Source organism: Acinonyx jubatus, chromosome A1, assembly GCF_027475565.1.
Source record: "Acinonyx jubatus isolate Ajub_Pintada_27869175 chromosome A1, VMU_Ajub_asm_v1.0, whole genome shotgun sequence".
In the NCBI taxonomy this organism is placed as follows: Eukaryota; Metazoa; Chordata; class Mammalia; order Carnivora; family Felidae; genus Acinonyx; species Acinonyx jubatus.
In genome coordinates this window covers 93,640,331-93,928,688 of record NC_069380.1, presented here as the reverse complement: position 1 = coordinate 93,928,688, position 288,358 = coordinate 93,640,331, and the positions used below count along the sequence as shown (strand labels likewise).

General features: G+C 39.5%; 1 protein-coding gene and 1 non-coding gene across 6 annotated transcripts; one reads left to right on the top strand and one right to left on the bottom strand.

Moving 5' to 3' along the window:
• Nucleotides 1–56,303: 56,303 nt before the first annotated feature.
• Nucleotides 56,304–271,952, bottom strand: COMMD10 (COMM domain containing 10). Of its 5 annotated transcripts, none has more exons than XM_015076684.3 (7): nucleotides 271,849–271,952; nucleotides 270,428–270,518; nucleotides 261,296–261,406; nucleotides 259,022–259,177; nucleotides 224,507–224,617; nucleotides 57,999–58,058; nucleotides 56,304–56,846 (listed from the first exon to the last, which is right to left on the bottom strand). In XM_015076684.3, exons 1-7 carry the CDS (start codon nucleotides 271,887–271,889, stop codon nucleotides 56,808–56,810), a joined length of 609 nt encoding a protein of 202 aa, XP_014932170.2. In that variant the 5' UTR covers nucleotides 271,890–271,952; the 3' UTR covers nucleotides 56,304–56,807. The 5 variants fall into 5 exon arrangements, with proteins under 5 accessions (XP_014932170.2, XP_053075919.1, XP_026932660.2 ...); XM_053219944.1 differs by having other exon boundaries at nucleotides 271,746–271,872; XM_027076859.2 differs by lacking the exon at nucleotides 271,849–271,952 and adding an exon at nucleotides 271,718–271,750.
• Nucleotides 73,000–73,072, top strand: TRNAQ-CUG (transfer RNA glutamine (anticodon CUG)). The gene has a single exon. It is a non-coding gene; the product is annotated as a tRNA-Gln (tRNA).
• Nucleotides 271,953–288,358: the final 16,406 nt, after the last annotated feature.

The following is a 288,358-nucleotide window of genomic DNA, read 5'->3' as shown; positions in this document are numbered from 1 at the left end:
GAAAACACAATTAGGCAAAGCAAACAGAGCCAAAGAGGCAGCGGCGAAGCCAAGCGTCCGGGAGCCCACCTGCAACACATTTCCAGGAGCCCCTCAAAAACCATGCTTTTCTAATGGAGGCCATACAGAAGCCCCCGCCAGGCAAAGGGAGGCTCTGTGCCTAGCAGATCAAGACAGCCTCCACGCCAGGGGCTGGGGAAGTGGGGAGAGGGGGGTTTGCTTTTGTTCCACCCTCGCGTCTCCAGGAAGGATGTAGGTAGGGCCTGTGGCTGCTGCAAAAACACGAGAGCTCGATGCCAAGAAGCCACCAGAAAATTGGCCCCGCTCCTTCCTTATCTTGCAATCTAGACTTCCAGCCAGGGCCAGGAGCAGCAGTCACTGGAAGAGGGAGGGGTTAAGGCCAGGTTTGCAATAACTCTTTTCTCTGGGAGGCCCTGCTCAGATCACTGGGCTGAGAATAATAGCTGCTGCCCCGGGGAGCAGGGCAAGGGCTCCTTGATGGCCTGCTCAGAGCATCAGGCAGCCCTGGAGGAGCTTCTGCCAACAGCAAACACCCAGAGCCCCAGGTAGCGTGATCCTGCCAGTTCCCGGGAGCAGCAGCCGAATGCGAGGTTCAGGTGTCTGCTACCAACATCACAGATCCGGAAGTGCAATGTGCAGAATGGCCTCTTACAGAGTGGTACACTCTTAGCCCTCCCCCCACCCACGTGCCATCCCCAGAGCGGTACAGGGCAGGGAGGCAGTGCCGGGAGCACAGCCTCTGGCATCAGACAGAAGCTCAAATCCCAGTTTCCACTGCTTATGAGAAGCTGTGCAATGCCCAGCAAGTTACTGAACCTCTCTGGGCATGTTTTCTCATTGGTAAACTGAAAACGGACACCTAAGTTTGCCAGGAAGATTAAGTGAGATTTGGGCACATACGGTGGTGAATACATACCTGGCACCTGGTGGGAACTTAATACATGGCAGCAGCTTTGTGCCGAGCTTATTAGGAGGAAGCTTGGGAAATCAGGAGGTGGGAGAGAGAGGAGGGAACCGGCAGAATAAATGTGGAGCGGAGAGGTGTGAGGCCACGAAAAACCAACAGTTGAGAAACATGTAGCTGAGCGTTGGTGGAACCAGCTCGTGAGCTCTGCTAGCTTATTAGCAGAGGAAGGTTCTATTTTGACAAACCAAACCAGCCCAAAGGAGGCATCAGCCATAGGGCGTCTACGTGGTGGAAATGAGCACACAGCTCTGTTTCTTTTCCATCTCCAGAGCCTTGCATGGTACCTGAGCCAGCCCTGAGCCCTCCACCCCTCGCAGGACTGTGTTGACTCTACCCACTCCCCATGCCCTTTATTGCATAAATAATGCCAGAAAGGGGGCGCCTGGGTCGCTCAGTCAGTTAAGCATCTGACTTCAGCTCAGGTCATGATCTCACGGTTCACGAGTTCGAACCCTGAGGCGGGCTCTGTGCTGAGAGCTCAGAGCCTGGAGCCTTTTTCAGATTCCGTGTCTCCCTCTCTCTCTGCTCCTCCTCTGCTCACGCTCAGTCTCTGTCTCTCAAAAATAAATAAACATTAAAATAGAAAGAATGCCAGAAGGAAGTGGGAAATTCCACCTGGAAAGGCAGGCGTCCCGGAATTCTTGAAGGAGGCTGTGTCATGGCTAAGTCCCAGGAACTGGCCTGGACAGCCCAGGGGTGTGGCTGACCTCATGGGTGGCCCAGAGGTCACCACCTCTGTCCACAGGTCTGATGCCCCACACCCCTCGGTGGGACTGGCGTCCTCCGTGAACCTCTCCTCAGAGCTGGCCAGAGCTGTGGGCCTCACGCACTCACAGGGAGAGCTGCAGGGGGGAGCCACGCGGCTGGAATCTGGAATCTTCTATCTTGTGATTTAATTTAACAGTGTAACAATGAACTTCAACCTAGAAATACAGCTTTTTCACCAGTCTCTATGCATCTATATGGTCCTGCGGCGGTCCCAGGGTGGAATGAATGGGCTGGCTGCAGTCAACTGCCCCCCAGAACACAGGGAGAGGAGTCAATACAAATTGGCAGCCAGAGACCAGCTCCTGAATGACAGAAAGGCGGCAGGGAGTCGAGCCTTTGTCCCCCGTGTCCTAGGACACCACCACTGGTATTGTTCTGAATGGCACGTGAGCAGGGGCCCTTCCCCGCCGGGCACGGGTGGCGGAGAGCACAAGCTCTGCCATCAGCAGGCCTGTCAGAATTTGAGGCTAGCATCTTCTGTGTGGTCTCACGAACTCGAGACTTAATCTATTCCGCTTCAGCTGCCTGTAGCGCTCCACGACCAGGGTTTCTGTGAGGATTAGGCGGCATAAAGTATACGCAGGGCCCGGCTCAAGAGGGGCCGATCCCCTTTCTCTGTGGCTTGAGTTCACAGACCAAGTTTGCGGGGTCTGGCCAGACCTACTGTGCTGCTCCTTCAGGGCCCGAGCCCCCTGTGCCGAAACACAGTCCCTGCCGGCTCCCCATCCCCCGGACCCCACACACTCGGCCCTTCCTTCCACCTGCAATTGTCTCTCTCCAGCTCCTCGGCACCCACAGCCGTGAGTGAGCTGCTCCAGCCACGCTCCAGTAGACAGCCCTACAGCGTCTCCCCGCTCCGACCCACCCTGAACCACCCAAAAGCCACCACTCAGGACATAGAAACAAAATATGTCCCGCACAACGGCAGAAAGGTCAGAGCATAATCTTTTTCTGCGACAAACTGGACAGGACAGTACGCAGGAGAGACACGTCCGTTTTCCAGGAAGCCTATGGCATCAAGAGGTCTGAGACCCAATCTGGGCTTCAGATCTACCAGACGACGGAAAAGAAAAACCAGCAGGATAAATCTGCGGGGAAATGTGAGTTGGTTTTTTGGATGAGCAGTAACTCTGGGGCCCTGTCTTGACTTTTTTTTTTTTTTAATTTTTTAAATGTTTATTTATTTTTGAGAGAGGGAGAGAGAGAGAGACAGAGTGTGAGTAGCGGAGGGGCAGAGAGGGAGACACAGAATCGGAAGCAGGCTCCAGGTTCTGAGCTGTCAGCACAGAGCCCGATGTGGGGCTCGAACTCATGAACCGTGAGATCATGACTTGAGCTGACATCGGACGCTTAACTGACTGAGCCACCCAGGTGCCCCTTGACTTATTTTCTATCTGTGCATGTCCATCCTGGAGGCCAATGGGGTGGGGAAAAGGGCAGACCCTGGATGAGAGACAGTCTCGGCCTCTCCACCTGTGTCACTCATCCCAAACCGGGTAAAGCAGTCATATTTGTATTTGGGGCTTGCTTAAGTTATTCTGGGGCTCAAAGCAGAATTTTACCAAAACTCTTTCAAGCCTACTACCTGTTTCAGAACAAAAGCTGCTGGAGGAGCCAGCCTGTCTTGTCCGGGATCATGTCTTCTGTGTCTGCCCCAAGGCCTGGCACCTAGCAGGTCCTCGGTAAACGTTGTGGAGACTGAACTCCTCCGGTCTGCCGTGGATCTGTGAGAAGAGAGATAAGGCAGGTAGACATTTTGAACTCCAATCCTTGGGGCTTCAAACCCAGAGTGATGGAGCCATGTACAGGAAGGTCCATAGAGCTATAGGGATTTGATAAAATGCAGGGTGGAGAGGAGATCTCTCGGCTACTAGATTTATTTGGATCACTTATTCACTCGCTTAGATAAGGACAACCACTTGAAGGATTAAAAACAAAAACAAAAACAAAAAGACATAGTCATGCCTCAGACAACAGGTTTTTGGTTCTTCACAAGCACGAGAGAGAGAGAGAGAGAGAGAGACCTCAAATTTTGGAACCTCCAGTAGGATTATGTTCCAACCCAGCCTAAGCCAGCCCTTCCAATCCAGTTGCTAACCACAAAGAACCCAGCTGCCCGCCGCTACGATACTACCCAGGACGCTACCCACCGGGCACCCAGGATGGCGGTATTTCAGACATTCCCAGTCCACTGGTGAGTGGAGCCTGTTCTGGTCCCTCCTCCTGGGTGAGGAAAAGGTGAGCCCTGAGGCATGAAATATAGCCTCTCTTCCTGATGGCCTCCATACAGCCAGTCTCCCATCTGGCCCTTCAGGATGGTTTCTGACCTGGCCTTTAATCCTGTCTACATCTTGTTGAGTGTTACCTGTAGTAGAACATGTATCTGGCAACACGTAGGACAGCAGCATGTGTTACAAGGAAATACTCCTCAACAGAAACCGTCTGGAAGGCGGGACGTCTTTGTTCTTGAAAACTACAATATAATACCACCCTAAACTGGCAGGGGGAGGCAGAGGGTTATGTGTATGAGGGGAGAAACAATTGAGTGACAAAGCCAAGACATGAATACCATGTCTCAGCAGTTAAGTCTGTGAGCAAAGTCCCTATCAGATCCCCGACATGGGCAATACGCCTGCAGACTGAGCGGCTGCCACCAAGAGAACGTGGGGCCAACGTGACATTTAGCTCTCCTTTACTCCCAACTAGTGCAACATTCTCTAGACAGGCCAACTCTTCCTAACAATGGTAGCAGAAACGCATGCTAGTTTTTTAAGTTATGTATTTATTTTGAGAGAGAGACAGAGAGAGTGTGTGTATGCATCCACAAGTGGGGAAGGGGCAGAGAGAGAGAGGGAGAAAGAGAATCCTAAGCAGGCTCCATGCTGTCACTGCAGAGCCCAATGCAGGGCTTGATCCCACAAATCATGAGATCGGGACCTGTGCCGAAACCATGAGTTGGACGCTTAACCAACTGAGCCACCCAGGAGCACCAGTGCATCCTAATTTTAACCTCTAAGAAGTGAGTAAACGTGGGTATCTAACAAGACTTTAGTAACTAATAATTCACAGCTTCTGAACTTATTTACGCTTTTCAAGGAATCATCTCAGAAAACCTTATGTTTTAAAATCCAGATCGCTTGCTTCTCCCTAACTATCCACAGATCACTTGTGGCTTCAGCATTGAGAGTTCTGTGTAATGTCCACAGGCCCCTGTTTCTCCTGCCCCCACCCATGAAATGTAGGTGGCACCGTCCCCCCCCACCCAAACATAACAAGACAAAACCCAATGACCCAGCAATGGGCCTCCAACCAACTCCAGTCAGTTGCTGAACAACTTTGTCCCCTTTGTGGTTAAGAACATCGCCTGCCTCCCCTCCGTGGCTTCTGCTCTGTTAGGCAGCTTACTTAAAAAAAGAAATTTTTTTTAATGTTTATTCTTGAGAGAGAGAGAGAGAGAGAGAGAGAGAGAGAGAGAGAGACAGAGCACAAGCAGAGGAGGGGCAGAGAGAGGGGGAGACACAGAATCTGAAGCAGGCTCCAGGCTCTGAGGGGTCAGCATGGAGCCCATTGTGGGGCTCGACCTCACAAACCATGAGATCACGACCTGAACCGAAGCTGGCTGCTTAACTGACTGAGCCACCCAGGTGCCCCTATGCAGCTTACTTTTAATAGCCCAACCACGCCCTCAGACACAGTCTTCTTGCCTGCCCTGCTGCTCCCCTCTGTACTTGCTTGAACAATTTGTAATGGAACTGGGTACAGCAAAAAGGTAAATATTTTGAAGAGAAGGGAAAGGAAAGGAAGGAGTCGAGCCTCAGGACTAATGCAACAAAGGACCTGACTACTTCCAGATTCTTCTGTTTCCAATCTCCTCTCCAACCTCCTCTGGTGTCCAGTCCATTTTCCTAAGGTTAGCTTCCTTCACCTGGTTGGAAACTGGCCATGAGCCACTCGCACAACATACAGCCTGTCATGAGAGAGGGATTAATCTCTTTCTACAGTGTATGTGCACACACACACAATCCTAGACAAGGATTCTGAGTGACCTGGCCTCGTGCTAGGGTCTGCATGTTTGAGTCCCCTTCTCCCCAGTTCACATGTTGAAATTCTAACCCCCCAAAGTGATGGTATTAGTAGATGGCGACTTTGGGAGGTGGTTAGTTCATGAAGGAGGATTGTTGCCTTATCAAAGAGGATCCAGAGAGATCCCTAGCTCCTCCCACCACGTGAGGACACAACGAGAAGTCTGCAGCCTGGAAGAGTGCTCTTACTTGCCCCCCCCCCAGCACCCTGATCTCAGACTTCCAGCCTCTAGAATTGTGAGACATGAATTTCTATTGTTTATAAGCCATCCAGTCTGTGGTATTTTTAGCAGCCCGAACAGAGTAGATACTTGGTAATCAAGACAATCAGGTTTTGTGCCCATTTCCATGACTATTGGGTATTATGATTGAAAGTACCGATAAAATGATGTGGAAGGAATGGAAGGTAAATTCCTCCAAAGAAAAGGGGGGGTGTTGTTTCAAGATGAAAAGAAGGGTGATTACAGGCCAAAAAAAATGATGCCCACTATACCTTCCTTAACCAGAATCTTTCTCAAAATACACTGCTTAAGATTGCTATGGCCCAAAGTGTCCCTCAGACAACTTTCCTGTGACTATTCTTCTCACACTCACAGGTGACATTCATATCACATTGTTCCAGAGCCCAAGACAAGAATGTTTTAAAATCTCCAGTTGTTCATTATATGTGCAGACACAAACACACACACACACACACACACACACACACACACACACACACAGTTGTATTTTAAAGTTGTATTATAAAACCCCCCACAGGGATACCTGGGTGGCTCAGTCAGTTAAGCATCTGACTCTTAATTTCGGCTCAGGTCATGACCTCGTGGTCATGGGATCAAGCCCCAAGTTGGGCTCCACACTTGAGTGAGGAGCTGCTTGGGATTCTCTCTCTCCCTTTCTCTCTGTCCCTCCCCTTTATCATGCATATGCTTGCTCTCTCTCTCTCTCTCTCTCTCTCTCTCTCAAAATCAATCAATCAATCAATCAATCAATCCACCCGTCCCACAAATTATTATCACTGTTTATACAATCAAAGTTCATTTAGGCTTACCTGCATATTTTCCATTTTATTCTCACTTTATTCCTTCTATTTTACACGTTCCATCTGGAATCACTATCTTCCTGCCTAAAGTACATGCTTTAGAATTTTCTTTGGAGTGAGTCTATCAATGGAAAAATCCCTCCATCTTTTTGTTATGATTCTAGATTTTATGTTTGTATATTTTATTTCTTCTTACTCTTAAAAAAGTTTTTTTTTAATGTTTACTTATTTTTGAGAGAGAGACAGAGAGAGAGAGCACGAGCAGGGGAGGGGCACAGAGAGGGAGACACGGAATCCGAAGGAGGCTCCAAGCTCCCAGCTGTAAGCACAGAGCCCTATGTGGAGCCCAAACCCACGAGCCATGAGATCATGACCTGAGCCAAAGTTGGACACTCACCTGACTGGGCCACCCAGGTGCCCCTATTTCTTCTTACTCTTGAAGACTATTTGCGTGGGTATAGAATTGTATGCTGGTAGAATTTTATTCTTTCAACATATGGACCTCATCACTTTACTGGTCACTAGCTTCCATGTAATTGTTGAGAAGCCAGCTGTCACTCTAGTAGCTATTCCTTTGTTGATAACCTTTTTTTCTGTACCTGTTTTGTGATTTTCTCTTTGGTTTGGTTTTCTGTGCGTCACTGTGAAGGGGTGCATTTCTCTCTGTTTACACTGTTTGGCATATGGCGGGTCCCTTAAATCTGTGGTTTTAGTTCTAGAAATTTATCAGCAATCATCTCTTTTAATTTGCCTCTATTCTGTTCTTTCCCTCTTCTTTTGGAACTGTTTTTACACTTATTTTAAGTCTTCTTACACTATCACTTGCGTTTCTCATCCTCTCCTGTATTTTTCCTTTCTTTAATTAATTTGTTTTTTGTTCTTTCTGTACTGTGGTTGAGAGAATTTCTTTTGATCTATTTTCCAATTTACTAATTCTCTCTTCAGTCTGATCTAATGTGCTAATAATCTGATTTACTGAATTCTTAATTTAAATTATATCATTTTTAATTCTAGACATTCCATTTGGCTCTTTTTTAAACATCTGCTATATCACTGTTCATACTTTCCAATTTTTTGCTGATAAAATTGACCTTAATAAGAGTTTTATAGTCTGTATATGATAATTCTGATCTTTTAAAATCTATTTATGTTATATCTTTGAGCTGGTTCTTGCTCAAAGTGTCTTATTTCCTTGTATGTTTAGTTTTCCTTGAATGCATGCTGGCCACTGTACTTAAAAGTAAGATGTTTTTAGAAATAATTCAAAGCTAACAAAGATAAAGTTACCTTCCTTCGGAAAGGACTTTTGTTTTCTTTGCTCATCACCAGTCTGGGATCACCTTAATCCAAGTTCAGGGCTGGAAGTTGTTTTGGACCAAGGTGATGTTAACTCAGGCTGCAAGGCTGAGGGGTGGGGGAGGGAGGGAGGGAGGGAGAGGAACAAGAAGGAGGAAGAGAAGGAGGAGGAGGGGAGAAAAAGAAAAGGAAGAAAAGGAGGAGAAGGAGGAGGGGAAAGGGAAGGATGAGGAGGAATGAAGAGAAACTGAATAAAGAAGGAATCACTTTTGATTCATCATTTTGAGGATGAAACCAACCAGGTACCAGCTTAATAGGTATATGGAAGAATGGGTATCAGACTTACATCTTGAGCTGCAAATCCTTGTCTTTAATTTCTGTTTCCCCTGTCACAAAAGAGGTCATCACAACTACAGCTCAGACAGCAGTTGTTTCTTCCATAGTAGCTAATGCCCTCAGAGTAAAAGTTGCTTTGAGTGAGTAACTCACATTTCCAAGATTTCGCCTTGGTAATTCTTCCCTAACAACTAGGCTCCATAGCACTTTAAAATTGTAATTTTGGGGTGCCTGGGGGGCTCAGTCGGTTCAGTATCTGACTCTTGATTTCAGCTCAGGTCATGATCTCATGGTTTGGTGGGTCTGAATCCCGCTCTGGCTCTGTGCTGACAGTGCAGAGCCTGCCTGGGATTCTCTTTCTTTGGCCCTCTCTCTGCCCCTCCCCCATTTGTTCTGTCTCTCCAAATAAATAAATAAACTTAAAAAAATTTTTTAATTGTAATTTTTATATTTCATCTGGAGTTTTGATTTTTCCAAGAAGAAAAGCTAATCAAAATTTCCTACCTAAGCATTTCAGGAGGTATTATTATATCACATGTTAATAACAAATGTCAAAGCACAAATTATAAAAGTAATCTGAGATACCATTATCAGAGGTATATTATTAAAATTAAAGTTATAGTAAACTTCTTTTCAGAATTCTTTGTATGCATACATCAACATTATTCTATATAAACCTATGTTACTAGCTAGTAACTTTTGCCCAATAGGATCATTTTCCATGTTACTATAGATCTCACCATTTATAATGCTTGGATAAGAACCATATCTAACACTTACTGAGGACTTACTACGTGCATGGACTTTCAATGTAATTAATTCATTTAATCTTTGGAACAACTTTCTGAAATAAATTTTAATAGGTTATGAAGCTATTGTAGAGATTTTAAAACATTTTCTCAATTAGGAAAAATAGGCAAAAAAGATATTAAATAATGTGATCAGAATCACACAGGTGATAAGTGGTAGGGCCAGATTTGAATTCTGACAGACTGACTCCCAAGACTCTGCTTAATTTTTTTTTAAGTTTATTTATTTATTTTGAGGGTTTGGGAGGGGCAGAGAGGGAAGGAAGGAGGGGCAGGGAGAGAGAGGAAGAGAGAATCCCAAGCAGGCTCTGCACTGTTAGTGTGGAGTCTGAGGTGGGGCTTGAACCCGTGAACTGTGAGATCATGACCTAAGCTGAAATCAAGAGCTTAACTGACTAAGCCACCCGGGCATCCCTGAAGCCTATGCTTGTAAGAGCTGTGGAGTACATAGCATTTCACTGTATTCCACTTAATGTATTAAATCAAGCCACATACTCATGGATTATTAAATTATTCAAAGTCTGTTTTGCTATTATATAAAAATAAGTTAAAACAATTCCTTGCCATACATCTTTATGTACTTATTTACCTATGTCCTCAGAATAAATACCTGCAAAGAGAACTGCCATGTCAAGACTATACATGTTTAGGGTCACCTGGATGGTTAGTTAGTTGAGAATCTGAGTCTTGATTTAAGCTCAGGTCATGGTCCCAGGGTACTACCCCCATGTCTAGCTCTATGTTGAGCTCTGCGTCAAGCCCCATGTCGGGCTCGGCTTCAAGAGTGGAGCCTGCTTAAGTCTCTCTCTCTCTCTCTCTCTCTCTCTCTCTCTCTCTCACACACACACACACACACACACACAAAGAGTGTATACATTGAAAATTTTAGATTTTGATACATATTGCCAAATTGCCCTCCAGAAAGTTTTGCCAATTCACAGTCCCTCCATCACATCAATTTTATAAAAGTGCCGATTCATTGGCAGCATGCTTTTTAGCCCTGAGTTTTGTTAATATTTCCCTTCTTTGATGCTCTGAGCATTATTCTCTGCGTTTCTTTCCAAACTGTGCTTCTGAACTGTGACTGTCTGGCGGGCTATCTGGATCCCTATGTATTGCATTTCCTCTGTTCAGCCTTGACTTTGCTCTGCTTTCCCGCCCTTCATTAGTTTGTCCCGTGGAAAGTTCATCATGCTGGTTACATTTCCTTTCAGGACAGAAAGCGGTCTTTAGGATGCAGGATTATTCAGAGTCTCTCAAACCACATTTTCTGGTTAGGATGCAGTTACCTGAGTGACAAAGATATTAATTTCAAGGCTGAAAGTATTTTCTCTCTTTATGCTCCAGAATCTGCTCACTTCCTCTCACCTTTCTAATCAAAGAAACTGAATGACTGGCAGTATCTCAGCAGTTTTTTCCAAGCCTGTAAAGTCTTCTACTTAACAGTGGGTGGGCTTTAGAGAATGCAGATTGAAACCTGTTGCATTACGGAAGGTGAATCCACAACCCATCTAAGAGCTGTGTTATTATGGTCAAACAACTTCAGTCTAGAGACTGGAACAGAATTTTCAAGGTAACTCTCCTTCCTCCCTTCCTTCCTTCCTTGTTTCCTTCCTTGTTTCCTTCCTCACACATTTCTTTCTATATCATTTTAAAAAAAGTTTTTATTTGCTTATTTATGGGGGGGGAATAAGCGGGGGGGGGGGGCAGAGAGAGAGGGAGACACAGAATCCGAAGCAGGCTCCAGGCTCTGAGCTGTCAGCACAGAGCCCGACGTGGGGCTTGAACTCACAGACCGCAAGATCATGACCTGAGCCAAAGTTGGACACTTAACCGACCCAGCCACCCAGGCGACCCCCAAAAGAACAATTCTTAAAATTCCACTTCTCTCTTCATTCTACTTCTCTCATATATTCCATATCCTTCCCCCTTGTATTTCTCTCTCAAATTTCCTCCCTACAGTTTGCCTGTTACCCCTTATCTTTCCCCTTTTCTTCCAAATCTGTAACTGAAGCTCAGAGACTACCTCTAAAAATGGCAGATTTCCTTGGAGGGCAAAGGAGAGAGAAAAAACTGAGCAGAGGAAACTGAAAAACAAGATCCTTCTTCCATGGAAGGCAATGGAAATGCTAGAAAATGGAAAAAGCTATATGCTAATAATCATTTTTCATCCCAGCAGAAACACAATGCACGGTGTTTTAACAGGAGTCCAAGTATTTTCTGGTCCTTTCCTTCTGATAAACTGATGAACAGTGATAATATGCAGGTAAACCCTGTGGCTGGGTGGGGGTGTCAGGACAATGAAGTGACCAGGTGTGATTTCCTGACTTGGGGGAGACAGGAGAGTTACACTTGGCTGTCACCGATATCAGAGCAAGCCGATGCCACAGTGCCAAAAAATGTTAGAGATTAGAGAAAGGAGTCTCAGAGGTCCTGAGCTTATCATGCTCTAAACTCTGTTCTTTGGAACACTAGGTCACATTTAGATAGTTGGGGGGGGGGGGGAGGGAGGAAGAAAAAGAAACTATAAACTAAACAGTCAAACAATATTCCTTACTACAGGATCGCTCTGACATGTTATATGGTAATATGAATTACATATCTCCATGAGGAAGATATGAAATGTTGCTTTAATATATTTTTCATTTTTTTAAACATTTATTTCTTTTTGACAGACAGAGAGAGACAGAGTGCAAGCAGGGGAGAGGCAGAGAGAGAGGGAGACACAGAATCTGAAGCAGGCTCCAGGCTCTGAGCTGTCCAACGTGGGGCTCGAACCCATGAACCAGGAGATCATGACCTGAACCGAAGTTGGATGCTTAGCTGACTGAGCCACCCAGGAGCCCCAATATTTCTTAATTTGACCACAGGACTCTTCTCCTTCTGGAAGCCCTAATTTTTACAACAAAATTTGGGTAAGAGTGGGTATATTTGTATTTCTGTCTTCATTTTTATGGATGAGATGCTTTATAGCTCCACATGCTTTATTTGGTAACAATGCACACAGTGACTGTGGGGGGAACTGTACAACAGGATGCAAGGGGTTTCTTTATGTTTAAAATTTTGTAAGGCATTAAAGATTTGAATTTTTCTAAATGCCCTTTAAGCTGACTTAAAAAAAAATACATGCCAATCATAGAAAATTTATAAAATATATGTGATCCAGAAGATATGGAAAATCTTATCAAGAAGAGAGCACACAATTCCAGGATACTGAGTTATCCAGAAATAATCCTCTTAACGTGTTGTGTATTTGTTCTTGTGTTTGTACGTAATACGATGTGAGCATGTGAATGTGTACACATAGGTTTTTAGCAAAATTAGGGTTATAATAGTTATGACACTTTGCATCGTTTCAACACATTATTTTTAAGGGCTATTCCTTCATTTGTATGGCTGAACTAAATTTATTGAACTCTTTCCATGTCAGCAAATACCTATCTCTAATCTTTCACTGTTCTAAGTAACACCATGATGACCATCTTGTATATAAATCTTTGTTTTTACTTCTGCTTAATTTTCTCAAGATAAATACCCCAAACTGTAATTGCTACATTAAAAACTTTAAAAAAAAAATCTGCTACACGTCACCACACTGCTTTAGAGAAAGATACATGATACTTATTGCATAGACCTCATTTCATGTTAGCACATGAAGGATGCTCTCATCTATTTTAACAGCTGCCTGGCATTCGCTGTATAAAATGAACTACAATTTTTTAAGTTTATTTATTTATCTTGACAGGTGGGGAGAGGCAGAGAAAGGCGGGAGAGAGAGAGAATCCCAAGCATGCTCCATGCTGTCAGTGCAAGAGCCGACGTGGGGCTCAATCCCACAAACTGTGAGATCATGGCCTGTGCCAAAAATCAAAAGTCTGACGCTTAACGGACTGAGCCCTCCAGGCATCCCTGTATTACAAATTTTTAAACCAATTGTCTATTGATGGACATTTGTGTGATTACCAAAGAGAAGAAAAAAGAAAAGAAAAGAAAAGAAAAGAAAAGAAAAGAGAAGAAAAGAAAAGAATACCATTTCACATGTGTACAGAAATATGCAGACCATGTTCTTAGAAGCAGAACACTCTGTGAGTGTTCTGCGAGATGAACAAACATTTCTAACACATTTTAACTTGACAAACGAACGATGTCTTGCAATACAAGTAGTACATGATGCCGAATGTCACGTGATCACAACTGAGCCAATGGTCCTTCTCTCTCTCACTGCGGGATTGTGGGTGATGGTCTCCCACGCTCAGATGCTTGGTCTCAGGCTGTGGTGTTTGGCAGAAATCAGTGATTTTTCAGAAGGTTGGAAGGTGCCCACAACTGGAACTAGTGTATTTTTTGTCACTTCAAAGCACTATGGACAGTCCTTTGCTTTTCCACCCAAGAGCAAGCTTAGGAATGCTTTGCTTCATTCTAGGTCATTGGACAGGTTCCTTGTTAAAGTTGTGTGAAAAAAAGAAAAAGATTCCATTGAGCCAATAGATAGCAGTGATTCCATTAGTGATCATGAAAAGTCAATCTCCACAAAAACCCCCCTCTTTCTTGTCTCCCTCACACCAGCCATGAAGGTTTTCAAAGGTAAGCGTAGGTTGATTTATTTTTCTTTATATTTTATATTTTCTTTATTATTTTGTATTATGTTACAGTATTGTAATCATTTTTATAAGAATATTCTTGGGTTGTGGAACGAATCATCTCAGTTTCCATTATTTCTTATGGGGAAATTCACTTTGGTATAGTAGTGCTTTGGATTACAAGCATGTTTCCAGAATGAATTATGCTGACAAACCAAGGTTTTACTGTATTAACAAAATTCCACATGGAGATTGTGCTGCTTTATATTCAAAACAATAATAGTATGAAAGGGCTTGTTTCCCCTGTTTAAGTGCAGCCCTTGGTAAGAACAGAATGCTCTGGCATTCTGTGTTGGTAAATTATTAACAACTGGACTTCCAGCAAGAAAAAAACTTAGGTTTAGCTCTCTCCCTCTTCTCCTCTGTTTATTCGTTCATTCATTCATTCATTCATTCATCTTAAAGTAGGCTCCATGCCCATTTGGGGCTCCAATACAACACTGAGATCAAGAGTCGCCAGCACTTTTCACAGAGCTAGAATAAACAATCCTAAAATTTGTATGGAACCACAAAAGACCCTGAATAGCCAAAGCAATCCTGAAAAAGAAAAGCAAAGCTAGAGGTATCAAGATTCTGGATTTCAAGCTATACTACAAAGCTGTAGTCATCAAGAAAGTATGGTAGTGGCACAAAAACAGACACATAGATCAATGCAACAGAAGAGGAAACCCAGAAATGGACCCACAACTATATGGTCAACTCATCTTCAACAAAGCAGGAGAGAATATCCAATGGAAGAAAGACAGTCTCTTCAGCAAGTGGAGCTGGGACAGCGACACGAAGAATGAACCTGGACCACTTTCTTACCCCAGGCACAAAACTAAACTCAAAATGGAGGAAAGACCTCAATGCGAGACTGGAAACCATCACACCCCTAGAGGAAAACACAGGCATCAACCTCTTTGACCTTGGCTGCAGCAACTTCTTACTAGACATGTTGCTGGAGGCCAGGGAAACAAAAGCAAACATGACCTACTGGGGCTTCATCAAGATAAAAAGCTTCTGTACGGCAAAGGAAACAATCAACAAAACTAAAAGTCTACGGAATGAGAGAAGGTATTTGCAAAACACGTATCTGATAAAGGGTTAGCATCCAAAACCTATAAAAAACGAATCAAACTCAACACCCCAAAAACAAATAGTCCAGTTAAGAAATGGGCAGAAGACATAATAGACATTTCTCCAAAGAAGACCTACAGATGGCTAACAGGCACAGGAAAAGATACTCAACATCACTCATCATCAGGGAAATACAAATCAAAACCACAATGCAGGGCACCTGGGTGGCTCAGTCGGTTAAGCGTCAGACTCTTGATTTTGGCTCACGTCATGATCTCACCATCATGGGATGGTGTCCTGGGTCCAGCTCCATGTGGACAGCCCAGAGCCTACTTGGGATTCTCTCTCTCCCTTTCTCTCTGGCTTTCCCCAGTTCATGCTCCCTCTCTCTCTCAAAATAAAAACAATAAACAAAAACAAAAACAAAAACCCACAATGGGACTGTCAACCTGTCAGAATGGCTAAAATTAACACAGGAAACAAGAAGTTGGTGAGGATGTGGAAAAAAGGGAACCATTTTACACTCTTGGTAGGAATGCAAACTGGTGTAGCCACTCTGGAAAACAGTATGGAGGTTCCTCAAAAAGTTAAAAACAGAACTACCCCAAGGGGCACCTCAGTGGCTCAGTCGGTTAAGTGTCTGACCTCGGCTCAGGTCATGATCTCACAGTTTGTGGGTTCGAGCCCCGCGTCGGGCTCTGGGATGACAGCTTGGAGCCTGGAGCCTGCTTCAGATTCTGTGTCTCCCTGTCTCTCTGCCCTTCCCCATGTTCATGCTCTGTCTGCCTCAAAAATAAACATTTAAAAAAAATAGAACTACCCTAAGACCCAAAAATTGCACTACTAAGTATTTGCCCAAAGGATACAAAAATACAAGTTCGAATAGCCACATGTACCCCAATGTTTATAGCAGAATTACCAATAATGGCCAAACTGTGGAGAGAGCCCAAACATCCATCAACTGATGAATGGGTAAATTAGATGTGGTGTGTGTGTGTGTGTGTGTGTGTGTGTGTGTGTATAATTAGGAATAATATATTAATGATATTATTACATGTAATAAATATAAATATATTTATAAGTAATATGACATATAAAATAATATAAATAATATAATAATTATAAAATATATACAATTGAATATTACGCAGCTATCAAAAAGAATGAAATCTTGCCATTCACAATGATGTAGATGGGGCTACAGTGTATTATGCTAAGCAAAATCAGTCAGAGAAAGGCAAATATCATATTATTTCACTCATATGTGGAATTTAAGAAACAAAACAGACTGATGAACATAGGCAAAGGGAAAAAAATTGGGAGGCAAACTATAAGAGATGGTTAAATGTTGAGAACAAACTGAGGGTTGATGGAGGGAGGAGGTGGGGTATGGGCTACATGGCTGATGGGTATTAAGAAAGGCACTTGGGACGAGCACTGGGTGCTATATGTAAGTGATGAATCACTCAATTCTACTCCTGAAATCAATATTACACTGTATGTTAACTAACTAGAGCTGAAATAAAAATTTGAAAAAAAATTGTCACATGCTCTATCAACTGAGCCAGCCAGGTGCCCCTCTTCTTGCACTTTAAAGGTGTCATTTTCACATGTTCTTCAGAAGCCTGCTGTCACATTTAGCTTTATTTCTCTAGATGTAATGTATTATTTTTACGCTTAAAAAGTTCTTTTTAATGTTTATTTATTTTTGAGAGACAGAGACAGAGCACGAGTGGAGGAGGGGCAGAGAGAGAGACAACAGAATCTGAAGCAGGCTCCAGGCTCCGAGCTGTCAGCACAAAGCTCAATGCAGGGCTCAAACTTACGTACCGTGAGATCATGGCCTGAGCCAAAGTCGGACACTTAACCGAGCCACCCAGGTGCCCCTATTTTTATGCTTCCTAACCTTCATTTATTCCTTTTTAATGTTCTTTCTTCCTTTGTGTAGATTCAAGTTTCTGACCAAACCATTTTCCTTCTCTCTGAAGAACTTATTTTAACATTTCTTGCAAGGGAGATGCACTGCCAACAAATTCCCTTAATTTTTGGTTGTCTGAGAAAGTCTTTCCTTTTCTCTTTTGAAGATACTTTCACAGCACACAGAATTCTAAATTGGTGTGGTGATTTTATTTTTGTCTTTCTCTCTCAACACTTCAGATATTTCTCTCCACTCTCTTGCTTGTGTGGCTTCTAAGGGTAAGGTGGGTGCAACTGTTATCTTTGTTCCTTTTTAGGTAAGCTTTCCCCCCCTTCAAGAATTTTTCTTACTTTTTGAAAATTCTGTAGGTTTAATATGATACGTGTCGCTATAGTTTTTCCTTTTTATGGTTTTTTTTTTTTAATTTTTGCATTTATCTTGCTCTGTGTTTCTGAGTTTTGGATCTGTGGCTTGGTGTCTGACATTGATCTGGAGGAAATTCTCAATCATTATTGCTGTAATGCAGTAATGCAGCAACATCCAACAATGCTGTTGGATATTGTTGGATATTCCGTTCCATTTTAAAAAAAGTTTTTTTTAATGTTTATTTATTTTTGAGAGAGAGAGACAGAATGTGAGTGGGGGAGGGGCAGAGTGGAGGAGACACAGAATCCCAAGCAGGCTCCAGGCTCTGAGCTGTCAGCACAGAGCCCAATGTAGGGCTCAAACCCATGAACTGCATGATCATGACCCGAGCCGAAGTTGGACTAACCAACTGAGCCACCCAGGTGTCCTTCTGTTCCATTTTTTAAAGGCTTTTTTTTTTTTACCCTGGTTTTTCATTCTTAACGTTTTTATTCTCTCATCTTCAAGCTCAGAGATTATCTGTTCAGCTGTATCCAGTCTATTAATGCCTACTACTAGGCATTCTTCATTTTCATTACTGTGAATTTAAAAATTTTTTTTAAATTACATTTATTTATTTTTGATAGAGAGAGACAGAGCACAAGTGGGGGAGGGGCAGAGAGAGAGGGAGACACAGAATCCGAAGCAGGCTCCAGGCTGCGAGCCATCAGCGCAGAGCCTGATGCGGGGCTCAAATTCACGGACCGTGAGATCATGACCTGAGCTACAGTCAGAGGCTCAACTGAGTGAGCCACTCAGGTGCCTCTCCATTACTGTGATTTTTAATTCCAGCATTTCTTTTTGCTTCTTAGAATTTCTACCTCGCTGCTTATATTACCCATCTGTTCTTGCATGTTGTCTATTTTTTCTGTTAGAGCCCTTAATGTATTCATCATAGTTATTTTTTGGAGGGGGTGAGGGGAAGAGGCAGAGGATGAGGGAGAGAGAGAACCTCAAGCAGAGTTCCACACCCAGTGCAGAGCCTGATGTGGGGCTCGATCCCATGATCGTGAGAGCGTGACCTAAGCTGAGATCAAGAGTTGTACACTTAACCAACTGAGCCACCCTGGTTCCCCAATCATAGTTGCTTTAAATTTCCAACCCGATAATTCCAACATCTCTGCCATGTCTCAGTCTGATTCCACCTCTTGCTTTGTCTCTTCAAACTATGTTTTGCCTTTATAAGCCTTGTAACTTTTCGGTGAAAGTCTCATATGCTATATTGGGTAGAAGAAACTGTGGTAAATAGGTCTTTAGTTATGTGGTGGTAGGGAATGAGGAAAGGGGAAGCATTCTATTCTACAATCAGGTCTCAGTCTTTTAGTGAGCCCGTGCCTCTGACAGTGAACTTCACAAGAGTTCCTCAATGTTGTTCCCTCTTGGGTGGGACAGGATGGCTAGAGGGGACTGGAGTTGGGTACTTCCCTTCCCCCAACTTGTTTAGGCTCTAGGAAAACCCCATTAGATGAAGCTCTGATAAAATCGTTTTTTCTCAAGTGTAGGCCTGGTTAAGAACAGAATGTCCTGGCACATTTCAAAAATGTGTCCCTCCCCTCCTCATTCCACATAAGCTTGAGGGATTTTTTCCTCCAATATTCATCATGAGACCCTGGTAGGGCTCCTGGTGGTGAAACAGCTGAAGTGTGAAGGCTCCTCTCTGACTAGTCCCTCTGGAGTTTCGAACTCTCCAGCTCATCCACACTGAGCCTTCGGCACTTCATCATTTACAGTTCAGGTATTCTACCTGGTAATGGTTCCCACAGAGCTTTGTGCGCATGGGTTTCTGCTCCAGTACACTGTGATTCTCTGAACCTGTCTTTCTCTCTGATGTGGGGGGCAGGTGTTTGCCCTATGACCTCACTTCTCTGACAGATCTAAGAAGAGTTGTTGATTTTTCAGTTAGTTCAGCTTTTTACTTATTAGGACTCAGTGACGGGTTCCAAAAGCCTTACATACCAAACCAGAAGGCTGGGTGTCTTTTAAGACACACCCTTTATTACTGGCTTTCAGCAATTTGGTTATGATGTGCTTTGGTATGTTTTTGTTATGTTTTTTCTGTTTCAGGCTCATTGAGTTTCTTGGATCTAAGGGTTTCATGTTTTGCCGAATTTGAAAAAACATTGGTCACTTCTTCAAATTTTTTTTTTCTGCTTCCTGCCACTTCCTCTCCTTCTGGGACGGCAATTACACATACGTTTGACTGTTTAATATTGCCACGCAGCTTGTGGACACTCTGTTCACCGTTTTTTTCAAAATTTTTTCTCTGTTTCACTTTGGATACATTTTTCTGTCTTTGGATTTATATTCTAAAACTCCAAGTATGCTGATCTTCCCTTTTGCAGTGTCTAATCTGCTCTAAAACCTACTCAGCATGGTTTTCATTTCAGATATTGTATTTTTCATTGTCTGAAGTTGCACTGAATTCTTTATTTCTTCCACTTCCCTTCTCATCATGTCCATGTTTTTCTTTAATTACTTGAATAAACAGAACATATTTATCATAGCCATTTAACATCCCACTAATTCAATTATCTCTATTATTTTGAGTTCATCTTTATTGATGATTTTTCTCCCAATGTGGATTGCCTTGTTTCTTTATATGTAATTTTTTTTGAGTTTATTTATTTGAGAGACAGCGTGTGCATACATGAGTGGAGGAGGGGCAGAGAGAGAGCAAGAGAATCCCAAACAGGCTTGGTGCTGTCAGTGTAGAGCCCAACATGGGGCTCAGTCTCATAAACCATGGGATCATGAACCAAGCTGAAATCAAGAGTCAGACGCTGAACCAACTGAGTCACCCAGGCGCCCCTACGTGTATAGTAGTTTTTAGTGGTTGCCCAGACATTGTCAGTTTAACACCGGTGAATGCTGAGTTTTGTTGCATTCCTTTAAATAGAGTTCAACATTTTCCGGCAGGCAGTTACTTTCACATTAAATTCGACCCCTTTGAAGTATTTTTTAAAAACTCTTTATAAAAGGGCCTAGAGGAGCCCTTATTCCCCACTTCTAAGACTTGCCCTTCTGATGTCTCTACTCAATGTTCTTCAACTCAACAGTGCCTCTTTGCTCTGGCTGGACATTAGGCAAACAATTCCCAGTCCTGTGTGAACCCTGGTAATTGTTTATTTTATAGTTTTCCTGTAATTATACCACATTGGAAGTTGCTCTTGTCCAACTTTGTGGGATGTTTTCCACTTTGGTACTCATTATGTTCATGTTTCCCTTTAATTCCTTGAACAAACAGAGTATGCTCAGACTGGTAACCAACCAAAGACTCAAAAGATGCCTATGCATGCTTCTATAGCAATTAATCCTTCATGGACAGTAGTAGAAACCGCTGTGTCTATGTTTCTTGGGGATGGAGGGAGATGCAGGAATCTTGTACCGTGTTCTTGCTCTCAACTTCACATGTTTTCAAAGACTAAAGGGACCAAAAGTTGTTTCTGATAAATGTTGTCCAAAATATTTATGTCTTAACGATTTAGACTTTATTATTAAAAAACAAGCTGTTTTCGACCATATCTAAATTGCCTGATAGCCAACAGCAGCTCTCTGGCCCTTGCTCTACGTAAAGCAGGGAATACCTGGTGAAGGGTATTAGTACTTGACTACCATAAACGATCCCGCTTTTAAAGTTATGTAAAATCTATTGCGCGCTCTATGCTTTGATGACTACAGCTTTGACTTTAACCTCTATAATGTAGTTGTGTCCATTCCCACCACCCCTTGACACTGAATGAAACAACGATGCCCATTCCTTCTCCTTGCCTCCTATCACTCCAAACAGAAACGCTCACAGGGGATATATTATTACAAAGACGTTTGACAGTATCTCCAAATGTTTCCTGGGTTATCCAACCCTTCTTATGTCAACAACCCAACACCCTGCTCTTTTCTGACCTGTGAACTGCTCTGGCTGGAACATATCAGGATTTTGGAAAGACAATCCACTGCCAGAGAGATCTCAGCAGCAATTCTTAAAGCCATTCTGTCCAATAAATGGCACAGGGCTGAATTCTGATAGCATACCCAGTCCTGACTTCTTTTCTGCTGAAGAGAGAAAAATTGGGGAAATCGTATTTTCTGAGATGAAATAGTGGAAAGGAAAATAGATTATACATAATCACTTTAAATGTTGGTATCAGCAGAGCTGGAGAAAATCCCCTGGCTAAATCCCATGGTGAAAATCCCCTAATTCTGAGGGGATTAAATCAACTGAATAATTTGGATGGGCAGATAATGGAAGTAACCATTCTGAAAGTTAAACTTCTCCAGGGAAGCAAACTTAATTTTTAAGTCTCTGGCAATAATTGCAAGTAGAATTTGGTATTTTTTAAGCTATGCAATGGGGACTGTTTCTTATGATACAATTTACATTTCTATAATCTTTGCATGCCAGGAGTGTTAACATTTTATTCAAATCCAAATTCAGAGTTTAACTATTACTGGCTAGAAATCATTAGATAGTAATCTCCCCATTTGCCTTATCAAAAAAGGACCCAGGCATGATTGGATCTGGTTGATATAATAATCCCTATAAAAGATTTTTTTTTTCCATTTTCAACACAGTGGCAAAGCTTTGAGAATGGCATTAATGTGTTTAGCAGAGGAGAGTGGACCATGGGGTCAGTTTCAAGCTATGAGAAGCACAAGCCTTTCTCATTTCTTTGGCTTACAACTTTCTGCCTGGTTTGGCATTAATTGGAGAGATATAAAGTTGGCAGAAGATACAGGCAGGAAGGAGAAACAAAAGACATCTCATTGAGCACATTACTAAAGCTTGTCCCTTAGCAACTGCTAGCGAGGCTCTCAAACATGCAGAAAAAGCTGTGACGAGACACTGGGAGCTCCTCTGGGGCAGAGATTTGTGCTTCATTTTACCCCTGGGTTTACAGTGTCTAGTGCACTGCTGGACAGAGCAGGGGCTCAGCACATGTGATGTATCATCAGTTGTGGAACCCTGGGGAGCCCCCCTCTCTGAGAAGAAATATGCCTCTCCCCCTTTCCTTGCTGAAATGGTGGTCAAGAGAAGCAAAATGGACCCAGATGGAGCTCCCCTTTTCAAAGACAAATCTTCCCAGATGGACTCATCCTTTACCATTATGGCCAAAATGTGAAGTCTTATTGTTTTTACCTGTCCTCGTGTCTTGGTTGTGAATTAGGGTATTTCCAGCAGAGGAATAGCCTGTGTTAATGTAGGGCATGAGACTGGATGGTATGTTTTTGAAACTGTTCTCTCTTTCTCTGTGTTTTGTTTCTCGTTTTGGCTGTGGAGAGTGAGTACAGAGGTCAGAGTGAATCATATTCCTTTGTTCGTGGCATATTATCATAACTGGTCTGTTTAGGTTTCTCTTGTTTTATTTATACATCTATCACTTTTTCCCGTAGACTGGCTTCTGGCTTATGACATACTAAGGCTCCCACTGATAACAGATAAACCCCGTAACAAAAAGCCACACCATTTTTCTTTCTAGAAGTCATTTGTATAGAGATATCTGAGGGGATAGCAGAGACCAACATTCTGGAGACAAAATGAAGAGAAGTGAACTGATCCTCTATAGCCACTTTATCTCCTCAGGCATTTGTTGATTTTGGCCAAAAAGCAGAATGAGAAAAATCAGAATTTTTTAGCCATCTCACAGGGCTAGAAACCTGCGTGACCTCACTACACTTCCAGTTTTTTCCCTAAAAACACCTGCCAAATTCTGAAGCTACACCGACTGTGAGCTTTAAAAAGCTAAGTAGAAAATCTGTGAAAAGCAGAATGGACTTTGGGGTAGTCTCACAGTGATGAGAAGACAAAGGCTAGAGTTGCAGAGTTGTTACCAAGATGGGTGTACCCAGTGGCCACATCAGGACAGGCTTGGAGGACTATACCCTAGAGCAGGGATGAACCAGAGGTAGACTGAGACTTGACAAAAATTGCAGCTAAGCATTTTCTTAGCTGAGTCTCTGACTAAGTCATCACTCCCCACTCTGTAAGTCTCATAAAGGAAATGGAGGATCAACTCTAGTGAAAGAAAACATAATTTGAAGCCTCTAAAAAGTTTAAAAATCCACAATGTCCAGTGGACAACAAAATAAAACTAAAGTTAAGGAGGAAAGAAACTAATAATCAAGAGATAAAACACTTAGTAAAAGCAGACTGAGAAATGAACCAGAGAGGAAAAGTTTGCAGACAAGGTCTTGAAAATAAATAAGATTCACAGAAAAATAAAACAGAAAAACGGATAGAACTTCTGAATGGAAAAAGTGAATCATTGCAACAGAGAACTTGTATCTATATTTAAAAAGAATCAATACAACAGTGAGCACTGGGTGTTATATGTAAGTGATGAATCACTAAATTCTACTAAAACCAAGAGAACACTATATGTTAACTAACTAGAATTTAAAAACTTGAAACAATAAATAAATAAATAAACAAAAATAAAAAGAGTCAAACTGACATCCTAAACCTGCAAAATATGATTGAGTTTCTGCTTCTGGTTTAGAAGGAGTGTACTCCTAAAAAAAAAAACAAACCTATGCTCCTTCAAATAACAGCTATAACCCCTAGAAAAAAAATACAAAATGGGGAAAAAATTACCTTAAGACTCTGGAGATTGAAAAACACAGGCTGGGGCGCCTGGGTGGCTCAGTCGGTTAAGCGGCCGACTTCGGCTCAGGTCATGATCTCAAGGTCCGTGAGTTTGAGCCCCACATCGGGCTCTGTGCTGACAGCTCAGAGCCCGGAGCCTGTTTTAGATTCTGTGTCTCCCTCTCTCTCTGCCCCTCCCCTGTTCATGCTCTGTCTCTCCCTTTCTCAAAAATAAATAAAACGTTAAAAAAAATAAAAAAAAATAAAAAATAAAAACACAGGCTAATTATGGAAGGGAGCTGAAATTTAGAAAAGTGATCGGCACAGAATGAATGTCTTGTTTTTGTCACTTTACCCTGAAGGGAGCCACAGATGTGGTGGCAACAATGCCAGGTCACTAATGCTTTGGTAGGAAAATCCACCAGCTTATTGTCTGTCAGAAGCAGAGAAAGAAGCCTGGGACAAGCATAGCCATCAAAGAAGAAAAAGAGGGCATGTTAGAAAGGAGAAAGCCAGAGAGAATCCCATTGTAATTCTGTGTGTTAATTTAGCCCAAGTCTTTGACTGATTAATGCCTCATACACGCTGGGGAGAGCTGGAAGGAGCCCGTAGCTAAAACTTAGACAACTAGATTCAGAAGGAAGCCACCACCCACCACAGGCCTAACAGTACGCAGCTTGATTATTAATTAGTATGATCCTCTATGTTTCACCTCTTGAAGTCAGAATGGGCTCAGAATCATGCCTCAAGTGGGGCTTTTGGGATTATCACAGGATCTGATCATTAGCAGGAGCCCGTTGGGACTGTTTTATGGCTTTAGCTGCCACTATTTGTGGAAAGAGGGCTTAGGAATAGTTTTAGTCATTAATTCATCCCTCATTTCTCAACCCCCTACTGTGTTTCACCACCATCTGGCTTTCTGTATTTATGAACAAGCCGATCTCTTACCCCAGCGGTACATAAATGTGAAGCAGATATCTGGGCTCCTCGAAAGAAATATTTGCATTTCAGTTCCCAGACTGTGGGAGGGAGCTATCCCACTGAATCCTGGGACACGCATCATGATTTGGGTCCTGCCAGATCTCCAGTAGTAAGCACAGTGTCTGAACCAGGTAAGTGCTTGCTTTAATAAATGCTTGTGGAGTGGACCTAAAATTTATTTGCGATTTTTGGAGAAAAATTCAGTGATGTCACCCCAATTCTCCAAGGACATATTTTTTCCCGCTACCTGTCACCTGTAAAGGGTAAAACCTCTAAATCCTGTCTAGGAGTCCCTCAGGCTGTCTATCTATCTAGATAGACAGTGGCTATGTGGCTACCAGGACCTTCATATACTTCACACATATAAAGTAGGAACACCAATTGTTTCTGATCCTTGTGTAGATTCTTGCTGGAATCAGCACTGACTGCGTTCCTGGGCTCAGGCCACATTTACTTTCCAACAAATGGACAATAATATGTACTGATCAAGAAGTTCTGCCTACTGGGAAGATATTCCTGCCTTTCCATCTTTCAAGGCACCTTGAGCGGGACCAGGATACTGCCGCTGACCTTTCCAGTGTTTCCAGCTGCCTACATTTCAAGCACAACCATCTGTAATTACACCTGAATTTAAAATTCTCCCCCTCAGGTAGCTGGTCTCATAAACATCACTTCTACCCCATAATGGAATGCTTCTTAGCTGGCTCATCATTACAGACAGGGAGAGAAGATAGCATTCATGCTGGGGTGGTTTGGATCATATGGTCGCTTAGCGCCCCATGTCCAACATTCACCAGAGCCAAGTAAAGAGCCGAGAGCAACGTCTAAAAGGAGAGCTATTGCCTGTCAAAGGCTTTTTGCTCCAGAGTCTTACTGGCCTCGCTGACTTTATATGACATTCAAGTTGCTACAGATATCAAAAGCTCTTGGAATCTGCTGGGTCACTAGCCCTGGTTTCTAGACTCACTGGAGTGCCCTTTCTTTCCTTAGGACCTACTCGAAACTTGCAGCTTTTTAAACATCACATGGTTGGTGTGCCTGGGTGGCTCAGTAGGTTGAGCATCTGGCTTTGGCTCAGGTCATGATCTCATAATGCATGAGTTCCAGCTCTGCTTCAGATCTTCTGTCTCCCTCTCTCTCTCTGCTCCGCCTGCACTTGTTCTCTCCTGCTCACTCTCTCGCTCGCTCTCTCAAAAATAAACAAAACACTAAGAAAACACTAAGTGAATAAAAATCCCCTGGCAAGTGAAGGCTAGATTATTCATTAAGCAGAAAAAAACATGTGCTCAGGGGAGAAAGAGGGACAGACAGACAAAGAGAGGGATACTGATGGATTCACCTTTAATGAGCTTATTGCGATTTTTGAAATATGAAAATCTAGAAACTTTTAATTTTAGCAAACTAATTCTGTCTTTCATAAAGTGGAATTTTATTTTGGATTACTTAGTAGGCTAGCAAAATATTTTCACTTACTAGATCATCGAAAGATCTTAATCAGGTTATTGCTAAATGGGCAAAGCTGCCACTCCAACAAGAAAAATTCTGCCTGTAGAATCCAAATGAGCCCACCAAGCATGATGTGCTCTCTTCAATGTAACAGGACCTAAGGTTCATCAACTTGTTTGGTAGGTACCTGACCACTAACCAGATCCCTATGTATTTCACTGAGGTGTAAACTCCCTATATTTTCACGGATATAGCTCTTTCCCACTGACACAAACATCTTTCCAATTTTTCAGGCTGCAAGCAGTCTAGTTAAGGGTTCAAAACTCCTCTATGATCTACTCCAATGTGCTGAGCAAGTATTTTCTGTGCATAAGAGCACGTGAGAAAAAGTTTAGGAGGCACTGAGGTAAGTAACGTATGTTAACAGTCATGTGTGGTCAAAAGAGTTCTTAACATTTCCCTGGCGGCTATACTGAATTTTGCTCTAGCATGCTTTTCCCAGGGAACACTACCTTTTTCTTTAAAAAAAATTTTTTAAGTTTATTTATTTATTTGAGAGAGTGAGAGAGAGACACAGAGAGAGGGAGCAGGGGAAGGGAAGAGAGAGGAGAGAGAGAATCCCAGGGAGGCTCCATGCCGCCAGTACAGAGCTCAATCTCACAAACCATGAGATCATGACCTGAGCTGAAACCAAGAGTCAGATGCTTCACCAACTAAACCACCCAGGCACCCCCAAAAACTACCTATTTCTGAAAACATATCCTGATTCTTGTTAGAAGTTTCTAGAAAATGCTTTATAATAGCTTACCTAATTGCTAGGAAAAGTCTAAGCTTTGTGCCTATTTGTCCACCACTGGCGTCACCACTCCCCTGGGCATAGTCATCAGTTCTGAAGCACAGAAACGATTCATCAGGCTTTAGAAAGCTTGCCCCAGTAACTTAAAGCTTTGAATGATGAAGAATGACACTTAAGTAGAAGGAAATCTTAATATGCTTCCTAAAACGTCTAATCATGCAGCCTGTGTTTTGGACCCAAAGTGTCTTGCCATTTGACCCTGAGAGGCGAGAGGGCGGGGAGAGTGATTTTATCTAGAACAGTACCTAGAGCCACAACATTTATGGAATGCTTGATCCAGTTATGAGCAGACTTTTGGCCTCTTTGTCCTGGGATGCACTCCCTGGGTCTCTAAGGAGGTGGCTCAGTTTCCAGTTACCTCACCAGCACTGACACAGAAAAAAATTTTATTATTATTTCTATTTTCTATTTTCTCATGCAAAGAATTACAGTGTATGTGTGGGTGTGTGGGGGGGCGGGGATGGGGTGGGGGTAAGAGCACAGTGAGAGTCACAGCTAAAGCAAAACAGGCACGTAAGTGGCTGCATATGTTCCTGTTCAAAATGTGACCTCCTGAGGTTGGGAGAACATAGTCACAAGGGCCTTCCCACCCCTCTGTGTGATTCCTACAATACAGGGCCTGGTGACCTCATGAAGGTCATAGAAAGTAGACACTGAAGTCCCATTTCTTCCTCCTGGCTTCCCTCACTGGAGGGGGCTGGGAAGGTGTTAGGATAAACACTTTCTCTTAAAGTGGTACCTTTTTAAGCCCCAGACACTGTCACTTGGTTACAAGGTGGTGGTTCTTTTATGTATTGGTCCTCCTCAACAGCAGGACCTGGTCAGCCCTGGTTACTTTTTCTTGCAGAAAACAAGCCCCAGAATCCTTTTGGCATTCAGATGAGAGCTAATAATCTTTAGAACTATTAGGCTGCACCTACCTCAGTTTTCCCTGCTAGGTTATGGGAGCCCCTGACTTCTATAGAGTGGAATAAACCTCTGTGAGGCCATGAGTACAGCTACCTAAACCCCTTCTGTCAAAAGTCAGTGAGACACATCTCCCCGGGCTAAGCGCTCAGGTGAAGCATATGCTTTACTGCTTTTTGCCTAAAATAGAAAATTCCAGAAGGCCTTTCATCCTAAAATCCCTCTGCGTAGACATTAGGGTTACTCATTTCAATGTAATTTATTAAAATTTCAATGTTTTTAGCGTCAGATATAGAAAGCAGAAGTCCTGCACTAGGGTAGCCAAGTGAGGCACTGACCTCAGGCACAAAATTTAAGGGGAAGCTGCAATCAAGATATATAATATTTAATGCAATATTCAAAAATTCAAAAGTAATACAGTGTTTTCACAATGAAGAAAATATCAAAATTTTAAATAAAGATAAGATCAGCAATAGTGTCATTCTGAGCTCTGCTGAAACCTGAGGCAAATAAAATATTCAGCAATGTTTCGTTCATCACAGACACGTGATGAACCTTCACACTGTACAAGAGGTAAAGTAATGATCAGTGACAGACTCAACTATGACACGGATGTTGGCACTATCACACAGGATACTGAAAACAGTTATGATTAACAATATTAAATGCTATAATGAAAAAGGTAAACAATATACAAAGTCAGATAGGTTTCTCAACAGAGAAATGTAAACCATAAGAAAGAATAAATGGAAACGTAGGAAATAAAAAACACAGTAAACAGATAAAGAATGCCTCTAATAGGCTCATCGGTACAAATAACACAGACGATGGAGAAAAAAAAAATATCAGTGAACTTGAAGAAGAGTCAGTAGAATTTATGCAAATTGAAAGCAAAAAGGAACGAGATTAGAAAAAAAAAGAATTAGAAAACACATCAAAGAGATGTGGAACACTATCAAATGGCCTGACATGTGCAAAATTAGAATCCCTAGGAAAGTAGAGAATGGACTCAAATGAATACTTGAAGAAACAATGGCTGGAAAATTTCCAAAATTAATGACAGACACCAAACCCAGATCCAAGAAACTCAGAGAACACCAAAAGGATTAAAACAAAAACAACCCAAAAAACCTAGGTAAACATATCATAGCAAACTGCTGAGAACCAAAGAAAAAAGAAAATCTTGAAGGCAGTCAGAAAACAAAAAAAAAAAAGACACATTATCAATAAGAGAACAAGTATAAAAATTAGAGTCAATGTCTTATCAGTAGCTATCCAAGCAAGAAGACAAGGAAGAGAGATCTTAAATGGGCTGAAAGAAAAACACTGTCAACCTAGAATGCTATATGAAGTGGAAATATCCTTTTACATGGAGGAGAAATAAAGATTCTCTCAGACAAAACAAAAACTGGGGAACTGAGGGAATTCACTGCCTTCTACAAAAAAATGTTCCATCAAGTTCTTCAGGCAGAATAAAGATGACAGAGGTCAGAAATTTACTTTAATACAAAAAAATGAAGAGAAAATGAAATATTTGACCTTGCTTAATTTTACACTGTTCTACAAGACAACTGACAATTTAGAGCAAAATAGGAACAACGTATTATGTACTTATATCTTATCTAGAAGTAAAACATATAACAACAATAGCACAAATGATGAATGGGAGGCATTGTTGGTATGTTAGAAGGTCCTTAAACCACACATAAATTACTATAAGATGATTTGACTGTAGATTCAGATTACTTTAAAAATGTATATTGTAGAGGTGCCTGGGTGGTTCAGTTGGGTAAGCATCTGACTTGATTTTGGCTCAGGTTATGATCTCACGGTTTGTGAGTTCAAGCCCTTTGTCCGGGTCTGCACTGCCAGTGCAGAGTGTGCTTGGGATTCTCTCCCTGTTTCTCTCTTGGCTCCTCCTCTACTCATGAACATGCTCGTTCTCTCTCTCTTTCTCTCTCTCTCTCAAAAATAAACAAACATGAAAAAAGTATATATTGTAGGACGCCTGGGTGGCTCAGTAGGTTAAGTGTCAGACTTTGGCTCAGGTCATGATCTCATGGCTGGTGGGTTCAAGCCCTGTATCAGACTCTGTGCTGACAGCTCAGAGCCTGGAACCAGCTTCAGATTGTGTCTCTGTCTCTCTCAGCCCTTCCACCATTCATTCTCTGTCTCTCTATCTCTTTCAAAAATAAATAAACATGAAAAAAAAATTTTTAATGTGTAATGTAAACCCAAGGAAAACCATTAAAATTCTACATAAATAAGTCAATAGAGCAGATAAAATGGAATAAACAAAAAACGCACAGTTAAATACAGAGAAGAAGAAGTTAAATACAGAAGAAAAAGAAATAAAGAACAAATTATTTTAATCCAACAATATCAGTGATCACAATAAATGTGAGTCCTCTAAAAACATTAGCTAAAGGACAGAGAATGTCAGATGCGGGGGTGGGTGGAAAAGCATACCCAAACTTATGACCTCAATAAGAAACCCACTTTAAATATACAGATACAGATACATTAAAAGTAAACAATGGAGAAAGACATATGATAAACATTAAACAACAAAAAACCTGGATTATATTAGCTATTTCAATTTCAGATGAAGTAGACTTTGCAACAAGGAATGAAATCGGAGATAAAGAGGAGGTCTACATAATGATAAAGGGGTCAATTCTTCAAGATGACACAATAATTCTAAATGTGTACGTGCTTAACCTCAGAGTTTTCAAAACAAATAAGGTAAAAACTGATAGACCTGAGGGAAGAAATATGCAAATCCACAATTGTAGTTGGAGACTTCAACACTCCTCCCTTGGTAACTGAGAGAACAAGTATGCAGAAATCATAAGAGTATCTGATCTAAACAACTATCAACCAACTTGTCCTATATGACATTTATAGGACATTCCATCCAGTAATGAAAAATGCACATTCTTCTCAAATGCAGAATATTCTCCAAGATCGCCAATCTTGGAGACTGGCCACAAGTTTTGTGGCCTGTCAGATTTTTATATACTTATACAAGAATAGAAAACATCCAAAGTATATTTGTGGCCCATGCCAGAATTCAGCTAAAAAATAATAACAAAAAAAATTGGGGGGGAAGCCCCAAATGTATGAAAAATTAAACATTACACTCCTGAATAATCCAGAGGTGAAAAAGGAATTCCTAAGGAAAATGTGAAAATTTAAATTGAATGAAAATCAAAACAAAATGTGTCAAATTTGTGAGACACAGTTAATGCAGTGCTTACAGAGAAATATATAGTATTATATGCTTATGTATTATGAAACAGCATCTACAAGGACTAACCTAACCTTTCATCTTAAGGAGCAAGAGAAAGACAAATAGATTATATCTGAAGAGGTAGAGAAAAGAAAAATACTAATAAATATTAGTGTAGAAATCAATGAGATTGAAAACAGAAAAATAATAGAGAAAATATATTAATTAAAAGCGGGGTTTTTAAAAAGATATATAAAGTTGATAAGCTTTCATCTTCAGATGAAATGATATGATATATGAATATGATATCATTTTCAGATGATATCATATTCATATCAAGAAAAAGACGAGATGACATAAATTACCAGTGTTAGAAATAAAAGCTGAATATCCACTGCAGACCCTACAGATATTGAACACCTGCCAAGGAATTCTTACGAATAACATTATGGCCATCAATTCAACAGTTTGGAGGAAATGGACAAGTCCTTTGAAGAAAGAAATGAGCAAAGTTGACTTAAAGACAATTCAAAAACATAAAGTAACTAAGTGTGTCATTAAATCGTTTGCCACAAATGAAACTCACATGGCTTTATGGTCAAGTCTAACGACACTAAAAAAAATTGATAATCCAGCACAATATATAGTGATAAATTTGGATTGAGTCCCAGGAATGTAAGTGTGGTTGAATATTCAAAAATCAGTCTGTGTCATCCATCATATTAATAGAATAAGGGAACAACAAAAACATTTTCCTCTTGTCAAAATTCAACACTCCATCATGATAAAAAGTCCCCGCAATCTAAGAACTTTCTCAGTCTCATGGATGACATACACCAAAAACTTAAAAAAGACTTGTGATGGGGATTAAGGAGGGCACTTGTGATGAGCCCTGGATGATGTATGCAAGTGCTGAATCACTATACTGTACACCTGAAACTAATATAATACTGTATGTTAACTAACTAGAATTACAACAACAACAACAAAAAGCCTTGCTTTCCTTCTAAGATAGGGAACACAGCAATATTATTTGTTCTTATCACTTCGATTTAATACTATCCCGAGGGGCCCTCTTAGTGCAATGAGAAAAAAGTTGCATAGATGTAAGAAAGGAAGAAGTAAAATCATCATTTTCCTCAGACTGCATGATCCCAGGGGAAGAAAATCCAAAGGGACCCTCAAAAAGCTACCAGAATTAAGAAATGAGTTTATCAAGTTCACAGGAAACAAGATTAAAATACAAATGTCAGTTGTATTTTTAGATACTAGCAGTGAACAATTAGAAGGTAAAATATAAAAAATGCCATTTTACATAGCGTTAAAAACGGAAACCCCACGAGATAAATGTACTAAAAAACAAGTATAAGACTTGTGCACTGAAAATGACAAAACATTGTTGAGAGAAATTAAATAATTAAACAACTGGAAATTCACTGTTAAGATATGAATTCTTTCCAAATTGATCTATAGGTTAAATGCACTCTCAGTCAAAATTACATAGGCTTTTTTTTTTCCTTTCCAGCTGAGAAGTTAATTCTAAAATTTAGAAAGAAATACAAAGGATCTAGAATATCCTAATCAATCTTGAAAAATTATAATGAAGTTTACTTCATGATCACTATATAGCTAAAGTTATTAAATAGTGTAGGTTCAGTGTAAGGATATGGGACCATGTAAGGAGTCCAAAATAGACCCTCATAACCAATGGTCAAATGATACTGACAAAGGTACCAAGATGACTCAGGAAAAGATGCTCTTTCAATGACAATGCCAGCTAACTGGTTATCTATTTAGAAAAAAAAAAAAATGGACCTTGGCCTTTACCTCACACCCTTTATCAAAATTACTTTACTTCTTTAAAACATTTTTAAATTTATTTCCGAGAGACAGAGTGTGAGCAGGGAGGGGCAGAGAAAGAGGGAGGGAGACACAGACTTGGAAGCAGGCTCCAGGCTCTGAGCTGTCAGCAGAGAGCCCGACACGGGTCTCGAACCCATGAACCAGGAGATCATGACCTGAGCTGAAGTCGGACACCTAACCAAGTGAGCCACCTAGGCGCTCCATAAATTACTTTAAAATGAATTATAGTTTGGGGCACCTGGGTGGCTCAGTCGGTTGAGCGACTGACTTTGGCTCAGGTCACATGATCTCACAGTTTGTGGGTTAGAGCCCCATATCAGGCTGTGTGCTGGCAGCTTGGAGCCCAGAGCCTGCTTGGGATTCTGTGTCTCCCTCTCTCTCTGCCCCTCCCCCACTCATGCTCTGTCTCTCTCTGTCTCAGAAATAAATAAATATTAAAAAAAATGTTTTTTGAAAAAAAAATAAAAATAAAAAAATAAAATGAATTATAGTTTTAGCTTTTATGTTTAAAAGCAAATACAGGAAAAAAAATGTGTGTGAATGTGAGGAAGGAAAAGATTTCTTAGGACACGGAAAGCATGAACCACAACAGAAAAGAATTGCTAAAAGTAGACTTTTTCAAAATTAAACACTCGGCTTTTACAAGGCAAGCCACTGACAAGGAAAAATATATACAGTAAATATAACTGATAGTGGAGTTATTTCCAGAAAATATAAAGAACTGTTATAAATCAACATTAAGAAGACAATCAGCATGATAAAAAAAAAAAGCAATATATGTGAAAGGACAGTTCTCAAGATATATGGATGGCCAAGAAGCACAGAGAAATTGCTCAATAGCATTAGGCATCATGGAAATGCAAATTAAAACTACTACCCTCATCTAGAAAAGCTAAAATTGGAAAGACTGACAATACCAAGTGTCGGACGATGTGAATCAGTAAGAGCCTTCATAGATGAATGGTGGGAACATAACGTGCTACAACTACTTTGGAAAACAGTTTGGCAACTTCTTAGGAGTTAAATATTTTCCATACAACTCATTACTTCCCAGGCATTTCCATAAGAAAAATCAAAACGAAAGACAGACACAAATGTTCAGATCGGCTTAACTCATAATAGACCCCAAACTGGAAATAATCCAAGGACCCATCAACTGACAAACAGATAAACGTTTTGCAGCCTAAGCATTCGATGGCATATTCTTCAGCTATAAAAAGGAACAAATGCTGCATATAAATACGTCTTAAAAATATGGTGAACAAATGAAGCCATAGTATACACACTGTATAGTTCCCATTTACATAAGATTCTAGGATAGGCAAAACCAATCTACAAAGACAGGAAATAAATCAGTGGTTGCCTGGGGCCACAGCTGGAAGATACTGAGTGCAAAGGAATACATGGGATCTCTTAGGAGGTGAAAATGTTCTGTATCTTAACTGTGATGGTGATTATGTGATTCCATCTATATGTGTGTCAAAACTTAGTGAAATGTATAAATAAAAATGAGTATACTTCTTTGTATGTAAACTGAATCTCAACATATGTAAGCAAAAATAACAAATAAATTCTAGGTTTTGGTGCCTGTCTTTGTTATTTTTTAAAGTTTATTTATTTTGACAGAATGACAGAGAGAGTGGTGGTGGCAGTGGTGGGGGGGGTGGGCAGAGAGAGGGAGAGAGAAAATCCCCAGCAGGCTCTGCACTGTCAGCACAGAGCCCGACTCGGGGCTCAAACTCACGAACGGTGAGATGATGACCTGAGCTGAGATCGAGGTGGATGCTTTACCGATGGAGCCACCCAGGCGCCCCAGTTTTTTTTAATTTTGTTTTGTTTTTTAGTTTGCAGACAGACAGCCGGGGCTTGTGCATCTGGGTGATGCATGGTAATGGAACAAGGTCTGCCAACGCCTTGGGACTGCTTTCATTCAAACACAGTGACATCCCAGCTCTAGGAGTCCACTATTCTGAATGTCTCTGTTTACAGCACCCTATGCCAGGTGCTAGGAGAGGGTGACGAGGTGGTAGCTAACCAGCTAGAGCTGCTGTACTCCCAGAGTCTAGCACAGTGCCTCTTGGATGGACGAGTAAGACATGGGTAAAAGAAGCATATTTCCAGAGGAAACCTCAGATCTCTAGAATGGTACCAATGCAAAGACTGAGAGGGGGGGCTGGGGGAGGGAGCCACGCAGTGGCTTCAAAGAAAACCATCAGGCCAGGAAGTGCCTCAGTACTGGCTCTTAGAGCAAGCCCCGGCCAGGGAGTGCACAGCCTAAGCATTTCCAAATCCTAGCAGCGTCCTTCTTCATTGACTTCACTGGGCCAGGTCAACAGAACCATCCTCACTGGAGTAGATTTCCCAGTGAGAGATTTTATATCCATGCATCTGCAACCCTCAAATAAGGTGCATCTCCAGTCAGGGCCAGCCTGCAAAGTACAGCTCTCATTTTACCGGAACCCCTTGTGGAGCATCTGGCCTCTCCCAGGCCACTCCCAGGCAGGCTTATTTTCTCTGCACCCAGTGCCTCTTGCTTCCCACCATAGAAGCATATGCACATCCCAAATCAATTAATCAGCATGGGCTTCTTCCCAATGACAGCCAACAAAGACATTCTAAACATGGCTTGACTTCGTGCACACAGCTCTTGCTACATCCACACTCCCCCTTGGCTCATATTGTGACCCATCTGTTGATGAGAAATTAACGACACACAGTGTGTCACATATGCCCATACGTTTATTGTAGGATTCAAGCTAGAAGTCATGCTTTTGGGAAAGCTGCAGAGAAGTGTGCGGAACAGGCTGTGTTGGCTCTCTTCCATTAAGTAAGATGGGCCTCGGCTCCCTGGGAAACATCTGATCGGAAATAGCAAAATGTCCTGCTAAGTAAACCAACATGATAAAGGAAAATCATGAGCATGATGAAGCCACAGACATTAGAGATGAGTGATAGAGGGGAGTTATGTGAGGGTGTGGGGTCACCAGTGATGCTTTGAGGAGGGTAGGGCAGGGAGGACTGTGCTTTGCCCCACAAGCCTGGGATGCTGGGAGTTAATAAGTGCTCAATTACCTTAATGATCATCAAACCCAAAGTTCAACATATATTTAAAATAAATTTTTGTTCAAGGTATATTCATTTTTCAGAAACAGAGACAGAGCATGAAGGGGGGAGGGGCAGAGAAAGAGGGAGACACAGAATCCGAAGCAGGCTCCAGGCTCTGAGCTGTCAGCACAGAGCCCGACGCGGGGCTGGAACTCACAGACTGTGAGATCATGACCTGGTCTGAAGTCGGACACTTAACTGACTGAGCCACCCAGGTGCCCCCAAATTCAACATATTTGACAGACTTCTAACTGCTTTCCCAAAGGTAACAGCATTGGCAGAGGAATTTCTTGGATTCCCCAAAAGACTCTTTTGAACTACTAGGTAAGGGATAACTATGTTTTGGGGTATTTTCCCCCACTTTCGGAGATGGCAGTTTTGATCACCACCTCTTTCTGCCCAACTTGAAGAAGCAATACAATGTAATTAACGGTAACGATTTGGACTGAGGATCATGAGACTAGCTTTCCTCTTTTTATTTTTATTAAAAAAAAATTTAACATTTATTTATTGTTGAGAGGCAAAGAGAGACAGAGCACAAGCAGGGGAGGGGCAGGGAGAGAGGGAGACACAGAATCCAAAGCAGGCTCCAGGCTCTGAGCTGTTAGCACAGAGCCCGACGTGGGGCTTGAACCCACAAACCGCGAGATCATGACCTGAGCCAAAGTTGGATGCTTAACTGACTGAGCCACCCAGGCACCACATGAGACTAGCTTTCTATTCCTGGTGCTGCCCATTAGAGGCCAAATGACCTTAGATAAGTCACTTATTTTTTCTGAACCTCACAAGCGGTTAGACCACACTTGGAATTTCCCTAGCTCCTTCTGAATCTTTCCATGTTGTATCCAGAATGTTCCTTTAGCTTGTCTTCTAGTAACAACAATTTACTTGGCCTCCCAGTGGAAGGCCAATGCTGTTGCTCCCACCTGGCATTTGATCAACTTTACTAGTGCAAGAAGACCTAACAATTGTAAATATTTAGGCACCCAACATGAAAGAACCCAAATATATAAAACAATAACAAACATAAAGGAACTCATCGAAATAATACAATAATAGTAGGGGACTTTAACTCTCCACTCACAGCAATGGACAGATCATCTAAACAAAAAATAAACAACGATCAACTTTACTGAACAAATGAATGAAAAATCACATATATAAATGAATTCCTGACTCCTTCCTGCACACTGGCTTTCTCTGTGGGCTGCTATTGCTTCCAATCAAACAGGAGTGTAAAAATTAATTTAAATTATGCTCCGTTACTCAGTCCTTATTCAGGACCTTCTATGTATCAGGCATCAAAGTAGGAAATGCTTGCACTGGTCAAAGACATACGAAAAGATCCCTGCCCGTAAGAAACTCCACGTCCTTTGCTTTGTCTGCGACTCCACACCAACAGTTAGGACATCAGTCAGGGTCCAATCAGGAGACAGATACTATATAACTATTTAAATAAGGGAAGCTTAACATAAAGAATTATTACCTAATGACAAAACAGTAACTATAAAAGAGAGCTTTATAGGGTACCATAGGGCTGAGAGAGAGTACCCAAAGTCCCGTACCTGGTTGAAGAAGGTAGAGTTGAAGTCTGTCGGATGGAAGAGAAGTGTGTGGGATGGGCCAGGCCAGAGCTGGTCCACAGTTCCTGGGAGAGCAGGAAGCAACCTTCTGAGAGGTAGGTAAGCCACAGCCAGTGACCAGATGTTTCGAGGAGGCATGGCGCACCTGGTGTCCATGTCGCGAGGGCAGACCTGAGGGGGAAGGGGCGTATGAGCAGAGGGAGCCATGGCTCGCGTGAGCAGGCATATGGAGAGGCTAAAGGTCACGGTCTGGGCAGAGGACCTACCGCATGCAGTGTCTGTGTTGAAAGAACCGTGGGGGAAGTGTGAGGGCAGCACTGAAGGGTCACTAGGGGACTGAGTACCCTGGGCCTCTGGCTGGGGCAGAGAGCCACCAGATGTCTTCACGTTCACAGGCGTGACTGATGGGGCTGCTGGCAGAACCCACAGGAGAAGCCTCTTCCTCCTGCTCTGTTCCTCCAGCGGCCTCCACCAAGAAAGCTTAACCTGTGATCACTGTAAAGAAGACCTTAAAGGGATTCCAACCATTATTTTCAGAGCAGCTGTTGAAGAGGACATTCAGAGCTGAGAAGCAGAAGCTGCTATCAAAAGGGCCCTACGCTGGGGGGTGGGGGTCAGACCTTCTGAGTGCACCTGAAACTTGGGTGTCTTGGCTTTATTCATCTGTGCCACGGAGAAATACCTGTTTAATTTACTAACCAAGAATACTGTGAGGCTCCAATAAGCAGCGTGAAAGGGCTCTGCAGAGCGTAAAGTAGTACACATCTCCAGCGGGTCCCTGCCATGTTAGCTGTGCTCAGTGTTACATTTGCTGCCCCAACAAGCTGGGTGATGTGCCACCTGGTGTTAAGGCCTCGGTGATGAGACCCTGAGACCCTGTCTTATGTATTTTGAATTGCTGGCAGCTAGTGCTCTAGGCACAAAGCAGGTGGTTAATTGGTCTTTGTTACCAGAACTATATGTTTCACTTATTTATTGAGAATCTCTTTTAAGGATTTTTTTTAATGTTTATTCATTTATTCTTGAGAGAGAAAGGTAGAGAGTAAGCAGGGGAGGGGGAGAGAGAGAGAGAGAGAGAGAGAGAGAGAGAGAATCCCAAGCAGGCTCCACACTGTCAGCAGGGAGCCTGATGCAGGGCTCAAACCCATGAACTGTGAGGAAACCAAGAGTCAGACGCTTAAGTGACTGAGTCACCCAGGCGCCCCAGAGTCTCATTAACTGAGGTGCGGAAGCTGCAGGCCATGTTGTATCTGACCCATGAAGGGGTGGGCTCCTTGCAAGTGAATCTCTCTCATGCTTCCCCACCTTTCTTCCTACCACCAGAAAGCTGCCGGAGGCATCGCTGAGGAGAGCCTCTTAGCCTCCTGACCAGCCTCTTCCTGGGGACCTGGGGTGATGCCTTCATTGTAGATCCTGATACTCAAGCAAAACAGGAGTTTCAGTAGGACCTCACTTGCTGACCCATTACGAAGTGGGTGAATAACGTATAAATGAATGAATGAATGAGCAAACAGAGTTGCCCAGCTAAGGTCTTGTACAGTATCCTATTTGAGTGTGATAATCACGAGGCTATCAAAATCAATTGTTCCTTAAATATATGTCTTTAAAAAACAAAAATCTTTGTCCATTCCTTTCTCTTATTACTCCCTCCCTTCCTTTTTTTTTTTTTTTTAAGTTTATTTATTTTGAGAGAGAGCGAGCAAGCAAGCACACAAGCAGGGGAGGGGCAGAGAAGGAGAGACATAATTCCAAGTAGGCTCTGTGCCATCAGCTCAGAACCCGATGGGGGGCTTGAATTCATGAACCGTGAGATCACGACCTGAGGTGAGATCAAGAGTCAGACACTTAACTGACTGAGCCACTCAGGTGCCCCTCCCCCACCTTTTATTAAATCAATGAAGAAATATGGGTATATATGCAAAACAACTTATTGGATTTTTGCAGCAGAAAGCTCACAGCACAATACACCGTGGTTCTGTCTGGGCATCACGGATACAGCTCTTGGAGGTCAGAAGAGTCTCACTCTGTATGAAGGGTAAGTTCCTGGGCATCCGCAGCCTCCACCCTGCTCATCCTGGCACTGCTGTTGATTCAGGTAGGGAGAGAGCTGGAAGCAAGCTGTGGCTGGAGGGGGCAAAACCTGTGGACATGCTGATTGGTCTAGGAGAGAAACCTCCTGCCATCTGGCTCTCCTCCCCCATAAAGGTAGTCCTGAAGGAGAAGTAGAAAAAGGCAAGCATGTTTAATTAGTCTCAAACATATCCTGGGACATTTCAGAGATCCCTGCAGGAAACTGAAGCATTGCATGCTTTTTAAAACTAAACGTCACTGATGCAATTAGAATTTGGGTGTTTTTTGTTTGTTTGGTTTTTTTTTTTGTTTGTTTGTTTTTTCTGCCCAGGTTAGGACACATTTTGTGGATGAAGTTCAACCAGTAAGCCCTTAGATAGATTTCGGCATGGTGCTGGTTAATTGTCTGAGGCAGAAACAACTTGGCATTGCAGAATCAGTTTGTTCTGCTTTTGATACACAGGAGGGTGGGTTCAATGCTGCAGGGTGAAACTAACATATGGAAGAAGTCTTTCATTCATTCATTCATTCCCCTGCCTGAAGCAAATCCTGTGAGTTTCATATAATGTGAATGAGATCTACTTGCAGATAAGGGAACACATTTAGAGAAGGAGGCACAGAGGTGGCCCTGAAGTGGGTTGGTCTTCTGTACCACACAAAGGTAACCTGATCAGTCGGTTGATATCTCATCCACTCTTTTTCTCAGTTTCCTCTTTGGCTGTGCTACACTATCAACACTTAGTCTGGAAAGAGAGGGAGCACTGTTTTCAGTTGTTCTTTTCCCTCCACAAATTCAGCAAATGGTAAAAAGAGAGAATCACGTCAGGCTACCAGAGGTACAATCCTCCTTGGCTTCCTAGGGAAGTGAAGGGAGAGGTTGAAGTTCAAGTTCTCAGAAGTGTAGAGGAAGGTGAGGGTGAGGTCCATTTCCTCCCTGTAGGAAACTGGTCTCACTGCTCTGTTGTGGCAGGTGGGTAGCCAGTTGAAAGGGACTCAGCAATGTTTCCCCCGTTTTCAGAGAAGGGGGTATTTTGTTTATTTAGAATGGAGGGTTAAGAGTGTCAAGCTGGTCTTCTGCCTTGAGAATCAGTCATTGATTTTAAGGACTTCTCTTACTCAGTGTCTACTTGAGAATTGAAAGGTATAAACGATGCCTTTGATATTTTTGTCCATAGCCCTCTAACATGTTTACCACTGAAAAGATCTGTTAAGAAAAGCTACAAGGGACACAGAGAAAATTGTGATTGCATTCAATGGCACTTGAATAGAGAACTCCAAGTGCCCAAATCTTGTCCTGTCAATCACTCCTCAACTTTTGACGTTCCCAAGGGAGCTGCATACAGAAAAACTGATAGCAAATGGGAAGCAGAGTGAGACTTTATTATTACTCTTCAGAGCTTCATATAGCTGGATCAGAGCACATGGCTCACTCTTAAGACTTAAGAACGGCCCCCCCTCCCCTATACACTCTGCTTCACCTCAAATTCTCCAGTATCACTAGCTCCTGCCAACTATATGGCATGTAACTAAAACAACAGCATTTTACTAAGGTAGAGAAAGATGGCTAGGCCCCAAGGGATTCCTGGTTCCACTGATAATTCCAACCCATGAACTGAAAGCAAGGAGTGCAAGAGTACCAGGAGAGGATTACCATGCACAGACATGGTCTTTTGACATTACTCTGTTCGCTGGTAAACATGGCCAACAGTGTTTCCTTTTTTTAATTTTTAGAAAAAACTTGATTTCAGTACTGTTGACACACAATTTTATGTTAGTTTCAGGTGTACCACATGGTGTTCAACTTCTTTATACGTTACGTTATGCTCACCACAAGTGTAGTCACCATCTGTCACCACACAATGCCTTTACAATACCGCTGTGTTCCCTATGCTGTGCCTTTTATTACCGTGACTTATCCATTCCATAATAGGAAGCCTGTATCTTCTACTCCCCTTCGCTCATTTTGCCCATCCCCCAGCCCTTCTCCCCTCTGGCAACCATTTGTTTGTTCACTGTATTTCTAGGTCTGATTCTGCTTTTTTTTTTTTTCCTGGATTCTGCATATGCATGGAGTCATCTGGTATTTGTCTTTCTCAGCCTGACATATTTACTTAGACTGATACCTTCTAGGTCCATCCATGCTGGCACAAATGGCACAATTTCATCCTTTATAATGCTGAGCAATATTCCATTGTTCTACACCTTCTTTACCCATTCATCTATTGATGGACACTTGGGTTGTTTCTCTATCTTGGCTGTTGTAAATAATGCTGCAATAGACATAGGGGTGCAAATACGTTTTTGAATTAGCGTTTCTGTTTTCTTTGGATAAATATCCAGTAATGGAATTATTGAATAATACAGTATTTTTATTTTTAATTTTTCGAGGAACCTCCCTACTGTTTTCCACAGTGGATACATAAATTTGCATTCCCACCAACAGTGCACAACTCCTTTTCTCCAAAGTGCACAAGTCCTTTTTCTCCAAATCCTCACCAACACTTGTTAACTTCTTGTCTTTTTTTATTTTGGCCATTCTGACAGGTGTAAGGTGATATTTTATGGTTGTTTTGACTTGCATTTCCCTGATAATAAGTGATGTTGAGCATCTTTTCATGTGTCTGTTGGCCATCTGGATGTCTTCTTTGGGAAAATGTCTATTCAGGTCTTCTGCTCATTTTTTAACCAGACTGTGATTTTGGTATTTAGTTATATAAGCTCTTTATATATATTTTGGATATTAACCCATTATCAGATATATCATTTGCAACTATCTTCTTCCATTTAGTAGCTTGCCTCTTTTCTTGATGGTTTTCTTCACCACACAAAAGCTTTTTAGTTTTATGTGTCTCAACAGTTTATTTTTGCTTTTGTTTCCCTTGTTTCAGGAGACATATATAGAAAAATACTGCTATGGCTGATGTCAGAGAAATTATTGCCTAATTTCTCTTCCAGGAGTTTTGTGGTTTCAGGTCTCACATTTAGGTCTTAAGCCATTTTGGTTTATTTTTGTGTATGGTGTAAGAATGTTTCATTCTTTTGCAGGGAGCTGTCCAGTTTTCCCAACACCATTTGTTGAAGAAACTGTTTTTCCCATTGTATATTCTTGCCTCCCTTGACACAGAGTAATTGACCATATAAGCATGGGTTTATTTCTGGGATCTATTCTGTTCCATTGATCTATGTGTCTATGTTTGTGCCAGTACCATACTGCTTTGATTACTACAGCTTTGCAGTATATCTTCAAATCTCGAATTGTGATACCACCAATTTTGTTTTTCTTTCTCAAGACTGCTTTGGCTATTCTGGGTCTTTTGTGGTTCTGTATAAATTTTAGGATTATTTTTTTCTAGTTCTGTGAAATATGCTATTGGTATTTTGATAGGGATTACATCAAATCTATAGATCGATTTGGGTAGCAGTCTGGACACTGTACAATTATGAACCCTTCCAATCCACAAACATGGAATATCTTTCCGTTTGTGTCTTCTTCAAATTCTGTCATCAATGTTTTATAGTTTTCAGAGTAGGGTTCTTTCGCCTCCTTGGTTAAATTTAGTCCTAGGTATCTTATTATTTTTGGTACAATTATAAATGGAATTGTTTTCTTAACTTCTCTTTCTGCTACTTTTGTAATTAGTGTATAGAAACACTACCAATGTCTGGCTATTAACTTTATATTCTGCAACTTTACTGAATCAATTTATTTCTTCTAGGAGTTTTTTAGTGGAGCCTTTAGAGTTTTCTATGTATAGTATGATGACAACCAATATCTTATAATTGATCCAATGGAATGGCAAATCATTTTCCCTTAAGAGACACTGGAAAGCGAGAGAGAGAGAGAGAGAGAGAGAGACACAAAGAGAGACAGTTAATAGGGACAATAGGAAAGTAAGTAGAGAACTAGAAATAGTTTTCCCCTATAAAACATTCACCCTCTCTGCACAATAAATGTTCTATTTAAAACTTGTACAGAGAAGCTTGTGAAATAATAAAATATATGATTCTTTAGTAAAATGTAGAATACATATTTAGTCTTAGCTGATGAAATAGGGAGTAATTATTTAATTATAGGGCAATTACTCTCTTCTCAAAGATAGGATTCCACAGAAAGAAAATTAGACTTTTTGAGGCCCCACCTTTTCAAGTAGACACTTTTGTAACCTGGATGTCCCAGCACAGAATACACTAAATATAGCAATTAACTAAATAACAGCTAAATATAGCAATTAACTGACATACAGAAAACCTGAAAGACTCTACCAAAAAATTACTACGACTGACAAGTGAATTCAGTAAAAGTGCAGGATACAAAATCACTGTGAAGAAATCTATTCCATTTCTTTTTTTTTTAATTTTTTTTAACGTTTACTTATTTTTGAGAAGAGAGAGACAGAGCATGAGGTGGGGGGAGGAGAGAGAAAGAGGGAGACACAGAATCCGAGGTGGGCTCCAGGCTCTGAGCTGTCAGCACAGAGCCCGACATGGGGCTCGAACTCAGGGACCACGAGATCATGACCGGAGCCAAGGTCGGATGCTTAACAGATTGAGCCACCCAGGCACCCCGAAATCTATTCCATTTCTATATACTAATAGTGAAGCAGCAGAAAGAGAAATTAAGAAAACAATACCATTTATAATTGCACTAAAAATAATAAAATACCTAGGAATAAACCTAACCGAGGTGAAAGACCTGTACTCTGAAAACTATAAAACATTTATGACAGAACTGAAGAAGACATGAAGAAATGGAAAGACATTCCATGCTCACATATCAGAAGAACAAATATTGTTAAAATGCATATAGTACACAAAGCAATCTATACATTTAATGAAATCCCTTAAAATACCAATAGCATTTTTCAGAGCTAGAACAATCTTAAAGTTTATATGGAACCACAAAAGACCCCAAATAGCCAAAGCAATCTTGAAAAAGAAAAGCAAAGCTGGAGGCATCACAATTTCAGACTTCAAGTTATATTACAAAGCTATAGTAATCAAAATACTATGGTACTGACACATAAATAGACAAAAGATCAATGCAAGAGAACAGAGAAACCAGAAATAAATCCACACTTACATGGTCAGTTAATCTTTGACAAAGCAGGAAAGAATATCCAATGGGGTGAAAAAAAAACATCTCCTCAACAAATGGTGTAGGGAAAACTGGACAGCAGATTGCAAAAGAATGAAACTGGACCACTTTCTTACACCATACACAACAATAAACTCAAAATGGACTAAAGATCTAAATATGAGATCTGAAACCATAAAAATCCTACAAGAGAGCATAGGCAGTAAGGTCTCTGGCATCAGTCATAGCAACATTTTTCTAGATAGGTCTCCCGAGACAAGGGAAAAAAAATAAATATAACCACTGGGACTACATTAAAATAAACTCGTGCAAATGAATGGAACAACGAATAAAACTAAAAGGCAACTTATGGAATGGGAGAAGATATTTGCAAATGACATATCCGATAAAGGGTTAGTATCCAAAATATATAAAGAATACAACTCAACAAATAATCCAACTAAAAATGGGCAGAAAACATGAAAAGACATTTCTTCAAAGAAGACATACAGATGGCCAACAGATGCATGAAAAGATGCTCAACATCACTCATCATCAGGGAAATGCAAGTCAGAACTACAAAGAGATATAATCTCACACCTGTCAGAATGGCTAAAGTCAAAAACATAAGAAATAACAAGTATCGGCAAGGATGTGGAGGAAAAAGGAACGCTCTTGCACTGTTGGTCGGAATGCAAACTTGTGCAGCCAGTCTGGAAAACAGTATGGAGGTTCCTCAAAAAGTTAAAAATAGAACTACCCTACAACCCAGTAATTGTACAACTAGATAAATACTAGGTACTTATCCCGAAATTAAATACAAAAACACTAAGTCAAAGGGACACATGCACTCCTACGTTTATTGCAGCATTATTTACAATAGCCAAATTATGGAACAGCCCAAGGGTCCATCGATAGATAAATGGATAAAGGTGTAGTATATACACACACACACACACACGAACATTATTCAGCCATGAAAAGAATGAGATCTTGCCATTTGCCATGACATGGATGGAGCTAGGAGGTATGATGCAGTCAGAGAAAGATAAATACCATATGATTTCATGCATAAGTGGAATTTAAGAAACAAAACAGATGAGCAAAGGAAAAAAAAAGACAGAGAAAGACAAACCAAGAAACAGACTCTTAACTATAGAGCACAAACTGATGATTACCAGAGGGAAGGGGGTGGGGGAAATAGGTGATGGGGATTAAGGAGCTTACTTGCTGCGATGAGCACCGAGTGATGTATGGAAGTGTTGAATAACTATAGGGTATACTTCAAACAGATATAGCATTGTATGCTAACCATACTGGAATTAAAAAAATAAAGACAGACATATAAAATTGTGTAGAATGAGAAGGCAGAAATAGGGCTAAAGTAGAATGACGCTTATTAGCATTTAAGAATATTTGAACTTTTTAATAGAAATACTATTGGGATGCCTGGGTGGCTCAGTTCCTTAAGTGTCCGACTTCGGCTCAGGTCATGATCTCATGGCTGGTGGGTTCAAGCCCTGCATAGCGCTCTCTGCTGGCAGCACAGAGCCTACTTGTGATTCCCTCTCTGATTCCCTCTCTTTCTCTTTCTTTACCCCTCCCCAGCTTGTGTTCTCTCTCTCTCAAAAATAAACATTAAAAAAAAATTAAAACCAGAGAAACTCTAGTGAGGATTTTTGTTAAAAAAAAAAAGGAAGTAATTTTAAAATGTCTTTGAGATTATCCAGATTGTAAATTTAACTGAAAGTGTAACCTAAAGAAAAGGGATCCAAAAGTATAAATGCATTTAAGGGAATACGATGAACCCCAGGAAAATGACCCAGGAAAATCAGGAATGGGAGAGTGGTTCCTGGAAGCCAGTAGAGGAGAATCATAGCACTCTTAAGATCAGCACACTTGGGCAGATTCTCAGAGAGTGCCTGAAGGAATAACCCTACAGATGGTGGTTACACTCTCCTGGTCCAACAGCTCAGGGCACCTATCAACACATCTAAGCCTGCCAGGCAGAACTTAGTAAGGTCACTGACCCAAACACACAAAGGGAGGTTAAGAGCATCCCTAGTGAAGGCAACTATTCCCAAAGTTCTCCGAGCCTGCTGAATGAGGCACACATGCTCTGGGTAATCTGCAAGTCCAGAAGGTTGATGCATCCAGACTTGCTTTTTATTACTACTCTAATCACTTGAGACCACATGCAGTGCAGAACATATGATGCAGTAAGAAACACCAAAACTTGGACAGTGAGAGGACTTTTGGCCATGAGGTAGAAAAGCTGGATGTTATAAATCATCACTCAAGAAGAAAATCATCCCTCACCCTGGACTCTACATCTAAAAACACAGTTGGCTGCATAGGGAGATTTTTAATTAAAATGTTACTGAACAGGGGCACCTGGGTGGCTCAGTCGGTTATGCATCTGACTTTGGCTCAGGTCATGATCTCATGGTTTGTGAGTTTGAGCCTCACATCAGGCTCTGTGCTGACAGCTCGGAGCCTGGAGCCTGCTTTGGATTCTGTGTCTCCCTCTCTCTCTGCTCCTCCCCTGCTCACACACACACACTCTCTCTCTCAAAAGTAAATAAATATTAAAAAAAAATTTTAAATGTTACTAAACAGCTTTCTTCATGGTTCTCTGCACCTTGCTTGCGTCCTGCCTTATCTAGGTGAACATTTTCGAATTTTTGCCCCGCCTGTGTATTTGGGATGACCTGAAACAATCTGTGCCATGTAAGTGGAGACCTCTTTCTAAAACCTTGTCACTGAATCACCCCACACCAGTGAGGAAAGCCTCTTTGTAGGCAGTATGTGTATATGTGTGTCATTAATCAAGGTAGACTCTTTGACAGGAAATTAAAATCTGGATGATGAGCTCACAAAGTCTATATATACTTTACATACACCTCTATGTAAGAGGGTTGCTGATGTCTTTCCGGAGCACCTCATTTGACCCTGCTACATAAATCATCTCTGAATTTGGTAGGAATGTAATTACTTTCCAGTCTTCAGGACATCGGCACCAAAAACCTGTCTGGGTCAACTTCATGACTATCACATATCTCAGAGCAGTGGGAGATCTTGCTTTATTTTAACACTCTGGCTGGGAGAAAGCTGGGTGTCTAGCAGGTTAGCCGGCTGTTACCCTGTGCAGGTACATTTTCTGCTTGATGAATGAAGGCTCAGTGACTTTCCAGAGATCCTCCCCAGAAGAGATGTGGCCATTCCCTGGTGGGACGACTAACGTATTGCCAAATCAGTTTTGAAAGGTACTCTTGTAAATCTGAGAGTTATGATGGTTTTGTTTAAAATCTTTTTTTATTTATTTTTGAGAGAGAGAGAGAGAGAGAGAGACAGAGTGTGAGCAGGAGAGGGGCAGAGAGAGAGGGAGACACAGAATCTGAAGCAGGCTCCAGGCTCTGAGCTGTCAGCACAGAGCCCGATGCGGGGGTTGAACCCACGAACTAAGATCACGACCCAAGCGGAAGTCGGACACTTAACTGACTGAGCTATGCAGGTGCCCTGGTTTTGTTTGTTTTAAAGAGTTCAGATGGTACTGTAAAAATAAGAGAGGCGTGGGGAGGAAAACTATGTACTCTGTTAACCCCTCAGCCAATACTTCTTAAGGACCCTGATGTCCACAGGATTACTTACATCAGCGTGTTAACAGGGTGAGAGGCTGGACTTGCAAAGTAGAGCACATGGCCTGGGATGGATGAGTCACCACTCTCTCCGATCGCTTGGAAAATTACTGTGTTCTGCTGCCAGAGCATAACCCCATTTGTGGGTGGGGAGGGATGCTGAGGCATCCAAGGTGGCAGTGATACAGCCACCTGGTTCTGGGGACAGCTTTGTCCGTGACTGGCGTGGAAGAAGAGTGTGAAGTGAACCTGTAGGAAGAATGTGAAACACGGACTAGAGACAGCAGAGAAGGAAATCTGGCATCATCGGGAACAAGGCGGCATGGGGAAAGACCTTTAGAAACCACGCAGCTCTGTGCCTCCGGGTGAATCTACATTTATTACAGACGAGAAAAACCTTGTTATTGACTTTTCCTTAAACAGTTCAGGTGGGATGTATTGTGTTCTTCAAAACTCAGTTCCAGAAATAAATGCAACTGGCAAATGTACTATTAATGTCTTTCTTTCCCCTTCTGTCCTTTACCTACGTTCCTCGGAAGAAAAAATACTTTAAAAAACCCAAGTCATTTAGAAAATGAGATTCTCAGATTCTCATTAAAAGATGCTAAAAATGACTGAACTCTGGGTTTTTACTAAGGGAACCTGATTACATATTCATTATTTTTCCTGCCAGTTTCACTAATCCTGTGGCATCTTCTAGATTTTTAGACGGACCTGCTTCAACCGTCCTCTCTTTGCCGGCTATTTCTTTTGAAAGAAAAAACTTTCCATTTCAAATAAACAAAGCAGGCTGTGAAAACTGCCATCGCTTGGATTTAAATCGTAGGCCTTCGATCACCGAGAACAACCTCACACCTCAGAGAAAAGCAGAGGACTATTAAAAGCCTCAAAAGTACATGTTTGGCGGCGGGGAGGCAGGGAGGGAGCAGTGATCAAATCCTTGAAATTCTCTAAAATTATAAATGCCATTAAGCTTTACTATAAAATCCTTCAAATTAATGTGTTCCTAATTTTAGCATTCAACGGGGCTGTTGTATCAAGTAGAACTATTTGCATAATGATGACAAAAACCAAAGTTTCAGGGAAGCAAAATGGACTCATCTGAAACTCACATTCTAATTCCTGAGCAGCTTCTGACTAATGAGCCAGAACAAGTCAGAATTGTCCTGGCCCTCTTCTTCAACAGGGAAAAAAGGATTATGGGAAGCCTTTGGGGGAAATTTACAATACATATCCATAGGCTTCTCAAACTTTTCCCCCAAGGAGCCACACTGGGGAAGGGGGGTGACCTTCTCAGTAGCCTCATGGGTTTAGCCTATAGACTGTCAGCACAAAGATTTTTAAAGCTTCTCATTTTCTCCTTAACATGTATATGTATTCTCAACTATATGCCACAAAATATTCATGTCTCTTTAAAAATATAAATGCTGTCAGGGTGCCTGGGTGGCTCAGTCAGTTGAGCATCTGACTTCGGCTCAGGCCACGGTTTCACGGTTCGTGAGTTCGAGCGCCTGCATTGGGCTCACTGCTGTCAGCGTAGAGCCTGCTTCGGATCCTCTGTCTCCCTCTCTCTCTGCCCCTAACCTGCTTGCGTTCTCTCAAAAATAAATAAATCTTTTTTGAGCAACCTCCGCACTGTTTTCCAGAGCGGCTGCACCAGTTTGCATTCCCACCAACAGTGCAAGAGGGTTCCCATTAGTCCACATCCTCTCCAGCATCTACAGTCTCCTGATTTGTTCATTTTAGCCACTCTGACCGGTGTGAGGTGGTATCTCAGTGTGGTTTTCATTTGTATTTCCCTGATGAGGAGCAACGTTGAGCATCTTTTCATGTGCCTGTTGGCCATCTGGATGTCTTCTTGAGAGAAGTGTCTATTCATGTTTTCTGCCCATTTCTTCACTGGATTATTTGTTTTTTGGGTGTGGAGTTTGGTGAGTTCTTTATAGATTTTGGATACTAGCCCTTTGTCCGATATGTCATTTGCAAATACCTTTTCCCATTTCGTCAATTGCCTTTTAGTTTTGTTGATTGTTTCCTTTGCAGTGCAGAAGCTTTTTATCTTCATGAAGTCCCAAGAGTTCATTTTTGCTTTTAATTTCCTTGCCTTTGGAGATGGGTCAAGTAAGAAATTGCTGCGGCTGAGGTCAGAGAGGTTTTTTCCTGCTTTCTCCTCTAGGGTTTTGATGGTTTCCTGTCTCACATTCAAGTCCTTTATCCATTTTGAGTTTATTTTTGTGAATGTGTAAGAAAGTGGTCTAGTTTCATTCTTCTGCATGTTGCTGTCCAGTTCTCCCAGCACCATTTGTTAAAAAGACTGCATTTTTTCCAATGGATATTCTTTCCTGCTTTGCCAAAGATTAGTTGGCCATACTTTTGTGTGTCCTATGACCCAGCAATAGCACTGCTAGGAATTTACCCAAGGGATATAGGAGTGCTGATGCATAGGGGCCCTTGTACCCCAATGTTTATAACAGCACTTTCGACAATAGCCAAATTATGGAAAGAGCTTAAATGTCCATCAACTGATGAATGGATAAAGAAATTGTGGCTTATATATACAATGGAATACTACTTGGCAATGAGAAAGAATGAACTATATGGCCTTTTGTAGCAACGTGTATGGAACTGAAGAGTGTTATGCTAAGTGAAATAAGTCATACAGAGAAAGATAGATACCATATGTTTTTGCTCTTATGTGGATCCTGAGAAACTTAACAGAAGACCATGGGGGAGGGGGAGGGAAAAAAAAAAGAGAGGGAGGGAGCCAAACCATAAGAGACTCTTAAAAACTGAGAATAAACTGAGGGTTGATGGGGGGTGGGAGGCAGGGGAAAGTGGGTGATGGGTATTGAGGAGGGCACCTGTCGGGATGAGCACTAGGTGTTGTATGGAAACCAATTTGACAATAAATTTCACATTAAAAAAAATAAATCTTTTAAAAAAGTCTCTAAATAACTGGCTAATTAAAATCAGGTTACCCCCATATTAGTTAGGCTCGAGGTTAAGCAGCTGTATTAAAAAGTTCCCCAACACAGTGGCTCAAACAGAGATGTTTAACTTCTCATGTGATGGTATACGGATGGCAGCTTGTCAAGGGCGTATCAGCAGCAGTGCTTGACAGGACATTGAGGGACCCAGCTTCTTTCTACCTTGTTGCTCCCTACTCCTGACGGCATTATTCTCGTCTGCTCAGCCAAAGCTGACCCAGCTGCAAATCTATGTTTTTAGCCCTAGAGAGGGCAAAGAAAACTGGAGACAAATGTCATTTCCACTCACATTTCATTGGTGAGACCTAGTCACATGGCTATAGTAGCTGCAGAGGATGGAAAATGTAATTTCCAATTGATGGCCACATGGCTGGCAAAAATTACAGTGATGCTACGAAACCATATACCAGATCCACCTTAGAGATTTATGTAGCCCATGGCAACTGCTGTATTCCTCTAGGGGTGCACCGGGGAAGCACGGCAGAAGGCACGAGTCTGCAAATTTTTCCTACAAAGAGCTGTGTAGTAAATGTTTTAGGCTTTCTGGGTCAGGTACTCTTTTGTGACTACTCATCTCTGCTTCTATAGTGCAAAAGCAGTCAGAGACGACACGATTCCATGTAAACAAAAGAGCACGGCTGTTGTTTTAGCCATCCAATACACTCTAGCAAATTACTATACAGTTAGATGTTTATTCATTTATTTATAGATTAATTAAAAATTTTTTTTAAATCTTGTTTTTTTTTTTATTTTTGAGACAGAGAGAGACAGAGCATGAGCAGGGGAGGGGCAGAGAGAGAGGGAGGCACAGAATCCGAAGCTGGCTCCAGGCTCTGAGCCATCAGCACAGAACCCAACACGGGGCTCGAACTCATGGACTGTGACATCATGACCTGAGCCGAAGTCAGACACTTAACTAACTGAGCCACCCAGGCACCCCTAATTAAAAAATTTTTAATGTTTATTTAGTTTTGAGAGGGCGGTGGAGGGGCAGAGAGAGAGGGAGACAGAATCCAAAACAGGTTCCCGGCTCCCAGCTGTCAGCACAGAGCCTCATGTGGGGCTCGAACTCATGAACCGTGAGATCCTGACCTGAGCTAAAGTCAGATGCTTAACTGACTGAGCCATCCAGGCGTCCCCTACAGTTAGAAGTTTAAATCAACACACATTTATTACCTCACAATTACCATGGGTCAGGACTCTGGGTCCTTCGTGTAGACTCTCACAAGGCTGCAACCACGGTCAGTTAGGACTGTGTTCTCATCCACAGGCTTGACTGGGGAAGAATCCACTTCCTAGTGCACTCAGGTTGTCTTGCAGCTGTAGGGCTGAGGGCCTTGGGCCTCGACTTCTTATTGGCTACTGGTCAGCTCCTAGAGGTCACCCACAGTTCCCTGACACGTGGCTGTGTCGACAGCCCCTGTCACAACATGGCAGCTTGTTTCTTCAAAGCCGAGAAGGGAGAAAATCTCTACAGTGAGTTTGGTAGCATGACAGAATTTTATATAACATAACCATCCTGGGGGTGACATACCATTTCTGTGCCATATTTGAGTGGTTAGGAGCCTGTAACAGGTGGTGTTCACACTCAAGGACAGAGGATTATAGTGAAATGTGAATACCAAAAGGCAGGGGTCACTGGGAGCCTGTCCACTAGAGCTTTGTTCCAATAAAACTTGATAAAAACAAGTGGTGGGTGGAACATAGTTTGTTGAGCCCTGGAATAGTGAATAAGGTGTAGAAGACGTTCTTTAAGGTAAGAGGGAGAAATTCATAGAATAGAGTCAGAGCAAAAGACTGGTCAGAGCCAGAAGGGCTTTGTAGAAAGAGAGTCCCAGAAAAATAAAAAATTCAGATTCCAGACCCATCCCATAATACATTGACTATGGGAAATTACTATTTTTATAATAATATATAATTTTATAATAAAACTGGAAAATATATCTATATACTTTTTACACAATCCCACCCCTAGTAACCTATGCTAATATAATGACAGATGAAGTGTTGGGGTTACAGATATAAAAATATGCACCAATGAGTTCTTTAGTATGTTAAAAAACTGGAAATAGTCTAAATGTCCAACAACAGATTGGCTAACTAGAGAAAGTATAGCTCATGCACATGGTGGGCTATTTAATATACATTAAAATTATGTTTTAGATAAAGGGCAGGAAAAATGCTCTTGTAGAATGTTACATAAGCAAAGCAAAGTACGAAATGGTATTTATGGCATTATTCCAATGTATTAGGAAAGGAAGAAAAAAGAGAAAAAAGGAACGAGAAAGATATAAGGGTAGGAAAAAAACTCACTTCAATAAAATCTACCAAAATGTCATTTTAACAGCCATTCGGGATGATAAGATTCTATAATTTTATGTTACCTCTTTATTAGTTTTGGTTTTTCCTAATTCAAAATAATTACAAATTATGACTGGAGAACTTCAGATATTATTTGCAGTAGGTGTAAAAATATCACGTTGGTTCCTTTCTAGCAATTGGTTCCTTTCTATTTGTATTCAATACTCATGCCAAGCACTCACACGAGAATGCTAAGAGGTTTCAGTTCCCATTTGTCCTTACACCCATCTTATTTCTGTGAAAAAGTAGCATGTATTTAATATTGCTTGGGAATGATATTTTCTTTGACCTGTGTATTGTAACGATGGTGGTACCTTAAGGAATGAAAGGATCCGCAATTAACTACATTTCAGGAAGGGGCGCCTGGGTAGTTCAGTCGGTGAAGCATCTGACTTCGGCTCAGGTCATGATCTCGCAGTTCATGGGTTCGAGCCCCATACTGGGTTGTGTGCTGACAGCTTGGAGCCTGGAGCCTGCTTCAGATTCTGTCTGTCTCTCTCTCTCTCTCAAATAAATAAATGTTAAAAATTATTTTGAAAATACATTTCAGGAAGAAACTATCTTCTCAGTTGGAATTACACCTTCTACTTGTCCTTTCTTCAATGCCTTTGGTCAGACTTTCTTGTACAAGACTCATGGAGAGAAAACTACCTACCACATTTTTGTACAGGTTTAGATATACTCTTTAGAGAGCATAAAAGCAGGTCTTTTAGGGAGTGTAAAATGAGCTACTAATCGAGAATTTCATTTTGGAATGTCACATTTAATTTAGGTACCTACACTGGGAGTTAAATTGGCTATTAAACCAATGAAAACTTCTACCTAGCCATATGGTCACTGTCAGGAAGGCCTAACAAATTTAACTTGAGATGATGTATGTTTTGTTGCATATAAGAAGTCTGAAAGAATATTTACCAAAATGTTTAAGCAGTCAGGTAGTTCCCTCTGGAAGTGGCAGAACACAGCATAAAAAAATAAGGCAGCTCCCATAAGCTGGATATGGAAATAAAGGCCATTACATTATAAATATGTCTTCCTGATATCTTATCAATGGAAGTTAAAGTTAAAAAAACTTTTCAAATTAATCAACTATGGACAGCAACTACAAATTACTTTCTGACATAATCCAAACTCCCAATTCTAAGCAACATTATAGCACACATAAATAATGGCATAAATTCCATATACTGAACATTTATTTGAAACACCTTTAACACTTGTATTTTGCAGATGCATTTAATCCTGATGGCTCTGTTTGTTTAGCCACAGGACATTTCTGAAATCAAATTCCTTCATATGAACAAAGTTGTGCTTACGGGCACTTGGGTGGCTCAGTCAGTTAAATGTCCGGCTCTTGACTTCGGCTCAGGTCATGATCTCATGGTTCGTGAGTTTGAGTCCCACAACGAGTTCTAGGCTGACAGCATGGAGCCTGCTTGGGATTCTCTCTCTCCCTTTCTCTCTGCCCCTCCCCTGCTCATGCTCTCTCTCAAAATAAATACATAAACTTAAAAAAATAATTATACAGAAAGTCATGCTTGACTCAAATTAATCTCTAAGTCTCTTATCATTTTCTCCTCTGCTCCTCTCCCTCTGTCTCTCTGGAAACAACACAGAACAGATATTTCATTTCATAAAAAATCCAATTGATAGTATTGCTTTTATAGGCAACCATACTCACATTTATATATAGTCAAAGCATGAAACACTGTGGACTTCAACTAATTCTAAAAGATAAAAATTTTATTGACTAAAATTAATTAACATATTTACAGAAATAAAGTGTCAAAGGCATCTGTTTCAAAATTTTAAGGATACCCATATTTCACACTCACTACAATTATTTTTACTTACGATCTGAATCCGCCTTCCATACTATGAAGTGAATCATTATTAACTTGCAGTACAAAGAAAAGAGCACAAAAACCTAGACTATTATTAAATCATTACACTCAGAGAAAAAATTAAAGTGCACAGAGAAGCTCACACTGGAATCAACTGATGTACCACAACCAGCTCTAGTTTAAATTTCTTTCCTATGTTACTTCCCAACCAAACATACTCATTATATTCAAGGAAAAAGGAAGTATCTGATTGCATTTGGTTCTGTTCTTGCTTTTGTTAATATAAATAGCCACGTTCTGTATTCCGAGGTACACATTATACTTTGCATCCATGGACTACCCACGAACCCTCCTTGATACATAAAGGTGTCATCAAAAATGTAAAAAATAAACAGGTCAGGCAATAAAGCAAAAACAAGACAATAAAAACAGTATGGTATTTACTGCTGTTTCCTTTATTTTTTTTCCCTTAAAATTTAAAAAATGTTTTTATTTATTTTTGAGAGAGACGGACAGAGCATGAGCAGGGGAGTGGCAGAGAGAGAGGGAAACACAGAATCCCAAAGCAGGCTCCAGGCTCTGAGCTGTCAGCAGAGAGGCTGATGCAGGGCTCGAACTCCCAAACTGTGAGATCATGACCTGAGCGGAAATCGGAGGCTTAACCAAATGAGCCACCCAAGCACCCCTATTGCTGTTTCCTTTAAAGCAAAAGTATTCTTAACAACTGTTTGCTGCTGTTTAAAGAACGAGGGGATGTGTCCTAGAAGCTATGGAAACAATGATCTCCCTTGGCGGTTATTTCTCTCAGAAGTGATAAGCCGGGTAATTTACAAGAAGAAAGCTACTGAATCCTTCTGAAAACACAACCTGGCAGTCTATCTTCAGGGCGGAATGATGAGGTGGCAAGAGTGTGATGGGGAAACCAGTCTTCGAGAACATCACGTCAGGGAATCCAGCTGTGCTTGTATGGTCTCCAGCTATTTATAAAGATAAAACAAGAGAACAAGTTGCTGAAAGCAGAGAAATGCTATGAAGGTTTGTTCAGAAACTTGCAAATAGAAGGGAAAGAATGGCAGTGGCAACCGTGCATATTAAATCCATTTACACAGCAACAGATGAAGCACGCAGAAAAGTTTTCTTCTTATGGGAAGATATTACAATTCACGCCTGCAATTTAAGTTTACAAATTTGTAAAGGAGGATTTCTAAACATGGTTTGGGGTGTCTGGATGGCTTAGTCAGTTAAGCATCCGACTTGGCTCAGGTCATGGCCTCACAGTTTGTGAGTTTGAGCCCTGCTTAGAGCCTGGAGTCGGCTTCAGATTCTGTGTCTTCCTCTCTCTCTGCCCCCATTTGTGCGTGCTCTCTCTCTCTCTCAAAAATAACTAGACATTAAAAAAAAAAAAAAAAACCTGGGGCACCTGGGTGGCTCAGTCTGTTGAGCACCCAACTTGGCTCAGGTCATGATCCCACAGTTCATGAGTTTGAGCCCCACATAAGGCTCTGTGCTGATGGCTCGGAGCCTGGAGCCTGCTTCAGATTCTGTGTCTCCCTCTCTCTCTTTGCCCCTCCACTCGTTCTCTCTCTTTCTCTCAAAAATAAAAAAAATACACTTAAACAAAAAAGGGCTAAATACAGTTTTAAATATACTCAGCTGTTTTAATTTAAGTGATCACTACATAAGATTTTTGAAGGTGGGGAAAAGGAGGAGGGGGAGTACATTTCCCTGGATTACAAAGTCAGTATTTGTAAAGAAACATAACATGCACTCAAAGTTAAATCTTTACAGGCTTGGCACCTCCCTTTTTCCTTGGGCCCAGAATTAAAATATTTAATGTTAAATTATAAAGTGCCAGTGTGGCTAGGTACCACATAGTTCATTCCTTAATGCTTTACGTTAAAGTAATAATCCTATTGCCTTAATTAAAACCATTTCCACTTTCTTCCTGATTTAGGCTGTCAGATTCTCTCCATCTCCGCAAAGCTTCCTGCTGTGAAACATAAGGTGTTTACAAGGGATGTTTAAAGAACTTAGCGCCATAATAGGGCATTTAAAAATAAGGATTCATAAAAATGAAGGAAACATTATGCAAAACCCCACACAGCAGAAATTATTTGAAAAATACAGACCTTGTTATAGAAATCAAACAACTCCTGGTGACTGAATTCCACAAGAACTTTCTCCACGCTCTGCAAGGAAGAACAAGAAAGAAGAAAGAATTCAGTTGTACGCAATTTGCATTGCATTTTTTTTTCTTTCTCTCTCTGGCTGGCCCCAGAAGATGCCCTATTATTCTCTGAGTGGTTTAAAAAAAAACAAAACAAAACACTCACCTGCTCTACTCAACCCCACCGTTCCTAGAACTCACAGCTGCACTTAATAATGCTCCACTTTTAGCAAAAGGTTTCAACTCTAGAGGGACATCTGTTCTTTAAAGTTGACTCCACAGAGGTTAATAAAATATAAGCCGGCAAGAGAACAATTTCGTTATCTTTTTTTTTTTTCTAGACCGAGATACATGAGATTGTATTTCATTTTTCTCAGCAGTCCATTTGAAATCGAGTAAATACCATCACACAAAGACATTGGAGGCGGCACGTCTGATTGAACTCATCTAGGCATTAATGCCTCCCATCAGCACAGCTGCTGCCTCTACGCATTAATCTAGCAGTTATGATCTTAACATGCTGAGATGGTTACCTTTCCTAATGTACGGACTCAGCAAAAGTTCGCAATTAACATGACAGCTTCAAAGCGGAGACCGAAACACGCTCCTTCCTTTTGCTCCAGACGTGATGGGGAACCTTCCTGGGTGCTGTGGGCACCAAGGAATACTGTGCACGTACGTGTGATGGTGCAGCAAAGCGCAGCGGTAATCCAGCCCAGCCCAACCTACTTTTGGTTCGTTTTGTAAACTGAGGCATCACTTTGAGTAGTTTCTGAAGATTGGCTAAACATGTCTTTATTTTTATTTGTTTTTAATATAAATTCAAGTTAGTTAACAAACAGTGTAGTCTTGGTTTCAGGAGCAGAACCCAGTGATTCCTCTCTTACATATGACACCCCGTGCTCATCGCAAAAAGTGCCCTTTTAATGCCCATCATGCATTTAGCTCATCCCCCACCTCCTCTCCAACAACCCTTTGTTTGTTCTCTGTACTTAAGAGTCTCTTATGATTTGTCTCTTTACTCAAGGTGGCTTTGGGAAGTGAAAGTTAATAAGGAGAGAAAGCCAAGAACGTGCTACCCGCTCTGACCAGACTGGCACCAGGGAAGGTACCTGGGTGGCTCAGTTAGCTAAGTGACTGACTTCAGCTCAGGTCTTGATCTCACTGTTCAAGGGTTTGAGCCCCGTGTCGGGCTCTATGCTGACAGCTTGGAGCCTGGAGCCTGCTTCAGATTCTATGTCTCCCTCTCTCTCTCTGCCCCTCCCTGCTCGTGCTCTTGCTCTCTCTCTCTCAAAAACAAATAACATTAAAAAAAAAAAACAAACCCAAAAGCAGGCACCAGGAACTAAAGAACTGGACAAATGTTGAAAACGACATTAATTCATGTACTTAATCGCTTGTGATCATTTACAACATTCTCTTAATTCTACTTCTCAGTTTCTATGGCTACTTTTTTTCCCTTTGTTTTATCTGTTGGGTTTTTTTTCCCGATTTCTTTTTTTTAAGTTTATTTACTTATTTATTTATTTTGAAAGAGACAGAGACAGCACAAGCAGGGTAGGGGCAGAGAGAAGGAGAGAAAGAGAATCCCAAGCAGGCTCTGTGCTGCCAGCGCAGAACCTGATGCAGGGCTCAAGCTCGCAAACCATGAGACCATGATCTGAGCCAAAACCAAGAGTCAGAGGCTCAACCAAGTGAGCCACCGAGGCATCCCGGTTTTAAGGATTTCCATTTCTGTTGACAAAACCAGCATTTTCAAAACAAGTTCACTCCAGCACACCCCAGGAGAATCGATGGGGCTATCTTCAGATACAGCATTTCCTTTTTCAAAAAAGCCAAGGCACTGGGGCGCCTGGGTGGCTCAGTCGGTTGAGCGTCCGATTTCAGCTCAGGTCACGATCTCGAGGTCCGTGAGTTCGAGCCCCACGTCAGGCTCTGGGCTGATGGCTCAGAGCCTGGAGCCTGCTTCTGATTCTGTGTCTCCCTCTCTCTCTGCCCCTCCCCCGTTCATGCTCTGTCTCTCTCTGTCTCAAAAATAAATAAATGTTAAAAAAAAAAAAAAAAGCCAAGGCACAGAGGATCAAATTCCACACTTCTTCCTTTTCTCTTGTAACACCTACTAGAATAGTTAAACTTTACAATGAATAAGGACAGAAAGCTGCTTTAAAGCCTCATCCTTTAAATGATTAAAAAAAAAAAAAAAGTAGTAGGCTAACTGCCACACATCATTCAACCCCAAAGGTTGAGATCAGCATTATCTAGCAGTGCTGTATTTCTTTCCAGCAGTTAAAGGGAGAGGGCAGGCCTCAGTTTACCCTATGAAAATCAAGACAAGTTCATTACTCTCTCCACAATCCAAATGTTAGGAGGGACTGAAGACTGAATTAGTATGTGAACAAGTGATTTGCTGTATGGATACTTACAGGTAGTGGTCAAGCTAGGTTCTTGTTTCCTGAACTTTGCTTTGTTTCAAGGTAGTGTTTTTCTAAAATGTTACACTGAGGAAAGGGAAGGAAGGCAACTTTGAAAACATACTTCTTGAAATAACAATAGCTAAAATGATGTGTGTACATACACACACACATGTGAGTATGTGTATGTACGTATACATATATGTATACATTGGGAGAGATATGTATATATTGTCTTGGTTTATTGAAATACTTAGCCCCAAGAAGGGAAAATGCTGATACCTGAGATAAAATATGCAAAGAACTTATACTGATGTCTGGTAGGTATAATCACTGGTAGCCATTATCATTATCATTTCCCATTTAACCTGCAATGATTTAGGGAAGACCAGGAGAATTCTGGAGAATACAGGAATGGTTTTAAGTGTTGCATATCTATGTGTATAGAGATTATCCTTAGAATTTGAGAAGCTATGTTTACCCAAGGGGTGGCCAAGGGCAGTTGTTTTAGGGGGGTCATGATGGAATTTAGTTGTGTAGGACAAAAAGGAAAGGGGGGCTGGCGAAAACTCAACTCCATAATGTCATGCTCTGACATGAACTTCATGGAGTTCAAGAATTCTAAATTCAAATCTTTCCTTCTGGGACATTACTGAAGGTATATTATCACAAAAAGAGCACAGGTCGCATCTATTTAATAGTTTGAGAGCTTTATTTATGACATTAAATTTCGGTATATGGCCCATGGCCTCCATTTTTACTCATGCTTTAGGTCCCGCACATATTAGGAACAGGTGTGGTCAAATCTTTCCTTGGACCGTGACATTTTTCAGAGGAAAACACACTCTGAGCTTTATTTGAGAATGTAATTAGAAAGTCACAAATGTGCTTTATCAAACCACAATCAACTCTCTACCTGCACTGCTCATTCTGCAGAGAATGTATGGAAGATTCTTTTCACTAAGGAAGCATGTTTTCAAACAACTTCTCTTTAGTTTCATGTCTGGTCACAAATCAGTGGCAGTCCAGAACCAACAAAAATGTAAGAAATGCATTAAGTTAAATGTCAGTCCAATTATTGGTATTTCAGGGGTGCTTGTGCTTGGATTGTCTAGCTCTGTAAACACTCCATGACTTAGACTCAACTCATGGTTCATTAATATCTTTGTTAAGGCAAGAAGAGAAAATGAAACTGAAATTCAAAAATGCCATCTCAGCTATCAGTAGCAACTCTAACAATAGGCTTTCAGAAGGACTATGTAGAAAATCCTGGCTACTGTAGTTTTATAGGCTGTATTTGACAATGGGTTTAAATATCCATGTGCTTCCTGTCTATCACTGTCAATAGATAATGAGACTTGACTATTTGGTCCTATTTTTTTTTCCCCTAAAGAGTCAGAAAGATAGTCTGGATAATAAAAAGTAGCCTGTTATGTCATAGTAAATAAGAAGAGAAATATCTTTGTGACATAAAACTACAGTGGCAAAAATCACAATGCACTGTCATCTTGTCAATCATATACGGTAAGTATTTTAAACTTGAACTACATACCTCTAAATCACACATGTGTATTTTTCATATGTGTGCATATATATACACATCTGTAGATAGTACTGTGCCTCACTTTTTACATAGTCAAATGTTTAGGAAAAAGTTTATGAGAACATTATATCCCCATTCTTCCAGTAATTAGATACAAAAGATATTTACATATAAGGCAAACTATATTTTAAGTTAAAAGAATTAAAAAAAATGATAATTCTAACAGAGAGTTTATACTGTCTTCCAGAGGAATATAATAACTAGGTAAGTACTAAAAATTATTTCTGGAAGGGCTTTTCATTGCTTGTGTGTTTAACAGGCCTATCAATGGATACTGCTATTATCCAGGATAGCTCATGGGTAACATTTACTAGATTTGGTGGAAAAAAAAAAAGAAGTAAATTCAGACATAAAGGAAGAAAATGACAGTAATACAATAATAGTAGGGGACTTTAGCAACCCACTTACTTCGATGGATAGATCATCTAGACAGAAAATCAATAAGAAACACTGGCCTTAAACAACACATTACATCAGATGGACTTAACTGACATATAAAACATTCTATCCAAAAACAGAATACATATTCTTCTGAAGTGCACATGGAACATGCTGTAGGAAAGGTTACATGTTAGGTCACAAAACAAGTCTTAATAAATTTAAGAAGACTAAAATCATATCAAGCATCTTTTCATACCATAATGGTATGAAAATAAAATCAATGACAAGAAGAGAACTGGAAAAACCACAAACATGTGGAGGCTAAACAACATGATAATAAACAAACAATGAGACAACAGAGAAAGAATAAATAAATACCATGAGACAAATAAAGATGGGAACACAACAGTTCAAAATCTATGGGACACAGGAAAAGTACTTTAAGAGGGAAATTTATGGCAATACATACCCATCCTAAGAAACAAGAAAAAATTTAAGACAATCTAAGCTTACACCTAAAGGAACTAGAAAGAGAACAAGCAAAACCCAAAGTTAGTAGAAGGAAGAAAATAATAAATATCAAAGTGGAAATACATGAAATAGAGACAAAAAAAAAAAAATCAATGAAACTAAGAGCTAGTTCTTTGAAAAGACAAACAAAATTGTTAAACTTTTAGCCAGACTCCTTAAGAAAAAACAAGAGAGGGCCCAAATAAATAAAATCAGAAAGGAAAGGGGAGAAATTACAACCAATTCTTCAGAAATACACAGGATCATAAGACACTACTACAAACAATTATATGCCAAAAAATGGGATAACCTAGAACAAATGGGTAAATTCCTAGAAACATACAATCTTCCAAGACTCAGTCCAGAAGAAAGAGAAAAGGTTGATTCATGACTAGTATTGAAATTCAATCAGTAAAAAAATAAACAAAACAAAAAAACCTCCCTAGAAACAAAAGTCCAGGACCTGATAGCTTCACAGGTGAATTCTACCAAATATTTAAAGAAGAGTTAATACCTACCCTTCTGAAACTATTCCAAGAAAAGGAAGAAGGAATGCTTCCAGACAATGCTTCTGTGAGGCCAGCATTACCCACATACTAAAATCAGACAAAGCCACCATAAAAAAAGAACACTACAGGCCATTATCCCTGAGGAACACTGATACAAAAATCCTCAACAACATATTAGCAACTGATTTTAACCATACGTTAAAAGGATCACATGCCATGGTCAGGTAGAACTTATTCCCAGAATGCAAAGATGGTTGAACATCACCAATTAATCAGTGTGGTACACCACACTAACAAAAAATGATAAAACTCATATGATCATCTCAATAGGTGCAGGAGATGTATTAGATAAAATTCAACATATATGTATGATAAAAAGTCCCAACAGAGTGGATACAGAGGGAATGTACCTATGAAAGACCCACAGTAAACATCTTACTCAGTGGTGAAAAGCTGATAGCTTTTCCTGTTAAGATCAGTAAGAGCCAAGGATGCCACTCTAGCCACTTTTATTCAACACAGTATTAGAAGTTCTAGCCAAAGTATTTGTACAAGAAAAAGGAATAAAAAGCATCCAAATTGAAAAAGAAGACGTAAAACTGTCACTATTAGCAGATGACATGATACTAAATATATAGAACCTTAATAAAAGACTCTACCAAAAAACTATTAGAGCTAATAAATTCAATAAAGTTGAAGGATACAAAATTAACATATATAAGTCTGTATATACAATATGCATAAATGTAATTGTATAACTTACGTAATATATATAAATTGTAATCTATACAATTACAACAAAATATCAGAGGGGCATCTCGGTGGCTCAGTTGGTTAAGCATCCAACTTTGGCACAGGACATGATCTCACAGTTTGTGAGTTCAAGCCCTGCATTGGGCCCTGTGCGGACAGCTCAGAGCCTGGGGCCTACTTCAGATTCTGTGGCTCTCTCTCTCTCTCTCTCTCTCTGCCCCTCCCCTGCTTGTGCTCTATCACTCTCAACAATAAATAGTAATAAAAAAAAATAATACAACAAAATAACAGAAAGAGAAATTTAAAAAACAATACTATTCACAATTGCTTCAAAAGGAATAAAATACCTAGTAATAAATCTAATCAAGGAGGTAAAAGAGCTGTACTCTAAGAACTACAACACATTGATGAAAGAAATTGGAAATGACACAAATAAATGTAAAGATGTTCTTGCTCACGGATTGGAAGAAATAACATCATTGAAATGTTATTACCCAAAGCGATCTGCAGGTTCAATGCAATTCCTATCAAAATATCAATGGCACCTTTCACAGAAACACAACAAACAATCCTAAAATTTGTATGGAACCAAAAAAGACCCCAAATAACTTAAAGCAATCTTGAATAAGAAGAATGGAACTAGAGGTATCACAATCCCAGATATCAAGATATAGTACAAAGCTGCAGTCATCAACCCAGCATGGCAGTGGCACGTAAGTAGACACGTACATAAACAGAACAGAACAGAGAGGCCAGAAATACTATGCTTGTACAGTCAATTAGTTTTCAAAAAAGGAGTCAAGGGCATACAACAGAGGAAAGACAGTCTCTTCAATAAATGGTGTTGGGGAACCAGGACAACTTCATGTTAAAGAATAAAACTGGACCACCTTCTTACACCATATACAAAAATAAACTCCAAACAGACTAAAGACTTAAATATTAAGACTGAAAATCATAAAACTACCAGGAGAAAACACAGTCAGTAAGCTCTTAGAAATCAGTCTGAGCATTATTATTTTGGCTCTGTCTCCCCATGCAAGGGCAGTAAGAGCAAAAGTAGGCAAATGGGACCACATCAAACTACAAAGATTTTGTATGGTCAAGGAAACCATCAACAACAACAACAAAAAGCAAGCTACTGAGTGAGAGAAGATACTGCAAATGATATAACTGACAAGGGGTTAATAACCAAAACATATAAAAAAACTCACACAACCACCAGCAAAACCCCAAACATTATGATTAAAAAATGGGCAGAGGAACAAGAGTAGACATTTCTCCAGATGGCCTACACCCGCATGAAAAGATGCTCAACATCACTAGTCATCAGGGAAATGCAAATCAAAACCACAACGAAATACCACCTCACGACTTGTCAGAATGGCCATTAACAAAAAGACAAGAAACAACAAGTGTTGGTGAGGATGAGGAGGAAAGGGAACCCTCATGCACTGTTGGTGGAAATATAAATTGGTGCAGCCACAACAGAAAACAGTATGAAGTTTCCTCAAAAAATTAAAAATAGACCCACCATTTGCTATGGTCTAGTAAATCCAATTCTGGATGTTTATGGAAAAAAACAAAACCAACCCAACAAAAAACAAATCACCAATCTGAAGAGATACATTCATACCTATGTTCACTGAACATTATTTATAATAGCCAAGATATGGAAGCAACCTAAATATCCATCAACAGATGAATGGAGAAGATATGGTGTATATATATTCACCAGGGAATATTACTCATAAAAAACAATAAAATCTTGCCTTTTTTGAAAACATGGATGGGCCTAGAGGGTATTATGGTAAGTGAAATAAGACAGAAAGACAGAACAGAAAGACAAATAGTATGTAATTTCACTTATAAGTGGAATATAAAAACTAAAACAAACGAACAAACAGAACAGAAAGAGACTCATAGATACAGAGGACAATCTGGTGATCGCCAGTGGGCAGAGCAGGGAGGGGTAGGTGAAACAGGGAAAGGGGATTAAAAGGTACAAAAAACTTTCATTTATAAAATAAGTAAGGCATAGGAATACTATGTACAGCATAGGGAATATAATTAATAATATGTACTAATTATGTATGGAAACAGATGGTAGCTCGATTTATCATGGTGATCACTTTGTAATGTACAAAAAGGGGATCACTAATGTTGTATAACTGAAACTATAGTCGACCCTTGATCAACATGGGGGTTAGGGGTGCTGGCCCCCCATGTAGTGGAAAATCCATATGTAACATTTGACTCTGCCAAAACTTAACTACTAATAGCCCACTGTTGGCCGGAAGTTCATTAATGTATATTCTGTAAGTTACATGAGCTATATACTGCTTTTACTTTATATACTATATGTATGTACCATAAAATAAGCTACAAAAAAGGAAACGTTAAGGAAATCACAAGGAAGAGAAAACACATTTACAGTGCTATACTATATTTAAGAAGAAAAATCTGTACATAAGTGGACCGGCACAGTTCAAACTCATATTGTTCAAGGGTTAACTATAATATAGTATTGCACATCAACTATATTTTAAGAAAAAGAAAAGAAAAAGAAAATTCACCCTAGGGCTTTAGCTGTAATGGGTAACTCCCAGGAAAACTCTTCATAGAGATGGACCACATACGTCCCACAAAAATTGTTTGGTTGTATGTTTTTATATCATTCCCTTTTCCTGTTAATATGGATAACATTTAATTCCATAAATGTGATTTTATCTATCTATCTATCTATCTATTTATTTATTTTGAGGGAGAGAGAGACAGACAGAAAGAGTACACATGAGCAGGGGAGAGGGGCAGAGGGAGAGAGAAAATTCCAAGCAGGCTCCATACTCAGTGTGGCTTGACACTGGGCTCAATTCCACGACCCTGGGTTCAAGATCCAAGCCAAAACCAAGAGTTGGATTCTTAACTGACTGAGCCACCCAGACGCCCCATAAATGTGATTTTAAATAGAAAGCATTGCAGTTGTTTTTCTCACACAAATAAAGAACAGGCTCATGTGGTTATATACATTCTCAAAGTCCTGACACTGGTAACATTTCAAAACACTTTCACCTACATTAGCTCGCATTAACTTTAAAATAGTCCAAGGAGGTGGGCATGTCATACAATATGACCCTTTAACAGATGAGGGCACAGAGGCACACTGTGGTAAGAAAGCCACCTAAGGAAAACAACCATGTAACAATGGGCAATGAACTAGAAGAGTCAGAGCTGGAAATTAAGGCCTATTCAGGACTGTTTCTTAATGTGACACAAAATACAGAGAACAGTATCAATAGGTAAATGTCACTAGGAAAAAAAGGGAAGTAATTTATGATAGCCAGCTAGGTCAAGATATTATTATACATTCCCTTCCACATAAATGAAGAATTTTTCAAACATAAAAGTGAAGTCGGTAAATAAGATAGTTGTGTGTGTGTGTGTGTGTGTGTGTGTGTGTGTGTGTGTGTGTTAGTTTGCTTTGTTGCTACTGTTTGGTTGGGAGGAGAGAGGGTGGGTGATTTGTATGGAGTCATCCACACTACTGAATGGTCCCTTTTTTGAGACAAAAGTCAGTACTCAAGATGTGTTGGAGGCTATTGTAAAAAAATTTTTCTTAATGTTTACTTATTTTTGAGAGAGACAAAGACAGAATGTGAGTGGGTTAGGGGCAGAGAGAGAGGGAGACACAGAAGTAGAAGTAGGCTCCAGGCTCTGAGCTGTCAACACAGAGCCCGATGAGGGTCTCGAACTCACGAGCTGTGAGATCATGACCTGAGCCAAAGTCGGATGCTCAACCGACTGAGCCACCCAGGCGCCCCTTTGCAGGCTATTATAAATGATACTTGCTCATGTGACAAAAAAGCAGAATAACGTTTTTCTTATTCTACACAATCCTCCTAGATCTTTTTTTTTTAATGTTTATTTATTTTGAGAGGGAGCACGTGCATGCATCAGTGGTGGAAAGGCAGAGAGAGAGGGGGAGAGAGAATCCCAAGCAGGCTCCGCACTGCCAGCCCAGAGCCTGATAAAGGGCTCGATCTCATGACCATGAGATCATGACCTGACCCAAAATCTAGAGTCAGACACTTAACCGACTGAGCCATCCAAGCACCCCTCGGATCCAACTTTCTGGTTTTATTTCCCACAAGGCCCTCTCGCCACCACCCTCCACCCCTGCCCACCAAAAGACCTCTGTGCTCTAAGCAAACTATTGCACTCATTCTCTCCCCAATATCCTACACTTTCCTGCCAGTTTTTATTCATGTGGTCTCCTCCTTCCAGATGGACTGTACTTCTAAATGGTAAGTCAAGACAAAAAAGCTAAAAGAAAATACATGCAAACTTCTCCATAATCTTGGCATATATAGAGACTCCTTTAAAAAGACATGAAGATATGTGTTAGTTCACAAGTAAGCTGTGAGCAGATATACCAACTCTAAAGGAAATGACTAATAAATGAAAACATATTAAAATCTAAAACTTCCATTCATCAGGACACATCAAAAGACTAAAAGGTAAGCCACAGAGACTCAATCAAGAATATAAAAAATTACTACAAATTAATGAAAAAAGAGGCAAAACGCCATTGAAAAGTGGACAAGAACATGTACCCAATCATTGCATTGTACATCCAAAATTAACACAGAGTTGTGTCAATTATACCTCATTAAGGCAAAAAAGAAAGCCACCTGGGTGGCAGTGTTAGGCTGCAGTGAAGAAACTATCAGTTCTAGGCACTACATATACATTTACATAATGAGCCACAGAGACAAACTATCATGATGCCAGATGAGATTCTTAAAAGGGACTCCAGCTAATGTGCTGCCCTGGAAACCTGGCTCTGGGGGGGGAATACAAGTGGGAAAGAAACTAACAATTACAGACAGTCCTCCTCTTGGTAGGTTTCCCGGAAGTTTCCCTGCAGAGAGGGGTACCTCCAGGCTGCTCAAGAGTGCCCTGGCTTGACAGTCTTGCTCTGATTAAAAAAAACAACAACAAAAACAAAAGAAGACAAGAAAAAAGAAAGAAGAAAAAAAAAAAGACAAGAGACTTGATCAGTCACTTCGCAAAAGTTGAAGTCCAAAGAGCCAAAACCACAGTAACACATATTAGTAACCATACTGCTGGAAGGAGTGGAAACCTGTATAATTATTGTGAAAACTTCTTTGGTATAATTTACTAGAGCTGAATATACTCATGCCCCATTACATCCAAATTTACGCCTAAGTATGAGCGTTGTGCTCAATAGAAATGTGCACATTTGGACACCATGAAACAGGTATGAGAACGCTGATAGCACCAATATTCAAAAGAACCAAAAAACGGAAGTAACGAGTTTCTTTCAACAGAAGAATATATAAATCAACTGTAGTACAGCAACAATGCAGACATGAAAATAAACTAGAGCTAAATACGACAGCATGCATGACTCTCAAACATAATGTTAAAAGTCAGAGGAAGGCACAGAAGACACATTGATTGGTTTCATTTATGTGGGGATTTAAAAAACAATAGTAAAAAAGGTTTCAGAGACAAACGATTGGGTGGTACAACCACCCAAGCTATAAAGTAACAAAGCAACAAAGATGTTACCAGAAGTATCTGAATAGTGATCACCTCTGGGTGACTGGAGAAAGGAGGTCATAATTGAGGGGAGGCCATTCTGACGTAATGGCAATAATGTATATATTTCTCGATCTTGGTGGTGGGTAAAAGGTGCTTTTTTTTTTCTTATGACAAATCACTGTACTCTTTTTCTGTATGTGTGCTATATTTTCCCAGTTAGAAAAAAAAAAAAAGAATGGCATTGCTAGGTGTAAAATTCATTCATTCATTCTTACTCAACAAATACGAATTAAAAGCCTACAAGGGTTGTTCTAGGCACTACATACACATTTACATATTGAGCGACAGAGACAAAAATGTCCCACTTTCTAGTTGATGAAGACAGAAAACAAGATTTGTGATAATAATAACGGTAACAATCCATATACATACATGTAGAAATGTCTGTTGGTGTTAAGTGCTAGGAAGAAAAAGCAAGGATAGAGAATGTGTGTTTGGAGGTAGGAGGAGATTCAGTGGTAGATGGTCAGAAAAGGTCTCACTGAAATGGTGACATGTGAGTTCAGATTTAAAAGAAGTGAGGAAGAAAAAAGACAATTCACAGAATGGAAGAAAATACTGCAAATCACTATCTAATAAGAGTCTAATACCAAGAATACATAAAGAACTCTTATAATTCAACAACAAAAAGACAAGCCCAATTAAAAAAATTTTTTTTAATGTTTGTTTATTTTTGAGAGAGGGACAGAGACAGAGTGCAAGTGGGAGAGGGGCAGAGAGAGAAGGAGAGACAGAATCTGAAGCAGATTCCAGGCTCTAAGCTCTCAGCACAGAGCCTGACGTGGGGCTCAAACCCACAAACCCAGAGATCATGACCTGAGCTGAAGTCGGATGCTTAATTGAGTGACCCAGGCGCCCCAAGCCCAATTTTAAAAAGGCAAAGGTGGGGCGCCTGGGTGGCGCAGTCGGTTAAGCGTCCGACTTCAGCCAGGTCACGATCTCGCGGTCCGGGAGTTCGAGCCCCGCGTCGGGCTCTGGGCTGATGGCTCGGAGCTTGGAGCCTGTTTCCGATTCTGTGTCTCCCTCTCTCTCTGCCCCTCCCCCGTTCATGCTCTGTCTCTCTCTGTCCCAAAAATAAATAAAAAACGTTGAAAAAAAATTTTTTTAAATAAAAAACTAAAAAAGGCAAAGGACTGGAACAGACATTTCTTCAAAAAAGATATACAAATGGTTAAGTAAGCACATGAAAAGATATTCGACATCCTAAGTCATTACGGAAATGAAAATCAAAACTGCAATGAGACAGCTCTTCACACTTAGTAAGAAGGATATACGGTAAAACCTTGGATTGGGAGTAACTTGTCCTGTGAGTGTTCCACAAGACAAGCAAACATGTCTGATAAATTTTTTAATTTGATAAATGATTGACGTCTCACAATACAAGTAGTATGTGACGCTGAATGTCACATGATCACAGCTGAGCCAACGGTTTTTGAAATTCGCTTTGATAGGAGCACTATGGATTACAACCATGTTTCCGAAATGCACTGTGCTCGCAAACCAAGGTTTTACTGTTATTTTTTTTAAATGGGGAGGGGGGGTGGAGAACAAGTGTTGGTGAGGACATAGGGAAATTGGAATCCACATACATTGCTAGTGAGAATATAGAATGGTGCGGCAGCTGTGGAAAGCACTGGCCATTCCTGAAAAAGTTAAAGAAACGATTTCCATATGACCCAGCAATTCCACTCCTGGGCATCCACTTGAAAGGAATGAAAAGAGGAATTCAAACAGACACCTGTGCACCAATGTTTCCGGTATCTTTTCAACAGTAATTTAAGGTAATATGTTGACCTAATGACAGTTAAGATTTCGATGAAAAGATAGGAGTGGAGGTAAGACCATAAGGAACATAGAGACATTACTCAGAGTAGTACATTCTGTTCATGTTTACTCCTCCATTGACCATCAGTTTAGGCCCTGTTGTGGGCTGAGTTGTGTCTCACCCCAATTCACATTGAAATCCTAACCCCCAGTAACTCAAAATGCAATTGTACATAGTGTTAGTGTCTTACAGAGGTAATTAAAGTAAAATGAGGTCATGTGGATGGGAGCCCAGTCCAACATGACTGGTATCCTTGTAAGAACAGGAAATTAGGACCCAGACACACACACAGAGGGACAACCATGTGAAGACACTGGGGGAAGATGCCATCTACCAGCCAAAGATACGGGCCTTAGAAGAAACCAATCCTAATGACATGGTGACCTCAAAACTTCTCATCTCCAGGCTGTGAGTACATAAATTTGTTTTTTAAGCTACCCAGTCAGATGTACTCTGTTATGGAGGTCCTACCAAACTAAGATAAGCCCCAACACCTCTTTGGGGATGGACAGAAGAGAAGATCTGTCCTCTAAGAACAATGGAAAGCCACTGGAGAGTTTTAAGTATAAAAATTATATGATTACATCTACATATTAACAAGTGCCCTTGGCTTCTATTCCCCTCACTCCCCTGCCTTGGCTTTCCTTTTCTTTTTTCATTTTTTAAAGTTTGTTTGTTTGTTTGTTTATCTATTGGGGAGGGGGGGAGGCAGCGAGAAGATTTGAAGAAGGAGATAGAGAGAAAGAGAATCCCAAGTAGGCTCTGCACTGTCAGTGCAGAACCCAATGCGGGGCTTGAACTCACAAGCTGTGGGACCATGACCTGAGCCAGAAACAAGAGTTGGACGCTTAACTGACTGAGTCACTCAGGCGCTCCATGGCTTTTATTTCTAAATGGAGTTGGCCAAACTCGATGTGAGAAACCAATGAGGAGGCTACTGCGTTAGTCCCGGCAAAAGACAGTAATTTGATCTAATGTGATGGCAATGGTGATAAAGAAAAGTAGAAAAACTTGAGATGTGGATTAGAGGTAGAAGAGACAGTACTTGGTGACAGATTTGAACGGAGGTGTGTGTGTGAAGGAACAATAGTCAGAATGACTCTCAGGTTTCTGGCAAGAGAAAGTGGACAGAGGCAGTGGAGACAAGGAAACTCTAGAGAAGATCTGAAGAAGGAGAGCATCAAAGGGGCAGTTTAGGACACAATTAGCTTGATATGTCTGTGAGACTTCCCTGCAAATAAATGAAATAAGTCTACGAAGCCAAAAAAGAGACTTAGGTAAGAGACGTACATTTGGTATTTCCATATTATATACTGATATTTAAAACTGCAAGACTGCAGGATGCCCAGCTGGCTTAGTTGGTAAAGCGTGAGACTCTGGATCTCAGGGTTGTGACTTCAAGCCCTATGCTGGGCATGAAGCCTACTTAAAAAACAAAACAAAAAACCCCAGCAAGAGTAGATGTGACCGCCCAAGATAAGAATGCTGTATGAGAAGAGAGGCAAGCCTGGGGCAGAAATCTATGGAATTGCAACATTTAGGGTAGGTGGATGTTCCAGAAACAGTAAGTACCAACAGGTCCACAAATGTGTTCTGCGTGGTATGTGGAAATGTATGGTGGGCATACATTTATTATTACATGGATTATTATGTGGATCAAAATAATTTAGTGAGTTAGTATACAGGCAATAAAACTGGGTAGCTTATTTTTAAATATGCCTTCAATATTGCATTTTCCAGTAAAACCCATTAAAGTCACTAATATTGTTAAGTAAACACACACAGACTAGAAGATTTACTCTCTTTCTTCCGCCTTATACATATAAGATTACAGCCAAGAACCCACTTAGGAAATTCATTACTTATGTCGCCTAAGCTGGTCTCCTGCATTGAAACTGAACTTAGACTTTCTGCGTCCTATCTGAAAAACACCACAAAGTGAAAATCGAAGTGCAAAGATTAAAATTCTGCCAATTTCTTAAAAGAGAAGAAAAATGTATTGGTTTGCCCATTCCTTTTCATTTTTAATTTGTAATGCTGTCTACACGTACCTGGGTAATGTTGCACATACCCATTAGCAAAATTCCCATGGAAATATAATGTAGCGAGGCCTTCAGAGAGGTCTAACTTGATGAAAGCTGACAGTAAAAATATCCTCTGCCTTCCCATTAGTTAGGAATTGGGAACACCTATACATTTTCCAAGAGAGAAGTGCATTAGCCTCTGTACAAATTACCCAAGTAAAAATAGCCTCTAAGTAATACAGATATAAACTGGATAAAAGTTAAACCACATTTACAGTGCTTAGCTTTTAAACTTAAGTTGGATATCCGAGTTAGAAATGAAACAATTAGCTTTTCACCTAGAAAATCAGGAATAAAGAATGCCAGGAAAAGAAAAACTACTAATCTCATGTTCTGACTGATCTAAAAATACTTTTCTAGGTATTTCAAGAGGAAGTGTTCTCCTTTTCAGTTACAGAAATGAAGGGCAAAGATAATATATAAGTATTTCAAGTTCTACTGAATGCTCAATGGGTTTATAGCACATAAATCATTAGGCACCATTTATTTAACAAATATATCTACAGATTATGTTCTACATAACTATATACAATATGTTAATTGTGAATATATTCTAGTATCTCTTTTATTACTTGTTGACTATCTTCACTATTATTGTTCAAAAAACCCTGGGGTGTAATTTAAGCTCTCACCACCAAAAGAAAAAAAAAAAAAAACCCATGAAATTCTACTGATACATACAGGCATTAGCCATTTCCGTCACCTGTAATATTCCATCATTCAATAAACATTAGAGAGTGCCAATACAAAGGTAAACAGGAACGTGTATACCCTTGACCAAAGAAAGGTCGTTCTCTAAGCAGGCTGGTTGCCCTTTACAGCTAAGCTCTCAACTACAGGAAGAAGGTACATAGGAGAGAAGGGAGAAAGGGATCCTCTGCCCATCTGTCAGATCCGTGGAATCAATCCTGGCAACCAAAGGGGGTAACAGATGTTACAATGGGCTCTGATTCAGAGGGTGCCAGCTTCAGAAGGGGCAAGCAAAAGCTTGCTGTAGGTGGAGGGAGAGCAAATTTCTACTCTTCTTTGAAGCAGCTTGACTATGTGACCTCCCAAGGTTCTTTTCAGTTCTATGGCTTGACGATGTTGGAAGGTGTACCTGACATAAGCAAATTAAGCTAGTGAGCTGAGAATCACAAAATGGTAGTAAGAAAGAGCTTTGGCAATAACCTAGCTCAACCCTTTTGTTCACTAAATGAGGCAGCAGGTCCCACAAAGATGAACTAATACGCAGTATATCATGGTGAGACCAATCGCTGTTCTTTCTGCTTTACTATTATGATAACTCAAGATAAAACTGCACTTTCAAGCTAATTTAAAGAAAGCATTTCTCTCCATGAATTTGCACATTTATGTCCCCTGTCTAATTCTACACAGAAATACATAAAAGCTGTTCTGAGAGTACATATTTTGATAAATATGGCTACATAAGGTAATGTTTGTCTTGGTTAAATTAATTAAAAGAAGAAAAAAAAAAAAAAGAGGAGCGCCTGGGTGGCTCGGTCGGTTAAGCATCCCACTTGGGCTCAGGTCATGATCTCACAGTTCTTGAGTTCGAGCCCTCCATCGGGCTCTGCACTGACAGCTCAGAGCCTGGAGCCTGCTTCAGATTCTGTGTCTCCCTCTCTCTCTGCCCCACTCCAGCCTGTGCGCTCGCTCTCTCTCTCCCTCTCTCCTCTCTCTCTCTCAAAAATAAACTTAAAAAAAAACAAAACACTGGGAGTATTTCATAGAAGTTAACACAGCACTCCACCATGCTCAAAATTCTAATTCCAAGCACACAAAAATATGTCAGCCCAATGGATAAAGTACATGAATCAGAGACAGAGGAAGACAAATAATCACTTGCACCTGAATATGGAGCTGATGCCTGTTGCTCCACTGACCCCTGTGATTCCAAAGGCTCTTCATGAAAACTACTGCCCGGTCCAGCAGGCCCCCGACACCTCCTGGGCATGGATGGTCCTGCTGCTGGAGGAGGGTAGTAGGCAAAGTGGAAACCCTGAGCTTTTATCAAGGCTTGATAAAAGTCATAAAAGGACAACTTCAGCAAAGAGATGGAACACAAGTTACAAAAGGCATTTATTTCCTGGGGTTAAGTCAACCAAACTCGAACTTTCCTTTTCGCCGTCTTTGAAAAAATGCAGCTTGACAAAGACACTTGTCCATTTAAGAATACAGTCAGTACATACACAACAAGAGCAAATTTCATGCTTGTTAGTGTGGCAGTCAAGACTTCCAAAATCTGGCCCCCAACGCTGCCTACAGCCTCGCGTTCTAGCACCCTCTGAATGCACTGTGCACACCTGCAGTCCTAGCAGGCTTTCCACAATGCCCTTTGAGTCTCTGTTCATGCTGTTCCCTGCGTTCTCTCAGCAGCACTCCCCACAGCTCTTGTGCGTGCACGGAGCACACACGTGCATTTGTCTAGATCTTTGAGTCCTTTTTTTTTTTAAGTTTATTTATTTTGAGAGACAGAGACAGAGACAGAGAATGAGGGAGGGCTGAGAGAGAGGGAAACAGAGAATCCCAAGCACGCTCTGTGCTCAGATGTGGAGATCGAACTCACAAACCATGCGATCATGACCTAAGCCAAAAATCAAGAGCTGGACACTTAACTGATTGAGCCACTCAGGCACCTCCAGATCCTTTCACTCTCAATTCAGTTGACCTAATAGCTCCTTGTGCATGTCAGTCACTGCCCTTCCCTAATACACTGTATGGAATTGCCTACCTTTGTACTATAGATGGGAGGAACTTCAAGGGCAGGGCTATGGTTTCTTTATTGTAGACCAATAGCCTAGCTTGGGATTGATCACCAGTACCCGGTATCACAGATGTTTATTGAGCTCAATTTTAAGAAAAGGTAGCTGGTAAATTAAAAAAAAAAAAATTATTCTTTATTTTTGAGAGAGAGAGACAGAGATACAGAGCATCAGTGGGATAGGGACAGAGACAGAGAGGGAGACACAGAATTCGAAACAGGCTTCAGGCTCCAAGCTGTCAGTACAGAGCCTGACACAGGGCTTGAACTCACAACCTGCGGGATCATAACTAGAGCCAAAGTTGGATGCTTAACCGACTGAGCCACCCAAGCGCCCCAGGTAGCTGGTAAATTTAAATTTACTTTTTCCCCCATGGGAGAAAATACTATATAGAGAGGATCAAAATAATTGGATTTTGCCTAAATGATGACAATATTTTCCAATTATACTATAATATTTGCCCTAGTGATGACAGTAGTCTTGTTGGTCTCCTAAGTCTTGTTTATTCAGCATGTATGTGTGCTATAAAGTACAGTAATTTTGCTATTGATTTCCTAGTTAGCTTGAAAAATGGCTTTTCACACTTGAAGGGTCCTGCCTGAGCTGGTGAAATCAGAAGATTTGAGGTTTTGCACATATTTAGCTAAAACCACAAATTTTGGCTGTCAAGAGAACAATAAACCATTTTTAACCAGAAACCTTTATTTAAGAGATAAGTGGTGTCAAAGTGTCCATGCCATATTGTCACAAAATGTTTAATCAGAGGTAACTATTTCAGCTGTGAGGACATTTAACCTGTTTTCTGTATGGGTCCTTTGCATTCTGGCTAAAATATTACTTCATTCTTGTGTAGACAAACAGTGTGTATGGCAGTCATCTCATGACCACATTTTCTATCCTCTGAAAAATTACAACATTCTGGGCTCCTGGGTGGCTCAGATGGTTAAGCATCTGACTTTGGCTCAGGTCATGATCTCACAGTTCATGGGTTCAAGCCCCATATTCAGCTCTGGGCTAATAGCTCAGAGCCTAGAGCCTGCTTCGGATTCTGTCTCTGTCTCTCTGCCCCTCTCCCCCCTTGCACTCTGTCTCTCTTAAAAAATAAACATTAAAAAAAATTACAATGTGCTATGCATGAGCAGATCACAAACTTGGAGCCAATCACAATGCACCTCTTAGAGTATTCATTAACTGTAATTTATTATGTGTATGCTGATATGTCATTATGATTTTCAGCTCTGGTACTGAAATATTTAGCTATGGTTGCTGAATATAATCAGCAAGATAAGAGGTTTTGAATATGATTACAAGAAGCTCCTTAAATGTAGTGAGAAATTATGTTAAGAGCACTGACAGCTAAAAAAAAAAAAATGGAGCATTTCTCTGTAATAAATATTATAGGTGATGCTATCTTTTTCTGGAAATTACTCTTTATTCTAATTATAAGCACTTATCTGATTACTGAAGCATTATCATTACAGATTTAGAATGGCTGCATTACTTAACTTCTCAAAACATGTGTTAGTATCCCAGTTGAGGGATTCCGGGTAAACTAGACACTAAATTGAAATCATGTTCCCAGTGCGTGGTTTCTAAAGACTATGAGCTCAATGCCCAAATTGGGGTTTCTCCTTTGTTCATAAAATCACTTTATTGTATTCAGAGACAGAAATTTGGATGATGTGTGTGTACTTTCAAGAGCTACCATGCATTCTGCATCCTAAATTAAATAACCTAATATAATTCACAGTGTTAAGAAAAAGGTAATTAGAAACATATGTTGGTTTCATTTTTTTCTGTCTTGTGCCATCACGTCAGTCTTCAAGGAAAAGAAGACCACTATGTGCATCTAAATGAGTATTAATTTCACAATTTAGTTACAATTTATACTTCTTATTGGCTACCTGGAGGCTCTGTTTCTGGAAAATAAACACAAGGGTAAATTCAGCATTTGCTTCATGTTCTGAAGGGCGCTGAATTTATCATGTAACGGGCACCCAGAAAGGCAACGTTTGCAAATCTGCAGCATAACCAGAGGACACCCCTGATTCTATTCTCAACCATTAGGGATCCTAAGTCCTAGAGACTGGCGGGAACAATAACAACTCATCATGGAGTTAAGGCAGTAACTGTCTATTAGAAACTGTTATCTTGTAATCATGTTCCATTACAAATTTTTAACTTGTAATGGTGACAGATGAAGACTGAGCTCATTTTTCCACCCACATTAGTTCCCTGCTAACCTAACTACCTGATTACGATTTGCAGAATCCTCTTGGAATCATGAAATTAACTAACAATGCACAGTCCAAAAATAAAATGGTCCTAATGAGTTATTACTTTTCTATAATCCTGAGTATATCCGGAGCTTGTGAATAAGGGTGCAGTATCTGTTCGTACAGATTAGTTTTTTTAAAAAGTTCATGCTCGGGACTCCTGGCTGGCTCAGTCCGTTGAGCGTCCGACTTTGGCTCAGGTCATGATCTCATGGTTCATGGGTTCGAGCCCCACATCGGGCTCTGTGCTGACAGCTCAGATCATGGAGCCTGCTTCGGATTCTATGTCTCCCTCTCTCTCTGCCCCTCCTCTGCTCTCACTCTGTCTGTGTCTCTCTCTCTCAAAAATAAACATTACAAAAAATTTAAAAGCTGATGCTCTTTGATCCAGTAAATACTCTTCCAAGAAATCTACTCTAAGAAATAGGAAGGTTGAAAGAAGATTAATTTCAAAGAAATTCATTGCCATTCAATGGAACATTACATAGCCAGTAAAAATTGTATTTACAAAACTTTTTTTTAATGTTTATTTTAGAGAGAGAGACAAAGGGAGACAGAGAGAGCACACGAGCAGGGGAGGCGCAAAGAGAGAGGGAGACACAAAATCCAAAGCAGGCTCCAGGCTCTGAGCTGTCAGCATGGAGTTGGATGCAGGGCTCGAACTCATGAACTGTGAGATCATGACCTGAGCGAAGTCAGACGCTCAACTGACTGAGCCACCCCGGCGACCCCAAAATAGTGTGTTTAAGTGAGGCACTGATATGGGCAAATGTAGACACTATAATTACTACACATTAATGGGGCATACTACTGTGTCTGGCCTTAGCTACTATGGACTCAACACAGAGAATGCTGGCAGACAGTTCACTCTGTGCTACGGTACTTGAGGAAAAGGTGGAACATGGGTTTTATTTTCAATCTAGGGAAAATAATAACATTGGAGAATTTAATATTTTTTTAACTTTATGGAGATATTAATACACCACACAACTTGTCCCTGTAAAGTGTGTAATTTGGTGGTTTTGAGAGTATTCACAGAGTTGTACAACTATAAGCACAATTAATTTTAAAGCATTTTCACCACCTCCAAAGAAACCCCATACCCTTTAGATATTATCCACCCACCCTCCTAACCCTAGTCCTAGGCAACAAGCAATCTGCTCTCTGTGCCTGTATGTTTGCCTATTCTGGAAATGATATAAATTTTAAACAGATCTCTCATGCACACCAATATTTAAGGAATGGTATAAGCAAGTGGAACTTTGTAAACACAAAAGAAATGAGGAATGCCTTGAGAGGCAGAATTAAAAAAAAAAAGAATAAAAAACAACCTAGAAAGTGTTATCATGGACCCTGAGGAAAGAGTTTTAAGAAGGAAAGAATAATTCAAATGTCAAAGGCTCCCAAGAACCAAGTGAGACAAGTATTGGTAAGTTTTTATTTCAGATTAAATGACAAAGAGAAGGTTAGTGACACCAGGGGTTGATAAACTCTAGTCCACAGGCCAAATCTGGCTTGCCATCAGTTTTTGTAAATAAAGGTTTATTGGAACACAGCTCCGCTCACTTGTTTCGGTACTGTCTACGGCTGCTTTTGGGTTACAAGCTTAAAATATTTACTATTTGGCCCTTTGCAGAACAAAGTCTGCCAACCTCTTGTAGACAAATGTCTCAAATCATTAGTGCTATTAACCAAAAATGACCCAATCATCATCCACATTCCATGGTACAGTCACTGCTGCCAGTTTTAAAGGCCTGGTTGTTTATAGGCAAGGGGACAATTCAGCTGTACTGAAAACAGAGTAATCGCTACTCATCTCAAGGTTGACAACTTCCGACTCTCTTTACCACAATCCGATATACTGCTGTTTTACAGCACAGGCTGGTGACAGGTGCAGAGGCTGTTAGATCGTACCTTCCGAATATGTAGGCTACATCCCTTAGTGGCTCCTATTTATGTAATTTCTCAAACATGAGTAAAATCTGATCTCATGCACACTTCCTTAAGAGAACACAAATGTGATTTATAAATTGATACTCTGTAAAAAGTAAATGCTGGCTCAAGTTTTATCTCTTTTCTAAAGTTTACTACTCACAAATGCTTTTTTGAATGATTAGTTCCAAGTGTTTTATTTTAACGAGCCGTGTACTCATATGAAGTCCATAAGAACTCCGTTCAAGTGTTTGAGTGCTAAAGCTCCAGTGTGTCTACAAAGAGAAGTAAGAAACCAAAGGTTTGGGTCAGAAGCATTAAAACGGAATTGTTCAGCTTTTGCTTGTCCTATGTGGTCTCTGCCTGGAATGACTCATAACATAATAAAGCTACACAATTTGGTTTAATGCTTTGTATCTGTTGATGATTAGAGAGCCTTAATGCCTTGCTAGTCTAGTCATTAATATTAATGAGTTTTGTGACCTAGGCCAAGTTAATAAAAATAAAACTTTAAATATCCAATTAAGAAGTTCTCAATAATTTTGAAGTTGAAATTACTTTACGGATTTTTTTTTTATAGTGCTGGAAAATAAACAAGGGTTTCAAAGGCATTTCCTATCCTGATGGGGAAAAAAAAATGACAGAATGGTAAGAGCATCTATCAAATACCACTTTTTGATTACAGGTCACATAGGGCTGCTTCAAAATCACAGATTAATGGAAGAGGGAATTTAGATGTACATTATTCCACAGATGACTGGAATACAGTATTGGAAGAGGTTAGATCTGTTTAACCCCAAAGCGATTACAAGTAATTTTTACTTTCAAATCAGATCTGAGTTAATAAATGGAAAACTGATAAGGTTGGTGGGATTTACCCAAGTAGCTGTGAAACAATTACTCATTTGTGGCACGGAACTGGAAAAAGTCAGTGATTTTGTAAAATTATAGAATGTTTGTGTGAAGCAATGGGTATTTAAGGTGGGGTGAAAGAAAGATTTCTCTTTTAGACATTTATAAAGAGACTGGCTTAAGCAAAAGTTTGCAGAAACCTGTAGAAGCAGCCAAAGACTGTGTTGCAAATCAGAGCTCTGCCAAATAGACAGGCTCCATGCAGACGAGCCAGACTTAATTTGAAATCTGTATTGCTGGTAACAGAGCTAAATGATGTTCTTGGAAGATCATCTTCCACATGGATGACCATATTACTGGTCATGATCTTGGCCTGCGGTCTTGGTTTGGAAATGTTAACCCAGTTCACGGAGAGGGCTTATATTCAAAGCATTAATAGCCAGATCTGAGAGAGGCAGTATACAAAATGCATTAAGCAGAATTGGTAATATACTCGAACATTCATTCCAGAACGCTTACCAAAAATAGAAGGAGCATTCCTTCCCCTTTCCTCTCTATTCTCTATGCCACCACCTGGTCTAAGAACTTATTTAACAAAACCCAGAATGCTGAATTTTCTTAACTTCCATCTCTTCAGGGGGCACCTAGGTGGCTCAGTCAGTCGGTTGAGTGTCCCACTCTTGACTTCAGCTCAGGTCGTGATCCCAGGGGGATTGAGCCCTGTGTCGGGCTCTGTGCCGAGCATGGAGCCTGCTTGGGATCCTCTCTCTCCCTCTGCCCCTCTGCCCCACATGCGAATGCTCTCTCTAGAATTAAAAAAAAAAAAAATCCATCTCTCCAGTTTCATCATTCTCTAGATCATTCTAAATACTGAGGCCAAATCCAGTTTTCTACGTGCCACTTCAACAGACTGCTCTTCAACTAACAATGGTCAGTATTGCCATTAACGTCAGTTAAAGTTCTACCTCTTTTGCCTTAGAGCTCCAAACTTTCCATAAACTGGTCCTAGTTTATCTTCTCCTTTTAAATTACAAAATATTTAAAATATTAAAATTATAGGGACTGATTTGGCAGATATTCATGTATTCCCAAGACTCATATTTATCTCATATTTACTATTTTGCCTGTTGAAAGAGTAAATATACAGTTAAAGTCTGACACCATCCATCAGATTTCTTTCCCTTTAGTAGGATGAAGATTTACTGGAGATTAAGATATAAAGTAGGAAACAGGAGACAATGAACAAAAGACTTAAAAATGTAAAAATATAATTATTAACTACACTAAGATAAGAATTCTTTTTTTTTAATTAAAAAAATTTTTTTCTTTGTTGAGAGAGAGATTGAGAGACAGAACATGAGCGAGGGAGGGGCAGAGAAAGAGTGGGACACAGAATCCGAAGCAGGCTCCGAGCTGTCAGCACAGAGCCCGATGCGGGGCTCAAACTCACGGACCGTGAGATCATGACCTGAGCCAAAGTTGGACGCCCAACTGACTAGGCCACCCAGACACCCCAAGAATTCTTTTTTTTAAATGGTATCCATTTATTAGTCTTAGATTGAAAAGTTGAAAATAAGAAGGAAACAACAAAACGGCAGTTAATATCTCTTTTTACCTTCATTTCAAATTTGCACAAGAGGTGAAGTCGGACTTCGTGTTTCAGGATGGGATTTGAATATTCAGAAATAGGGTTAAGAATGCTCAGGAATTCTCCCTCTTCTATCCCTTATTCTTTAACAAAATGTAGAAAATGAAGACTGGCAAGGCATAGATCAGAAGTGGTTAGAAGTTAATTTTCTTTAAAAACCTGTATGTGTGTGGGGCACCTGGGTGGCTCAGATGTGGTTAAGTGTCCGACTTCGGCTCAGGTCATGATCTCACAGTTTGTGAGTTTGAGCCCTGCATCGATAGCTTGGAGCCTGGAGCCTGCTTGAGATTCTGTGTCTCCCTCTCTCTCCACCCCTCTTCCACTCATGTTCTGTCTCTCACAAAAATAAACATTAAAGGAAAAAAAAACCTATATATGTGCAAACCAAGATGGCTTGCAAGCTGTAGAACCAAAACACAGCAAAACCTTGGATTGAGAGTAACTTGTTCTGCAAGTGTTCCACAAGATGGGCAAACATTTATAATAAATTTTAATTTGATAAATGGATGATGGCTTGTAATACGAGTAGTCTCTTTAATGTTATAAATATCAGCAAGTTACAGGAAGAGATTTAAAGTAAAAAGTATAGTGAGAGTAATTCTTTACTACTACTACTATTTTTTTTTTTTTTGAGAGAGAAAAAGAATGCAAATAGGGGAGGGGCAGAGAGAGAGGGAAAGAGAATCATGTGGGGCTTGATCTCATGAGTCGAGATCATGACCTGAGCCGATATCAAGAGTCAGAGGCTAACTGAGCCATCCAGGCACCCCAAGAGTATTCTTTAGAAGGTAGGTTTATTTTTGTTGCATTAACACCAAACCTATTAGTTCAGCTACAGATAGTGTCTTTTAAAATTAGACATAAAACATTAAAATATATAAAACATTTTATAATATCTTTACAGGAAAGTGATGTTAATGTGTAGCACCATGGCGAGATTCTAGTTTGGATAATTCTCTTCCATTGAACAATTCTCCTACAGTTAAAGAAGAAAAATGTAGCGATTCAATTTTAAGATAATCTACAATTTGGATCTATAATTTTCTAACACCTCCAAAATGATGTAAAGTTTCCAATTTTAAATAAAAACATGTGTGTTATATTCAAGGATCTGTTGAGCACAAAGATTTTCCTATTCTATATATTCAAACTAACTTTGGCCACTCTCGTTTTCATTTAGTTACAGAGTAAAATATATTTTAAGTATGTGATGCAATTTCTATCTATGCTCTCTGCCCAACTTTTAAAAAGTTCCCGGGCCACTCTCCCCTTCCCACTTCATTTCATCTAACTCTGACCACGGACTTCTTTCTCTAGGGTTTAGGTCTTGTGAAGATTCTCCATTATGGGCAGAAGTCCAGATTCCTCAGGTTACCACTTCAGTCCTTCCACAACTCAGGTTGAATTATCTTCTTCCTCTTACTTCCCCAAGGATGTTATTATACAAACTTGCTAATTACTACCCATGAACACTTGTGTTTTCTCCAAACAATGCCTTTGTTCCCAGTGCCTCCTTCAATGAGAATATACTCCTCTAACTACCGTATGGCAAAGTCCTGCCATTCTTCAAGGGTTAGCCCAAACACCTCGTCTATGAGGCCTTCCCCCACCTCCCAAAAGGAATGCATCTCTCCCTCTGAGCTCCAATATCTTCCATACTTGAGGTAGTAATGTAGCACCAGAAAAATTCTACCCAGTACTGATTTTTTTTTCCCCCAAATATATCATTCCCTTTCTAGCAGGATGAAAGCTTCTGTTGGGTAGGGTCTTGTCTTCATTTTAGTATGGCACAGTGGTTAAGAGTGTGGCCTCCTGTGTCAAACTGCTTGTGTTTTAAACCAGTCTTTGTAAGTCATCGGCATATTTTATGCTCCACGTGCCTTTTAGCCCAGAGCCTTGAATGTAACAGACATTTCATATGTGCTTGCTAAGTTGAATAGAATTTTTTTTTTTAGCTTCTTAAATCGAATGGAAAATAAAGCCATGTGTAAAATACTGAGTAGGGAAAGTAAAAAACAAAAACTCCCTCCAATGTAACATCTTAAATAAGCAGTAAATAATTAAACACACAGAGTTATATAAATGTTGTCCAAATATATTGCTTTTTGGAAAGGGTGTAAAATCACTGCTTGGATATAATCTAAATATGGTTACAATTCTGAAAGCTATTTTCATACCTACATGTTGTCTGAGAGACCCTTTACATGTAAAATGAAGGTCACTGGTTTCAACAGCATTATCAGAACTGCACAAAAAATCCTGGCTTTGGGCAAAGAATGAAAAAAAAGCCAGTATGTAGAATACCGATCTAGGCAGAGAACATGGGGAGTGAAGGCTTCCTTTCCCACATGACACTATTTCTTATTAAAATTGCAACTTCCGGGGATGCCTGGGTGGCTCAGTCAGTTAGGCGTCCGACTTCAGCACAGGTCATGATCTTGCAGTCTGTGAGTTCGAGCCCTGCATTGGGCTCTGTGCTCACAGCTCGGACCCTGTTTTGGATTCTGTGTGCCCCTCCCCAGCTCATGTCTGTCTCTCTCAAAAGTAAATAAACATTAAAAAAAATTTTTTTTATTTTAATTGCAACTTCCAGCTATTTTTATATGTAATGTCTCTTGAACACAGACCACCAAACAATGCAGAACTAGGTTACTGTTTTGTGAAGTAGACAAAAATGACTTCAATAGGCTGAGTCTATGGAGTTCATTTCCACCGGTGACCTAATCCAGAGGGGAAGCCATAATATCGGTATCAGAAACATTTTCACTGCTCTTTTTCATGAATAACGTGCAAGCAAAATGAAATGCCAACTATTCCAAATATAGTCAGTATCCGAGACATCTTACTTGAACTTACTTGAATCTGGACATGAACTTACTCGTGGTAAGTACTATATAGCCATACGGTACAGACTTGTACTCCAGGACAGACTTGTACTTGAAACAAACATAGACTTGTTTTAAACAAGTACTGTATTATTCTCGATGGCAAGGCAGATAAATCAAATGATGTCTCAGACTGAAAGAACTGACCATATTTTTCATGGAGATGACACCTACCTTTCAAAGAGTTCAAGGTGTTTTGCAAAACCTGACAGAAACGGGATTTCTCCCCATCACACTCCTAATTAGGAAAAATACATGCTAAGACAGGCAAGCGAGAAATCAGCAATACAATGCAGGGTCACAATGGAGCTCACAATGCTGTGTCTGTTATGTCAACAAGTAGGTCTTGAAACTGGATGCTTCTATTTTCAATTTAGGTTTGTGTTTTACGTGACACTGTGGTTGATGCACTTTCCTCTTCCGATAAGAGAAGAAACTAAGACTTGTCGAAAATCCAGCTGTCACATGCTGAGCACTGTGGTGGGGGTACGGGTGGCGGTAGGTGCTGTGAAGTGTTACAAAATGGCAGTCAGATTTTGGTGAAGGGATATCTTGAGTAGCTGAACCTGCACCACGCAGTACATTTTCTAACTACTGAAGGGGATGAACTAGAATATTAAACAGTGTTATGGCTTCCTCCATACATTCACAATCTGACCTGAATTACTACTGAACAAATCTGCAAGATTTGTTTCATCCCCACAGCACCATGTCCTGCACTGTAATCACCAGGGGAAACGTACACCCGAGAAAGTACAGCCAGATGCAGCCGATCTGGCAAGAGGCAGGCAGAGCCTGGAACAGTCTGGCCTGATTTAGGGGCCACACTAGTAGTGAAAGGCTCTTAAGTGCTGGCATTTGAAAAACCAGGTTCACACTCTGGATCACGTCCAGCTCTCTTGAGTTCTTAATCTTTCCGGCAAGTATGGTTTGCTGCAATTCAAATACATTTGAGCATTTAACACATGTTCAAGGAAAGTCCTTGAAGAGCACGGCATGAACTATGCATTTTCTAAAATGCATGTGTGTCTAAATAAAAGCTTATCTGTTAGTGAAAAACTGTAAAACCATAGAAATTTTCAGTCATGACAACCAGATATCACAATTCAAGTTTTTTTTTTCTTTGCTACATTAACTGTTTCTATTACAGAGACTAAAGAGACAATTTCCAGAGCACCATGTTTGAATTTTATACTTTCTTTTTTTTTTTTTTAAGTAAGCGTCGCACCCAGCATGGAACCCAACATAGGGCTTGAACTCATGACACTGAGATTAAGACCTGAGCTGAGATCAAGAGTTGGACACTTGACTGACTTGAGCCACCCATGTGGGCCTTCTATTCGTTTTTAGAAAGGTAGTAACATGCCTTATAATACACTGGCTACTTTAAGTGCAAGACTGTAAAATATTTGACATAGAAATATTGCCAAATATTGTCCAAATGGGCCTAACTTGCACCTCAGATTGTTTTGGAAATGAGGAACAAAGTTCTGAAAAATTGTTTTTCTTGTGCGGGTACAAAATGCAAAGAACAAAATGCAGAAGCATTTTTATCTTTGACTCACTTCAGAATGAAAGACTTGGGAACGCATACATTTGGGCCTCACAACCAATACTTAGCCAGTAATCTGTTTCTAATGAATAGAGTCACACATTTCCATATAATGAACAATGAAAAAACTGGGCCTGGATTCACTCTTCAACTCTAAGAAAATCATACCTTAATCGCTAACGATAAAATCCAGGCATTATAATGTCTTGTTACAGTATTGGCAATTAAGAAATAAAGATTTATGGATAAAATAAAAACGCGTATGTACACCACCTATAAATCCTCTTAGGTCTAACTCTGAACCCTGTGATGATTGCTCTCCTTTCAATTTCATTCCAAAGGGCAACAAAAAGAAATTTGTCCATAACATGTCCTCAAGCTTCCACTCTGTTGCAAATTACACTACCTGATATTTGGACAGTTTTGAGGGATGTAGAAATTTTTAACATAATAGGTAAGTGTGGGTCAAACGAAAAATGTAAAAACGTAGACTCAAACAGAAAATGATGAGAGGAAACACTGATTCAAAAAGCAGCAGAGCTCTGAGAAGTTAAAAGCACTGACTCTGGGGTCAGACTGCCTGTGTCTGAATCCTGGTTCCTCCAGCTACTGAGTGGTGAAACTTCACAGAAAGTAATTCATCTCTCCGTGCCTCACACTCCTTATCTGTAAGTAACTTAGCTGAGGACTGTAGTGAAGATCTTATGTCATTTAAGGTCTTGGAAGAGCAAATGACGCAAAGTAAGTGCTCAATAAGTATTCATTAATATTATTAAAAACTAAGGGAAACAGTATTTCTGACGCCCAAACTCTACAAATGGCTGGCTAGTATTACCAGGGGTTGACGAGAGATCTAGAAGACACAGAACAGGGGCATGGAATCTGCTGGTAAATCTTAAACCAGAACAACTAGAATTGATAAATGAAGATAAAATGAAGGGAAACTAAAACTCAGTGCAGGTTGACAGGAATGAAAAAGCCACAGATCTGTACATATGCAAAAGGCTGCAAAATAAAAATTAAAAAAGGGATGAAAATAAAGAAGAGGCAACAGTCAGGTGTTTTGGTCAATAAAAACCACAAAGATGTCAAATAAATGCACTGAAATGAAAACTATACATAGTAAGATAATTTTTTTTCATGGTAACATATCTTTGAAAGGACCCAGCTACAGGCTGTACTAATCAACTTGATAAAAGAATTTTACTAACATATAAGAAGAGTACATATTAACATCACTCTAACTTTACTAAAAACTAAGAAACATCACCTCCCTCCAAACTGCTCCCCCCCCCACTCTCCCCAAAACCAAGAAAATCCTCCAAATACTTGTAGAACTACTTAGTATTACCGTGGCAAGATTAGCCAAACTTAAAAAGGAAATAGCAATTGTCACATCAAGATTTTTCAGATTCGGTATCTCCACGGGTACATCTCTGATTTCTGATTGCATCCAGATTTTCTGTTCAATAAACAGTTTTGAACATTATAATCAACTTCTTTTTAATCAAAACTAGTCATATTGGCAAATTAGGTAGTACTGAGAAATGTAATTCATTATGGCAGTTTTCTTTTTAAGTATGTTTTTAATCAGTTTTGGATGCAGGTGCACTTTTAAAAGAAAAGCAGCAAATTTCCATGGGCGACTGAGGTCTCTAAAGCAGAAATTGGTTTTGGTAGAAAAAGTAAAAGAAAAATTAAATCAAATTTTGTAAGTCTCCATGAGGCCGTTCGTATACAAAACCACTCGGACTGATTTGTTAATAATTCCCAACTTTCATGTTGTTTCATGTTCTCCTATTTCTGAAGAGTTTCATGGAAAAGTATATAATACTTATACCATAAATAAATCAGTACTGTACAGTGTAAACTAAACTCTTTACTTTTTCTCCTTTAAACACTTATTAGCAAACTTTGTTTCAGAAAACAATTAGGAAAAATATGACAAATTCAAGCCTGGGGTCTAATGTTAAATTGCATTCATTTTTCCAGAAATGTAATTAATTACAATGAGGTTATAAAGAAATCAATCTGTCCGTTTTAGCAGATAATTAATTTACTTGCACAGATTAGCCGCTGCTTTGCATGACTATTAATATAATCCCTGACTTTCTCTTTCTACTGCATTATGTCTAGAAAAAGACAGTGAAATTCTTTTATAATGCCCACTAAAGTATGTGTTTACTTCTCTTAATGTTGATAGTTAAAATGTACTGATCAAAATGTTGATACACCATGCTACTTTTGAAAATAGCACGCCTACTTAATAAATTGGGTCAACACAGAATACTGAATATATCAAAATAACCCATTTTAGTCCAAGGTAACTAAAAATACCACTTAATTGGGGCACCTGGGTGGCTCAGGTGGTTGGGCAACTCACTCTTAATTTCGGCTCAGGTCATGATCTCATGGTTTGTGGGATCGAGACCCGCATCAGACTCCGGATTGGCAGTGTGGGACCTGCTTGGGACTCCCTCTCTCTCTCTCTGCCCCTCCTTCACACACGTTCTCTCTCAAAATAAATAAAACATTAAAAAAAACCCACTTAAACAACTTTTTCTTAAATAGGATGACTAATAATAATGCCCAAGAAATGACTCAAATCTCACAAGTCAACTTTAAATCTGCTTTCTGGGGGCGGGGTGGGGGTGGTGGGAAATGAACTCTCGAAGAAGGTTAATGCTAAATAAATAGCTTTTATAGATTCATTACGTACTATAAACATTCCTAACATTTTCCTCCCTTTAAAATATGTTGATAAGCCTCCATTAAATGGTTTCATCATTTTCCCAGTTTCTCTTAATTTCAAAGTCTGTACTTTTTTACATTTTATTTTTGAGAGAAAATGAATCACGATGGCAAATGAGGACACATTTACCTCTTTCAGTTTCCCTGAAATTCCACACAGAATGTATTAAAAAATAAACATTAATAGTTTAGGAAAACAAGAAAGCATACAATTGCAGAACAGAAAATGAGAGGAAGTTCTATAAGCTAAAAAGCAGAGGAGATTCGATTAAAGGGAAAAACACCAAATCAGAGAAAACTGGAGTAAAAATAGGCAAAGGAGAAGCCATTACAGAAGCTCACAAAAACAAAGCTCCTGATCAGTAAATAATAAAAGGAGGAGCATATTGTCTCACATGTGCTTCATGACCGTGCAGAGTCCCAGAATGCAAAGTGGGATTAGAGGAACAGAGCAAGGTGTCAGGTCACTTATGGGAAGGAAGTCTCAAGCCCAGATGCCATATTCCTGCAACAAGGCACACCCAGCCCTGTAAGTCACTGGCTGAAGGCTTCGGTGGTAAGAATCTTCTTATCCCCAAAAATGAAGTGGAACAGATTCCCATTTGGACTGAGGAGTAAATACCCTACAACCACCAAAACTGTTCTACCTTGAGTTTCAACTAGACATACAAGTAACCAAGAATCACAATCACTTGAGGAGAAATTAGCAAGAAAGTCATCACATTGAAACTAAACAAATAGGGGCACCTGGATGGCTCAGTTGGTTGAGCGTCCGACTTCTTGATATTGGCTCTGAGTCATGACCCCAGGCTCATCTCTCATCTCTCTCTCTCTCTCTCTCTCTCTCTCCCTCTCCTTCTCTCTCTCTCTCTCTCTCTCTCTCTCTCTCTCTCTCTCTCTCCCTACCCCTACCCCTCTCCCCTGCTCATGACTCTACAAAATTATATATATAAAAAAAAGAGACATTCTTAAGTGAAATGAAAACACATCAATGACAAAAAAGAAGGAACAAGCTCTTGGTATTTTGATAGGATCTCATTAAATCTATGTTAAATCTAATCCAAAGTAATCTACAGACATTTTAACAATATTAATTCTTCCAATCTGTGAGCATGGTAAATCTTTGCATTTGTGTGTGTGTGTGTGTGTGTGTGTGTGTGTGTGTGTGTGTGAGTGATCTTCAAGTTCTTTCATCAATACCTTACAGTTTTCAGAGTACAGGTCTGCCACCTCCTCAAATGAATTTACTCCTAGGTATTTTATTCTTGTTGATGCAACTGCCAGTGGGATTGTTTTCTTAATTTCTCTTACTTCTACTTTATTATTACTGTACAGAAGTACAAGGCAGAAATGTAATGTATTTTAGTTTTGCATCCTGCAACTTTACTGAATTCATTTATTCGTTCTAATAGTTTTTAAGGTGGTCGTTAGGGTTTTCTATACATATAGTTTCATGCCATCTCCAAATAGTGGTACTTTTACTTCTTTCTTACCTATTTGGATGTTTATATTTCTTTTCCTTGTCTGACTGCTGTGGCTAGGACTTCTAGTACTAGAATAAAAGTGGTAAGAGGGGCATGTTTATTTTGTAGGAATAGCTTTCAGTGTTTCCCCATTGAGTATGATGTTAGCAGTGGGTCTGCTATGTAAGTCCTTTATTATGTTGAGGACATTCTTTCTACATCCACTCTGTTGACAGTTTTTAATCGTTGAACAGATGTTGAAGTTTGTCAAATGCTTCTGCATCTACTGAGATGATCATATGAGTTTTGTCCTTCATTTTGTTAATGTGGTGTACCATGTGAACCGAGTTACAGATCCTGGATCATTCTTGTATTCCTGGAATAAATCCCACTTGATGTTGCTGAATAATCCTTTAAATGTATTGTTGAATTAGGTGAAAGGGAGTAAGAGGTACCAACTTCCAGGGGCGACTTGGTGGCTCAGTCGGTTAAGCGTCCAATTCTTGATGTCAGTCAGCTCAGGTCACGATCTCAAGGTTTGTGAGATCGAGCCCCATGTTGGGGTCTGTGCTGACAGCGTGGAGCTTGCTTGAGATTGTCTCTCCCTCTCTCTCTGTTCCTCCCCCATTCCCTCAAAATAAATAAATAAAACATTAAAAAAAGAGAGAGGGATACAAACTTCCAGGTACAGAATAAGTCATAGGGATAAAAAATTGTTCTTTTTATCCTATAACCCATAAGGAATACCGTTAATAATATTGTAATAACTTTGTATGGTGACAGATGACAGCTACACTTACTGTGGTAAGCACTGCACAATGTATGGAATTGTTGAACCACAATGTTGTGCACATGCAACTAACAGAAAGAACACTGAATGTCAACTACGCTTCAATAAAAAAGACTCTTTTGAAAAAGTCCTACTCAGCTAAAAACATGATAAAATGACAAAACAAAGCCTAAAAAAGGGACTGAAAATGTAAAGGACCCATCTAAAGATCAAACTTTTGAGTTTAGACGAGGACAACAGAGTCTCCACAATCCACTGCAAAATGAGAAAAACATAAGAGAAATGGAAGGCAGATTTAGAAGCTCCAGTAGCCACCTAACGGAAGGATAAGAGAGAAAGAAGTGGGTGAAAAAGTAATCACAGAAATAAAAGAAAAAAATTTTTCACGTGGTTAAGAATAGATTTGGGCTTTCAGACAAGACTGGGTGGAGGCACCTAAAGGAGAATGCTAATAATAAAAACTGATACTTAATCACATGTTTGTATAACAGCAGAACTCTGGACACAGATTGCAAAATCTTATGGGGGGGAGGGTAGCGAGGAGGGAAAGAGACAGAAACAGAGGGCAACAGGTTATTTACAAAGGTATGAAAATTGTATGGATATCAGAATTCTTTTTAACAAAATCAGATAATGAAAGTCACTACAGCAATGTCTTCACAATTCTTCAGTGCAGAATTGTTAAGTCTAATAAGCAGTCAAGTGAGAGATTAAATAAATGCACACTTAAAGTCATGCAAAAACTCAGGCTAGCTTACACCTTCAGATATAATCTTAAAGAAATGCTGAGCCACCTGGATGGCTCAGTCAGTTAAGCAACTGACTCTTGATTTTGGCTCAGGTCATGATCTTACGGTTTGTGAGTTCAAGCCCCACATCAGGCTCTCTCTCTCCCTTTCTCTCTCTCAAAAATAAATAAGTAGGAGCACCTGGGTGGCTCAGTTTCTTAAACGTCTGACTTCGGCTCAGGTCATGATCTCATGGTTCATGGGTTAGAGCCCTGCGTCGGGCTCTGTGCTGACAGACAGCTCAGAGTCTGGAGCCTGCTGTGGATTCTGTGTCTCCCTCTCTCTCTGCCCCTCCCCCACTTGCACTCTGTCTCTCTCTTAAAAATAAATAAACATCAAAAAAATTTTTTTAAATAAATAAACTTAAAATAAAAAAGTAAAAATAAAAGAATTACTAAGTGGTCAATTCTAGTAAAACAAAGCAAAACAAAACAAAATCAACGAGGAAGATGTAAAATAAAAATGCAACGTCCAAAAGCAATGAAACTAAATTTAAATAATTATTGATAAAGTTAAAAAGAAACAACAATCTAAAATTAAAGTACAAAAGTACTTTAATGAAACCAGGGAGGAAATAATCTATACGAAAAAGTCTAGATACTATTCTAAAAGAACACCAACATTCAGTAAGAGAAAAGCTTTTGGATAGCCTCAAAATATCCCTTTTAAGCAGTTATACAAAGAAATGCCAAACAACGAAAAAAAAAGATTCAATTTCTGTGCTTTTATAGTTAAAATGAGTTTGCTTAACTCCAGATATACCCATATTTAAGCAGCAATAAATCCTTACTGGTATGTAAACATCACCATTATACTGTTCCTGGAGCTACTGAGCCCTCTTTAAAACTAAGTAGACAAAAATGATAATATATGGCATTGAATGTATGGAGTGGAACCAAACAATGGTCAGATGTATGGAATTGTGATTTGGAATGGTTCAGTATTAATTCTTGGAATATACTTCCCCCAAAGTTCAGATGACCACAGAAACTTTTTTTTTTTTTAGGTTTCATACATTTTATTTTTTTTTAAGTTTTTATTTAAATTCCAGTTAGTTAACATACAGTGCAATATAAGTTTCAGTTATACAATACAGTAATTCAACACATCCAAACAACACCCTGTGCTCATCACAACAAGTGCCCTCCCTAATCCCCATCACCTATTTAACACATCCCTCCAGTTTGGTAACAATCAGTTAAGAGTCTGTTTCTTGGTTTGCTTCTGTCTCTGTCTTTTTTTTTTCCCCTTTGTTTCATTTCTTAAATTCCATATGTGAGTTAAATCCTATGGTATTTATTTTTCTCTGACATTTTGCTTAGCATAAAAATGTCTAGCTCCATCCATTTCACTACAAATGGCAAGATGTCATTCTTTTTTATGGCTGAGTAATATTCCATTGTGTCTCTGTGTGTGCGTGTGTGTGTACACACATCTTGCTTATCCATTCATCAGTCAATGGACACTTGAGATGTTTCCATAATTTGACTGTTGTATATAACGCTGCTATAAACATCAGGGTGCATGTAACCTCTTGAATTAGTATTTTTGCATTCTTGGGCAAATATCTAGTATCGCAATTGCTGGACTGTAGCATAGGTCTATTTTTAACTTATTTATGATTCTCCATACTGTTTTCCAGAGTGGCTGTATCAGTTTGCATTCCCACCGACAGTGCAAGAGAGTTCCCCTTTCTCCATATCCTCACCAAAACCTGTTGATTCTTGTGTTGTTGCTTTTAGCCATTCTGGCAGGTGTGAGGTGATAGCTGATTGTAGTTTTGATTTGTATTTGTTTGATGATGAATGATGTTGAACATCTTTCCATGTGTATACTGGTCATCTGTAGGTCTTTGGAAAAAATGTCTATGCATGTCTTCTGCCCATTTTTAAATTGGATTATTTGTTTTTTGGGTGTTGAGTTTGATAAGTTCTTTATCGATTTTGGATACTAACACTTTATCAGATATGTCACTTGCAAACATCTTTTCTCATTCTGTAGGTTGCCTTTCAGTTTTGCCGATCATTTCCCTTTTTTTTCTTTTGATGACATCCCAATAGTTTATTTTTGCTTTTGTTTTCCTTGCCTCTAAAAATATAACTAGAAAGAAGCCACTGTGGCTGATGTCAGAGAAGTTGTTGCCTGTGTTCTCCTCTAGGGTTTTTATGGTTTTAGGTCTCACATTTAGGTCTTTAATAATTTTGAATTTATTTTTGTGTATGGTGTAAGAAAGCAGTCCTGTTTCATTCTTTCGCCTGTTGCTTTCCAGTTTTACCAACACCATTCACTGAAGAGACTTTTCCCCACTGGATATTCTCTCCTGCTTTTCAAAAATTAACTGACCATATAGTTATAGGTTCATTTCTATGTTTTCTATTCTGTTCCATTGATCTTTGTGCCTATTTTTGTGCCAGTACTATTTGTTTTTATTACTACAGCTTTGTAATGTAACTTGAAGCACAGAATTGTGATGCCTCCAGCTTTGCTTTGCTTTTCCAAGATTGCTTTAGCTATTCAGGGTCTTTTGTGGTTCCATACAAATTTTTGGACTGTTTGTTTTAGCTCTGTGAAAAATGCTGTTGATATTTTGATAGGGATTACATTAAATGTGTAGACCGCTTTGGGTACTATATGCATTTTAACAATATTTGTTTTTCCAATCCATGAGCATGGAATGTCTTTCCATTTCTTTGTGTCTTCTTCAATTGCTTTCATCAGTGTTTTATAGTTTTCAGGATACAGGACTTTCACCTCTTTGGTTAGGTTTATTGCCAGGTATCTGACAGTTTTTGTGAAATTGTAAATAGGATAGATTCCTTGATTTCTCTTTCTGCTGCTTCAAAATTTGCACATAGAAACGCAGCAGATTTCTGTACCTCGATTATCCTTCAGCTTTACTGAATTCTTCTATCAGTTCTGGCAGTTTTGGTGGAGTCTTTTGCGTTTCCTATACAGAGAATCATGACATCTGCAAAGGGTGAGTTTCACTTCTTCCTTGCCAATTTCGGTAACTTTTATTTTTGTTTTCTGATTACCGTGGCGAGGGCTTTGAGTACTATGTTGAACGACAGGGGTAAGAGTGGACATCCTTGTCTTGCTCCTGACTGTAGAGGAAAAGCTCTCAGTTCTTCCCCATTTAGGATGATATTAGCTGTGGGTTGTTTTTTTTTTTAATATGTGAACTTTATTATGCTGATGTATGTCCCCCTGTAAACCTACTTTGTTGAGGGTTTTTATCATGAATGGATGTTGTACCTTGTCAAACTCTTTTCCTGCACCTATTGAAATAATCATATGGTTCTTATCCTTTCTTTTATTAATGTGGCGTATCATGTTGATTGATCTGTGAATACTGAAACACCCTTGCAACCCAGGAATAAATACAACTTGATCGTGGTGAATGATTTTTTTAAAAATTTTTTTAATGTTTATTTAGTTTTGAGAGAGAGAAAGAGAGAGAGAGAGAGCACGCGACAGAGGAGGAGCAGAGAGAGGGAGACACAGGCTCCAGGCTCTGAGCTGTCAGCACAGAGCCCAACACGGGGCTCGAACCCACAGACCGCGAGATCATAACCTGAGCTGAAGTCGAACGTTTAACGGACGGAGCCACCCACGTGCCCCTGGTGAATGGCTTTTTTAATGTATTGTTGGATTCGGTTTGCTAGTATTCTATTGAGAATTTTTATATCTGTTGTTTATCAGGGATGTTGGCCTGTAGTTCTCTTTTTCAGTGGTCTCTTTATCTGGCTTTGGTATCAGGGTAATTAATGCTGGCCCCACAGCATGAATTGGAAGTTTTCCTCCCATTCCTATTTTTTGGAATATTTTGAGAGAATAGATATTAACTCTTCTTGAGATGTTTGATAGAATTCAGCTGTGCAGCCATTTAGTCCTGGACTTCTGTTTTTTGGGAGTTTTTCGATAACTGATTAAATTTCTTTGCTGGTTATTGGTCTGTTCAAGTATTCTATTTCTTCTTGTTTCAGTTTTGGTAGTTGATATGTTTTGAAAAACTTATCCATTTCTTCTAGTTTGTCCAATTTGTTGGCAAATAGGTTTTCAAAATATTCTCTTATAATTGTATTTCTGTGGTGTTAGTTGTTATTTCTCCTCTCCCATTTGTGATTTTATTTATTTGGGTACTTTCTCTTTTCTCTCTCTTTTTACATTTTTTAACGTTTATTTTTATTTTTGAGACAGAAGGAGACAGTGTGTGAGCAGGGAAGGGGCAGAGAAAGATGGAAACACAGAATCTAAAGCAGGCTCCAGGTTTTGAGCTGACAGCACAGAGTCTGACATGGGGCTTGAACTCACAAACCCCGAGATCATGACCGAGCTGGAGTCAGATACCCAACTGACTGAGCCACCCAGGCACCCCTCTTTTCTTTTTGATAAGTCTGGCTAGACTTTCATTAGTTTTATTAATTTTTGCAAGGAACCACCTTCCGGTTTCATTCGTCTACTGTATTGTTTTTTTTTTCAGTTTCTTTATCATTTATTTCTGCTCTAATCATTATTATTTCCTTCCTTATGCAGGCTTTAGGCTTCATTTGATGTTTCTTATTATAGCTCCATTACGTGTATGATTAGTTTGAGATTTTTCTTGCTTCCTGAGGTTGGCCAGTATTGCTATAAACTTCCCTCTTAGGACCACTTTTGCTGCATCCCAAAGGTTTTGGACTGTTTGTTGTGTTTCCATTTTCATTTGTTTGCTTTTTTTTTTTTTTTTTTTAATTTCTTCTCTAGTTTCCTGATTGACCCATTCATTCTTTAGCAGCATCTTGTTTAACCTCCATGTATTTGTGGTCTTACCAGATTTTTTCTTGTGGTTGATTTCCAGTTTCAAGGCACTGTGTTCAGAAAACATGTGTGGTATGACTTTAATCTTGCTGGATTTGTCGAGGCCTATTTTGTGACCTAGTATTGTGATCTTTCTAGGGAATGTTCCCTGTGCACTTGCAAAGAGTGTGCACTCTGTTTTAGAATGGAATGTTCTGAATATATTTGCTAAGTCCATCTTTTCCAGTGTATCATTCAAAGCCACTATTTCCTTGTTCATTTTCTGTTTAGACAATCTGTCCATTGATGTAAGCAGGGTGTTACAGTCCTCTACTATTACTGTATTATTATTAATTAGTTCCTTTATGTTTGTTATTGTTTTATATATTTGGGTGATCCCATAGGTGCATAAATATTTAAAATTTTTTGATCTTCTTATGAGATTGTCCACTTTAGGATTATATAGTGCCCTCCTTGGTCTCTTGTTACATTCTTTGTTTTAAAGTCTAGTTTGTTTGATATAGGTATTGCTACTCTTACTTCTTTTGACATCTATTTGCATGATAAATGTTTTTCCATCCCCTTACTTTCAATCTGCAGGTGTCTTTAGGTCTAAAATGAATCTCTTATAGGCAGCATATAGATGGGGTCTCCTTTTTCCATCCATTCTGACACCGTTATGTCTTTTGATTGGAGCATTTAGTGCATTTACATTCAAAGTAATAAATGACAGATATGCATTTATTGCCATTTTATTACTTGTTTTGTCATTTCTGGAGATTTTCTCTGATGCTTTCCTGTCTTTGTCACTTTGGGTCTCTCCTTTCCACTCAAAGAATCCCCTTTAATATTCCTTGCAGGGCTGGTTTAGTGGTCATGAGCTTAGCTTTTGTTGTCTGGGGAAATATCTCTCTTTCTATTCTGAATGATAGCCTTGCTGGATAAAGCATTCTTGCTGCAGATTCTTCCCATTCAGCACTTTAAATATATCATGCCATTCCCTTTTGGCCTGCAAAGTTTCTGTTGAGAAGTCTGCAGTTAGACCTTATGGGTTTTCCCTTGTAAGTTAAGGACTTCTTTTGTCTTTCTGCTTTTATTTATTTAAGTTTATTTACTTATTTTGAGAGAGAGAGAGAGAGAGAGAGAGAGAGAGAGAGAGAGAGAGAGAGAATATGCACATGAGTGTGGGAGGGGCAGAGAGACAGAGACAAGGGAAAGAGAATCCCAACCAGGCTCCATGCTTGCAGCATAGAGCCCAATGTGGGGTTTGATCCCATGAACTCTGAGCTGAGATCAAGAGTTGGACACTTAACCAACTGAGCTACCTAGGCACCCTAGTCTGCTTTTAATATTTTTTCTTTATCACTATACTTTATAAATTTAGTTACAGTATGTCTTGGTGTTGTCTGCTTTTATTGATTTTGATGGGAGTTGTCTGTGCCTCCTGGATCTGGGTGTCCGTTTCCTTCCCCAGATGAGGGAAGTTTTAGCTATTATTTCTTCAAATAAATTTTCTGCCCCCTTTTCTCTCTCTTCTTCTTCTGGGATTTCTATGATACAAATGTTATTACTTTTGATGGAATCACTGAGTTCCCAAGTCTATTCTTGGGATAATTCTTCTCTTTGGTTCAGCTTCATTATTTTCCATTATTTTGACTTCTGGGTCACTACTTCATTCTTCTGCTTCTTCTAGCCTGCTGTTCATTGCATCAATCCTGTTTCCAATCTTGTCTATTGCACTCTTCATTCCTGACTTTTTTTTTTAACCTTTTTTATCTCTGTGGTAAGAGTTTCACTGACGTCTTCTATTCTTATCTCATGCCCAGTGAGCAGCCTTATGATTGTTGCTTTAAATTCTCCACCAGGCATGTTACTTGCATTTGTTTTTCTTAGATCTAAGGCCATGGTCTTATGTTGATTGGGATCAATTATTCTGTCTTGGCATTTTGTCTAAGTGTCTGCATTCTTCTCTGTGTTAGAAAGGCCAGTTGTATCTCTTACTCTTTCTTCAGTGTGGCCTCTTCTCTGTCTTCAGTTGTGCAGTTTCTTCTGTCAGTCTTCAAGTTGATTCTTGGGGTAGTTAAGATGATTTGATAGTTATCTAGTTGTGTTTGCGGGATGAGGTGAGTGTAGGGTCCACCTACTCCACTGTGGTCTTCCTCTCCTGACCACAAAATCTTGATTTTGGAGTTACATTGTATAAAAGCAGTCCAGACATGAGAATATCCAAATTATGTAATGCTTACATTCTAATTAAAATTGACCCGAACCCACCATAACAGCCTTCTTTTGTTCAGTAAACAAGTTTAACATCTTATTTTTATTTCTGAGAAATGTACATAATTTTGAAAATAACAGGTATTTGCTAAAAAGAATAGCAAGTCCTAAACTAGCACCATGATTTCACAGAGAGGGTCCTCTGCTAAGAATGCTCATGGAAGTTAATTTTGAGGGTCTAAATGAGCCTTCAATGTACAATGTTCTCATTTAGAGCAAACCAGTGTCAAAAGCTGTTTCATCTTCATTGTTGTATTAAAATGCCTTCTGCACAATCTCCTTTCATAAATTTCAGATGAAAGTAAATAAGTGTTTCTATAGCACAGGGCATCTGGATATGGGTAATATAGGTTTAAAATATAAAACAGAAGAAAAGCAAAAGAAGTCTAACTTCTTATTGTTGAGAGAGAGAGAGAGAGAGAGAGAGAGAGAGAGACACAACAGGTTCAAAATGGAGTCACTTGTGCTAAGTCCATGTCAGGAAAACTAGAGGTAACACCTAACTTAATTAGTTTCAACCTCTCTCAGAAGTGGAATCCTAAACCAGTCAATCTGCAACTATTGGTGAGTACTAGTGAGATCATCTGCCTGACGGACCCCCATCATCCCCTATAGGAAGTTAACCAGAAACAACAGACTTCTTGCTAGTAACTTTCTTGTCCTGGCTCCTCCCACCTATAAAAATCTTTGTGCAGCTCTTTGGAGCTCGTTTCTGTTAGATGAGATGCTGCCTGATTCACGAATGACGAGGAAGAAAACTAATAAAGTCTTCAAAATTTACTCAGTTAAAAAAGTTTTTTTAAACACTACTCAGTAAACAATAAGCTATATACTTAAAATATCTAGAAAGGGTCTTTATAAGATTTGTAAGACTTGTTTGTATCTTGTTTTGAATGTCAATATGACAGACAGGGGAGATGATCCCCATCCTCTGGCTTCTTGAAACACAAATCCAAGGACCATTAATCAAGGCTCTTTGGATCTCAACTGTCATATACACGCATGGAACTAGTAATTTCTGTAGCGCTCAGAATAAGAAACATAAAAGTCTATTACAGATTAAAACCCATACTCAAATTATACTTCAGCATCATCTTGTCCATACTTACTGACCTTTAGGAACAGGTATAACAGTGTTCTTCATATACAGTAACTCCAAAATGAAGAGAAGTTGGAAACTACCATGTGAATTTTCCCCCAGCTTCTCAGTTCAGTCTCATTCAGTGATACAAGATCATCTTGGACTTTATAGCACTACGGTTAACTTTCAAAGATTCTTTTCTTCTGATCAAATATCCATCCAGAAGCCAGGCACAGCATGTTAATACAGGAAAATATTATGGACTTGCCACCCTTGGGATATTTTTCAGAGGCTTTTGAACATTTTTATAGAAGGTAATTTCAGTCATGCATATTTGGGCTAATTTATTTAGCTGAGAATGAAGACAAAAATAGCTCCATATGCATATCCATGAAAATTTAAGAAAATGAGAAAAATTAAGATTGGGTCTAACTGCAGTGTTTCTGAACATTGCGACTCAATTCACATTAGTAAATGTTTTAAAGACAAGAAATATGTTCTTCTCTGCCACTTAATGAGATCAACATTTCTCAATGTTTTAATAAAGCATTTTATATCTCTTACAGGCAAAAAAGAATACAACCCAAGAGTCTAAGTAAATGTGAATTTGCAGTTAGCATATACATACACTATTAAATATCAGTGCCAACTAATGCCATAATTAAATTCAAACTAAGATTATGAAATGTAAAGACTAACTGTTCCTAGATCGATCCCCATCAATAGATGAGCAAATAAAAACATCTTCAGAGGGAAAAAGTAGTTTCTGGTAGAAAAGTAGTCTCTGGCCCTCAGGCTGGGCCACCAAAAGTGAAATTACTCTTGAAAAGAGAGTCTGCTGCAATGTGTGAACAATCTGTACGACCGGGAAGGAAAACTTAACGAACGATAGAAATTAAGATAACAGAACACAAAAGCCAGCACTTGTAGTAATATGATGGCTTCAGGAACAACAGACCCGCATAATAATGAAAATAAGTTTCCTCTGTCGTTCTGCCTGATTGGTGGCGGTGCGTAGGAGCTCTGCGCGCACGGGTGCACCCACCCGGACGCAGGCAAGCTCCACATTAGGCAGGAGCTGTGGACGGCAGACAGGAAGCCGCCTGCCAGGCTCCAAGCCCTCAAGGGCCGCAATAATGCAGGCCTATCTGTGCAGTGCCAAGGTGCACAAAGGAAACCTTTCCCCTTCCCACCTGGTCTGCTCCCTTTCTCCTGGGACGAGGCTCTGGCTTCGGCCTGGGGATGTGGATGTGGGTAGGGGCGCCGACTGTCCTGGTTTCCTGTACAGACCTGTCTTGAATCCTCCTGTTTTCAGCTCTACATCGTCCTCCTGCCCTTCCTCATACCCACAGACTGTCAGTGCTGAGGCTCCTCTGGGTTGGGCCGGGGGGTGGGGTTTCTTCTCGTCTCTGTGGCCCCTCATGGCTTGTTTCAGCCATCAGCTCATTCCTCTCTTCTCTCACTACTTGAAAAGCTGCAAGCACTAGTAAGCCTCTCTGCTTTTCTTTGCTGCGTGGATGTACTCCTTTATGTGCCTCTGTGTGTGTCTATTTTCGTGAAGTCTCAGAAGGGGCAAGAAGTCCACCCTTCTGCTCAGGCCTCTATCCCACACTGGCTGGGACTACTTGTCAAAAATTTTTTTTTTGCTATTTATTTTGAGAAGGAGAGAGAGAGAGAGAGAGAGAGAGAGCGAGCGAGCAGGGGAGGGGCAGAGAGAGAGGGAGAGAGAATGCCAAGCAGGCTTCACGCTGTCAGCACAATGTGGGGCTCGATCTCACGGACCGTGAGATCATGACCTGAGAAGAAATCAAGAGTCGGGTGCTTAATCAACTGAGTCATCGAGGTGCCCCTACTTTTCAAAAATTTTAACCAGCCTACTTCCATCTAGTGCCTGGAACTGTGTATAAAAATCTTATCTGCTAACTTGTAGCACGGCTAACCTTTCTCAGTTCTAAACACACTTTAAAACTCTACAGCATTTCAATTGAACATAAACTGATGGGAAATCAGCAGTTATTTTCATACCTGAATGATAACAAATTACTCTTGCTACACCCAATGCTTACTGAAGAAAACCCAATCCCTCCAGTGAATCTCAAGAAGATTCAGCTTCTACTTCAAGTTCAACGGTGTCTTTACAAACTAAAAGATAAAATGTATTTTTTCCAATTATCTCAGCAAATGAATGATTATCAATTAGTTGCAAGATAACGAAAATAAAAATCTTGTTTTTTCCCCAAAAGAAGGCAATGAGTCAAAAGGATCAATGACAATAATAATGAAAGTCTGGGGGAATAGAGTTTACCATTATTCATAAAACCAAATTAGAAAAAACGGCAATAACATAATCCTTAAAAATTCTAGAAACAGACACTAATTTTATGACAAACACACCACTGAATAACAAATATGATTGTTAAGTGACTTATGTGAATCACAATTAATTATGTCATTATGTTGATTTATGACATTGCTGCCATTGTCTCATTGCTGGTTCATAAAAGCAGATGCGGAACTGATCTCTGGCCAAGAATTCCCAGCGAAACAGAAGGATAACAAGAAGCCCAAGCCCTATAAAGGCAGCTTAAAGTCTGCGCCATGTTATGTGCTAGTTTTAAGATTTTAATAAGCTGTAGAAAAACATTCTGAAAAATTACCAAACAGTGTAGTTTTATGTGATATAAACCCACAGAACATCTCTGCCATGCTGGCATTATCTCTTAATCTTTCGGAATTCAAATTTAATGTAGTGGAAGAGGAGGGCCAAGGTGGCGGTGGGACCACCACAATGTCTTCTTGGTGCTAAACTCACTACTTGGTTTCACAGTCTCAGTCCTTTATTTATTAATGCTTTAGTATCATTAGAAAGAAAAATTACTTAAAAAAATTTGTTTTTAATTTTTTTTATTTTAGAGTGAGAGAGAGAATCTTAAACAGGATCCACGCCCGGCGCAGAGCCCAACGCGGGGCTCGATCCCGTGAACCTTGAGATCATGATTTGGGTCGAAATCAAGAGTTTAATGCTCAGCCGAATGAGCCACCCAGGTGCCCCAAGACAAATGTGTTTGGAATAAAGATCCTACATGAAGACAAATAAGCACCAGAAAAAGCACGGCGTGGTCTGCTGTGGCGCATTTACTTTACTCACGTGTCCTACAGATGAAAGATCTCAATGCTGATTTGCAACAATCACTAGAATAATGTTTGGGAACTTACCTAACTATTGTTATAAAACAAAAAGTAAAAGATATTTCAATAAAAAGGAAATATCTACTTGTAATCATTTATATATTTGAAGCAGCCCAAACCCTAACAGTCCTGAACAGACCAAGGTAAAGACAGCATGTGATACAAATTTTGACTTTAAAGGAAGAATACGCTGATAACCATGCTTTGAAGTGAACTGATAACATAGTTCAATAAATGTGTTTTCTTACACTAAAAACAATAAAAACTGCTAAAGACAGGATCACTAACATGTAACACAGCATAAAACTCTAATAATGTACAGAGAGAGAGTGGGGCGGGAGAAAGAATGTCAAGCAGGCCCTGCACTGTCAGCGAAGAGCCCGACACGGGGCTCAAACTCAATAACCATGAGATCACGACCTGAGCTAAAATCAAGAGCCAGAAGATCAACTGACTGAGCCCATCCAGGCGCCCCTACTTTAGTGTTATTTTTAAAGACTGGTGGGAAAGTAAAGAATAAAAGATTATCTGCACAGCCAGGCCACAGTGGTTTTCAGCTCGGGTTCTAACAGAACCAACAGGGAAGACTATTTTCTTTGCTCAGGGCCACTCCCAAAGACTCTGTAAATCTTTAGGCTAAGATAGATACATTAAAACAAACAAAATAAAAAATTACATCAACAGAAACACAATTGTTCTGATGCCTGCTCAGGATCTGGAATGCCTGGCACAGACCAGCTTTACTCTCTCACGTTTTCCTCAACCTTTCCAAGTCTTCGGTGCAAAAATCTTTACTCTTCCTCTGTCATCCAGTTTACCTTTCCTAACTTGCTTTCGATTTTTAAGTTTACTGTAATTCCAGTATAGTTAACACACACACAGTGTGTGTTAGTTTCAGGTATTCAATATGGTGACTCAACACTTCCTTCCATACGTCACCATCATCACAACAAGTGTACTCCTTAATCCCCATCACTTTTTCTAACTTTCACATTGTACTTTCTCTGATTATTCCTTTACAGGGTTGCCCTGTAGTTCATCAGAAGTGAAACTTCAGGGTTGCCCAATAGCTACACTGAAGTCAACCTATGCACTCTAAACTTTTTTTTTAATGTTTATTTTTTTAAAGAGAGACAGAGAGGGGCGCCTGGGTGGCTCAGTCAGTTGGGCGACCGACTTTGGCTCAGGTCATGATCTCACAGTCTATGAGTTCGAGCCCCGCATCGGGCTCTGTGCTGACAGCTCAGAGCCTGGAGCCTGTTTCAGATTCTGTGTCTCTGTCTCTCTCTGGCCCTCCCCCGTTCATGCTCTCTCTCTGTCTCAAAAATAAATAAACATTAAAAAAAAAATTTAAAACAAATAAAAAAAATAAAAAAAAAAATAAAGAGAGACAGAGACAGAGTGTGAGTGGGGGAAGGGCAGAGAGCGAGGGAGACACAGAGTCCAAAGCAGGCTCCAGGCTCTGAGCTGTCAGCACAGAGCCCGACGCGGGACTCCAACTCACAAACTGTGAGATCACGGCCTGAGCCAAAGTTGGACCCTCAAACAATGCGCCACCCAGGCACCCCCTAATCTTTTTTTAATGTTTATTTATTTTTTAGAGAGAGTCTCAACTTTTATTTAAGGGGAATTCAAGGTCACAGAGGGATGACTGTTTAATGAATATTCTGATGTGAGCACACGGCAGCAGAGTCTAAGGAAAAATACTCAGTGTTTGATTCTTTATTCAGTTAAGAAACATAACACATGACAAAGAGCATGAGTTTATGGTGACAAGTAGTGCATAATATCTCAGTTTACACCTGGCAGAGTTCACTGGGTACCCCAAGATAGGTTTGGATCTCAGCAATCTGAAGAAAAAAACTTTGATAATCTTTTGGTCAAAAGCATCTCTGAGTGCTAAGAGAGTTTTCATCGGTCATGATAGGGGAATCTAATGTAGTGGCCTTGCATGGTACCTCTCTTTTGGATTTAAACAGATTATGTGGCCTAGAAATGGTTAGATGTATTGAGGTCTGGTTTGAAATTTGTTTCCTCTAATCTCTGATATTTTGGGAAACGTTTGTAATGTTTTTGCAACAGCTTTTATTCTATCTTAATGATTTCTAATTTCTTATTCTGCAATTGGTAAGCTCATATGAATATCATAATACTAACTCTGATCTTATGATGCTAACATACATAATTTATCAACCTTCAGACTACGTACACATGTCACTGGAATACATACACTTTAGCAGTTGCTCTAAGTACAATGAGTTCTGCCAACAGCAGACTTGCGCCTTTGTTTTTCACTCCTTATATCCATGTCTAAAACGTTTTACTCTAGTCCAAATGCATTAAAACTCCATTTCATCGGAATTCAAATTTTCTGATAATTATGTAATCACCTCTAAAAACTAATGGCTACATAGTGGAGGTTATTGGAAAATCAGATGCTTAAATAATTCCAGGAAACCTATTTCCTTCTTGATGGTTTTAAAACCTAATTAATACTAAAATATTCTTTAAATTGTTTTTCTTTTGACCTTACCCTCACATACAGATTAAAGAAAAAGAGGATTTTATTTTTGATACAAGGGAATACTCTTAACACTAAAACGATAACTTAAGAGCCAGAAATAACCTCTATTTTCTACATTTTTTTGGGTAAAGCTTCCAAAATAAGTTGTCCAAGATATGAATAGATTAGAAGGTCAAATAAACAGACAAATCTGAGTTTGTTTTGAGCTCAGAGAAGATTTCTTTTAAACTATGTCAATTCCTGCACAAAACAGATAATCTAAATGTGCTTTTATCCCAAAGCACCATTTGTAAAAGGTCTAACTTTGGGACTACTGATCCCACATAAGAAGCTTTGTGAAAAGGAGAGAAAGAACCAGATGACATTTATTGTGCTTAGTGACTCAAGTCATCATAAACCACAAATTTCCATATTGGAAAATAGAAACATTCTTTAAAATACAAAAGTCTCAGCTCAGCTATTTAAAAAAGGGAAAAGAAAACTGCCATGTTTTTTTCTTAACATTTCATGGTTAGTTCAAGTCTTTAGTCTATCCGAGCAAATCTCATAAACATAAGAAAACCTTCAGACAAATGTATGATGCAAGGACCTGTATGGTGAATCATTTGAGGATTCAAAGTAGGGAAATAAAATGATTAAAACTACATTTTGGGAAAAAAATCAAGTATTTGCTGAGTGGCTATCCTAGGCCTAAATAACTCAAGACTATGTCCCTTCCCAAATTAGAATTTGTAAAAATCTGGGGAATAACTTGTCTTATAGATGATTTCTTCAAAATGTTATCAAGCAGATTTGCAAATAAAACTTTCTGCCTGGACTTTCAATAAGTGAGGTTTCCTACATGACACTACTTACTTACTTACTTATTTATTTAGAAGATCTAGTTGGCTTTCTTAAGTGATTCATGAATTGGGCAGTATTCCATCTAGCAAGTAGAGGGGGACCCCCTCCTACGTGACAGTTTAAGTAACTAACTTGACAATATTATTTGATTCTAAAAAGGCTGACATAAAGTGTGGTCTGTATAAATCAGGAAATATTTAATGTAATATCGGGGTGTGGGAAAAAAGACATATCTGTATTTAATTATTTTCTTATTTTCTAGCTTTTTTATGTAAAAATGGGTATACTGTATACATAGTATACATATGATACGTATAAATAAATGATATGTATATACACTATGCATATTCCTACATTTTTGTTGACAGGACATACAATCGGGGAAGGCTGGAGTAAAAAAAAAAAAAAAAAAATTTCCTCCAATAACATTGAAGAAAATTTCATGACATTAGAATAGAATCATTTCTTACATAGGACACAGAAAGTAGAAACCATAAAAGAAAATGTTGAGAAATAAATGAGATAAATTGTACCACAGCAAAATTTAAAATTTCCTTTCTTCAAAAGATACCTTAAGACAGTTTAAAAGCAAGGCATGGAGTGGAAAAAGAAAATTTCAATATACACAATCAACAAAGGGCTTGTATCTAAAATATCGACAACTCAATATGAAAAACAAGACAACTTGGTAGATAAATGGACAAGAGATTTGAGAAGGTACTCTCTATAAGTGGATATCTAAATAGTCAATACACATGTCAGAAATGTTCAACTCACTAATAATCAAGGAAATGAAAACTACAAGTCCAGTGTGGCACCTGTCTACAAACTCACCAGAAATTAAAAACACAACAATACCGAGATTTGAAGATAGGTAGCAATCACAGCTCTACACAGCTGGTGGGAAGCGAACTGGTAGAGCCAATCTGGGAAACGTGGTTATCCACCAAAATTGAGCCTCTGATCCAACACTTTATTTTTCATTTTATTTTTTTAATGTTTGTTTATTTTTGACAGAGAGAGAGAGAGAGAGAGAGAGAGGGAGAGAGCGAGCGAGCATGAGCGGTGGAGGGGCAGAGAGAGGGAGATAGAATCTGAAGAAGGCTCCAGGCTCTGCGCTGTCAGCACAGAGCCCAACATGGCGCTCGAACTCACGGACCGTGAGATCATGACCTGAGCCGAAGTCGGACGCTCAACCCACTGAGCCACCCAGGCGCCCCTGATCCTACGCTTTATATCTAAGTATAGACTCAATAGAAAGGCACGCATGTGTGCTTCAAACACAGTACGAACTGAGATTTGCATCAATATAAAAAATGGTTGAGTATGCTGTGGTCATACTACATGAAATACTATGCAGCCAGGGACATAAAGTAGGGCCACACAAAATATGGAGGAAGCTCATACATACAAAGTTACGCAAAAGGACCTAGAGGCAAAACAGTACATTCAAACTGATTCAGTTTATAAGAAGTTTATAAAACAAACAAAACTAATCCAGCATATTAGAATAGTAGGGAGAGGGGTTAACTTCAGGGAGGAAAGGAGGGAGAGTGGTTAGGAATCGGTAAGAGGGCTTCTGGAAGATGCAGCAATGTTTTCTTTCTTCAATGCGTGGTGGTTACACAGGCATATTCATTTTCTAGTAACTCACAGAGCTACAGGTGTTATACTTCATTAAGACATAGGAACACCAAAGGCTAACTTTAGCAACTTTAGTCTGAAGATGAACTTATTATTTTCTTAAACAATGGGCCAATTGTTCTTCTGACTTTTCACAAAATCCTGATGAGAGGGAAAGAGGAAGCTATTTCAGCATAACAGCTAAAATGTTCTCATTAAAAAAAAAAAAAAATCACCAGTAGCAAGTGTATTTTCTTATTTTAATTTTTGTAGAACTTGTCACCGGAAACTTACAAGTCTTCAAAGAAACCAACAGGGAAGTAACAGTTGAACACGAAGACCTGAGCAATTCCTTCAATCTAATCCAGAAACGAACAGATGAAGAGGAATAAAATGAAATGTGTTTAACATAAAAGTCAAGTTGTAAAGAACTATTTAAGATCCGTATGAAAACAACTACTTCTGAAGGGAACAACACTACTTCACACTCCCTCCAAGGCCGAGAAGTTATCTAAATTAGTTGTACTCCACTGTGTCAAGCTCAAGAGCCACTTCATACTGAGGTGAATTTTTTCTAGTTGCTGGAGAGCCACAAACTTCACTTGTACATTCTCAAGGGTTTGCCCCTAAGAGCAAGCCAGGATTGCATACTGTATCTGTGTAGGAAGTCGGAGTTATATTTGCATATTTGTTTTGCTACCCGCAGCATATACGCTGCCTTTTGTGAGGCATCCATTGGCATAATGCTTTGAACCAAACTGGGCTGAACCAAAGTGGCAGCTCTGATTGGAGACGGAAGGCTTTAAAGATGTTACAAGGCCGGGGGCCGGGGGTGGGGGGGCTAGAAGTGGGTTGATGTGATATTGTTGGGACATACAAGTTAATTATCTCTGTCCTAAAGAAATTTTTTTTATTTTTTTTAATTAAAAAAATTTTTTTTAACATTTTTACTTACTATTTTCAAGAGACAGAAAGACAAAGAGCACGAGTGGGGAAGGGGCAGAGATACAAGGAGACAGAATCCCAAGCAGTTTCCAGGCTCTGAGCTGTCAGCACAGAGCCCAACGTGGGACTGAGACACCCAGGTGCCCCTAAATAAAGTTTTTTATGCTGAAGTATCAAAGTCATCCTAAGGAAAAAAAGATGAACAAATGAGTTAGAATAAAATTCAATCCATGGTATCAGGACCAGTACTCTGTTCAAAAGTACCTTAGCGTAAATACTCAGAAATAACAATGCTTAATCACCTACAAAAAAAAAAAAAAAAAGACAAAACCAAATGTGATGAGGTTGAATATTTTCTTAGGCATACAATTATAAAGCACTTATATGTGCCACGCACTATTAAAATTGCTATATATTAACTCATTTAATCCTCAGGCAACCTCTGAGGCCTGAGACACAGATGCAAACTAAGTACATGTATGCAAAGTCACATGAAGCCTATTTAAACTCCAGTAATGTGATTCTAATTCCATGCTCATACTGCAAGAGACTGGTCAATTCTAGCCAAAATGTATGCCCGTGTAAAATATGGAGCATCGTAGCATTTATTATATTCATTAATTCAACAAATATTTATTTATGATGTGTCAGGCACTATTCTAGGTGCTCAGAAAAGTTTATAAAACTAAAGTTCCCTGTTCTGGTGAACTACGCGTTCCAGGGGAGGCTAACAGACAATAAACAAGTAAAATATATAGTTTACTTAAATAAGTAAAATATATAGCTTCTCTGAAGCCGTGAGGTAGGAGGTATGCTAAAAATATGATGGGGGTGTCTGGTGGTTCAATCATTTAAGTTTCCAACTCTTGATTTCGACTCAGGTCATTCATGATCTCACAGTTCGTGAGTTCGAGCCCCACCCAGGGCTCTGCTCAGACAGCGTGCAGCCTGCTTTCAGATTATGTCTCCCTTTCTCTCTGCCCCTCCCCCACTCATGTTGTCTCAAAAACTAAATAAACATCAAAAAACCCCTGAAAATATGATGAATTATTAGTTCCTACAGGAGACAGGGAAGGCTTCACTGGTAAGGTGACATTTGAGTAAAGACTTGACACAGAAGCAGAGGAATGCACCATGAGCTTATCTGGGAATAGAACATTCCAGACAAAGAAATCAGCCAACTACTAAAGTCCCTGAGGAGAAAGTGTACATGATGCCTTTTAAGAAACAACAAGGAGGGGCACCTGGGTGGCTCAGTCAGTTAATCGGTTAATCCTCTGACTTCGGTTCAGGTCACGATCTCACCCTTCCTGAGTTCGAGCCCTGCATCAAGCTCTGTGCCAACAGCTCAGAGCCCGGAGCCTGTTTCAGATTCTGTGTCTCCCTCTCTGCCTCTGCCCCTCCCCCACTCATGCTCTGTCTCTCTCTCTCTTCACAAATAAATAAAAAATTCTTTTTAAGAAACAACAAGGAGACATTATGACTGGGACACAGTAACCAAGAGGGAAATCATTCGAGGATTCGGGAAGAGACATTGTTAGGATTCCACTGTTAGGATTTTGGCTATTTTTAGATGGGAAGCCAATTGAGGGATTTGTACAGAAGTCCAAAATTCAAAATATTTTGGGTTTTAAGGGTTATAAAAGAATCCTCAGCAGGATGCCTGGTGGCTCAGTCCATTAAGCAGCCGGCTCTTGGTTTCTGCTCAAGTCATGACACAGCAGTTTTGTGAGTTCAAGCCCCGCTTCCAGCTCTGCACTGACAGCGCGGAGCCTGCTTGGGATCCTCTCTCTCTCTCTCTCTCTCTCTCTCTCTCTCTCCCCCTCCCCCACGCACGCTGTCTCTGTTTCTCTCAAATAAATAAATTAAAAAGAAAAAAAACTGAAAAGAATCCTGGGCAACTAGAAAATGGAGGTTTCACATTAACACAATGGGTGAAGAGTAATGAACGAAAATAGGACGATGGAGTGAAGTTAACAAGGCTGACCGGTCAGGATCCCTACGGGCAGTAAGGAAGGACGTGAGGCGAGGCCACAGCTTCCCCTGGCACTGGGGTTGGGAAGATGGGTCTGAAACAAAATCTGCTGAGGATGCCAGTGTGACAGTGGAGGCAGGAGTAACCAGGAAAGGCACAGGCAGCAGCACACAGTGAATCCCTCAGAGAAATACTGCCAGGGAAACACAGAGAATGTCATCTGGACAGCTCTGCTTACCAACAGACACTCTCAAGGCATTTGAAAGACTGTTCTAGAAACAAAGGAATGGGTAGCATTGAAAAGGAAACAACTTCAATTCTGCAACAATCATTAAAACAGGGTCATCAAAGCAGGGAAATACTTCACATAGAAATTCTCATGGTGGCAATAATCTAATGCATATGGCCTTGAAGATGGGTAAAACTGTTTCTTTCATACGGCAATAGGGGTGAATAGAGAATGACAGAGACTGCTTAGGCAAACACAGTTGGAATGAGGTAAAAAAAAAAAAAAAAAGCAAGTGTTCAATGGACAAACTATTGAAGTGTCCAGTAATGATGCATTTAAATAGGGCAATTTGGCTGGAACTGTACTCATCTGTAAATAATTTAAACACAGATCGAGTTATGAACTGGCTAAAAAAATAGTATGAGTTCTAAAAACACACCCAATAGGATAATTTCATCTGTAAGGTTAAAAGAGCCGGTTTTAAAAGGGTCTCAGAGTCCCTTTTGTGCAGAGATCCCTTAAAGTATAAATGGCTGATGGAGCACAGGAAGGAGCTGAAGAGGAGCCGGGGGCGGGAGTGGCGGCTGGGGGAAGAGGGGAAAAGGGCAACAGCTCTCCTAATCAGCCACCCAGAAAAGAGTCTGGGTCACAGCCGTCTGTGTGGGGTCTGAGACTTTTCATCTTGCTAGAAAACCCTCACCCTGTCTATCCAACTGTCTATACCCTACCAATGAACTCCAACCTTGAAGGTACCGCTTGTAACAGGACACAGAAATCAATCACTTGTGTGATATGATTTCAGAGCTGTGCTTTTTATACACTGTTTCACCCTTTATTTTTTCCAGTTGTGAATGTGCCAGAACCTACTCATTTACTTTTTCTGTTAAACAAACAAACAAACAAACAAACAAACAAAAACACAGACACAATTAAGAAGAGAGAGTGTGGGCTAACAATAAGCTCATTTAAAAATATACATTAAATGGAGAGAGTAAATACTTTTTAATTCCTTTGAGGAGTCTCTGTGGTCCTTCTGGATTCAGAATTATAAACACTGCAATTCCCTTTGGCTGCTAATTGTGGGACTGTTGTGTGTTTGTCAGAGGTTGAGTCCCAATTTGAGTCGGGTGCCTTCTCCGATAGCTGCGAAGCTGCCACATAAGTATCTCGGGCATCTGACTTTCCTATTACACTCCTGAGGCTAGAATCCCTGTTACTCAGCTCTCATCTCTTCACCTCTTGTCATTTTATTGGAGATGCACTTTCAGAGTTTTTGCTGTCGGAATTATCTTTATTTGTGTTCACATTTCATGGGTAGTGTGACTGCGCATATACGTTTCTAGCTTCAAAACCAGCCTCGTATATTGGGACGCCTGGGTGGCTCGGTCGGTTAAGCAACAGACTTTGGCTCAGGTCATGATCTTGAGGTTCATGAACCTGAGCCCCATGTCGGGCTCTGTGCTGACAGTTCAGAGCCTGGAGCCTGCTTCGGATTCTGTCTCCCTTTCTCTCTGCCCCTTCCCGGCTCACACTCTGTCTCTCAAAAACAAATATTAAAAACAAAACCAGTCTCGTATAGAGCCCTAATGACCTTTTCTCCATTGTGCCTTGGAATTTAGGGTTGTTGATGAGTTTAACAGTTTGATTCCTATTCTTTTGTTGGTAACTTTTTTTTTTCCTTCTTTGGTATCTCTTAGGATTTTCTTCTTTATCTTTGGCATGTTGAAACTCCAAGAGTATGTATTTACATGACAGTATTTTAATTCATTTATTCTGCTTGATACTTGTTTAGCTCTTCCATCTGAAAATTAATAGCTACCTTCAGGTCTTGTGATTTTTTTTTATTATTATTCCCTTAACTTCCTCTCTGTAGTGCATATACATTATTTGTGCCCATCCATGATCTTTGAACAGCCTTCTGTGTTTTATTTCACACATTATGTTCTTAAAAAGTAAAAATATTATACAGTAGGTTAGAAAGTGATAGACCATAACGCAGGAAGTCCCTGGCATGTGTGAGGAGCAGTAAGAGGGTTAGTGTGGCTACAGGGAACTGAGTGACGGAGAGAGAAGACTGGATAATAAGATCAGAGAGGAAACCTTGAGTGGACCATATCATTTAGGATTTTGTAGGCTAACATAGAGACTTCTCAGTTTGAATGAATGGCAAGTCTTTGCAGGGTAAAACGTGTGGTTATATCACACATTTCCTGAGACACACGCGTCGCTTAATTAGTGACTGACTTGATTTCAGCTCAGGTCATGATCTCACAATTCATGCAGTTGGGCCCCCCCGCTTTGGGCTCTGCGCTGACAGCACGGAGCCTGCTTGGGATTCTCTCTTGACCTCCATCTCTGTCCCTCCCATGTGCGTACTCTCTCCCTCCAAAACAAAACAAAACACACTTAAAATAAATGGCACATTTCCTCTTTCATTAGTATTATTATTAAAACAGATTTAGTGTTCCAGTTATAAAAATTATGTGATTTATATTTAACTTAGTTCTATCATAAGCCCGGAAATTTTGAAAAAGAACTGTACCACACCATGCCTTTATTCTAAATTGAGGGATGCCAAAACAAACAAACAAACAAAATTATATGCAAGATCTGTAAGCTGAAGTACTCTTTGAAAAGATTTGCATAAGTAATCATCGTCTCTAATGGGCTTTTTATTAAATGGCCAAATTATTACTTAGCAAAGTTCAGTTGGTTATATTTATTTTTTTAAATGCAATAAATACATCCTGCATTTCCTCCAAAGTCAACACTGTTGTTAAATCTTACGTTTCCTGATCTGTACTATCAATTAGAGTTAGGCTAATGGTGGACTTTTCGGTAGTCAATGACAGCAAAGCTCAGGGGTCAGAAGATAATATCACTGTTGTTTCAAAGCAATTTTCTTAGTTATAATCCAAGTAATTTTAATAAAACTAAAAACAATCTGGTCGTACAATGTTACAATCTCCTGTTTTGAATAAATTCATATTATCTGGAAATCAATAAGGCTCACAGTTGCATACAAACCAGGTCTGAAAATAGTAACGCACCAGAGCTCCAACAGGATGCCATATCCTTGAACTTTTTTAGGCCAATATGAAAGGCTATTTCCTGGAAGAAATGATGCTTCTGAGCAAGACATTTCTTCAAATGCTATTTCCAGAATGGCTTGCAACCACCATAATAAAACATTGTCAGGAAATCGTCAGCCTGGTTGTTCACAGCATTGGTGACACAGAAAAACTGCCCAAATTTTCTGGAGCACATGATAATTAAGAACAGAACATTTTCATGATTAATAGGCTAAAAGGCAGGAGTTTTCAATGAATCTAGACTGGGCAACTTTCACATCTTTGATGATTGTCCTGACCACTTTTAACTGGTTTACTGCAATTTAAAAATGTTTCCCTAAATATTACATCTGTTAATGGTTAGAAACCAGGCTATATTCCCATGAAGTTTTATTTCACAAACCTCAAGGTTCTGTGCCAAGAACCTCATAAGCAAGTACCCTCTATGCTGTAACAGGATTAGTAGTGTATTTCAACATTAATCTAACAGTTGGTAAAAATCTTTTTTTCATGTGTAGGTTCTCCAGGAGTTCATAGTGAAGCAAGTAATATCAATTCTACTTAAGGTATAGAAACCCATTTCTATGGGCAACAATACAAAAACCCAGACCCATACCCCTTATATGTAACAAATTCCCAGGAAAAGGGCCCAACAAAGCACAGGACCAAGACCGTGATGGAGACTTAACTTAGCTCTGACAAAGTACCACTGGGTCATACTTAAAGCAGTAATCACAAAGGTCATTTTCAAATACGGATCTATTTAATGCCTTCCCTTGTTTGGACCCACCATTTGGAGGCTCCCAAAGTGCTTTGAAGCCTTCGCATTTAGCTGTCCAAGTTTTTGTTTGGCTTTGTTTCAAACTTAGAGTAGTTCAAGGCACCCTCTAGTAACATATTGCATCAACAAGTTGATTTTTTAAAAATAAATATCTTCCACTAAAGAGATCAGTGTTCTTAACTACTGTCTCCTTAATTAAAGGAATGGGAACAGTAAAGCTTACTTCTAATGTCAGTCATGAATCTTTACTCAGTTTAAATCATGGCTTTCAACCACAACTGCTATACTAACTTAATTTTTCACTCAAGGATCATCGTGTTATTTACCCACTCCTAGTTAACTAACAACTGTCACAATATTTGTTAATTAAAGTTAACAACAAATATTTTAACTTTGTTTTTTAATGTTTATATTTTTTGGTTTAGTGCAACTTAAAGAGAGACAGAGAGAGAGAGCGAGCACACAGGGGAGGGGCGGAGAGATGGGGAGACACAGAATCTGAAGCAGGCTCAAGGCTCCAAGCTGTCAGCACAGGGCCTGAGGCGGGGCTCAAACTCCCCAATGATGAGATCGTGACCTGAGCCAAAGTGGACGCTAACTGACTGAGCCACCCAGGTGCCCCTATAACAAATATTTTTTTTAAATGAACCTCTATTTCACCCCATCCAAACTCTTCCATCCACCCTTCAACTTTGTCACAGAAAAATGAACATAAGCGAAGCCAGGCAGAGAAGAGAATGACAGAGTGTATCCTTTATTAAACTCAATAAGGGGAAGACACAATGGCACATGAAGGAGGCACATTAACTATGAGAAAGGAAGTGAATACACGTGAATGCAAAATGCAAGCAACACGGGAGAGGAAACGGAAGAGGTTAACATGGGAAAAGGTGGACAAATGGAGAACGGAATACAGGAAGAGAAAGTAAACCTCAGGAGGCCAAAGAGAAAACAGAATGGAGCAGAGAGAAAAGAATGGAGAGGCTTAAAAAAGGAAGTACATTTGAGGTGAACTTGGACAAACAGATCAAATTCCGATTGAGGTGAAGGAACTTGTCTGGTGTTGCGTTAATAAAATCATTTGAATTTTCAAATGCTAATGAAAATGTTTGTTTCTTTAAAATGTTTCCATGAATCTCTTCCCTTATGTTTATAAAATAATGCTCTGGACAGAAATTAAGGCCATTACCTGAAGTGCCAGTGACATCCAAGAAGGACTACTGACGGATAAAAAGAAAAAAATGGTCATATTTTTAAATTATGATAAATACTGACCACACCGTGAATAGAGAAAAGTGCAATTGTGGTTACTACATTCTGTAACATGTTATGTCCTAGATGTGACCTCAGTGCTTTTAACGCCACCACACTACAGTCAGAAGAAGGCCGAGACCACACTGTCTCAATTTGCATTTGAAACAGGTTTTCAGGGAAAGCCTGGTTACCAAAAACAAAACCTTCAAGTTTCACTCTGTTGAACTGGAGAATTTCTTGTATTATTCATGGCCAGGAAATATCACCCACAGAAGCGAAAACTGAGATACCTTGATTAAGGAAATAATGACTTTGAAGAAAACAGATCATACTAAAATATAAGACTTCCTATTTGCCTGACAGTGTTAGTCTCCCAACATCCTGGTGTTTAAGCACTTTAGTATAATAGCCAAAAATAAAATAGCTGACATTAAAAAGCTCTATGAAAAACTGTGACACTAAAAATTCCAGGTGAATAATTAGTGAGTTGTTAACCAGATTAATGACTGTATTTCATGTCAATGACATTTAGCCAAAATGTCAGCACTAATACCAACCACCAGTAGCTTGTGGCATCAGCTCGACTTAATTGTAGAATTTCTGAGAGACTCTAAGAGTTGGCAAAACCATTTCGAGAGTGTGTATTTTAGATTTGAACCACTCCAAGCTACGAGTTTATGGAATGGGAGGAAATACGTGCAAAAACATATATGTGATAAGGGGTTAATAGCCAAAATACAAAAGGTACATTTCCAACTCAATAGCAAAAAAACAAATATTTTTTAAAATAGGCAAAGGAACTGAAAAGTTATCCACAAAAGACATACCAATGGCCAACAGGTATATGAAAAGATGTTCAACATCACCAGTCATCAGGGAAATGCAAACTGGAACTCTTGTACCCCACTGGTGGGAATGTAAAATGATGCCACTTCTATGGAAAACAGTATGGACGCTCCTCAAAAATTAAAAAACAAACGGAAATACCATATTGCACTTGTGGGTATTTACCCAGAAGAACTGAAATCGGATCTTCAAGAGATATATCTGCATTAGTGTTCACTGAAGCATTATTCACAAAAGCCAAGATGTCAGAACAACCTCAAATGTCCATCAACAGAAGAATGGATAATGAAAATGTGGTACATGTGGACTGGAATGGAATATTTTTCAGCCTTATAAAAGGAAAAAAAGAAAGAAAGAGGCAATGCTCTCAAATGCAACAACATAGGTGAACTTTGAGGACATTATGCCAAGTGAAGTAAGCCAGTCACAGAAGAACAGATACTGCATGATTCCACTTAGATGAGTCTCTAAAACAGACACACGGAAGCAGAGAGAAAGCTGCTAAACAATAAGCATAAAGTTTTGTTATGTAACACAATTAAGTTCTAAAGATCTGCTGTACAACACTGTGCCTATTTACAGTTAACAATATTGGACTGTAACTCAAAATTTGTTGAGAGTAGATCTCATGTTAATTGTTCTTCCAATAACAATAATAATAAAACAATCAAAATCTCCTACACCGTTACCATTTAGAAGCAATGGAGAAAACAATAAGAAAAATAGAAGGTAGTAAGGATGCTTGACCGCATGGCCTCCTTACACAAAGCCAAGCAGGTGACTGTCCTCTTTGAGGCTTACTTTCTAATAAACCCTTCAGAATACCTGGACACTGGAAAAATAAACTATGTTTAGAATACACTGAAGACTTACTGAAATGAAAAAACTAAATGAAACTTTAGGATATCACGGGAAAAGAGAGAATCCTGAATAAAACCTAATAAAGTTTATATTCAATAGACTGAGCCATTAAAAGGGAGTAAAAGATTCTTGAATTTATTGACTGTCTCACGTATGAAGTGATCATGTATCTAACTGGTGTTTAGGTTGAGCTAAATGATATTTTAAATAAACATCTTTTAAATGACTTTTTAAGTAATCGAAAGTCTCAAATAACCCGGGCTGTGTGACTCCGTGGCACCACACAGAATTTCACATGATACGAAAATATCTTCTTACTTGCCAGACGGATGGCAAGCGGCACATCCTTTGTGGCACAAAGCTACACTAGAGTATATATATTGTTGTACTTTGTTCTCCAGCTGTTTCATATATGGATGGTCTGTCTCCCAAATTAGATGATCAACTTCTTTAGAGAAAAATCACCGTCTTCTCCTTTCTTTATCTGTTAGCAGCTAACACAGTGTTGGGCCACAGGACTACTCAGTAACTGCCTGTTGAAGCGAACAGCGCCCTTAATCGCTGTCATTTCTGTTCTCTGAAGTACAGCTGAATGGATTTAATGCTGTGGTGCTGTCAGCTTTTATACTTCGTCCTGCTTCTGTGACTGCCGTTAGAGAAGAAGGCAACTTCAATCTTTACATTTATTCAATCAATGCTGCTCCTGCCAGGATTATCCACAACAATGACAATCAATGCCAGTTCAAGTGGTGAGTTTTATTACACGAGAGCACCTTGTCACCTAGAGATTGAACCCAAAATATCTTTACCAGACTTAGTCATTATTAGCCTGCACCTGTCTCAACACAAATGATCAGTCCTAAATATACAACCACTGCCTGTATCTTTCATTCTCTAAGTGGGAATTAAAAAACAGTAAAAAGGGAAATAATTATTTTTAAAGTAGATAAATTGTAAGTGTTCTCTATGTACAGGCGTGTTTATGACCAAATGTGAAGGTAATATGAATTATAATGTCTATAGGCAGATATTTACTTTACACTATTTTATAAAGAGCTAAAATCATCAGGGTTCCTGGGTGGCTCAGCCAGGGAAGCATCTGACTCTTGATTTCGGCTCAGCTCATGATCTCACTGTTCTTGAGTCAGAGCCCTGTGCTGACAGTGCGGAGCCTGCTTGAGATTCTCTCTCCCCTTCCTCTCTTTCTGCCCCACCCTTGCACACTTGTGCACTTTCTCTCTCCCTCAAAATAAGTAAATAAACTTAAAAAAAGAGAGAGATAAAATAATTGACCTTAATCCTATCATAAGCTGGGAGTCAAAATAAAAAATACGATTCTCATAGTAAGTGAATCTTCCAAATAGAAGCCCATGTTTCAATGCTTATTTACTTACGGTGAAGAAATTTTTCTTTGCCAGTACAGAAAGATTAAACTGAACTACCAAGTAGTTAAAACTTGTTTATAATCAGGGTTAAATTAGAACATGAAACTATCAAGGAAATAGTCACAGTGGTCCCAAAAGGTCCTATTTTAATAAGCTCGAAAGGAAAAGGATCAGAATCCAGGCTTAATTGTCATTTACAATCCTACAACTCATGGCAAATTTATGCAGCCATGAAAACATTCATTTAAAGTCAGAGCAGGATTATATCATCTCTTCAGATTTAATTGAAATTTTGAAGGAAAAAAAAAAAAAACCCCATTAGCCTATTTAAGGTTCTTTGACAAATCTATTTTATTATACCTTTTTATCTCTAATTCTCTTACTTGAAATAAGAAATGACTATATATGAACATGATACGTGTGTTATTTCCTTACATTAATTACTTTGCCTAAAGTGATTTAAATTAAAATTAACATCTAGTTTGTGTCATGCAAAATCAACAATAATGAAAAAAATTGTATTTTATTTTTCCAATTTTAAAACTCTGGCCTAGAATATAAATGATGTTAGTATCAAAATGGTGGTTTTGGGGCTCACACTACGCTGTTTTATTTCTCCTAACCCACTTTTTAAAGGTGAATGGAAAGTGTGTTTTTAAATCAAGCCAGTACAATGACTATTACCTATTTAGCTGAAAAACTCCTATCTGTACCAACTTCCACTGGAAAAATTGAGATTTTTTTTTTCTTCTAATTTAAGGAAAGCAGGAACGAGGCCAAAATGAACACCTAGGAGTCACAGTGACAGTGACTGTATTCACATTTATCACCACAATGAAAAAAACAAAACAAAACACCCTTCTAATCCTGATTCCTATAAAAGATGTTAAGCTCTACTGAAACGTAAGCATCTGTGCATTATTCCGATGACATTTTATTCCCTCTCTTGCCTTGTTGACATTTCTAACATGACCCGGTTCAGCTGAAATTACCATAGTGAAAACGTAGCTGCACTGTGATAAGTGATTTTACCTAGACACGCTGTCTGGTTCCCAGCGGTATACACACACTGACATCCCTGGGCGAGAGAGACTAATTCCTTCTACTTGTCTTTTTCATGATAAAAGGCATCAATAGTGACTTTTTTAAATTCCTTGCTTCTAAATGGAGAAACTGAAAAGCTGTGAACGCTTGGTATCATCAATCAAGTCAGAAAACTAAGCCCTGTAATAACACTAGCTAAAAAAAAAAAAAAAAAAATCCTGAAGCCAATACCTTGGGAAATGAAGATAAGAAGAATGAAATCACCTAAGTGGGTGGGCTTAGGATTTCTGGCCGTGTTCCCTGTTCCCCGCAGGTAACAGCGGACTGGCGCTGGGAGGCATCTGAGACAGGCCATAAATGTGGAATTTCAAGGACGGTACTATTCTAGGTTAAATGATTAGGAAGTATACATGTAAAAAGCCTCTGCGGGTAGCACCACGTTACAGATGTAAAATCAAGGAGTCGTTCAAAGATACCGTGAAAGATAGAGAAAGCAAAGTGGAAGAGGTCCTCAAAGGAACTGATGGAAGGAAAAGGCAGAGAAGGGGTAACTGTAACCAATTTACCACAAAGGTATTAGAATTACTGGTGGGAATAATACTGTCTGCTCCAAGAGACCCAAGCCTTGTTGATGGCAAATGCGAGGCTCCGTCGAGGAGGAAGCTAGCTAGGTAAGAGAAAAGAATGTGTCTGCGGCCTGAATCTAGTATTAAAGTAAGGATTATTTAAAAAAAAATTTTTTTAAGTTTATTTATTTTGAGAAAGAGGGAGAGAGAGCACAAGTGGGGGAGGGTCAGAGAGAAGTCGACACAGAATCCCAAGCAGGCTCTGCAACATCAGTGCAGAGCCCGATGTGGGGTTTGAACTGATGAACCATGAGATCATGACCTGAACCAAAACCAAGAGTCAAATGCTTAACTGACTGTGCCACCCAGGTGCCCCGGAATTCATTTTAAACGACCAACTCTGACTTATGTCAAGAAGGGTGAACCTGTCGTACTGATAGAAATGGGTGCTGCTTACCACCCTCATAAAGTAGAAAGGCCAAAGAGAGTGAGACAGAGTCAGGCAGAGTGAGCAGAAGAGGCACATTTCCCAACACCTTGGGCCTTGAACACAGAAAGAATGTGAATTTGTGCAAAATCAAAGAGAAGTTAGATGAAGTCTGACAAGTGTTTAATGTCTTCAACTGTCAAGATTAGCAACTTGCCTATATGACAAACTCCTAATAGTATATGAGGGGTATAGTATAATAAATTATCATTGCAATTTTGATGAATAAGTATGGAATTTCAGTGTGGCTGAAGTCATGCTGGGACCCAGAGGTATCTGGATGTCCGTGGTGGGATGGGATGGGAGAATAGGGACATCCCCAAGTGGACGTATGGCCTCACCCGCACACAGAGCGGAAGCCTAACAACACCTGGTGGCAGACGAGGACAGGTAAGGGAGGAAAAACTAGGGCTAGGCCTATAGACAAAAGCTGTTTTCAGGAAGGATTCTGTGAGACCTGGAGTCCAAGCACAGCAGCATTTATTAAAGTGAACGCAATGCCATTTTGGAAGCTCCAATAGACATTAACAGACAGCATCTTAATGAGGAAGAGCCCCCCAGGGCAGGCATTACAGAGGTGGTGGCAAGGGTCTATGCTCCTGCAAATCCATGACAAGACAAGAGTAGGGGAACATGCGGAGCCTGTGTGCACTAGTGACACCGTCCTGGGGGGCTACCAGAAAAATCTGGGGTAGGTGACAGGTAGGACATGAACAAAGATCACAGGGCTATTCCCATTAATGTGAATGGACACTGACTCCCAGAATGGTATGCCTTGAGCCTCTGAAAATGTTCTATTCTGACAGATGTCATGAGGGAGAGGGAATCATTTTGCAAAGAGTGGAGGTCAGGGTAAGAGTACATACCCCAGAACAGACTTCTAATTCTAGAATGCTTAAAAATATAGTCTTCCCCCCTGACACTCTTTATAGGATCTCTAATGGTGCTGTTGGGGCGGGGGGGGGGGGGTTTCCTTAACCACGATGATGACAACCACAACCAATGATATCTGCCTAGTGCCAGCTGCCGTGAAAAACACTTTAGTATGCATTAACACACTGAATTCTCACAATGATGTTAGGAGGAAGGTGATGCTATGATTTAACCTCATTTGATAATGGAACTGAGCTTAGAATTTGTCCGAGGTTCTGTGGAAGGTAAGGGGTGGTAGGAGCTTAGGGATGTTTTGGTAAGACCTGTGCTCCAGAAGCATATTCTGTTTGGCGGCCTGAGAGTCCACAGAGTGGAACTCTGGGAGTATCATTACCTAAGGCTAGAAGCAGCAACATGGCAATGGCTGTGAACCATGATCCCAGTCTCCCTGTTGAAGGTGACCAGGAGAGGGGTAGAGTTTAAGTATTCTGAGTAGGGCTGTGTAGTACTTAAAGTGTTTCTCCAATATGCCGGAATTGTCCAGGTGTTTCATCCATACCGAGAAATCACTGCTCCTCAGGATAAGGACAGAAGATGAATTTCCTCCAACTCAAGGGGCTTGCAGTGAGGCTAAGAATGAAGGCGACTGAAGTCTTGCCAGGCTGATCTCCAGTTTCCCCTCCAACCTTAGGAACTCAGCCTTCTGCAGCTCACAAATGGGAATGTGGGTCCCACAACTTGGATCTTCCCCACAACCTAACCATGTGAATATGCCCAACTGTCTGTGCTCCACTTCGGACCCAACTACCGCTTGGCTTCTAAAAAGTGAAAGTCAGAAAATGTTTACCACTCGAATTATAAAACTCTTGGTATGCGCTCCATAGGAAACAAACTATATAAATTCCTGAAAATAAGCAATAAATGGTAAGCATACATGACAGGAAATATCACAAATGAGAAGACTGAATACAAAATGGTCATGCTATTTTATGTACAATCATTTAAAAATGATAAATCTTTAAGCAGGACATAATTTCAGTTGATAAGTAGTCTGGAACAGTGGCACTTAAATTTTTAAGACACATTTACAGTCTAATGTTACATACTGAATGCTGTATTTAACAGTCACAAAATAAATTTATGGCCACATTTAAAATGCAAGATTAGATAAAATCAATTACATTTTACAGGTTCTTTTCTTCCCCCTACAGACATTCTAGCTTAAGCTGAGCTACTTGTCCAAAAACACTCTAACTTTCATTCAAGCAGTTGGTAAAAACTGAATGCTTACTATGGACCAGACAGTGTGTTTAGGATCTCCTACCCTCATGAAGTTTAAATTTTAGAAAAACAAAAATACAAGGAAACAGGCAAAAAGAACTGCAAGCCATAATAACAGGTAAAAATGAAGGTAACAATAGACCAGGATGGGTATGGTGTTCATGGTACACCTTTCTAAGGACATCTATTTGAGTTAAGAAAGTAGAGGGAACGAGTTAGCTGTGTGCTAAGCTGGAAAAAGAGTTCTGGGCAGATGAAAAAGCATTGTGATTCAAGTGCAGCAGAAAGATACCAGCATGTAAGGAACTACAAGGATATCAGTATGATTGGTCAATGAATGAGATTAGGTGGGAGAGCAAGAGAGTTGGGCCCACTGGAAAAGGTATCATAAGCAAAAAAGAGTCTAGATGTTATACTAAGTACAATGGAGAGTTACTGGAAAGTGATTTATGCAGGGAGTGAGGTTATCCAAATAACATTTTAAGAAGGTCAACTGTAAACTGTGTAACAATGGATTAGAGAGGAAAGTGGGAATCTGGAAAGTCAAAGAACAATGACACTTTGCAACAGGTGGCAACAGATATATGGGAGGAAAAGTGGATTCAAGATAATAATTTGAAGAGATAAGCAATATGGCTGAAACACGGATAGGGGGAACGCAAGAAAGGAATTGAGAACTGAGTCCTAAGTTTCTGCCTTGAGTAAACTTAAGGTAACAGTACACAAAACATCCAAGTCCCAGTGTACTCAAAGGGCCTTTTTTTTTTTAATTTTTTTTTAATGTTTATTTATTTTTGAGACAGAGAGAAACAGAGCATGAACAGGGGAGGGGCAGAGAGAGAGGGAGACACAGAATCTGAAATGGGCTCCAGGCTCTGAGCTGTCAGCACAGAGCCTGACGCGGGGCTCGAACTCACAGACCATGAGATCATGACCTGAGCCGAAGTCGGACGCTTAACCGACTGAGCCACCCACCCAGGCGCCCCTCAAAGGGCCTTTTAAAAAAAGAGCTATGATTTAGGACAGGACTAGTTAAAGAAAGAAGGAAGGGAGGGAGGGAAGTAGGAAGGGAAAGAGAAAGAGACAGCAGGAATCTGTGCCGTTATTTGAGACATTCCAATATCCCAACCTTATGTTACAACACTAGACAGGGTATTATAAAATGTGCCTAGGCTGATTCTTTTTGTTTATCTGTCCATCTCCAGATCTCTTTTCCATTTAGTAGATAATGTGCATAAAACAAGCACGCTCTATAATTAAAATGAAATTAAAATTAGTTTCACGTTGGAACAAATTTCTTCTACAGTTTTTAGAAAAAAATCACAACCACATACTTACTGATGTTTCATTCCAAGTAAATTTTAAAAATATGTATTTTGCAGCTTATGGAGACTCTGATAACTGAAGAAACAAAAGAAGCTGTATGTGCTAATCAAACATAGATATAGAGAGTAAGAAAACTGTATGATTTTGAGGTGGGATGGTTTCTTGAAAGAGACATGAAAGCTTTTTTTTTTTTTAAGTTTATTTATTTCTGAAAGAGAGACAGCGTGAATGGGGGGAGGGCAAGGGGGGGGGGAGAGAATCCCAAGCAGACTCTGTGATGTCACCGCAGAGCCTGACACGGAGCTTGAACTCATGCAACCATGAGATTGTGACCTGAGCCGAAAGCAAGAGTCGGACGCTTAACTGACTGAGCCACCCAGGTGCCCCAGGACATGAAAGCTTCTTGGAAGTCACACCATTCTAAGTTTTCTGAGGAGGAAGTCAACTTAGGTATACCAGAACAGGTGGGGAAGCAAGGTTCAAGAGCTAGTTTTGACACTGCCCATTAGTATTAAACCACTTGAAGTGTTTTAACTGGTTGCACTTGAGTTTTTTTCATCAATTAAGTAAGTAGATTGCAGTTCTAATTATTTGTTCTCTCCTTCCAGCTGTGAAACTCAGTAAGTTCATGGAACTATATCAAAATAACTAATAATAGAGGTAATATGTTGGAAAAGCTGGAGAAACAAAAGTCTGACTCTTAGAGAAAACACTCCCACATCAAAGGACAATAACATAACATTACTGTTTACTGATTTAACCTTTAACAGTCAATAAATTTAACAGTCAATTTATCAGTCAATTTATCAATAAATTTAACAGTCAATAAATTCTGGCCACGTAAATTCATGGTTACAATGCTAGTCATCGCAGAAAACCTAAAAATGGGTTAGTTCACAAGAGAACAAAGTGTTCAACAACACAGCAGGACCGAAAATTTTCCTTTGAGAATAAAAATATTTGCCTTGCCTTTTAATTCTCAGTTCTCCAATAACCACCATGACCAATGCCAAACTATTTTCCACCCAAATGCCTAGAAATCTGACAGTGGTGAGGAGTCAATAGTGGCTTTAGCTGTACTATTAAATGCACAAACACACAAATTGATAGAAGCTGCGGAGAGCCCATCAGCTAAAATAGAAATATGCTAGCCCTTAAAAAAAAAAGGTATTAACTATCAACATGGAAATGGAAGAGTTGAGGTATAAGTTAATATCGAAAAACTTCACTTAAATTTGACTGAACATTTAGAGGTTTCTTTCTTTCTTTTCTTTTCTCTAATATGCACTATTAAAATCAACCAAGTGCACGTTCTGGTCATGACCGAAGTGGTCACACAAAATGCCAGAGACAGCAGTGAAAAAACACTAGATTAAAATGCAAACAAACTACATAAAGACGCTGCCATCACTTTTACTCAACAATGTACAGGTAGTTTTGGAATGTGAAATACCGTAAGAGAGAAAAACGGAAATCAAACACATTTGAAAACAAGTAAAGTGTTTGTATTCTCAGGTAACATGACCCTTGTATGTAGAAAAACCCGAGAGATTCGCCCCCTCCAAAAACTACTCGAACTGAGAAACCATTAAGTCATGGGTTACAAGGCCCGTGTAAATTGTATCTCTGTGTACCAGCAACAATTCAAAAGTGAAATTGAGAAAATAATTCAACTCATAAGAGCTTCTAAGAAAATACAATCCTTCGCAATAAATTTAGCAACAAAAGCATAACATCTCTTCACTGAAAGCTACCAAACTGATCTTAATATACATATGGAAATGCAAAGAATGTAAAGTAGGCAAAATAATTTTGAGAAAGGAAGAAGGAATTATTTAATGCGATTTCAAAAACCTGCTATAAAGCTACAGCAATCAAGATGATGTGGTATTGGTCTAAAGATGGACATTTAAATCAATGCAGCGTAACAGAGAGTCCAGAAATAAACCCTTCCATTTATGATGAACTGATTTTAGACAAAGGTACCACCAGGGAATTATATGAAATAGAGAACAGACCATACAGCTATCTAATTGTCCCAACACCCCTTGTTGAAAGACTATCCTTTCCTCTATAAAACTATAAAATTTCAGGAAGAAAATATAGAAAAAAAAACTTTAAGTTTTTTATTTTGAGAGAGAGAGAGTACAAACAGGGAAGGAGCAGAGAGAAGGAGAGAGAGGATCCCAAGCAGGTTCCGTGCTGTCAGCACAGAACCTGATTGTAGGGCTTGATCTCATGAACCATCAGATCATGACCTGAGCTGAAATCAAGAGCCTGGGTGGCTCAGTCGGTTAAGACTGACTCTTGATTACGGCTCAGGTCATGATCCCAGGGTCATGGGATCGAGTCCCGAGTTGGGCTCCGGGCTGGGCATGGAGCCTGCTTAGGATTCTTACTCTTTCTCCCTCTGCCCCAGTCCCCTTTCCCCTGCTCACGCACTCTGTCTCTAAAATATAAATAAATAAATAAATAAATAAATAAATAATAAATAAATAAATAAATAAATAGCATTCAGACAAAATATGAATAACCATATTCATCATTTTTCACTTCACATATTATCTTGTAGTGAAAACCTTTTCCCCTGGTATATAAATTTAACTTATTTTACATTTGCCATTAGTGAATAAGTAGAAATACAGTGACATTTCCAAAGTAACTCCTAGATTTCACTTCTTCACCCTTTCTCTTGTATTTTTTTAATAAAGAAAAAAATCATTTAATATAGAATATATCTGACTCCTGTAAAGACGTTCAGTATATAATTTACAGGGGGACACCAAAAATACAGTGAAAGACGTCAACTTGAAAGAAATAACAAGCACAGACAAAGAAAACTAAAATAACACAAAATACTATTAAATATTTTATATAGTCTACTTAATAGCAGTCTGCAAACACCAATCAATTAAAATAACCATAACATTAAAAGAAAGTCTAAATGTTGTTTTCTTTTGAATTCTAGTTTCTTTTGTGAACAAAAAGGCCAAATGAATAACTGAGGTAATTTCTTGTAAGGTTATCTTTCTGTCCAACCTCATGTTTCTGAAAAGAATGTTAAATTTGCTCATAAAACACTGTGTCAATTTACGATTACAAGGAGATTCTGTTCTACTTTTAAAACCACATTCCCATTTAACTAGATGAGTCAATGAGTCAATGTAAAACCCTTTGGAATATAAGAGTTTGATAGTCTAATAGGTACAGAAACCATAATTGTTAACCATATTACAAGTTTCCATGTTTTCTAATAATTCTAATCCATAGTACAAGTTTCCATGTTTTCACCAAGAGAGATTTCAGGATAAGTGGATTTCCAAATTAAACTTTAATTAAAATTTAATTCCAACAGTCAAAACCTACTTTTCTTAAGATCCACGTAAACTGCCTTACTATTTATTCTTTTCAACTTGGGGAACATTTTCATGAAAACAGAGTAGCAGGCTTAAATGGAGCTCAATTATCCCTAGACAGTAAGACATCACAATTTCTTCTTGATTGTATTCTGTGTCCTCCCCAACTCCTTAACACCCCAGGGAGCATTCATAAGTGTTCCACTCTCGATCCCATGTCTAGTTGCAATATATTCACATACTTAGCAATGCTGGCTGGTGTACTAGGCATCCCTACAACCGCGCGCTCACCGAAGGACATACACGTATGAAGGGACTCGGTACATCTTCTCACAAACCTGCTGTGCAGGTTTATTTGTTTTTGTTTCCTGGTTGAACTGTCTGTCCTCCCATCTATCTATTTATCTATCTAGTTATTCTTCCTCTGGGAAGAAAAAAAATCTCAGAAGATAAAGGACTCCAAAAATCAACCTCTACTTCCTTCTTGACTTACAACCCATTTAAACAAAGAACAGTGGCTGAAACTGAAACCTAACGTCCAAAACAACCGGGAGAGCCACCTCGCACATAGCTCACTAAATTGAAAGTACAAAAAAAAAAAAAAGTTTTTATTTAAGAACAATTTTATAAGAACAGAAGCTATCCTGTAACTTTCAAAAAGTGACAGTATACCTTTCGATCTATACGTAACCTGTACTGTGTATACGTATCTCTATGTCTAGAGATGCAGGTATCTATACTTTTTCAAAGTTAAACATCAGTAATTAGTACTGTAAATCTCAGAAGTCTTTTTCATAGCCTTTCTAAGGGATCTGGAGAACACAGGCTCCTACCAGGAGTCTGTGACTGACTGGGAGTGTGAACACGAGGGACTGTATCACCATGAATATCCTCAGCAGTAAGATGAAGGGACTGGTGTTTATTTAGAAGACGGTCGCTTTAAAAACACAAAAACAAGACACTTGACATATTCCCATGGGACAAGAAGTATAAGCTCTTATTACTTGTTGCTTAAAAACATGAACGACTAGATGTTCCACAAATTCAAAAACCTAATTGTTCATTTGGTGATTGAGACGGGTTATGAAATAAATGAGTATACGTGAAAATCTGAAGTAACAAATGTGTGCCGTTTTATTTTTCAGTGCTCAGATACTGCTTGGGTTACATATAGGTCAGTGGATCCTTAGCAATAACCCTCTTCTTCCTTCTCTCAACAGAGTCCAAGGCCATCAGCTCAGAAACTGTGATCTATACCAATCCTTCCTTATCATCCCCTAACTTTCCCGAAGTTTATGATTCTATGATGCCTACCTCATCCAGGCAAGAACAGAATGGAATGAAAGCATCACGAGGCAAAGATAAGTATGGTCAACTCTTCATCACCCACTAGGACATTTTCCAGTGCCTTAGAGTTTGCTTTCTGACTGAATGCCCCATAATGCACGTAAGTCTTTGCTCCTCAAGAACATGGATGGAGTGCAGTATGTCTGAGAAATTCAATACCTGGACTTGTTACCTGATACTATAATACCTGATAATGCTCTATAGGTAATTATAGATGACGCTGGATGCACTCTTATGGCTTAGTATCTAACTCCTGCCCCTTTTATGAGGTCTCTCTACTGCTTAAGAACCAACAAGGGGTGCTGGGTGGCTTGGTCGGTATTGCATTTGACTCTTAATTTCAGATCAGATCATGATCTCATGGTTCATGAGATTGAGCCCCACATTGGGCTGTGCGCTGATAGCCCACAGCCTATTTGGGATTTTCTTTCTCTCTCCCCCCCCCCCACGCTCATTCTCTCTCTCTCTCTCTCTCTCTCTGTCTCTCAAAATAAATAAACTATACACATATAAAAGAATAACCAACAACAGCTCCCAAATGTCTATCATAGGAAGGTTCAGCTTTGATGACCGGTTTTCAAAGTTGGCATAATCTGGGCTCCGGCTACATAGGTAAACAAATCTGACATAACCTTATGACCAAACCCTGACAAACACAGTATAAATAAGGAAAACTAGAGACCAATTTCATTCCTTCATACGGTAAGGAAAAAAAAACGCGAAACCATCATCAAATTATTATCAAATCCACTGGGGTATTAAAAACAAATTAAAATACCAAAATTAAGCAGAGCTTTTACAAGAATAACACGATGGTTCAATGATAGAAAAATCATCAATATAATTCATTATTTCATAAAACAAAAGCCAACAGCGTAGGATACAAAACCCTCAGACGGCATGGATGATGCCCAACAGGACTTGGTAGATTTAGTCGGTAGATGGTGTTTAGTGTGCTACAGCTGCGGTAGCAAACGACCACAAACTTGATGGCTGAAACAACACAAATGTATTCACTCACAAAGTCTGCAAACAGATGCACTGGGCCAAACCCTTAGTTGTCACAGGACTGTACCCTCTGGGAATCTCCTTCAGTATTTCTTGACTTGAGGCCATGTCACTCCAGTCTCTACCCTAGGGATCCCATCAACTTCTCCTATGTACGTCTGTCAAATCTCCCTCTGCCTCTCAAAAGGAATCTGTGATTACGTTTAGAGCCTACCCAGATACTCCAGAATAATCTCTCCATCTCAAGATCCTTAACTTTATCAAATCTGCAGAGATGCTTTTCCTTATTAGATAATACGCACAAGGCCCAGGGATTAATACCTGATATTTTGGGGGAGCCGTTATTCTACCTACCACACTTTTCCTTTAAAAAAACAAACAAACACAAAACGTTTTTTCTCAAATATTAGTTTGCTAGAGCTGCCATACCAAATACCACAGACTGGGTGGCTTAAACAACAGAAATTTACTTTCACAGTTCTGGAAGAAATTGAAGATCAGATACCAGCAGGGTGGGTTTCTCCTGAGGCCTCTTTCCTTGGCTTGCAGATCGCCGCCTTCTTGCTTTGTCTTCACAAGGCCTCTTCTGTGCACATGTATCCCTGATCTCTCTTCCTCTTCTTAAAAGGACACTAGTCATACTGGATCAGGAACCCATGCTTATGACCTCAATTAACCTTAATTACCTCTTTAAAGGACCTATCTCCAAATACAATTGCATTAGGGGCTAGGGCTTCAACATATGAATCTTGGGGAAATAACGGGAGTCCATAACACTCTCTAAAGAAGGTTCATGTGGGGGAGGAGTCAAAGCCCCAGTCAAGGCTAGTTAAAATGTTCTAATGATAGGGGCACCTGGGTGACTCAGCCACTTAAGCGTCCAACTTCGGCTCAGGTCATGATCTCATGGTTCATGAGACTGAGGCCCATGTGGGTCTCTGTGCTGACAGCTCAGAGCCTGGAGCCTGCTTCGGATTCTGTGTCTCCCTCTCTCTCTGCCCCTCCCCTGCTTGTGCTCGGTCTCTTTTTCTCTCTCAAAAATAAACATTAAAAAAAAAACATTCCAATGATAAAAAACTAAGTGCAAGGTTTTTTTGAGCTCTTTATTACTCTACCACCCACGACTGGCCCTAAAGGGTTCTCCCTTTTTTTTCTACCCTGTCTTATAAGAGACTGCTTCCTAGGTATTTGGCTCCACTTTTCCTGCTTCCCCCAAATTTATGCCAAACCTGGATCAGGGAAACTCCTACAGCCAGCCCATGTACTGTTCCTAAAGGTCCAAATAAAGACCTGTTAATTATGTTTACTAAGTTGGGTCAGCTTATTTAGAAAATTGTGTTCTGTTTTCATTAGTATGTATCCTCAGAAACTATGCAAGGCAAACCTGTTTCTATTGTGTAAACTTATAAACAACCCCAATCTACACAGTAGGGAATATTTGTAAGAAGTTTACCGTTAAGAGTGGTTGATTAGGGGTGGTGGAACTGGGGGGAATTTTTTTCCTTCTTTATACTCTCTGTATTTTCTAAATCTTCTATAATGGTCATCTATTATTTTCAGAATTAATAAAAAACGTCTTTTGTAAAAATATATGTCATTGTTTCTTCATGGCTATTTAATCAATGTGTTTACTCAAAAGTATCTTTAAAACGCTCTATTAAAACCTCTTCCTCCCTAAATCTTTGTGAATCCTACAATCCTAATTTAAAAGTTTTCACCTTTGTGTTGGTAGTGCAGGAATTAAAAAAGATAACAGAAACTTGAACAAAATTACAATTCCATGCTGGTATGTTTAATTTATACCCAGTTTTGAAAGTTCCGTGCTAAACATGATAAAATTTACTGCTGATTAACTGTGTTGTTTATAGTAATTGTGGTGAAAATATGGGTCTTCTTCAAAAATATAACTGAATGCTCTAAAAACTGTTTCTATGAGAATATCAGATTTGTCTTATGTTTCCACTAAGCGCACAAAAAAACCTTTCTGGTTCATGTAAAGGTTGTACACATATACACACTGTACGTAATCTGGGTGATCAGCTTTAATCTCATCTTTGTAATGCAGACAATTGAGCAGTGAGTAAAATAATCTGAATTAACAGAAACACAATAGGAAATCTTACAAATAAAACCTCTGGAGAAATTCATATTTTCTCCCGAATGTGAAATCTTCTGATCAGTTTGCTACCTAGTCTTTTTCCAATAACAAAAACTATAGGTCATGGTTAAAAATATATATCAAAGGAAAAAAGATTTCCTTAACGTTAAAGTGCTTCTTTTGTCTGCAAAAACACCGAATCCAAAAATATTGGACAATGTGTTCTTTTAGGATTAAACTTCTAATCTAACTGGAGAAAAGAAGTATCAGTGCTGTAATGGTCTGGGATGTCTTACTTCAGAACAACTGTCCCTTGATATTAAATTCTGTAAATGATAAGGCTTTTCCTTTCCCGCAGGACAGCAACCTCAACAGGAGCTTTTCCATTTTAACCCTGATAGGAAGAAGTAAAAAAAACCGTTTTTCTTCACGGCACTCAGTATATCCCCCGATATTTATACCCAAATTTTCCTCACAAAGGAAATCTTCAAGGAAAAAATAAAAAGCTCTTCATTCATCTACAAATAATTAGGCAATATTAAGATATCAAAGATAAACAGATGAGAATAAGGGCAAAAGCCATTTATATTTAAACTAAATACCAAATACATAAGCAAAACACTGAATAAAACCCTCACCAACATCTTTTTAATTGCCCCATTTTATAAAAGTTAGATATAACAAGGCTTGGCTCAATATTATTTCTATTGTATTCCTCTCAATGAAATGAACTTGACCATAATGCATCAATGCTAGCTAGCTATAGTGCTTAAAATATTCTGAGGTACTCTCTTTAATGTAAGTAAACTTTCTTTATATACTTACATCTTTATAAGACAATGCTGACGACACATAATAAAACTACATAAAACATCGTTCACATTTTATCCATCACGTTCATTGACAGTGCATTTGCATTAGATATGAATTCACATAAAAAAGAAATACCAGTAAATTATGAAAAAGCCACAAAATGTAAAATGAAAATGACACTGATAAATAAACTCACACGGTATCTTCATTTCTCCAGATGTATATGCTGCCTATCAAGGAAATGAGATGGCAAATGTTTATTCAATGTAAAAGACCTCTGAAGAGGTGAGGAACGCATCGGTCCTTACCCTTTCTGGATTTACAGACTTGATAGTCCTTGTAAATGCTACAGGCCTCTTCTCAGAAAAACAAACAAACAAAAAGGGTAAAAGGGTATGCAAATAGACACAAAATGTAGCAGATAATTTTAGGAGCTTCACAGACCTTCTGAACACAGAACCCGTGTCCTTACACAGACTCTTGATACTCAATGACCATTTTCATGGCAACCCAATGGTCCAGGTCCTGCGATAATTTGTCATTTTGCTGGAGCACACATTTGAATTACACTAAAACAAAGTTCAGAGACCGATGTGAAGGAGGAAGCCCCCCAGCTAGTTGGGGGGAGGCTGGCATTCACATCTCAGTTTGACTCTGGCAGCTTTACGACTCATCATTAGTAGAATCATTATCAAGAAGTGTTTTAGTGGCAGTCATTAATATCTTCTGAAGGTCTTTGAATTTCTCATAATAAAAAGAGTACGCTGTGCTTTCATATCCTAAGGCGCCTCGACAGTTACAACACAATGATTCCCTAAATGAAAGCAGGCTTATAAAAGATAACCAATAAAAATAAATAAATAAAGTATATTACCTCCGTAGACAGTCATTCATTAACATATTTATTAAATCCCTATTTTGTGCAAGATCCTTCCTAGTCATTGTGCAGTTTAGAGACGTAAAAAAAAAAAAACCAAAAAAACAAAAACATACTCAATCTTCTATGAGCATTCAATATTATCCACTATGTTTATTTCTAAAAATATTGACCACAAAGAACCACATGGCTGAAGTTTTACTATGGACACCCTAAAACAAGTAGTTACAAGTGACAGATACATTTACTATATTCTCCAATTCCCAAAACCATTAAAGTTCTAACATGGGTTTGCTGATAATCGCCTTCAATGTCTGCACTAACTTATGTCATATGAAGACAAACCATGAGACATCCGGTTAGTTTTCTTAAAATAAACAAGGTTGGGATCATAAAATATGATGGATTCATTATCTGATTTCAATGAAATGCCAAGATAATTTCTTGAAATAGTGTATAGTTGGCATGTTTGTTTGTCTGATCAGAAGTTCTATTTCATCTATCACCCTGGCCTACACTTGACACCCTCCTTTTCCCATCGATTCCCCAGCCAACATGCTTTCACCCCACACGTGCATGGTGTTTCAGCGTCTCTTAATGGAACCTCATTTCTTTCCTTTATTTTTTTTTAATGTTTTACTTATTTTTGAGAGACAGAGAAAGAGAAACAGAACGTGAGCGTGGGAGGGGCAGAGAGAGGGGGAGACACAGAATCCGAAGCAGGCTCTAGGCTCTGAGCCATCAGCACAGCGTCCAAAGTGGGGCTCAAACTCACGAACTGTGAGATCATGACCTGCGCTGAAGTTGGACGCTCAACCGACTGAGCCACCCGGGAGCCCCGGGAACCTCACTTCCAACCTTCAATTCCCTTCTAGTGCCCCCACAAAAAGCTCCAGCCCCAGGCAACCAGAGCCACCACCACTGGCTTAGATATGTGGATTTATTAAAAGGTGTTAAGGGTGCCTGGAGAGAGGATTACTGCTTCTATTCCTAGAACTTTATAGGAGAGAGTGTTTCTGGTTTTTCTAATAGGAACTCTGACTGTATTTTCTCATCACACCACTGCTACAGATGGTTGCTTCACTCTAGGTACTGTTTACATTACTCTGAGTTAAATGATGGATCAAGTCAACTTTTGAGGGCTGGGATGGAAATCCAAATGATATTTCTCAGACTGCTTTTCAGGAGAAAGAAGTTAGAATTAATATACTGATGGTTTACCAAGTATGCCAGGTATGAGGCCCTGACCTTAGCTGTTTACATAGATTCTCGTTTAATCAACACAACGAAGCAGGAGGTATCGCAATTTACCAAGGTGTGAGAAAACCAGAGGAAGTTCAGTTAACTTGCCAGGGCTGGAATTCAAAGGCAGTTCTTCCTGATCCATGTCTGTTCTCTTAGCTGCTCCACATTGTTGTCTCTTATGTATATTTCAAGTTTTAGACATCACTGAATAATATAATCTTTAATATCACTGTATAATTATTTTGTGAGTTGTTGAGTGTGTGTATGGGTAAAATGTAGTTTATTTATTTTTAAAGTTGATTTCACTTATTTTGAGAGAGAGTGAGAGGAAAAGCCCAGGAGGGGCAGAGAGGGAGGGAGAGAATCCTAAGCTGGCTCCACGGTGTCAGCGCAGAACGCGATGTAGGGCTTGAACTCACCAAATGTGAGATCATGATCCGAGCCCAAATCAGGAGTTGGACGCTTAACTGACTGAGCCACGCAGGTGCCCCCCAAATGTAGTTTAAAATAGAGATGTATTAAAGTTTTTTTGATCTTCAAAATCCATGTATTTAAAATTCTGCATATATTTGAAAAAGTAATTGAAAAATAAAAATGTCTATATATGTGATTTGGACCTTACTAGAAATTCCACGAGTCGTGACGCCTGGGTGGCTCAGTTGGTTAAGTGTCTGAGGTCAGCTCAGGTCATGATCTCCCCATTTGTGAGTTCAAGCCCTGCGTTGGGCTATGTGCAGACAGCTGGGAGCCTGGAGCCTGCTTTGGCTTCTGTGTCTCCCTCTCTCTCTGCGCACTCCCTCCGCCCCTGCTCGCACTCTGTCCCTGTCTCTGTCTCTGTCTCTCTCAAAAATAAACATGAAAATAATTTCAACAAATTTATGTGACTTACTAATGAGTAAAGACAGCAAGCTAAATAATTACCAAATTCTTTTATTTAACACGATCTCATGGTAATATATCAGGCAACAAACTGAAATTCTGCTGACTGCAATTTCAAATAACGTTAACTTACATGCTTTACTTTTCTTCCCCTAAATCTCTAGTCAAATCCTTGCAGAAGAAAGGAACCATACTATATTCTCTGTAGGGATACTATTGAGCGATGAGAGCGTTTCAGACTTGCAACTTTCACCATATTTAAAAAAGAATACTGTTGTTCTGTTTTAAAATTTGACAAAATTGTTGCCAAACCGTACACTTCATTTTGCGACGTGCTTAAAAAAAAAATCAGCACTGTTTGTTGAAATTTATCTCTAAAGGTAACACAGAAGTCGAATTCTTCCACTTTGTTCTATCTCACGGTACAGAGACCTCTTTAATTATCAGCTTAGAATAGGCGTTCACATTGTTTCACTTTGTCACTATTAAGATGTAATGATCATCCTATACATGTACAATGCTTTCTGGTATTGACACACAGAGGTGTGAACTTCAGGCTGATAGGGTTTGTGCAACTCCAAAACTCCTAGGTAACTGCTTTTTAAAGTGCCTATACCAGGGTGCCTGGGTGGCTCAGTCAGTTAAGCATCCAACTTTGGCTCACGTCACGATCTCACAGCTCATGGGTTTAAGCCCCGCATGTGGCTCTGTGCTGACAGCTTAGAGCCTGGAGCCTGCTTCGGATTCTGTGTCTCCCTCTCTCTCTGCCCCTCTCCCACTCATGCTCACTCTCGCTCACTTTCTCTCTCAAAAATAAATACACGTTAAAAAAATTAAAAAAAATTAAGTGCCTATACCAATTTCCTTTGCCACCAGAAATGTATAAAGAATTCTCATTTCCCTACATAAATATCTGGCAATACCAGGCCTCCGCATTTTTGCCAATTTGATGGGTATGTCAAATGCTATCTCATCCGTGTTTGGTTTATCACTCCACTGGCTCATCGGTGAAATTCATTGTTGATATAAAATTTTATTTTTCTTAGTGCTGACAATGCATTGTGATGGTGTTTACATATTTCCACAGTCATTTTGGAGTGCTGTCATTTAAAAGATTTAAAAATTGAACTTTTCAGTCTGGAAATCTAATTTCTCCCTCTTATATAAAAGTGTTCTAGTTCTGCCTTTACTTAGGCACAATATCTGTTAAAAAGTGCTTGGTGTATTCATCACAAACTTACCTGGTTTTGAGGATTCTATTAATTAAAAAGAAAAGTACTTTTAAGTTTTATACTATATAAACGTTTGGCACTTACAACAAAGGTCAATATTAAAGACATTAAAAGTCCTTATAATGTCATCTTTTTACACATACCTCAGTAAAATTAATGATTCCAGCTTCTGCTTACTGAAAGCATTTTATACATCACTTATTTTACTCAGCCCAATGTTGCTTTGTTGCTCTTTCATTACGTTAGCTCTTCTAAGGCTAGGATTGTTGTGTGGTAATGTCTTTAAATACAAAACGTATTTTTAAGGTATAAAACATTGGAGAACCCGAAAATTTCTCTTCGTGTCCCCCTCCAGTGCTATGCCTTCTAAGGTAAATACTATCCTGACATCTAACAACACAGATTTGAACTTCAAAGAAGTAAAATTATCGAATACATATTCTTTTGCCTTTGGCTTCTTTCACTCAACGTTGTAGTTGGGTGATTTACCCATGGTGTTAAATATAGCTGTAGTATTTATACTGTAATTGGTGTATAGTATTTCATTGTATCACCATACCACAATCTATCCATTCTACTGTTCATGGGCATTTGGGTAGTTTCTACATTGCGGCCTTCATGAAGAGTACTGCCATGAGCAACACCGTTCATGTCTCTTGGTGATCAACTCTGTACTTCAGTTGGGATACACTTAGAAGTGGGAATTCCAGGATACATGGCATATGTATGTTCCATTTTAGACAATAACAAATAGCTCCCAAAGTGGAATACCAAAGTCTAATTTCTGCATTCATTCATTCATTCTCTGATTTTTAAAAATGAAAATGTGTCAAGGCACTGTGCTGATGCTGGTGAAAACGGCCAGCACCACGTTCCTGGATCTCTGCAGCAATCACTCCTTCCTATATTCACTTTCCTGAATACCTACGGTAGGCCAGGCATTGTTGTACATTTGGAGACCATCAGATTAATAACAAGGACAAATCCCTCACCCTCATGGTACCCACATTCTAATGGGAAGACCAACAATTAAACAAAGCTAATATGTAAGCTAAAAAACAAAAAGGATATCAAAAAGTAGAAACGCTATGGAAAACAATTAAATAGGATAAAGAGGAAGAATGTGGAAGTGGGAAATAGGGTCTTATTTTAGATAAAATGCACAGGGAAGGTGTCTCTAAAAAGGTGAAATAAGGTTCCAAAGGAAGGAAGTAGTGATAAAGGTAGGGAGCAGTGACATTTAACATATACATATTCTGAAAGTGGAGACAACATGATTTGTGATGGACTGGATGTGGGGTGTGAATACACTGATTATGACAGACTATTCGTGAATGTTTGACTGGATGAATAACAATATCTACTAACAAGTTTGTAGAATGATCTATTACCTGTCAACAGATGCACACTAATTTATTAGGCAGTCCTCAGAGTACAGAGTATGTTGTCTATAATAATACTTAGACTGTATTTCAAATCTTCCTCTGTTGTCATCCCAACAATCAGTCGATAGTTACTTTGTAAACAAAGAATTATTATTCTTCCTGGAGAAAAAGATTTATAAGTGAAACAAATAAACACACGAATATGTCTGTATATACGTGTGTTTGTGTGTGTATATACATACATAATCTTATTATCGCCTTTTAGGTCACTATTACCAATTACTATTCTATTTTTAGTGTTGACCTTTTCCTCAGGGTTTTGATTTTGACTTCTGGTAATTCAACAAGGAGGCAGGTAATTTGGTTTAAGTTTAGTGATACCACCACATGCGAGCCAGTACCACTAACCTAACAATATGAATAGACAAATAACAAGTCTAACTCTTCTAGCTTACTTTTGCGCTACAAGATAAGAACAGCAATACTTCCATGTTACTTCTTTAGAACTAAAAATCATACAAAGTACTCTGTAGCTTTGCTTTTATTATGCCAAGAAATACTATCTGGAAAATCCGTCTTAACTGACAGATTTGTTGCACCAAAATGGCAGCCTATGTGGTTGGTGGTCAGTTCAGACAACCTTTTCTCTTGAACAACAATAAAAATTTCAAATGCCAGGTTTACAAAGCCTTGGTATGTACTTATCCAGGAAGCGTTACAGTTGATTGTTTCTGTAAAGAAAGGAAGATTACAAAAGAAAAATGAAACATTCCACATAAAATTAGAAGAAAGAAGAATATTTATTAATCTACTTGTATAGCTGTGAAAGGTGTTAGAGCAAGACGGGAAAAAGTGAATGGCTATGGGAAAGGAATCAAATGTGTGTATGCTAATAATTGTGAAAAGAGAGTAAGAATCTCGCAGAAAAATAAAAAAGCAAAACAAAAGTAAAAATTCAGAAAATTACCACTCACAATAAAACAGACATTCCCAATGTTTAATCTAACAAATGAGCTACAATGGAGAAATTGCACCTGCATCCCACAAATACAGTGAGAACTGTAAACGCTTTAAGAAGGGGGGAAAAAAAGGCAACTCCTTCTACAAAAGGTTCAATAGAAACAGGTATGCCTCTGAATCTAAAGCGTAAGATAATAGGACAGTTCTGACAGCCCTGTTCTTAACCACATAAACGGCCTGGTGAGAAAAAGCTTATGCTCACTTCTATTGAAAATGGAAATTGTTTTTACTTATTTCCATTATTAAATGCCTACCGTGTAGACTGCTATGGTCTCTTCCCTTCTAAGGGCTTACAATAAGAGACAAATAATACACAACTGAAAAGACACCAGACAGTCTCAAATAAATAAATGAATAATCCCCATTAGCAACATGTACAAGGAAGGAGTAACTGCCCATGACTACACAGTGTGTGTAACAGGGAGTCCTGGGTGTTACATGTATGGCTATGTCCAGCCAGGAGACGTTAAATAAGGAGCTTTTGAAATAAACAAGGAAAGGTGAACAGAGTATACTCCCAACATTATAGGAGAGCTGGGAAAAGGCTCCCAAAGTGAAATAAAGTGATTATAAATTGAATAAAGCTGGTCGACTCACTTTTGTGGGTTAAAGATAGGAGCCCAGATGTTCCCTTTCCTAACTTCAGTGTGATCGGTGTTATCTCATTTAAGCTCTGCTTTATCTCATTTAATATAGAGTTGTGATATTCATTGTAGAAGGGAGGAACCTGACACAGATGGTTAGGTGACCCATCCGATCACTAGTGGTGCAACCGAGAGTAAAACCAAGGTAGTGTGACTTTGGAATCTACATTCTTACATACCATATCTACTAAATCGCAACTTCATGAAGAACTATTATGGTCACTTATTGGTAGAGCTTTGAACAATGCCTGGCTCATGGTAGGGTCTAGTTAAATAATGGCCAAAAGAAAGAATGAAAAACAATACCGGAGGTGGTGAGTGTGATATAAAAAAAAAAAAAAAAAAAAAAAAGAGAGAGAGATTTTCACCCTTCTCTGATAAGGCAATGTTCTGAAATTCATTCAGAAAATCTGACGAGTGAGATAGAGCACCTGTCTTATCTTTATGCAATCCTTGAAGGACCAATAAGAAGAATCCAGCCATTCAAGAAATCTCTACTCCTACTACTATACTGGAGATTACTCATTTCACTGGGCCCAGACTTGGTTATATAGATTCATCTCAACTATTAGTAAGAAAACATAATGCAATTCATATCAATTCAAAACACAGCTATTAGACATAATACCTAGAAATTAAATTATTATTTCAACATTATAGGAGTAAAAGGACCAAAAGTATTCCAGATTTTAACATATAATGCAATGCACATAGTAAGGCAACAATTTTATTAACAGAAAATCTACCCAATTCAATTCAATTCAATTCAATAAAATAAAAAGTACTTCAGATGGTCTCTTCAAGTTCACTAACCTTAATTCTTTCTTTATAAAGCTTATTTATTTTTGAGAGAGAGAGGGGAGGGAGAGAGAGAAGGACGGAACAGCCAAAGCAGGCTCTATGCAGATAGCAGTGAGCCCCATGTGGGGCTCAAACTCACGAACTGTGAGATCATGACTTGAGCCAAAGTTGGACACTCAACCAACTGAGCCACCCAGGGGTCCCCACTCACCTTAATTCTTAAAAAATTAAAAAGGTTCACTAAAATAGGGGAAGAAAAAAGCTATATCATAGTGTTGCAGTTATCTGAACACAACATTTCCATTCATAATATTTTGGGAGGAAGAAAGAGGGGGAGCACTGATTGCTTCCTCCTGCCTATCAGCCCAACATCATGGAGTGTCCCTGCTTCTCAAAGGAAAGTCAGACAGAAGAAGAACCTGTCTTGGTCGGAATGTATCTAACTCAAGTATCGGCAAAAGAGGTTTGCTTCTGATAGTTTATTTCCCATAAAGTAAATATGAATTTTAATTTTTATTTCACCAATCATATTTTCAGGAAAACACCCTCAAAATGGTCTCCCTCCTTTAAATATAAGCGAGCAAACTCTTCTAACTTCTACATAGTTTCAGGGCTGGAAATCAATGATAAATGTGTGCACGGGTTCACCTACGCATAAGTGAAGTGGAAACTGCTATTTCAACTCTAAGACTACTCAGTGGAACAAATGGATTAGCAAGTTTAAAAGTTCAGCTGGCCCAAAATTCACGATCAACCTGCGGAAATCTCCTTCAGGAATAGTGCACAATACACAGGCATATACTGCGACTATCAACTAATTTTGAACCACCTAGGAGCTGATATGCTGAATGCTTGACTTGAAGACAATTCAGCAATGAGCTAATAATTTCAGGCAACCATCTTCAGAATTAAGAATGATGAGATTTTATTCAGCTTTGTTTCCGAATTTCCTTTTCACTTTCAGATTCTAGCATGTCAGTAATGCATGTAAACTAACAAAGGAGAGAAGAGAAGCAGTGGAGGTGGAATGCAAAGTGTTTCAGACAAATAAGGAACACTGCGAATAACAGGAAGCAAATATGTAACTGAGAGGATGAAGAAAAGGAAAAACCAAAATGTCTAAACCATATTAACAATCCTCAACTTTTCCTAACATCTGTGTTGTGAAGGTGCTCAAGAAACTAACGTCATGTCTTAGGTTTCTTTAAAAGAAGCCATCACAACCTTATTTTTTGGTTGTTATTTTATGTTTTACCAAGGTATACAATGCTATACTATTTAGACAGGAACACACACACACACACACACACACACACGCACATATATACAATACATACATACGTATATATATATATATACACACACAAACACAACATATATGTTGTGAACATGTCTGTATGTATGCACATGTGTATGCATGCATGTGTATATCTTTGTAATGAATCATGTGCCTGAATATACACTTTTTGTTCAACAAATCATGTAATGAAAGAAAGACGAGAAAAACTACCAAATGAAACAGAATGGTGGAATCTTCCTCCAGGTAAGGAATGATTACCGTGCCGCTTCTAGATGCCGGCGAAAACTCAATAACACCAGATGCTACCATAGGTAGTATGGCTAATTAAGATTTAATGTACTTTTCTGCTCCAGCAATTAAATGGGAGGGACTGCAGGGAACTGTTTTATATTGCCAGGCAAATCATATGATGGTCAGAAAAGTAATGATAAATTTCTACCAAAAATTCTGTTTTCTTGCATTTGTTGGAAGAACGTGTACACTTATGAGGAAGCTCCCTCCTCCCTTGCACTTGGGAGTTTAAAATGGACGTCGTGGATTTTAGCACTTTCCGAGTAAGGTTTTAGACACACCATATGTATGACCATCTAGGAAATCGATGTTTAATGGAATAAAAAGAAGAGCTGCTGGAGCCTGGGAGCCATTTTATTACGGTCTGATTTAGCAGCATCTAACAGAGATGGTAAGTTTTATCATGCACCTTTAGCTACTAAATTCACAAAACAAACAGAAGGCTTACCAGGGGAGGTAGAGAGTGATCAGACTCTATCCTCTAGTTACTCTTCCAGTAAAGCAGCATGTGTTGCCTAAAATTGCTGTGGGAACCTGGGAGCTCATAAGGCAAATCAAGTTCTACTTGAATGTCTTCTTTAATATCCTATATTCCGACCTCCACGGTAAATAACAAGTTCACACGCAGACATCCGTTATAAGTAAGTTCAAATATTCATGGGAAAATGAAGTACAATGATGCTAAACTTTGCAATTTAATTATCGTGCTGAATTCTTATTAAGCATATAAGCTGTGACTGCATGATGCTTTTGTTTGCATATTACAATTGATTTTCATGTATTCTGTAAATTCCAGTGAGCAAAAGGAAAGACAGATTTGTGTTCCAGTTCTCCTTCTGCCTATGATATAAGAAAGGGTTACATTATTAGACATTATTTTTTCCTCAAAGCAGTACAAATACTTGCCATTTATATGTAACTATTCAGCAGAGGAAACAGGTTCAACAGGAAAATCAAAGAAGAAGGTACAGAGAAGAGGAGAAGAACAGAAAACACCTAAATGAGTATAGGATCAGAAACACTAACTTAAGCCTCAGTGTAACATTTCCCTATATGAACCAGTTTATATTCCTTTTATTTTTTTTAAGTGTATTTATTTATTTTTGAGAAAGAAAGAGAGGGAGCGCACGAGCAGGGGAGGGGCAGAAATAGAGAGAGGCAGAGAATCCCAAACAGGCACTGTCATCACAGAGCAAGATGCAGGGCTCGATCTCAACAAACCGTGAAGATCATGACCCGAGCCGAAACCAAGAATTAATTGGATGTTCGACCAACTGAGCCACCCAGGCACCCCTCATATTCCTTTTCAGAAAAGTAGAGTTTAGCACGGGAGAAAGAAAATTGGATTGAGAGTGCAAAAATTTAGGTTCTAGTCCCACTTCTGGCATTCACAGGCTATGTAACTTTGGATAAATCAAAGACCTTCCAGGAATCTGCTTTATAGACTCCAAACCAAACAGCAACTTCTTATTCCCTTCCTTTAATGCTACAGTATTGTCAGGGTGTCAGCTTATGACATTACAATGATTTCCACAGCAACCAAGCCGACGTCAGTATAGTATTAGGAATCCTTTATAGCATCAGGTAAAGGCAAGACACTGGCAATCACAGGTGAACATCTACTGGAAAGCACACATCTCCAATATATAGCAAGGATGAAATCAAATTGTACTTGACAATTAAAGTGCCCCCTCTAGGTTTCCTCTTCTTTCTCCAACTGTAACTAATAATTGAAGTCTTTCCCTTTAAGGGGAGCAATGGACATTGCTGAAGATAACCTGCCTTAAGGCTTGAGTTTTTCTAGAGCTAATCAAAACTGCGTGTGGGGTGTGTACATATGTAGTGGGAAAAAAATGACCAAAATTCACCGAGACTATGTCTGTGAGGGGAGGGGGACACGATGTGGGGCAACTCGCTTTACATCTTTGGTTTCAAGCCTTCCACGTGATAACCACGAGGAAAGAAAGCACCTATCGCTCTGGCTCTGAACTGACTTGAGAACTGGGGCTAGTAGGCTTCAAGTCTACCTCTACCTCTAGCTCCACACTTAACGTAGGCAGATCGAGCAACGTGCTCCCCATGCTTCCATATCTGAAATGAATTCTGCTCAAACGGTAACTGGCCACCTCCATGGGGGCCGATATGGTAACTGAGACTTCCCTGCACTTTCATAAAGGTAGCTAAAGTAGCGGAATTCTTCCACAGATGCTCTATTTCTATAAAAATAAAATTCTGTCCTCGGCTGTACTTATAATTCTTATTGGCAAGAAAGGGAAAAAACAAACTGTTTACAAGAAAAGTCAAGGACATTTGAGAAAGTATAAAAAAAAATGTTACCCAAGGTGTTAATTTCATAGTAAACCTACAAAGCACATTACCATCAAATGGACGGGGGAATGAATGAAATGACCTTTATGGTCTCTTCCAAAACTGAACATGATGAAGATCCTATAATTGTAAACTACATTATGTGAAATGTGAAAGACATCCTCACATTAAAAAATGCCAGAAGTGTTTACTGCAGAAAAGATTAAAAAAAAGATAGATATTTGGCAGAAACAATTACCCTTTCTTGATTATATACTTCTGATACAAATTTACTAACAATCTATAAAGGGAAAACACTCAACATCAAGATGTTACTCATGTACATATTGGAAGACAGGAATACAGGTATAGCAACTCTTCTAAGCTTTATTTAGAAAATCATCTGTCACACAAAACCAATATCCATTATTTGTTAGGTTTTTAGTGCCTTCTTGGTAAATTTGAAAATTAATAATATGCTACCCAGGCACATAATTCAGAATATACCGTATTAGCTATTTCCCCAATCATTACATTAGACTAGAATGAGCCATTCATATACACATACATATTTCTGTGACTAATAACACCATGAGGGATGTTTGAAAACAGCACGCCATACACAATTTATAACCATAAACAGTGTACTTTCTTTCTTTTTTTTAAGTTTATTTAATTTGAGAGAGAAAGAGAAAGCATGGGAGGGGAAGAGAGAGGGAGAGAGAGAGAACCCTAAGTAGGCTCTGCACTGTTAGCACAGAGCCCGACACGGGGCTCGAACTCACGAATTGTGAAATCATGACCTGAGCTGAAACCAAGAGTTGGATGCTCAACCAACTGAGCCACCCAGGCGCCCTTAACTTTCTTTCTTAAATGAAACCAGTACAATATCAACTTTGTAACTCTGACACCTTAAACCTCATGGGATAATCACCTACATTAACCAGCACAGGCATAAGGAGTATTAACAGATTTGGCTATTAAGATTTTTATACTAGAAAGTCACCCTTATGGCTCTGTGTGTGTAAGATTATTCATCCACGATTTTTCTCTCACTGACAACAAAGCAGTTGAAAGTGGAAAATAACTTTTGCAAATATGCATAAGTACAATTACTCCAAATTCTCTGAATACAAATAGCCTTTAAAAATATCCATCTGAATCATGGGAATCTACTCCTGAAGCCAAGAGCACACTGTACACCCTGTATGTTAGCTAACTTTAAAAAAATGTAAAGTTATTTTATTTAAACCCTTAAAAAATATCCATCTGCACTGTATATTATTGATAAAACCAGGAACAACAGATTCACTCGACCACCTGCTATCTGGCTGTGCACATGTATCCTGGCATATCTGTGCAGCTTTCATAGAGATCTGTGTTCACAACGGTAAGAGAGTCTCCAGGAGAATTCCTTGCCTGCTTACCATAACCACACTTCCTCATACTGAGTCCACCAGCCCACCACTATAAAGGGCCGCAAGTTTTGACAGGACTTTTAAAGTGAAATGCTAAACATCTGAATACACAGACAAAATGAAAAAGCTTGAAATTTCACGTGTAGCTCCTCCCAGTTAAGCAGCCCCCAGTTAAGCAGCCCCCAAAGCAAGCCTCCCAGTTAAGCCTCCCAGTTAAGCAGCCCCCAAAGCAAGCCACACGATCATGATACAAGTTCTTATACAGCAGTCAAAAGCCTCCGTGAATATACTTTATGCATTCATTAAACAGATTCTGACCCTTATTCGTTGGACTGCCTGCCCCTCATAAAAGGTACAATGGGATACAATTTAAAGACAGAGCAAATGGAGGCTAACTCCACTCAAGAAGGAGTTCTACTACAAAAATATATTTTCTTCATGTGGAAGAAAAATATCTCCATGGACCCAATGTCATGAACAGCACTTAGGCTTCCAGATTCTGGTAAAATTCAATGTGGACCTTAACGGGGCTGAACTATGGAACCATTGTGAATTCTTGATTCCAGGTAGTTGAGGACTGTCTAGAAACAGGGATGGCAGTGGACAAACGTTGATTATTACTGTTGTCAGTAGGTGGAGTAGTGTCAGCAATCCCTTACTGGTCATCCATTATGTGCTAGGCATTGCGACAAACGCCTTACGTAGTTTGCCACTAATTTTCATATTTTCACTGTATGAGATAGGTATCGTTTTTATCTTACAGGTTTAAAAAAAATCAAGCTTTGAAGAATGACGTGACCTGCCTCAAGTCATACAGCTGGGGAGTGGAAAAGTCATACCCAGGTCCACATGGCTTCCAAGGTCCACTCTGTCTACCCCTTGGCCACATGGCCGTGCTTCAAAATACGTACTTTACTTTCCACGGCCCAAATCCCCAGTCCTTCAACACAGGTGATCCCGGCCATAAATCAGAAGAAAGTATTCTGATCTAATTGACACTGAGCATAACTAAACTAAATCCTACCAGGAGCAGTATTTTCATCTTTTAAAAAGGAGGCAACTTCACTGAAGTCAAGAACGGTACAGCAGATAGTGAAGGAAAAGTAAGAGAACAGCTTGCTGTGAGAAGGAGATCAGCCCTCTTGAAGAGGACACGTGTACTTTCCTCACTGGCATCGTTGCTTTTTTGGAAATATCACTAGTCCAGTTCAGTGTGATACTAATCAATCCTGTGGCCTCCCCCCAATCCTGGTGACAAGGACCAAGGAGGGTCAGTGCCTTTTTTTTTTTCCCCTAGAGATTTTTAATTGCCACTTGGAAAAACAACAGTCATTCACACTTATCTGAAATCTGGGACTGTGAGAATGCTATACATCTGGGCGTTTGCCGTCCATGGACGGTACCTGCTGGAGACAAAGCTGACAAGAAGAAGGCAGTGCTGAAGGATGCAGACCCAAAGCTGTAATGACACTGCCTGAGCCCCTGAATCCTACCATGACTGAGGTTAGAGATTGGCGTCTTCGTGTTTCAGAGCTGCTACCTGACCCGGTGACTAACTTCATGTAAGTTAGCTCACAACAGGATGCTAGCACCCAAAAGAATCCTTACTAACAGGCTTCTGAGGGTTTGCTCTTGAGGTCATCCTCCCTGGGGAATGCCTTCATTGATTAGTTCTTTTCTTCCTCCACTCCAGTGCCCGAGGATGTGGGAACCAAGAAGGTAAATAAAGAAAAGCAGTTTCAATTTCAGCTCAAGATGACTAGTGAAGGGTGAAAATACAGGGATCTAGAATGAGTTTGGGGCAGTTAAGGGCGATATTTATAGATAATTTTAATGTTTATTTATTTTGTTCACATGTGTGAGTGGGGGAGATTCGAAGCAGGTTCTGCGCTGTAAGTGCAGAGCCTGAGGCTAGGCTCAAACTCATGAACTATGAGATTGTGACCCAAGCCAAAGTCAGACGCTTAACTGACAGAGCCACTCAGGCACCCCTACTTAGGATATCTATCTATGTACAAAATCTGAAAGTAGTATGATTCTGTTTCATGAAGTCCTATTTTCCGTGATGATGTCTGATAGAAAATCACAATGGTACAATGTCAAAACCAGAGACAGTTATATAATAAGGCAACAAGACAGTATAAAATGTAGGGAAACGCTTATTACAGATCAGATGCCTGCAAATAATCCAGCAACTGTCTGTAATATGTTTGTTTTAATTTTATTCTTTTACATACACATTTTACATGACCTACCTATTCTTTTTAAGTTTGCATTTCCCAAATTCATGTTTTAGAGATTTAAATCATATAGAAAGTAAAAATGCAGCTACTTCAAAGTGCTTACAGAATTGAAGGTTTGAATTTTCCTAGTCATCTCTTTCTGGATTCGTACGTCACCTTCAAGTCTTAGCTGCTTTTCTTTATTAATATTTCATATATGAAAACAGTATGTAATTAAGATATAAATTAAAAGTTAGTCTTAAAATGTTGTTGCAATGTATCATGAAAAAACTCAAGATGATGCAGCATTCACATTCCAAAGGAACTAGAACTCTTGATTGCCAGTGACAAAAAACCTAACCCAACTGGCATAAGCAAAAAGGTAATAACGTTGTCTCACAGGATTAAAAGCGTAGGAGGGGCGCCTGGGTGGCTCAGTCAGTTAAGCATCCAACTCTTGATCTTAGCTCAGGTTACCATTTCACAGTTTATGAGTTCGAGTCCCACACTGGGCTCTGCACTGATGGCATGGAGCCTGCTTGGGATTCTGTGTCTCTTTCTCTGCCTCTCCCCTGTTTGTGTGTGTGCTTTCTCTCTCTCTCTCTCTCTCTCTCTCTCTCTCTCTCTCTCTCTCTCTCCCTCTTGAATATTATTTTTATTCAAAATAAATAAATAAGAAAAATTTTTTTAAAAGGTGGAGGAATAGGGATAGCTTCAGAAATAACTGGATTTAGGCTTCAAAATATATAATCAGGACTCAGTTTCTCTCTCTCCATTCTCTTAGTTCTACTTCCTGAGATGTTGGTCTCCTCCTCAGGCTCCCTGTGATGTGTGAGGCTATAGTAGACCTTGAAGGCGCTGCATACTGATATGTACTCTACTTACTCAACCTGGACCAATTAATGTGTCCAAGGAGGTGCAAAGTGCTTGCTGCTGATTAACGTAAGTCACATACACCATCTCTGAGATGGGTGGTCAGTGAGACCTGACCCCAAGAGCAGGGAAACGGTGGATTCTTCAAAGGAAAACCGAAAGGATGTTTTTCAGGATATCAAGAATACATGCCTATTACAAATTACATCTTTTCATAATAAAAATTATGTGAACAGGGGCACCTGGATGGCTTGGTCGGTTAAGTGTTAGGACTCTTTGATTTTGGCTCAGGTCATGATGCCACGGTTCATGAGTTCGAGCCCCGTGTTGGGCTCTGTGCTCACAGGAGGCCTGCTTGGGATTCTCTCTCCCTCTCTCTCAAATAAACATTTAAAAAAATTACGTGAACAGACAATAACATCTACAAAAAAATTCTGTAAGTTTTCTAGTGTGCTGAAAACTAGGAATACTTCCTTGAAAATTGTAATTCATTATTAGACTTTCATTACTGTTTCCTTCTGATACCACGACTCAAAGCATTTAAACTTCTATCTTCCATCCTTCATAGTACTATGTTACCTGAAATACAAGGTTTTGACAGCTATGGCTGCCAAAAAAAATAAAAAAGGGGGATAGATTTCCAAATAGAGATTGATTTTTGCCAAAAATCATTGTACCAGTTAGAGTTCTTGGTTGCAGAGAACTTAAACAGAAAGGGACACAAAAGGATGATGGTGAAGAAACAGAACTGGGAAACAAGCTGGAACTAAGGGGCACCAGGAAGCCAGAGCTGTGACCAAAATCATGCGAAGGATGGGTCACACTAGGAAGCACCTGCTCAAAGTGCTAGAGCCATCACTGCTGGCATCAGTGCCTCCACTCAGTGGGAGGCGGGACCACAGCAACTAGAATAAATCCTGACTTATAATGAGCCTTGAATAAATGTAATTTATTATTCTCCTAAAAGCAGAATTTAAGTAATTATGCGGCACCATATGATTGATAGATCGTCATTAAAAAGGAACACAACAAAGGTAATTTCCCAAATCACACAATTATTGGTAGAAAGTAAGCACACGGATTATTCCGAATCAACTATTTAGCTCTAATTCCAGCAGAAAGAATTCTATAAACTCCCATTTCCTGCCCCCTTCCCTAATTTACCCTGCCAGTACAACATGCTTTACTTAAGTCAGGCGGGCTTAACCATGCAATTGATAGACCTGGAATGCAATCAGAGTTTGGCTTCTGAGGTGGGTTATGGAAGGTCACGTACAGGTTATTTCCTTCTCCACCCTGAGTGTAACTGGTCAAGCAGTCAGTACCGTGTGCATCTAGGCCGCTTTCCATTATGGCCAGTGGAAATGAACGGGGTCAATACTCTGCTGTCCACTGACAGAATAATTGCAGATCCCCGTCCACACCACGGATCTACACACTTGGAGGGGAAAAGGTGTCACCTGGCTCCTGTATTACCAAACTGCTTTTGTGGCTCCAGGGTACAGTCCATTGTTACTCTCTTAGAATTCAACCCCGAACACAGAACTATAATTTAGAGAAAATAAAGCATAAGATATAAAGGAAGTATTTAAGAGGAAAATTTGGCTTGCAACATACAGTTGTTTTCATTAAAGTACAAGTACTTGGAAGCCAGCTATATTATTTATAAAAAAAGCTTTTGTTTAAAAAAAAAAAGAGTTTAATTACCACAATATGTTTTCTCAGCTCCGTTAAATATAAACTGCAGTCATTTCTCCATTTATGTTGTGAGTTTGAATTGAAATACGCTAGGAACATATTTACATGTAAATGTGAATACATGAAGTAATTAAGAGATCATGTAATCTACTTTATAGTAGAGCCCAAATAGTGTCACTGTTCTTTGTCATATTCATATGTAGATAGGTTGACAGGGGATTTTTTTTTTTACACCAATAAAGTAGCTGTGCAAATAATATAAAGGTTACTCTTGTTTTCTAATTTTTTAATGTTTATTTATTTTTGAGAAGGGGTGGGGCAGAGAGAGGGAGAGAGAGAATTCCAAGCAAGATCCGCACCGTCAGTGCAGCGCCTGACGTGGAGCTTGAACTCAAGACCCTGAGATCAAGACCAGAGCTGAGACTGACTTAGAGGCTCAACCAACTGAGCCACTCAGGTGCCCCTCTAGTTTTTTTAAAAGAGCAAAAAGCAGAAAACCATAAGGAAAAAGTATGTATACTCTGCAGCTATTATGTACAATTGACTACACTGTAGTCATAAACTCCAGTAGAGAAACTAACAGTTTCACCTCCACTTAAAACTTATTACTCTACCAAGGAAAAAGAAGTTCTCCCAGGGCCAAAGACATACTGATCTACTGAACTAGGGAGAGATAAAGCTGTTCCTTTAGTCCGTCGTTTCTTTCTTTTTTTTAATCTTAGAGAGCAAGAGTGCATGCGAGCAGGGGAGAGAGAGAGAGAGAAAGAGAATCTCGAGCAGGCTCCACGTTCAGTGTGGAGTCTGACGCTGGACTCGATCTCATGACCCTGGGATCATGACCTGAGCCGAAATCAACAGTCGGACACTCAACTGACTGAGCCACCCAGGCACCCCTACTCAGTCATTTCTTAAACATATATTCCTTGGACTCCTTACGAGTACCAGCTCTCATGACCAACAAGATGCCAATTCTCTAGAAGCCACATTGAAAGACATAGGAAGAAAGGCAGTAAAAGGATAGCCACAAATGTGACAAGTGATATGAAGAGGGAGTTACGAAGCAGGAGGACCAAGCCTGGTCAGGTCAGGTCAGGGGAAAACTTCTCTCAGGAGATGACCCAACAGAAAGTCTGATTATTGTTTTCCAGGAAGAAGGAACAGAATCTGTAAAAACATAGTATAAGTAAAAAAGTAAGTATACATGAGGAAATGAAGGCCGTGTGCCTGAGCGGAAAGGAGGAGCAGAAGGGCGTGAACATAAGGCAGCACATATGAGACTCCCTCATGCGGGAACACAAGCTGCTGGACATTAGTAAGCAGGGAAGTGAAATGCATTTACACAAGCAGTTTCGGTTATAGGAGGAGAAACTGCGTGGACCATGAAAATAAATAACGGATTTTAAATAAAAATTCATGATGGGGCGACTGGGTGGCTCAGTCGGTTAAGTGTCCGACTTCAGCCAAGGTCATGATCTCCCAGTTCGTGGGTTCGAGCCCCGCATTGGGCTCTGTGCTGACAGCTCGGAGCCTGGAGCCTGCTTCAGATTCTGTCTCTGTCTCTCTGCCCCTCCCCCACTGTACTGTGTGTGTGTGTGTGTGTGTGTGTGTGTGTGTGTGTGTCTCAAAAACAAATAAACATTAAAAGTTTATGAGACAAGAGAGGGCTGTACCTCAAGCAGTGAATGGGCTCAATTGTTATTTTCATGTGATGCTTGGGCTCCTTTGAGCATGTTTATTTACATGTTGTCAGTGAGAGGCCAACAGAGAAGAAGATACTGAGCACAGAAGGCAGAGGGGCCACTCAGAGAACTGGAAGAGACAGAAGCCAGAGCTCAGAACACTACAAGCAATGAATGCACCCAATGTGTGTGTTATCTTCTCCAACAGCACTGGATGGCAGAGCGCACACAGACAGATTCACCCAGAGTCAGAGTTCTCGTGGGCAGGTGCAGGGAAGGGTAGTAGGGAAAGAGCTGGAGAACACAAGAGTCCAAGATGGATAAAGAAGGAAAATCCAGAAGGGTCAACTAAAGGCAGAGAAGAAGTCATCAGTAGCTGTTACTTCAAAGTTAAATCAAAATTTCTGATAACGGCTCAAAAGGTGGCTCTGTGTGAGTGATCAACTATAGAGGTAAAGAGGCCAAGGAACGTTTCCACCAGGAATGCCCTCCTCTGTGCACAGGACACTTGGCTTTCCATGCTTTGTTGGCTGAGAACTCCACCAATAACACAGCCTGGAAGTGGACATCCTTCCCTGCCCCACCCTTTCCCACAAACTTTAGAAGGCTGAGGGAAAAGCAGAGTGAGACCTGAGGGAAAGGGAAGTCCAGGAATGGGGTACCTGAGCCTGCTTTGGGTTGTGCAAACTTTTCTGAAAAACACAGACCCTTTTGTTCATTCAATACCTTCCATGAAAATACAAAAGGTAAAACGGAGAGGTAGAGCTGCTCTGCCAGAAGGTAGACTGGGGCCTGTTAAATTGCCCTTGCACGACCTCCTCCTTCCTATACGTATCCTTCTATCCAGCAGCCACCTACAACCTCAGAGCACAAATGGACCTTTTGTTCAAGGCAAACAAAAATATAAAAAAATTCCATGCCTTTCTCAAACACACATCCATGCTAAGATCATAGTGGACCCCTTAGGCTGAGACAATCTAGAGGTTTATGGGCACAAAGCTCTAGCGAATCATGCAGAAACTTTTTTTTTTATCTCTCCCCTTCTATATTTAGCAGCAGAATCTATTTTTCTTTGGGGGAAAAATCTACATGTGCCGAACGTTTCATTTGGCATTTTCTGTATGTAACTGCATTCGATTCTCACAAAATTCTTGCCAGGAAATCATATTATTTCCATTTTGCACAATAGGAGGCTGAGGCCCGGAGAGGTCAAAGTAACCTCCACACAGTTATAAAGCTACTAAGTGAAGGGGGTCAGGATTCGAAGCATTTCATCCCAAAGACCCCAAAGCCATCACATTACCTTGCCTCCAAGTTTATAAATGTTACACTGTTCCTCTATCACCACATATATATAAAATTCCCAGCTATAAGCCTATAAAGTGTGTTCTCATACATAACATTGAAAACAGCTCAACCCTTGAGAATTTATCACATAACTATTTTTCAGTAATGGCACATAACATAGTCACTCTAATAGACTTTCGCTCAATCTGTTTTCTTTTGGTAAATAATAATCCTCCCCACGGGTGCCAGAGTAAAAGGTGATGTTGCTTCTTTAATGTTCACTATGACCTAATTCTATATCTCCATGATTGATGAGGTTCCATCCTTGTGGTCAGGGTAAACCACTACTGTGATCCAGAAAGGCTGGTGGAGAAGAGTCTGCAACCACTAAAATGTGTCTACGTAAAAGGAACAGAGGTTGTGGAGACAAATATTTGAGAATATAAACACTGAATTACAGGAGCATGACAAAGGGAGCCCAAGTCAATTCATATTATTCTAGAAGAAAGTTTATTGTAGTCAAGAAAAAAGAAGGGAAGGGAAGGGAAGGGAAGGGAAGGGAAGGGAAGGGAAGGGAAGGGAAGAAGAGAGACAGGGAGGGAGGGAGGGGGACAGAGAGAGAGAAAAAGAAAGAAAGAAAGAAAGGAAGAAAGAAAGAAAGAAAGAAAGAAAGAAAGAAAGAAAGAGAAAGAAGAAACAGAAAGAGAGAGAGGGAAAGAAGAAACAGAGAGAGAAAGAAAGAAGAAAGAAAGAAAGAAAGAAGAAAGAAAGAAAGAAAGAAAGAAAGAAAGAAAGAAAGAGAAAGAAAGAAAGAGAGAGAAAGAAAGAAAGAAAGAGGAACAAGGAAGGCCAGACACATAATTAGCATAAATAAAGTATGGATCCAAAATTAGGGAGTGAATACAAAAGAACTGATCTGCTAGATAAAAAAATACAGAGAACTACGGAGCAGAGATGTGTGTCATTTTTCCACATGTGACTACAGCAATAAGCATATCTACTGGACTTTTAGAAATGAATCCAAGTAAAATGAGGTCCTGGGATAGGTCATCTATCATCCATAAAACTTCTTTCAATAGTCATTGATAGTATTTGTTCTCAAAAGCACCATGAACTCAATCTTTTACTACTTGGAATTTAGGAACAACACAGTCAACCATAAATTATTAACTTTAAAGAAGATACTGATCAAAATAATTACAATCCACAAAAATTCTAAGAGGAATTTATGGTGGCTTAAAATAACCAGTATTCTCTGTGATGCATGGGAACACATCATCTGAAAAATGTCCTACCCCATTTCTGACCATCAGCACTATTTCCATGACAGCCTTGCTACAGTATAATACCTGAATGCGGTAATAGGAGAGACTTCGCCTCAGGCACCGCAACTGAACTGCTTTGTGGGGTATCAGCTTCCCACAAAACCCCAAACTGTAAAATTCATATTCATCCAACAAGTATTTACTAAGAGCTTACTATGCGTCCAGCACTGTGTCCAGTATGGTGAACACACATATTGGGAAACAAAACAGAAATGGCCTGTTTCTTTCTAACGTAGAGTAGGGTTCTCTCAGAACAAAGCTTTCTTTCGGAAGAAAGTCCCAAGTTTAAACTGAATGCTACTCAGCAAGTCTTCACCCTTATTAATTTCAAGAAGGCCTATCATTCACTTTTGTAAGGATATGAATCATTTAAGTCCTTCTAAATAAGGACTTAAAGAACTGGGAAATATCACATTAAAAATAAAAACAAGACTGACTTTCATTTTAATGAGTTCATATTCTAAGTAGTCATTGAAATCCTCAGCCATGAGCTAGTTAAACCCGGAGTTTTAAAAACTACTCAGGCATTGAAAGTTTATTCTCAAGGAGTTTGCTAAAATCTTTAGGTTTTAGATCCTCTAGAAACTTCTTTTTCTTTCAATTCTGGCATCATCTCTTTAGTATATCCCATGAACATTAACATCTCGTATTTCAACCATAGTGTTAGATGTTCTGTGTCTATCGTAATTATTTTCTGTATTATCTGATGAGCCAATGGCCTCTCTCACCAACAATCTCTTGATGATTATGTATTTTAATTTATCACTTTCATGTGCCTTCTGGACAATCTACCTTTTTCCACTTTAACACTTTTTTACTTGACTTTCTAACTTTTTAATCTTTCTGGGGGGTCAAAGTACATCAAATCCCCCCAAACAGATTGCTTTTTGCTAAATCCTTTGATAGCCTTGGTGCTTCCCTAGAATACTGCTTTGGCTCCCTAAATTTTATTAACATTTGAGGGATCTCCTAAGTTTCTCAGCAATAATTAAAGCTTCTTCTCTATACAATTTTACCTTAATATAGTAACAATTTTAATCCCCTCAACTGACCACTTCTTGGACCAAATTCTCAAAACAAAGCTGAGCCCCACTTGATCCTAAACACACAACCTTTCCCCATTCCCATAAACAATACTGCCATTCATCCATTTACATAAGCCAGAAACCTAAGGATTGCCCTTAATTTCTCTCCCTTTCCCTCACCTCCCTCGGGGCTCCCAACCCCAAATTTATAAGCAAGCTAGCCCACTTCCAGTTATAAGAATAAAGAATTTTAATCTTGCCTCAGGGTCTATGGCCATTTTATTATCCCTATTGAAGTAATGTTCCTCTGTCCTTTTTTAAGGTTTTTTTATTATTATTTTTTTAATGTTTATTTATTTTTGAGAGACAGAGACAGACCACCAGCAGGGGAGAGGCAGACAGAGAAGGAGACACAGAATCCAAAGCAGGCTCGAAGCTGTGAGCTGGCAGCACAGAGCCTGACTCGGGGCTCGAACCCATGAACCACAAGATCATGACCTGAGAGGAAGTCCAACAACACCCAACCGACCGAGCCACCCAGGCGCCGGCCCCTGTTCCTCCCTCCTAAAAGACCTAGTTCCTTCTCTTTAGGGTTTCAACTTCATGGCATCTCTTCTGCCACAGCTGACACAGTTTACTCTCCGATCTTCTCAATCTTCCTCCCCTTGTGTGTGTCCTTCATATGACATACTTCACCCGGCAAATACATCATTTGCCTATTTACCTGTTTTTGCCCCTATGTGCCCCCCAGGAGAATGAGACCTCCATGAGGGTAGGAGCTACATCGGTCTTATTCTTTCTCCCCTGCTCAAAATATGCCTGGCACATATTAAATGTTTAGTAAATATTTATTGAAAAACTGAATAAATACATTGGCAAGTTTAGATAAAGAAATGCTGAGATGCTGGTCATTTTATAATACATACAACTGTGGTAGACAAGACCAGGGAAGCTAGAAGTTAAAAATAACTTTCTTACATTAGAAAATCTTCCTTCTTGGGGCGCCTGGGTGGCTCAGTCGGCGACCTGAGCTCAGTTGGCTCAGGTCATGATCTCACGGCTTGTGGGTTCCAGCCCCGCATTGGGCTCTGTGCTGAGAGCTCAGAGCCTGGAGCCTGCTTCCGATTCTGTGCCTCCCTCTCTCTCTGCCCCTCCCCTGCTCATATTCTCTCTCTCTCTCAAAAATAATTAAACATTAAAAAAAAAATAAAAAAGAAAATCTTCCTTTTCATTCTCATCTTGATGCCTTCAGGTAGGTCTACCCTGGACCAGCAGTACCAGGACCACAGTGCTCTTTCAAAATGGCGGTCCTCTAACAATGTTGACTTCAACTGAACAGACTCCCTCTTATCATTTTCCTATTACTTTATGTGGAGTTTCATGATTAACTATGCTTTATGCTTTTTAAATCTGTGACTCAGAAATAATACAGCCTGTACGGAGGTTAAACTACTCTGACTTCTACTAATATCTTACAAATTAGTTACAAATCACTAGCTTGCTTTTAATTTACTTTATATTGCTATTTCACACAATTGCAGAAGATGGCAGATAGAAAGCATAATCATGGTCTATAATAAGGACACTGATAAACAAACATCCCATAGCATAAAAATCAGCTTTAGAAGTCACATACTGAATATCCATACACCATACATCCACATACTACTACATTTCCAAAGATCTCAATATATCCAACAGAGAAATAGAGTAGAAATAAAATAATTTGTGATTAAAATAGATGCATGACAAGAATAATAAAGATTTATCAACAAATATCTCTCCATTTTCTCCTCAAAATGACAACAAAAAAAGTTTTTAATATGACAAGGATAAAAATGTAGTCATGGGGTGACAGGATACTACAATATACAAAATCTCCCTAAATGTCCCTGAGTTAAAAGAACTGATTTTATGAAAACAGCTTTAAAAACTCCTTTTTTTAACCCGGAAAATTGTTCTCTTTTTTAAATTTTAGTTTTACTACATTTTTCAAATGAACTTTAAGATTGAGGCCACAAACATAAAAGCTAATGATTTCTCAAAAATTTATGAAAGAATTGCTAATAGAAAATTCAATGGGTACCTGGGTGGCTCAGTCGGTTAAGCATCTGACTCTTGACTTGGGCCCAGGTCATGATCTCATGGTCATGAGATCAAGCCCCCAGTGGGGCTCCGTGCTGGGTGTGGACACTGCTTAAGATTCTCTCTCTCTCTCTCTCTCTCTCTCTCTCTCTCTCTCTCTGCCCCTCCCTTCCCCCTGCCTCAAAAGAAAGAAAGAGAGAGAGAGAGAGAGAAGGAAAGAAAGAAAGGGAGGGAGGGAGGGAGGGAGGGAGGGAGGGAGGGAAGGAAGGAAGGAAGGAAGGGAGGGAGGAAGGGAGGAAGGAAGGAAGTTAAAAAGGAGAAGGAAGAAAGAAGGAAGGAAGGAAGGAAATATTACAGTAAGCTTTACTTTCATTTAGGAAAGTATTATTAACGATGTGAGGCACCGCTAGCATCTTATATGAAAAAGTAAATCCATTATTCAAAGAATAATATAGGAAAAAAATTGAACTGAAAAAAATGCCCATTTCTTATATTTTCCTCTATCCCAGTGGCCTAGGATCTAAACGAAAGGTAAATGGATAACTTTACTAGAAAAGGGAACTGGTGAATGTGTTAACAATGCATGCTAAACAAAGAAGCAGTGACAACTACAGATTCAGCTATATTATTGCTGTTCGATTTAAACCATATCCATAGTGGTTTTTATAAACTTGAATGTAAGTAGCCTTCCATTCAAAGCTGTTTATATGTATAAATGAAAAATGCAGAGATAACCTAACAGTCTCCAAGTGTACACAACAGGTACAACTGATTATTAACTCTAAATTAAAATGCACACATTTCATTATTGACTATCCAAAGATATGGGAAACTCCAATTAAAACCTAAATCCTATTTTAGGTTAAATGTTAATACATTTAGGGGCAACTGGGTGGCTCAGTCGGTTGAGCGTCCGACTTCGGCTCAGGTCATGATCTCACGGTTCATGGGTTGGATCACCTCATCAGGCTCTGTGCTGACAGCTCAGAGCCTGGAGCCTGCCTCAGATTCTGTGTCTCCCTCTCTCTCTGCCCCTTTACTGCTGATGCTTTGTCTCTCTCTCTCTCAAAAATAAAAAAGAACATTAAAAAAACATGTTAATACATTTACAGTAAGTCTTCATTAGCACTCAGTAGTAATTCTTTTAATATCAAGACCAACAGGAAAAGCTTCCTCAGTTCTCATTCTTAGAATTGGAATGTATACGATTCTACTTCAAAGCTAACTCACCACCGTACAACCGGCACATGAATATGCGCCAAATTATGGCATCATGACTCTATTCCAACAATGCTTTGCCCAAAACCCACCTTTCAGATGTTAGTTTCTCTTTCTGCTTTTCAGAGGCACTGTCATGAAAATGACCTCTTCCATGGCCCTATTTATCTTCTAAGATTTACTGACTGTATCTGTGTGGCAAGCCCTGAGCTAGCTAAGCACTTTTCCTGGCTTTATTCAATGCTTGCAGTAACCCCTACCTAAAATGGGGGTACTATTACTATTGCCTTTCACATAGGAGGAAAATCGAGTGTTAAAAGAAGATGACTGTAACAAAGCAAGGTGGAGACAGACGATGACCTTCACTGTAGGTCTGTGTGGGCCTGAGGCCCATGGTGCTCTTAACTAGTGCTCAGCACTCTGACATTTTTAATTCATTCTTTTCTGTCTCCTCTTTCAGCTCTTCTTCACCCTCTCCCCTACAGTTGTAGGTAACATTGCCAAGACCATCTCCTCTCTTGCGCCCCTGTTTCTTTAGTGCACTCGTATCTCCTGACAATTCCAACACAGTCATATCGACAAGATTCTAAAATCTCTATTTTGGCCCTTTCACTTCACTGTTATGTTTCCAAATCCCCAATGGATACATTTAGTTGGATGATATAGTATTTATCCCCCAACTCAGCACAGAGGATTTCCAAAATCCTTCATTTACAACTTGATTTTAAGTTTTCACAAAAAACTCAATACACGTTGGTCTTCATCCAAGTTATTTTATTTCTGTCCATGGAAATACCATTCTTCTACACTCTTCTACCCTTCATTCTCTTTATAAAACTACAATCTGTGGCTATTGTTTTCCTCTCCTAGAAATGCCTTGTGGGTTTTAATTTTCTACTTTATTCCTACTACTACAACAACCTGATAATCCAACCCACCCTGTCCTTGAGTGATCTTACTTCCATCTTTCAAGGTCACCATCACAGACTGATCTTCCCAAAAACATAATTTTTATGAAGTGAGTCCATTTGAGAGATCTATAAAAGCACCCCAGTACCAAGAACATAAAAATCTACCTGGCTTGCAAGGGCTCCTTATCCAACCCCAGGTTAGTAACAGTCCCTACTATGTGCCTTCTACCCTCATTAGGCTATTCCCTCTGTTCTTCCCAAGCCTTCCGACCTCTCTCCATCAGGAAACAACAGCTCTTCTCCCCAGAATCTAACCCTACCCTTCAAGAACTCACTTCTTCCTTGGGTCTTGAATCAAGCCTACCCATACATGTTCATAGGGGCTTATAAACAGAAAGTACTACAAAAAGGCTACAGTCAAGAAGCCTGGGCTCTACCTCTGGTTCTGACATTATCCAGTGGGACTCTGGGCAGATTTCTGAGGTAACATCTACTCCAGACTTCTGCTTCCTCATCAGTATAACGAGAAACGGAATGAGATTATCTCTAAAATCTCCTTTGGTTTGAAAATTCTTTAACTCCTACCATATTTAGTGCCTTACTATTTCATTCAACACTTAATCGTACATAAAATGTTTTATCTATGTTTAATCTTCTTTACTAGGTTATAAACTTCCTGAGGATAAAAGGTATGTATTATATGTTTCTGCAAACTCAACAAGACATAGCACACTGTTTGATAAGAGGATCCTTAATGAATATCTGTGACTGATTAACTGTGACAACTCCTCTGTTTATATCAAGCAAGATAAATAAAGAAATACCCTTTTAAATAATAAAACCTTAAAATAATGTCATGATTTTCAAAATCATGAAATTAGGATATAGGGGAGCAACTTGTTTTGCTTTCTAAATCTTCCCTTCCTTTTGTTTTTTTCAATTAACATAAGTAGCAAAGGATAAAGTGAGAATTTCTTTTTTAGGAAAGCCATAGTATGTATTTGCTAATAGTTATAATCAGTATTTCAGAAAATTATTCTGTGGCAAGAGTGGCAAACTCTAGCTGAGCTCGTTTGGCAACCTCTACAGTAAAATACTGTTCTTTTCATACTAGTTCCCTTTCAGCTATTTTATTTTGGTTATGGGATCGTAAAATTACTTGGATAAATATGGGCCCAGAATTACGTTTACGAATTATGTTTAAAACATGTTTACTTTGGAGGCACCTGGCTGGCCCTGTGCGTGGTCAGTAGAGTGTGCAACTCTTGATCTCAGGGTCATGAGTTCAAGCCCCACTTTGGGTGCGGAGCCTACCTAACAACAAAAACAAAAACAAAGCCATGCTTACTTTGTATCCCTTTAACAAAAAGTGTCTGGAATCCATATGTCCCTGGTCCAGGTGCATTATAGAATAACCAAACCTAATGCAACTGGATGATTAAGGCATACCTTATTATATTTTTCTAACTCTTAGGAATGGAAGACAGTTTCTATGAATATATTCTAGCGGCTGTTTTCACAGCTAACCACTCTTGAAGATATGTCAGGGCATCAAATCTTTTGTTAAAATCTTATCAAATCAATTTTCCTTAAGGCTACTAGGAAAAGCAGAACCAACCGCAAAAGGCCTTACATAGGCTAGAAAACAAAGTTTGCCAAAGAGGATGTATTTCCTGGCACTAAAATTTTACGTGCTCTTTAGGAACTAGAATGGTAGTTTTTTCAGATACCGGAACTCAAAAAAGGGACATCACCACCAATATTATAGTCATGTGCCAATTTTTTAAATTATAAATTGATGTGCCGATTTTAGAAATTATAAATAGGCTCACATACGTTTTTGTGAGTAAAAGTGTGCATGTGCAGACATATAAAAAGATGCATTTTTTGGTATCGTCAAGGAGTACAGCATAGTGTTCACTGTATATTATATAGACTTATTGTATTTTATGTAATGTGACAATTTTACAACAACTTTATATTTAAATATTTAACATAACCACCCACTTTAGGAAAACATTTAAATAACTTTTGTGTAAAGCCTAAATCTTACAAAGTAATCACAGAATCTGAGATGTGAAAGAGTACCCAGAGTCACAGATGTAATACTATGGTACATACAAGGGGCTCTTAAGTATCTGTCTCCTTGATTTGGGCTCACTTTTACCTTGCTTTTCTTAGCTCTAACTTGCTCTACCAATCCCACGGCAATATATATTGAAGGATTAGGAAAACAGCAGTATAGAAATTAGAGTATTATTTCTTACACAGGTATAAACACACAGAATCCCAATAATTCTCAATCATAGCGTTTATCCTTCTGAAGTCTATTTTTTCAAGTTACGGCAGATGACCATGTTACATGAGTGAAAAACTATTTGAAGCAAAGTATGCGTGGATGTGGTTCATTCATTCACGTAACAAACATCTGAGCCCTACTACGGGCCGTGTGGTACATTAAATACCAAGGTGAAAAGACGAATAGGGTGCCATGGCCTGAAAGTGTGTGTCCCCCCCCGCCCCCCCCCGAATTCACATGCTGAAATCCTCAGCCCTGAATGTGACTGTATTAGTAGATGGGGTCTTTGGAAGGTACTTAAGTCACAAGGATGGAAGCCTCATCAGTGAGATTAATGCCTTGACCAAAGAAGATCCAGAGAGATCCCTAGCCCTTTCCACCATGTGAGGGTGCAATGAGAAGTCTGTGAGAGTCAGAAGACAGCCCTCACCCCGTCGTGCTGGCACCCTAATCTTGCTTCAGCCTCCAGACTACGAGCAATACAGTTCTGCTGTTTATAAGCCATCAGTCTGTAGTTTTGTTATAGCAGCCGGAACAGACTAAGACATAATGTAAAACAACAACAACAACAACTCAGTTCCATGTGGGATGAGACATACATCAACAAACAGAAACATGCTGAAAGTAACGTGGTCACCTGGCACTGAGGAAGACTTGGACAAACAGGGATGGAATAGGTGACATTAAAGACTTAAAGGATGAGAAGGTATTTTCCAGGTGTCAAGGTAAGTAAGGGACACCAGAGGGGACAAAATATGCAGGGAAGAAAATCATGTCTGCAGATCTTAGAGAAATTCAATACAGAAAGTGTCTCAGGTGGCTGGTGGAAGGCAGACGTCCAACCTACAGGGCCTTGTATGCCACCAGAGGAGCTTGGAGTTACTCAGCAGTGGGGGGTGGAGGTGAGGGTCATGATAGAATTTTAAGTAGCAAAATGTCATGTCAGATCTTTATTTTTTCTATTTTTTGAGAGGGAGGGATGGAGGGAGCGAAAGAGGGAGAGGGACAGAGAGACAGAGACAGAGACAGAGACAGAGAAAGAGAGAGAACCCCAAGCAGGCTCTACACCCAGCATGGAGCCTGACATGGGGCTCAATCTATAACCATGAGATCACAACCTGAGCCAATATCAAGAGTTGGATGCTTAGCCGGCTGAGCCCCCCAAGTGCCCCTTTATTTTTAATACTAGATGAAAGAGAAAGATTCCGAGGTCAGAAAGACAAACTGGGAGATTAATGTAGCCCCCTGGGATGGGGATGATGAAAGCCTAAGCTAAAGCAATGAGGTTGAGAGGAATATATTAATAGAAGCAGCATTTACGCGACTGGTATGCATTTTAAACACATGAGGATTAGAGGAGGGAAAAAAACAAAAAAGCTTTCTCTTGAATCTCCTCCTGTCCTTTCTCACACACCATTCCAAACATGCCAGCTTCTTTCTGCTACACCCAATGCCATCAGCCCCTTCCAGATTCTCTGTCTCCCTCAGTGCTCTATGCATACGATCCCTGACCCCCTTGCTGTAGCCTGCACTCCGGGCCCCATGCTCCGAATCAGTGGCGCCCAGCATGACCACCCAGCAGCCTCAGCTCGACTATGCCCCACAGGGTTGTTTCCTGCTTGCCTAGTGCCCAGGGACCAACACTGGCCCCAGCAACGCAGCAAACTTCTCCACCGCCCGAGAGGCTACAATCACATCTTCTCCAGAAAGGTCTGAACTCCAGCTCTGGATAGGGGTCCCCTGTTTGGAGGTGTTCCTTCCCTGAACACTCTCCTCCAGCCCTAGGGTGTCTATTACCATTCTCTTTTACATCTTACAGTTATTCGCCTATTGTAGCCTAATAGCTCTATATTAAGCTTCTCCTGTTTAAATCACTGTGTAGTTTCTGGGGCACCTGGGTGGCTCTGTTGGTTAAGTGTCCGACTCCATCTCAGGTGATGATCTCATAGCCCATGGGTTTGAGACCCGCACTGGGCTCTGTGCTGACAGCTCAGAGCCTGGAGCCTGCTTTGGATTCTGTGTCTCCTTCTCTCTCTGCCCTTCCCCCACTTGTGCACTCTCTCTCTTTCTTTCTCTCTCTCTCAATAATAAATAAACATTTAAAAAATTAAAATAAAATCACTGTGTGGTTTCTGTTTCCTGATTAGACATAGAAAGCTCTGACAGCAACAGTAAAAAGTAAGTAACTTACTACTTGGGAAGGAAGAACATGAGAACTAATAACTAGGAAATTTTTTTTTTCATAAATAATAAAATGAGAAAATGAAAGTAAACCATCTATTAAGGGTACAACCTGATAGGACTTAAACATCAGGAAACAGGATTTAAGGCTTTAGAATAAGAATTTGAGACATAAAAACATGTTTAAAATTACAGAAAAGAACCACAATAAAACTGAGTTTAAGTACCTAGAAATGAGGAAGTACAAAATTAAAGTCCTCACAAGAGTACTGGTAAGATCCCAACACAGTGAATGTTAGTAAATACTTCAGGTTCTGTTTGTTAAAGCCTAAAGCGGAACCATGAAAAAGCCCAGAAAACTGAGAAGGTCAAGGTGAAATTCAAACTCAGAATACCCTGCTTTCAGGTCCATTTTTCTATTTTTTCTTTTTAAAAAAAACAAATTTTTTTTAACATTTATTTATTTTTGAGACAGGGAGAGACAGCATGAACGGGGGAGGGTCAGAGAGACAGGGAGACACAGAATCAGAAACAGGCTCCAGGCTCTGAGCTGTCAGCACAGAGCCTGATGCGGGGCTCGAACTCACGGACCGCAAGATCATGACCTGAGCCAAAGTTGGATGCTTAACCGACTGAGCCACCGAAGCGCCCCTATTTTTTCTTTTTTAAATTGTAGTACAATAGACATAGCATAAAAGGTACCATCTTAAACATACTGAAGTGTCCATTAAGTGGCATTAAGTACATTCGCATAATTACGTAACCATCACCACCATCCATCTCCAGAACTTCTTCATCTTCTCCAACGGAAACTCTGTACCCACGAACACTAATTTCCCATTCTCCCCTCCCCCCAATCCCTAGCAACCACCCTTCTGCTTTCTGTCCCTATGAATTTCACTACTCTAGGTACCTCATATAGGTGGAATCATAGAGTAATTTGTCCTTTTGTAAGTGGCTTATTTTAGTTAGCAAAACGTCTTCATGTTGTAGCACATATCAGAATTTCATTCCTTTTTAAGGCAGAATAAAATCCCATTTTATACATATTTACCATATTTTAAAAAAATGTTAACGTGTATTTATTTTTGAGAGACAGAGTGTAAGCAGGAGAGGGATAGAGAGAGAGGGAGACACAGAATCTGAAGCAGGCTCCAGGCTCTGAGCTGTCAGCACAGAGCCCGACACGGGGCTCGAACCCACAAACCATGAGATCATGACCTGATTCAAAGTCGGACACTTAACCTACTGAGCCACCTAGGCATTCCTGTACTTTTATCCATTCATCTGTCAGTGAGAATGTGGGCTGCTTCCACCTTTTAGCTACCATGAATAATGCTGATATGAACATGGGTGAACAAACATGTTTGTGCTCCTCCTTTCACTTCTTCTGAACACATACATAGAAGGGGAATTGCTGGACCGTAGGGTAATTCTTTGTTTAATTTTTTGAGGCGTCGCGATATCATTTTCCACAGCAGCTGTGCCATTTTATATTCTCCCTGGCAATGCACAAGGGTATCTGTTTTTCTTCGCATGCGGCCACTTAATAAACACCAATTCTGTGCCATCCCGGGCTATACTTTCACATAAGGACATATGCTTAAAACTATTCATTCATTCATTCGATTCATGTGCAGTTACTTACTGAGTAACTACTACATGTTAAGTACCGTGTTAGACTCTAGCACTACAACAGAAGAAAAAGCAATGCCACTACCCTTATGGAGTTTATATTTCAGTGGGGTGACACAGAGACAAAAATAAGCAACAATGACAGATGATGATAAATCCAGGAGAGACAAACAAGGTAAGGCGATAGAAAGAAAGGGAGGAGTGCTTTATTTTTTTTTAAGTTTATTTATTTTGACAGAGAGTGAGAGAGAAAGAACGCACATGTGAGCAGAGAAGAGGCAGACAGAAAGGGGGGGGGGGGAGAGAGAGAGAGAGAGAGAGAGAGAGAGAGAGAGAGAGAGAGAATCCCAAGCAGGCTCCATGCTGTCAGCACAGAGCCCGACGTGGGGCTTGATCCCACGAACTGTGAGATCATGACTTGAGCCGGAACCCAAGAGTCTTGAGCTGAAATCAAGAGCCGGATGCTTAACTGACTGAGCCACGTGGGCACCCCAGGGGCAGCGCTTTAAGTGGAGTGGTGAGAGAAGTCCTCTCTGAATGGTGCCACGTGAGGAGAATGCTGAGGGAGGAGACATTGCTCTTAGAGGCTGAAAGAGCAAAAGAGACTTGCTCCCTAGCAAACTAGTTCCCCTCGGCTTCTAATCAGCAGGCTCTATTTTATCCTATCTGCCATAAAATACAATTATTTCAAAGAAAGAAGTTAACCTTCTATTTTAAATGGCTTAAAAGAATTCCAAAGATCTGGTGAACATTCAGAATTTGGCCATTTTCTTACAGAAAAGTTAAGATGGGCCACATCAACAGACTTACAGGAAGGTTGCCCGTTTTGATAAACATTAAGACACAGGGGCTACAATGTGGGGGATCACCAGAATGAGGAAGAAAAGGTTTCTGTAAACATAGTAAACGTAGCAAGAGGCAAGTGAGAGAGACGTAAATTTTCCAGGTAAATTCTGGAGTCGTTCTTAATCACTCACTTTCTCTCACACATTATCTCTAACCAACAAATCCCACCACCTTTACCTTCTAAGTATTCCAGAATCCCCCTTCCACCTCCTGTAGCACTTTCATTCTGGTCTAAACCACGATCACCTTTTTTTGTTTTTTGTTTTTTAAAGAGAGAGAGAGAGAGAGAGAGAGAGAGAGAGAGAGAGAGCGTGCACATGCACATGCATGTCCATGAGCTGGGGAGAGGGAGAGAAAATCTCAAGCAGGCTCCACACCCAGCACAGAGCTGGGCTCAGGGGCTTAATCTCAGGAACTGTGAGATCACAACCTGAGCCAAAATCAAGAGCTGGATGCTCAGTCAACTGAGCCACCCAGGGGCCCCATAAACCACTATCATCTCTTGACTGAATTATTGCACTAACCTACCAATCAGTCATTCTGCTCTACCACAGCGATCCTTGTGGACTTTCATTCAGATCCTGCCTCTCTTTGGCTCCATATCCTCCACTCAGAGAAAAAGTTTTTACCAGGGCCTATATAAGTCATTACGGGATTCCATGTCCTCTGACCCCTATTTTTACCCTCACCAAACAACTGAAACTCTTTTTTCCCCACACATTCTACCCCTGCCACAGTCATTTTACTATCCTGGGAATACTTACTGCAAGCACACTTCCATCACAGGGCCTTTGCACTTGTACTTGTTCCTACTTACTAGATTGTTCTTCCTGGAGATACACATACCTCTTATGGGTCTCCAGTTAGATATTACCTTATCAGAGAGCATGGCCTTCCCTGACCACCGTACCCAAAACAGCACCCCATTATTACTCCGTATCTCCCTATTCTACATAGATTTTCCATCATAGCATTTATAACTACCTCACAGAGTGTACACTTATCCAATCCCTGTATGTTCTTTCTCTACCCAATGGAATGAAATATCTAAGAGGACAGGGACTTTGCTTTGATTGCTAATATATCCTCAATACCTAGAAGTGCTTGGCACATGGTAGGCTTTCAACACATGTTTGTTGAATGAATAAATGAATGAATGAATCCCTCTTACTAGCCATCTGACTGTCCTTATTGGGAAGAGGAACAGTTGAAAAATACTTCAACAAGGAAATAAATACCCACTGCACTGGCTTCTTCAGATAGCACATACAATTCTATTGGTATTTGTACAAATATACGTACAGAAGGTAGATAATTATTCAACTGTAACTCCTCTACAAAAAATCTGACTGCAACTTTTGGAATGACTTCTGGTCATAGCCAGAGAGGTAAAAACTGAAAGCTATCAAAAGTGAAGGGCAAACACCAAGTACTTCATTATCTACAATGCAAATTAGTCTTTTTTTTAAAAGCTATTCACAGTGCGATGGCTGAAAATAACCACTACCTCTTTGAATATAAATACATCTATACTGTGGGAGACAGCCAAAGCCTAAGAGACTCTTAAAAACTGAGAACAAACTGAGGGTTGATGGGGGATGGGAGGGAGGGGGGGTGGGTGATGAGTATTGAGGAGGGCACCTTTTGGGATGAGCACTGGGTGTTGTATGGAAACCAATTTGACAATAAATTTCATATATTGAAAAAAAATACATCTACACTTACTATATAAATTAAATTGCATGATCCAGCCCACCAAAGGAAAAAGTTACAATTTAAAAAGTCAGGAAATTCTAAAGTTTATTCTCCTACTCTGATATTAACTTCCTTAACTAGCCTCATGTAGCATTTGAAAGGTATATACAACAGGAAAATTGAAAATTACTACACTCACAGAAATAATGTTGAAATATGGTTGCTGAAGGAAGTATCACTTAAAAATTTCCTCATTTCTAAGAAAGAAAATTTAATGCCAAAGCTTTTCCCATTTGTAAACTGCTTTAAAAATGACAAAAAAAAAAACAGGGAACAAGAGACAGCTGTTAGATGAATTAAGATTATATGGCTTTGTCTTGACCTTAACTCATTGATTTCCTAAATATTTTCATTTTATATTAAAAGAAAACAGGAATACAAAACAGAAGGTTGTATGTAATAATCTCCATTATTATAAACACTAATGAAGACTGCCATACAGACATAATTTTAGGCAATTTAAATCTTACAAGTTTTACAAGAGCCGAATACAAAGGTTTGATAATATTAATAAAATTATTAAAGATGTCTTCTCATACTAATTCATCTATGTATTACGCAAAGTTTTACAAGCCTAACAACACTGAAACATTAAATATGCTTTCAAAAAGTTAAAAGCACAGAGAGTTCAAGCCCCAAAACCTCATGTATTCAAATGGGTGGCATAAGTTAGTATTTTTAACTTCAATCTACATACATGCATAGTCCGGACTCCAGGGCACTGGTCCCGGTAGCCCTGTGCTCCATGGTTTGTAGCCAGGCCCAGGGCTGTGGCTACAGAAGGAGACACCCTAGTGGCAGGATGGCTCGTAACAGAACACTTTAAGTAAATTCCTTTCTCCAGTTGGGAACTCAGCTCTGTTTCTTATGGTAGGAGATTAAAATTCTGTAGGAGTAAAGAAAAAGCCCTTAAATATCTCCTACCTAGGATAGATACCATACAGCAATAGCTAGTCTGAACAAATGCTCCAAGTCTGAGGAAAATCTTTTGTGGAATCAAAAACTAAAGGTGCCTCTTAATCTGGGGTAGCAAATATAGAGGGGGGAAAAGAATACAATTAGCATCACCATAGAGTTTTTTCTTTCTCTTTCTCCCTCTCCTTACCCCTTGGTAGCTCCAAGGAGGGAGAATTTATACCCTTCCCAGTCCTGTAATGATCCAAAGCTTTTCTCTCCTTTTCTCCCCACCTCCCTTGAGCCTTAGATATTAACTTAAATCAGATTTTTCTCTCTATAAAAATACCAGTTGGTAAGGCAATACAGGATGTTTCCTTAACATTTTCAAACTTATCAATATGTAATATGCAAAGTGGCTGGGCTAAGAGAAGTATTTTTCCAGTCTTGGGTTATTCTTCTATAAGCTCTAGACATATCACAAAGCAAAATCTTTTATTTGGGGCACCAGCCACCAGCAGCTGAGTTTCGACGTGCTAATTCACAAAGCAAACCACATTATTTGGGTGGACTGCACAAGGTGGTGCCAGTAAACTTTGTGGGACTTTCCCCAGAGTACCTGCCCGTACGGAATTACAATAATCCTGGGAAAATGAGCATGTCTGGCCACGCACAGAATCCTAAACTTGGAATTAGACGATTTGGGTTCAACTCGTTAAGCTTTGCGAATAAAGGAACACTGAACGCCTTGATGAAAATAACTCCTCTTTGCTTCTGACTTTCCAGTTCTTAAAATATTTTCCCTTCAAGAATCATGACCAGTTACCACTCTGTGGAACAATGCTTACCACTATTTTAGAGAGAGAAACAGACTCAAGTCCACAGAGCTATCTGTAGATGAAGGGATGAAAAATAGCTCCCAAAGAGCAAAGAACAAGCTTAGAGAATATGCTACCGCAGTCAGTATACTCATGGTGATGCAAGTCCCCCTGACCTCATTTGATCAAAAAAGTGGGCCGGGGTGGGGGGCATCTGGTAGGGGCACATACACAATGTGTGCTCCCCCAAATTCACACGGGGCTGTTATTTGAATAGGGCCTCTAAGGAAGTAATTAAGGTCAAATGAGGCCACAACGCACAACACAACACAATGAGGCTACTATGATACAATCAGCGTCCTTCTAAGAAGAGATAACAGACAACTCACTTGCTCTCTCTGAGTGCAAACACTGAGGAAAGGTCAAACAAGGACACAGGGGGAAAGCAGTCATCTACAAACCAGGAAAAGAGCCCTCACGTCACCAACAATGTGCTGACACCTTGATCCTGAACTGCCCAGCTTCTGAACTGTGAGGATACATGTTTGTTGTTTAAGGCACCCAGTTCATAGTATTTTGTTATGGCAGCCAGAGCAGACTAATAATACACTATGGACACAGGAGCTAGAAGAATGGCTAAGTTATGACTTTATGATAAGAAAGTACAATTACTAAAAATAGAACACGGTCACCTGCATTCCTGAATAGAACTGTACTTGGAGCCGAGAGGCAAAACCAGGGAAGTTTAAAGGGTATGATGTTTTCACGGCTTGAAATATCCTTCTCACAAAGGTATGCCCTCAACAAGAGAACCTGATCATTCAGACTTTTCTGAGTTAAATTTCCTTTCTATACGCCCTGCCAATCATGGTCCTTGTCTCAGAGGCTCTCTTTGGACTTCAACAGCACAAGACCACCTTAGCAACTTCAGAGGGCCGCACACTTCCTGTGCATATGTTAATAAATTGGAAAAGCTATAAGCTATTGACTGAGATAAATACTGACTGTATCAGCGACTTTTCCTATCTTGGCCATGATTCATTGCGTGTATGGACAAGACAACTCTCACAGGGTGAAGTGTTTTCTTCATTTCCAAGTCTTTAGGTGTGCTTTACTACACTCCAAGGACTTTAAACAGATTCCAAGGTTCAGACCTATAACCACCATTTGTTCTATTTTGCCAAGAGCACATTACAGCTTATTAAGGGGCTGTGTGTAAAATACCCTATTTGATCAGTACAACAAAATCTCTCCTGAGAAAGATCTAAACATTTTCCCCCCAAAATTATAGAAGTGAGTCTTAGCAAGCAGTACAGCCCAGAATCACAATCTTCTTTTTACTACTTTATATATTATGAGTATATAAATGAAGTAACCCATAGGGAGTCTGGGTGGCTCAGTTAAGTGTCCGACTTCAGCTCAGGTAATGATTTCACAGTTCATGGGTTCAAGCCCGGCATCAGGCTCTCTGCTGTCAGCAAAGAGCCCACTTCAGATCCTCTGTCTCCCTCTCTCACATAAGCCTTTCCCCTGCTTATGTGCACTCTCTCTCTCTCAAAAATAGACATTAAAATAAATGAATGAATGAATGAATGAATGAATGAATGAATGAATGAAGTAACTCATAAATTTCTTTGTAATAAAGATATATGTGGAGGGGGTGGTCCAAGATGGCAGCACAGGATAATCTTAAACTCACCTCCTCTCACAAACACACCAAATCTACAAGTACATATGGAACAATTCTCTCTGAAAAATCTCAACTAGCCGAACTGGTTTTTCATGAAAAAACAATAAAAGGGCCACACTGAGACAGGTAGGAGAGACAGAGACAGAGTCTTGCCAAAAATCCCACCCCTGAAATGCTGACCAAAAATCAGCAGGGATCCCACAATTCTGGAGCTTTTCCCTGAGGAGTGAGGGGTTCATTCCTCACATTAGGCAACTCAAACCCTTGGGACCTACAATGGAGAAATGAGCCCCCAAAACATCTGGCTTTGAAAACCAATGGGGTTACATCTAGAAGACCCAAAGGGAACCTATAGGGAACCGGGGCTCACACACAGACTCACTCACCTTAGGGACCAGCACAAAAGCAGCAGTTTGAAAAGTACCTTGACTATATAGGGAGGTTCATTTGCTAACCTTAAAGCATCCGCTTGAGGGGCAGGGGCCTGTTCGGACTCTCTCCAGGTATGGAGGTGCTAGCAGATGCCATTTTTGTGCTCTCTCTCTACCGTGATAGCACTGGGGGCACACTCCAGCCTCGTACTCCCGCACAGCCCACTCTAAAGCTTATAGCTGTACCGTGGCCCTATGTACTGCTGCCCCACAAACGATGGAGGGCACACCCTGGCCCTGCACTCTCTCACTGACTCAGTAAAGCCAGTGGGAGCATGCAGTGCACACAAGGGATGCTCTTTGATCACCTGGCTCTGGTGGCAGGACAGATCATATTCCTGGGCACCAAAGGACTGTACCAATCAGAGACCATTCTAGGCAGGCTATCACATCCCCACTCTTCCCATGAAAAATGCCTATTTATTTATCCGGCCTGAGGGGCAGATTTCAGGTTTGCCACACATCTAGAGGCTACAAAGGTGATCTTAGGGAATGTAGGACAGGGAATGCCATCTTTGTGCTCTTTCTTGAACTTGCTACAGCTTCCATACTTCCTCAAAAGGAGCACATATGTTCATCTAAAGCCCCAGTTTTTTGCAACTATCACCTACAGGACATTTCCAGATTGCCTGGTCTGGAGACCAGCAGAGATTACACCTGCAGCCCCACAAGATTATATATATTTGCATACTTTAAAAGCAATTGCCTCAGGGTCTGGCTTCTAATCAGCCTAAAACTAGGTGCTGACTTAAATCCCTTACTTTGGAACAATGACAGATCTTGGCACACGCTCAACAACTGGACCTATCAAGAATGAATCAGGCCACTAAGCCTAAGGTGAGAGAGCTAGGGCAAGGTTGAAAGATAAGGCTCACTTCCTATGTAAGGCCCCTTCTTCAAGACTTGGAGAGGTAGCAGTTTCACCCCATACATAGGAAAAAAAAAAAAGAGTCAAGCAAAATGAGAAAAAAGAATATGCTCCAAACCAAAGAACAACATAAAACTTCAGACAAAAATTTTAAAGAAACAGAGATAAGCAATTTACCTGCTAGAGTGTTCAAATAGTCATAAAGACACTCACCAAAATTGGGGCAAGAATGGATGACCACAGTGAGAACTCCAACAAAGAGAAATAAAATATAAGAAAATATCAAACAGAAGTCAGAGCTGAAGAATACAATAAATGAGATGAGAAATATAAAGAGATGCAACAGCAGAGTAGATGAAGCAGAAGAAAGGATCAGTAATCTGGTAGACAGGGTAGTAGAACTCAACCAAACTGTAGCACAAAGAAAAATGAATTTGAAAAACTGAAGATAGCTTAAAGGACCCACTGCAAATCAAGCAGAGTAACATTCATATATTAGGGGTCCCAGAAGAAGAAGGGGAAGAAAAAGAGGCAGAAAACTTATTTGAAGTAATAATGGCTGAAAACTGGAGCACCTGGGTGGCTCAGTCCATTAAGCATCTGACTTTGGCTTAGGTCATGATCTCACAGTTCGTGGGTTCAGGCCCAGTGTCAGGCTCTGTGCTGACAGCTTGGAGCCTGGAGCCTGCTTCAGATTCTGTGTTTCCCTCTCTCTCTGCCACTCTTCCACTCATGCTCTATCTCTGTCTCTCTCAAAGATAAATAAATTTTAAAAAATAAAAAACAAAACAACATAACATAACATAAAATAAAATAATGGCTAAAAACTTCCATAACCTGGCAACAGAAACAGACATCTAGATCAAGGAAGCCCAGAGAGTTTCAAAAAAAGATGAACCCAGGAGCGCCTAGGTGGCTCAGTCGGTTGAGCGTCAGACTTCGGCTCAGGTCACGATCTCGCAGTCCATGAGTTCGAGCCCCGCGTCAGGCTCTGGGCTAATGGCTCAGAGCCTGGAGCCTGCTTCTGATTCTGTGTCTCCCTCTCTCTCTGCCCCTCCCCCATCATGCTCTGTCTCTCTCTGTCTCAAAAATAAATAAATGTTAAAAAAAAAAAAAAGATGAACCCCAAAAGTACCATATCACCATACATTATAATTAAAATGTCAAAAGTTAGGGGCAATTGGGTGGCTCAGTCAGTTACATGTCCAACTTCAGCTCAGGTCATGATCTCATGGTTCATGAGTTTGAGCCCCACATTGGGCTCTCTGCTGTCAGCACAGAGCCTGCTTCAGATCCTCTGTCTCCCTCTGTCTTTGCCCCTCCCCACACCCTCTCTCTCTCAAAAATAAATAAATTTTGGAAAAATGTCAAAAGCTAAAGATACAGAAAGAATCTTAGAAGAGCAAAATAGAACAACTTGTTACATACATGGAAACCCCTATAAGACTATAAGCAGATTTTTCAGCAAAACATTGCAGGCCAGAAGGGAGTGGCAAAATATATTCCAAGTGCTGAATGGAAAAAACTTCCAACCAAGAATACTTCACCTGGCAAAATTATCACTCAGAACTGAAAGAGAGATAAGGAATGTTTCAAACAAGCAAAAGCTAAAAGAGTTCATTACCACTAAACTAGCCTCACAAGAAATGTTAAAGGGACTTCTTTAAACTGGAAAGAAAAAGTGTTAATTAGTAACAAGAAAATATATGAAAACATAAATATCACTGGAAAAGGTAAATATATAGTAGAGGTAGCGGATTAATCACTTATAAAGCTAGTGTGAAAGTTAAAAAACAGAAGTACCAAAGATAACTATAACAACATCACTTAAGGGATACACAAAATAAAAAGATGTAAAATGTGCATTAAAAACAGGGGCGCCTGGGTGGCGCAGTTGGTTAAGCGTCTGACTTCAGCCAGGTCACGATCTCGCGGTCCGTGAGTTTGAGCCCCGCGTCAGGCTCTGGGCCGATGGCTCAGAGCCTGGAGCCTGTTTCCGATTCTGTGTCTCCCTCTCTCTCTGCCCCTCCCCCGTTCATGCTCTCTCTCTGTCCCCCAAAAAATAAATAAACGTTGAAAAAAAAAATTTAAAAAAAATAAATAAATAAAATAAAAACATAAAATGTGGGTTGGGATAAAAATATAGAGGAAGGTGTTCAAACATAAGTTGTTATCACTTAAAATAGACGGTTTTATATACAGGCTGTTACATATGAGCTTCATGGTAACTACAAAGCAAAAACCTACAGGAGATATACAAAAAATTAGTAACAAAGAAATCTAAGCATAAAGAAAGTCATCAAACCACAAGTAAAAGAACAAAACAAAGAAACAAAAGAACTACAAAACAGAAAACAATTAACAAAGCAACACCTAACAATAATTACTTTAAATGTAAACGGACTGAATTATTCTCCAATTAAAAGAAGACCCATTTATTTATACACTGCCTATAAGTGGCTAATGTTGGATGTAAGAAGGACCCAACAAACTGAAAGTAAAGGTATGAAAAAAGTATTTCATGCAAATGGAAACCAAAAGAAAGGTGAGGTAGCATTATTTGTATCAGGCAAAATAGACTTTAAAACAAAGAGTGTAGGAACGCTTGGGTGGCTCAGTCAGGTGAGCATCCAACTCTTGATTTCAGTTCAAGTCATGATCACAGGGTCATGGGATCAAGCCCTGTGTCAGGCTCTGTCCTGACATGGGTATGCTTAAGATTCTCTCTCTCTCTCCCTCTGCCCCTCTCCCCCATTCATACTCTCTCTAAAATAAAATTTTAGAGTGTAACAAGAGACAAAGAAGGGCATTACATAATGATACAGGGGTCAATCTAACAAGAGGATATAACATTTGTAAATATGTACATACCCAATTTAGGAACACCTAAATAGATAAAGCAAAAATTAAAGACCTAAAGGGAGAAAAAGATAGCAATAATAATAGAGGACTTTAATATCAAACTTAGATCAATGAATAAATCATTCAGACAGAAAATCAATATGGAAACATTGACCTTAAATGACACATTAGACCCAATGGACTTAATAGATATATACAGAACATGCCATCCAAAAGCAGCAGAATACAAATTCTTTTCACATGTATAGAACATTCCCCAGGATAGATCATGTGTTTGCCCACAAAACAAATCTCAATAAACTTAAGAAGACTGAAATTAGAGCAGACATCTTTTCTGACCACAATGGTATGAAACTATAAAAAATTATAAGACAGAAACTGGAGAAAATACAGATACAAGGAAGCTAAACAACATGCTACTGAACAATCAATGGTCAACAAAGAAAAGAAAAATAATAAACACCTTGAGACAAATGAAAACAGCATTACAGCTTACCAAAATCTCTGTAATACAGCAAAAGCAGGTCTCAGAAGGCAGTTCATAGTAACATATGCCTACCTCAAAATAAGATCTCTAACAACGCAAAGTTATACCTTAAGAAACTAGAAAAAGAACAAACAAAAACCAAAATTAGTAGAAAGAAAGAAAGACCAGAACAAAAATAAATGAAATATACACTAAAAAGACAAAAGAAAAGATCAATGAAACTAAGAGCTGGTTCTTTGAAAAGATAAACAAAATTGAGAAATGTTTATCTAGCCTCATCAAGAAAAAGAGACAGGTCAAATAAATAAAATCAGAAATGAATGACTAAAAGTTTTAAGTGATACCATACAAATATAAAGGATCATAAGAGACTAGCATGTACAATTATATGCCAACAAACTGACCAATGGACAGGTTCCTAGAAATGTACAATCATCCAAGAATGAAATATAAAGAAATAGAAAATCTGAATAAATCAATTACTGATAAAGAGATTAAATCAGTAATAAAAATTGCCTAACAAACAAAAATTCAGGACTAGATGGCTAAATTGTTGAATTTACTAATAACTAATAAACATTTAAAGAAAACTGAATATCTATCCTTTTCAAAAAATTGAAGAAGGAATGCTTCCAGAATCATTTTATGAGGTCAGCATTACCTTGATACCAAAAGCAGAGACAAAAAAAGAAAATTATAGGACAATACCCCTGAGGAACATTGATGCAAAAATCCTCCACAAAAATCCTCCACAAACCAAATTCAACAATACATTAAAATACACCATGATCACATAAGATTCATTCCAAGGTTTCATGGATGGTTCGATAAACATCAAACTCAATGTGGTATACCACATTACAAAAAGAATTAAAATCATATGATCATCTCAACAAAAGAAGAAAAAGCGTTTGACAAAATTCAACATCCGTTATGATAAATACTTTCAAAAGAGTGGATAAAGGGTTAATGTACCTCAATATAAATAAGGACATTTACAACTGACCTACAGCTGACATCTTACTCATTGGTGAAAAGCTATAAGCTTTTCCCCTAAGATCAGGAGAGACAAGGATGCCCACTTTTATTCAACATAGTACTGGAAATCCTAGCCATAGTAATCAGACAAGAAAAAGAAATAAAAGGCGTCCAAATCGGAAAGAAGTAAAATTGTCACTATTGGAGAATAATATGGTTTTATATACAGAAAACCCTAGAAACTCTACAAAAAAACTGTAAGACCTAATAAACCATTTCAATAAAGTTGCAGAGTACAAAAACAACATACAGTAACAATGGATTTCTATACAGTAACAATGGACTATCAGAAAGAGAAATTAAGAAAATAATCCCATTCATAATTGCATTAAAAATACCTAGGAATACCTTTAACTGAGGAAGTGAAAGACCTTACACTAAAAACTGTAAGACACTCATGAAAGAGGGGCATCTGAGTGGGTCAGTTGGTTAAGTGTCCAACCCTTGATTTTGGCTCAGGTCATGATCTTGAGTTTTGTGAGTTTGAGCCCCGCTTGGGATTCTCTCTTTCCCTCTCTCTCTCTGCCCCTCCCCCACTTGCTCTCTCTCTCTCTGTCTCTCAAAATAAATAAATGTTAAAAAAAAAAAAGATACTCATAAAAGAAACTGAGACAGACACAAACTGGTATCTGTGCTCACAGATGGGAAGAACTAATATTGCTAAAATTGTCCATATTACCCAAAGCAATCTACAGATTCAATGTAATTCTCATCAAAATCCCATCACTTTTTTCTCAGAAAAAGAACAATCCTGCAATTTGTATGGAACCACAAAAGGTCCCAAATAGCCAAAGCAATCTTGAGAAAGGAGAACAAGGATACAGGTTTCAGGTTCACTAATTTCAAAGCTACAGTAATCAAAATAGTATAGTATGGGCATAAAAACAGAAACACACATAAAACAGGCAAGAGTCCAGAAATAAACCCACATATATACAGTCAGACAAGGAGGGTAAGAATATAAAATGGGGAAAGGACTCTTTAATAAATGGTGCTGGGAAAACTGAACAGCCATGTGCAAAAGAATGAAATTAGACTACTATCTCATACCATACACAAAAATTAACTTAAAATGGATTAAACACTTGAATGTAAAACCTGAAACCATAAGACTCATAGAAGAAAACAGGTAGTAAACTCCTTGACATCAGTCTTGCAGAAGTCTTGGAGATATGACTCCAAAAGCAAAGGCAACAAAAGCAAAAATAAACAAGTGAGACTATTCCAAACTAAAAAGCCTCTGCACAGGGAAGGAACCTATCAACAAAATGAAAAGAGAACCTCTTGCATTGGAGAAAATATGTACACATCATATATCCAATAAGGGGTTAACATCCAAAATACATAAAAAAAACTCATACAACTAAACAGCAAAAAAAACAAAAACAAAAACAAAAACACAATATGATTAAAAAATGGGCAGAGGATCTGAACAGACATTTTTCCAAAGGCAACATACAGATGGCCAACAGGTACACTAAACGGGTTCCACATTAGTAAATCACCAGGGAAATGCAAATCAAATCCTACTGTAGTCTTACTGTAGATATCACTTCACGCCTGTTAGAATGGCATTATGAAAAAGATCAGAAACAACAGCTGCTGAGCAAGATGTGGAGAAAAGGGAACACTTGTGCACTGTTGGGAATATAAATTGGTACAGCCACTATGAAAACAGTATGGAAGCTGCTCAAAATATTTAAAATATAACTTCCACATGATCCTAGCACTTCCACTTCTGGGTATTTATCCAAAGAAAATGAAAACACCAAGTGAAAAGATATATGCACCCCTATGTTCATTTCATTACAGCAGTATTCATACAGCCAAGATAGGGAAAAAACCTAAGTGCCCACTGATGGATGAATGAATAAAGAAGGCGCAGTGTGTGTGTGTGTGTGTGTGTGTGTGTGTGTGTGTGTGTGTGAATATGTATAGATAGATATTGATACACACACAATGGGATATACTCAGCCTTAAAAAAAAAAAAAAAGAAAGAAATCTTGCTATTTGCAGCAACATGGAAAGACCTTGAAGGTTTTTACTAAGAGAAACAAGTCAGACAAAGGAAGACAAATACCACAGGATCTAACTTATACATGGAAAAACAAAGAAACAAATCAACGAACGAACAAAACAAAACTCATGGATACAGAGAACAGAGTGGTTAGTGCCAGAGAGGAGGTTGGGAAGATGCGCAAAATGGGTGAAGGGGATGAGGGGGTACACATTTCCAGCTGTAAGATGAATAGGTCGTGGTGACAATGGGACTGTGGTGCATAGTTTAAGCTGCTGGGAGAGCAGATACTGAAAGCTCGCTCATTTGCTCATGTGCTCTCACAAACACAATATATATATATATATATATATATATATATATACACACACACACACACACACACACACACACATATATATACGTATGTATATATTTTATAGCTCCATAGCTTTCAGCATACGAACATTATATAAGCTAATGTTCATATACTGAAAGCTATGAAGCTATAAAATATATATACACATATATATTTTGTAACTTTTATGCTGACGAATGGTGACTAGACTCATTATACTCATTTCCCAGTCATACAAATGTTGAATCATTACAATATACACCCAAAACTAAATACAATTTTGTATGTCGATTAAATCTCAATAAAAAAATAAACTAAAAAAATGGAGTGTCTGGGTGGCTCAGTCGGTTAAGCGTACAACTCTTGCTCTCAGCTCAGCTCTGAATCTCAGGGTTGTGAGTTCAAGCCCTGTGCTGGGTTCCATGCTGGGCATGGAACCTACTTTATAAAATTACTATACTATAAATAAAGAGATATATGCAGTTATTTGCAAAACATGACAGCTAGCTTTTATAGTTCATGTTTCAAAAGCTAGACAGGTTCTATTTTAGCTTAACATTTTTATTTCATTAGCAGTATTAGCATGAAGATTTGAAAACAAAGACATGCTCACTTGGAGGACTTATTCCAAACTAAGGAACATTTCACCACAGATCTATCCAAAGCTTTGTACAAACAACCATCAGTTATCCACACTTACGCTGAAATTGGGGAAAGTTAACCAGTAATTCAAATTAGAGACTAATCCACAGTTAGTGTCTATTGGGTGGGGAAAATAGCTACACAAACTAATCTTAATGTCGTTATAAACCAATACATAAAAACATAAAAATATAAAGTAATCCCATGTAGCTATAAACTAGTAATTTCAACAAAGGAAGGAAGAAACTATGTTTGCTTACTCATATGCAAGGCAAAACCAAAAACTTATAAATTTCATTCGAATGGAATTTGGGTGGGTTTTCTTTGCACATCATTCAATTTTTAAATTAAAATAGATGCAACACCTATCTTGTAACACAACAGTCTTCTTTAAAAATATTTTTTAACATTTATTCATTTTTGAGAGACAGAGTGTTAGTGGGGGAGGGGCAGAGACAGAGGGAGACACAGAATCCAAAGCAGGCTCCGGGCTCTGAGCTGCCAGCAAAGAGCCTGATGCGGGGTCTAGAACTCACGAACTGTGAGATCATGACCTGAGCCGAAGTCGGATGCCCAACTGACTGAGCCACCCAGGTGCCCCAATACAACAGTGATCTATACTAAAAAGAGTAAAAGTAAAATATCACTACTTGATATTTTAAATATCAATACTTAAATATCAATACTATTTAAAATATCAATATATTATAACAACAAAAGAGCAATCTCATACTAATTCAAGAATTTAACTCCACAAAATAAATCCAACCATAAACTATAAGCCATTCACAAAATAACCAAAATACCTTCCTCATGTAGGTTTTTGAGTTTTTAAAATTATAATTTTAAGATCTTTTCAAGAAGAAAAAGTCAACACCATTTTAAAAATAAATTTTAGGGGGTGCCTGGGTGGCTCATTCGGTTGGGCATCTGACTTCGGCTCAGGTCATGATCTCACGGTTCGTGGGTTCGAGCCCCACATCGGGCTCTGTGCTGACAGCTCAGAGCCTGGAGCCTGTTTCAAATTCTGTGTCTCCCTCTCTCCCTGCCCCTCCCCCACTTGCGCTCTGTCTTCCTCTGTCTCAAAAATAAGTAAACATTAAAAAAAATTTAAGAAAATAAATAAATAAATAAATAAATGTTAGTAAAATGCCTTAAAAGATCTAAGCTCACCTATATAAAAGATACTAACAAATGCGTTTTATATTTTGATACTGTAAATATTCACATGTATCTATTTAATCGAGGTAAACATTTCCACTAAGGTAAATAATTATTTCCCTTTAGCTTATTCTTTAAGTTGAAAGATTCCTCTTTTCTTATTTAAATCTCTAAGTGGTAAGGAGCCCTCAAGGTGGTAGAAAGATTTCCAGGAATTGAGGGGGAAGTGTGAGTTGGCCAAATTTCTAACAATGCCTGGTTCCCTCACTCCAGCTCACTTAACAAGACTTGCTCCATTTTTGTCAAACACACACGCATAAAGAGTTGGGGGAGGGTCTGAATACCAATTTGAATATCTTATCTATTTGAAGGCAAAGTCCTATACCTAAAATAGCTGCAAAATTATTGCTCCAAAGTAGATCCTACAAGGTGTCTCTGTGTGATAACCAAACAGTGATGGGGACATGTACCAGTTTCTCTTCCAAAAGACTTCTGTGTCTCAACTTCATCTCACAAAGTTGTCACACTCTGTCACAAAGATAGTACACACTCTGTTCATTCGCAACAGGGTGCACGTTGTATTGTGGGGCTATCCACACTTTAAAGTCTTCAACCACAATTAGCTCAAAATTAACCAAGTTCGATTATCTAGAATGATGAATATACATCATCCACCCAGCTGGCGTGGGGCTTGGTGACCTTTCAGCTCTAAAACATACATTCTTTCTTACAGCAAAGAAATTTACCAAAAACTACTTGGTTAGATCACAGCCTAGCCTGATATCTGGGAACTAATTACAGAGACAATAGCTACCAAAGGTTATAGCCCGTGACCAGGTAAAATTTTAACCGCCGCCCCCCCCCCCCACATATCATATATAGGATATAGATGACACCATATATACATTATATATATATAATATATATATATATATATTTATCTCACTAAATGAGAATTGATTTGTATATGTTTGGTACAATTGAATTTGCTTTACATGGCAACCTTTGGATGTTTAAAGCAGTTTGAAAAAGATTCTCTAAAATATGTAAACCCTAAAACTTCAGTAGCTCATAAACATGGAAAAAAGTATCTGGGACATCTATTCCAAATGTCTACACCAAGAAAGATTTTCTTTGGCTGTTTTTATTCAATTGTCATGGCAACGATTGTTGTCACTGTAGATCAGGGCAAGCAGAGGAGTTTAGTGATTAGACAGATCTATTCTGTTTCAGAATTATAAGATCGATAATGTGACCTTGGGGAAATCATTCTCTTTATAAAACTGTCAATTTATAAGAATAAGGATTAAAATGATTCATCGGAAACACAAGAGAAAAGTAAAAAGCTGAAAATGCACCAGGTCCTAATAAAGTTATCTCTGTCATAAACAAAAGCAACAGAAACAAAGATAACTTTAAGATCTGGTTCTGGGGGCACCTGCGTGGCTCGGTTAAGCTTCTGACTTTGGCTCAGGTCATGATCTCATGGTTTGTGAGTTCAAATCCCACATTAGGCTCTGCACTGACAGTGGAAAGCCTGCCTCAAATTCTCTCTCTCCCTCTCTCTCTCTGTCCCTTCCCCAGTTGTGTTTGCAAGCACTCTCCCTCTCTCTGAAAATAAATAAACTTAAAAAAAAAAAAAAAAGGAGGGGTGTCTGGGTGGCTCAGTTGGTTAAGCGCCTGACTTTGACTCAGGACATGATCTCACAGTTCATGGGTTCGAGCCCCGCATCAGGCTCTGTGCTGGCAACTCAGAGGCTGCAACCTGCTTCAGATTCTGTGCCTTCCTTGTTCTGCCCCTCCCCCACTCCTGCTCTGTCTCCCCCTCTCTCATTATTAAAATAAACATTTAAAAAAAATTTTTTTTAAAAAATGATCTGGTTCTGATTATCACTGACTAACCATGACAACTATACTAGTCACTTAACCATCTTGCCTTCAGCCTTTTTCCATTTATTATTAATATTGATACGCACAGTACATACATAGAAGCATTAAGGACATAATGTGTAAAAATATTTCAGAAAAATAAAGAATACATATTTGGATTGTTACAAATTATAGCTATAAGTATAAATAATAAGATTGGAAAAATGTACTTTTAATACTTTACTAAAATGACTTATCAGTGTAAAAATGGTATTTTGTTCATTGCCAGATTTCTTTTACTATAATAATAAAATGTCAAACCTCAATGTTTCTCTAAATTTGATGTATTTTTCTTTGTTTTGTAGTTCAATCATTAACTCCCTTATCCAACATTTTCAAATAATTTAAAATCAATACAATTCTGAGTATGTACAAGGCACTATGCCATCCATGTGCCTTTATTAAGACGTTCATCAAACTGTGGACTGCCAAGGCCCTTTGCTTTCTTCATTTTTTTTCCTCTTGGGTTTACATTCCATTTGGATGGTAACTTTACCTGAATTCCCTCCACCCCCAGCTACTGCTAAGAAGAAAGAAGAGAACAAACTAAAATTATTCCGCACCCCTCATGCACTTGGCACTGTGCCATCATACCAACATTATCTCGGTCAATCCTCACAACAACCCCAGGAGACAAGTATTCACATACATTTTAGAGATGAGAAAGATGAGCACCACATCAGAGAAAGCATTTAAACTACATATATGCTGAATCCAAAGCCTAGGATCTTTCCATTATGTCAGCAGTTTCCATTCCATTCCATTCCATTCCGTGTTACTTTATTTGAACGTAGGGAACACAGGATGTTACATTTGTTCCCATAATTGTATCTCACAGGCCAGTACAATACACACACACACACACACACACACACACACACACACACACACACACACAATACTGGTGGACCTCACAACGCTGGCAACATTTTATTTTCTAAGAAATAACATATATTTTTACAAGTCCTCCTATCTACTATCACCATTACTTCCTAAAACAAAAGGATAATGTAATGAAACAGAACAGAAAGACGATCTCAGAATAAGAAACAAGTTTGACAGCCTTATAAAACAACCATATAAAAAGGTTGTCAACTGTTCGTTCTTTGGAAGGCTTGTTTTTATTTGTGTTTTGTTTTTGTTTTTGATTTTTTGTTTTGCAATTTTCACCACAGGGCCTCCAGCTGCTGGATGAGAACAAGTACAAGAGGAGTAAAACACAGAAGCTAAAACATTGTCCTACAGACTCTTCCTATTTTCAGTATAGTGGTGGTAAGAACGCGTGTTGCGTTGGGGTGCCCGGGAGGCTCAGTCGGTTAAGCATCCAACTTCGGCTCAGGTCACGATCTGGTGGTTTGTGGGTTCAAGCCCTGCGTCGGGCTCTGTGCTGATGGCTCAGAGCCTGGAAGCTGCTTCGGATTCCGGGTCTCCCTCTCTCTGCCCCTCCCCCCTTGCACTCTGTCTCTGTGTCTCTCAAAAATAAATAAACATTAAGAACGCATGTTGCGTTGACCAAAGCCATGGGCTCTTTCAAAGTTAGATGTGCCAAGGTTCTGCGGACAAAGAAAATTACCAGAGGCTTAAAAAGAAGGTAAAGAAGCTCCTGGTACCAGTAAGTGAACATTTTCAGTACTGTTACAGAGAGCGGGGCTTCCTGAGGTTTTTCCTTCAAATCAAATCTCTGCACCTGATGCAACCAAAAGAGCAGTTAAAAAGACTAAATCTATCACCTTGTACCTGAGAGACCCATCCATCTGCAGCTGCTCTCCTGTCTTCTCAGCCTTACCTATCACATTTAATTAAAAAGAGCCAGGGCTGTGTCTTTCTCATGTTTTGATGCAGCATCTGATATTAGAATGCTGTTATTCTTTGAGGATGGGTATACAATGAATTTATTATCTCACTGCCAAGCCAGAAAAAGATGCAAATAATAAGTGAATTTGAGCTAAATTTTCAGAACAAATTTATATTTAAAAAAATTCATAGTCTGGGGCACCTGGGTGGCTCAGTTGGTTAAGCGTCCGACTTCGGCCCAGCTCATGATCTCAGGTTTGTGAGTTCAAGCCCCGCGTCCGGCTCTGTGCTGACGGCTCAGGGCCTGGAGCCTGCTTCCCATTCTGTATCTCCCTCTCCCTCCGCCCCTCCCCCACTCACGCTCTGCCTCTCTCTCTCAAAAATGAATAAACTTAAAAAAAATTAAAAAAAAAAATCACAGTCTGTCCTCAAGACAGTGACCACTAGCAAAAGACAACAATTCTGAGTGCATGCATCAAATAAATAGTCACTACAGTCTCTTCCATATTTAAACTATAAACACAGGGAATTTCAGATTGTATTCCAATGCTTCTCTGCTGCCATGAGAACTCTGGACGTTTCTGGATATTTCAGCAGTCTGAACAACTCACTCTTAATAATTATTCCCTTAAAGTTCCACATGTCATGGAATGGCTGACACTGTATTCTGATAGGAATACTACCAACCTTAAGAGTGTTTACGAAGGTAGAAGGAAAATCACTATATATGTGTGATATTATTCAAAAAGCAGATAAATGTGTTCCTATAATATTTCTCACTTAACACTTAACCAATGAAAAAAATAATTTCCCTAATTATTTGATTAAGCCCCTTAATGTATATCTTTGTCACTAATACAAGCATCTCACAACAAATTATAAATACTCATGTTTTGATAGCATTTTCTAAAAGGAAACCTAAATATTTACCTTTTTTCAAGCACTATATTTATTTGTAATTTCACTGACTTGCCAGGCAAAGGATGGGATCAAGGGTCGAGGAAGGGAGGCACACAGACAGAAAATCACCTGCTGTTTGTCGCAACTGAACTTGGAACTGACCTCTCCAATTCATGACTATTTATAAACATCTAGTGTATCGGGCACCACACGAGGTACCTCACAGCCGCCTGCCGCTCTACTATTCCATCCCGATTGATTTTCAAAAGTCTTCAGAATGGAGACTGGATGCCTAAAGCTTCTAAATGGTCACTTTGAAATAAAGTTCCTGCTTTTATGAAATACTTCTTATAAGGCCAACGTAATTGGCAAATTCTCTCTTTTAAGGATGAAACAGTATCCTGATGCCCTACGTTTCACATGGTGCAGTTAGGTTATGTACTGACACTGCCCAAAGATTAAATAATAAAATGAATATTGTTGATTTTGTCACTGACACCCTTAAAGTCATAATATGATGTTATCAGGACAATCTACTCAATATTGAAAATAAAATGCTTTCTAACTGTTTAATTAAAAAAAACTACAAGGAGGGTGAATTAAGCATTTTTCTGGGCTACATATTTAGGACTCAATCTTACTGAATTTCATTATTCATTCTATATGCTCTTCCCTTTACTCAGACTGTCCATTCCTTTTATCACTCACTTTTGAAGGCCTAATTCAAATGTGCGCTCCTCTGTGGAGTCTTCCCTATGGATCTAGAAAAGATCAAGCCCACACATATATGTGCTCACACTGCACTTTGAATAAACCTCCATAATTCATTACCATTTATAAGCATCTCGTATGTCAGGCACTATTTTAGGTGCTTAACATATTTCCCACTTAACTGCACTGTTTCTGAGCCTTTCTCACATCAATGAGAGTCTGTCTAGAGGAAAAAACTTCACACCCATTTTTAGCCATGCAGTACCTATCACAGAGCATGGCACCAAAGAGGTTTTTGAATGAATTTCGATACTTTATTAACACTATGCATTTTATTAAGAGAAATATACACTTGTGTATTCACCTAAAATATAAGCTAGAATTTTATCACCGTCTTCAAGTTTTTTTATTCTAAAGCAAAATTTGATTCTTGATTTTCTTCTCTAGCTCAAATTGACATAAATAATTGCTTAACATCATCAGTATGTTTTCCACACGTCACATCCTCACTCCCAACGTTTTTTCCCCTTTTTCCACACAAAATCAACTGTTGAAATAACTTGGTCTCTAAATCAGGAGACTTACTCGCCGCATGCTTTATTACATCAGAGTGAGGCAGACCTGTATTCATATCTCAACTCAGTTATTTACTAGCTGTATGATTTTGCTTTGTTTCTTCATTTCTAGAATAGAGATAATAGTCTATGTTTGACAGAACTATTGAGAAGAGTAAATTAAATAATAAATTTGAAGCACTGGCACATACTAAACACCCAGTACGTGGGCACTGTTGTCCATGTGATGCAGACTTAGCCTTATTCCAGCAATGATTATCACAGTCTTAGCTTAGACCAGTGGTACTCAAACAAGTGTATCTAACAAAGAACACAACAAATACTTGTGTGACTCTCCTGAAAGATTTTTCATTGGTGGAAGGACAAGAGAAGGTAGGTATAGGCACAAAGCTAGAAAACTATCCCCTGATGACTTTGAAATCACAGTTGAAATCACTATTTTAAAATTTTAAATTTATTAAACTTTTTAAGTCCAAACCAAATCCATCTATTAACAAAATGTTAAAAGGCCAAATCTGAGTTCCCTATTTGCCATTAAAATAGACATATTTTAAGGGCTCCTGGGTGGCTCAGTCGGTTAAGCGTCGGACTCTTGATTTCGGCTCAGGTCATGATCTCACAGTTCGTGAGTTCGAGCCTGGGTCGGGTTCTGCACTGCCATTGCTGAGTCTGCTCGGGATTCTTTCTCTCTCCCTCTCTCCGCCCCTCCTGCTCTCTCTTTCTATCTCTAGGTAAATAAACAAACTTAAATAGAATAAAATAGATATATTTTATTCAACAAAATATTTGTCAACATAGCCAGCTTCCTTAGTAATACATGCTTAATTAAAATAATTATATTGATTTTAAATTCTCCTACAGATTAAGATGTAGAAAAAGTATTTCACTTTATAACCAATTCCTAACTCGGGGTTTATTAATTTTTTTAATATTTTAATGCTTATTTTTGAGACAGACACAGAGAGAAAGAGAGAGACAGAGCACAAGTTGGGGAGGAGCAGAGAGAGAGGGAGACACAGAATCTGAAGCAGGATCCAGGCTTTGAGCTGTCAGCACAGAGGCCAACGCAGGGCTCAAATACACGGACTGTGAGATTATGACCTGAGTCGAAGTCAGACGCTCAACCAACTGAGCCATCCAGGCGCCCCTAGGGCTTATTAGTTTATAAAATCAGAAAGGCAATGAATGCCCTTGTCATCCCTGTCACTGCATGAAGAGACAGCTAACATTATCACCATGGCCAGATGTGCTCAGGGCTCAAAGCTGCTCTTCTACTAGGTCAGAAAGGTCTCTATTGGTTTTACTGTTGTTCAACTTAACTATCGAGCTCAGCCTTTTAGAACAGTCTGTAAGTGTGAAATAAAAATACTGCAATAGCCACACATTCATTCTTTAAAAATGCAGTAATAACTGAAGAGCTCACGTGCCAGGCACTGTTTTAGGCATGTTCCTGCTCTCAGGAAGTTTACTTTCTAGGATAGGGGAACAGCAAATACACAAATAAACATACTAAGTAATAGTATGTCAGGGGATGACAGTTCCATGAAGAAAAGTAGAGTAAGAGGAACAGAGAGTAACTATATATAAAGTGTTCAAGGAAGGCTTCTCTCTGGAAGATATTTCAGCAGAGACCTAACAGAAGGGAAACAGCAATCCATGTGGCTGTCAAGCGAAGAAGCATTCTAGAAGAGGATACAGAGAGTGCAAAGGCCCTGAGGCAGACGCATGTTTGAAGTGCTCTGGGAAAAACAGGTTAGAAGACAGGGAGGGAAAAAGGTAAGAGATGAAGTTAAACAGACAGCATGAAATTATCTCATGGAGGACCTTACAGGCAATGCTAAGGCCTTTGGGTTTTAATCTCAGTTATAAGGGGAAGGACAAAGCGTACAGTGAGCGGAGAAATGACATAATCTGAACTATGTTTGAAAATTACGACTGCTGTGTGAAAAATAAGCTACAGAGAACAAAGGTAGAAGCAGGGAGACTAGAAGCACAGATGACAGATTCTTGTCAAATATAAATGATTAGCCACAGGAGAAAATAAAATTTCCTGGACTTAATTAATGAACATGGTGACCTCTATTCCCGGCGACAAGACTGCAAAAGATGTTAGCACCTGTTCCATGTCAAAGCACGACAAAACTGTTTGCCAACAAATTAGTCAGACCTGGGGGGGGGCGGGGAATAATAATTGTTTGCAAGGCAAATGACACTTCATTTACAAAGGTTTTTCCATGATGTAGATTAATCCTTAAAGCTTTAGACGCACATGCCCAAATCTGCCAGATTCATGAAAGCCAAACTACAAAGACAGGAATGAATTATCTACTTCCAGGAATGGGAGACCAAGCCCAGCTCTCCCCCTAAGGATTAAGTAGAAAAACTTGACAAAAAAGAATTGAAAGCAAAAATTAAAAAAACATTTCCTTGAAGGCACTAGAGAGCCAACAACCAAGGGACGATTTACAGTTCAGGATCCTGGGGCGGCCCAGGGATGTAAACTCATTCTTTGGGGGCACTCCTACCTTCCTCCTTAAGAGAAGCAGACATTCAAATGACCAATTAAAAAAAGCAGGGAGGGTGGTAAAGGCAATCCATCTTATCAGCAATTTACAAAATAAATATTAAAACCATGATAGTAAAAACCACATTCACCAAAAAGGCTACAAACTAAAAAGACTTACTGCCAAGTTCTGGGAACGATGTCAAACAATCACACGTTCTTACACACTGCCCGTGTGAGTGTATTCCGTGCAACTACTTCCAAATTAAACACACACATCCTCGAGCAGACTGTAAGAACGACCCCAATTCTTCACCCTTTGCTACAAGACATTACCTCTGAAATGTGATTCTGTAGCACCTCCGAGAACTAATTAGAATCGATTTCCCTACTTTGTGACTTACTCTGGCCTACAGAATGTGACGAAAACAACAGTGTGCGCGTTCCGCACTGAGGCCTCAGGAAGCCTGGTGTCATTTCGTGTTTCCCTCTGAACCTGGTGAACAAGCCCAGGCTAAGCTGCTCAGTGATGAAAGACCTGAAGCCCGAGCACCCCAGTCACCACGGCAAGTAAAGCCATCTGAAACTCGCCCGCCCCCAGCCAACTGCCGGCACATCAGCGATACCAACTGGGCTCAGGCAAGCCCAGAGAGCAAACTACCCCGCCCACTCGCACACTCGTGACCAATAATAAACGGTGAGTGTTTTCAACCACTGAATCTTGAAGTGGTTTGTGATACAGCAAGAGCTAACGGTACCCAAAATGAACTATAGTCATGATGATATATATGATTATATATGTGTATTATGTATGTAATACTGGCTTTGGAACCAAACAGTGGCCTAATAAGCCTTGAAAAATGGAGAGCAAACTGTTAGCAAAAGCTGGAAAAGGGGAACACAGCTTGCACTGGAGGCTGTAAATTTTAGGAGCCTGTGCCTGTAGTAACAAAACAAGTGGCAAAATCGTGTCACCGAGAATACCCAGAAGATGAAAAAGTTACTCAATGGACATCTGGATTTGCCGGAGATCTCTAGGCAAATGTTCACGGTCGGCTCATTGTCCCTGGCTGTGCAAGATAAGCTAATGATGGCAAGAAAGACACAACCTAAAGAAAAAAGTGATCGCTTTATAAGGAAAATTTAGGAGGCGTAAAGAGGGGCCAAGCCTTGCTGGGCTGGAAAATAAGACGGCTTCTCATCTCCAGTCTCTCAGCTGGCTAACATTCACCAAATACAATACCATCAAGGGCTGTAGATCCAAATCAAGGGACCAGACATAAAACCCTTTGTTAACCTAAAAGAATCATGGAGGGGTCTACCAGACCCTCTCAGCTAAGCTTTCTAGGTTTAAAGGAGTTGCCTCACAGCAGGCGAATGCCCCCAAAGTAAGTCTACTGGAAGAGGCATGTCTCCGAAAGAACTTAAAGTATGGCTTTGGGCTTATCATAAAACCCAGCAATTCCACTCACAGGCATCTACCCAAACAGAAATGGGTGATCACATGTAACAGGAGGCACACATACAAGAATGCCGACAGCAGCAGTATATATATTAGTTAAAAACTGGAAACAACCAGGGGCACCTGGGTGGCTCAGTCAGTTAAGCCTCCAACCCTTGATTTCCGCTCAGGTCATGATGTCACAGTTCATGTGTCCGAACCCCGCATTAGGCTCTGCGCTGACAGTGTGGAGCCTGCTTGGGATTCTCTCTCTCGCATTCTCTCTCTGCCCCTCCCCTACTTGTGCTCACTGTCTCCCTCAAAATAAATAAACTTATTTTTTTAAGTTTAAATTAAAAAAAAAAAAACAAACACAGAAACAACCCAAATGCCTAAGTAAAACATGGTTGACTCATATCATAAAACACCATACAACACAGCAAATGAACAAACTACAGCTGTATATTACATGGATGAATACCACAAACATAACACTGAAGAATCCAGAAACAAAAGAGCATAGTCAATATAATTTGCGTTAGATAAGGTCAAAAATGAAGCCATCAAAGCTAAACTGCAGTGTTTAGAGATACATGATTAGGGGATAAAAGCATAAAGAAAAACAAGAAATAGTATCATAGAAGGTAGATTTGCATGGGGGGAATTTATTTGGAAGAAGCCAAGACTTCTGGCATGCTGGCACTATTTTAGACCTTGATCTGGCTGGTAGTTACACAGATGTGACCCTAGTGAATAACTGGACATCTATGTTTTATGCATTTTTCTGTATACATATAATTTGGCATGTGTAAGAGATGTGAATAAGCGATGCTACAGGTCAGACTCAGGTAGTAAGAGAACTAAGAACATGTCTAGGTTGGTGAGCACCACAGAACAGAGCCATTTCCTAAAATGAGATGCTTTGCTGAGATTTTATTTGATACACGTAATCAAAGCAACAGTGATATATTCTGTCAGCCTGCTTAAGAATAAAGGGGTAGAAAGGATTCCCGGTGTTTGCTCCATCATGATAAAATCTAGCAGGTACCGTATTACGAGGGGAACCATCACTGTGTCTCATCAGAAGCACCATTTGCTTTCAATAATACTTTATTGAGATCTCTGTTCCATAGCAATTCAGAAAGTCCTGATAGATATAAAATGGCTTCTTCCGTCATTTATCTAGTTGCTCTACAGAAGTTCTGTGTGAAATTTTACTTGAGGAGAAACACTTAAGTAGAATTCCCTCCTTGTGCCCTGACAGCTGAAAACACAAGACCTTTGTGCCAGGCAAAGACCACAGATGGCAGACCCCACAAGGTAAGACCCCACTCAAGGCTTCAAAACCGTATCCCAGTTGTGGATCAACTTGACCTGTGTGATAAGAGACATGTATGGTACAAAACAATATACTAAACTACCTACCTTCAATTAGAACTTTCTCTTAACCACTATAAAACAAATATACACAAAAACAGACTGAAAAAAACACACATTCATATCTGCCCAATTCATATTCTACTGCTGAATAATTTTTGAAATCTGTAACCCAAGTATAAAAGAGTTACAGACGGATTGACTTCAGAGAATACTTTTCTTTAAAAAACAAACAAACAAACAAACAAAGACTGGGGCACCTCGGTGGCTCAGGCGGTTGAGCATCTGATTCTTGATTACCGACTCAGGTCATGGTCTCTCAGTGGTGAGATCAAGCTCCATTATCTCTCTCTCTCTATCCCTCCTACCCCCCCACCCCTGCCCCCAGTCATTCTCCCTCTCTCTCTCTCAAATAAAAAATATAAACCCATTAAACAAGAGAAAAGAAAAAAAAATCTGCTTGCACTGGCACCTAATACCTTTAATTAAATTTTCAGAATGTACCAGTTGGCTGATGTTAGTACGGGATATGCTGTAACACTATCATAAATAAAACTCATTTTCCGATGAGTCTGTAATTGTGAAATGGGCTAGAAGATTAGTACCGTTTTATTTTTAAAGAGCATTACAAAGCAGACAATATGCAATTTTAAAATACAAGCTAACATTTTGAGATCTGTGGTCAATTTAATTCTCCAAATATAGACACAATATCTCTTATCCTTCTCTTACAATATGACTTTAAGACTTGTCCCATAGATAGGTGGGGTCAATATCCCTCCTCCTTGAACTTGGCAGACCTTTGTGATTGCTTCAATCAATAGTCACATAGAAATTATCCTATGTGGGGAGGGAGAGCCTGGGTGCCTCAGTCAGTTAAGCGTCTGACTTAGGCTCAGGTCATGATGTCACGGTTGGTGGGTTCCAGCCCTGCGTCAGGATCTGTGCTGACAGCTCCAAGCCTGGAGTCTGCTTCAGATTCTGTGTCTCCCTCTCTGCCCCTCCCCTGCTTATGCTGTCTCTCAAAAATGAATAAATGTTAAAAAAATAAAATAAAAAGAAATTATGCTATGGGACTTCTGGGGCTGGGTCATAAAAAGGCCATGCACTTCTGCCTTAGGCCACTAGCGTGTGGAATTTAGCTGCTACTGGCATTGAAACCAGGTGTAGAATATTAAAGCCTAAAAGGGAGTGAAGAGAGTGTTAGCGGAAGCCTAAAAGACCTGGCAAAGGTCGTGGGATGCTGGTTTTATTTTGGAAGGAAGTTTAGAAATACTGTTGTTGGCAGAACACTTAAAAATAGGACATGTTCCTAATGAAGTCAATGACTGAATGTGCCCACTGGGCTTCTTCTCACTGTCTATGATGATGACATATGAAAAGAAAAAGAGATGAGCTAAAGAATACACCGTTAACTCTGGAGGGGCAGGGACATGCGGGATTTAACAATACAACCCTGAGGTAACAAGCACCTCCAGCTGATAAGATGATTCTCAAAGAAGGAAACAGCTTCCAGGCAAAGATCAAATCTAGAGTGAGACTGGAAGGTCCTACGTGAAGACTTCAGAAAGATCTAACAGAGCCTCCTAGAAACGTTCAGACTGCTAAAAGGTCTTACAAAGGTATATTGGTTTTTTACTGTTATCTACCAGAAACTTAGTGGTTTAAAGCAACGTCCAATGAGTAGCTCACATTTCCGTAGGTAAGAATTTCAGTCAGGCTTGGCCGGCGTCTCCTCGGTGCTTCTCACGAGGGTATGTAATCAGGTGTCACTCACACTGGGCTCCTATCTGGTGGTTCTGGAGAAGCACCTGCTTCCAAGCTTACTCAGATTGATGCAGCTAGAATCAGAATCTAGTTCCTGCAGCTAATGGTCTGTGTTCTCCACTTCCTTGCCATCAGCCAGAGAACACTCTCTTCTCCTAGGGGCTGCCCTCATTCTGTCTCACTAATTTCTCCATCTTCAAACTGGCAACACGTGGAGTCTCTTGCTGTGAAGCTTCCTGACTTCCTCTTCTGCTACTAGCCAGTGAAAACTTTGCGTTTTTTTTAATGTTTTAAATGTTTATTTTTTTTTGACAGAGAGAGAGAGAGAGAGAGAGAGAGAGAGAGCGAGCATGAGCAGGGGAGGGGCAGAGAGAGAGGAAGACACAGAAATCGAAGCAGGCTCCTGGCTCCAAGCTGTCAGCACAGAGCCCAATGTGGGGCTCGAACTCACGTGAGATCATGACCTGAGCCAAAGTCGGACGCTCAACCAACTGAGCCACCCAGGCACCCCAAAACTTTGTGCTTTTAAACAGTATACCTGGGGGCACCTGGGTGGCTCAGTCGGCTGAACATCCGACTTAAGCTCAGGTCATGACCTCACGGTTCCTGAGTTCGAGCCCTGCATCAGGCTCTGTGCTGGCAGTACTGAGTCCTTTTCTGGGCATCCTCTTTCCCCCTCTCTGTCCCTCCCCTGCTCACACATGCTGAGAGAGAGAGAGAGAGAGAGAGGGAGGGAGGGAGGGAGAGAGGGAGAGAGGGAGGGAGGCAGAGAAAAAATGAGAGACAGAGCACGAGTGGGGGAGGGGCAGAGAGAGAGGGAGACACAGAATCTGAAGCAGGCTCCAGGCTCTGAGCTGTCAGCACAGAGCCTGATGCGGGGCTCGAGCCCACCAACAGTGAGATCATGACCTGAGCCGAAGTCAGATGCTTAACCGAATGAGCCACCCAGGCGTCCCTAAAACGTATTTTTAAAAAATAAATAAAAATAATGAGTCAGACGGGTCAGGCCCATCCTGATAATCTCCCTTAGGGCAACTGACTTGGATCTTTAATTAAATTTATTTAAAAGATAATTGATCTGTTTAAACAAATACCGTCATATAGTGTGAGGTTTAAAACATATGTAAGAAAAATGCATGGCAGCAGCAGCAAAAGGCTAGGAGAGGAGAAACAGTAGTAATACTACTGTAAAGTTCTATTCGTTATTTGATAAAGTGCTTGGAACCTGAGGCAAAAAATTGTGTGTTCCATTCACATTATTTGAATGTATATTTTAATGGTTAATATTTTTCCAGAACATTAACTGAAAAGCTGAGACTCCTAACATTTTAGATGTAAATATTTTGTTTATATCAACAATGGAATTTGTTATAAGTTTACTTTCCTGGGTTTAATGAAAACAAACTCACCCATAATATTTTTTTTTAAATCTACTTCTCTGCTTATGTTATTTTCAATTGAGGGAAATGGTAGGTGAAACAGTTTCTCTTGACCAAGCGCCAATCTTAAGTAATTTTAAATTAGCTTCAGGGGTGCCTGAATGGTTCGGTTGGTTAAGTGCCATCTTCAGCTCAGGTCATGATCTCGCGGTTCATGAGTTCGAGCCCCACGTCAGGCTCTGTGCTGACAGCTCAAGGCTGCAGCCTGTTTCGGATTCTGTATCTCCCTCTCTGCCTCTCCCCCACTCATGCTGTCTTTCTCTCTCTCAAAAACTAACAAACATTAAAAAACTTTTTTTGCTTCAGTTTCACTGAAGCTTCCTTGACAGGACACCACTGTGAATGGTATTGTTAAAAAAAAAAAAAAAAGAAAGAAAGAAAAGAAAAAGCTCCAGAGGCAGCTGGGTGGCTCGGTTAAGCGTCTGACTTTGGCTCAGGTCATGATCTCACAGTTAGTGAGTTGGAGCCCCACACTGGGCTCTGTGCTGCCAGCTGGGTGCCTGGAGCCTGCTTCGGATTCTGTGTCTCCTTCTCTGTCCCTCCCCCACTTACAATCTGTCTCTCTCACTCTCTCTCTCTCTCAAAATAAATAAACATTAAAAAAAATTATAAAAAAACGAAACATAAAAAAAATTCCTGGGGATTAAGGAGCGCACTAGTCACGATGAGCACAGGGTGATGTATGTGGCATCACTATACTGTACATCTGAAACCAATGTAACAATGTATGTTAACTAATTAGAATTAAAATAAAAATTTAAAAGAAAAAAAATCTCAAGGTCGCTTACACATTTCCTGAACCAGTAAGTACTAAGTAAATTTCCTGAACCAGTTTTAGAAGATCCAAACAGCATGCTGATTTTATAATTATGAATACTGCATGCTGCTAAAACCATTTCAGATGAAATTTCTACAGGACTTAGTCTAAATATTTAAGAACCAAGTCAGTGGCTATTTTTTTGTAAAGAAGTATTCATGGGGCGCCTGGGTGGCTCAGTCGGTTAAGCAACCGACTTCGGCTCGGGTCATGATCTCACAGTCTGGGAGTTCGAGCCCCGATTCAGGCTCTGTGCTAACAGCTTAGAGCCTGGAGCCTGCTTCAAATTCTGTGTCTCCCTCTCTCTCTGCCCCTCCCCCACTCATGCTCTGTCTTTCTCCCTTTCAATAATAAATAAAAACATTTAAAAAAAAATTTTTTTAAAAAGAAGTATTCATAAAAAATGACTTTTCTCTGGCTAGAAATTCAAAATTTAAAGACACTCCATGTAACTTCTGAGATCTTCATCACAAATGTGAAACTGGAATGCTGATAATTTCCCTAATTTTTATCTTCTACACATTTTTCCATAATAAGTTATACTCTTACCTACTTCTAACTTCTTTACTTTTATTTTAAAATTGAGCAGATATAGTCCTAGCTCCTGCCATTGATCAAACATTCAAAGTTATGCTCTCTCATGTGTTGTAAGCAAAGGGATAGGGTTTCCCTTAAGCATACAGCTTTTTGTATAGTTAAATATCAAGGTAGATTCTTAGTGGCTTTTTCCAGTTGATTCAAACAGCTAACACAATAAGCCCAAATGGTTAGCCCAACTCCAGTGATAAAAGTTAAGATTTTGCAATCCTAACAGAAAATAACAAACCAAAGCCTAAGTTCAAACAAATACCACTACCACACCTGATCTACCAATAATTTATTTGACAAATCAGTGCGTAAAGGTACACTATCATTACCCCATACGCTCAGTTCAAGGCTACATGCCAACTAGATTATAATTAAATATCCAGTAATTTTTAAAAGATACCAACTATAGAGACACAAATTCAAAAAAAAAAAAAAATGTTAATGTGTATCTTTTTCTCAGAGACAGAGAGAAACTAAGCCTGAGTGGGGGAGGGACAGACAGAGGGAGACACAAAATCTGAAACAGGCTCCAGGATCTGAGCTGTCAGCACAAAGCCCAATGTGGGGCCTGAACTCACGAACCATGAGATCATGACCTGAGTTGAAGCCAGTCGCTTAACCTACTGGGCCATCCAGGCGCCCCAAGAGCCACAAATTCAAAACAGAGTCTACCGCATTAAGATTTCTTACCAATGAGGTACTAACAGAAAACACTGACAAATTTATAGGCTTTTACTCCTTGTATAGGCCTCCTTGGAGGCCATTCCTCCAAAATATTCTGATGGTCCATATTCTTTGATACTTGCCAGTTTCCTTTAAATATTCAAGATAGTGCGTATATTCTAGTATCCCTAAAATTGGCATTATCTCTAAAGAGGTACATAGCTGTTAAGTGATGAGTCCAAAGTCACTATAAAAGCAACAGAACTGGATCCAGCTTTTTGCCTGAAAGTTTACTTAGTATTCATTTCTGATTTAAGTTCCAATGCTCCAGGAAAAGAAAAGAAGGTTACTAGTGCTAAAGAAGAAAATTCAGTAACATCTTGTGACAGACCTAAACTTCCCTTAAATATGTTCTTCCAACTGCTGTCAAAAGTAATTCATCCTAAAGATATTAGAGAGAATATTTAAAGATTCAAAGAATTGTCTTCTTTATGCCTCTACTTTCACAGCCAGTTCCACTTTTGGCAAAACTCAGTAACAGCCTTATAAAGGGTGAGGCATTTCAATTTGCCTTGTCCTCACCTTATCTTTAAGGGATAAGGATATCCATGAACTAAACTGTACTGTAATAGACACTTTTGCGTTTCCTATCATATTTAGTTCTCAGACAAATCTTGTTGGGTAGCTCTTATTATCCAAATTTTCAGATTAGAATTTGAGCCCGAAGCAGATATGTAACCTGCTTGAGATTCTTCCTAAGAGGCTAACAGTGTGATTCTGAAGCCTGTGTTGTTTTCACTGAATGCCAACGCCAACACCACCTTGAAATTCATCAACCTCACTCTCCATTGTCTGTCAAAATCTAATACGGACTTATTTATGAGCTGGATGGGAGAAATCACTTAATCTGAGCCCTTTATTTTGGACAGGATAGCACCAAGATCAGAGAGGCAAAGCATCAAATGCTTTGTCTCAGGACACACAGCTATTTAGTAATAGAGTCTAAACCCTCTCTGCAACAATATTAATGTGGAAAAAAACCCAAAAACCCCACAAATAGTAATCTTCAACCAAACCTTTTAAAACATAATAAATTAAATGTTACAGCTCTCAAAATTTTCAGGTCTTAATGTTACGATAATTGACTTTTAGAATTCTTCTTACACTAATGACTGTGATAGGTTTTAATGGCCTAGAATGAAGAAAAATAGGTGTTTAATGTTATTAATATAAATAAAGGCAAACCCCTACTGTATAAAGCGGCCTAAGTCGAGTCTACAAGAGTGGAAACCATGGGACAGCCGTATCTGAATCTAAATCCAATTAAAATTGCTTGGTGGGTAGCAATTAGAACCCAGCTCAATATATTTGGAGGAAACAGAGAATCATATCAGAGTTAGTATTCTTCAAACTGGCACTAATTAGGTCAAGATACACTCTGCCCTGTCAATTTAAAAATTAGCAACTATCACCTTCACTATCTTATCCCTTCCTTTTTTCACTGGGCACACAGAATGTTTATGTGCAAGGTTTTTAAAGAATATATTTAGACAACAAATACAGAATTCCGGTGAGCTTCTATTTAAAGCCTTTTCTCTCTCCTAACAGGCTCTAATCCTATACATCAGTAGGAGATTGGTAACAGGCAGGGGACTTTCTTAATGAACACAGTAGTACTTTTAAATTCTCAGAAATAAGAACCTGAAGGCATAAGTGAAACATATGAGGGACAAAGCACGTACAGAACAAGTATCAGGTGACACAATGGAGTGACAAGATACTGAATTTGTGAATTCAACTATGATTCCCTTATATGACCTCAAGTATACCCTTTGCGAACAGAGACAGAATCAAATAATGCAGGCAGTTAGGCCCACCATTTGCCTGAACGAGTTTAAGTCCTGGAGTGAGGTGGAAAATGTCCATCCCCAGTATCACCAGTCAATGCAAGCTGAGGTCCCATGTGGGCTAACAGCGATTCCAGTGCTAAAGGACATACATGCTCTCTAAATGTTCAACTAAAGAAACACTGAACTGTTCAAACAAACTGCCAAAGGACAGTAAAATGGGTGACATGTCCTTACAGGAATGTGATGCTGGGGTCCAATGCCATGTGCTCCTAAGGGATTCCCTTTGTCTAAGGGGCACCTGGGGGGCTCAGCTGGTTAAGCATCCGACTTCGGCTCAGGTCATGATATCACTGTTCGTGGGTTCGACCCTGTGTCAGGCTCTGTGCTGACGGCTCAGAGCCTGGAGCCTGCTTTGGATTCTGGGTCTCCCTCTCTGTCTGCCCCTCTCCCACTCACACTGTCTCTCTCTGTCTCCCATAAATAAGTAAACATTAAAAAAAAAAAAAAAGTGTGTTCTCCGTGAGATCATCATCACCTGCATGACCTTAGACTCTAAAACCTGTTTCCCCATTAGATGAGGTGACACTGTACATAAAAGAAAAAAAGAGATCATGATGCTTTTTAACATTAAGGTGCAAAAACAAAACTATGAGGGTTTGTGGGAGAGGCTGGCAGAAATGAGAATGTGCCAATAATTAAGGTGGTCTGTGAATCCACTTCGAAACTGATTTGGGTCAACTTGCTGTTTGTCAATCAGTGATGAAGTAGCTCATCTTCACTATCTAAAAGAATTTTTATGTCAGAGCTTCAAAAATTACCTAAAACTGCTAGTAAACCAAACTTCCCCCAACAGAATAATGGGGGTGAAAGGCATCCTCAGAAAACAGGTCAAATTTGCCCTCAGTCAATCCACACCATCAGCCAGTAGACACAGCATTCAGGAAATGCTTATATTTTTCTGCAAATCACTACTGCTAACTTCTGAGATCACTAACAATAAACTGCTAACTGTAAATTTCAACCTTGAATACAATATCCTCCCAGCAATTAAACAGAAGATGAGAGAGTGAATTCGGTTTTTTAAAAAAAGACAAAATATTTTACAATTTCTACTTCCTACCATTTTTGAGGGAAATTCTGTTTCCTCAGCCTAACTCCCATCCTGGCACTGACAGCAAATGATAATGTTTGTACTTTACAGTGTCCACAAGTCAGCTAGCGGCTGGGTGTGATCGGAAAACACCAGTGCCGGGAGACCCTGCCTGGCTGCCCGAGGGCTCAAAGGCTCAGTCGGTATCTCAGCTGACCTGTTCCCTACTTGCTCTACAGCTGTGGAGATGTACTTTAGAAAAATTCAGTGCAGACTATTTTCCTACCAGAAATTCTCTGATGCCCTAGTACTATAAGTACTTGATCACCCAGACAGCCCTGCCAAAAAGAACAGGAACAATTCTCAGCCTCATCTCTATCAAGGTCAGTCTTTGACTCCTCACACTTGGCAAATGGAAATAAATCACCTACCCTCAGGAGATTTTCATGGCCATCAAAACAAAATGTTTAAGAGCAACGATATAACCATAAAGACTGCTGGGGTGCCTGTGCGGCTCAGTCGGTTAAGAATCTGACTTTGGGTCAGGTCATGATCTCACGGTTTGTGGGTTCGAGCCCCGCATGGGGCTCTGTGCTGACAGCTTGGAGCCCGGAGCCTGCTTCGGATTCTGTGTCTCCCTCTCTCTCTGCCCCTCCCCTACTCACGCTCTGTTTCTCTCAAAAATAAGTAAACGTTAAAAAACAAAAACATAGACTGTGAGAATAGGCACTAGCCATGAGCCACACTAAAAGCAGGAGGCAAAGTAATCATTATGTTAGAACGGTGGCTACTTTATTAAATTGTAAATTATTTTCAGTCCTCCTGGGCAAATAATAAAAAGTGCCTCACTGTTTATTAAGTGCAAGGGTCCAATGAGACAAAGCATCAAAGCACAAAGAATACCTGGCATATATTAAGTGGTCAATAAAATTACCGTTATCCTCCTGCTTGCTTGAATGTGGTAGAATCTGTATAGCAGTTACTGTCTGCACTGCAGCTGCTAAGATTCAGCTTCAACCCGCCCCACCCACCCGGGCTGGCCAGAGTTCAGCAGCAGAGAAGTGGAGACAACAAGATATCTCAGACAACTGCAAATTGTATATAGTATGAAGAAGAAATGAGACGTCCCTTCGGCCTCCAAACGGGCCCTGGCCCATATTAACCGACCGCAAGGCAACTTATGGATTTGCTTCTTAGCATAAACCAAATTCCCTGGGCAGAAGACACGAAAAGACACTTTTCCAAAGAAGACATCCAGACGGCTAACAGACACGTGACAAGATCCTCAACATCACTCATCATTTGGGAAATACAAATCAAAACCACGATGAGATACCACCTCACACCTGTCAGAATGGCTAAAATTAAATTAGCAACACAAGAAACAACAGATGCTGGTGAGGATGCGGAGAAAGGGGAGCTCTTTTGCACTGCTTGTGGGAATGCAAACCAGTGCAGCCATTCTGGAAAGCAGTGTTGGAGGTTCCTCAAAAAACTAAAAACGGAACTACCCTACATCCCAGCAACTCCACTACTAGGTATTTACCCGAAAGATACAAAAACACATATTTGAAGGGGTACATGCACCCCAATGTTTACAGAAGCATTACCAACAATAGCCAAACTATGGAGAGAGTCCAAATGTCCACTGACTGATGAATGGATAAAGAAGATGTGTTATATATACATGTAAAATGGAGTATTACTCAGCCATCAAAAAGAATGAAATCTTGCCATTTGCAGTGATGTGGATGGAGCTTAGAACATACCATGCTATGCAAAGTAAGTACATCAGAAAAAGACAAACACCCTATGATTTCACTCACATGTGGAATTTAACAAACAAAACAGACGAACATGCGAGAAGGGGGGGAAGAGAAGAGAGGGAAACAAACCACAAGAGACACTTAACAACAGAGAACTGAGGGTTGATGGAGGGTGGTTGGTGGGGGATGGGCTAGATAGGTGATGGGTATTGAGGACACTTGTGATGAGCACTGGGTGTTGTATGTAAGTGATGAATCACTGAATTCTACTCCTGAAACCAAAATTACACTGTATGTTAACTAAAAAATTTTTAAAAAACAAACAAAAACAACAAACTAAATTTCCTTATGAGAAATGTTTTATCTTTTTTTGGGAATTGTCATTAAGTAGGCCCCATTTTAAACCGCATTTTTAAGCTTGTTCTGTATCTTAACCTATAGGGTATCTCCCCATCTCCAAAGATCACCGCTCAAGAAACAAACAGCCAAAAGATACTGGATTAGGCAGTACTTTATTCATAAAATGCATACCATCAATGCGAAGCATAAACACACTTACATGCCAGTGGTATTATTAGTCATTGCCATGCCAACCTAAAATATTTGAGGAGGTGACTGTCATGTAACTTACAACTGACTACACAGTACTCACCCTCAAAGCTAAAAAAATATATAAATTACTCTACTGATCTGTCTAGAACAAAAAGACTTGACAACTGATATAGTTCAGTTACACTACTTTAGGTACACGCTTGCAACTTTCTTCTTGTACTTGAGAATCTGAAGAAGTCAATACACATTACAATCGGTTGAAAAGTAGAGAAAATAGGCAAATTAAAATGAGGATGGAAATCCTGAGCATCGTCTACATGAGGCAGAAAAACTTGGTTTCCATTTTCTTTTTTATTTTATTTTACTTTATTTATTTATTATTCATTTAAATGTTTGTTGATTTTTGAGAAAGGGAGAGCATGAGCAGGGAAGGGGCAGAGAGTGAGACAGACAGAGGATCTAAAGTGGACTCCATGGCAACAGCAGAAAGCCCAATGCAGGACTTGAACCCATGAATGGTGAGATCGTTACCTGAGCCGACGTCAGACACTTAATCGACTGAGCCATCCAGGCGCCCCTGGTTCTCATTTTCAAAGAAAACCATCCTCTAATTAGCAACCGATTTTTAATAGACTATTTCTTCTCTTATTACAGTATTAACAATGAAGTGGTAACATCCTCCTCCTCTCCTGACAAATATGGATGATTACAGTATGCCTGCTTCAAAGGAGTGTTTTGAGGCTCAATATTTGCAGAGTTTTGAGCCCTGCTGAAAGCTACTAAGTAAATAGAAAGTACTGTCACTGAGAATGATCAAATAAAAGCAAAGATGATTTAATATCACAGAAAATTACACTTATAGTTGGCACACTGCCATGCCAGTTTGGTCTCTCAGAGCACACACTCTATGAAAGGTCACTGTGGGTTAAAAAAAAAAAAAAAAGTCCCACAGGGAGTTCAAGTAGCCTACAATGCAGTATTAGCAATTAAGGAAGTAGTATTCTTCCTCCATATTCATTTGGGAATCCTTTCTACTAAGTAAGAGAAATGCAACAGTGATCTGTTAAAAACGATGGCTACAGACAATTCAATCTCAATTCTAAGAGCCTGCTTAGAAGCTAGAATACTGTAATGCTGCACAGTATTTTTTAAAGAGCAAACTATCGTATAAGCCATAAAGCCGGCACTCAAGTACTTCCAAGATAATACATTCCTAAAAAAATTTGCCAGAAAAACTTATGTTCCTAACACAAGGTTAGACTACAGCATTGCAAATTCAGATTCAATTAACATCAGGTACCTACTATGTGGGACTCCCTCTAACAGGCATTTTGCTGACATTATCTCAATGAGTTCTATCAACAATAATCCTAAGAGAGGTATTACTAGCCACATTTTCAAAAAGGGAAGTTTGCTGTAAATTCAGATTCTTGCCCACATTCTAAGAATTTAAACTCAGTTTTATCATTTTACCTTTAAAAAAAAAATGTTTATTTATTTTGAGAGAAAGAGAGCATGAGAAGGGGACGGGCGGAGGGAGAGAGAGAATCCCAAGCAGGCTCCGCACTGTCAGCACAGAGCCCAACACAGGGCGTGATCCTATGAATCATGAGTGAGATCATGGCCTGAGCTGAAATCAAGGGTCGGATGCTTAACCAACTGAGCCACTGAGGCGCCCCAGTTTTGTCACTTTAAATCCACTGTCCCCTCCATTCTGTCAGACAAGGATCTCATCTGGCTGTGCAAAAAATAACTGACAAATCATTTAATCTCACTGGGCCTGACCTTCCTCATCAATAAACTTAGGAAGAAGGTTGAATTATTCCTAAAGTCAGTTTCCCTTACTCTCTTTCCTGATGTCTATCAAATTTACCATTTTAATCACTTTAAAGTACACAATTCAGTGGTTCCTGATACATTCACAATATATTACCACTCTCTGATTCCAGAACATTCCCTCACCTCAAAAAGAAACTCCTAACCTTTAAGCTGTCACTCCTCTACCTTCCTTCCCTCCCCCAGGCTCTGGCAGCTTCTGATCTGCTTGCTGCTTCTATGGATTTGCCTAACCTGGATATTTTACACAAAGGGAATCACACAATATGTGACCTTTTGGGTCTGGTTTCTTTCACTAAGCAAATGTTTCTGAGGTTCATCCACACTGAGGCATATATCGTACTTCATTCCTTCTTATGGTTCAATAATATTCCTTTGTACATATTTACAGACATTGTTTCTCCATGCATCCACTGATGGGACATCTCGGACCTTCTGGCTACTGTGACTAATACTGCTATCCACACACATGTACATTTACTGACTTGAGTCCTTCCTGATATATATCTAGCAGTGGGGCTGCAGAGTCATATGATAATACTATGTTTGAATTTCTGAGGAACTGACAAAGTATTGGGGCTCACCAATTTTATATTCCCTACAGCAATTACAAGGGTCCTAATATCTCCCCATCCTTAACAACACCTATTTTCTGTCTTTTTCTTTCTTCCTTCCTTCCCTCCTTCCTTCCTTCCTCTCTCTTTGTAATTATAGCCACCCCAATGAGTGTGAAGTGATATCTCCTTGTAGTTTTGATTTGCATTCCCCTAATGCCTAATGATGCATTATCTTTTCACGGGCTTTTTGGCCATTTGTACATCTTCTTTGGAGAAATGTCTATCCAAGTCCTTTGCCCATTTTTTAGTGGAGTTGTTTTTGTTGTTGAGTTGCAGGAGTTCGTCAAATATATGAGAAACAAATCCCTTAGCAGATATATGATGTGCAAACATTTTCTTCCATTCTTTAGGTTATCTTTTCATTTTCTTCACAGTCCTTCAATGCACAAAAGTTTTTCATTTCAAGGAAGTCTAATTTATCTTCTTTCCTTTGCTGTTCGTGTTTTTGATATCTACCCTAAGAATCCATTGCCATATCCATCTAAGATCTCTTTTTGCTTTTGCTCATTTCATAAATAAAGTTATACCTGAGTAACTCTCTTTGTTTTACTGCTGGGTTATTTTGGAGTATTTATTACATTGTCCTTATCAAGGAAGTGGCAGGATTTTAAGCATGGATAAAATTACCCTGTTAATAAGATGGTCGGGCTGGAACTCCTTGAGATAAAATGGGATAGCTCTGAAAGAAACTGCTTTCTCCTCCATTATAAAGAAGAAAGGAAGAAGGGGGGAAGAGAAAGGGAGGAAGAGAGGAAAGAAGGAAGCAAACACTGTTTGAGAACCTCATGAATTAATGAACACACACATACAAATTTAAAAGCCATTCCAACATGCACCTCCATGTTTACAGCAGCATTATATACTATAGCCAAATTATGTAAATAGCTCACATGTCCATCAACTGATGAATGGATAAAAAAGATGCAATTTGTGTATGTGTATATATACATATATATGTGTATATATACATATATATACACACACACACACAGAGATATATACACATATATATGTATATATGTATATATACACACACAATGGAATATTACCCATCAAAAAAAAAAGAAATCTTGCCATTTGCAACAACATGGATGGAGCTAGATAGTATTATGCTAAGTAAAATAAGTCAGTGGGAGAAAGACAAATACCATATAATTCACTCAGATGTGGAATTTAAGAAACAAAACACACAATCATTGAGAGAAAAAGGAGAGAGGCAAACCAAGAAGCAGACTCTTAACTCTAGAGAACAACCTGACGGTTACCAGAGGGGAGGTGAGTGGGGGATGGGTGAAATAGGTGATGGGGACTAAGGAGGGCACTTGCTGTGATGAGCACTGAGTGATGTATGGAAGAGGTGAATCACTATATTGTACACCTGGAACTAATATTACGCTGTACATTAACTAACTTGAATTTAAATGAAAACTTAAAAAATAAAATAAAAAATAAGTATAATAATAAAAAAAAAAAAAAAAAAGGATGTTCTGGACTAAATGTCCAAACATGATAAACCCTGGAAAGACAGCTTACCCTGAAATAAAAACTCATTACTCTAGCAGTTACTGGAATTCTAACACATGGAATCATTTCTAAGATCTACTTCCCTTATTTTAACTGACCAATAATGTTCGTGTCTACCAAAAGGCTTAAATATGGCTTCAAAAGGAAAGGCATTGCTGAAGGATTACTTGAAAAATAAACCATGTTTAACCCCCCCCAAAGAAAAAGAAAAGAAAAAGAAAAAGAAGATGGAATATATAAACAACACAATACTCTGCAGCCATTTAAAGTGATATTGCTGAGTAAAATTTCATTTATTGACATTGAAAGGTTGAAAGGTATTTACAACGTAATGCTCTATGGTGGGAAACAACTAGTTTATAATACATATACTCAGAAAGCCATATATCAATTAAAATATCTCATTCAAAATTATTATCATGGGATGCCTAGGTGGCTCAGCTGGTTAAGCGTCTGACTCATGCTTTTCATTCAGGTCATGATCTCATGGTTCGTGGGATCGAACCCCAAGTAGATAGAGCTCTGTGCTGACAGTGCAGAGTCTGCTTAGGATTCTCTCTTTCTCTCTCTCTCTGCCCGTGCCCTGCTCAAATGTGAATATGCACACTCTCTCAAACTAAATTAAAAAAAAAAAAGGGACTTTCTTTTTACACATTCACTTATTGTTACATTTTATCTTCACCCTGAATAATTTGTCAGCTACGTTTTTTTGTTAACTAACCACAACCACTACAACAAACATATAGCATTTCACTGATGTTATGATATTTACTGAGTATCAGCAAATTTTATGTATATAAACTCCAAAAAGTAACAATTTATTTTTTTTAAGTTTATTTATTTTGAAGGGGGGGAGGAGGGGCAAAGAGAGAAAGAATCTTAAGCAGGCTCTATCGACCCCAACTCAGAGCTCGAACTCATGAACTGTGAGATCATGACCTGAGCGGATATCAGGAGTCCGACATTTAACTGACTAAGCCACCCAGGCGCCCCACAAAACAAGTTTTAAAAACAAAATATGACGTTGTAAAAATGGTATACAGTCGGTCACTTCATTAATTAGGATCAAAACTTTTATGAACAAGTTACCAAGATGTGCAAAAATGAGATTCTATTCTGCCTCTTGTTTCTGCTAATAGCAAGAGGTGGGGTAAGTGGTAAGACAAGGACAGCATTGCTCCACCGGCCCGACTTGCTCCCCTTATTTCATCTAAAAGCCCTAGCTGTGGTATGTTCCCACTGCGTGTGAATTCCACTCCCCATTGTATAAGGTGACTGAAAGTGACTACAGTCTGTGCACTAACTGAACAGCTGCCTTCAGACCCTCAGACATGTCATCCAAATACAGACCGGAAACACAGAACCTGTGACACTGAGCAGATGCTACACACAAACATGTAAACGGCCACAGACTCGCAATGACCAGGAATCTTGGGACGGCCACACTTCCAAATAAGAGGGCAGGTGACCCAAGACTTGAGGATCTGATTAAAATCATTAAAGCACTTTATATACAGACATGAGATGATTTTTAAAGATTACATAATTCGGGGTAAGTATTAAGGATAGTAGAAAAGTTAAAACAACAACAAAAACAAACAACCAAAAAAACCAACATAAAGAAAAATCTTTACTTTCCCCAATACCATAAAAACAGTCAATAGTGCCCAAAAATTTGTTCTGAGGAGAGAAATATATTATATAACAAAGTGAGTCTTCTTCATATAAGTTTAATTTTCTCCAAATACTTCTCAGAAAAAGGAATGAAAAAATTTTAAAGAAACACAATTTACATAATCTATTAAAGATACATTTAAGCACTCACATGGTGACATAACAGCAAAAATGCTTAAAATCTCACATAAATTAGGCCAGGAGAGAAAATTGTTAATTTTTTTTTTTTGCCAAAATTATCAGAACTGATTCAATATTCAACACTGCAATTTACTTGCGAGAAAACTTAGCCTAGCCAACTTTACTGTTTCTTGAATCTAAAATTTACAGTACCATTCCCAAATTAGAGTACTAGATTTAGAAAAGCAATTCAGAAAATCACCAACGGTGTTCAAAAGTTAATAAATTCAGTTGAGACATAAAACATTTACATTTTACACATTTTAATTGATTTCTGGCTGTAGTATCGTTAATATAGAGGGCTCACTGTGAACTACTCCAGTATTTTCCAGCAGCTGTTGGGTATATCGTCAGCCAAGGAAGCAACAGACCAAGGTGTAGCCAGTGGCCACACGTTAAGAACTCTTAGATATGGAACAGATCTTCATATATCTGGACCACTTCAGTTTCCAAGTTGATGCAGGGCTAAACGTTCCGACAAGATCAGACGATAGGTTTTACATTTATCTACTTCTCTCTCTTAAAGGACATGCTTGCCATACACCAGACCAAGCCAAAGAAGTCTGAAGATTCCAATTAAAAACTCCCCGAGTGATCCTGGACCTAATGTGTCTATCTGAGGGCCCTCTACACCACAACCTACTCTAGGGAGGCTGTGGCTCGGGGTTCCATTTCTGTCTCCAGCCATTTCTTCTCCAACAACCTACCCCCAACACACATTATGCTGTCTCTCTGCCTGACTCAATTTAGAATCACTCCCTCTTACACACAGGCCATCCTTTCTCCCTTTCTCCCTTCATCTGATACCCCAGGCAAAGATGAAACCCTAATTAAATCCAATTACCCACCTGCTCTACCTCTGCAGCTAAAAATGGAGCAAGAAAAATGTACAACCTTCCAACAGTTCCCATTTTAAATTTATGGCCACAAATTGCAAATGGGCAATCAGCACTGTTCAACACAGTGAAGCAGACTAAAATCCCGAGTTTGTTCATTTTCCCAGTATACAAAATACTATTTCATACTTTCTCCTCTGTTTCTCAAACCTCTTAAACCTACCCACTCCCTCAGCTGCCTGGAGAAAAAAGCAGGAATCAGACACAAATTTCTCTTCCAACACTCAAAACTACATACCTAACCCATACTCTTATTTCCTATTACAACAAATGCCATGTTCTCACTTCTTTCACAGTCCAACCCTTCCATTTGCACTCTGGATCTTGCAACTTCTCACTTTCTCAAGAAAATTATATCCCTCTCTGTGCTGCGTTATCAATTTCTCTCTCCATGAATCTGCGGCATCGGCATACAAGCCTCCTCTAACATCTGCAGTCATTAAATCCACACTCCCTACAGGGACCATCCTACCTCCAGGCTTCTTGAAAGAGTTAACTTATCTGGTGGCTTCCACTTTGTGTCCTCACATTCTCTCCGCGGTTTAATCCAAGCAAGTTTCTTTTTCCTCTCAGTTGTACCCGAGATGACCACTGTCAAGGTTATCAGAGAGGTCCATCTAACCAAATACAACACTCACGTGCCTATTCTCTTTCCTGACCTCTCAACAGCATTCAATACTACCCGCCATCTTAAAACAGCTCCTCCTGCCCCTAGACAATGATCACCAGTGATCTCCATGTCACTGAATTCACTTTTTTATCCCTGTATAGTGATTAGAGATTGAGGCTGTTGAGTCACACGGACCTGGATTCAAATCTTGGCTCTCTCACTTTCTAGTACTCAATCTAGGCACTGATATTTAACCACTGAGCAAACCAGGGAAAATATCAGGACCTAATTCACAGCTCTGAGGATTCAATTAGTTAATTTACTTTTTTCTTCTCTATTACCTCTTAGGAACATGTGACATAATTCACTCTCCAAGAAATGTTCTTCCTTTCATCTCAGACTGCTCCTTCCTATTCGTTGTCATAAGCTCCTCCAAGTCTACTTGCCTTTTAAATTTAGGAGCTCATAGGAGAGAGAGAGCATGAGCAGGGGAGGGGAAGAGAGAGATGAGCACAGAGAATCCGAAGCAAGCTCTGTGTTGACAGCAGTGTGCCCGACACATGGCTCAAACTCACAAACCACGAGATCATGACCCGAGCTGAAGTCAGATGCTAAATCAACTGAGCTCCCCCCCACCCCCTAGTATCCTGAGCTCATAAATTTCTATATTTTCTCCCTAAGTGATTGATCTCCACCATTCTCATGACTGAAACTACAATCTAACCCTCAATGATTTCCAAATCTCAGTTTCTAGTCTATAATTTTCTCTCAAGCCCCAGATTGCCAACCAATCTCCACCTGGATATTGCAGCTACCTCATACTCAATGGGCTCAAGAGACAAGCCTCCATCCTCTTTCATGTGCTCTTTCTCTCACCAGAAACTCCCCTGCCTGTCACAGTCTCTAACTACTTGCTGTCAGTCTCTGGGGCTCCATATATTCCCTCTTTTGTAACAGTCACTAAACTTATATTTACTGGCTTGCTAGACCGTAAACTCCATGATAGAAAATAAGACCTTCTCATATCATTAACACTTTGCCTAGTGTCTCTTACATATGAAATGTTTAATAAATACTTTTTTTTCATTTCTTTTTAACATTTATTCATTTTTGAGAGGCAAAGCACAAACAGGGGAGGGGCAGAGAGAGAGGGGGAGACACAGAATCTGAAGCAGCCTCCAGGCTCCGAGCTGTCAGCACAGAACCGACGTGGGGCTCAAACTCACGAACCGTGAGATCATGACCTGAGCCGAAGTCAGACGCCCAACTGACTGAGCCACCCAGGTGCCCCTTAATAAGTACTTCTTGAACAGAATCTGAGCTATTGAAAAAGTTACTGCTTATTTAATTTCTGAAACAGCATTTTATTTGTTCAGTTGTCTAATGCAGTATAAACACTTTCATATCAAAATACTTAAACCACTGGTTTACATTAATGTCATTTCTAATCCATAAAAATACATCAAACAAAATTTAGAGGTACTTCTAAATATATTCTATTATGTCTGGGGAATTCCACAATTATCAATTGCCTCTGGATATAAAAAGTTAAAAAGGCTCCAAGCTAGGAAAGACAACTAAGGGTGATACTGTTTGTTTACCTACTTTGGAATCCCACAGAATTTTTTAAAAGAATGTTAGTGAAAAGATGATACTTTAAGCCTGAAATGCATGAGCTTTCTGGATTATTTTTAGAAAGGATTTTCTTCTCCAAGACTCTTCTATCATTTTCCCCACATGAATACTAAATACTATCACACTCTAATTGTGTATTAATATTCTGTTTGTTTTTACTCCTCAAAGATAGTATCCAAACAGCAATTTTTTTTAGCTTATAAAGCCTTCTCATGGTTAAATGCAGAGTTTCCATTAGGGAGCCTGAAATTTGAAAAAAGCTTGTACACACACATACGCTCTCACACAGATACCAAGAGATTCACTGTGATATCATGAAGATGTACATATATGACTTGAATACATAAGGGCTTTTAGAAAGTCAAATTGATTACAAAACCAAAATATGCACTAAATTGAGGAAAAACATTTTGTATTGCTCTTATGTAGAAAACATGACCCCTTAAAGGACAAAATCGTTGAGAAACTGATCACACTGAAAAAGGATACAAAACAAAGTTAAAAACAAGAAAACTGGAGCCACATAGCCTTAGGAATACTTAAATAAATTAGATTGCAAAGGACCAGACTTTGTTCTCAGAGTATCTGGGCAATTATCTCACAAATAAGGGCTATTTCTATTTTCTATAACTGCCAGAGTATTTGATCAGATTGCTTCTGCACGTTCTATAATAAACCAAAACACACATAATGAAACCTTATACGTACACTAATGGAATAAAGAAATTATAAAATGGACGATTCTCTAATATTACAAAAGTATTTGAGCTTTTAACTGATCTCCTACAATTATCCAAAGTACTTAATTAACCAGTTACGAAAGAGCCTATATGTGAGATAGTAATGTCACACCTTTCTCCAGAAGCTCTTAAATCCTCTGAATGCACCCTTTGAGTTTCTGAGCATGTTTCCAAAATAATTATGGAAAGCCATTTATCAAACTATAGCAAGACCTCTTTTTAGTTTATACCCTTTTACCTACTAATTATACTCCTGGGGAATAATCCTATATACTAAGGAGGCTTTATTCAGTCAGTCAGTCAGTCAGTACATGTTCATTAAGCACCTACTATGTATATATACACAAATATGTTTGTCACAATATAACAGGAAAATACTGGAAACAAACCCATTATTTGACAATGGAGGAACTGGGAGAAAACCATAGTATTTCATAGCCAAAGTACAATACAGTCATTTAAAATACACGCATGGTAAGTTGGAAGCAATATGGAAAAAGTTTTACAGAGTTACAGGACAAAAGCAGAACATAAAATCAAAAAAGTCATAGAATCACACTCTCAGAAGAAAGTATCCATAGAATAAATACGGAAATAAAATAGGTCAAATAGATTGGCTGCATCTTGGGGGTAAACCTCTGAGATTTTCTTTATATCTCTGGAATTTTCTACAATTTCTACAATTTTCTACAAGTTTTCTACAATAAACATACATAACCTAACTAATGAAAAAAACCTGTTTTTTCCTGTTTTTTGAGAGAGAGAGAGAGACAGAGAGTGCGCGAGAGAACGCATCTGCACAAGGAAGGGGCAAAGGGATAGGGAAAGGGAATCTGAAGGAGGCTCCACACCCATCGCAGAGCCTGACATGGTGCTTGATCTCACAACAGTGAGATCATGACCTGAGCTAAAATCAAGACTCAGGCACTCGGGTTGCCTGGGTGGTTAGGTTGGTTACACATCTGACTCTTGACTTCGGCTCAGGTCATGATCTCACGACTCATGAGTTCGAGCCCCACATGAAGCTCTGTACGGACAGCACGGAGCCTGCTTTGGATTCTCTCTCTCCCCTCTGTCTGTGCCTCTACCCCACTCACACTGTATCTCTCTCTCTCTGAAAATAATAAATAAACCTTAAAGAAAAAAACAAAGGCACTCAACCGACTGAACCACCCAGGTGCCCCAAGAACCACAATTTTTAAAAGACAATACTTATCAATCATTTCATTTGAGAAGAAAAACCACTGACCTGTCTTCAAAATTTTCTGAACCCTAAATAACCATCCCAAATGGCACAAATGAAAATTAGTATCTTAATACAGAACTGCTGGAAGCAAAGCTCATTTTATAAAATTTCTCATCAAAATCAGTGAGTAAAAAGCCCAAGACTTTACTGAATGTTTCTTCAGATCACAGGAGACCATGTTCTAGAAAAAGCAGTAATTGCTACTTATCAAAATGGAAAAAAATTCTGATTAATGAATGAGATTATCTTCTCATAACCATATCAAGTACTGAACAGTAATAATAAAATCTCAATTTTTTCCTAAACCAAATGCAAACATCATTATTTTTTTTTAATCATTTACAAGTTAAGAGATGCAAAGTAAAAAACAACTAGAAAGTCCTATAGCAAAACATAACAGTGTTGTGGGTACGGTTTTAATTGTCTTTTTTTTCCTATATTTTTAAAAATGTCCATAATAGATGCACAACTTTTAAAAAAGAGAAAAATAGGGGCGCATGGGTGGCTCAGTCGGTTAAGCATCTGACTTCAACTCAGGTCATGATCTCGTGATCTGTGAGTTCGAGCCCCTTGTGGGCTCTGTACTGTCATAACAGCTTGGAGCCTGGAGCCTGCTTCAGATTCTATGCCTCCCTCCTTCTCTGCCCCTCACCCACTTGCATTCTGTCCCTCTCTCTCTCTCTCTCTCAAATATAAACATTTAAAAAAAAATTTTGTTAAAGAGAAAAATAAACTTAAATTATCAAGGGAAATATACTGAAATATATTTATTTATACAGATTAGATTAGTAAAAATACAGTATTTGTAAAATTCAGACCTGCTTGTGAGAGCAGCTCGAGAAATCTGAAGGCCCTTCAAAATCAGTCAATACAACCATCACTTTTAGGGAGATCAGAATACTTCACATTTCTAATACAAGAGTTCATAATTTGAACAAAGACGTATTTTTCTCTTACTAAGGAATGTCATAAACAGATCTAAGGATGTTTTCTTTTTAATGATATAGCCTATTTCTTTGTTCATAAGGTATCAACATCCATGATGCCATATAGCTGTTATAGTAAAGTGTGTTAATAAACACAGTCTTTAGTGAACTGAGGTAACATCAAAACATAAAACTTTATTTACTATGTAAAAGTATTTATTAGTGTCTCTCATTGACTTTAGGTGTAAAATTATTTCAACTTAATCAGAGAAAAGCAAAAGGAAATTGAGAATCCATATGCCTATCACTGTATGGAGAACAACAACCAACAAGATACAACAGTGCGTATTAGAACACTTTCAGCAACTTCAAACATACATACATTACGGGATCAACTGCTAAGTCATTAAATAAGCAAAAGAGGCAGTATCTCAGCAATGAATAAAGTACAGTGCTCTGAAGTTAAACTGTCTGGTTTCAAATCCCAGTTCTACTTGTTTTTAGTTGTATAACCTCAGGGTTAATCTCTATGTGTTTCCATTTCTCCATCTTCCTATAAAATAGGGATAATAACAAGATAATGACAATAACAGTATAATAACAATAACCATTCATAAAAGAAAGAAATCTTTTATTTTCATTTTTTCAATATGATGACAGCTTTATTTTTTTTTTAAGTTTATTTATTTATTTTGAGAGAGCGAGAGAGCATGTGAGAGAAAAAGTGCATGCAGGTGCGGGGATGGATCAGAGAGAAAAGGAGAGAGAGAATCCCAAGCGGGCTCCATGCTGTCAGTGCAGAGCACGATGTGGGGCTCAAACCCACGAACCGTGAGATCATGACCTAAGTTGGATGTTTAACCAACTGAGCCACCCAGGTAACTGTTAAAGAAGTATTTTATCTAAAAAAAAAAAATTTTTTTTTAATGTTTATTTATTTTTGAGAGACAGAAAGAGACAGAGTGTGAGCAGGAGACAGGCAGAGAGAGAGGGAGACACAGACTCTGAAGCAGGCTCCAGGCTCCGAGCTGTCAGCACAGAGCCCACGCAGGGCTCGAACTCACTCGTACCGTGAGACCATGACCTGAGCTGCACTGACTGAGCCACCCAGGCACCCCAGAAGTAAAGGAGGAGATACCATGTCTAGCACAGAATAAGCACTAAAACAGGGCTTTCCCTCCTTTTTCTTCACTCTAAATAGAATTTGTCACCCATTTTGGAAATAAGAATGAAGATCTCTAACTCAACAAATTAGTACTTAAAGTCCTAAATTCACTTGAAATCGTAATTACCCACCACAAAGTACCTTGTGCAACCTGAGCATAATCCAACTTAACCTTAAGGTAAATGACAGTTCCCTTCCATGGCAATTTTATCCCAGTTGTTTCAAAAGAAGAAACGAATGAAACACCAAGATTCTTTCTTAAAAGATGTACCAAAAAATTTTAGAGTCACTGTACTAACAAAACGTGATTGTCTCAGAAGTGCAAAGTTACTGGGGGAAACATAATAATGCACAACCAAGAGCAAAATTTAAGTATTTTAGTGTTTTTAGGATATTTAAAGTTAAGGTGCTTGGAATATTCAAAATTATCAACATTTGTTAAGTATAAAATTGCTATTCTCTATAAATAAAGAAATGTCAACTATGATTAGCCTGGAAGTAGTTATACTAGAGCCATTCAACTATCTTGGGATTACTGTGTTCTCTTTTCTCACAAAGAAATTAATACAAGCGACAGAATGTTACAAAAATAGTCAATAGTGTTGAAGGCTTTTTAATAAACTTCATTTTGGCAAATAATCAGAGAAACTAACAAACAATGAAATCATGATGATTTCATTTATTTGTTCTGTACATATCTGATTAATAGGCACTAATTTTGTTGATGGAAACAAGAGAACTCTATTGTTATATACAGATTAGAAATGTGAACACTTAGCATTTCCCACAACTACTGACTTCACAAATTATTTTGAATGTTATTTCAAATAACACTGTAAGTGCCAGAGGTTAGGTAAGCAAAGAGCTCTACTGCCCTCTAATGAAATAAACCAAAAAAACAAAAAACAAAAAACCCTCTTTTTGATGTATCTCAGAACAGGAAAATAATCTTACTTTGCTAAATGCAGTAGACAAACACTAAGACAATTAACTGCAAACAACTAGAATATATAAATCAAAATACTGCAAGAGAAGCTACAATCGCCCAGTTTTCATGATAAAATTAGTAGCAAAACAGGAAAGCCTTGAGACAGGAACGTTCCAAGAGAAAGGACACGAGTGCAACAGTGCTATCTAATGTGATAGCAATTAGAACTTCACCGCAGGCTACGCTTTTCATGTGTATGTTGGAAGTGAATGAGAAGAAAGACTTTTAGAAACCACACACTTTGATGAACTGCAGGAAGTTTTCGGCTCAGCAGCTCAAAAGTAAACACCATCAAAAGAGTCTCTCATAATGTTCACTGACTAACCCTCTCAGAATTTTTTTTAAGTTTACTTATTTTGAGAGAGAGAGCAGGGGAGGAAGAGAGAAAGAAGAGACAGAGAACCCCAAGCAGGCTCCACTCTGTCAGCACAGAGCCCAACGTGGGGTTCGATCTCACAAACCGTGAGATCATGACCTGAGCCAAAATCAAGAGTCAAATGTTGAACTGACTGAGCCACCCAGGCACCCCTCTCAGAATTATTTTAATACATGAATACTCTCAGGAAAAATACCCTTTAACATACTCACTTAAAAGAATTTTATTTCACGTTTTCTGCTTTTTAAACAAATGCCAATTTCATAATATGGCAACTCTGTATTCTATGATACTTTCCATCATACACTAACCAGTGATAACTTGTCATTGTTTTCAATAAAACTTCTTCCTTCTTGGGCGCCTGGGTGGCTCAGTTGGTTAAGCGTCTGACTCTTGGTTTCGGCTCAGGTTATGATCTCACAGTTTGTGAGTTCGAGCCCCACATCAGACTCTGTATTATCAGCGCAGAGCCTGCTTGGGATTTTCTCTCCGCCCCTCCCCTGCTTCCTCTCTCTCTCTCTCTCTCTCTGTCAAATAAACAAACTTAAAAATTTTTTAGAAAAAGTTCTCCTTTCTTTTAACAAACATGGTTTTTAAAACATGTTCCATATTCCTGTTCCTTTCATCTAATATTCCCACCTGTCAAGAATTCCCAAAGTCTCACACGAGTACAAAGAACAGAGTACCAGATCACAAAAAGAGAGAGGGAGAATATGAAAAGAAAAAAAAGTAAATCTTCCCAACAGCAGTTCACTGAGAGAACAGAGGTGTGGTGGTTAACTGCTCCTTGGAGCTGGGACACACAGAGCTTGGAGATGGCAGGTGTCTGTCCAGGCTGACAGCTGTGATATGCTCCATTACGTGTCTCTTCTTTAGCAGATATGAGAAACAGGTCAAATCCACACAATGCCATAGGAAAGAGAGGCAATACAAGGGAAAGAGGTGCACTTAAGTCTGCACCAAAATGAAAATATCGGGGTGCTCGGGTGGCTCAGCCTGTTGGGCATCCGACACTTGATCTTGGCTCAGGTCATGATCTCACGGCTCATAGGTTCGAGCCCTGCATCAGGCTGTGTGCCGACAGGTCAGATCCTGGAGCCTGCTTGGGATTCTGTGTCTCCCCTTCTCTCTGCCCTTCCCCTGCTCATGCTCTGTCTCTCTCTCAAAATAAATAAACTTAAAAAAAAAAAAAAAAAGAAAATATCCTTTTCCTTTGTAGGCCGCTGCTCTTCTTTGCATCGTCTGTTTGTCGATGCAAATGGTTCTCCAGCTCTACAAGTTATATGGATAACCAAACGCTCGTTCAAAACTTCAAAATAGCAACACACAGGGAGATACAAATGTACTCCAGGTTCTATCTCCCAGTGAGCTGGATTTCACATCTGTAGAGATTTTCTGAGTAACATGGATTAAAAACATGACTCTTTTACTAGAAGTATTACTCATTCATTCCTACTGTCTCAACATAGAACTGACATATAAACGTATTTTGAAGACATAATAAAGGAGCCGGAAGGACTCAGGCATCCCAAGGTCCACCACTGCCTACACAATGATGCTTGAAGTACACCCCATATACGGTCACAACAGTTTCCTTCCAGCCTATCAATTCCATTTACCTACTCAGACTTAACGTATGACAGTCCAGAGAAATGCAACAGTGAAGGCGTACAGCCACTTGGAGAACATACGAATGTGTGTACGTACATCTGTACATACGTACGCGTGTGTGTCTTCACTCAGAATAGTTCCAGTCTACACTGGAACTAGTGAGTTCCAGACTGTTATCCCAAACCTAAAGGAATGCCTTCCCTAGTTCACTGTAAGAAAACATCAGGCTTTCCAGGCTGCCCTTCCCCTCCCGAGGTCTCAGTAAGCATAGATATGAAAAAGAAGATCGAGAACTAAAAAGGCGGAAGAGGGCAAGGAAAGGGAAATGATTAATTTCATCAGGAAATAAATTCACTGTCAGCTTTGGTTTAAAACAAAGGCATTTATTTATTCATTAGCCAAAAATAAGTTTTATTGCCGATGATGATGAAAATGGCAGCAGCCTGCATTTTTTACGCATTTACCTAACACTAGGCATCGGACTAAATAAGCACTCCATACACTGGGTAACCCCGTGCGACAGGTAATGTTATCCCCAGTTTACAGATGAAGAAGCTGATACTCATAAAGATGAAGTGACTTGCCCAAAGCTACACCACTTCTAAATCGTAGAGCATACATAATATACCAGTCACTTCAACTCTTAACTACTAAACTTATATTATTTTATATATTATTGTTATTTATACTGTATTCATCAACTTAAAATGTGTGAAATGCAATACTTTTGAAACACTGAATGAATTAATAAATTATATACAGTGAGACCCAACTCAATTGCCTAAAATTTTATAGACTTGTTAACCTGGACTACGTACTGGTCCCCATTACCATGGAAGATAAAAATGCGCATGATATATAACACATGATGAAAGTTCTAACAAAGAAGTAATACTGCTCTCATCCTTCAATGCCCATTTTAAACAATAACATTTCTCCAATTATTCTCTGATTACATCCAGTCACAGTTACCTCTCTTTCCTCAGATCTTCCTACCTGATTTTCACCTCTGTGTTAAAAAGATGCAAAGTCTCCTTTATTTAGGGGGAAAAAGACACTCCCCTTTATCCATCTTAAAAAGGTAATCGATTACAATAAAAAGATAACAAGTATCTTTCCCTGCTATCTTAAATATATATTTCCCTATACGCTACAGTAAAAAAAAAAAAAAAAAATTCCATACCAACTCTTTTAACTTTGATAAGATGTTCAAGCTTCCTGAAATTAACGCTAAAAAAGAAATCATCACGCAGTATAAACAAATCCAAAATTCAATTTTGCAACAGCTGGGATTTAAACTCATGCACGCTAGTGTTACACACACACAAACACAATTCACATCATCTTGGTAATGCAGGCATTGGCTAGACAACAAAATTCCTTCTACTATATGTAAGCATCTTAAAACACAAAACACCTACAAATATCCACAAATATCTAAATCATTAAAATCTTAATTTTATATGGCTATTACCAAGTTTTCCCACTGCAGAATTTAAAAGAAGAGGTTATGAAATGCTCATGCAAGACATTTCTTCAAATGAATAACAAAGGGATAAGTAACTCTGATTCTCAAAACCTGTCACAAAGATCTAGCCATTTGTTAATCCTTGTTGAATTTTAATTTAATTGTGTTTAAAATTTCAATCCAGGGGGCAGAGACTGCTCACAATAAAGTACAAGACCTACCTGGTAAACAAAATGCAGCATTTCACTGAGGTACCATTTCTTACCTTTGAATCTTCACCACTCACTCCCAGCTGTAACACGGCTTGAGGAGATTTTAGTTTCGCTTGGGCAGAGTGAGCCATCTGAAGGTTAAGCTGCCATCCGACCGTCTCTAGCTATAAAAGACAAGTACAGATTGGAATCAGATGGTATGGAAGGAAGAAAACAGTCAACTTTCAGCAAATCTCCCACCCGTAGGAATGAACATGGATAAGCCTAGACTTCATGGAAAGTCAATTCTATGGCTCCTTCAACCTGCGTTTTCTGCAAACTCTCCCTTTGGGCTCATGAGATTGGCCTTGTGCCAGGCCTGTCAAATTCAACAGTAAAACTCGTCTTCAAATACACTGCATTCTGAAAATAGAGGTCTTAGACTAAGCAACGAAGTACAGTAAGAGTCCATGGTCTTTAAATAGCATATTACTATTTCACAACAGTATATTTTAAAGCCAATGGTTTTCTCAACAGTTAGGGATTTTACACTTTAATGACCTCTCGTTGTCTTTCAAAACTCTGAACTGGATAGAATACAGGTAAGACTTTTTTTTTTTTTTAATTTAGAGGAAAATTGAAGTACGCAGATGGTAAGAGGTTCACACATTTAGACACAGTTAGCGAGACTGGAAAAGAGCCAGACCAAGAATTGATATTTACTAGTGAGCAGGTGTTATCATGCTTTCCGAAGTACTCTAACTTATTATGGTTCCCAGTTATGACAGAAACTAATTAGAACATTTCCTATGAACTTATTAATTAACACAAGAGCAAAATTCAATCAGGTAAGGCAAAAATAGTAAAGACAGACTAAAACTGTTTAAGTTTTCTTTTAAAATATTAAATAGCATAAATGTGGTTTACTGAACTTGAGACATGATTGGTTTCACTAACCTCAGAACCTCAGTACCAGGAGTATTAAATTTCCAATAAATTCGAGAAACACTATTTAGGAAAGATGTGTAAAATACAATTGTCACATGCCTCTCACAACATGGCCCTAATAACTAATTTAGTAAAAACTACCTTAGCTACACTGGTAAGATGGGCAGTCAGACAATTTTTTTTTTTACTTAACCAGAATACTAACTTCTAACTTGAAAGACTGTTCAACAGCAGAATCACAGCAGTGACTCGAAGCCAAATTGGAAAGAGAGCAATGGAAGTATTATCTATTCAAGAGAGGATGCGATGAGAAAATAAAGATGTATTTCTGTTCTTTCTGGCACTGAACCTTTGACAGGTTATGGGTAAAAAGAGGGAAGATGTCACACGGACATAATCCACAACACCTAAATAAAAAAATCAGTGTAATGGTGTGTGTTAAGGATCTTTAACATACTGATCTTGAGCAGTGACCTTAGTAAGTGTAGTCTCTAATACCAGCCCACCACAATTTTTTTTTCAAATTTTTATTTAGATTCCAGTTAGTTTGGTTTCGCACACAGGGCATTTGGTTTCAGGAGCAGAATTCAGTAATTCATCACTTAAATACAACACAACACTCAGTGCTCATCACAAGTACCCTCCTGAGGACCCATCACCCATCTAACCCACCCCCACTCTCCTCCCTCCATCAACACCCCCCAATTTGTTCTCCATCATTAAAAGTCTCCTGTGGTTTGTTTGCCTCTTTCTCCCCCACCTCCCATATGTTCATCTGTTTTGTTTCTTAAATTACATGAGTGAAATCCTATGATATTTGTCTTTCTCTGACTATTTACTTCACTTAGCTTAATACTCTAGCTCCATCCATATTGTGGCAAATGGAAAGATTTCACTCTTTTTGATGGCTGAGTAATATTTCATCGTGTAATATATACCACATCTTCTTTATCCATTCATTAGTCAATAGATATTTAGGCTCCCTACTTTGGGCTATTGTGGCTAGTGCTGCTATAAACATTGGGGTGCATGTGTCCCTTCGAAACAGCACACCTGTATCCCTTGGATAAATACCTAGTAATGAAATTGCTGGGTCGTAGGGTAGTTCTGTTTTTAATTTTTTTGAGGAACCTCCATACTGTTTTCCAGAGTGGCTGCACCAGCTTGCATTCCCACCAACAATGCAAAAGAGATCCTCTTTCTCCGCATCCTCGCCAACATCTGTTGTTGCCTGAGTTGTTAGTTTTAGCCATTCTGACAGGAGTAAGGTGGTATCTCATTGTGGTTTTGATTTGTATTTCCCTGATGATGAGTGATGTGGAGCATTTTTTATGTGTCGGTTGGCCATCTGGATGTCTTCTTTGGAGAAGTGTCTATTCATGCCTTTTGCCCATTTCTACACTGGATTATTTGCTCTTTGGGTGTTGAGTTTGAAAAGTTGTTTATAGATTTTGGATACTCTTTATCTGATGTGCCATTTGCAAATATCTTCTCCCACTCTGTTGGTTGCCTTTTAGTTTTGCTAACTGTTTCCTTTGCTGTGCAGAAGCTTTTTATTTTGATGAGGCCCCAGTAGTTCATTTTTGCTTTTGTTTCCTTCCCTCTGGAGACATGTTGAGTAAGAAGTTGCTGCGGCCAAGATCAAAGAGGTTTTTGCCTGCTTTCTCCTCAAGGATTTTTATGGCTTCCTTTTATGGCTTACTTTGAGGACTTTCATCCATTTTGAGTTTAGTTTTGTGTATGGGGTAAGAAAGTGGTCCAGGTTCATTCTTCTGCATGTCGCTGTCCAGTTTTCCCAGCACCACTTGCTGAAGAGACCGTCTTTATTCCATTGGATATTCTTTCTTGCTCTGTCAAAGATTAGTTGCCCATACGTTTGTGGGTCTGTTTCTGTGTTCTCTATTCTGTTCCATTGATCTGAGTGTCTGTTGTTGTGCCAGTACCATACTGTCTTACTGATTACAGCTTTGTAGTATAGCTTGAAGTCCGAGATTGTGATGCCTCCTGCTTTGGTTTTCTTTTTCAAGATTGCTTTGGCTATTCAGGGTCTTTTCTGGTTCCATACAAATTTTTGGATTATTTGTTCTAGCTCTGTGAAGAATGTTGGTGTTATTTTGATAGACATTGCATTGAATATGTAGATTGCCTTGAGTAGTATCAATATTTTAACAATATTTTTCACTCCTATCTAAGAGCATGGAATCTTTTACCATTTTTTTGTGTCTTCTTCAATTTCTTTCATAAGCTTTCCATAGTTTTCAGTGTATAAATTTTTAACCTCTTTGGTTAGATTTATTCCTAGGTAATGTATGGTTTTTGGTGCAATTGTAAATGGGATTGATTCCTTCTCTTTCTGTTGCTTCATTGTTAGTGAATAGGAATGCAACCGATTTCTGTGCATTGATTTTATATCTTGCAACTTTGCTGAATTCATGAATCAGTTCTAGCAGTTTTCTGATGGAATCTTTTAGGTTTTCCATATAGAGTATCATGTCATCTGCGAAGAGTGAAAGTTTGACCTCCTCCTGGCCGACTTGGATGCCTTTTATTTCTTTGTGTTGACTGATTGCAGAGGCTAAGACTTCCAATACTAGGTTGAATAACAGTGGCGAGAGTGGACATCCCTGTCTTGTTCCTGACCTTAGGGGGAAAGCTCTCAGTTTTTCCCCATTGAGGATGATATTAGCATTGGGTCATTCATATATGGCTTTTATTATCTTGAGGTATGCTCCTTCTATCCCTACTTTCTTGAAGGTTTTTATCAAGAAAGATGCTGTATTTTGTCAAATGCTTTCTCTGCATCTGAGAGGATCATATGGTTCTTGTCCTTTCTTTTATTGATGCGATGAATCAAGTTAATTGTTTTGCAGATACTGAACCAGCCCTGCATCCCAGGTATAAATAGCACTTGGTCATGGTGAATAATTTTTTTAATGTATTGTTGGATCTGGTTGGCTAATATCTTGTTGAGGAGTTCTGCATTCCATGTTCATCAGGGAAATTGGTCTAAAGTTCTCCTTTTTAGTGGGGTCTCTGTCTGGTTTTGGAATCAAGGTAATGCTGGCCTCATAGAAAGAGTTTGGAAGTTTTCCTTCCATTTCTATTTTTTGGAACAGCTTCAAGAAAATAGGTGTTAACTCTTCCATAAATGTCTGGTAGAATTCCCCTGGAAAGCCATCTGGCCCTGGAGTCTTGTTTTTTGGGAGATTTTTGATTACTAATTCAATTTCTTTACTGGTTATGGGTCTGTTCAAATTTTCTATTTCTTCCTGTTTCAGTTTCAGTAGTGTATATGCTTCTAGGAATTTGTCCATTTCTTCCAGATTGCCCATTTTATTGGCATATAATCGCTCATAATATTCTCTTATTATTGTTTTTTGCTGGAAGCCGAGCTATCCCAGCCTGATGGCAAGGCCCAGCCTGTGGACGGATTGGTGACTGCAAGGCAACCCACCGACAGTGAAGCTTCTTGGACTCCCGCTTGTAGGTAATTTGGCCTTAAGACTACCTGGGGTATTGTCTCAGTCGATTGGGGAATTGCCCTCGACAGCCCCCTGGGAAAAGAACCATTAGGAAAGAAAATAAGGTTCCGCAAGAAACTGTGCGGCCTTACATCTAGCCCTTGCCATCCCCTATGGAGACTCCTCTATTTACAGGAAGGATAGCCTCATACACTTGCCAGCTAAGGAGGCCGACAAAGGAGAGACATATGGATCTGAGAGCCCCACTCCGGCAACTAAGGAGTGTATCTCTGAGCACAGGTGACTTCAACCCCTAGGCCTACCCGGCCCCCAGAAGGCATTCCAGATGATGACTGAACCTAGTCGGTTAAGGTACAGAATGGTTCATTAATTCCTAGGTGCATTGTCTTTCTGAGAATGTGTGAGGCATGGGTTTCTAAGGTCCTTTTGGCCCCTTCCTGGCACCTGGGACTTGAGGTGTTAAGAGATAAAGGGCCTTTCATGAGAACAGCAAAGCAAATGCTTTATAGATTACAGATAAACACAGATGCATAATGAAATAATGTAGGAAATTAATAATCAAAGGGTATGAGGGAACATTACGAGAAAATCGCCATGTTATTTCTTAAAGGTTGATTACACATAGGAACATTTTCAAAATTAGGTAATGTTAGAAAACCATAGATGACATATACTACAAAAAAATCGCTAACAAATATAATGCCACATTTGCTACGTAAATCGGCCAGTTCAACACACTGTTGTTGTCTGTGTCCATTTTTATTTTAGTTTTAGTTTTTTATTTTAGTTTGGTTTTATTTTCACCGATGCCGTCCATCCTTCGGGAACCCCTGGACCTGCTGGAGCTGGACTCTGGCAGTTTTTATTTCAGCTGTGTTGGTTGTGTCTCTCCTCTTTCATTCTTGATTTTATTTACTTGGGTCCTTTCCTTTTTCTTTTTGATCAAACTGGCTAGTGGTTTATCAATTTTGTTAATTCTTTCAAGAATCAGCTTCTGGTTTCATTGATTTGTTCTACTGTTTTTTTGGTTTTGATAGCATTGATTTCTGCTCTAATCTTTATTATCTCCTGTCTCCTGCTGGTTTGGGGTTTTCTTTTCTGTTCTTTTTCCAGCTCTGTAAGGTGTGCGGTTAGCTTGTGTATCTGAGACCTTTCTTCCTTCTTTAGGAAGACCGCCATTGCTATATATTTTCCTCTTATGACCGCCTTTGCTGTGTCCCAGAGGGGAGCTTTTTATTTTGATGAAGTTCCAATAGTTCACTTTTGCTTTTGCTTCCTTTACCTGCCCACCACTATTTTTAATAGTCACATTCAACAGACCCACCAACAAAACAAGAAAAAGCATGTCATAACCACTCTCATATATCCAAGCATTCTGATACACATCACTATCTTTTTTTTTAAATGTTTACTTATTTGTTTTGAGAGAGTGAGAGCGCAGGGAGCAGGGGCAGGGAGAGAAAGAGACAGAGAATCCCAAGAAGGCTCCACATTGTCAGCGCAGAGCCTGACCCAGGACTCCAACTCACCAAGTGTGAAATCATGACCTCAGTCAAAACCAAGAGTCAAATGCTTAACCAATTGAGCTGATTACACATCACTGTCTTAGTTGAAAGTATCTGGAAGGTACTCATATTAACTTATAAGACACTGTCTTGATCTTATTTTACTGATCCTATCCCTGCCCTTGAAGCACTTAAGATAAATATTAAGTGAATAAATTAAAAAATACCTCTGTTGTGGTCAGGAAATTTGCATAATAAATTAATATGTTAATTTATAGTCACTATATACAGGTGGTGAAGGAGAATTTAAAAGAGCACAGAGCTTATGCTTTGGTTCATGCTTAAGCTGTCACTCCCTAGCTATGGGCCCCTGGTTAAGTCACAATCTTTCAAGACTTCAGTTTCTTCATATACAATGAGAATAAATCTATCTGAACTATCTATTTTGCTGAGTTATGGTAATGACAATTAAAATGCATACTCAGAGGGTGGCTCAGTCAGTTAAGCATCCAACTTTGGCTCAGGTCATGGTCTCACAGTTTGTGAGTTCTAGCCCCAGGTCGGGCTCTGTGCTGACAGCTCAGAGCCTGGAGCCTGCTTGGGATTCTCTGCCTCCCTCTCTCTCTGCCCCTACCCTGCTTGCTCACTCACTCACTCTTTCTCTCTCTCTCTCAAAAATAAATAAAACGTTAAAAAAAATTTTTTTTAAGGAAAATGCACATCCAAAGGTGTTTTGAAAACTGCAAAACATTATAAATATAAGGCATTTCGATTACCTGGTTTCTTCTACACTATCTTTTAAATACTGTAGGCACTCTATATCTATCTGTTGAATTGAATTGAAATGAGTCAAAGAATACTCCCAGGGAAAGGTAATTTTTTTTAAGAGGAAGAAAGAGCACCAGCGAGGGAGGCAGAGGGAGAGAGAGAATCTTAAGTGGGCTCTACGCTCAGCATGAAGCCCAATGTGGGGCTCAATACCATGACCCCGGGATCATGATCTGAGCTAAATGAATGCTTAACCAACAGAGCCATCCAGGTGCCCTTTGCTAGGAAAGGTAATGTTTAAGAGTCATGACTAAAAGAGTTGGTAGGCTGCCTTTCTTAAATTCCTGAACCTTATCTACAGAACTTTGTGATGTGAAAATATTTGTCCCACACCCACGTTAAAGAGTAATTTAAAAAGTACAAAGAATTGGTAAGTTCATATTATGTATATGCACATCACACAACTACATGTAAAATTTTGTAGAAAATGACTAGTATTCAGAAGCCTTAAATGGAGAGGGAATATAGAAAGAATAAGGAAAATTATAAAAGAATACTTTACAATTACACAGAATAGTAACAAGAAAACACACTTTTCAGTGAAACTCAGAGGCAATGAAAATCAATACTACTTGAGATAAGGACTCTTATTACACCCTTTTTACAAATTAAATATATATAATGTAAATAACTGGTGAACTGTAGCAAAGAGTATATAAACCTTCTTATGTTATTATTTCAATTCTTCTTGTCTCTAAGTTTCAAATTACATAAAAATCAAAATCACAAGTTATAAGAAATTGATTCAACTAAGAATCATCAATGGATACTAAATCTAGGAGGGGAAAGTTTAATTTGGAATGCAAAGTCACAAAGTTTCCACCCACAACTTCTGGTTAGCTACAGAAGAAAGAAAGTAATTGTGCAGGGAAGAAAACAAAGATCTTAACCAAAGAACAAAATTAACATCATCAAAAAGTGGCAAAAAAAACCATCATGTAGCCCTAGGTGTGAAACCCTGCAAAGACCACATTATTTATGTAGCTTTCTAGACAAAAAAAAAAATCATAACCTCAATTTGATTATGAAGAAACAAAAGAAAAATAAAATGAAGGAACATCATGAAAAATAAATGAAACATACACTTCAGAAACATAAATGTCCTAAAAAAACAAAGAAAAGCCAAGAAAGAAGCAATTCCTTACACTGCTTACAACATATTATTATATTATTTGCCATGTCTCTAATAGGCAGCAGTAATATAAATAAGAAAAAGCAAAATCCCTTTGCGTAGGTGAAAATCATATAGTATTGTACTGAATTATTCCTTTGAGACTCATAACTAAGAAACAAATACAACAGTCATCAATATTTTAATTACATATAAAACAAGAAAATCTAGTGAAGGATTGTGACTTACATGAGCTCAACTACATTTGCTACTATTTAAAATAAAACTCTGCCTTGTGTACAGCAGAATCTGTATATTAAAATACCAGGAAATATTTTAACATTTGTTTTCTAATTTTATGCTCAGATTTCATCTGAGGGTCCTTAGGCCTTAATCAACATCCTAGATTTTTTTTTTAATGTTTTACTTATTTTTGAGAGAGAGAGAGCACTAGTGAGAGAGAGGTAGAGTGAGAGGGGGACCAAGGATCCCAAGCAGGCTCTGCACTGACAGCAGCGAGCCAGATGTGGGCTCATATTCACATTCCGTGAGATCGTGATCTGAGCTGAAGTCGGACACTCCAGTGACTGGGCCACCCAGGCCCTCTCAACATCCTAAATTTAAGCATCATCAAAATAACATAAAACACAAGAAAAATAAGCCACTGATTTCTTTCTTTCTTTCTTTCTTTCTTTCTTTCTTTCTCTCTCTCTCTCTCTCTCTCTCTCTCTCTCTTTTCTTTTTTTTAAGTAGGCTTCACATCTAGCACAGAACCCAACACGGGGCTTGAACTCACAACACTGAGATCAAGACCTGAGCTCAGACCAAGAGTTGGATGCTTAATGGACGGACTGAGTCACCCAGGCACCCCAAGCCACTGATACTTTTAATGTTTTTCAACACAAGCTAAACTGTTTAAATGGTAGTTCTTACACATCTCACTAACATTACTTCTTACCTGACAATGTTACTAAGACGTCAGTCCAAAGTATAATAACTTCAAAAACAAATACATACGTGTGTGTGTGTATGTGTGTATAAAATGACTTTATTCTCTAATTTTAATTTAACAACCTCGACATCAACTTAAATTCTCATAATTGCTTTGTAAACCACCATTCCAAACACACACAAAACTCAGCCAAAATTGTGATTATATTAACCCTTTTAAGTGGCAAAAAAGAAAAGGTAAAGTTTTACACCAGATTTTAACTACTGGGGCACTCTAAAACAGAAGCCACTGTTTGAACCATACAACAAAGTAAGAAATACTTTTACGGTGCAAACCGATATACTAAAGTTACACAGAACAATTTTTACCCAGAGCCGAGTTCTTTAATAAGCTTTATTATGTTTCATTTTGAAAATGCTATTTGAAAACCCTCTAAATTGATTTCATTACCCAATAAACCCTAATATTTCAGGCTATCTATAGCTAGGAAAATACTGCTCAGAAACCCTGAATGAGTTAAAGGAACTATGTGCATAGGTATTCATGAAACATTTTATTATTTATCATAATAAATCATGAAAATACATACAATTAGAGCTGTAACTGCTAAAATAGAAAACACTATCTATATTCTGTTGCTACAAGCCACCATTTATTTTATAACTAGAAAATACCATAAGCAGAAATTTCATTTATGTATGGCTCATTACAGAAACTATATACCTCTATTTACTCTAATGAAAATACAAAAATTAGGAAGTTGACTCAATGCTTAATTTAAGAACATAAACCTATTTGTAAAGCTTAGCTAAATGCCTGCTCTACAAATTTTTTCTTAACCACTTCTGACTTCAATGATTTTTTTTTCCCTCTAAATCTGATTAATTCTATGAAGCTCCCAATTTAAGAAACAGTGACTTCTGGTATCAAGGGCTGTGCATCTAAAAAAAAGAAAATAAAAACAATCTTTCCATGAACAACACCTACAAACTCTCAACAAAATACAAAGAACAACTCTCTGAGGGCTCTATAAGGAACAAAAGCACATAGACTTTAGAGAATCAAAACATAATACAATGTTAGCACACATGGGTCAAAGAAGAAATCAAAGAGAAATAAAAAAACTACTTTGAGACAAATTGAAAATACAACATAACAAAATTTATGGGATGCCACAAAACCAGTTTGAAAAGAAAAGTTCGTATCAAATGCTTACTTACATCAAGAAACAAGATCTCAAATAAACAACCTACCTTTACACCTCAAAGAACTTTACACTAGAAAAATGAACAAAACTTACCTCAAAGAACTTTACACTAGAAAAAGAATAAACAAAACTCAAAGTAGAAAGATGGAAAAATGAATATTAGAAATAAATGAGGGGCACCTGGGGTGGCTCAGTCGGTTAAGCAACCGACTTCGGCTCAGGTCTTGATCTCACAGTTTGTGAGTTCGGGCCCCACATCGGGCTCTGTGCTGACAATTCAGAGGCTGGAGCCTGCTTCCCATTTTGTGTCTCCCTCTCTCTCTACCCCTCCCCTGCTCACGTTCTGTCTCTCTGTCTCTAAATAACAAATAAGCATTAAAAAAAAATTTTTTTTTAAATAATAAATAAATGAGATAGAAACTAAAAAGACAACTTAAAAAAAAGTCAATCAGGGGCACCTGGGTGACTTAGTTGGTTTAGTGTTGAACTTCAGCTTGGGTCATGACCTAACAGTCGGGAGTTCAAGCCCCACATCAGGCTCACTGCTGTCAGCACAGAGCCTGCTTCAGATCTCTATCCCTCTCTCTTTGCCCTTCCCCTGCTTGTGCTCTCTCAAAATAAATAAAACATTAAAAAAAAAAAAGAAACAAAGATCAAACTAAGAGCTAGTTATTTTTTTTTACAATTTCTTGTCTTTTATTATTATTTTTTTTTAATGTTTACTCATTTTTGAGAGAAAGAGAGAGTGGCAAGAGCCGGGGAGGGGCAGAGAGAGAGGGAGATACAGAATCCGAAGCAGGTTCCAGGCACTGAAGTGTCAGCACACAGCCCGACACGGGACTCGAACCCGTGGACCATGAGATCATGACCTGAGCAGAAGTCAGACCCTTAACTTACTGACCTACCCAGGCACCCCCTAAGAGCTAGATTTTTTTTTTTTTTTAAGATAAACCAAAATTGACAAACCTTTAGCAAGACTCACCAAAAAAGGGCTGGGGGTAAGAATCAAATAAATAATATCAGAAATTAAAGAGAAACATTACAACTGATACCACAGAAATGCAAAAGACCATAAAAGAATACTATGAACAAATTAAATGTCAACATATTGTACAACCTACAAGAAATGTATAAATCCCTAGGAACATACAACCTACCAAGACTGAATTAGACATTAAAAAAAAAAAAAACAGAGAAAATCTGAACACACCAATTCGATTTTTTTTTAATAGACCAATTCCTCATAAGGAGACTGAATCACTAATCAAAAAATTCCAAACAAACAAAAGTCCAGGACCAGATGGGTTCACTGGTGAAATCTACCAAATATTTAAAGAAGAATTAATATCAATCCTTCTCTAAGTCTTCCAAAAATAAAAGATGAGGGAACACTTCCAAACTCATTTTATAAGGCCAGCATTATCACCATGAAAACCAGACAAGGGTGCCACAAGAAAAAAAAAAAAAATTAGGCCAATATCTTGATAAACATTGGTGCAAAAGTCCTCAACAAAGTATTAGCAAACTAAATTCAGCCATACATTAAAAGAACCATATGCCATGATCAAGTGGGATTTTTCCAGGGATGCAAGGATAGTTCAATACCCACAAATGAATCAATGTACTACACTGCATTAACAAAATGAAAGATAAAAATCATATGATCATTTCAACAGATGCAGAAAAAACATTTGACAAAATTAAGCATCCATTTATGATTAAAAAAAAAAAAAAGCAAAAAAAAAACTCCCTAAGGACTGGGTACAGAGGGAACATACCTCAACATAATAAAGGACAGATATGACAAGCCCACAGCTAGCATCATACTAAATGGTGAAAAGTTTAATGTTTTTCCTCTAAGATCAAGAACAAGACAAGGATGGCCACTCTTCCCACTTTTCTTCAGCAAAATATCCAAAGCCCTAGCCAGAGCAATTCAGCAAGAAAAAAAATAAATAAATAAAGGCATCCAAATCCAACAGAAACATGTAAACGTGTCACTCAGATGGCAAGATTTTATTTTTTTAATTTTTTTAATGTTCATTTATTTATTTATTTATTTTCAATATATGAAATGTATTGTCAAATTGGTTTCCATACAACACCCAGTGCTCATCCCAAAAGGTGCCCTCAATATGACAAGATTTTATATATACAAAATCCTAATGAAGCCACCGAATAACTCTTGGAATTTTAATAAATGAGGTCAGTAAAGCTGTGTGATACAAAAATCAACATATTTACTACATTTCTCTATACTAATAATAAACTATCAGAAAGAAGTTAAGAAGACAATCCCATTTACAATTGCGTCAAAAGAATAAAATACCTAGGAATAAATTTAACCAAGGAGGTGAAAGACCTGTACACTGAAAGTCACAAGAGACTAATGAAAGCAAATGAAGACACAAATATATGGAAAAATATCCCATGCTCATAGATTGGAAGAATCAGTATTGCTAAAATGTCCATACTACCCAAAGCAATCTACAAATTCAGTGCATTTCCTATCAGAATGCCAATGGTATTCTTCACAGAAATAGAGCAAACAATCCTAAAATTTGTATGGCACTACAAAAGATCCCTAATAGCCAAAACTACCTTGAGATAGAACAAAGCTGCAGGCATCATGCTTCCTGATTTCAAACTATAGTACAAAGCTATAGAAATAAAAAACATGACACTGGCATAGAAACAAACACATACATACATCAGTGGAACACAACAGAAAGCCCAGAAATAAGCCCACGCATGTGTGGTCAATTAATCTACAACAAAGAAGCCAAAAATACCAATGGGGAAAGGACAATCTCTTCAATAAATGGTGTTGGGAAAACTGAACAGCCACGTTCAAAGGAATGAAACTGGACCACGATCTTGTTCCATACACAAAAACTAACTCAAAATAAATTAGAGACTGGAACCTAAAACTCCTAGAAAAAAACATGGATGGTAAGCTCCTTGACATCACTCTTGGTGATGACTTTTTGGATCTGACATCAAAAGCAAATGTAACAAAAGCAAAAATATACATATACTAGTGGGACTAAATTAAACTAAAAATCTTCCGCACAGCAAAGGAAACCATCACCAAAATGAAAAGACAACCCACCAGGTAGGAGAAAATACTTGCAAATCATATATCTGACATAAGGTTAACGTCGTAAATATATAAAGAACCCATAAGACTCAATTTCAAAAAAATAAACAACCTGTTTTAAAAATGACCCGAGATGTGAATAGACATTTTTCCAAAAAAGACATACATATAGCCAACATGTACGTGAAAAGGTGCTCAACATCAGTAATCACGAGGGAAATACAAGTCAAAACCACAATGAGAAATCGCCTCACACCTTGTGCAATGAGTGTCATCAAAAACACAAGAAAAAAACAGTGTTGGTGAGGATGTGGAGAAAGGGGAACCCCTGCGTTCTGTGGATGAGAATATAACCTGGTGCAGCCACTATGGCAAACAGGATGTAGGTGCCTCAAAAGTCTAAAAATAGAACTACCCTATGACCTAGCAATTGCACTTCTGGATATTTATCTGAAGGAAATGAAAACACTAACTCAAGAAGATATCCACAACCCCGTGATCACTGCAGCATTATTTACAATAGCCAAGATATGGAAACAATGCAGGTGTCCACAGACCTACAAATGGCTAAAGAAAATGTGAGATATGCACACGCTCGCACACAAACACACACACCACACACAATGGAGTACTATTCTACCACAAAAAAAGAAGGAAATCCTGCCATTTGCGACAATATGGATGAACTCTGAGGGCACTATGTGCCGTGAAAGAAGTCAAACTCAGAAAGACATCCCATATGATCTCACTTACATATAGAAGCTAAAAACAACAACCACAATCAAACCCAAAGCTGCAAAGATTGGTGGCTGCCAGTAGGGAACAGGGGGAATGGGAAGTGAAATGAATGAAAGTGGTCAAAAGGTATAAACTTGCAGTTATCAAATGAATAAACCCTGGAGGTATAAGGTACAGCATGGTGACTGTCGTCAATACTACCGTGTCGTGTGTTTGAAAGTTGCTGAGAGAGTAAATCTTAAAAGTTCTCATCACACACACACACACACACACACACACACACACACAATCGCTGTGAGTAGACTTACTATAGTGATTACTTCACAATGCACACAAATACTGCATCATATACCCCTGAAACAGATATAATGTTATAAGCCAATTACATCTCCCTTTTTTAAAATGAGACAAGTACATGCAGACTAGAGAAAAACACTTGTAATATAATGACATAGGCAGTTTGAAAGTTAAATGATGGAAAAAGATATATCATGCAAACATTGATCAAAACAAAGCAGGGAAGGCTATAAAATTATCTGAGACAGAGGAGGACATTAAATAACAATAAAAGTATGAAAACAATACTAAAGGTCTTAGAACTGCAATATATGTCAAGTAAAAGTGGATGGAACTAAAAGAACTAGATAAATCCACACGTATAGTTAGAGACTTCAACACTTGTTTCTCAACAACTGATAGAGTAGCTGGACAGAACATCAGCCAGACTATATATGAATTCAACATCAACATCAACCAAAAGAATCTAATTGATATTTATAGAACGCTTCACTCAACAACAGCAGAATAAACATTCTCTGCAAACACCTACAAAACGTACACCAAGATAGACCATATTCCGGGCCATAAAACATATGCCTTAACAAATAAAAAGAGATGAAATCATACAGAATGTGTTTTCTCACCACAATGGCACTAAACTAGAAATCAGTAACAGAAAGAGGAAACTCAGGAAACTCAACGACATAATTTTAAATAATCCATGAGACTCAAGAAAAATCAAAATACACAGTGAACAACTTAAAAATAAAAAACATAAAATATCAAAATTTGTGGGATATAGCTAAGGCAATGCTGAGAAGAAAATTTAAAAGTACCAAATACTTCCGGACGCCTGGGTGGCTCAGTCAATTGAGCACCTGCCTTCAGCTCAGGTCATGATCTCACAGCTCATGAGTTCAAGCCCCGCACTGGGCTCTGTGCTGACAGCTCAGAGCCTGGAACCTGCTTCAGATTCTGTGTCTCCCTCTCTCTCTGCCCCTCCCCCACGTGCACTCTGTCTCTCTCTCAAAATAAGTAAACATTAAAAAATAAAATTAAAAAAAAACTACCAAATACTTACATTTGAAAAGAAGAAAAATATCACATCAATGACCTAAGAATCTCAAGAACCACAGGCAAAAAAGTTAACCTCAACCAACTCATGTATCTTATACACAAATTAATTCAAAAATGTCCATGGGCATAAATAAAAAATTCAAAACCACAAATTTTTAGGGAAATAAAAACAAAACTAAGCCACGAGTGCTTAAATGGTCTAGAGTAAGGGAAACAGTTGAGACATGACACCAAAAGCAAAATCCATTATAAGAAAAACTGATTAATTGGTCTTCAACAAAATGAAAAATTTTTGCTCTCCAAAGGATCCTAATTAAGAGGATGAGAAGTCAAAGCACAGACTGGAAGACAGCATCTGCAAACCATGTACTTGAAAGGATTAGTATCTAAAATACACAAATAACTCTCAAAACTTAATAGTTTTTTTTTTTTAAAGAAGTAATCCAATTAGAAAATGTGCAAAAGGCATAAAGAGACATTTCACTGAAGAGGATCTACAGATGGCAAATAAATACAAGAAAAACTGTTCGACATCATTAGTTATCCAAGAAATGCGAATAAAAGCCACAATGAGATATCACTGCATACCTATCAGAACAATTAGAATAAAAAATAGTGACAACTCCAAATGCTGGCAAGGATGCAGAGAACGTGGATCCCTCATACATTGCTAATGAGAATACGAAATGATTTAGCTACTCTGGGAAATGGTTTGAGAGATTCTTACAAAACTAAATATACAGGAGTGCCTGGGCAGCTCAGTTGGCTAAGCGACTCTTGATTTTGGCTCAGGTCGTGATCTCACAGTTTGTAAGATCAAGCCCCATGTCAGGCTCCATGCTGGTCTGCTTGGGATTCTCTCTGCCTCTCTCTGCCCTTCCCCTGCTCATGCATGCATGCCTGAGCTCTCTCTCCCTCTCTCAAAATAAATAACTTTAAGAAAAAAAAAGCTAGAAAAAAACTAAATTGGGGCACCTGGATGGCTCAGTCGGTTCAGCGTCCAACTTTGGCTCAGGTCATTATCCCCATGGTTCCTGGGTTCCAGCCCCGTGATGGGCTCTGTGCTGACAGCACGGAGCCTGGAGCCTGCTTTGAATTCTGTCTCTCCCTCTCTCTCTGCTTCTCCCCTGCTTAGGCTCTGTCTCTCTCTCTCTCAAGAATAAACATTAAAAAAATAAAAAATAAAGTCCTTAAAAAATAAAACACTAAATCTACAACTATCCTACCACCCAGCAACTTCACTTAAGAGTATTTATTCTAGAGAAATAAATATTTATGCTGATGTAAAAACCTATACACAAATGTCTATGACAACTTCAGCGGTAACAGACAAAAACTGAAAGCAATGCAGATATCTTCCAAAAGCTAAATGCTTAAGCAATCTGTTTCATATACATACCACGGAATACTATATAGCAATAAAAAGGAATGGACTATTAATACTTCATTAGGTATTAATTATAACCAATTCTGGTTGTTAAACCAGAACAGATATCCAGAGAATTATGGCAAGTGGGAAAAAAAGTCAATCCCAGAACATTACATCCTGTATGATTCCATTTACATTATACTTCTTGAAATCACAGAGGTTTTTCCGTAAAATACAGATTTTATAGAAGAAGTTCTACATAGAAATTATAGAAGAAATTGGTGGCTGCCTGAAGGGTATGGCATGGCAGGCATGAATGGGAAGAGAACCATCAGGCCATAAAGGGTCATAAAAGAACCTTGTGGTGATGGCAACGTTCTGTATCTTGACTGGATGAATGCTAATGTCCTGGCTGAGACACTGTACTAGAGTTATGCAAGATGTTATCACTAGGGGACACTGGGGGATGGGTATAAGGGATCTCTCTGTATTACTTCCTACCACTGCATGTGTATGTATCATTATCAAAAGGCTAATTCACTTAAAAGAGGAATGGCATGAAGAAGAGGAGAAAGATTAATAAATGTAAATAATCACAGAAATTTTGCCAAATTCATCTTTACACCTCATTCTTAGGTATATGATTATAGCACTTAAAGCAAACCTACTGCTCAACAAGGTCCCTATAATTCTAATTGGCTGTTCCATATTCTTTGTTTCCAAAAATTAGATGTATAAAAATGAAGCATGAGATAAGAACTTCTACATCTTCCACACAGAGGAGAAGGGAATTTTTCAATTCCATGTAATCTGTTTAATAAGGTTAGCTCCTTGAAGTATTTCTCATTATAAACATGTATCACCAAGAAAGCAATACCTGCTGGGAAAATCAATTTCTGAATATTTAAAAGGTCATACTTACAATCTCTCAATAATAGCATGACTGTATGTATGTGTGTGCAATTAATCTTTGTTTAAAATGATAGAGTCAGAGTAATTTTACATTCGTCTAAAACAGAAAAGTTTCCAGTATTTCCATTATAATGCAGGGAGACATTTCCTCAGGCAAAACAGGTACAGAATTTGCCCAAGGACACAAGACAACACCACCAGTTTAGAAGTACATTTGACTGGAAACATTCTATATACCAATAAGAGTACAGATGATTATTCCTCAAATTTTGACCTTTTCTTTGGAAAGAAAATAATAGAGACTATGAATAACGGACGTATCATCAGCTCAAATAGATCCATTAATCAAATCAGCAAACATTTTAAACAGTCTGTCCTTTGGAGGCCCTCCAGGAGATCCCAAATTTTACCCGCCCCCCCATTTTTAAGCTGTTTGTGCCCTACTTACAAAGTTGCATTCTAAAACATCTCATTAGGAACACAGAACAAATTTGCAAAGAGAATACTATTATAAATGGTGACTAAGTTACCAAGTAATTCCCAAGTAGTTCAACACAAGAAACGCAAGTGGGTCTACTTTTGTCCTAACCAGAGCAGTTAGGACAAAATATAACAAAGCCCCCTCACCCAATGGCTAAAAATAAGTAATACCTTAGCATTAAGACAAATCTTCAATTTCCAGCATTTTATATACATGTGGCTTCCTAAGTATTCTATACACAAATATCAGCCCAAACACAAGTATCCAATCTGAGAAAAGCTTGGTGCTTTCAGGGTACTAATGATTCCTATCTTTATGTAAATTCCATTAAGTTTATGAAACCCACACTTCTTACCAAGAGAATCAGACTTTCATCCTAGTTTTCTATTCATTTTTGGCAAAAAATGATATAAAGACCGGCTTGTACAAATGGAGAAAAACAAAAACAAAAATAACAAAATTACCATTAGCTGAAATGGAAAACTACAGGAACAATTCCAAGAGGAATGTTCCAAGGATCAGTTTTTTGTTTGTTTTTTTTTTTTAATGTTCAGTTTGAGATGCTTATTAGACATCCAATAAATTTATCAAGTAGGCAAGCGCAGGCTAGAGGAAAAAAAAATTATAAAATAGCATTTAAACCCCGAGGCCTACGTGAAATTGCCAGGGAAGGGACAAAAGAAAATAGAAGAGAACCAGGGACTGAGTCCTAGCTATATGCAAAAGTGTGGAAATGAGTCACGGCCATGAAAGCAGGAAACATGACCAAAAAGGCAGCCAGAAAGGGGAAAAACCAAGGGAGTGTGGATCTGACTTTTATACCATCGTAGGTGCTGGTGGCATAAAAACGTATAAATTTACAATCTGTCCCCAAAGCTCTCAGTCTAGTGATGAAGACAAACTATACGAAAACAATTATGATGTAACATATCATCATATAGGCAGAAACTCTCAAGTTATCCGCTAAAAAGCTACTAAAACTAGTGGGTGATTTTAGGAAAGCTATGGCACCCAAGATTAATGTGAAAAATCAGTATTAGTTCAAGACAGTAGAAACAAATAGGGAATATAAAAAAATGCAATCCCATTTATACTAGCAACCCAAACTATGAAAATACATAGTGCCTTAGTCGGTTTGGGCTGCTATAACAAAATACAACAGACTATGTGGCTTAACAGTAAACATTTCTCACAGTTCTGGAGGCTGGAAGTTCAAGATGAGAGTGCCAGCATGGTTGGGTGAGGGCCCCCTTCCAGGCTGCCGACTTCTCTTTGTGTTCTCACAAGGCAGAGGGGGTAACGCAGTTCTCTCTGGCCTCTTTTATGAGGGCATTATTCCCATTCATTAGGGTTGTGCCCCCATGAACTAATCACCTCCCAAAGACCCACCTCCTATCATCACCGTGAAGGTTAAGTTTGAACATAAGAATTTTGGGAAGACACATTCAGTCGACAGCATAGGGATAACTTTAACAAAATCTGTGTATATCCTGATCCTTGAAAATCTACACACATTACTGGAATAAATTAAAGAAGGTATCGGTAAATAGAGATACACCATGTTCATGAATTTAAAGGTTTAACATTGTTAGAAGGTCAATTCTTCCAAAAGGGATCTACGGATTGAGAACAATCCAATTAAATTCCCAGCAGGTACTTTTTCATAGAAACTGACAAGCTGATTTTAAAATTTAAATGGAATGGAGGGGTGCCTGGGTGGCTCAGTCAGCTGAGCATCCAACTCTTGATTTCGCCTCAGGTCAGGATCTCACAGTGGTGAGACCAAGCCCGTGTCTGGCTCTGCGCTAAGTGTGGAGCCTGCTTAAGTTTCTCTCTCTCTCTTTCCCTCTGCCCTCTCCTCCACTCACGCTCTCTTAAATAAATAGATAGATAGATAGATAAAATTTAAATGGAATAGAAATGATCTAAAAGAGCCAAAGCAGTTTGGTGTGTGTGTGTGTGTGTGTGTGTGTGTGTGTGTGTGTGTGTCTGTGTGTTTTAATTTGGAAGAACTACACTACCTAACTTTACGACTTAGTATAGGGGTGTCTGGGTGGCTCAGTCAGTTAATGTCTCGCTCTTATTTCGGCTCAGGTCATGATCTCATGGTTGGTGAGTTCAAGCCCTGTATTGGGCTCCACACTGACAATGCCAAGCCTGCTTGAGATTCATTCATTTTTGCTCTCTCACTCTCTCTCTCTCTCTCTCCTGTTGTCCTCCTCTCCTCCCCCTCCTTCATGCTCCCACTGTCAAAATAAATAACTAAACTTGAAAAAAAATAACAACGTTTTTTAAAAAAGGACTTAATCCAAAGCCACAGCAATAAAGACAATGTGCGACTGGCAAAAGAATAGAAATATAGACACATTAGCTGACTTCCGACCAAGATGCCAGGGCAAATGATGCCAGAATGACTAGGTATCTACACAGGAAGGAAATGAACAACAACCCCTACTTAACACCCAACACAAAAATGAACTCAAAATGGATCAGAGAGCTAAATGTAAGTGCTGTAACCATCAAACCTCTGGAAGAAAACACAAAAGAAAACCTTTGTTATCTTGGGATAGGCAAAGAGGTTTTAGGTAGAACATTAAAAGCATTAACCAGAAAAGAAAAAAATTATAAACTGGACTTCATCAAAATTAAAACTTCTGTTCTTCATTTATTTATTTTTAATGTTTATCTGTTTTTGAGAGAGAGTGTGACAGAGTTCGAGTTGGGGAGGGGCAGACAGAGAGGGAGACACAGAATCTGAAGCAGGCCCCAGGCTCTGAGCTGTCGGCACAGAGCCCGACACGGGGCGTGAACTCACGGGCTGTGAGATAATGACCTGAGCTAAAGTCGGACGCTCAACCAGCAGAGCCATGCAGGTGCTCCAAAACTTCTGTTCTTCAAATGTCACCATTAAGAAACAGGAAAGGCAAGCCACAGACTGATCAAACAGGATTCTTACCACTCAGGAATAAAAAGACAAATCTATACAAAAATGGGCAAAGAGGGGAGCCTGGATGGCTCAGTCGGTTGAGCATCCGACTTCGGCTCAGGTCACGATCTCGCAGTCCATGAGTTCAAGCCCCACGTCAGGCTCTGGGCTGATGGCTCAGAGCCTGGAGCCTGCTTCCGATTCTGTGTCTCCCTCTCTCTCTGCCCCTCCCCCGTTCATGCTCTGTCTCTCTCTGTCTCAAAAATAAATAAATGTTAAAAAAAAAAAATTAAAAAAAAAAATGGGCAAAGATGTGAACAGATAATTCACAGAAGAAGACACATAAATGGCCAAAAAACACATAAAAGGTGCTCAACATCTTTAGGTTCACTATCCTTGCAGCTACTAGAAGGACTAAAATTTAGGGGGCACCTGGGTGGCTCCATCAGTGAAGCGTATGACTCTTGATTGCGGCTCAGGTCCTGATCTCATGGTTTGTGGGATGGGGCCCTGTATCCAGGTCTATGCTGACAGCATGGAGCCTGCTTGGGACTCTCTCTTTCCCTCCGCCCCTCCCCAACTCACATGCATGTACTCTCGCTCTCTCAAAATAAATAAACCTAACAACTTTTTTTTAAAGATTGGCAATACCAGGTGTTGACCAGTATGTGAAAAAAATTACTGGCTGGAATATAAAATAGTAGAACCACTTTGGAAAACTGTTTGATAGTAACACTTAACCAATCAATCCACTCCTGAGTATTTATCCAAGAGAAATGAAAATATATGTCCAAACAAAGATGTATATATTTAAAATAGCCCAAAACCAGAAATGGCCCAAAGACCCATGCATGAGCAGGTGGATGGACAAACTGATATATCCACAAGACAGAACACTACGCTGCAGTAAGAAAGCACAAACTACTAATATACACAACACTATGGATGAACATCAAAATCTGACTCAAACGAAGAAGGCGGACAGGAAAAAAGAACACCTGTATTAATTCTATTCATATACTGCTATGCAGTTTACAGTGACAGAAAGTGTATCAGTGGTTTCCTAGGGCCAAGATTAGGGGGAAAAGGGACTTCCAAGGGGCATGAGGCAACTTTTGAAGGTGACGAAAATGCTCTGTGTGTTGATTGTAGTAGTGATCTCACGGGTGTACATGTACCAAAATTCATCAAACTGTACAATTTAAAAGGATACAGTTTACACTATGTAAATTGTAACTCAACTAACATTGTTTTCTAAAATATACAATATACTGGAGGCGCCTGGGTGGCTCAGCTGCTTAGATGTCCAACTTCAGCTCAGGCCATGATCTTGCAGTCTGTGGGTTTGAGCCCCGCGTCGGGTTCTATGCTGACAGCTCAGAGCCTGGAGCCTGCTTTGGATTCTGTGTCTCCCTCTCTCTCTCTCTCTCTCTCTCTCTCTCTCTCTCTCTCTGCCCCTCCCCTGCTCATGCTCTGTCTCTTTCTCTCTGTAAAAAATAAATAAACATTAAAAAATTTTTTAAAAAAATTTTAAAGATACAATATACCAGGACACCTGCGTGGCTCGATGAAGCAGTAAAGTGTCTGACTCCTGATTCTGGCTCAGGTCATGATCTCACAGTTCTCTCTCTCTGCCACGCCCAAGTTCTCTCTCTCTCTCTCTCTCTCTCTCTCTCTCTCAAAAATAAATAAACTTAAAAAAAAAACACAAAAAACAATACACTAAAGGTTTTAACAGAAGAATGACAGCTGCAAACGGGAGCACATCTTCAGCCACCCACTCCCATCACCCTCTCTGCCACCCTCTAATCATGGGCAAGAACAGGAGGCAATAAGTTTCCAAGGACCAAGCCACACTCACTACTGCTTGCATCCTAGAGAAAGAATCCTCCATTGTGACATCTGTTAAGTATAGACAATGTCAGGATCTTGGAAACGACTGCTACGGAATATGACATCCATATTACACCGATGTGAGTATATTAGCATATATCACAAAGATGCAAACAGATAAACTTCTTGAATTAATACTGGCTCTATCCTCCACCCAGATGACTGCCAACCTCCCTAAAACATACTACATAAATCATAAAGGCTACGCATTAGGCAATCTCCAGACGACATCAAAACTCCCAAAGTGACTAAGCCAATGCCCTTCGTTAATGCTGCTGCTACACCAAATCATAATAAGAGGTACAAATGCTTTACTGTAAGTATCACAACTTAAGGATATATCCTAGTCTCACCACTAGGATGGCATGGAACTTAATTATACTCCTTGACTCACAGACTTGGCCAAAACGCCTAATCATGGCCTTTACATCCAAGCTGAAAAGGAGGGAAAACACCAATGAACCATCCTTCAAACTGTTTGCCACTTCTGCATACCAAGAATTTATGAAAAAGATAGCACAAGGTTGAGGACACTGAAATGTCATTCAAGTAATGCTCTCACAATTGGCAACACTCTCAAAAAGTACATCAACTCTATTTAGCAATTTCTGAATGCTAGGCACATAAGAGTAATTTTGCTAACAGCACAATATTTGGCATTAGTAAAATCTTTATTTAATTTGTTAATGGTTCTGGTTTTGTGCAATTATTTATAAAGCAGAGAACACATTTCTGTTTCAAATAAGACTGATTAAGGAGCTCTTAGATCTACAGCTCTTTTAATTGATTGCTGCAATACAGCTAATGACATCACCTTGTTTTCCGGGAGAATTTCGGTTTCAAGCTACAGCAATTCTTTCTATATTTCCAGTTTTAAAAAGGAAAAAATGTAAGTGGTTGAATCAAGTATTCCAGCAAACCTCAAGAGTCATGAAATAAATGAACCACAAAAGGTTTGAAGTACAACCAAAATAAAAACAGAAGAATACTAGGAGAGAGGTGTCTGGCTGGCTCAGTCAGAAGAGCGTGTGACTCTTGATCTCAGAGCGGTGAGTTAGAACCCCATGTTGGGTGTAAAGATCACTTAAAATAAATAAATAAACTTAAAAAAAAAAGAATACTAGGAAATAAAAAATATATCCATACCCCCTTCTTACTTGGTCTTTCTCCACTAATCAGTACAAATACGCTTCTTTATAAGAAAATCTAATGGGGCGCCTGGGTGGCTCAGTAGGTTAAGCGTCCAACTTCAGCTCAGGTCATGATCTTGCGGTCTGTGGGTTCGAGCCCCGTGTCGGGCTCTGTGCTAACAGCTCAGAGCCTGGAGCCTGTTTTGGATTCTGTGTCTCCTCCTCTCTCTGCGGCCCCCCCCCTCCCACCATACTCATGCTCTGTCTCTCTCTGTCTCTCAATAATAAATAAATGTTACCAAAAAAATTTTTTTTAATAAAAAAAAAAGAAAACCTAAAAGACTGCACTTCAAAATAGTACAACTTGTAAAGCAGAGATATTGTGCATTTATTCATTCAACAATTATTTATTGACAACCCACTATCTTCCAAGGGCTAGGGCAATGGAAATACAATAGTGAACAAATGCCCTTGTGGACTCACAGTTGAGTAACAGAGACAGAGAATTTTAAAAATAAACAAGTGAAATATATAATGTGCTGGATAAGATTAAATGTTATGTTAAAAAAAAATGAAGTAAGAAAGTACCACAGAGATGTGGCCACTTTTCATGATGATGATCAGGGCAAGATTCAATGACAAAGATGCACTAGAACAAAAGAGTCGAAAAAGGAAGCCAGCCATATGAATCTCCAGGAGGAGGGCTTTTGAAGTAAAGAGATCAGAGGTGACCAAAGTCAGCCAGGTGAGGGATGTTAAAAGGAGAAGGTCAACAAGATAAGGTAGCGGACTGAGGGGTTTATAGATCATGGGGAATCCTAAGAAATTTGACCTCTATTATAAGAAACATTGAAAGTCTTTGGTGGATTTGGAGTAAAGGAGAGATAGAATAAGACTTAGAATTTTAAAAAAATCACTTTTTAAACAAATTTTTTTTAATGTTTTATTTATTTTTGAGAGTGAGAGAGACAGAATGTGAGCAGGGGAGAGGCAGAGAAAAGGGGAGACACAGAACCCAAAGCAGGTTCCAGGCTCTGAGCTGTCAGCACAGAGCCCGAAGCGGGGCTCAAACCCACAAACTGTAAGATCATACCTGAGCTGAAGTCGGACGCTCAACCGACTGAGCCACCCAGATCCCCCAAGAAAATCACTTTTAGAGCTCCTAATCTGGTAATGGTAGGAAACAGTTTATATTACCCTCTTTACAAATAAAATTATAACCACTATACAAAATATCTTCCAAACAATGATTTGAAGGCATTGGAGAATGGCTAAAAGCAGGTAGAAGTTAAGGGAATTCAACTCATTTAAGACGGGAACCACACAAGGCGATAGATTCACATTTATATGACTTTCCCCAAACCACCTAGCACAGGCTGGCTCAAACTTAAATAGAAACTCTCAGATCTCGCTCCAGGGGGCCAGCAAACCCTTCCTCAGTATGGATCCCAGAAAAATTAAAATATATGTCCACAAAAAGACTTGTACACAAATGTTCACAACAGTCTTAATTCATAATAGCTAGAAACTAGAGACAACCTAAATGTCCATCAACACAGGGATGGAGAGACAAAAGGTGGTATTTTTATATGATGAAATACTACTCTGCAATAGAAAAATGACTGATCCAAGTAACAACATAAATGAATCCAAAAAATATATCATGTTGAGAGAGATTAGTCAGACACATTTTTCTGAGTCCATTTACGTTATATCCAAGAACAGACAGAACCAATCGCTGGTGACGGAAAGCAAAGGTGGGAACGGAGGAACCAACATTGGGCATTTTCCGGGTGATGAAATTCTTTATTTTGTTATGGATAATGATTAAATGGGTGTGTATAATTTCTGAAACTCATCAGACTGAACTCTTAAAAATCTCAAGATTTAGTTGCATGAAGTGTGCTCTTTCTACCCTCTTTATATAAAGCTATTTATCCATCCTTAGGATTCCAAAAGAAATGAAACAAGGATGTCAAAGAAAATACTAAAGCAAAATAAATAATACAGTAAATTTTACAAGTATCAAGTCCAAATGTCTAATTTCTTACACTCCATATAAAAAATAGGTATTTTTAATAGTAATTCAAACAAACAATTAGCTGTTGCACTTAACGATAAAGTCAATTGTACTCTAAAGGCTAAAAGGGGATACGTTTGTAAGAATGTTATAGTAACAATACAACCTCAGAAACAGTGGCTATCCAACTTTAAACGGAGATTTCTCAAGAACCTGCAAGATAGGATGAAATTTCACTAGAGAGTACAATGCAGTGAGTAAATACTATGAATAAATTCACCAAGTAATTGGTAAAGAACAGTCTCAGTGAGAGAAATTCCCATTAAACCTATTTCAAATAGGGTCACCTGGGTGGCTCAGTCGGTGAAGCGTCCAATTTTGGCTCAGGTCATGATCTCACAGTCTGGGTTTGAGCCCCACGTTGGGCTCTGTGCTGACAGCTCAGAGCCTGGAGCCTGCTTCGGATTCTGTGTCTCCTTATATCCTTTTGCCCCTCCCCTGCTCACATTCTGTCTCTCTCAAAAATGAATAAACATTAAAAATATATATATTAAAAAAGTAAATAAATAAACCTACTTTGAACATCGGAAACAAATGTTAAGTGTCAAATATGTATTTAAGAATTCCCTAACATATAAGTGCATTTTAAGAAAAGGAGCTGGCTACTCAGAGTGCTTAAAATATGCCTTACATATATTTCTCATCATCACATCTGTTACTAACTGAGGAGCAAAGTTAATTTGGAATGTAAAATTATTTTAGAAAAATAAGCCTTTATATTCTCTAGTATCAATTGTGCAGCTAACATCTAGGTGGTAATACAGCATAATGGCTTAGGAGTGTGATTCCCTGTAATAAATCCCCATTTTGCCACTTTAAGGTCTCAGAAAATAGACAAGTAAGTCAATAGCATCTGACATATAAGTTTTTACATTTATATAGTAGGAATATATGTACGGGAACTCCTAGCAGACTTTAAGGAGTAAAATGAAGTACAGCATTCAAGTTCTGTCTGAAAGGAAATTCGCAATTTAATACATGTTGTAGCACAGGCATTGTAACAAAAATCAAGAGAAGACCCTGTTAGGAGGACAATGCTGACAGAGGCAATGGTGATAAAAGAGGGAAGAATACGAAATTCAAATAAGTCATGGTGACATTTCAGTCTCAAGTCTCCTTAAAGATTAAAATAAAGCATATTAAAAAAAAAGTGAAATAGGATAAAATTTAAAAATCTGTTCAATCATATCCAGCAAAAGGCTACCATTAAGATTAATTTTCAATCTCCCTCTCTCTTATTGGATCTAAATAATACAAGACGAAAGGAGGTGTTTTAAAAAATTAAATCAAAAATAAGCACCTTCGATTTTGTAACTTATTATTTAATGGAACCTGACCCTTTGAACTTAGAATTATTACCCACAGATGTTCTACTGCCAGCACTGCACAGAGAGTTCATGCACGTGAGCCCCTAAATTACCAAAAGCAGCACTGTAAATATACCTTTTGTTCATTACATAACAAGTCTCTGCCATGGACAGGATCTATTTTCACACATAGCCGAAATAAATATCAGAACCAAAAAGGAAGACAGCATTATCACTGCCAGAGGTAGCATGACTTAAAAGGAACAAGGCTTAAGGGGCACCTGGGTGGCTCAGTCAGTTAAGCATCCAACTCTTGATTTCAGCTCAGGTCATGATCTCACGGTTGGTGAGATCGGGCCCCACATCAGGCTCTGTGATGACAATGCAGAGCCTGCATGGGATTCTCTCTCTCCCTCTCTTTCTGCCCACACCCGTGCTTCCACACCCTCTCTCAAAAATAAGTATTTAAATTTTTTTAATATTGATTTATTTTTGAAGGGGAGAGAGAGAGAGACACACACAGAGTGTGAGTGGGAGAGGGGCAGAAAGAGAGAGGGAGACAGGGAGAGGGAGAGAGAGAGAAAGAGAGAGACAGAGAGAATGAGAATCTAAAGCAGGCTCCAGGCCCTGAGCTGTCAGCACAGAGCCCAACGTGGAGCTCGAACTCATGAACCGTGAGATCATAACGTGAGCCGAAGGCAGACGCTCAACCGACTGAGCCACCCACATGCCCCATTAAATAAATATTTTTAAAAAACAAAAAACAAGGCTTAAAAAAACACATCTGATTCTCAGGTCAGTTTTACCAAAAGACCAACTGATTGGGGTGATAAACTTATACTTTATGTTTGAGGTTTTATTTTCTTCCTTTCCAAAGATATCCTACATAGACACAAAACTAAGTCAACCACTCTTCACAGAAAAACTGTGTAGCTAACACCTAGGTAGAAGTATAGTATAATGGCTTACGAGGGTGACTACTGTGTCAAATTTACTCAGCTACATGACCCTGAACCAATTATTCAATCCTTCTAAACCTCAGTTGTATTTTAAATATAAACTATAACTGTAAGTAGGTTTTACAAGATACAAAGCACCTAGCAGAGTATGTGGCCCTCAATAAATACAAAAAATGCTTGCTATGATCTCAAGAAACTAGAACAAAGCTGGAGGTATCCCAATTCCAGATTTCAAGATATATTACCAAGCTGTGGTAACCAAAACAGTATGGTACGGGCACAATAACAGACACAGAGATCAATGGGACAGAATAGAGCCCAGAAATAAACCCATGCTTATATGGTCAATTAATCTGAGACAAAGGAGGCAAGAATATGCAATGGGAACTAGTGTCTTCAATAAATGGTACTGAGCAAACTGCACAGCTTCATGCAAAACAAAGAAACCGGACCGCTTTCTAACACCACACACATAAATGACCCAACATGCATTAAAGAGCTAAATGTGAAACATGAAACCATAAAACTTCTGGAAGAAAACATAGGCAGCAAATATGACATGGACCATCGCAACATTTTTTTAGATATGTCACCTCAGGCAAGGGAAACAAAAGCAAAAATAAACTACCGGGACCACACCAAAATAAAATGTTTTTGCACAGCAAAGGAAACAATGAACAAAACAAAAAGACAACCGACCGAATGGGAGAAGATATTCATTCGGAGAAGATATTCGCAAATGATGTATTGGATAAGGGGTAAATATCCAAAATAAAGAACTTATAAAACTTAACTCCAAAAACACAATCTGATTAAAAACTGGGCAAAGGACCTGAACAGATCTTTTTCCAAAGAAGACATACATGTGGCCAACAGATACATGAGAAGATGTTCAATGTGACTCATCCTCAGGGAAATGCAAATCAAAACCACCATGAGATATCACCTTATACCTGTCAAAATGGTGAGAATCAGGGAGACAGGAACAGGGAGAGGATGTGGAGAAAAAGGAATGCTTGTGCACTACTGGTGGGGATGTAAATTGGTGCAGCCACTGTGGAAAAGAGCATGGAGGTTCCTCCAACACTTAATAACAAAGGGGAACCTGGCTGGCTCAGTTGGTAGAGCAAGTGACTCTTGATCTCAGGGTCATGAGTTCAAGCCCTGCATTGGGTGTAGAGCTTCTTCAAAAAAACTTTTTTAAGTAGAAATACCATGTGATTCAGTAATTCTTTGGATAATTACCCAACGAAAATGAAAACACTAATTTGAAAATATATACGCACCCCTATGTCTATTGTGGCACTATTTACAACAGCCAAGATATGGAAGAACCCAAGTGTCCATCGATAGATGAATCGAGACACATGTGCTATATATACACAATGGGATAGTACCGAGCATTAAAAAGAATGAGATGTTACCATTTTCAACAACACGAATAGACCTAGAGAGTATTATACCAAGTCCAATAACTCCAACAGAAGACGATTACCATAGGATTTCACTTACATGTAGAATCTAAAAAGCAAAAGAATGAATAAACAAACAAAAAGCAGAAACAGGCCCATAAATACAGAGGCTACACAGATGGCTGCCAGAGAGAAACAGGGATAGGGGATGGGCAAAATGAGTGAAGCGGGGTGGGAGATACAGACTTCCAGTTATGGAATAAGTTATGGGCATACAAGCACAGGAAATAAAGTCAGTGGTAATGGAGCAGCAGTGTATAATGACAAAATGAGGCTACACTTGTAGTAAGCATAGCATAACATACAGACTTGGAGAGTCACCATGTTGTACATCTGAAGTTAATATAACATTGGTGTCAACTATACTTGCACAAAAAAGGAAGTTTGCTACCACTGTATTAATTGTTTAAGGTATTAAAATAATGTATTAGCAGGGCGCCTGGGTGGCTCGGTTGGTTAAGCATCCGACTTCGGCTCAGGTCATGATCTCACAGTCTGTGAGTTCGAGCCCCGCATTGGGCTCTGTGCTGACAGCTCAGAGCCTGGAGCCTGTTTCAGATTCTGTGTCTCCCTCTCTCTCTGCCCCTCCCCTGTTCACGCTCTCTCTCTGTCTCAAAAACAAATAAATGTTAAAAAAAAATTTTTTTTAAATAAAAAAATAAAAAATAATGTATTAGCTATCCTCTCAGATAATCTGTATTAATAAAAGATAATTTGCTGCATTATCAAGGGAATGATATACAATTAATCATGTCCTTACAACTTTCCTGCATGTTTTACATGACAAATGACTAAACCACTTCTTAGATATTGATACAATGCAACATAATTTGGAGAAGAAATATTACCTTAAAAAAAGAAAAATGGGTGCCTGGGTGGCTCAGTTGGTTGAGTGTCTGACTCCTGATTTCGGCTCAGGTCACAATTCCAGGGTTGTGGGATCGAGCCCCACATCAGGCTCTGCACTGAGCGTGTACCCTGCTTAAGATTCTCCCCCCTCTCCTCTTCTCTCTCTCTCTCCCCCTGTCCTTCTATCCCTCTTCCCTGCTCTCTCTCTAAAAAATAAAAATAAAAATACTATCATCTGGAAGACACTGAAAAATTCTAACAGAAGCAGAAAAAAACATGTTTAACTGTGCGAGTATACTATACTTGTATAAATTCAAGAAAAAATGAACTCTATAAAATAAAATTATACAAACAGAAAACAGGCAAATATTAAAAGGCAAGTGAGATTGCTTAAAAATGGAAATGGTTGAAAGAAGAATTTCAGGGACACAAAGTGGGAAAACCTAAAATCTGTAAAGGATGTAGGGAAAAGTAGAAATTTAACTGATGCAAAACGAAGTAATGATGTGGAGAATGCTTGAGGACACTGAGAATGCAGAGTTCAAAAAAAAAAAAAAAAAAAAACAGGAGAGAAATGAAAACAATAAAGGGGCACTTTTAAACACCTGTAGCTAACACCATACTTTATGGTAAAAGACTGAACCCTTTCCCTCTAAAACTAGAAACAAGGCAGAACGTCTGGCTGGTCTGTTGGTGGAGCATGCAACTCTGGATCTCAGGGTTGTGAGTTTGAGCCCTAGGTTGAGCACAAAAATGGCTTAAAAATAAACATCTTAAAAAGATAGATAGATAAAATTGGAAGCAGGCAGGATGTTTGGACTTCTGAGTCCTATTTAAATCATATTAAAAGTCCTACTCAGGGACACCTGGGTGGCTCAGTCAGTTAAGCATCCAACTTCAGCTCAGGTCATGATCTCGCAGTTTGTGAGTTCGAGCCCCACGTTAGGCTCTGTGTAACAGCTCAGAGCCTGGAGCCTGCTTCAGAGTCTGTGTCTCCTTCTCTCTCTGCCCCTCCCATGCTCATGCTCTGTCTTTCTGTGTCTCTCAATAATAAATAAACGGTAAAAAAAAAAAAAAAAGTCCTACTCAGTGCAATAGGGCAAGAAAAAAAATACAAGCTGAACAGACTGGAAAAGAAGAAATAAAACGGTCTCTATTCATGGACAATGTAACTACCCATAAAGAAAATAACAAAAAATCCACACAAAAAACTGCTGTAACTAATTAAGGAGTTTACCAAGGTCACAGAATACAAGGTCGATATACAAAAATCAACTCTATATACTAGCAAGAAACAACTAAAAACCAAAATTTCAAAAACAGTACCATTACAACAACTCCAAAAACACAAAATACTCGGGCATAAATCTAACAAAACATATGTAGGATGTGTAGGCTGAAAAATGAACAAAAGTGACATAAGAAACCAAAGAGGACCTAAATAGAGAGGTATACTCAGTACTGCTAAGAAGTCATTTCTCTATTAAGTGATCTGTAAGTTAAACATAATCAAAAATCCCAGCGGGATTTTTAAAAACTAGCAAAGCTGGTTTTTAAATTTATATAAAAAGTCAAAGAAATGAGAATATCCAAAACAATTATGGGGAAAAAAAAACCCACAAAGTTAGCAGACTCACAATACTTGACTTTTAAAGTTTACTACAATGCTACAGAAATTAAGGTAGTGTATTAGCATAAAGATAGAAAGATCAATGGTCTAAACAGAGAATCCAGAGAAAGACCCACACAAACAAGTCAAATGATTTTTGACAAAAGGGTGAGGCACTTCAGGGACAAAAAGATGTTATCAGTAAGTTATGCTGGACGTGTATAAATGAACATCTAAAATGAACATCTATACGCAGAAAAAAGGAAATTTAATCTGCGCCTTATACCAAATTAACTCAAAATAGATTTTAGAGCTAAATGGAAAAAATAAACCTATAAAACAGAAGAAAATAAAATTTTTGTGATACTGCATTAGCCCACAAATTCTTAGATGCAAAACCAAAAGGATCGATAAAAGAAAATAACTGATAAATCAAACTTCATTAGAATAAAAAGCTTTCCCATAAATCACAGGTGAGAAAGGACACATGCCTAGAATAATATATAAAAAACTCACAAAAGTTGAAAGAAAACAAACACCCTCTACACATTTGAACAACCCAGAACAAAAAAATTCCCATGCATTTCCATATGCTGGGATTTACTCCTGAGACCGTCCTTTAAATTACTATAATGGAACTTCCTTATCTTTCACAATGTGGAAATACAATTAGGCAAAAGATGTGAACAAATATTCTACCAATGAAGATATATGGAGACAAGTAAGCACATAAAGAGATCATATAATTTGTTATTAGGAAAACGCAAATTAAAAATACAAAATACCACTAGAAACCTAATAGAATAGTTTTGATAAAAATAAGTGACAATGGAGCGCCTGGGTGGCTCAGTTGGTTGAGTGTCTGACTTCAGCTCAGCCCATGGGCTCACAGCTCGTGAATTCAAGCCCGGCATCGGGCTTTCTGCTATTAGCACGGAGCCTGCTTCCAATTCTCTGTCCCCCTCCTCCTCAGCCCCTCCCCTGCTTGTACTCTCCCTCTCTCCACCAGAAATAAACATTAAAAAAAAAAAAAAAAAATGTGAGGCACCTGGGTGGCTCAGTCGGTTATATATCTGACTTTGACTCAGGTCATGATCTCACGGTTCATGAGTTCAAGCCCTGCGTTGGGCTCTGTGCTGACAGCTCAGAGCCTGAAGCCTGCTTCAGATTTTGTGTCTCCCTCTCTTTCTGCTCCTCCCCCACTCGTTCTCTCTCTGTCTCTCTCAAAAATAAAAATATTTTTAAAAAAATATTTTTTAAAAAAAGTGACAATACCAAGTGCTGATGAGGTACTAGAACGCTCATATAATGCTGGCAAAGTGTAAAATAATACCAATCCTTCACAAATTCTTACAGAAAATGGAAGAGGAGGTGAGAACACTTCCCAGCTCACTTTCCAATGTCAGTTGCACTCTGATACCACCAAAGACATCACGAGAAAGCTATATAGACCAAGAGCCCTCATGAACATAGATGGAAAATTTTTTAACAAAACATAAGCAAATCAAACAGTAACATATAAAAAGCATGATACACAACAACCCATGAGACTGATCCCAGGAATACAGCGGGCTGTAAATCTGAAAATCAGTGATGTAATATAACCTACTATTAGAAAAAAGGTCAAAATCTGCATGATCAACTTAACCTCTATTAACAGTGACTAAAGGTCCCCCAACAGTTTTGAAACACTGCTGTTATTTTGTATTTGTTCCAAAGTGCTCCCTTTTTCGCTATTTGCTATTCCACACATACTGAGTACATTCTGCTAGGCACTAATACAGACACACACAATTACGTGATTCAGTAAACATATCGTAAGACTTATACACAGGTACACCGTTAACAAGAATAGCCCACTCTGCCCAAGATAAAAAAAAAAAAAAAAGGAAAAACAGACTGACTCATTCCTATTCTGAAGTTACAAAGACATATTTTATTTTATTTTTTTTTTAATTTTTTTTTCAACGTTTATTTATTTTTGGGACAGAGAGAGACAGAGCATGAACGGGGGAGGGGCAGAGAGAGAGGGAGACACAGAATCGGAAACAGGCTCCAGGCTCCGAGCCATCAGCCCAGAGCCTGACGCGGGGCTCGAACTCACGGACCGCGAGATCGTGACCTGGCTGAAGTCGGACACTTAACCGACTGCGCCACCCAGGCGCCCCTACAGAGACATATTTTAAACCATAAGTAAAATTAAATCACATCGTGGTGTCCAATACATATGGAAATAACCTTAAAGGCCTAGTGTATATATTCTTTCTTTTGCCAGACTGCCTCTGTACAAAACATGATCACCTTGAAAACCCTTCCAGTACAACCATTTTTGCCATTCTTACTGGAAAATATCGTGGGGTAGTGTAACCATATACCTTGTGGGGAGCAAGAATCCTCTGTCTGAATTTTTCAACTGTTTCTTGACCCATAGAAGACCAAGCATTGCCGAAAGCTTCCGCTTTGTCTTGTCTGAGATGAAGGCTCTCTAACTGCTGCTGCAGAGCCACTGGCTTCACGCTGTGATACACCGCCTAGTCACGAGAGGGCAAACATTACCTCTGTCCCTGATACTCAGACAGATACCTTGAATTATACTCAAATACAAAATTAGTTTTAAATGATTTAAATCAACAAAAAATTTCCTATTTCTATCAGAAATGTTTTATGTATTTTTTTTAATGTTTGTTTATTCTTTGAGAGAGACTGAGAGAGCGAGCACGAGCAGGGGAGGGGCAGAGAGAGGGGAAACACAGAATCCAAAGCAGGCACCAGGCTCTGAGCTGTTGGCACAGAGCCCGATGCAGGGCTCGAACCCACAAACCGCGAGATCATGACCTGGGTTGAAGTCGGACACTTAACCGACTGAGTCACCCAGGCATCCCATAAGTGTTTTATATCTATTTACCAATAATAATATACACAACAGGGAGACGCAGGGTTAAATGGCCTAATTTAAACTGTTCAGGCTACACTTTCCCACTTTTGCCTGTGTCTTAAGTAATCCTAAATCCACTTAACGGAGGAAAAATGTCTTCTTTACGTTAGCTATGTAAGTGATACTCTATTTAAAGTATCATTTCTGGGGTGCCTGGCTGGGTGAGTCAGAGGAGCCTGCAACTTTTGACCTCAGGGTCATGACCGTGAGCCCCACACTGGGTGTAGAGATTACTTAAATAAATAAATAATGTAAGCAAATAAAATAAGCTATCATTTCCTCATTTCACTGAACTATTTCAAAGAAACGTAGAACGGTTTCATTTCCCAACAAACTTTTTCCAGGAAGCGCTTTCTCAAAACCACCTTCGTCTACCCAACTTCCTAGGTAATACATAATAAAACATTGTAAACATACGTAATAAATATTGTAAACATACAATAATAATTTATAATAATAAAATATTGTAAACATGTGAAAATAAAACATTTTTAATAATATCTGTTCTAGTTCTTAACATTATTCTGGAACAACTTTCTCATGAAGTCCATGTTGCTGGGTCCTCCTTGATTATCCTTCCTTCTACTGAAGGTTCACCAGGGTTCAGAACCATAGTCCTGTTTCTGACCTGTAATCTGCATAAGGCTGTGTGTAGTAGATGCCTGGGTACTTGTCTTCCTAACCATATCTGTTCACTAAAATGCCTATGAAGCTACAGTACTATTTAAACTTTATTTCACAAGTATTCTATGAAGTCACCCAACAGGAATTTATTGAAATCTATTTTAAGTCCAGCAATGTGCTAGGTTTATCGAAGGTGCATTAAAAATATGACAGGTCCCTCACAAATTCAAAACCTAATGAAGGCTGACACACATGAAATAATCAAAGACTAACAATGTGCTCCACTCGGATGAGCCAAGGATAAAAGGAACCCAAATTAGGGCAAAACTGCCAAGTGCAAGGGGTCAAAGCTACAGTGAGAGGAGATGGGACTTGAACCACATTTAATAGCTGAAAAAGGGATGCAAAAGGGCAGTTTAATAGGAAGAAATTGTATGACAAAAAGTCCTTTGACAACTATGTCTTTTCTAAATGTTTTATCATCCTAGTCAAATAAATCCCCCCGAAATCATTTCTTAAATTCCTTAAATAAAATGCACTCACTTCTCCAAGTTATAAACCCAGTAACAATGAATTAAAATGTTTTATACCTGTCTCAAGTCAATGAAGCCCTGATTCACGTTGTTAAATACTTTACTCATGCTACTTAACATTTAGATTGTTTTGTAGACTGCAATACCGTAGGAAAAAATCATACATTCAAATATTTTTACTACCTTCAAATTCTCAAGTACAATATATTCACAGCTTCCATCCGTATACTTTTTTTGAAAAAATAAAAAGCGATAGGCGCCCCTGGGTGGCTCAGTGGGTTAAGTGTCCAACTCTTGATTTAAGCCCAGGTCATGATCTCACGGTTCATGGGTTTGAGCCCCACATCAGGCTTTGTGCTGACAGCCTGCAAAGGCTCTCTCTACCCCTCCCCCTAGCTCGCAATCATGCGTGTGCTTTCTCTCTCTCTCTCAATATAAACTTAAAAAAAATTTTTTTAATTAAAAAGTACATAAATAAAAAAAATTGATAGCTATCATAGCAATACAGATATGCAGTAAAGAAAGCATGTTTAGGAGGTTTGGGGCAATAAAAATACCTGTTCTAAAATGAATGATATTGTTTCAAGAACTAGGTGAAGATCTTGTTTCTCTAGAGAAAATGCAGCCTGAAGCTTTTCTTCTTCTTCCTCACTGAAACTGTTCTCAGCCTACAACACAAAAAGCAAGCTATTAGCACACATGCAGGTATTCAAAACTTAGATACTCCACAGAAGAGTATCTGAAGATTCCTTTATTCACACAAGGGTGAGAAATGTTAAGAAAAAGCGAAAGAATCTTATGTGTTTGTAAATTTCAACAACTCAAAATCATAGTACAATTCATTATCTGGATCATGCCAAATGAAGCTCATTTTAAATAAATTTAAAAAAAAAATTACTTTAAGTTCTATGATTTATAGGAGGTGGAAACTACCAGTATTTACCAAAAGAAATGGATGTTTAGAAAAAACAATACTAGAAGGTAAAACCCCAAAATGTTAATAATAATTGACAGTAATGTCCACCTTCCTCATTCAAATATATTTACTGAGTATCTATTATGTGCTACAGAGAAAGGCAGTTCATGTCCTCAAGTATACGGTACTCTAGTTAGACATACAAATACAAATACTCATTCATGTAATTTTCATTTTGATGAGTTCTGCAAAAATGTGAGTTATTATAAGAGCATACATAAAGCAAGAAATTAGGTCTTTTTTATCATTTTCATACATATTTTCCAAAACTCACACATTATACACATTAATTTTATGACCAATACGTGAAAGAAGACAGACTCTGAGAAGTCTTCTTTCTTTTGTATCCAAAATAATCTCCTTGATCTAAAGACATTAGTTTATTACGTAGGAAAAACGTGTACCACTTGAACAACTTTAAAATAAAAAGAACTCCTTTAAAAATAAATGAATTAAAAGAAAATAATATAAAATAAGATATAAAATAAAATAAATAACCTATATTATCCACATATACTAAAAACAACTCTCCCTATGGCTGCCTCTCCCGAACAGCAATAGGGAGAAAATTCAGAAGTTCACAAGCCCTCCCTTGACAGCTTACAATGACGTACACCTACCTGGCTTTTCAACCAAAGCTGCATTAGAGCTTTAAGCTAGTGTACTTTTGGAGGCTACTCACCAGAACTTCCAGTCTCTACTACCTGTTTTATGACTGAGAAAATCATGAGCCAAATTTAGCCAAAATGCCAATTACTTACCTCAAGAGCAACATTTTGACTTAAAAGTTTCAGAATTTCTGTGACTACCATATGTCTTCTTGAAATAATGACCTAGAGTACCAGATTTCATCAATGTGAGGAAGGTAATGGTATTACATGTATATAATCAGAACCACGTGTTGTATTAAATTCACTGGATATTGGGGTGCTTGGGTGGCTCAGTCGGTTAAGCGTCCAACTTCGACTCAGGTCATGATCTTACAGTATGTGGGTTCAAGCCCCACGATGGGCTCTGTGCTGACAGCTCGGAGCCTGCAGCCTGCTTCGGATTCTGTGTCTCCCTCTCTCTCTGCTCCTCCCCCACTCATGCTGTCTCTCTCTCTCAAAAATAAAATAAAACATTAAAAAAAATAAATAAATAATAAATAACAAATAAATTCAATGGATACTTATAATTTAACCAAGTCAGTCAATCTGATGCCTTGGAACACATGCTAAATAAGCTGTTTTCACAAAATAATAATAGCGATTGAGGAGGTACAAAAATAAACTTTCAGTGTCCCCAATATGTACAAGGAAGGGAAATTTGTTTAAAAAATACAGCAAACAAAAAAAGAGAGAGAGAGAGAGAGAGAGACATTCTCAAGATTTCCAAGGGCATTATATTAATAAAGTGGTTTGGGGAGGGGCACCTGGATGGCTCAGTTGGTTGGGTGTCTGACTTCTGCTCATGTCATGATCTCACAATCTGTGAGTTCGAGCCCCTCATCGGGCTCTGTGCTGACAGCTCAGAGCTTAGAGCCTGCTTCAGATTCTGTATCTTCTTCTCTCTCTACCCCTCCCCCGCTCTTGCGCACGATCTCTCTCTCTCTCTCTCTCTCAAAAATAAATAAAGATGCAAAAAAAAAAATTTTTTTTTAAATAAAGTGGTTTGGGGGGGCACCTGGGTAGTTCAATTGGTTGAGCATCCGACTCTGGATTTTGGCTCAGGCCGTGATCTTACAGTTTGTAAGATCAAGCTCCCGTGTCAGGCTCCATACTGACAGCACAGAGTCTGCTTGGGATTCTCTCTCTGACTCTCTCTCTGCTCCTGACTCATTCTCTCTCCCTCTCTCAAAACAAGTAAGTAAACAAACAAAAATAAGGAATGCCTGGTTGGCTCAGTCAGTTGAGCATCAAACTCTTGATTTCAGCTTAGGTCGTGATCCCAGGGTCAGGGGACCAAGCACTGTGTCAGGCTCCATGCTGAGTATGGAAGCCTGCTTAGGATTCTTTCCTTCTCTCTCTCTCTCTCTCTCTCTCTCTCTCTCTATCTGCCCCTCTCCCCCACTCACACACTAGCTCTCTCTCTAAAAAAAAAAAAAAATTTTTTAAAGAAATGTTCAAAACAAATAAATAAATATTTAAAAAAATAAAGTGGTTTGGAGTGAAGGGGGCTAAGGGAATATTTACTTTCCCCCATCCACGGGTACATCAGGAATGCAACCTTAAAATAAGATGGAGTATAAAATATGGGAGCAAATAGAGAATACAGCTTTAAAAAAAGTTCCAAACACATATTCAATACCCTGCTCCAAAAGCAACGTTGGGTCAAATAAATATTAAGCATGAAGTACCTCTATTTGCTTCCAAAAAGCAGCAATTTAACTTATTTCTGTCTACCAAAAGCAACCCACACATATCTAGGAGTAAAAGAGAAGGTAAACAAGATACATTCTTTTTTATCCTCTCAATGGGAAAAAATTAAGGCCTAGGTTTATAAAATTAGAGAACAAATGTCCAAGAAACTTAAATTTTATTTTTTTTTTAACGTTTATTTATTTTTGAGACAGAGAGAGACAGAGCATGAACAGGGGAGGGTCAGAGAGAAGGAGACACAGAATCTGAAACAGGCTCCAGGCTCTGAGCTGTCAGCACAGAGCCCGACGCGGGGCTCGAACTCACAGACCACAAGATCATGACCTGAGCCGAAGTCGGCTGCTTAACCGACTGAGCCACCCAGGCGCCCCGAAACTTAAATTTTAAGATGGAAAGTGACAGGGTGCCTGGGTGGCTCAGTCAGTTAAGCGTCTGACCTCGGCCCAAGTCAGGATCTCACAGCTCATGAGTTCAAACCCCATGTCAGGCCCTGTGCTGACAGCTCAGAGACTGGCGCCTGCTTCGGATTCTGTGTCTCCCTCTCTCTCTGCCCCTCCCCTGTTTACACTCTGTCTCTGTCTCTCAAAAATAAACATTAAAAAAAGTTTTTTTAATAAATAGAATGGAAAGTGGGTATTAATTTTTTCTATATATTTAAAGAACATATGCCATAAATACACATACTCAAGCAGAAAGGAAAAACAACACATGAAGAATATAAGGGAGTGCTATATGAAGTGATGTGGAAAAGTCTCTTAAAAAAGTGGTAAGCGAGAAAAGGTAAACAACAGGGCAATATGTACAGTACGATACCACGTGCGTAAAAACACACAAACTGCACATTTCTATGTGTATGTGTAGGCACATGTGTATGCACGTCTGTATTTCTTAACACATGAAGAATCTAGAATAAAAACCAAATTGGTAACAAGGCTACCTCTGGAATGTGATCCAGGCGGAATGACTTACTTCTAGCAAGGATAATATAGTAAAAATGAAGCTCTGTGACATCAAACGCGAGGTCACAAAAAAGGACAGCACCTCCCTCTCTTGGGTCACTGGTTCTGGAAGAAGCCAACCTCCATGTTGGGAGGAAAGGCCTCTGCAGCAAGGAACTGAGGCCTCCCACCAGGTAATCATATTGGAAGGAAATCCTCCAACCTCGGCCAAACCTTCAGATTAACAGCAGCCCCAACAACATCTGGCAGCAACTTCATGAGAACCCCAAGCCAGAACCACACAGCTAAGCCAGAAACAAGCAGTCAAGCCTCTCCTACATTCTTGACCTACACGAACTGCGAGTATAATAAATGTTTACTCTTGTTTTAAGGTGCTAAGTTTGGGGGTAATTTGTAATTCAACAATAAATAACTAATACAGGAGAGAATGAAGATGAAAGGAGAGCCAGAGTTAACCAAGGGGGCATTTCAGGTTGTCCACACTATGTAAATTTCTTAACACAAAAACTTACTCATAAACTATTTGTGAAATCTAAAATTTGTTATCAAGATGCTTAATTTAAGCGCTCTAAGAATTTTGAACTAGAAAGCCACAAAAAAAAGCAAGTTAAAAAATCCATTTTTCCAAACTGTCTTTTTCTTTTTTATCTTTTTTGAAGAATTCATTTTCTTAACATGCATGATGAGTAAACTAACCTCAGTAGTTGCAATCAGGTCACATTCCTTAGAAAATTAAATATGTCTTCTACTCTATGAAGATAGTATATTAGGTAAATAATTATGAAAGCAATTAGGCTTTAAATACTCAGAGCATGGGGAGGACATCTGGGTGACCCAGGCGGTTAAGTGTCCGACTCTCGATTTTGGGTCAGGTCAATGATCTCACGGTCATGACACAGAGCCCCTGGTCAGGCTCTGTGCTGAGCATGGAGCCTGCCTGAGATTCTCTCTCTCCCTCTCTGCCCCTATCCTCTGCTCATGTGCTCGCTCGCTCTCAAAAACAAAAACAACCTCAGAGTATGGATTTAGAAACAGAGAGGCCTGCTGTCCAGAGCCCAAGCTCTGACTCACATTCACTGTCTTACGCATAAAACCTCAGTGGAAGAACACACAGTACTACTATTTTCCAAATATTATAATTCAAAGTATATATATATATCATTCTTACCCAATAAACCCATGTGTAAGAAGACCTTACACATCCTATATTAACTTATACCATCTTATATTAACTACAAAATAAATGTATTTTCAGAGATGAACTGCTCTTTTCTTTTTTATCTAGATCGGTGGGGCCAATTCTCCTTTGCACAGGACTCTCCTGCACACAGGACCCTTAAAGTCCCAGGCATTAAATGCTAGTGGCACCCTCCATACGTTATAATAGCCAAGAAAAATTCTTAGGCATTTCTATAGGCTGAGATTCACATTTGTGATTGTCCTTTATGTTAACATACTGAGACTTCTCTATCTGTCATAATGAGGAAATACAGAGGTTCCACAAGTGAATCTATCAAATACAAGAATTCTTTTTCCAACTTATGAAAGCAATCTTTCTAAAACGTATCACACCCATTCTAGACTTTTGTAAACAAAGTATATTGGTTTAAACTAATTTCTTATGATGAGTCTGTCACAATGATGAGCATCAGAATTCTATGAACAGTATTGCAAGGAACTCCTAAGATACACTAATGATTTTTCACTTCAGGAATAAATAAATAAGTAAGTAAGTAAGTAAGTAAGTAAATAACCAACCCTCAGATTTCTGGGCATTTACATTTCTTGCGTCTGATTTTTATAAGTCAATTCTTGAAACTGCCTCCACGCCCATCACAGCAGCATCTTCACCCCCCAGTTTGCTGTTTCTAGTTTGCCACAGCCAGGTATCCAAAGAACTGATCTCTCAGAATTAGACATACAGCATAGCTGGACGAACAGGCTTTGTGTGATGGCCTACAAGTCTCTCCAGTAGAGCAAAGTATGTGAGCTTTTTTAATTGCATGAGTTGTGACAGCTATTTTTTTCTTCTTTTAAACTCAGAGGCCATAAATTGTTCTTTCTAAGTCCCTAATCTGACTTCTGTCAGTGTTTCCCAATGCAGACTCCATTAGCACGGGAACAAACCTTGTGGGACCATTCTGCACAATACAAGACATTTAGTTCCCGGGCATTAGTAATAACCCCCCCAAAACTTCCCATGTATTTCTATATGCTAGGATGAGCCAGAAAGATGACCAGTTCAAAGAGGACTCCCAGACCCATGCTTAAGCACACCCATATTCCATGCTTAAGGCTTCTCCCTATGTTTATTCCAACTAGGGATTCCAAGGAACCAGTCTGGACAAAGCCCATAAAAAAATGAAAGTGTTAAGCTGATGACATTTAGAAGAGCAACCCAATCCCTAAAATTCTTCACCTATGCACCCGCATCAGGTTTCACTGTTCTAAGAGCTCTGCTTGTCTCAAGGCAAAGTCCAACTTAACAGACCAAGAACACAAAAAGAAATCTGGCAGATCCTGAATGTCCCTGCAAACTTTACTTGCTACAAACTCTTATCACAATAGGAACCCCTCTAGAAGAACACTGCCTGAAACTGCCCAGGAAAAAAAAAAATGCACCTTTGCTTTCTATCTTAGCTGGCAAAGTTATCACCTGCATATGTTTCTGTTCTCAACTGCTTCAGCTGTCAACGACCAGACCTCCTCATGTTCACTCCCCTACCACTGATGGCATAGCATCCAAGCATGTCTATAGAATGCTCTGGCCACCCACTTACTCTAAGATAGACACTAACTTATTCACAACCCCAGAAATGACTGAGAGGATCAAAGACAAACTACATATCACCGTTTTCCTACAAATTTCCTATCCTCCCTCATTATAAAGAACAAAAGATTCGTTTGAGAGTTTTTTGTCCCACACTGTTTTGTAAGTTTGAGAAGACAGCTACCAGCTCGGGAAATCACAGAACTTCTGGACTGATTGCTTACATCATTCACTTTTGTACTAACTTATATACTGTTTTGTACTCTTTCCTGAGGTTGACTGTAATAAACAGGGATGGATTGAAGGGATGGGTTCTGGAACCAGGGAGCTTACTAGCTAGGTGTGTGTCCGTGCACAAATTATTTAACTGGTGTCTATCTCAGTTTCTTCTTGGATGAAATAAGGATGACAATAGTACCTACTTCCTAAGGTTGTTGTAAGGATCTAATGAATTAACACCACAAAGTCATTAGAACACTACCAGAGGGAGGAACATAACTGAATCACAAATACTTCAGAATGTGGCTGCTATTATATTACTCTGGTGGCTCCTCCTGTCTCTCCATCTACATCACAAATTCCTTATAGCCTGGAATTTGGAGGACCTGCATTTGTGTTGTGTTTCCCATGCAAGGATAAGAATTAACTGCAAGAACAGCTACTGAGTGCAGACCATATAAGTGTATTAGGCATGGAAAATATAAAGACGAGTAAGACATGATGCTCAAGATCTTCAAGGTCAGTGAAAGACCCTGGCATCATAAAACAAATGCTTACACTGCAGGACTAAAATGAGATGACAATGAACCAAGTGTTTTAGAAGCACAGAAAACAAAGTGCTGAGAGTGAGACAGCAAGATCCTTGAGACATCCAGTCTATTCAACAAAAAAGGGGAAAAAAAGACATTGCAGGTAAGGGAAAGAGTATATGCATGGAAACAGAGTTGGAAAAGTCCATGGCATATTCTGGTAAAAGTGCACAGCCCGGTGTGACTGGAGCACTTGCAAAATGGGAAAATAAAGCCTGTGGCCATATTATAATGTTGTTATAACGTGATTACAATACAATTCTAAAGATTTTGAACTTTTTCCATGAGGCAATAGGAAGTCAATGACGACTTCAAACACTGTAAAGATACACTGAATTCTTTTTTTTTTTTTTTTTAGGAAAAAATATTTGTAGAGATAAATGGACTAGCATTATGAAGAAGTGATAGGAGGGAGGAGACTTCAGGCAGAGGTAACAGTTTGGAGGCAGTTACTGCAGTCTAAGGCAGGGACATTAAGGATCTGAACTAAGACTATGAAGAGAACTTGGATTTGAGAGACACTTAAGAGGGAGAAGGGACTCGGAAGTGAGCTGGCTTCTGAGGAAAAATAAGAGAAGAGGGTCCAGGTTCTCCAGGTGAAGTATGGAAGTGCTGTATCACTATATTCTACACCTAAAACTAGTATCACACTGTATGTTAACTAACTGGAATTTAAAATAAAAACTAATTCGGGGTTGAGCGTCCGACTTCGGCTCAGGTCATGATCTCACGGTCTGTGAGTTCGAGCCCCGTGTCACGCTCTGTGCTGACAGCTCAGAGCCTGGAGCCTGCTTCGGATTCTGTGTATGTCTCTCTCTCTGCCCCTCCTCCACTCATGCTCTGTCTCTCTCTCTGTCAAAAATAAATAAACATTTAAAAAAATTTAAAAAAAAAAATAAAAATAAAATAAAAACTAATTAAAAAAAAAAAGTCCATTTAATTCTCATTTAATGGTGATGCCATGTACCACCAGGAAGAGCAGTTACTAGATGCTCCATAAACATGTGTTGGATGGAATTAAATTTTTATAACCTGAAAAAGAAGTTAACTTAGGTTGGTGACCAAGCAGTGAATCACTAAACATTAATCTGTCCAAAATAACCACACCCTTGAAATAAAAGTGAAAGGGAAAGATTAAAGGAAAGATTAAATACTGGGGTGATAAGAAAACTACAGCATTTTTTTAAAAAATTTTAATGTTTATTGATTTTTTGACAGACAGAGAGACAGAGCATGAGAGGGGTTGGAGCAGAGAGAGAGGGAGACACAGAATCTGAAGCAGGCTCCAGGCTCTGAGCTGTCAGCACAGAGCCTGACGGGGCTCGAACTCATGAACCGTGAGATCATGACCTGAGCTCTGAAGTTGGATGCGTAACCAACTTAGCCACCCAGGAGCCCCAAAAGCATTATTTTTAAGAGGAAGAACGAAATCAGAATATTCTCAAAGCATGTTACACGGAACCTGAGTCCCAAAATATATACCATGAGACATCAGTTGCAAGGTCAAACTTGTTTGAAAAGTTTTGCACATCATATTCACCCTTAAGTATTTACTGTAAACACTATCATAAAATATACTCTGAAAAAAATATATATATACACTCTGAAAACTTACATAATAAAAAAAGATTAACTTTAATGAAGACAGAGTTTCCCAAACTTTTGGGACATTACAAAATTTTGTACAGAGCCTGTGTTCCCTAGGACACACTGGAGAACACTATACTTCACAAAAAGTTTTTCAAATACAAACAAAAGAGTTTCAGTGCAATCACAAGAAAGTATTATAAACTATAGAAATGCAAAAATACAAACCTTCAGATGAAGTTTTTGAAGAATTCGGGTGAGCAATCGTGGAAATCTTCCTATGTCTATTGCATTTATCAGCGACACTGCTTTTTTCATGCTAAATAAATGTGTAAAACAGAATTTTAAAATGAGTTTTCCAGGTGGAACTGTACTTGCTGTAAGCATGCTTGTCTACAACTGCAGTTGTCTTTAAGTTTCCATTTCAACAACTCTGATTGCTATAAAGAAAAACAGATGATGGCCAGCAAAAGAGGCAGGACATTTCCAAGAGATGCCTCCCAAAAAGTATTTGTGTTGAAAAAGTCCACTTGGCAAAGTTTCTCTTTCTTTTGGGCAAGGCAGACAACTAGGGGAAGCTTGTACTCTGTGGGGAATGCCATTAATCACTCAGCAGTAAATATTTAATATCCACTTAACCCACAATGGAACTATGGAGAGAGAAGGAGGAAAGTGGCAGTTACACCAAAATACAAAGCAAAGAATACTGCATGGCAGATAAGGCGATAAAACAACGTATATATGACATATGAAATCATTTAGGGTAACAGCACACAGTTGTTTTAAAACCCTACTTCTCCTGTAATCATCAACTTTAAATTATGTGATAAGAACAATTCTGCATCATACTGGATACGGCTTAGTGACGTGGCGGCTCTTAAGCAGGACACTGATATGAGGAGAACAAACTGGCTGTCAGAACTCAAGGAATCCAGGAAGAAGGGAAAAAACTTTAAAATGACAACTCTCTTCGTCAAAATTCCTGCCCAGTTCAGGCGCAAGGAAATTGTTACTGTCCAACTTTTTCCGCATCACTACCTGCACTATTACTTGTTTTTCATGAAATGGGAGTCATTTCTACTTCAATAATTGTATTTTAAGACAGAACTTTATATCACCACCCTGGACAGCCGAGCTTCCCTACCATAAGTAGAAATGAGCTAAAAATAAATTTTAAAATGAAATCAAAAGCAACGTTACCAAATTCTGCTTAGGCACCTTACTAGCCCAAAACGAGGCCTAGTCCATCTTGATTGAAAAGGGGTAATGGCACGTGTTAGGGATTAAAGACCTTCCAGCACTAATGGGAACCTTTCTCGTAATCAGGCCTGAAGGAGAGTTGAAAACAGAAACCGTTTAGCTCTCCACGTGCTTCAGCACTACTCCAGGCAGACTTGGGTACTTCTGATCCCACACTCTGGGAACAGTGACACACATCACACACTGTCCTACTGACCCCAGCTGCCAGGCGCATTGTAACCCCACGTAAGTGAACCACCGAGAAGGCGAGACACCCACAGTCCCCCGCACTCCTGCAGGGCCGCACCGCGGTATCTCCAGCCCAGGGCCCGCCCTGCTTCGGAGCCAAAGGCGACAGCTAACAAGGGAGTCTCTGCGTCGGTCCCATCCATGCCACCTCTGGCGACTACCTGGGGCTCTCCGGCAGGATCAGCGCGGTGGTGGCCGCCATGTTTGAAGCTCTCACGCCCAGCCGCCGCCTGTCAGCTGTCTCCAGCTCAGCCAATGGCGGCGGGACTACGGAACGCCGGAAGGCCCAAGCCCCTCAGGTTCGAGGTCCGTGTCTTCTCCGGCGGTCCTCCAGGCCAAGGGAGGGTCGCAGCCACCCTCCCAACCCGCAGTGTTCTGCCTTAACCCTGTTCACATATTAACTTATTTATATTTATCTATTTACTTGTTATACATGCACATTTGACCGTTGAACACCTGGAGGTTAAGGGTGCCTCTCCGCCAAAAGTCAAAATTCCACGTATAACTTTTGATGTCCCCAAAACTTCAGTACTAATAGCCTACTGTTGACCAGATACCTTATTGATAACATAGTCCTTGCTTGTATTTTGTATATTTTTTACGTACTGCGTTATTACAATAAAATAAGCTAAAGCAAGCTAGAGAAATGAAAATGTTACTAGGAAAATGCATTATGGCACTGTACTATGCTTATCAAAAGAATCCAAGTATGAGTAGGCATGCACAGTTCAAATTTGGATATGAATGTGTATTTTTATGGAGTAGGTGTGTATAAACATATATTTAGGTGTGTGTACATGCACATACACGGTTTTTTTAACGAAGAGTGAGCACCCCATCCCAGCCAGTGTCTGGCCTGTGCTGCGTGGGGGCAGGAAGGGGAACACTCTCCCCCAAACCAGTGGGGAGGGGGGGTGTCACACAACATCCCGCAGTAGAAGTCTGCGCCACCAGCTCCAGCCTAGGCACTGTGCGATCAGCCCTTCCGGTATCTGCCTGCCTGGAACTCTGTAGGGCACCCCACAGAGCTTGTAGTATGTACCTTCGCATGTTGTATGTACCGTAGTAGTTACTGAGCACCAGACCCTGTAGGCAGGCACTCTGCTAGGCACTTGGGATGCAAAAGACCAAAATTCCTGCCCTCAAGGCTTGCCAGCAGTTCAAAGGGACAAGTTTTATTGTGCCCCTTTGGGGTGCCGCACTGAGCTAGGTAACTGCTTAATAGAAGAGACGCATCCCCGCAGAGGCTGCTCTTTAGAATCTCACAGTAGAGCAGGGATACAACATGGGTTCGCGATTACCTTTGTCGCCTTAGAGAAAAACACGTAGTGTGTTAAAGGGTTTCAGAGGTGGGAAGAATGGTAAAGCATGGGAGGTAGAGCATTAGGATGAGGAAAACTTCCTGTGGCAGGTGGCATGAATTCTTGAATGATAGATTATGGTGTGTGCGCTTGAGCTAGGGAGAAATGGGGAGTCATTAATGTTTTCCAGTAAAGAAATTTTTGTGATGAGAGCTGCTATTGATTATGCGTGTGTGTGCGTGCCTGTGTGTTGTTTCTCGTCTTTCGAAGATTACTGTCAGAAGAATGGTGATTGGATTGGAAAGAGGTAAGCAGGAAAGTCAAACAGGGAACTATTGCAATAATCTATGGAAAGCATTAAAATCCTGTGGTAGTAAAATAGCATTGGAGAATGGAAAAAAAAAAAAAAAAGCAGGGAGTGAATTAGAGTTCCATTTCAGCTGTAGAATCTCCAGGAGCTGGCAAAAGATTGAATGTAATTTTCTTACCTAATTATGTTTTACTTAAATTATTATTTAAATTAGTTGGCATTCCTAGAGCAGCCCAAAAACATCCTAACTGAAGGGAGAAGCCAGATTGCAAATTAAAAGTGAATAATCCCCACATGGATAATTGAGTCAATTATACAGTGTGTCGAACACATACAAATACATTTAATTCCACAACACGCCACACACTCCCCAATTTATGCAGTATCTGAAAAAGAGGTATGCGGATTTACATAAATTATAGGTCTCTGATACAAACACAGATTACTTTACCTGGCATAATTTTAGAAGGGTCCCAATTCCCTCGACTTCTGAATAATTTCCCTTTTGTCTCCATTCATTACCTAAAGTAGAGCCATTAACCAGCATTTTTGACTCTCTAGTGAAGTTTACCTCCCTGTTTCCTTCAAAACCATAGCTGGGATTTTGAACAAAAGGGCATCAGGGTGGTTTGAGCCCTGAATCCATGTAACTTGGAACAGAGCACTTTTCCTCACTTCAATTTCTTATTTCTGATGTGTAAAATGGGGATGAGAATAATGTCTGCTCCCCTGGGCTGTGATAAGAATTTAACAATGTGATGTATATGTGCAAGAAGCATTATCCCCTCCTTTATAACACAAAGCACAGACTTCTAAGGTTGTACCAAAAAAGTCTGTGGTAATTCTCATCATTTTCACTGACAGGGTGATCACTTCTTATTGGCACTCGTTGCTATAAAGGCTTGATGCAGAGAATAATTTCACCCCTTACATGAGACTCTCACCCAAAATGTTTCTGTGGTCTCTAGGGTATAGACATATATATTTCCATGAAAAAGCCCTTATACTTGGCTACCTGTTACCACCTGCTAGAGAACAGGATATGTACCTTCTAGAGACACAGTTCCATGACCACACTTTACCCCTAACCCTCGAACGTGTCATCCCAACTTTATGATGGATCCGGAGCCCAGAATGGCTGCCCTTGATCTGTTGTGACTACTAAACATGCTGAATGCCCCCAATTTTATGTCTTCCATATTGTTGTCTTCACTGTAACTTTAACCAAATCTAACATTGTGTGTGTGTGTGTGTGTGTGTGTGTGTGTATGTATGTTATACAAGGTGGCATGTTATCCAGTTGGTTATAGCGTGGGACCCAAGGAATTTAACAAAAATCCCCTACCCCTGGACAAGCAGAGCAAGACTAACTCCATTTTGTGCTACACCCACCATCTCATGTATAACCCCCACATGACCTACTTATTCCTTAAGACACTCCCCCACCCTAAACAAGGCGCTGAGCACACTCTTACTGGAAAACCGGCTCATATAGGAATGCGGAACCCCTAACCGCCAAAGAATGTAAACCCCGCCTTTTGCCTGCCAAACTTGCGCGCCAATTCTGACCAGAGTGATAGGCTAGTTCAAACAGTTACTATAGGGTAAATTGTAATTCAATTGGCCACCTGCGTGTGGACTGACACGACTATGCAACTTCCTGTGTGTGTTACAATCTCAGTGGCCACTGGCCCCTATAAAACTGCTACGCCTCTTAACCTAGGGGTCCAAGTCCCTGCTCCGCTGTGTCGGGTATACTTGGGCCCAAGCTCGAGCTTGCAAATAAACCCTCGTGTGTTTGCATCGGTATCGGCTCCTTGGTGGTCTCTCGGATTTGAAATTGGGGGCATTACAATAGATTTAAAACCCAGTTTATTTCTCGGGACTGTGGGATATTTCCAGACACACTATTTTGAGTTACTGTGTCTTAGAACAGCCAGGAGTTGGGAGTGAGGGGAAAACAAATTTGTCTGCAGACTCTTTCCAATCTTCTGTCTCTTGCTGGTCACAATTTGTGCCATGGCTCATACCTCTCCTGTCCTCCCGAGGTATGTCACCTGTTGCCTTTAGGCATCATTGGAAAATCCAGAGCCTCCATGAGTTTGGTAGAGTACGATCCAAGTCCCAAAAACTGTAGAAGAAGCGAGCTCATGCCCATACCTAATCCAGATGTGTCCTCTCCCACCCCCTACCCTGCCAAGGGTGGCAGCAAATGGCAAGGGCTTTAAGACCATGGGAACAGTTCAGAGTTCCCAGCAGCCACTTGGTCAGGGAAGTTGAACAATACACTGAAGCCTGGGATGCAGTAAGGTTGAGCATATCTGGGGGTGAGGGGGGTGCATAACTCAGAGACCATTTAATTCCTTGAGTGGCATCTCAACACAAGAGTTGCTTAAGCCTTGAATGTTTTAGCTCTTTGGTGATGCAGCCTTTTTAGTTCACATATGCCTAGTTGTTTTACCAAAGTCTATGACAGCACAGGTTGGAGCAAGGTCCTCTGTGTCCTGAGAGCTAACACTTCCTTCTGGGTGTGACCTTTGTCCGGTTTGAAGTCCCTCCCTCTGGGTGAGGTCCATCTTCCGGGCCCCATGGCCATTTCCTGCAATATAGTCTACACCCACTCTCTACCTGCTAGGCATGATTTATATATTTGGCACTCAATGGATCTGAGCCTTTCCCTCCCCTCCAAAAGTCTCCTCCAACCCTTAAGTAAACCCTGGGTACACCTACGAGCCCAGCCCAAATCCGTACCTCAGTATTCCAGCTACCAATGCAAATGGTTATCTTTGGAGGAAAGGTAACACCTACTCACCCAACAGACTAGTATCTGAGCCCCAGCAACCGAGTTCAGCTGAAACAACCTTGCAAGGAAGCTCTTGATATATATGGTCAGATTGGGGGTATGGGCATTTTATTAGACACCCAGATTATTCTGGTAGTGGGTTAGCTAAGCATCTGGCCCAGGTCCTTAACCCTGTGAGTGTCTGTGGTCCTACAACTCATGTTGAGTGTCTCGGGTGAACTTTCAAAGGTAGCTTAGAATCGCATAGGCAGAGGGCTAAAACTACCTGCCACTCATGTCCTATCAAATACAAAATTCATATTCAGCTGCATTTGCTTGCAGAAGCCATTGGCCCAGTTTTCCTCCTCCTCGGCACCACAAGGAACACACCACTCCCTCTCCACACCACCACGCGGTCACAGTTGGTAGCCCTGCTTTTAGCTCAGTAGTCAGCACTTGCTTTATGACTGTGAGTGGATCAATCGGAGTAGAACTGAAGAACGCCTTCTAGACGGGAAACATGCAACAGTCTGTTCCACAGCTTCTCCAGAGATTCTCCGGGGAATGGAGTTTCAAAATTGGATATTTTTATTTATGAGGTGGTTATGTGAATGTGCCTGATTGAGGTGAGATCCATCAGGAACAAGGAACGCAGGAACATAATCTATTCTCTGAGTATTTATTTGCATGCCAGGCTGTGATGTGAAAAGGAAGAAAGAAGCTTAGGGGAAAAAAAGAAAAAAAAAAAAAAGAGAAGAAAAGAAAAGAGAAAAGGAATAGCATCAAAGTTGCAGGCCACATTTGCCCAGAAAACAAAACAAAACGAAACACAGTATTAACCAAATGGAGGGTGGGGGACAGTATGGGAGGGAAATGTTTATTAAAATGTAACAAAAAATATACTTTGTGATCATGAACAGATCCCTTTCTAATCCATTTTTAAATTTCTTTTGATGTTTATTTATTTTTGAGATACAGAAAGCATGGGAGGGGCAGAGAGAGAGGGAAACAGATGATCCATATCCGGCTCCATGCTGTCAGCACAGAGCCCAACGCAGGGCTCAAACTCAGGAACCATGAGATCATCACCTGAGCTGAAGTCCGGTGCTCAACCCACTGAGCTGCCCAGGCGCCCCACCCCTCTGTTTTAATTGGCACTTGCTTTTCTCCATCCTACTTCCCAGAGGCCTATGTCATTAACAGGACTGATATTTACACACAGGACATGTGAAAGATTTAATGGATTCTTCAGTAGTTTCCACCAGCGAACCCAGTAGGAAGAGAAGTGATGGCAGTTCCCCCATAGACATATTGCGTGTGGTGCTGGTACACATCCCTTTGACCCAGTGACTCGTAAAGGAAATAAAGGCAGCAGACACCTCGAACACGCAACAGAAAAAGAAAAACCCACCCATCAACAGCAAACGAGCAAAGAAGCCTAACTTAATAACACACTTGAAGAAGTGTCTGCCGGGAAAAGAAACAAAGCATCTGCCCCTGTCAAGATGGACTTGAAAGGTGATCCCCCACCTGCTGAAACAGTGCTGAAGAAAGGTGTCCACAAAGCCACGAGAATTCCCCAATGTATGTATTCCCCGGTTTAGAAGGGAGCGGAATGGGAGAGAAATAGGCAGCCAAGGGGAAGGCTTGGGAGATCTGTGGAGGCTTTAAGCATCTGAGAGCTGATCCAGCACTCAGTGGAGGAGCCTCCAGGAGTCACACGTTTATTGCCTCTGGGCCGAGGGGAAAGTAGAGCATAGAGCGGTAAGGCAGAAAAAAACAAAACTGTATCTAATTCCCCAAGTGATGAAGGAGTTGGAAATCTGAAAAGAGAAAACAAGAAGCAAAGATACCCATAGACAAAAGCCAGGGGGAGGTTACATTGCAGCTGCAGTGAAAATAGCCTTCTCTTCCCCCACTGTTAACACTGGCTGAAGCCCACAGGCACCCCAGTCCTCCACTATAGGAAGGGGAAATGAAAGAATGAAAAAGTGAACATCAGGGCTCAGGAGGGATCAGAGTGTCTGGGGTGCCACAGTTAATGAAGGGGCTGATCTAAAGCCTGGATGGCTCAGTCAGTTAAGCCCCCAACTTCAGCTCAGGTCATGATCTCACAGTTCGATAGTTCAAGCCCCACGTTGGGCTCTGTGCTGACAGCTCAGAGCCTGGAGCCTGCTGTGGATTCTGTGTCTCCCTCTTTCTCTGCCCTCCCCCTGTTCATGTTCTGTATCTCTCTGTCTCAAAAATAAATAAACATAAAAAAAATTTTAATTTCAGTCCCTGCTCAGGGACTGAACTTGCCCCCTAAAAGTGGAGTGAATCTGGGATGCCTGGGTATCAGTTAAGCATCTGACTCTTGATTTCTGCTCAGGTCATGATCTCATGAGGTCGTGAGTTCGAGCCCCACATCAGGCTCCGAGCTGACATAGCAGAGCCTGCTTGAGATTCTCTCCCTCTCTCTCTGCCCCTCCTCTGTGCTCTCTCTCTCAAAATAAATAAATAAACTTAAAAAATAAAAGTGGAGTGAATCCTGCTACAGGACAGTGAATAAAATCTCCAAGTTGAGAAACTGAAAGTCACACCCACCAAAAAAAAAAAAAAAAAAAAAAACTGAAACAAAAAAACCAAAAAACTGTTACCCTCAGTCCCAACTTCCCCTTAAGTTTATTGTAGACAAACAGATAGAAGGCAACACTGAGCCATCAAGCTGGCATCCTGAGTGGAAAAACAAACAGATCTCACAGTGGCAGGCACAGGCACTGAAAAATTCTGGCACCACATCAGAGGTCTGGGCAGAGCTGTCCATGACCCACACAAATTGGATGAGAAAAAGGGACGCGGCAAGTACGCGATCATCCTACAGAAAGAAATTTACGAAAAAGAGGCGAACGGTACGCAAAAAGAAAAAAAAGAGCAGATGAAAATAAAATAATGGAATAAAATAATGGAATCTGGAATAAAATAATGACCAAAGAGGCAGCAGCAAATCCCATGTGAATGTTCAAGATAGAACTTAATAAGGAAATAAACTTGTGGAACGAAAACTAAGAGACAACTTGAAAAAACATCCAAATCGGCATAGAAGGCATTATGAAACAAAAGAAAGAGACCGAGGACCAAAAGTATGCCATTTCCTAACTAATACGTAAATTAGACACTGAGACAAACAGACTAAACACAATTGCAAATTCAATTTCTTTTATTTTTTTAAGTTTTCTTTTAAGTTTTTTTTTTAATGTTCATTTATTTTTAAGAGAGAGAGAGAGACAGAGCATGAGTAGGGGAGGGGCAGAGAGAGAGGGAGACACAGAATCTGAAGCAGACTTCAGGCTCTGAGCTGTCAGCACAGAGCCCGACGCGGAGCTCGAGCTCACGGACCGCAAGATTATGACCTGAGCTGAAGTCAGATGCTTAACTGACTGAGCCACCCAGGTGCCCCATATTTTTTTAAGTTTATTTATTTTTATTTTGAGAGAGAGAATGAGAGTGAGTTGGGACAGTAGAGAGGGGGAGACATCCCACTCAGGCTCCTCACTGTCAGTGGGTGGCTCAGCCGGTTAAGCATCCGACTTCAACTCAGGTCAGGATCTCACAGTTCATGAGCTCCAGCCCTGCATCAGGCTCTGTGCTGACAGCTCAGAGCCTGGAGCCTGCTTCTGAGCCTCTGTCTCCCTCTCTCTCTGTCCCTACCCAGCCCCCTCTCTCAAAAATAAATAAATAAAACATTTAAAAATATACATATACATATAAAAGAAAGCCTCATTATGTGAGTAATTAACCGTTTCACACCTTCTTGGCATCCGTGTACCTTCATCAGGCTCTGCACCAAACCCAGTTCCAGCTGGGGGTGGGTGAGGCTGCCTCATGCCTATGGGAAGATTACAACACACATACACCAGAAGACACTTTCTCTATAACATTGGAAACCCTGTATGTGCCATTTGATGGAAGAACATATTGTGTTCTGAAGAGCCTGATATAAAATGGTGAGGCTGGGGCAAATTCTGGTCAAGTTCTCAACCTCCAAGGATAAAGAGACAATTCTTTGGGCATCCAAATGAAAAAAAAATAGAGGAAAAAGAATCAACCAGCCTCAGACTTCTTCACTGGCAACAAAGTTTTGAGAAAAATGCCTAAATCCAGCCAATATGCTATGCAATTATTAACCAAAGTTCCTATATGCTCAAACGGGATTGCATTTGTAATTTTTACATGTTCCTTCTGGGGAAACCGAGAGTTAAAAACAAGCCAACCAAGAGATTAATGAAAACAAACGAGTCAGGAATGGGGGTCCTTTGGCATGTAGTGAATGTTAAATCCATTGTAGAACTAAGGTTTAATTAAACTCTCTACATACATCACCCTATCTTAAAAAAAATTTTTTTGACGTTTATTCATTTTCGAGAGACAACGAGAGACAGAGCATGGGTGGGGGAGGGGCAGAGAGCGAGGGAGACACAATCCGAAGCAGGCTCCAGGCTCTGAGCCATCAGCAGAGAGCCCGACGTGGGGCTTGAACTCACAAGCGCCGTGAGATCATGACCTGAGCCAAAGTCAGATGCTCAGTGGACTGAGCCACCCAGACACCCCATATGAAATGGGGTGAAATACATCACTCAGGCAATAAATTGACTAGGACTTCTTAGTCTATTCTTAATTGTCACAAGGGTAACAATCTAGATACTGGGCCATGGACTGTGGAGGTGTTTTGCTCAATTTGTGTGACCGACTCAGTGAGGACATAGGCAATGTAATCTGAGAGATTTTTATTCTGGAAACAATACTAAGCAATTTAACATTTACAGCTTGCTTTGTGACTTATAGTCTATGCCCAAAGCCACTTGAGTTTGAGACCCCTGCTTTAGAGGAGTATTTTAGGAACACACAAACCTTTCTTTGTTGAAGAAACAACTACCTAAAATAATTTCTTCAGTTTCTTTTCCTTCTCTTATCCACTTGAATAAAATCATTTCTATTTGTCTATATGTAGATTGCATGTATCCTATATAAACTGAGATTTAGATATAAATATGCATACAGAGATTACTGGAATTCAGTTTGGCAAATGTTCACAATATTTCTGGTGGGTAAGATTTTCTATAATTTGGGGGGCGCATGGGTGGCTCAGTCGGTTAAGCATCAGACATCTGATTTCGGCTCAGGTCATGAGTTCACGGTTCATGAGTTTGAGCCCTGCACTGGACTCTGAGCTGACAGGGCGGAACCTGCTTGGAATCCTCTCTCTTCTTCATTCTCTGCTCCTCCCTGGCTTGTGCTCTCTCTTTCTCTCTCTCTCAAAATAAATAAAGCTAAAAAACTTAAAATAAAGATAACAATATTTTCTATAATTTTTCACCATTTACTGTGTACTTCTTTGTATTGCTGAACTTTCTGATAATGAGGATGTGTTATTTTTACAGTAACAGTAAAGTCATGATTCAAAACATAATGAAAATAAATGAATTACTGTGTGCCCAGGTTTTTTTTTTTTTTTTACATTAGGTACATTAGATACTGAAAGAGGTTACATATCAATAACATTACTTTGAGTGACCCAAATATTAACCTTATTTCTCAGGGTAATTTGTAAATAATTTTAATTCATTAATCATCATCAAAATTCACTTAAGGGTGATTTGTGTGTGTGTGTATGGGGAAAGGAAAGCTCACAGTAAATAATGAATACTATTGCCTTTAAAAAGAATGCTGATCATTTCTCTCTTCGGTATAACTGCTTTTCTTTTGTTTACACAGGATTTTAAGAGGTTTTCCCTTTAGCGTCTGTTTATGTTCCTAAATCGATGAGAGGGGCATAGTTAGTTTTCTTCAGAACCAGTCAGCGCCGCATCACTGAAGATAAAGTGGTCCTTCTAACAAGTCAAATAGCCAGAGAGGTCCTAACTGGTCTCAAGAGAGCCCCAGGTCATTCACAGAATTTGTGTGACATGTCACCCAACCTCATTGTTCTAACAACCCATCCTTGGTTCTGTGTCTACACTGGAGAAGTTTCTCCTTTGTGATACAGTCTCAAACAGAAAAAGGACATCGGCAAAAGCTAATAAACCTGACAAAGTACGCATTTGAGTTAACAGTAATGTATCAGCATAGGTTTAGTAATTGTAAAAAATACTCCAGATTAAGATCTGAGATTTTAAAAACACAGTCCGCCCACTCAAGGAATTTACAAACCAATAAGAAATTAAAGGGGCGCCTGCCTGGGTGGCTCAGTCAGTTGAGGGTTTGACTTCAGCTCAGGTCATGACCTCCCAGCTCGTGAGTTTGAGCCCGTGTCGGGCTCTGTGCTGACAGCTTGGAGCCTCAAGCCTTCTTCGGATTCTGTGTCTCCCTCTCTCCCTGCCCCTCTCCTGCTCACACTTTGTCTCTGTCTCTCTCAAAAATAAACATTAAAAAAATTTTTAAAAAAAGAAATTAAAAAAAAAAGATATAAGGCGGAAAAAAGTGTCATGATTGAGGTGAACACAGGCCACTGTGGATGCTCTGAATACACAATGAGAGCCACACTTTATCAAGCTATGCTTGTGCCCAGCATTGTTTGAAGAACATTATTTCATTGTACGTCACGACAGTCCTGTGGGCAGGTCCACTGGAGTGGGTAAGGAAATTCACAAACCTTAGAGGATTTGCATAACTTTCCCACAGTCACTCACTCGTCGGTGGTGGGTAGAGCCAGGACCTGAATACCGTGTGCTAACTCAAGACCTGGCTCTCAGCCACTGTCCTGCTGAGAGATCCAGAAAGGCTGAGGGTATCAAGGAGCTTTACTTTCACAAGGGCTCACGACAGTTGTGATGAATGCATAACAGGAAAGGCTGAGAAGGAACCGTCAGGGAGGAGAGAGGTACAATCAAGGGTTGAGATGGTTTCAAAAACAAAGAGTGTGGCCAGCAGCATCAAACACCAAGAGGAGGTCAACCAACATAATGATATAAAGGTTCTTGGTCTTTAACCACAGTGGGGTTGTTGGGGATCTTGGCAAGGGAAGTTTGGGTTGCATGGGGTGGAGGACTGGAGTGGGAGAGGCGGGACGGGGGGGCAATGCAAAGAACATAGTGAGTTGACAAATGAAGAAATAAGTGACAGAGAAGTGGATACACTGAAGGGCGCCTGGCTGGCTTAGTTGGTAGAGCATGTTGCTCTTGATCTCAGAGTTGTGGGTCCGAGCCCCATGTTGTGGGTTGAATTTACTTAAAAGCAAAAAAAAAAAAAAAAAAAAGATGGATACGGCAATGTTTGAATATTATTTCTTTTTTTTTTTTAATATTTTTTTTAACGTTTATTTTTGGGACAGAGAGAGACAGAGCATGAACGGGGGAGGGGCAGAGTGAGAGGGAGACACAGAGTCGGAAACAGGCTCCAGGCTCCGAGCCATCAGCCCAGAGCCTGACGTGGGGCTCGAACTCACGGACCGCGAGATCGTGACCTGGCTGAAGTCGGACGCTTAACCGACTGCGCCACTCAGGCGCCCTTGAATATTATTTCTAGAAGCCTGGCTGTTCAGATAAAGGGAGGGGTCAGCAATAGACATCAACCTAAAGAGAGACCTTTTATTTTAATATTTTGTTTTTTTTATGTTTATTTATTGTTGAGAGGGAGACGGAGTGCAAGCAGGGGAGGGGCAGAGAAAGGGGAAACACAGAATCCAAAGCAGGGTCCAGGCTCTGAGTTATTAGCACAGAGCCTGATGCGGGGCTCGAACCCACAAACCTCAAAATCATGACCTGAGCCGAAGTTGGATGCTTAACCCACTGTGCCACCCAGGTACCTCAAGAGATATCTTTTCTACAACTGGTTTTGCTTTGCTTTTTCTAAGAATGGAGAGACCAGAGCAGGGGTTGTACATGGGCAGTGAGCTGACCCACCTAACTTTTCATTTCTCAGTTTTGCAACAGCTCCTGATCTTATTTGGGTAAATCCCCTTCTCCCTCTCCATGCTGTCTTCTTGGGACCTTTAGTCTGTGAAGGGTAGGTTCTGACCCACCTCAGGACCACTCAACGACTTTCCCCAGGGACTCTAAAACTCCAGTGATTGACCCCAGGAGCCGATTCACCCCAACAATGAGGAGGAATCCGGCTCCTACTTAAAAACCTATGTGTGATCTTTCAGCCTGACCACAGGCAATTTCAAAAGCTTTCCCTGGCAGACTTAGGGAGGGAGGTTGCCCGCCCCATGGCAGCAGGGTGTGCGGCCAGCGTATTGAATTTGGCGGAGTCGCAGTCGAGGACTTGGGTGCCTTTGGCACATGCTCTTGGCACATCTCAATTTCTAGCCAAGTGTCTTCACTCCTTGGTCTCTATGTCTGAGGCTTTGGGTACACACACGTCTTCTTTAGGCACTTCGGGTGGGGGCTCCTTACAGAGAGGAGGAGGGAATCTGAAAGACACCTTTCCCCCCTCTGACTACAGTAGCCATTACTTTTCCAGCCGTTACTGACTACAGTAGCCATTATCCTAGACCTGACTGCCCCCCCCCCCCCCCCGCTTGTCAACCCCAACAGAGGGTGTGTGAAACTGCAGAAGCCTTTTGTTCAGGGCTCGTTGGCAGCAATTGCCCAGATCCACCTGAACTCAACTATTAGGAAAATGGAACAGGGGGAGTCATGCTTTGTCTGGTTTCAGTCTCCCTCTAAAGGGAGGCAGTGATTAAAAGCTTACGTCTTCCAGGGTGCCTGGGTGGCTCAGTCGGTTGAGCATCAGACTTCGGCTCAGGTCATGATCTCCAGGTTCCTGAGCTCAAGGTCATGATCTCGCCATTCCTGAGCTCAAGCCCCGCATCGAGCTCTGTGCTGATGGCTCAGAGCCTGGAGCCTGCTTCTGATTCTGTGTCTCCCTCTCTCTCTGTCCCTCCCCCACTCATGCTCTGTCTCTCTCTGTCTCAGAAATAAACATTAAAAAAAAAATTAAAAAAAACCCTTACGTCTTCCTCTTTGGCTTGTTTGTTGCATTAATTAGCTACTGGGACACCTAACAACCTGCCTCTCCCCCAGCTCACCTGGCAATTGGTCCTGGAGGACAATGCTACCCAGCCCCACAGAGCTGCCTGGGCATCTGTTCTTCCCAAGGCCAGCTCGTGTACATTTCCTTACATGGGATGGACCCTTTTTTGGCTTCAATTAGCCCCAGCTCTTTGTAGTTGCAAAACCCCAACTGTTGTAAACATGCCTACATGCTGATCGTGGAAAAACAACGAAGAAACTTAAAAAAAACAAAACAAAACACATATCAGTCCACTGGGTACCTTCACCACCGACAGCTCGAGAGACATGTGAGTTACGCATTTTATCTGAAATATTTTCTAAACTATTTTTCTGCTAAATGCCTCCTGTTTTCAGGGATAGTTCTGAAGCAAAAAGAAAAAAGAGTAGCAAAATAAAAATATATTTACCAAACCTAAAGAGCTGTCATAAATTTGGAGATGTTAAACTAAATGTTGAATTGAACTTTCAGGGGTAAAGAATCCCAAATCTATTTCAGTGATGGAGTCTCTTGTGTAGACTTAAAGTGCCCAAGAATGGCCAGCAGAGGGAGCCAAAACCATACATGTAATTTTTTTTCTTCTCTACAAACCTTTTAGGAAAATGGGTTATTAAAAACTGCAAAATGCAAATGAGCCTCATTTTCCAAAAATATATGCAAAAATCATAGAAATCATATAATTTAATGCTACTCTGCTGCCAAGTGCTCTATAGAAAATTTTAAAGCTGGAAGGAGATTCTGAATCTCAAGCAGTTCTAAAGAGAAGCATTCCCCCACCCTCCTTCCTTCCTCTCTCTCTTTCTCTCTTCTGTCTCTGGGACTTGCTTGCAATAACTCCTGAAAAGTAGGTAATTTGTATTCTATTTCAGCTGACACATTCTGTGAGTTGTATAACAACACGTTTTCAATTGCCATTGCAGGAGCATACCGGTTCATACTGGAAACAGATGTGTTGAAAAGAACCTGGAGAGCCTCTAACTCAGACCTCTTAAATCAGGCCTTAGGTATACCTTAAAAAACAAAAGGAACACGATTCTCAAAAAAAAGTTTGTTGGAAAGGAATTTGCTGCAGTTATAAATGTCTCTCTATTTTCTGGGTGGTACTTACACTAGTTAGGGTGTTTGGTTTATAAACAACAGAACCCAATTTGGGCTAATTTAAGAGGGGAAAGGAATTTATTAAAAGGATACTGGTTTGTACTCTCCTTTTCGTAGTTTACAGTTAAAATTAGCAGAAAATATTTTATAGGTAAAATGATGAGTTTATTTTGTGTGACGTAATGTTCAAAAAGTTGAAAATTTAAATCAAATGGGTTAAAAAACAAACCTTGAGGCCCAAGTGGCTTTACTGCCAAGTTCCAGCAAGTATTTGAGGAAGAAAAATGTTATCTGAAACAAAGCCTTCCATAGAAGAAAGGAGTTCCCACTTCTTTTTTTTTTTTAATTTTTTTCAATGTTTATTTATTTTTGAGAGACAAAGAGAGACAGAGCTTGAGTAGGGGAGGGACAGAGAGAGAGGGAGACACAGAATCCGAAGCAGGCTCCAGGCTCTGAGCTGTCAGCACAGAGCCCAATGTGGGACTCAAACCCACGAATCGTGAGATCATGACCTGAGCTGAAGTTGGACACTTAACCGACTGAGCCACCCAGGTGTTCCAAGGAGTTCCCACTTCTTATGTGAAGCCAGCATTACCTTGATATCAAAACCCAAACAAGGAACTTCCGCTTATAGAAAGTTGGGGTGGATGCACTTTTTCTATTCCTCTAAGTACAGCTAAAAAGGCTGGACATTACATATACAACAAACATAAGATGTCTCTGAAAGCAGGAGATAAGCAGGCAGGTGGATAGGGGCCTCAGACAGGAGGAATGATAGTGGGTGGGGGGTTCCTTTTACTTCATATAGCCTAGGGTTTTTTCTTTCTTTCTTACACCTTGTATCCCTAGTACCTAATAAAGTGTCTGGCAAGTAAGAGGTGCTTGGTTAATGAACAAATAAATAAATGAATGAATGAATGGATCTATTAAGCATGAAGGGCTGTTGAAAGCACTATTGAAGAAAACCATTTAAACCCAGTCCTTGATCTCTTTGAATTTATTACATATGACCTAAACATTGGCGAATTTACAAAGAACACAGACGGTGCCTGGGTGGTTAGGTCAGTTGGGCGTTCTACTTCAGCTCAGGTCATAATCTCACGGTTCATGGGTTTGACCCCTGCATCGGGCTCTGTGCTGACAGCTCAGAGCCTGGAGCCTGCTTCAGATCCTGTGTCCCCCTCTCTCTTCCCTTCCCTGCTCGTGCTCTGTCTCTCTCTTAAAAATAAATAAACATTAAAAAAAAAAAAAAGAACACAAACATATAAAGTGTAAAACAGCTAAAACTACAAACTGTAAACACAAAATCAACTGTTTGTTAGGCATGACTAGTGATGATAAGCCCATTCCTTTCTATAGGATGAAGGAAAAGTACCATAGAAATAGGCAGAATTTTAGGAAATCTGTCAACTGGAAAAAGAATATTCCAAATACAGGATTAAAATATAGAGATTCTGAAAAAGAAAAACAGAGTAAAACTGCTTAGCCTGGATCATAAATATGGGCCACTCTCCTGAATGATCCTGAAAACTGACTTCTGCTGGTGTAGACACCAGGAAGAAGGAAGGAAAAGAAATAAGATAAAAGGATTTTATCTACGGGGTAAGCTAAAGCACTCAATGCCTGGCACATATGAAAAGTGTCAATCAATGCAAGCAATCAAGAAATCCACACATCAGGGGTGCCTGGATGGCTCAACCAGTTAAGTGTCCAACTTCTGCTCAGGTCATAATCTCATAAGTTTGTGAGTTTGAGCCCCACATAGGGCTCTGTGCTGACAGTACAGAGCCTGCTTCAGATCCTCTGTCCCCCTCTCTCTGCCCTTCCCCTGCAGGTGCTCTCTCTCTCTGTCTCTCTCTCAAAATAAATAAACTTAAAAAAGAGAGATAGAGAAATCCACATATCCAATGGCACCTGCCTACAGGGCCACTTTGCTGAACAACTAACTGTAGGAGGTGTGGTTGGCAGTGTAGACTATGGGAAAGGAATCCCCTGGGCACATGCGGCAAATAACCTCTATGGCCAAGCACCGCAGACCCACTCATACGTTTCAGTTTCCAAGGCATTATGGAAGAACAATCTGTGATATCTACAACTTCTATACATATTCATGATGACATATGCCAGGATTGAAAGGTAGCCAAGCAAGAAAGAGGAAAATCCTGTTACAATGACAAGACAATTTC

Excerpts from the sequence above, each read along its gene's own strand:
- COMMD10 (XM_015076684.3), bottom strand. The coding sequence starts at position 271,889 with ATGGCGGCCACCACCGCGCTGATCCTGCCGGAGAGCCCCAG. Across the intron at positions 58,059-224,506 it reads TGAGTGGTGAAGATTCAAAG|AGCGTGGAGAAAGTTCTTGT; the intron begins GTAAGAAATGGT and ends TCTTCCTTGCAG. Across the intron at positions 56,847-57,998 it reads TGTTTGATTTCTATAACAAG|CTGGAGACCATACAAGCACA; the intron begins GTCTGTATTTTT and ends CTTTATAAATAG.